At 42.7% G+C, this 226,421-nt stretch overlaps 3 protein-coding genes across 4 annotated transcripts; 2 read left to right on the top strand and 1 right to left on the bottom strand.

Moving 5' to 3' along the window:
* The first annotated feature begins 13,440 nt into the window (after positions 1-13,440).
* On the top strand, positions 13,441-164,027 carry MCU (mitochondrial calcium uniporter). Its single transcript, XM_084633802.1, has 8 exons — positions 13,441-13,627; positions 136,108-136,177; positions 142,667-142,837; positions 150,095-150,199; positions 154,025-154,185; positions 155,062-155,265; positions 159,925-160,041; positions 162,124-164,027. Exons 1-8 carry the CDS (start codon positions 13,511-13,513, stop codon positions 162,199-162,201), a joined length of 1,023 nt encoding a protein of 340 aa, XP_084489928.1. The 5' UTR covers positions 13,441-13,510; the 3' UTR covers positions 162,202-164,027.
* A 9,422-nt stretch (positions 164,028-173,449) lies between these two features.
* OIT3 (oncoprotein induced transcript 3) lies at positions 173,450-201,818 on the top strand. Its single transcript, XM_084633427.1, has 9 exons — positions 173,450-173,650; positions 177,395-177,769; positions 179,975-180,085; positions 183,135-183,257; positions 185,559-185,681; positions 191,756-191,916; positions 193,433-193,848; positions 198,107-198,206; positions 199,897-201,818. The coding sequence occupies exons 1-9, from the start codon at positions 173,587-173,589 to the stop codon at positions 200,077-200,079; spliced, it is 1,656 nt and encodes a 551-aa protein (XP_084489553.1). The 5' UTR covers positions 173,450-173,586; the 3' UTR covers positions 200,080-201,818.
* Positions 201,819-204,740: 2,922 nt separating this feature from the next.
* PLA2G12B (phospholipase A2 group XIIB) lies at positions 204,741-221,160 on the bottom strand. Of its 2 annotated transcripts, none has more exons than XM_084634524.1 (4): positions 220,812-221,160; positions 216,539-216,627; positions 214,918-215,083; positions 204,741-206,916 (listed from the first exon to the last, which is right to left on the bottom strand). In XM_084634524.1, the coding sequence occupies exons 1-4, from the start codon at positions 221,044-221,046 to the stop codon at positions 206,798-206,800; spliced, it is 609 nt and encodes a 202-aa protein (XP_084490650.1). In that variant the 5' UTR covers positions 221,047-221,160; the 3' UTR covers positions 204,741-206,797. The 2 variants fall into 2 exon arrangements, with proteins under 2 accessions (XP_084490650.1, XP_084490651.1); XM_084634525.1 differs by having other exon boundaries at positions 216,551-216,627; positions 220,812-221,159.
* Between the last annotated feature and the right edge of the window lie 5,261 nt (positions 221,161-226,421).

Below are 226,421 nucleotides of genomic sequence, written 5' to 3' on the forward strand. Positions count from 1 at the left end.
GGACATAAGAGCACATAAATGCTATAAAGAAGTGTCACTACGGGTTCAAATTCTGATTGGCTCAAGAGAGTTCATAGAAATGTTGCACAGCTGCCTGCAGAGATTATTAATTAATTTGGGAAATTATTAGGGCTGTCGATTAATTGCAGTTAACTCACACGATTAACTAAAAAAAATTAATTGCAGTTTTAATCGCACTGTTAAACAATAGAATACCAATTTAAATTTATTAAATATTTTGGATGTTTTTATATATTTTCAAATATATTGATTTCTATTACAACACAGAAACAAGTGTACAGTGCTCACTTTATATTATTATTTTTATTAAAAATATTTGCACTGTAAAAATGATAAACAAAAGAAATAGTATTTTTCAGTTCACCTCATACAAGTACAGTAGTGCAATCTCTTTATAGTGAAAATGTAACTTACAAATGTAGATTTTTTTTTTGTTACATAACTGCACTCAAAAACAAAACAATGCAAAACTTTAGAGCCTACAAATCCACTCAGTCCTACTTCTTGTTGAGCCAATTGCTAAGACAAACAAGTGTGTTTACATTTATGGGAGATAATGCTGCCCACTTCTTATTTACAGTGTCACCAGAAAGTGAGAATAGGCATTCACATGGCACTATTATAGCTGGCATTGCAAGGTATTTATGTGCCAGATGCCAAACATTCATATGCCCCTTCATGCTTCGGTCACCATTCCAGGGGACATGCTTCCATGCTGATGATGCTCGTTAAAAAAATAATGCTTTAATTAAATTTGTGACTGAGCTCTTTTGGGGGAGAACTGTATTTCTCCGGCCCTATTTTACCCACATTCTTCCATATATTTCATGTTATAGTAGTCTCGGATGATGACTCAGTAAATGTTGTTCATTTTCAAAACACTTTCACTGCAGATTTGACAAATGCAAAGAAGGTATTGATGTGAGATTTCTAAAGATAGCTACAGCACTTGACCCAAGGTTTAAGAATCTGAAGTGCCTTCCAAAATCTGAGAGGGATGAGGTGTGGAGCATGCTTTCAGAAGTCTTAAAAGAGCAACACTCCAATGCAGAAACTACAGAACCCAAACCCCCAAAAAAGAAAATCAACCTTCTGCTAGTGGCATCTGACTCAGATGATGAAAATGAACTTGTTGGTCTGCACTGCTTTGGATTCTTATCGAGCAGAACCTGTCATCAGCATGGACACATGTCCTCTGGAATGGTGTATGAAGCATGATGGGACATATGAATCTTTAGTGCATCTGGCATGTAAATAACTTGTGACGCCAGCTGCAACAGTGCCATGCAAACGCCTGTTCTCACTTTCAGGTGACATTGCGAACAAGAAGCAGGCAGCATTATCTCCTGCAAATATAAACAAACTTGTTTGTCTGAGAGATTGGGTGAACAAGAAATAGGACTGAGTGGACTTGTAGACTCTAAAGTTTTACACTGTTTTATTTTTGAATGCAGTTATTTTTGTACATAATTCTACATTTGTAAGTTCAACTTTCACGATAAAGAGATTGCACTACAGCACTTATATTAGGTGAATTGAAAAATACTATCTCTTTTGTTTTTTTCAGTGCAAATATTTGTAATAAAATAAATATAAATTGAGCACTGTGCGCTTTGTATTGTGTGTTGTAATTGAAATGAATGTATTTGAAAATGTAGAAGACATCCAAAAATATTTAAATAAATAGTATTCTGTTATTGTTTAACAGTGCAGTTAATTTATTAAATCGCTTGACAGCCCTAGAAATTATTAATCCAGTTCAGCAAGGGTTTAGTGTAAAAAGCACATACCACCCTCCTGGGTCCAGAATACCCCACTTTTCCTCCAACGTCCCATGGCTTAGGCCAGAAAACAGAGATTCCAGAAGTTTAAGATGGGACTACTAGACATTGGAACAGTTGTGGGTGGTCTGTGTGGGGCTGGCTCATCAGATACTGCTGGCTATCCCCTAATTTCCAGATGAGAGAAACAGAATAGATGGGAGTGGTAGATGAAGTGAAAAGTAAAAGCAGTGTAATTAAGCTTAAAAACAGACAAAACGCTTATCATACTAAAAGCAGCCAAAATTCATAAATGCTTTCTTAGTATTATTTTTCCATATGAGCAATTGTGTAATTGCTAGAGGTATTATGTGATCATGAATGGGGAGAGAGAGAACCGTGTGATCATGAATGGGAAGAGAGCTGGTCCATAGGAAATGGAGCTAGAGTTTAGGTGATTTATCCAGTGTCACACAGTAAATCTGTGGCAGAGCTGGCAATGGAACCAGGTCTCAAGGCTCCCTGCCCTGTGCCCGATGCACTGCAGCACACTGCCTCTTTAGTTTGACCCAAGAAGTTGAAAACTTTCTCAAGTTTCAGACTTGTAACATGATGAAGATGCCCCTCCTTGCCTGACTGTTGGGAGAATTGGCTCATATTGCTACAGTGCAGGGAATTTGGTGAGAGGTTGACAAGTCACGTTAAAGGCAAAACTTATATAATTTTCAATCAGGAATTTGTGTCAAGTGAACAAATTCCATTTCTGGAAGTAGGCTCCTAGTTATTAAAATTTCTTCAGAAAGTGGTTTAGCAGGAATAAGTATGCTACCAGAACTGTTTATACTCGCCTTCTTTTGGAGCACTCATAGGATATCATTTCATAGTGAAGTCAGTTATATATTTATTTCTGAAAGGGAAAACCTGTATAATAATAAAAGGGAATCATAAACTGTGAAGTATTTTAGCTACCTCTCCAGCTAGGCTCCCAAATAACATAAAATACACCTATCCTCACTTAAAAGGAAGAATACAGAAGAGTGAAAATGTCATTTGAGTGTAAGTTCTGAGGTGGGCATGTGTGCCATTAAAAATAGAAAAGGAGTACTTGTGGCACCTTAGAGACTAACCAATTTATTAGAGCATAAGCTTTCGTGAGTTACAGCTCACTTCATCAGATGCAGTGACTGATGTAACTCACGAAAGCTTATGCTCTAATAAATTGGTTAGTCTCTAAGGTGCCACAAGTACTCCTTTTCTTTTTGCGAATACAGACTAACACGGCTGTTACTCTGAAACCTGTCATTAAAAATAGAGGTAGGCAAATGCAACCTTAGGGGTTAAAACTGGCAGAGAGATGGCAATAAAGCTCTGGGAAAGGGGCTGAAAGCATCCTCACTTGTGACATTTTTCTGATACAAACTAAAGTGAGGCCATCATTTCACAATTCACTACTAAATAGTCATTAGATGGTGATGACTTTTGGCCACTGCCAACCTGGGATGGACTTCACTTAGAAGGAGATGGTCCTGTACCTCATTACCAGTATCCTGACCCAGTTAGCCTTCGCAGTTCTCCGGATAAACCCTTTGGTGCCAAGCATTGGAAATGTCTTTTTAAATTTAATATCTTATTGATCTCAGTGTTTGGCAGTTTTATTTCCATTACTATGAACTTTAATGACTATCCTAAAGCACAATATACATTTGTTAATTAATTATTAGTCTTTTCGTCCCTTTCTCATCTTGTGCTTTTTTCTAGCCTCTTAGCCTTTGCATGGTATCAGGCTGTCCATCTTTTTTCCAACTTCTTTCCTGTTGTGAAGTCTGTTCCTGTCACACTCAGTTCAGCCTTCCAAAAGCAGCTGCATTTCCTGTCAATGACTGTAGGAGATGCACTTCCCAAAATGCCAAAAAATCAGGGCATTACATTTAAAATTTTTAATTGGCCATGTATTTACTGTGCCTGAATAGGCATTGCAGCACTCCAGAGAGGTGTCTGAGGACATGGATGTACCTCAGGAAGACATTACTAAACTGCAGCTGTGTGGAACTAGCAAACCGGGCCCTGTCTTAGAGTGACTCAGGGAAGGCATAGGAACCAGAGCTGGCTGGGGCTTTGCAGAACGCTGAGGAATCTGAGGAAGCCTTTCCTGAATAAACATTCTGAGAACACAGTTATATGAGAATTTGAAATTACTGAGGAATGATCTTGTGATGTATAGCACATATTTGAAGGTCCAAGAACTGGGAACTATGACAATCTTTAATGAACTAGAATTGTGTGTGAGTGAGAGAGAGTACTTTTGAAACCCCATTTGAGAAAGCAATTATTGAACAAGAATGTAGATAAGAGAGGCATTTGGGGAATCTAGAATGAAAAGGGACTTCATTATTGAACTGGAGTTCTAATGAAACTGCCATTTCATAATGACAGAGCTATCACTGAGAAGGATTTCTGAACAGCTCCTGAACCACAATGGATATTTTCCAGGAGGATGGTTCTTCAAATACACCAGTGAAGTGTTCTGTAAAACTTCTGTTTATATTCAACAGTATATCTACTGAGGAAATCTTTAAAAAGTATCAGTAAAGAGCATCAACAATTTATTCTTCATACAGATATACAATCTAGGTCATTTGAATTCTGATCCATAATTATTATCTTTCCAGTGGTACATCCGGATGCCACCATATAATCAGATTGTCATAGTTCTATGTTATAGTAAACGGGATAGACAAAACACTAGAATCACATTCCAGGCTATTGTTCAACACTATTCTAGAACAGTGAAAAGACATAGAATCAAGTTTCTTTAAGTCTCTCTTTAATAACAAATGGGATGAGTAGGTCACATGAGGTAGGATGTACTTACTAGTACATTAGACTAGGAACCAGGACTCTCTGCTGGCTACATCTTGTTAATTTGCTGTGTGTGTCACTTTGACTTTGGGCATGTCATTATTCTCTCAGTTTAACATATCTATAAAAAACATTTGGTCTAACTCTTTTTACCTAACAACAGGGATATTGTGAATATTAATCAAATAACGGGTTTAAAGTGCTCTGAGATTTCTAGAAGAAACGTATTATGGACTCAGTCCTGCCACTGACTCTGTGTGAGTGAAACTCTAGGGCTGTGCATGGGTGCAAGAGTCTGTTCACAAGGAGTCAACTACAGAACCAGGGCCTATGTACGTGCAAAATATTATCATTATTTTAAAGCCCATTCTGTGCTTCTGTCAATTTTCTATGCAAAAAGAGGCTGGACACAGTGAGCAAAACATGACTGGTAAAAAACAGGTCCAAATACTTATTTGCAAAGGCTGCTTTTTATATGCAGTGGTCCCTTATGTTAGTATAATAATCCTTAGGACCATGTTAAAAAAATTAGTCAAAAAAAGGTAAAAACCCACACAGAAATATACGTTAAAACATGAACTCTGAGGTAACAATCTTCCCTCAAACTAACTATTTTCACAGCTAGTTCTTTGTTTCTGATGGTATCTCAGGATTCATCACATACTCCTATTGCCAATCTTTATGGATTTTACCCATCTGTTGTTGTACTGAATTCTGTGCATTTCTCTTCGAGCTAAGTCCTCTTCAAAAGATCACTTATTGTATTTCTTTGACCTTGCTTTCTTTTCTCAAGGAACAAGTGCTTTTCAGAGAATGATTCAATTTGCACCATTCTATGCCAAAGGGGACAGTGGCGCCACAGTGGGGTATTCATCTCAGGGACGAGAAGGCAGCAGCACTGGGTCTACATTTTGGGCCTAGGCGACCGGTGGTCCTTTAATACTTCCATTATTATGGAGTTAAATATTGGTGTCTCTAAGTAAGAGCTGCTGTTTTACTGATACTAACCAGAAGTTAGTCCCCGCTAGTCAGTGATGAGCTGCCAAAATCTTAACAACCGGTTCCCTCCTCACCCCACGAGGGGGTTGTGGCCCACCCCCGCTCCCTGGGACTCCTGCCCCATCCAACCCCTTGCATTCCTTGACACCCCCCCCAGGACCCCTGCCCCATCTACCCTCCTCCCCCGTCCCCTGACTGCCCCCAGAACCGGGCAGGAGGGTCTTATGGGCCACTGTAGTGGGTGCCCACCCCACCCCTAAGAGCCAGAGGGACCTGCCGGGGGACGAGGTGGGGAGTCCCCTCTGGCTCCTAGGGGCGGGGTAGTGTAGCTAGGGGGAAGCAGGGGGAGCAGCTGCTCCCCCCACTGATCACATCAAAAGTGGCATCTTAGACACCAACTCTGTGGGTGCTCTGGGGCTGGAGCACCCACGGGGAAAATTTGGTGGGTGCAGAGCCCCCACTGGCAGCTCCCCGCCCCGCCCCATGCCCAGCCCCAGCTCACCTCCGCTCCGCTTCCGCCTCCTCCCCTGAACGTGCCACCCCGCCCTGCTTCTCTGCCCCCCACAGGCTTCTCGCGAATCAGCTGTTCATGAGGGAAGCCAGGGAGGGCTGAGAAGCAGGCAGCGGCGGTGCACTCAGGCCTGGGGAGGCGGAGGTGAAAGCTGGGGCGGGGAGCGTTCCCCTGCACCCCTCCCCCCGGGTTACCTGCTGCGGCGCAGGCGGCCCTCCTCGCGCCCCCCCTCCCCAGCTCACCTCCGCTCCGCCTCCGCCTCCCTGGGCCTGAGCGCGAAGCTGCCGCCTGCTTCTCAGCCCTCCCAGGCTTCCCGCATGAACAGGAGACTTTAAATAATGTTGCAAGATACATTCAATTATGTTAACCACCAACCTTGGTATTTATAAATCAGATCTTTTCTTAGAGTAAAAATAATAAAAGTCTCATGCTTGTCGCGCATTCAAGTGTGAGGTGAATTACTTTTGTTCTAATTTATAGCATCAGGCAGCTGTGATAGCAAATTCCTATGTTATTTTTCAATATTTTCTCTTTGTTATATTGAAAACATTTAAAAAACAGTTGTTGAAATTCATTTTTTATATTAGAGTTAAAACCCAATTTCCAGATGTGGGTGCTACAATAGGGCATCCAGAACTTGCAAAATCAGGCATTTAAATATCCAAGTACCAATCTCAGTATGGGATATGGACATACTTTTTAGATGTCCATCTTTGAAATTTGGACCCTGCAAAATCACTTATCTCTAGGGTATCTGTTGACACCATGATTTTATTTTTGTAAAGGAGCAGTTCCAGCCAGCATGAGGACTGGGCTAGGAAGACTGAGGAGCATCAATAGGCTAAGCATGGGATTTCCAACTGTTCTGGGGGGTGGATGTTCTGAGATCATGCAAAAACAATGTTTTTCAAGTCCTCTGCTTCTGTAACTGGGAGACCGAGGTAGAGTCTGGATGTGAAATCCTCACTTTTTTAGGTGAGAAGAGCCCATTATGAATAGGACTAATCTGGCATCCTGCATAACACAGGCCATAGAACCTTCCCCTGTAATTTCTGCATCAAACCCATAATTTCAGTCTGAGCTATAACATCTATTTTAGAAAGACAATCAGCCTTGATTTAAAGACATCAAATGATGGAGAATCCACCTTTCTTTCCCACTGAGAAAGAGAATTGAGTCCAGGAGACCTAAAAGCAGTAGGGATTGCTCATATAGAGTACAGCCCTGCAGAAGAATTCAGTGAAAAACTCTGAAGAAACTGAGATTCATCTCTCTCTGCAAATCAGTTTGTGATACTTTGTATGAAGCACATTATGTAAAAAATAAATTAGATTGTTTAGAGAACTTGCCTGGAAAAAAAGAGCAGTTGTCAAAAAGGTGAGAGGATAGAGAAAGTAGCAGCACCAGATGAAAGATTAAGGGTAGAAAAAAGAAAACATAAAAAGGAGTGTAGCAACCAGACCTGGAAAGACCGCTGGGACCTAGAGAGCCTGCGAAAGTAGTACGATTCAGAGAGATGATGGCACAGAGACTGGAGGGATGTAAAAGCAAAATCTTATTTATGTCATTCACCAATTGTGTTCTGGCTCTGGTCTTTATTTTTAGCAGTTGTCTGTCTTGAACAACAGCCCTAAATAATATCTGGAATCTATAAAATCCAGTGATTTTTTGAGGATCACAGCAGCCTTAACACCTTTAACCATTTTCTTGTAATTCACTTCAAGGGGCTATACTTTATCCCTCTGTCATTTACTTTTTACCCATGAGGTAAAAAAAAATCAGAGGTTCTGGTTAAAAAAATGACCATTCTGACTGCTTCAAGTTGAGGGAAGCTTAGTTCTATGTTTCTGTATCATATGAAGCCCAGTACAGAATTTAATTGTTGAGGGAAGTCTGTTCCAGGTGGTACCAGTTCACAAAAGCCCAATCTGGTGTGTTCATGTGGTTAGGAAGTGGATGTAAGGATGCTGAAAGTCTTAATATTCATTCATAGACTAACAACTGCTTATGGCTGTGCCAAAGTGTACAAAAAAAAAGCTTACTCCACTCTGTGAACATAAAGTGACTTTAAATGGGAAAAAATTAAGATACAGTGAAAGGCATATTAAAACTGGGAGTAAGGATGGAGTGGGGAGAAATCAGAAAGGGAGTTGTCCAGCACCATGGCAGATTTCAAAATATAACAATAAATTGCCTGTCACTTATGTTGTTGTGATCCAGCTCCTGGCATCTCGCATAAACAGACTGAGAGAAGTTCCGGAGTTTTACAATAAATCCTCCATGCAGAACGAACACTCTAATACATTTTCATCAGGAAACCAATCATCTTGTGCTTTGGACTTCAAAAAATACATGATCCCAGCTGCTTTTGAGCCAAACGCTTTATTTTATTCAGAGACATAAGAATACTGGTATGTGTGGGAACTACTTGCAAATTTAAAAAAATTATTTTGAACGCCCATCACTTAATACAGCAATTCTGGGGCCACATCCAAAATCAAAATTAATGCTCTTATTTGCTTTCAAGAATATTCCTTTTACAGAATTAAAAAAGGAACTATCAGAGTTACTGTAATAACCCATAGACAGGTGGTCCCTTCTAAGAAAAATAATCAAAGTAAATGACCTTTCAATGAATTTCTTAAACATTTCATTATATTAACCCCACATACATCAAAATCTTCACTCATAGCAAGATTTAATTATCATATTTACATATATATTCCCCTCCCCCATCAAAACCCTGATGTTGTGACCCATCCCAAATTTTGCAGGAACATTCCAATTTCCCGTTTCAATGGAATTGTTTTGCATTCTGCAGGGCTCACAAGATCACTGAAGAATAGCTGTAGGCCTCTGTAGCAGCATGTTGTCTAACAACAAAATGATGTTACATTGTGATGTCATTGCTCTGAGTTGTGATATCATGTCATACCCTGATGCTGTTGCATTGCAACTCTAAGATGAAGTTACAATATTTTCACACAGCAAAGCAATATGCTGTCAAAATGCACTGATGTTATGTTGTGATTTAATTTTTATTTGCAATGACATGTTGCATTATAACTTCATGCTTTAAGCTACAATATTACTTGTCACAATGATGCTGTGTTATGATCTCATCATATTAAGCTATGATATTGTTAGACTATACCATTATACTGTTGCCCTGTGACTTTATTGCCTAATCAGTCTATGATGTTGTAACGTCACATGGTTGTGTAATTTTATTGCATTCCCAATTCATCATATTGATCTCTGTTGTCATCTGGTTCTACCATCAGGTAATGACATAATATTGTGATTTCACTACTTTGATGGTGCAATGCTAGTGTAATTTCATCACTCAAGCTACATCATTAAATCCATTCATGTGATGTCCTCATGTCACAGTGATATTGTTGACTTCATTTGAGCAGTGATGCTATTATATGGCTTTGTGATGTAGCTATGTCATGATTTCATCATTTTGAGCTTTGATGTGTCCCGTGATGGTGTATTTCTACTACACTGTGACAACCACATTCATCTGTGATATTATGCATTGAACTTTTGTGCTTCAAGGTATGATTGCATTATATCAAGTGCAAGTGTGATAAGCTGGGCTTGCATCTTTATAACTCTGAGCTGCCACATCATCACTCCATGTGGCAGTGGAGTGAAGTTATGTTGAGAATTCACAACTCTGAGATGTAATATCTTTGTGTCCTATTGTGGCATCATGAAGATGCACTGACATGTCATGTGCTTGAGTTGTGGTGTCCTCATATGTTATCATGACATGATGCTACTCTGTTGTGATTTCACCATTTGAAGGCCATCATTACTTTTCATATCAAAGTCATGACAAATCTGGCCTGCCAGACACATGCCTGAAAATGACCTACGTATCGTAGCTTTCCCCCTCCTCCCCTTGCAGTTGAAGTACACGTCTTATTGTGTAGCCTCCCCTGTGCTCTACCCTTACCCTGAACAGGTTGAGCCTTTGCCCAGGCATACAGTCTCTCACCCTGTGTTGTACCCCTCTCTCCTATACCCCTCCATGGTGGAGGGACCCTTTCCCTGCTGTTTAGCCCCCTTGCAGTACCTTTTATCCTGTGCCATACCCACCTCCTCCTGCCTTCCATGTGTTTCTAGAAATCTCCTCGGAAGCCCGTTGGCCTAGCCAGCCATTGCTTTTAAAAATAGTTTTTAAGGTTGTGTAGGTTTAATGAGAGACATTTCTCTTCACATTTTGCACAGATAAAGGCCTCGCAGCCCTCTTGCCTCCCCAAGCAATGCCTGCAGCTGCCTTTGCTTAGAAGCCAGCACCTGTTGCCTCTCTTTGCTGCTGCCAGCACCACACAGGAACATCCCAGAATGCACTGCAGGAATTGGCACAAGGACTAGGAGAAAGCTGCTATGGCCTTTGAAAAGAGTATTGTTTCAATGCCTCTTCCCGAGACCTCTCTCAGACTTGTGGGTGGAGAAAAAAGATGATCAAAGTAGGCTAATTCTGGTGTCTTATGTGGATTGGAGAACTTCTCAGCAGAAATGCCCTTGGACATTGGAGAAGTGGGGTGGGAGTGAAGAATCTACTTGCACTCTCTCATTCCAAAGTCTGAGAGGAAGCTGGGCTGAAGATGCTCCTGGTGGTGTCCTCCCCCATCTCTGTGTGTATGTGTGTGTGTGTCTATGTGTGTGAAAGAAGAAGAGCTTAGTAACAGTCTTACCCACTCCATGGCCTTGAAAAGGAGCCTAGAAATAATATTGAGGATAGGATTTGCATTATTTGATTGCAAATCAGTTCAAAGTCTCTTGACCCAAGTACCTCTTGATGCCAGCTGGCAGAGGGCACAGGGGTACATAGGTATATCGGGATCCCAGAGGTTTGGAGTGCAGGAGCAGGCTCCAGGCTGGGGAGTGGGGCCAAGGGATTCAGAGTGTGGGTGGGGCCTGCAGTTTGAGGCAGGGGGTTGGAATGCAGGAGGGGGTGAGGGCTCTGGGGTAGGGCTGGGGATGAGGAGTTCAGGGTGTGGGAGGGAGCTCTGGGCAAGGGGTTGGGGTGCAGGGGGGTGAGGGCTCTGGGCTGGGGGTGTGGGCTCTGGGCTGGGGCTGGTCATGAAGGGGTTGGAATGCAGGCGGGGGCTCTGGGTTTGAGGGGGGCTCAGGGCTGTGGCGGGGGTTGGGGTGCAGGGGGATGTGAGGGCTCTGGGCTGGGGGACAGGCTCTGGGCTAGGGCAAGGGACAAAGGCTTTGGGGTGCAGGAGGGGGCTCCAGGTTTCGGGGGACTCAGAGCTGGGGGTTGGGTTGCAGGAGGGGATATGGGCTCTGGGGTGGGTCCAGGGATGAGGGGTTTGGGGTGCAGGATGGGGCTCTGGATTGGGGGGGACCTCAGGGCTGGGGCAGGGGCTCAGGGTTGGGGCACGGGCTTACTTTGGGCAGCTCCCGGTCAGCAGTGCAGTGGGGCTCAGGCAGGCTGACTGCCTGTCCTGACACTGTGGTGCGCTTGCCCTGGAAGTGGCCAGCCGGTCCAACGCTAGTAGGCAGGGGTGGGTGGGCACGAGGCTCCACATGCTGCTCTCACCCGCTGCAGGCGCTGCCCCCCCCCCAGCTTCCATTGGCCAGGAACTGGCCAATGGGAGTGCGGAGCTGGTGCTTGGGGCAGGAGCAGCTCATGGAGCCCCGTAGCCCCTACCGCTGAGGAGCCAGACCTGCTGCCTGCTTCCAGGGCACAGCCCGATGCCAGGACAGGTAGGCACTAGCCTGTCTTGGCTCCGCAGCACCGACAACCCGACCTTTAATGTCCCTGGTGCTGACCGGCACCGCCAGGATCCCTTTTCGACTGAGTGGTCCGGCCAAGAACTGGACAACTGGTCACCCTAGCTGGGGTCCAAGAGATTTCCAGGTATTCAAGGTTTCAGAGTGGTAGCCGTGTTAGTCTGTATCAGCAAAAACAACGAGGAGTCCTTGTGGCACCTTACAGACTAACAAATTTATTTGGTTGAAGAATTGCCATTTTTAGGTCTGTTATTGAGTGACCAGAGAGAGTGAAGTGGTCTCCTACTGGTTTTTGAATGTTATGATTCCTGATGTCAGATTTGTGTCCATTTATTCTTTTGCATAGAGACTGCCTGGTTTGGTCAATGTACATGGCAGAGGGGCGTTGCTGGCACATGATGGCATATATCACACTGGTAGATGTGCAGGTGAACGAGCCCCTGATGGTGTGGCTGATGTGGTTAGGTCCTATGATGGTGTTCCTTGAATAGGCGGGTGGACAGAGTTGGCACTGGGGTTTGTTGCAGGGTTTGGTTCCTGGGTTGGTGTTTTTGTTGTGTGTTGTGTATTTGCTTCAGGTTGGGGGGCTGTCTGTAAGCAAGGTCTGTGAGAGTGAGAGATTGTCCTTCAGGATAGGTTGTAGATCCTTGATGATGTGGTGGAGAGGTTCAAAACTTCAAAAACAGACTCCAACGTGAAACTGCAGAACTGGAATTAATTTGTAAACTGGCCACCATCAGATTAGGCCTGAATAAAGACTGGGAGTGGATGGGTCATTACACAACCTAAATTCCCCAATACTAATTTCCCTCTACTGTTATTCACACCTTCTTGTCACCTATCTGAAATGGGCCACTCTCATTACCACTTCAACTGTTATTTTTCCTCCCTTGGTATTGTGCTGTTAAGTAAATTGTCTCCTTAGACTGACCTCACACTTGGTAAGGCAACTCCCATCCTTTCATGTATTTATACCTTCTCCTGTAATTTCCACTCCATGCCTCTGATGAAGTGGGTTCTAGCCCAGCAAAGCTTGTGCCCAAACAAATTTGTTAGTCTCTAAAGTGCCACAAGGACTCCAGGTATCCCAGGGTCCCTTTCTGGTCTATTACAGATAGGGTGCCAACCCTCCAGGATTAGCCTGGAGTCTCTAGGAGTTAAAGATTATGGCATGTGATGAACTCTCCAGGAATATATCCAACCACAATTGGCAACCCTAATTACGGACCAATTTTTCTGGCCTACCCAGGCTGTGCCGCTATCCACCCTGCCCGCTGCCTTACGAGTCCGACCTGAGTTGTGTCACCGCCCTAGCCCCTGTCCCGAGCTGTGCCCCTCCCCCTCTCGCTTGAACTCCCCGCGCTGTTTCCGGCCTCGCGGCCACCACTTACTAACCGTCCCCGCTGATTGACACCCTAGAGTCCCGCCTTACATCAGTTTACTCGCAGGAGCGAGCGCGACGAACCTTAGCCCCGCCCCAGCTCGGGGGCGGAGCCCGCGGATTGGCTGGTGGTTGCACGCCCGCCCCGACTCCTGGCAGCCCCGCGGCGCAGCCTGCCTGAGTGGGGCGGGGGCCGGCCGGGCTGCTTCCACTTGAGAGATGGCGGCTGCCGTGGGGAGATCGCTGCTGCTCCGCTTTTCGCGGGGCGGCGGCGGGGCGCTGACAGCCGCCGGCTGCTTCCCCGGGCTGGGCAGGCACCGACAGCAGCACAGGACGGTGAGCGCGGCAGGCGGCGGCGGGGCTGTGCCCTTCAGGTGCCGCAGCGGGGCTGGGGGATGTGCGGGCAGGACACTGGGAAGGCGGGAGCCGCGGGACCGCAACAGCCCCCGTGGGCCGCCGCAGTCGCTTTCTCGCTGTGCGGCAGCAGCTGCTCCGCACCGGCGGCGGGCTCCGGGGGAGCAGCCCGGCCACGTTCAGCGTCTCGCGGAGCCGGCGCGGCAGGCAGGGGAGCTCGGGTCCCTCGGCGGGCGGGGCGGGACGCTCCCGTAGACACCCAGGCACTTCCCGGGGGCTCTGCCCTGTGCCCAGCCCCGCGGGGAGCCCCGCTCGGGCTTCCCCGGCGGGATCCCGAGGAGGGCCCCGGGTGCCTTAGGCGTGTGTCTGATGGGTGAGCGCGGCTGGGGTGCAGGGCTGCCGGGGCTGAGCGAGGAGGTGCTGCTGCAGTGACTGGGGAGAAGCCCTGCACTGTCCATGTCACCTCCTCTCCTGTCCGCGGGTTCCCGGGTGGATCTTGATTGCTGGGCTCGTATTGCCTGGCGGAGGGGAAAGGTTCGGGAGGCGCCGGGGGGACCCCTCGTGATGAGGCGAGCTCCTTCTGGTTAGGGCTGATAATGGTATTAACGGTGGAGAGATCCCGGGAGCTAGCAAGAGAGAGGGGGGCAACCATAAAGTGAAACAGGCCTGCTTTTGTTCTAATTGCCTTTAGAAGTGCTGAGGAGCGGCATTGGGGCTTCCTTCTTGGCGGTCAGCAGAGTGTCTTCCTTCGGGATTGTCCACAGCCATATGTGTTGGCCCCTAGCCAATGATGTAACATAGTTGTAAGAAGCTGGTCTCCCTCCCTCCCTCCCTCAGAGTAAAGTTGTATACTGAAAGCAAGATCATACAGGCTGGTTAGTTTAATTAACACTTCCTCTTAAATATGTACTTGCCTGTAATGCTTAATCTGCTAAACACATGGCAGAAAAATGATCCTTGGGGATAGGAATGAGGAAGGTAGTGTGTAGGTTGTGCATGAGGGAATAATCAAGGCTACGATGAGTCATGCAGCAGTGTCAAAGTTGATATCATTCTGCATATGACAACAAAAAACAACAGAGTTGAAGGGATTAAACTATAGAATGGACAGCATTGACTTTCTAAAGGAAATGGCCCACCTTGATTATCATGCACATTGTAAAGGTAAAAGAGTGTCAGTTGTGTTGCTGAATTTTTTTTATGTATCATTAATATTGATGTGAGCTTTTCCATAGTTGTGCTGAACTCTTTGTTTTGTTTTCTAATGTTATATAAACTGTGATCCATTTTTAAACATCCCAACAAAATCCTTTCATTTATTAATACTCACAAACTTGTTTTTAAAATTTTCTAAGTGGTTCTCTAGAGTCTCTCGATAAACCCCTGTTTATCAACTCTTTGGGGACTAGAAAACCAACCTATGTAAATAAAATTAATAAAACATATGCAAGGTATGAAGGTGGAAGGGTGTACAAGGCCACTAGTGTGCTCTTACAGCTCATTAAAGCAACTGTTCAACATTCTTAGCATTATCTTACTGCATATCTGCTATAGTGATGGTTAATTTATGTGAAGTTTGAATTAAAAGTGCCTTGATTGTAGAGAGTCTGCATTTGTATCTTCCTCTACAGATCACTATCAAAAATGAAGGCTAAATTCAAATGTAACGGTGTACAGATAAGAAACAAAGGAAGTAAGAGCCAAAGTAGAAGTATAATAAAAAAGAGGCTCTTGTACCTTCTAGCTGAAAAAGTGTAACTTTAAGATGGGATCGAACATGTACAAGTTACAGATGGAAAATTTGGAACATGATCCCTCCTGCTTTTCAGTGCTACGATTTACACTGCTTCTCTGCCATCATCGTTAAGCAAACCCTGTCAAACTTCCCTTTCCCTCCACCTGCAGACTTATAAATTAATAAATGGCAAATAATCTGCATACAGATATCTGAATAGGAAATCTTTGTACAATTGTCAAGTGACAGGATAGTAAGTATTGTGATAAGACAGATGGCAGACAAGTTGCTTGTCAAATGATGTATAGGATTTTAAAAAATTAATGCCTTATTTTCTTCGTTGCTAGAGTTCAGAATGATACTAGTTTACACTGGGTTTAGAAAGTTTACAATATATTTAAACAAATGGTAGAACTACAAAATAGCTCTTTAAGGAAAGCTTAGTATCACATGTATACAAGGAGTATTTTTTAGATCTGTAATCAAGCTGAAGGAAAAAGTCTTTGGGGCATCCTAATCTAGCGAGATACTTGATTATACTCTGTTAGCAATCAGTTTCTGGATCAGCCTTCTCAAACTGGCCTTGGAATATGAAATAGCTTTTAATTGGCATGAATCTGGTGATGTCTGCGTTGAAGTATTAAAGTATCTAAATGTTAGTAGCCATAGGAAGTGGGAGAGGTTTAGTTTAATTTTTAGATTTTTTTGTATAACTTCTTCCTGGTTTTAAAAGATATATATTGAATAACACACAAACATACTAATGTCGGGATAAAATCATAAACACAATGAGGGGAGAACATCTACAGACAGAGCAATTTTTTGTTTCCTTATTTTCCTTTCAAGATTAAATTAGACCTCTCTCGGCAATTGTCCTGTGTATACAGTAGGTGGCACTCTCTATTGGTCTGTAGCTCGGATGACTCCCGGCAACAATTCTGACTTCTATTCTGTTGCTCAAGTACATATTAGTATGTGAGTTGGATCCTCACAGTATGCTAGTTGGGTCATCAGTTAAGGACATGTAATTCACAAATAGATGAGCTTTTTGGGGGTAGAAGGGAGAGTGTGTGATAAAATACAAATGCCAAATGGAGTTTTTCTCTTTGCTGACCTTGGGCATGGGGCAGAAAAATGGGTACATTAGTGCTATAAGGAAGTGAGCTGTAGCTCACGAAAGCTTATGCTCTAATAAATTGGTTAGTCTCTAAGGTGCCACAAGTACTCCTTTTCTTTTTGCGAATACAGACTAACACGGCTGTTACTCTGAAGCAAATTAGTGTACTTCACTTAGAGACTTGGTAAAGATTTTTGTAAAATACAAATTTTGCTTATGTCTGTTTGGAAAAGCCTATTAACTATTTGTCTTCACTTGAAGAAAAAATTACTAACAGCACACCTTTGTGTATAATATGTAATAAACCAATGTGTGAGAGCTAAAAAGTAAACTGGTATGGAAGGAAGTTTCACTTAGCAAGTTTTCAAGGACTATTTCTACACAAATGAGTAAGAAAGAATTGCTGAAAATACTGTGGTATTCCTCAGTTCAGACTGTGTGTACAGAATACTCAACCATGAAATCTTCTTACAGCTCTTACCTTATCACAGGTTTCAGAGTAACAGCCATGTTAGTCTGTATTCGCAAAAAGAAAAGGAGTACTTGTGGCACCTTAGAGACTAACCAATTTATTTGAGCATGAGCTTTCGTGAGTTACAGCTCACTTCATCGGATGCATACCGTGGAAACTGCAGCAGACTTTATATATACACAGAGATCATGAAACAATACCTCCTCCCACCCCACTGTCCTGCTGGTAATAGCTTATCTAAAGTGATCATCAAGCTGGGCCATTTCCAGCACAAATCCAGGTTTTCTCACCCTCCACCCCCACCCCACACAAACTCAATCTCCTGCTGGTAATAGCCCATCCAAAGTGACCACTCTCCCTACAACGTGCATGATAATCAAGGTGGGCCATTTCCAGCACAAAACCCTATGATCCCACTGAGAGTTACCAAAAGCAACTACAGCATTTGCTCAAGAAACTCCCTGAAAAAGCACAAGATCAAATCCGCACAGACACACCCCTGGAACCCTGACCTGGGATATTCTATCTACTACCCAAGATCCATAAACCTGGAAATCCTGGGCGCCCCATCATCTCAGGCATTGGCACCCTGACAGCAGGATTGTCTGGCTATGTAGACTCCCTCCTCAGGCCCTACGCTACCAGCACTCCCAGCTACCTTCGAGACACCACTGACTTCCTGAGGAAACAACAATCCATCGGTGATCTTCCTGATAACACCATCCTGGCCACTATGGATGTAGAAGCCCTCTACACCAACATTCCACACAAAGATGGACTACAAGCCGTCAAGAACACTATCCCCGATAATGTCACGGCTAACCTGGTGGCTGAACTTTGTGACTTTGTCCTTACTCATACCTATTTTACATTTGGGGACAATGTATACCTTCAGATCAGCGGCACTGCTATGGGTACCCGCATGGCCCCACAGTATGGTAACATTTTTATGGCTGATCTAGATCAACGCCTCCTCAGCTCTCATCCCCTAAAGCCCCTACTCTACTTGCGCTATATTGATGACATCTTCATCATCTGGACCCATGGAAAAGAAGCCCTTGAGGAATTCCACCATGATTTCAACAACTTCCATTCCACCATCAACCTCAGCCTGGTCCAGTCCACACAAGAGATCCACTTCCTGGACACTACAGTGCTAATAAACAATGGTCACATAAACACCACCCTATACCGGAAACCTACTGACCGCTGTTCCTACCTACATGCCTCCAGCTTTCACCCTGACCACACCACACGATCCATCGTCTACAGCCAAGCTCTGCGATACAAACGCATTTGCTCCAACCCCTCAGACAGAGACAAACACCTACAAGATCTCTGTCAAGCTTTCTTACAACTACAATACCCACCTGCGGAAGTGAAGAAACAGATTGATAGAGCCAGAAGAGTTCCCAGAAGTCACCTACTACAGGACAGGCCTAACAAAGAAAATAACAGAACGCCACTAGCCGTCATCTTCAGCCCCCAACTAAAACCCCTCCAACGCATTATTAAGGATCTACAACCTATCCTAAAGGATGACCCAACACTCTCTCAAATCTTGGGAGACAGGCAAGTCCTTGCCTACAGACAGCCCCGCAACCTGAAGCAAATACTCACCAACAACCACATACCACCCAACAGAACCACTAACCCAGGAACTTATCCTTGCAACAAAGCCCGTTGCCAACTGTGCCCACATATCTATTCAGGGGACACCATCACAGGGCCTAATAACATCAGCCACACTATCAGAGGCTCGTTCACCTGCACATCCACCAATGTGATATATGCCATCATGTGCCAGCAATGCCCCTCTGCCATTTACATTTGTCAAACTGGACAGTCTCTACGTAAAAGAATAAATGGACACAAATCAGATGTCAAGAATTATAACATTCATAAACCAGTCAGAGAACACTTCAATCTCTCTGGTCACGCAATTACAGACATGAAGGTCACTGTCTTAGAACAAAAAAACTTTAAATCCAGACTCCAGTGAGAAACTACTGAATTGGAATTCATTTGCAAATTGGATACTATTAATTTAGGCTTAAATAGAGACTGGGAGTGGCTAAGTCATTATGCAAGGTAGCCTATTTCCCCTTGTTTTTTCCTACCCCCCCCCCCCTCGAAGTTCTGGTTTAACTTGGATTTAAACTTGGAGAGTGGTCAGTTTGGATGAGCTATTGCCAGCAGGAGAGTGAGTTTGTGTGTGTATGGGGGTGGGGGTGAGAGAGCCTGGATTTGTGCTGGAAATGGCCCAGCTTGATGATCACTTTAGATAAGCTATTACCAGCAGGACAGTGGGGTGGGAGGAGGTATTGTTTCATGATCTCTGTGTGTATATAATGTCTGCTGCAGTTTCCACAGTATGCATCCGATGAAGTGAGCTGTAACTCACGAAAGCTCATGCTCAAATAAATTGGTTAGTCCTAAGGTGCCACAAGTACTCCTTATCTTACCACAGTTCTGTTATAAATCTGTCTATAATGATACCTGTGGATTTGCTGCTTTAGTGGAAAGTTGTAATTAATGCATGACTTCTGTTTGTAAGAATGTCCAATTCTGAATTGCTACACCTTATGTAGCATTAATTCTTAATTTTTTTGTATGTCACTTAAAATTTATAATATGTTTTCAAAGTATCGCAGCTTTTCCCTAGCTTTGTATGGTACGTGTTTGTAAGACCAGCTCCTCTCATGAACTTTGATTTGGGGCATGATTCATCAGAGCAGGGAGAGACTGGATTGTATTTAATGAATAGATTCCTGCTCACTTGATTCTAAAAGTTGAGATAGCTCTAGTAGTTGATGCATTTCTCTGTATAAATATCATATTTCTATTTTGTATTTGATAAGTTAAATATTAAGTGTACTTGGTCCTGTATAAAAACAGAAAACACCGTGCTTACCACATTGTAAATACAAGATCTTACAGCATCTTAATTAAGCCCAAATTCGGTAAGCTGAAGCTACTTGTGTGGCATTACCATTTATTTGTTGTTTAACTATTAAATCTCTATTTGTTACTCTGGCTCCAGAAAGGCAGTTTGTTGAAATTGTATTTCCTGCTAAGTTTTAAAGGTGAAATTATTGCAATGGTGACTGAAATCTATGTGCTGAATATTCCTACTAACCAGACTAAGAGTAGCATTCAACCCACAAACAAGTTTAAAAACCTGTCTGGGTTCCATCTGCTCTCTCTGATACTCCACAACTCTGTGCGCCGGTGGCGGAGTCTCGCTTAGTGCGACAGAGGCTGGTCCTGGCAGAAGTCACCAGAGTTGGAGACTTCCTGGACTATGACTGCGGAGACTGGCTGGATCCCCTGATGCTTGCTCGGCGCATGGTTCAGGAGGTGAAGGCCGCTTTACTGCCTGGGCTACCTCGACCAAGTCCTGCAAGAGGGTGCCCCCTGCGCCCCAGGCCCTCTGGACCTTTTCATCAGGCCCCTGCCCCAGGGACCCACCTGGCCACCCAACCCCTTCACTGTGAGCCAGCTGCACGAGTTATAACCAGCTTGCTTTCAGACCATGCCAGGAAACATCTGTACATGCTTGTATTCCACACCTTTCACGTCCTCACCCTTGCGTCCCACCCCGATACAAAGTGACAGGACCTCCTACCGCTTCTGGAGGGTGAGGCACTCCGGAGGGCCAGCCCATACTCGACCCTGGTCCTGAGGCCCGCTGGAGATATCAGTTGGCAGCTCCTTCACGGGGCCGTGAGCATGGGCGTGTTCTTGGCGTGGTTCAGCCCCATCCAGGACACCTGCCCCATCTGCAGTGTGAGGGAGACCCTGGCGCACGTGTACCTGGAGTGCACCAGGTTGCAGCTCCTATTCCGGCTTCTCCAGAACCTCCTGTTCCGGTTCTGGCTGCACTTCTCCCCACACTTGTTCATCTTGCACACCCTATCTGTGGCCCTACTAAGATGTGAGACCTCCTCATCAGCCTCCTCCTGGCACTAGCCAAAGAAGCGATTTACACCACCAGGAAGAGGATGGTAGACGAGGAGGTGCTCTGTGACTGTGCGGCCTACTTCCGCTCCTTTCTGGTTTCACGCATCCGGGCAGAGTTCCTCTGGGTGGCATCTGCTGGCTCCCTTGATGCCTTCAAGGAACAGTGGGCTCTGTCTGGGGTTCTCTGTGTCCCCATCCAGTTCCCTTCATTTAGCCCTGTAACCTCACTCCTGTCCCTGTTGCATCTTTAGTTGTCCCGCGTACTTAACTGAGATCCCGGACCTTGTGGATCCTCTCCTTAGGCTGGGAGAGGTCCTTTAGTAGTGGGTGGGCTCTGCCTGCCCACCTCTAGGATCCCAACAGACTGATACTCCACAGTGTCTCATTGTGACATCCAGCTGCCAGACTACTGCTGGAGTTAGGAGCAGGCCCAGAGAACCTAGAGGACATAGAATAAAAACCAAACTTTCAGAACCCTGTCCTCCAAAGGGAGGACTTTGCCTGAACACTTTTGGCTTGCTCAGTGTTTGTAGTGGATTTTCCCCCCCTGTAGTTGTAATGTTGTTTAGATGTATTGTATGGTTTTGGCAACTCTGCCTGTGGGCCCTGAAGCATGGCTTTCACTTATGCATTGAATCCCTATGTCTCTTCATCCTGGTTGGTTGGGAGCAGTTGACACAATGGAGAATTAAATGGGTTTTAGTGTCTTCTTCACAGGTCCTCCTTAATGTTGCAGTGAGTTTGGATTTTTACAGTGTGTGTGGATCCAGTCTGTGATATAAAAAATTGTGTGTATGATATTACTGCTATAATCTAATGGGCTATATTATCTGACAGTCACAAAAAGTTGTAGGGTTGAGGATTGTAAGATTACAAAGCACCACAAATATATGATGTAGAGCAGTTGATCGGTGTACCAATCAACTAGAATCCTTGCTTAGAGGAGTTGCAGACTAGTGTCCATGAGTATTTCCAATAGCACCAAGAGTATGGTATGTGTAGGGCTGGATTAAGTTTGATAGGGACCTGGGCTGTTATAGTTTTGGGAGTCCCTCTTTGCATGTTCAGTTCCTTCCCTCTGCTGTTGTACCATCACCCAGATGCCAAGCACTCTGTTAAATTACCTGTGTTGTTTTGGTTCTGGTTTTTAAATGATAGACCAGTTGGAAAGCTGAATGGAAGTTTAAATGAACAAAACCATTTTCGTTTTGGCTCGTACCTGGTAGTGATACGCATAGTGATGTTATGCTTTAATTGTCTAATTATCTATACTGGTGATACTCAGTTACGTTTTCTGACAGGCCTGATAAGACAAAGAGCACACTCTAGGGCCAAAAGGCTCTTCAGATGTTTGCTCTGTAGTGAGCCTGACTCCAGTTAGGGGGTCATGCCCTTCAAGACTAAGTGTACCAGATTAGATTTATTAATCTCAAAATAAAAGGTAAAGCATGCTGATAGGCAATAGTCTAACAAAATCTTGCATACAAGATTATACAAATGAACTGTAATGCCATAACATGCTGCTTTAATTCTATTATATTAAATTAAAATTAGAAGTTAAACTCATGAAAAAAGAATGGACCTCTAATTTCCCTTTATTACTGCCTGAAATGTTGACACTTGCTTGCATAGTCTATTTTTGGAAAAGTACTGCACAGCACACAATCAAGTAAAACTAGTGAAGCACATCAATTACTGATTTCTTTATGTTGTGTAAGTATCTGATTAAGCACCTGATTAAAAGTGTACCACTAAGTTGAAATGTATCGACACAGTCCAGTTTCAGTGTGTGAGAATGTAAATGAAATGTTTCTAAATTAATGGTATGACAGTAAACAGAAGGAAAAATAAACTGAAGTGAATCTGGCCAGTCCCCATCAGTTCTGCCTTTTAGCTCCACATCTGCCCAGCCCCCATAAGCTGTATTCCACCCCCCCACCTTCACTCTTATTGGGGTTCTTCACCTCCCGCTTCCCAGGTTGGGGGGAGGCATTGCAGTGGGTACCCCTGTGTAGGCAGAGGAGGGGTAGGTAGTTCCAGGAGTTCATCATCCCCAGGCTGGGTGTTACAGAGAGGGAGGAGTGGAGGAGCCATTACTGTTCATGGGAAGAAAGAGTGAAGCTACCATGAGCTGCAGGGTTCTCTTTGCTCCCCCTCCTCTCCTCTCCTTTGCTCTACTCTTGTGAGCAGGGACCACTCTACCCCCCCTTCTTGTGAGAATAGGTTGGCTCCTGAGGGGCAGTGAGGAGAGCTCGGCTGCTTCCTGAGGAGCTCTGATTGGCTGCTGCTGCTTAGTGAGCATGAAGGAACAGCTGGTGGCCAGTGATTGGTCAAATGGAAGTCCCATGTGGGCCAGATCTGGCCTAAGGGCTGCCAATTGAAAAACAGTGCAGTAAATTATATATTTTGGGAGCCCCTTGAAATCTGAGGCCCTGGGTTGTAGCCCCTTAATGCTCTTGCATTAATCCAGCCCTGAGTATGTGTTCTCCAAACAGAAAAGTATGCCAGATTCCTCTCTGGTGAGTTTGTAATCTTCAGGCAGAGAAGGAAGAAGGTGCTCAGTATATACATGGTTGACACAGTGATTGGCTGAGTCTTGGTAACATAAAAAGTTTGAGGTTTTTATAGAATATGTAAGCTGTTTCCAGTTAGAGCTCATGGTTGCTATTTTCAGTTGGTAAATTCCCTGAAGATATGCTAGGAGTGGGCTTTCAAGAAAGAGTGGAAAAGCTAATGACTTTGTGGATGAGATCACCCAAAGAGGGTGTAGAATGGCAAGACATAGGGCAGAGAGCTCTGTAGTACCCCCAAGGACACTGGGAGAGACCAAGAGGAGGATCTGCTGAATAGTTAGTAGAGATTAGCATCACACAAGAGCAAGGTAGATAAGATGTCAGGAATGAATTTACAACCGTGTCAAAAGCAGTAGAGAGGTTAAGGAGGATAAGGGTGAAGCCTGGGACCCAATATTTTTGGCTACAAAGACTTGGTTATATTTTTGAAGAGAGCAGTTTCAATGGAATGAAAAAGGAGGAAGACAGAATGGAGGGAATACAAAATAGAATTGGAGCCAAAGAACTCAAGACAGCAGTTGTCTATGGATCACTTAATCTTAAAAATGAAGGGAGCTGGGAGGTAACTGAGGTCAGTGGATGATTTTTTTGAGAATGGAGGAGAGAGAGCATGCAGAACTGAAAGTTTCCAGATGACATGCAGATTGGGTAAACAATTAAGAGGACAGTTCACAGATCCAGAGCAATCTGAATTACTTGGTAAACTGGGCACAAGCAAACAAAATACATTTTAATATGGCCAAATGTAAAGTCCTACATCTAGGAACAAAGAATGTAGGCCATACTTGCAGGATGGAGGACCCTGTCCTGGAAAGTAGTGACTGAAAAAGGTTTGAGGATGATAATGAATATTCAGCCAAGAATGAGTGTGGACACATGGAAAGCCAGGGTCAAAATTGGTGAGGATAGTGATTGAGGAAAGTGAAGTTGAGATAGGGGTAAGTTTATGTGACAGGTACAGAGAGGGAGAGATGGGAAGAATTACTCAGAAGAAGTGGGAAGGACTGGAAGTAGTAGGAGAGGGAGAGGAGAAGCCTGACAACGTCCTATTGGATGGCTTGAGGTGGAATGTTACAACGTGGTATAGTACTACAAAATGTGCTGTACAAACCAGTGCCATCTTTAAACAATAGGAGTGGAGTGTGAATGAGTCAGGTACTTCACTTTTTTGCAGGTATTGGCCATTATAGTAGCCATTAGTGTTGACGCTATTGGTCTGAGGAATCTGAGGGGTGGCAATAAGATGTATGATCTTTATCTTTCAGCAACTGTTGGCTATTATGGCCAGGGCTTTCTGCTTATCTGCTGTTTAGATAGTGGGCTTTATCCACTGACGAAGGCAGGCTGAGTAATATCCGAGAGAAAACTGTTTCTAAATGCTTGCTTCTGAAAATAAGGATTATTGTGAGGCAAGGGAACATGCAGGGAAACCTATGATTTGATTCTATGTTGCAGCTGACTTCTACAGAGTGGTATGGATGTGGAGGGTAAGATTTTAATAGTGGGAGTTATGTGATGCAGGAATATGGTTGGAGAGATGTCTTGTGTGAAGGAGCTCTATCCAGAAGTAAACTATAAATATTTTCAAATGAGTGATTTATTTACTAAAGCTCTTAAAATATAATATTCTACATTTGTGCTGCACACTGGTTCTGAATGTCTAATCCTCATGATTTATTCCTATATAGCGATGGGGGGGGGGGAACAGTAGTGTGATGAATTCTTACATGGCATTGAGGCAAACAGAGTTGGGCTGGATTCCTGAAAGAAATTCAATTCATAGTCTCCATCTATGCAGTGTTCAGATGTTGGTTAACTCAAGGGGTTCTGGACATAATAGTAATTGCCCACTGACTTTTTAAAACAAATAAAACCAGGAGAAATTACTGAAACTGTCCCTGATCTAACCCTTCTAGTAATGCAACAAAATTGTGGGTGGGCTTCCTATATATATTCTAAGTTTTGATTTTTAGAGGAAAGACTATGGTTACTTATTGTCATAAATATAAAGGGAAGGGTAAACCCCTTTGAAATCCCTCCTGGCCAGGGGAAAGCTCCTCTCACCTGTAAAGGGTTAAGAAGCTAAAGGTAACCTCGCTGGCACCTGACCAAAATGACCAATGAGGAGACAAGATACTTTCAAAAGCTGGGAGGAGGGAGAGTAACAAAGGGTCTGTGTCTGTCTGTAGTCGTCTTGGCCGGGGACAGAACAGGAATGGAGTCTTAGAACTTTTAGTAAGTAATCTAGCTAGGTATGTGTTAGATTATGATTTCTTTAAATGGCTGAGAAAAGAATTGTGCTGAATAGAATAACTATTTCTGTCTGTGTATCTTTTTTGTAACTTAAGGTTTTGCCTAGAGGGGTTCTCTATGTTTTTGAATCTAATTACCCTGTAAGATATATACCATCCTGATTTTACAGGGGGGATTTCTTTATTTCTATTTACTTCTATTTTTTATTAAAAGTCTTCTTGTAAAACACTGAATGCTTTTTCATTGTTCTCAGATCCAAGGGTTTGGGTTTGTGGTCACCTATGCAAATTGGTGAGGCTTTTTATCCAACATTTCCCAGGAAAGGGGGTGTGCAAGTGTTGGGAGGATTGTTCATTGTTCTTAAGATCCAAGGGTCTGGGTCTGTAGTCACCTAGGCAAATTGGTGAGGCTTTTTACCAAACCTTGTCCAGGAAGTGGGGTGCAAGGTTTTGGGAAGTATTTTGGGGGGAAGGACGCGTCCAAACAGCTCTTCCCCAGTAACCAGTATTAGTTTGGTGGTAGCGGCCTGTCCAAGGTGTAATATTTTGTACCTTGGGGAAGTTTTGACCTAAGCTGGGAAAGATAAGCTTAGGAGGTTTTTCATGCAGGTCCCCACATCTGTACCCTAGAGTTCAGAGTGGGGGAGGAACCGTGACACTTATGTTCATCAGCACTCTGAGTTCCTCTAAGATTTCAGTGCAGGTTGTTCAGTATCAATGTAATGGTAAGTATATGGGTTAGAACCAAAGTCTGGTGATAACCTCTCTGTTCCTAGAAAAAGTTTAAATGTTCTTGTTCTAGGAGCTTTCCATTGTCTTGCATTGAACTGATAGGTTTAGGTACAGCATGTGCCCAATGATGCTGTCCATTCCATGGCTGAAACAAATGTATCAATAACCATTAAAACATTGTTACTTAGCAGGGTTTTAATAGTTTCCCTGGATTGTGTGGATTTGGAATTTTTGTGACAATATTAAAACTGTACTAATGACTACCTGCAGGCTGAAGTAGCTTATCCCCAAAGATCACAATTTACTCAGCTCTTCTAAGCCCTACTCTCCTGGAATATACCATATCATAACTACAATTTTCAAATCAAGAGTAATTAAGACCTATTTTAAGAAGCGTGACTGTCAGATGAGTTGTAAAAATACTGTAGAGCTCATCACGTTTCTTTCTCTCTTTTAATCTTTGGGTGAGCATGCTGTGACCACAATTTGTCCACCAAATTAAAATCCTTAACACAACACTGCTATAATGTCTCCAGATGGGTTCTGGTGTTGGATTGTCTCTAGAGACCTCTTTTGCCTGTCTACATTAATCTACGTTAGAAGAATGACCCATTTCTGACAATTGGAGCAGCTAAACTTTGCTAATTCAGAAACAATTATCTGCATCAGAAACTCGCTTTTCTGCTGCACTTCCTGAGATAACCAATATGATAAGGATGGCCCATTCTTCTGTACAAACAAGTGTTAGTCATTATTCATTAGGGATAAGTTATTAGACTGCTAGTCTAACTAGATTCTCTTGGTTGGGAAGAATGGAAGAAGTGAGCTGATGGTTAGGCATCAGAAAGCTGTACTGCCCCCTTCCCCCTGAGTGCAAGCTGCATCCCTTGTCTGATTCCTTGCATCTTGGCCATTCCTGGCTAAGGTCAACTGAAAATGGACACTCCTTGGAGCTAGTCAGCATTTCCCTTTTACCTCTGAGTGCTGCCAAACATAATTGGCTGCATGTGTAATAATTTGAGAATCTATATAATTTATGAATTGTGTGAGATTATGAATCCTCTGTCAGGCTGGAAACATCCATTTTGAGTGTGCAGTTTTTTGCCTTAACCATGATCTGTTTGCCCCCATATTGATTTGAGGTTCCAAAGGCTTCTGGCAAAAAAAAAATAGAGGGCAGGAGAGAGTCTAGGTGGGTGAGGTAATATCTTTTCTCCGACCAACTTCTTTTGGTGAAAGAGACAAGCTTTCAAGGTACACTAACGTCTACTTCAAGTCAGAGGGTAGCTCATTTTAAGTATTCAATTGTTGGAAATCTAGTCACTTTAGACAGAGGATTGGTCCCTGCCCAGAAGAACAGGTTTGGCAGGGGCAAAAGTCACCTTGGCAACAAGAGTTATCTGGCAGGGGTTTGTACTTATGTGCATAGGCGCTGACTTCCTCTCTACCTGGGGGGGTGCTCATCTTTTTTTCCCCCATCCCCTGCCCACACTCTACACCTTCCCCAAAGCCCCCGTCCCGCGTCTTCCCACCACTGCTCTACCCCCACCCTCCTTTTCTCCCCTCCCCCCACCCCTTTCATTCCCCGAGTGCACCCTATCCCTGCTCCTTCCTGGAACCAACCTGCATGTCGTGAAACAGCTGCTCACAGTGGGTGATAGGCCCTGGGAGGGAGGGGGAGGAGTGATCAGTGGGGGAGAGGTGCTGCGGGGTGGGGGAGGGAAGAGGCGGGAGCTTGGCTGCTGGTGGATGCTGAGAACCCACTATCTTTTCTCCGTGGGTGCTCTAGCTCTGGGAAAGAGCTGATGTGGGAAAGCTGACAGGGGTGGCACCTGACACAGAGGGATGAAAGTTTTAAAAAGGGTAGAAACTGTTCTGCTCAGGGGTCATCTTAAGTCTATGAGGAAGATACTACTCTCCATTTAATGGCCTTCATGAGGCAGGGGATACCTTCCAGAGACAACTTGCTGGACATTTTATGGTCCCGAAGGACTTCCAAGGGAAGGGTGAGATAGAAAGTGACATTCACATAGCGTTTGTTTTGGATGATTTGTACTCTTGTGCTTTATATGATTTAAGTATCAAAGAGCAAATTGAGTCAGACTCTGTGCAGAGTGTGAGTGTGCATTAACTTTTTCACAACTGCTGTGTGCCCCTGAGGAAATAAAACTATAAACCAGAAGCTTCACATCTTAGAGATGGGGTTCTGAGACTGTGTGTTTAAGTAACTGGGTTATCTTGTAAGGGTCAGTGCTGGTCCTGGGGGCCTAAGGCGGGTGTGCTGAGGGGCTTCATTTCTGAGAAGTGGCAGACCGAGTCAGTGCCCAGAAAATGTGCCAGACGGGCCAAGGGAGGAACCTGTACTACAGCTTGTTGACTCTCCAGAAGCTTGAAACACCTGTTTAGGGATCCAGAGCATCAGGCTTGGATTCATCTCAAAGCCGTCCCAGTAGGAGGCCAGGAGGGGGCACTTGTTAGGATCTGTGACCACATGTAAGGCAAAATGTGTCTGCTGCCTCAGACCAGATGTGCTGCCACAGTTTTGAAGGGCGCAGTATCCCATAGGCTGAGTGTTGAACCATTTCTAGTCCTGGTGAACAAGTGGACATCTAACATGGGTTGGCTTTTTTTGGTAAAACAGAATCCATGGCAAGCTAAAAACCTTGGACTAAAGTGATGTTTTTATTATACATAGTTTGACTTGTACCAAATAGTGGATGGGAAACAAGGGGACAGGCTGCTTTGAATGAGAAAAGGGCCTGATAACTTGCTTTTAGTCTTGTCATTCTACTGCAGGGGTGGGCAAACTTTTTGGCCCAAAGGCCCATCTGGGAATAGAAATTGTATGATGGGCCATGCATGCTCAGAAAATTGGGGTTGGGGTGTGGGCGAGGGCTCTGGTTGGGGGTGCAGGCTCTGGGGTGGGACCAGAAATGAGGAGTTCAGGGTGCAGGAGGGGGCTCTGGGCTTGGGCGGGGGAGTGGGGTGCAGGGGGGTGGGCAAGTTAGGGCTCCAGCTGGGTGTGCAGACTCTGGGGTGGAGTTGGGGATGAGGGGTTTGGAGTGCAGGAGGGTGCTCCAGGCTGCAATTAAGGGGTTCAAAGCGTGGGAGGGGGATCAGGGCTGGGGCAGGGGGTTGGGGCATGGGGAAAGGCTCAGGGATGCAGGTTCCGGGCAGTGCTTATCTCAAGCTGCTTCCGGAAGCAGCAGCATGTCCCTTCTCTGGCTCCTATGCGGAGGCTCTGCACACTTTCCCTGCAGCTCCCATTGGAGTGCCAGAGAGGGGCCATGCGGCTGCTTCCGGGAGCTGCATGGAGCAGACCCCAACCCTGCTCCCTTGGCTGGAGCTCCCAGCAGGAGCTTGGGGGCTGGCTTAAAACAGCTGGCGGGCCGTAGTTTTCCCACCGCTGCTCTAAAAGCTCTGTTCAGAGCATGTACAAGGACTATATGATAGTGTTGTGCTTCCAAACCTGAAAGGAATTGCACCTCCCTAAACTGTCCATCTTTGGATTGCTCCCTCCCATGGTTATTCCTCTTCAGGAATAATTATTCCTTCCCTCTGTTCCAGTCCCCACCTCTCTGGGTGTTTTGTTCAGCATCTCTCCCTCCATTACGCCTCACCCCCTTCCACCAGGCTGAATACTGCTTCTGCAGCACTCTCACTTTAGGTCTAGAAACTTCATAAGACAGAAAGCACTACCTTTGGGCTGGTTCACCTACCTGAACGATTGCTCTATTTATGGTACTGAAATGTGGTAATGTAGGAGTGTATGGAGTAACTGTTATCATAGGAATATTTTTTGGAGAAGAAACCACCTTGGGTATTGCTGGTATAGTAAAGAGTGTTCAGTGATGTGGTTTTTCAGCAAACTAAATGTTTTTAGGCCCTCTAGGACAGATCAGTCCTGAGCATTGAGAAGAAAGTGGCTTATCATTTTTTTTTTTCCTGTTAAAGTTTTCGCAGCCCTTTACTTTCCCCATGTTAATGTCTCATATTGCATCCTATTAATAAAGATGAAAACATATAGTTTTCCAGTAGGACACCAAATAACTTTCCAATAGTAGATGATCTCACACTGGCTTGCTGCCTCTTGTAAAATATAAAGTACCTTACCCCTCTTCATGAAGAGGGTGAATTATGATGTCCTTAAATCGCTGTGGCAGCTTTTAGGAATGATTAAAGTTGCATAGCTCCACCGTGATAAGTGGGAGAGCAGAAATTCAGAGTATTTGAGCTTGTCTTGGTAGATCACTTGAATTAGCCGTTATGGAGGGACAGGGACTGCCATACAATGAGATAATTCCCAGACTTATGAAGCCGACAGTGACCGTTCTGAATTTGATTTGGGGATTGCAGTTATGTGCTCCATTTAAGGAGGACTTTGAGTGTACTTCTGTACACAGGTACAGTTGTTAAGCTTTAGACTGACAGTATAGCATCACTTGTTAAATGCAATATGTCTGTAGTGCTTCTCCTCTAGGATTAGTGCAAGGCTTGAAGTGGTCTGGGGAGGTCAGTCACACACTTAAATAAAGTTGAGGTGGTATGGTTATTGGAAAGGAGGTAAAATATGCTTAAATAAGTTATCTGACTCTTAATGTTTTTGATCTTAAGAGTTTCCATCATGAACAGTGACATACCTGTCACTTTTCTGAGAGCACTTTTAGCTGAGACTTGGCAGACTGACTTGTGTGCTGTACTTGTTTTGGAACCAGTGCTATGCAGACTTCCTGTGTAACAAATAATTGCAGGCCCTGTTCTCCCCAGGGAAGGAGAGCAGACGTTCTTTTTGCATCCCTGATAGGCACTAAAAACTTGATGCTGAATGACAGTCATTTGTACATACCATCTTGTAATACAGGGTAAACATATTAGAGAAAATCTTAAAAACAATAAAAGAACCTGTGCATGCTAAAAAGATTACCAGAGATCACCCCCAACTCCAGTCTCAAGCTCTGGTCGGTGTCAGTCCTTCAAAACCCACAGCTGGGTTTTCCCTGTGGCAACAAGTTCATAACTGTTTCAGATTCAGAACTATAACCCAGACTGTGCAGTTCAGCCTTTTGTTTGCATAATTCCTGCTTTGATGACTACCTGTTCCCAGAGACTGGACAGCAGACAATGACCCACCACTCCTCAGAGCATAGTTTCAAAAGTCTAGGTTTTTGCATATCTGGAGGTGGGGAATTTACATTAACCTCTCCCTTGGTGTTCCTCATGAAATCCACTTCATACTTACTGTCGCAAAAGACCATTTTTGTCTGCCACATTTTCAGTATAGTCCTTTTAAACTCCCAGGCCACACATCACACCTGTCTCCCCTGCCCCCCAACAGAGGTTACTTCCAGTCCCAGCCCACAGTAATACATAAACTTGCGCGTAATACAATGGACCCCAAAGGAACTCAGTAAGGTCTCCCAAGGGTATGTGGGAAACCGCCACAGCTACCACAAATTTATCATCTGGGCTAAGTCTGCATATACCCTGGAGCTGGGAAATGACAAATGGTCATCTCTTGTTACATGGCACACAGAGTTGCCAGGAATCAGTGCAAACTGCATCCTCTCTTCCAGATGCTGAGTATCATCTCTAATACTTCCAGTCCATCCTCTATCTTTCAAACATGGGCCTGAGGAGCAATTCCTATGTTGCTCCTCTCCTCTTTCTCCTGGCTGGCAGTCTAATATTCACCAAGTCTCTGAGCCAGCCAAAATTTTTTTGTTTCTTTACTTCTGTGTTCAAAAAAAAAAAAAAAGCAAGCAATGGTTTGGGTTTTTTTGAGATAATGCAGTATGACCCCATAATCATATTAATTTTTAAAGGGAGTGGGTAGCTTTCACCATTGTGAGGCTCTTTAAGACCAAATTTAAGTTTCCTTTAAGTTTTTATTTGTAACATCCTCAGCCACCATTCTGGCTTCTCGTTGATGTGATGTTGGTAGAAGGGAGACTCTGGTTCGTTTAGTTTGGGTAGGAGATACAATCTTTACGTTTAAAGTTTGTTAAAAGTTGGTGTACTGTGTCTTCTGCTTATCGGATAGTCTCACCTGTATTTCTTGTGTTCCCTCCATCTTAGTTGTACACTTCTTTCTTACGTTGCACTTACATTGTAAATTCTTTGGTACAGAGTCAGTGTTCTATGTGCTTTTACAATATATAGTACAGTTCAAACCCTTATCCCATGATTGGGACCCGTAGGTCTGTTTGTAACGCTAATAAAGGGGAATCTTAACTTGAGAACTAAAATAACAAATTGCCTATTCAGGAGAGGTTTCTTAAGTCTTATGAAAAACTTGAAATCCAAAAGAAGCAGGAATGAGTAAAACACAAATTCGGCACTTAAACCTGTTACCTTCTCCGATCTCATTACACTCAATGGAAAAACTGACAATGTGCCAATGACTCGTGGAAATGTTGCTGAGGGTTCCTACCTCTTTTTTCACAAATGTTTGCTCTCCTGGGATAACTTCAAATGGAGGTATTTTCTTTGCATTCCCTTGTCTCCTGTTACCTCATATAGAATATTTGTGGAAGTAAGTGTTCGCTAAAATCCTTACTTCCTGCTACCAGAAGAAGTTCCCATTGTGCATTTTTCTGATCTCCAAAGTAGCAAAAGTAATAAATATTCATACTACCAGTCAAAATGCAAACAATGAGCTTTAATCAGAATGGCCGAGTCCAAGGTATATTTTTGAATTTCAAAGATCTGTTGACATAAACTATTTTTAGAGAGATTTTTTAAAATTATTCCTTTTAAATGGAGAGCTGAACCCTATTTAGTGCTTTTCCCATAACATAGCAATCTCATTCTGATTTGCTGTTCGACTCAGAAAAGAATGCACTCTGCCTGGCAAAGTACCTCTAAAAATGGGAAAGCTTTAAATATATAATGACTTCTCTTGTCTCTAAGTGTAGACATAGCCTAGGGGTGTGTTTTCCAGCTCACGTAGCTGTACCTGTGCTATCTCCACTTGAGAGAGGTGTTTCTCTTTGTTTTGTTTTTTGGTTTTTTAAGTGTAGCCACGGTAACATGGGCAGTGGCAGTGGTGGCACAGGCTCGGGAACCCACCCCCTACAAATCTGCCTTACTCCATGTTACTGCTGCCCTGCCCATGCTACCATGGTTGCACGACTATTTTTAGCAGCTAGTGCAGGAACGGCAACATGAGCTGGGAGCCGCACCCCTAGCTCTTGAGTGCAGGTGTAGTCCTAATGACAGATGAGGATTTTAAGAGAACAGGGGGACTGTTAGAACTAATTTATCAAGATATGCATGTGGTTTATATTAATGCTAGAGAATCATCCAGAGGCCAGAAGTTTGCCTCTGGGATTTGGAGGACTGCTGATGAGAATGAATCGGTATTCCGGTTGTATGTGATAACAAACACTTTATAGAGGAAGAATGATTTAAAGGTCTCTCAGTACAGTCTGATTTTTCCATGTCCCAGCCATGTGTTCTGGTTCTAGATAGAACTGGAACGTAGGCTGTGTATTGAACTTGAATAAATCTATTATAAGATGCTTATGTTAAGCCAGAAGAATCTTGCTTGGTTTGTAGTGGCTGGATTTCTCGTGTGTGTGTGCGTGCGCAGGAGAGGGAATGGAAGAATAACTTACTTTCTCCTTAGATGACCGTGAGCAAAAATATGCTGAGATTGCATAGCAAAAAGCCTGTTCCTTTTTTAGCATGGAAATGCTCTCATTTACCGTGTTTGGGAAATTTTCTTGGCTTTCCGCAGAAGAAAAAGCGGGAGTTAGAAATTTTTTCTTCACATGACAGACCATCGTGTGTTCAAAATTCATAACAGCATCTGCTATACTGCTACACTCCAATTAAAAACCCACAGCTAGTCAGTGCCACTTGACTCAGGCTAGGGGGCTATTTAATTGCCATGTAGATGCTTGGGCTGGATTCTGGGCTCTAGGCCCCAGAGAGGTGTGAGGGTCCCAGAGGATCCCCAACATCTACACTGCAGTTAAAGCATCCCACAAGCCTGAGTCAGTTGGCACAGATGAGCTGCGGGTGTCTAACTGCAGCAGAGACACATCCTATAAGCTCATAAGGGCTTGTTGCTGAAAAGAGTGTTAGCCCCACTCAGAGATTGATTTTTTTTTTTTAATGGTACAGACTGTAATACCTGGAGTTTTGTTGGATTTAATTGTTTTAGCAGTTTGCAGTTTTGGTAATTAATACACAACTGCATTCCTATTCCTTTCCATTTGGTGATATCGTATTAAATTTGAACGAGTTGGGTGGCTGCAAGGAAATCAAGTTAGTCTGTATCCTTGTGAGCAAGACTTGTATATAAGTAATGTGTATTACTAAAAACTCAGCAATAAATTCAAGAACTACAGGGAGAAACGTTACCTTCCTGCTGTAATTTCCAGATATGTTGTTGTGCTTGTATGACTGACTTGCAAAAAAAATGATGCAGTACTGTTTATTTGGCTGTCCCTTAAACTTAATGACTGTAATTATCATTGAAGTGCTGAAGCAGCAGAGGGAATGATATTTGGGACATTTCCAGGTACTTGATCTATAAGAAGGCAAGTGAGGGCAAGGCTATAGGAGAAAACGTTAGGTGGACATGTAGATGCTTATTTTGGCTGCAGTGGGAGTGCTGCCACTGTAGATTGAATGTACAGAATTAGTTAAACTAATGTATAATGTTCATTATGTAATACCAGGAGTTTTAGTTTGGAGGTGACTTGGTTGCTTTGAGGCAGGAAATACTACCTTTGTCCAAGATGGTGTCCGTTAATAGCTCATGTTTACTCCTACGTATCGTATATTAAGAAGCCTAGCCCTAGAGAGCGATGTTGTACTCCATCTATAGGAGAGCTGTTTGAGCCAATATGAAAGTGAGTGGACAGGCAAGGGAGAGAGGGTTCATAGTTTAAGATGGATCTTTAGTATCTCCAGTCAGACTGTAAGTTCATTCATGGCAAACTTGGGTTGGCAGGGAACTGAAGCATTGCTTCAGTAATTAAGCTACTCAGGTAAGCAGCACTGGAAAAATGGACAACCATGATCTAAACTAGTCCAGAACTGGGAATATAGCTTTTCTGGTAGTGGTTTTCTACATGGGTAAACAGTTTTGTTTTCAAAATGTAACATGAGCTTCCGTTTCTCTTATTGGACTGTCTGTTTCGTTTTATATCTCTTCATACAATGCACATGTCCTTTGAATTGAAGTTGCCACATAATATATCACTCATATAAATAGTTCTGTTTACAGTAATTTTAACTTAATTTATTTGATTTGGCAGTATTTGTAAAACAGAATTACTCTGGACTGACATGTTTGTATGATGGAGTGCAATATTTAGGGATGTCTTCTCAGAATTGTAATGATGAAGCCTCATTGTAGTTTTATGGAAACATCTACATGATCATTTACATCGATATCTGTATTAAAGTGTGATCCATTTTGTGTTTGACAATTAAATGACATACACTTATTCAGTATGAACTAGTTAGCTGCAGACATACTAACTTTCTTGGTGGAAGATGGTTCTGTTTTCCTACTTCATGGAAGGAAACTAGAGATATAAAATTATAAATATAAACTGGAGTTGAAGCTTGTACTTTCTGATTTGTAGTTTAAAAATGGAAAATCTGGCTTTATAGTAAATATCTCTGGATTTTCAAATTAGAATCAGTAATATTTAACAATAGTCTATCAGTCTTGTTGCTATATTTAGAGAAATTAGCTCACTGAAAGCAATTAAATCAGTTATTTTTGCCTCATTGAATTTCCAAGTGATCTAGTTTAATGCCCGTTAAAATGAATTATTTTGATTTACTTTTGGTGTAAATGTTCATGTGCAAATAGTTACACTTGTCTCTGAAGTAGTGTCTGGTTTCTCTTTAACTGTCAAAGTGAGCAGCCCCTTTTACTCAGCAGAAGCAAACACAGCTACCCATATAGGTTGTCTAATAAAGTAATTATTAAAAATTTCCCCTGTTGATGAATCATGTTTTCACTTAAGAGTTGGCATGTTTAATTTTATTCTCTGAACTAGTGTGCCAATCAGTTTGGCGTAATGCAGAATTAATTACAGGAGCTTCCCTTTTACAGGAAGCTCACTGTAATAAGTAGGCAGGGTGGGAATAAGAGGAAGCAAACAGGACCCATTCATGACTTTTCATGATGGTGGGCACCACACTTGTATTGATAGAGAAGCTGAGTAAGAATAATTCAGATCCCTGGAAATACTTCTACCAGTTGACCTGTTATAGTAGATTTAGACCAGTTATGCTGCTGTTTCGTGTCAATAGATTGCTGTGCCCAAAACATGCACAAAGTATTCGCTACAGGTTTCACCAGCCAAGATTCTCCCATCCTACCCCAATGTCTATCTTCTGGTTGAATTATTGGAAATTTTGTTCATAATACAGACATCTGTTAATCCAGAAGGTCAAAGATGGATTTGGATTTTTTTAATATGTATCTAAAAACACCAAAGGTAGTTAGGATTTTTAAGAGGAGGTGGAAAGGGCTGCCATTGATAGCTGAGAAACTTAATACTATGCTACTTGAAACTATACTCCTTTCAACCATGTTGGTTCTTTTTTTGTCTATTGTGGTTCTTTATATGTTAAATTTTTTGGTGTCTTTTTTTTCCTTCCCACCCCCCCCCCCCCCCCCGACAGACTCTTCTGTTAAGTGTGACTAGCTCAGTGGTTGCAAGAATATTGGAAAAACAGGGAAGAGCTGGAGGCATTAGGGGAGATAAAAATGAATTTACTAGTCCTAGACCACAGCTCTAAAGAGGACACTTTGTGAAGTACAGGACATGGGAAACTTATTTGGAAATCAAGTACACTGAAAAAGTTCAGTTATTATTTGAGTATTATTGTTGAGGTGGAAAATTGGAGTTCTTTCCTCCCTTTCAGGAAATATGTACACTTTTTTTCCTAAGGATTATCTATCTTCAGATGGCAGTTCAACCCCTCTTTCCTTAAAATGGCCACCTACAAATAGTATACAAAATAATCCTATAACACAAGAACGAACATGCTCCCTCTCTCTCTCTCTCCTGCTTACAATCCTCCAAATACCTTGGAGGAGGTGGTGAGAGAGGGAGTCTGATCCAGATTCTTCCTCAACATTTTCCAGAGTTGCGGTCCTATGCAGCAGGATGTGATTTATTGACCTGCACACTTGGAGTAATATAGCCTCAACTGTGGACTTTACCGGTCAGTAGTAAATCAATTTGGAGTGGGAGTCTGGATTCACCAGCTTCCACACAGTGATTGCAACATGCAGCTCTCAATCTGGTGTCCTTGTGCTGCAGGTCGGGGGCCAGCTCAGCGCACAGCTCCACGAAGGTTGCTTTATGCACCCTAAAGTTCTGTACCCACTGGTCGTCATCGCACATCTGTATGACAATGCGATTCCACCAATCCGTGGTTGTTTCCCTAGCCCAAAAGCAACACTCTACTGTATGCAGCTTCTCTGTGAATGCACAAAACACTGATAAATTGCTGCCATCCGTATCACACTCGAGTGCCTGCGATTCATCCTCTGCTAACTTTGCGAGTAACTGTGCTGCCATGCGTGATATCCTCACGACAGCTAACAGTGCATGGAGAGAAGTGCGGGATCCATCCTCTCACTGCAGATTCTGGCGTGCACTACAAAAGACAGACAGTTGGGAAAACGGCACAAAAGAAAGCCAGAGACCTGTGGAGGAGTGGAACACAAAGCGGTGCACGACAGTACATTTTGCACATCCCAGGGTGTGCTGCGCTCTGTTTCTGCATTCCCACAACACCTCGCGTCGGATGGTGTCGCCAGGCACTGTGGGATACATACCGACAGTCCATTGCTCTCGCTCTTGACAAAGGTGCCCCAAATGTGAACACAATCTGACAGAGGGAGTAAATGTAGACATGCTCTGGTGACTTTTCTTTTGTCTATTTTTCCCTTATCGACATTAGTTTCAACAAAACTTGCCAGTGTAGACAAACCCTCACCCTCCCTTGAATCGAGGACTGGCCAGTAGTCCGTTCAGCTCCTTTAAAAATGGCTGGTAGTCACTGAGTTATGAGAGGCTTTCCTTTACTGATTGTTGTGTGCCTCTCCACAATTCCTAGCATGAAACTTCTGGGACCTTATCTGAGTGTCTTTAGGCTTGGTGAAGGAAAATTACAAGACAAATCTGTTTGTTAATACTGTCATTTCCTAAGTATTGTAGACAGTTAATAAATTGAGATTCTGTGATTCTATTTAAACTGCTTTAGAGCCATTGATACGTTGGCATTTCAGAAATACCGCTCTTTCATGAATGCATCAACAAAGAGTTAAATTTCTTGTGCTGAGCCAATGTTTTAATTTAAGGAATAAGCTTACTGATATTACAACTCATTTACAATAAAACGTTTCAGTTAATGTCAAGACATGAAGCTGGGAATGAGCAACAGGGGATGGATCACTTGATTACCTGTTCTGTTCATTTCCTCTGGGGCACCTAACATAGTCCACTGTTGGAAGACCAGATACTGGGCTAGATAGACCTTCGGTCTGACCCAGTATGGCCTTCTTAAGTATATATCTTATTACAGAATTAAGTTTTCAGCAGTATATTCTATATTGACTATACATTGTTATATCATGACCCCTTGCCATTTTTCAAAGTGTTTATACCCAACCATTCAGATTAGCTTTTTAAAAACTCCTATTGGGAAGTTGAATGTTTCTTGGGGTGGGAGGAAAGGGAGGCGTCTCAGAAGACAGGAAGTATGGGAAATTAAAGGAAGGGGAATGTAACTTAATGATGGTTCTGTATGAATGCCCTTCCTGGTGATGTATTGTTCCTATAAATATAAGGGTGAGATGTTTTGATATGGACATAATGGTTTTAATATGTTGGTTGTATTTTCCAGTTCAGGATATATGCTTTATTTTATCCATTTTGTGTGAGTTTGTCTAGCACTATTCTCTTGTTGTTCATTTTAAGAGAAATGTAAATAATCAGTCCTTCCGCATCCCAGTCTTGGCTGAGTGCTTCTCAACTCAGAATGCTGCTTTTGATGTCCCCAGCATACCATTCTCTAGCTGAATGCTGTACCTTTCAGCTGTTACTCACAGAAGCAGTGATGACAGGCAGGGTGATACTAACAGTTGTCTGTGTTTGGTCACGTGGTAGTTTGCATGATTGGCTAGAGAATGGCTACCTACTGGTTGTTCGTCATTGGTTCTGAAGTGAGCAGGTGTCCCTTAACTGGTATACAGGGTAAGGAGAGTGCTTTGAAGAATGTGTCTTATCTGGCATGTTGAGTTCGGGGTGAGATTTTCTTCTAATTGGTGGAGAGCAGGATTCTAGTCACTTTCCTAGCACTGGCTTATCAAGTTCTGGGCTTGTGTAGGGTAGGCACTGACAGGGGAAAGAGATGAGCTACAGGACTCGGGTGAGGTAGCAATTGGGTTCCATCTCCTTGTGTTGCTGTTTAGAGTTCTGGCACATCCTCTGTACTCTGCCTCAGCATTAGAGGGTGCATCCATGGTATGATAAGTGCCGAAGGTAAGCAACACTTGGGTCTGTCCCCGCCTTGGTATATTAATAAGATTTAGCCATCCACTTTTTTGGGTGGGCTTGCATGACACTTAATTTTGTCCCCTCTGGTCCTCTGCCAAAATCCTGCCCTCTGTAATCCTGTCTCAGCTCTGTGACCAGGAATAGCTTGAAGGTTGTTTGGGCTTAATTTCATAATTTAATTGATTTATTTGTGTACACGTGTATCAATCCCTCAGCCCAGTCCCCATACCATCACTTCAGATACCCGAGTAAGCACATCTCCTTCCTCGTGAAAAGACAGCCAGTTTGTCCTTTATGTAATAAAAAAGTAGACACGCTTCCTCTTTCCTGCAATTAGGAATGCTCTATCTTTGCTTGTTTTTGTGTTGTAAAACATTCCTCCCCCAACTTTAGTTCATTCTTAACAGCCCCTCTTATCATGAAGTATCATTGAACTAGGGTGGATTAAAGGTAACAGATATTTAAATTGGATTTTAATTTATTTTTCTTTAAAAATAAGTATTTAAAATTTGAAGTTATGCCAACCTACATTATGGTCTAATCTATTGAAATTTAAATTAAAAATTCTCAAGGCAAAATTTTAAGCCAAGTCAAACCACTCACTTGGTATACATCACTAGCTAAGCAAACTAGAACTAGGGTTTATTGAAATGCTAACCAGTATTTGAGAACATAAGCCTCTTCTGCAAGTGCAGAGAATATTTTCTTTATTTCAGATTATTGAATTAGTTCAGTGCAATGACTAGCTCATTCAAAGTTGAAACGAATTGAGGGTTGTTTCTGGTCAGCTTGTCCCTCAAGATTTTAGAACTAGTAGAGGTGATGCTCTCAACATTGTTTGTTTGTTTTTTATTCATAGATTGGAGGAGGAAAACAATTAGTTCAATTCACGAATTACAGATTCTTCCTTTGTTTAATAACACTAACATTTTGCATTTAAAACATATTTAACCTACTCTTATTTCTTATGTATTCATCACATTTAAGGAAGTTTTATTTGAAAATTTTTTGTGCATTTCAATTGAACTCCAATTTTCATCCAGATGCAGCTTGACACATAGCTTGAATAAAAAATTAATCTAGTAAATAAGTATCATTTACCATTTTCTACTTAATAAATTAGGAATCTGGAGGAGTGTACATTAAGCTAGATCATTACTTACATTTCATCTCTGTACACTGATTTATTGTGCTGGTTTTTGCTAACCAGAAGCAAATTTTGTGTAAAGGAGTTGCAAATAGGGTTGACAACCCTCCAGGATTGTCCCGGCATTGGACAATCTTCAGGAATTCGTCCAACCAAAGTTGGCAACCCTAGTTGCAAATCAACGTGACTTAATGGTTATACCAACCAAATGAGAATCAACTTCTCTTTAGGAAAATAACTACAAAATGCAAAACAAGATTAAAAATGATTATTTAATTATTCACTGCTTTCCTGCTTTCTGATTTTGAGTCGCCATTTTTAAATCAATCCACCCTGCATGGAACATTCAAACAGCATCATGGATGACAATCAGCAGGCAAGTATTAGGTGATTATGGAGGGGGTCTGCTCAACAACAGCTTGGTTTTGTTTTTGAAGTACCTACTCCTTACAAAGTCATCCAAGTGTTAGTTTTCCTGAACTGAAACACAGTGCACCAGACACTTCAATTCTGGAGTTCCCCATGTAGAAAACTGCCTTAAGTAGGTCAGAGCTGAGAGCACTCACATAATACCTGTCCTCAGGACAGAAAACAGCTTCTTTTCTATACATGACCTTGAAAGGTCCCCAGGGATTTCCTTTCCTCATTACTTTTATCACCATTACTTCACCCTTTAAGAGCTGCAGGCCTCTAAATATCTGCAGAGAGCTTTTTCCAACCAGAAGAGCAAGCACTATGCTGTGTAAGTGGCTCTGGATTGGCTGAGCAGCCATCATCCTCAGCCATCTCTTCTCATGCCCAAGTATACATTAATTAACTTTAACTAATGACACCAGAAGCGGGCGCTGGTGCCAGAGATCTACTCAACAAAGAACAAAGTGGATTTGGGTGGCATGTCAGTTCCACCAACAATGGTGCACACACGAGAGAACGTTTAGGTGTCTGGTACGCAAGAAGCCATTGAGGCTGTTACCACTTGAGAAGAGATGCATTTTTTTTTTTCCCCTCCTTCCACTTGTTGGCAGAGACCAAAAGCTATACTGGTTTTTGGGTTGTGTTTTTTTTTTTTTTTTTTTTTTTTTTTAAAGGGCTTGAGTTCTTAAGCTTTGTCTGCTAAAGGGTGGTATGATTTGCAACCTGTTCTGGTGTGATTCAGTCAGTACAAATTGCACTGGTTCAAAGTGTCGAAAGGTAGCCATTTTATTCTGGGTGCACATAGTGCACCCCATCTGCGCACAGCAGTCTTAGTAGCACTACTTTGTAAGTACCAGTCTCAGATTGTCACACTGCTGTCCATCTGTCGTCTGCTTGTTAAATATGTAAACATTTAAAATATGTACAAATGAAGATACATAAAATTGTTGTTTATAATTTTGTATAGAATTTATATATTTAAAATGTAAATATTTGAGAGTTTACTTGGGATACATATCCACTCTGGAGTGCCAAACCTTGACCAGAGAGGTCAGTGGAGCCATTTCTGGAGTATTGTGGAACTTGCTGGAAGTACCAATTGTATCAGTACAGCTGAAGCACTAATCCATTCTGCCCACTAGTGTGTAGGGATTTAAGAAGTAGTCAGTTACCCCATATTTATATATTAATACATTTATGAGTATTTACAAGGTTATCCTCTGTGAAGCAGGATATATAGGGCTCCGTCCAATCTCTTCTGACTTGTGCCAAAGGCTGTTTCGTTCAGCCCTGGGTTACATGTATGTGCAGAGCCACTGGATGAGTAGGTCCCTGTGCAGCTGCCTATGCGTAAAGCTGCCACTTGATACTTACAGTAGAACCTCCAAATTGCACACCCTGGGAATGGAGGTTGTACATAACTCTGAAATGTTCATAACTCTAAACAAGATGTTTCGGGACGCTCCTCAGGGTGGACTGCTCAGAGTGGGGGCTCACAGCTGTGCCTGCAAACTTCAGTGTCTTCACCTCGCACCTCCTACCGGTAAATGGCTGCCTGGTGAGTGAGGGTGGGGACAGGCAGCTGGTTCTAGTCCTGTGGCTGCAAGGGTGATGACTGAGGCACCCTGGGGCTGTGACCCTTTAAAACTGAGCCGCTCCTCCGGAGCGCAATGTGTAGGCAGGAGCTTGGGCTCCAGCAGCAAAGGCTCCAGGCCAGGTTCCAGCAGGAGCTTGGGAAGTGTCTTTCCCAGCTGGGTCTGACGATGCAAGCTTGTCCCCCTCCCAGCTGGCCTGGGGGAGAAACTGCACCCATGGCTTACAGGAAAGCAGCACAGACCCTAGCACTGCTCCTGCTCTTGCTGCTCGGGGGCTCACAGCTGTGCCTGTGAAATTCTCAGCCTCTTCACCTCCTATCTGCAAGTGGCTGGCCCCCCTACCATGTGGCAAATAAGGGGTGTAGGGGGACAGGCAGCCCAGATGTGCCTACCTTTAAGATGTAATTCAGGCATCATGAAGTATTTGCTGGGTTTTGGGTTTTTTTGGTGTCTCCACTGCTGCCTGATTACTTACTTACTTGTTCCACGTGGTGTACAGTTGACAGGTCAGTCAATAACTCTGGTGGTTTGTATCTTTCAGGTTCCACTATGTGTAGGGCCCTACCAAATTCCCAGCCATGGAAAAAGTGTCATGGACCATGAAATCTGGTCTTGTGTGCTTTTACTCTATACCCTACAGATTTCATGGAGGAGATGAGTGTTTCTCAAATTGGGGGTCTTGATCCAAAAGGGAGTTGCAGGGGGGTTGCAAGTTGTTTTTAGGAAATTGCAGTATTGCCACCCTTCTGCACTGCCTTCAGAGCTGGGTGGCTGGAGAGCAGCGGCTGTTGGCTGGGCACCCAGCTCTGAAGGTGATGCCCCGCTAGCAGCAGTGCAGAAGTAAGGGTGGCAATACCATACCATGCCACCCTTACTTCTGCGCTGCTGCTGGCAGCAGCTCTGCCTTCAGAGCTGGGCTCCTGGCCAGCAGTCACTGCTCTTCAGCTGCCCAGCATCGCCGCTAGCAGCAGTGCAGAAGTTAGGGTAGCAAGTTCTGCAGCCCCCCATACAACAACCCTGCAATCTCCCCCTGCAATAACCCTGCAACTCCTTTTTGTGTCAGAACCCCTACAATTACAACACCTTGAAATTTCAGATTTAAATAGCTGAAATCATGAAATCTACGACTTTAAAAATCCTATGACTGTGAAATTGACCAGAATGGACCATGAATTTGGTAGGGCCCTAACTATATGTGAACTTTGGGATGTGGAGAGAGATTAGATGCCTCTAGGTCAATTGCAAAGTACTAGACAAGGTGAACATTTTGAAGAAAGAGTTGAGGGAGGAAATAGTGGCTGCCTCTCACACATCGTAATAGTTAACACACATGATTTTATATAAAGGCACCAGGAGGCTGATGGTGAGATTGCAGTGTGTGGCTACTGGGTGAAAATCCAGATTATAATGAAACAAACATCTGGATCATCCTAGTTCATCAAATTTTAACTATTCATTCCGAGCCACATTTTTAAATGTGGCGATGTTTATGTAGCTAAGAGGACTGACATGATCCTCCGAATGATTCCGTATTTTAGGATCTTGAGCCAAGAAGTAACAATAGCAATTAATAATAATCTGATTTTTTGCTAAAAATTGGCTGGGAAGGAGTAGGTAATGTGTTATCACTGCTCCCAATCTTCATTTTGCAGTGGAGCAGGGGTTCTCAACCTTCTCCTTTCTCTGACCCATGTTGAGGAAAATTTTGAAACTTCCTGTTATCTGCCCATAAAAGAATAGATGGAAGATGTGAGCCCCTGAAATTTATCTGTGACGCCTCCACAACTCTTCCCCCCTCCTCCCCCCCATGGCTGTCAAAACCAATAGGTTGGGAACTCCATGCTTTTAAGAGCAATAGGAGACTGAAGGAAAGGTGTGTACTAACCTTGGAAAATGCAGCACTTCAGCTTGTAATAAGGCAAAGTTACTAGGTATGTGCGTGTATCCTTTTGGATACAATTGGCAGTGAAGCTATGCAGAATGATTCTGACGTCCGTAATATGCTGCAGGCTTTCAGCATGAGTAAGCATGTGTTTACAGATGGGAGCTGAGGCCAACCCTGGCAAAGAGAAGCTATGATCATTTTTTTTATACAGACTTTCCATCCCTCTCCACTCTCTTCTTGGAAGCTGTACAGAGCCCCTGAAGGAATTCAGTGTTGTAGTTCCAGCAGCAGTAAACTGTTTGGCTTTCCAAAATTCCTCCTTATCCGGATCTAACACCGCTTCGAACAAATTGCTTGATACTACAATGCAGTCTCTGTGATACATTCCATCTGACATGGGTATTTATCACTTCCAAGAACCTCCATTATATTGTAATCATTGATGACTTACGGTATGTTGATTTTAGGTGAGATCCTGCACTAAACACTAGTTCTTGGATCCTTTAAGCTTTTAAACAAAATATATTCTTAAACTAATTTGTCAGCAGTACAGTTACATTTGGGATTATATAGTATCTTATGTTTAGAGGGTGAAAACAGTAATTCTAACAGCATAACTGATGAGAATGCAAACTGCATAGCTCTGTTCATTGTACCTGCAGTTCAAAAAGGTACCATACAGTAATGATATCAATAAATAATATTGCTGGCTCATAGAGCGCGCACAAACTAAGGATCAGTAGGATTATTTAGCATAGAGCTCCTTGGTGACTTCAGTAGCTTGCAGGTGGCATGCAGAAATGGGCCAAGTTATTTAATACCATTAAGCATTAAAGAAAAGATTTCATGTGAGTGACCTTCCTATGTTCATCACATGCATGGACAGTACAGGATGTCACAGAGGTGGGGTTGTATGGAGATGCGCGTCTCTCTCCCCTTCTGACAGGTTGGGAGGCCACGCCTCCTCGCTGCTTCGCAAGCAGGGTGCAGCTCACAGCCAGTGAGTCCTCCTGGTGATTAGTCCAATTAGCAGTTAGCGTTTCTGCCAAGTCCCTCAATCAGGGCAGTTCACAGTTTATATCTCGGGCTCAGTCCGTGTGATACAGTCCAACAGTTCAGGGTGGGGAATTAACTCCCAACTGGGAGTCACAGCAAATGCACCTGGCGCCCTAGTTCCAGCGGGAACCAGACTGCTTCAGACCTCCTGGCCTATTAGTGGGGAGGTGGCCACCCTCCACAGGTGGAGTGCCTGGGGTAGGGGGACACAGGCCCTCCCACTCCACTGCATCCCAGCCCACAGCCCTATTAATGGCAGTAGGCTCACCCCTAGATCAGTGGGGGCCCGCAACACGCTGGCCAGTTCACAATAGTTCCATAGTCAAACCCTATTTGGCATCGATGGGCTCCTTCCTACCCTCCCCAGATAGGGGTATCTGGGTTCCAGGGCTGTCCTCTGGGTAAACAGCCAATGACATCCCTGGCAGTTTGTCGGCGTTGTTGGTTTCCGGCAATTCAGGTAACTCCTCTGGTTGGGCAGCCATCTCCTTCAGCTCTGGGCTCTGGCAGCAAGGAAGAGATGTCCTGCTCCCCTGGCAGCTCTCCCCCTACTGAGCTAGGAGGCTGGCCTTTTGTAATCCTGCTTCCAGTCCCACCCCTCTGCTTCTGGCGGGGTGGCCGCAGGTGGCCTGGTTCTGCCCTTCAGGGGGTGATTTCAGGTCTCTCCCTGTCTGACAGGGCGGGAGGCCATGCCTCCTCGCTATGGGGGTCAATAGTTTATTTTCCTGAATTAGTGAACACATATACTGCTTTGAGGATAATTCAACAATACAAAAGGGATACATTCATGTCCATTAAACTTTTTATTTGTAATACAACATTTAGAAAGGCCATATTGAGTTAAATGAATACAGGCTTGTGTTACTGCCAGGTTAGAGCCAAATAGATGTGCAAATACTTAACATAAAAATTGCCATATTAAGTCAGACCCATGTTCCATCTAGTATGGGATCCTGTCTGCAATGGTGGCCAGTATTAAATGATTCAGAGGAAGGTATAAGAAGCCTGAAATGTATGTACTTGAATGATTTAGTGTTATACCAATAAAATAAAAACCAGCAGGATCTTAGTAAAGGGAATAAGGCAAAATGCCACATTTATTGTGACTACAGAAAGAATCATAGTAAGCCGTTAGTTATAGCTATAACATTCCATTCAATTTTGTATTTACTTACACACACACACACACACACACACACACACACTTTCTGCAAGGTTGTTATCATAGTTACCAGCCTTAGAGTTGCTCATGCCAAGCCACTGGCCAGGTGGCCAGGACACGAGAAGGGAGCAGGGCCTTATCAGATGCACATCTGATGCCCTGGAAGTTGGTTTACAGAATCAGACCCCAAAGTTCTCACTTTCTAGAGTCCATTTTTATAGGAATTTCTTCCTATGCCAGTCTATGGGAATTGCTTCATCATGCTGTTGCTGAATCAATCAGCAGATGGCACATTCCTGATGGCTCCGTGCTGCCAGATGTTATCTTGTTCTTTGGTTCTCCCATCCTTGAGGCTGTTGGGTGGATTCCAGTCTGCCCTCTGGGGGTCCTCTGGTTGTTTCCACTTGATGCCTTCTTCGGCCGATTGACAGTGGATTCTTAGGCTGGCACGCCTCCCTGATCATTCAGTTATTATCCACACCAAGCATCCATCCGCATACATCTTCTATCTATATTTTAATCACAATTGTTAACAAAGTGAGATAAATACAACAAAAGGGCTGGGAGTCTCTGTGTGCTGTTTCTGTTACAACGTATTGCTTTGAGTCTCTCTCTGTGTGGGTAATTGTTGTTCCAAAGTATTGCTTTGAGAACAGACTCTGTGGTAGGATATACTAACACAATTAGCAGCTTGCAGGTTTCACACAGAGAGGGAGAGAAACTAAAAATAAGAGAAAAACCAAGAGACCTCTTAATTAGTAATACCCTGGAATTTTAAACTATGGGGAATCAAACTCATTTGTGATTTTTATACGGAATTTCTTTAATATGATCTAGCATAACACTAGCTGTAGGGGTAGCCTCTTCCTCAAATCAAAGATGATTGCATGCTGTGAAGCAACAGGGTTTGTATCCCTTCCAAACTTCTGACCCTTTTGAGCTTTCTGTTATCTGTAACTTAGATTGCAGGCTCCTTCGGTCCAACTGCTAGGCAGAATAACAATGCTAAATAACCTAAACACTTTTTTTGGTAATGGCAATACATACAGCCGCGCAAGTCCAGAAATTAGACTCTTAAGGCCATGTGGAAAGTATCAGATCAAAATACAGGAAGGTTTCTTTTAGTTTGGAAAGCATTAACTTGACTACAAAACATGGATTCCTTTGTCACTATGAACTAACATTTAATCTAGTACTGGTCTACCCAGCTAAAAAAAGTTGGGTAGATAAATGGATGCCATAGAAACTTAAAACTCATCTCTTAATAATAGCAGTTTTTTGGTCTCTATGTATTGATGGAAATAGCACTAATACTGCATAATCTCCCAGTTTAGGATAGTAACTATGCTGCCTAGATAAACTGGAAGCATGAAGCAACTGGAAACACTTTTTTCCTTAAGTTTCATTGACACTTATCCAAATTTTTTCACAAGAATCATGACCGTCAGCCTTGGCTGGCACATGGAAGTGAGTTTGGCTTCATAGAAATGCACTGACTTGCGGGGGACTTGAATTTGGAATTTAGACAACCCTCCACCCTCACACCTGCATGTGAAGCAGAGTTTTATTTTTACTAGCAATTCTTTCTTCACCCCTATCCTGTCTTGTAGGTATTGCTACATTCTGGGAGACCCAGGTTGGGAATAACTTTTTGGCTCTTTATATGTATGAGACTCTCCTGTTGGAGTAACAACTGGGGCTCTTGGAAATTTTAAGGGATTGCTCAACTGACATTGGTTTATAGCAGGACCTCTTAGATTATGAAGGAAAATATCTTTTCTGCTCCAAGTGTGCTACAGTAAGTGTCATCACAAAGGGGGCAAAATGGTGACTTCACTGAATATACACAAAATATTTGTCCATTTAATTTTGGTTGGGACTTGGCAGGATGTGGGCACAGAACCAAAGGTCAAATGATTGAGACGAATACTACCATGTGTCAATAACTCCTGAAATTACACAATATGCCAATTATGGGTTACCTATGAATGTATTACACTGTATTAGCTGAAGTGTAAGTCACATGGCATTGTCTGATAGGGATGGATCAGAAGAGTCCTCTTCCATTAAAAAGACTGTTTTGAAATTGCATTGTGTTGAGACTCTTGAGATGAAGGTGAAGTTAGGCTATTAAGCAGCATCCATGGTGGTGATGAATGCTTTCTTGTTAAGCTGCACCACTAGATCTATTTCTTTTCTGTCTATTAACAGGTGACTACACCCTAGAATTGAAATAAACACCCAACTTCACTTTCAACAGATGGGGAGGATTTAAAAAAAAAAGTGAGGGGGAGGACTTAATCCATATGGAGTAGTACACAAATGCTGCATTCTGAAGAAAATCTGAGTAGAAACTTTCACAGTTGTATTTGTTGGTGACTTTCAAAGGGGTTTACCTTGGTCAAATATGGTTTTTAGTTTTATAACATTTAAAATGGCAAAGTTAATCTTGCATCTTCCTTGAAAGAAAATGAGGCTTAAGTAAAATGTACAGGCAGAACAATTAAAAATGCAACTATGGGGAGGCATGCCCACTAATGTAATCAATGGGGTAAATTCAAATACAGCCAGCATGCAAATGTGTGATTTTAAAAAACAAACAAAAAAAAAAACAGTAAAATGACATGCACAAAGCTATAAGGCCTCCAGGGACTAGATGAGCTTTTGAAAAGTGAAGAGATAGCACCTGCTGCCTAGAAGAATTATTTCTGAAGCATGAAAACATACTAATGAGATATGAAGAACTGAAAATTTTGATTTTTTTGTGCTTTTTTGGTTTTTTTTTTTTTCTATAGAGATGTAGAATCTAGCATGGTTGGAGGGCCACTGGGATGTCAGAGTATTTTATTGTGAGTGGTCAGCATGTTAATTGAACAGAAACTATGTTGAAACTCTGACAAAGGCTTCCACTATGAAGATGCTAGAACAGTTATGTAGGTGTTAACCCCCCCAACACACACACACTTTGGGGGGGCGCACAGAAAATATAGTTTTAAACAGCAATTTAAAAATCCCTTTTCCTGTTTAGAGCTCAATTTTTCATCATCTGACTTTTATGATATTTGTCATTACAGTATTTGCCAGCCATTGTTACAGGCTTCCTCTCTGCCTAGACAGAATCTGCATTTCTAACAAAAAAGCAATCAGAAAATTTGAGTGGCAAGGGAACCTGTACTGTCAATACCAAGTTTTCAAAAACCATGAGTTAAGCTACACAGCGTCATGAGATTCCTTGTTGGGTCTCTTCATTTGTCTTCTGGTATTTGAACCTTCAGAGTTCGTATTTTCAAGCTTCTTTTCAGCAACTACAAGAGCGAGAAATGTGCATTTTTAAAATGAAAGCTGAAATTCTCATAAGAATGGCCATCTTGGGTCACAACAGTGGATCATTTAGCCCGGTATGATGTCTTCCAACAGCAGCCAGATGCTTCAAAGGGAATAAACAGAACAGGATAGTTTATCTAGTGATCGCCCGTCCCCTGTTGTCAGTCCCAGCTTCTGGCAGTCAGAGATTTAGGGGGACACCCTGAGCATGGGGTTGTGTTCCTGACCATCTTGGCTAATAGCCTTTGATGGGCCTATCATCCATGAATTTTTCTAATTTCTTTTTTGAACCCAGTTATACTTTCGGTCTTCATAACATCCCCTGGTTGTGTTCCACATGTTGACTGTGTGGTGTATGAAGAAGTACTCCTTTATATTGTATGTTTTTAAACGTGCTGCCTATTAATTTCATTGGGTGACCCCTTGTTCATGTGTTATGCGAAGGGGTAAGTAACACTTCCTTATTCATTTTCTCCATGTCATTCATGATTCTGTAGCTCACACACACGGTCAACTGTCCTAGTCTTTCGTCATATGGAAGTTGTTCCTTACTCCTAAGTCATTTTGTTGCCCTTTTATGTACTTTTTCCATATCTAATGTATCCATTTTGAGATAGGGTGACCAGAACTGCACACAGTATTAAAGGTGTGGGCATACCATGGATTTATATAATGGCATTATGATATTTTCTGTCCTGTCTATACCTGTCCTAATGGTTCCTAACATGGTTAGCTTTTTTGACTGCTGCTGTGCACTAAGTAACGTTTTCAGAGAACTATCTACGGTGACTCGAAAATCTGTGTATTACTGATGACAGCTAATTTAAACCCCAGCATTTTGTGTACTATGTGTACATAGTTGGGATTGTTTTCCAATGTGCATTACTTTGTTTTATCAACCTTGAATTTCATCTGCCATTTTCTTGCCCAGTCACCCAGTTTTGCAAGATCCCTTTATAACTCTTACAGTCAGTTTTGGACTTAACTATACAGATCATTGATGAATATGTTGAACAGCACTTGTCCTACAGATTCCTGGGAGATGCCTCTGTTTTCCTCTCTACTATAAAAAAAAATGGGCATTTATTCCTTCCCTTTGTTTCCTATCTTCTAACTAGTTACTTATCTATGAGAGGACCTTCCCTATTATCCCATGATTGCTTACTTTGATTCAGAGCCTTTGGTGTGGGATCTTATCAAAGGTTGTCTGAAAGTCCAGTTACAGTATATCAACAGGGTCTTTGTCCACATGCTTGTTGCCACCCTCAAAGAATTCTAATAGACTGGTACTGAAAGTAGTTCCCAGGATTGCCTCTGGAGACTGCTTTAAAAACTGATATTACATTAGCTATCATTGAGTCATCTGATATAGAGTCTGATTTAAGCACTAGATTACATATCACAGTTAATAGTTCTGCAATTTCAGATGAGTTCATTCAGAATTCTTGAGTGAATACCATCTGGTCCTGGTGACTTATTGCTGTTTAATGTATCAGTTTGTTCCAAAACCATCTCTACTGACACCTCAATCTTGGACAGTTCCTCAGATATGTCACCTAAAAAGAATGGCTGAGGTGTGGAGATCTCCCCCAGATCTCCTGCATTCAAGAGGGATGTGTAAAATTCATTTATTTTTTCTGCAATGGCCTTGTCTTCCTTGAGTGCTCCTTTAACACTTTGTTTGGCCAGTGGGACCACTGCCCAGGTGGGCTTCCTGCTTCTGATACACTTTTTAAAAAATTCCTGTTTGTGGTTTTTTGCACGTTTTTCTTTAAAAGATTTTTTGATCTACATAATTATACTTTTCTCTCATATATAATAAAGCATCAGCTGCTGGAATCATGTTAAGCACCAGAATATTGCAGGACTTGCAAAAAAATTTTTTTTTAAATGGATTTTTAATTTTAAAAACGTTCTCTTAAGAAAAGAAAAAAAAATCAACCTTAAGGTCTAAATTTACTACAATCTATTCCAGTGGTTCTCAAATGCATTTGATCATGCCTTCCTTCTTTGTGTCTGTAGTAGTTTCCACACCCCACCACACAAGTACATACACAGATTTTAAAAAATTGATTGTGATTTTAAAAAAAAAAATTCACGATTAATTGCACTTTTAATCACACTGTTAAACAATAGAATACCAATTGAAATTTATTTAATATTTTGGATGTTTTTCTATATTTTTGTACATACTGTATTCTGTGTTGTAATTGAAATCCGTGTATATTTTTATTAAAATATTTGCACTGTAAAAATGATAAAAGAAATAGTATTTTTCAGTTCACCTCATACAAGTACTGTAGTGCAGTCTTTGTCGTGAAAGTGCAATTTACAAATGTAGGGTTTTTTTTGTCGGTTTGTTTGTTTTTTGTTACATTACTGCACTCAAAAACAAAACAATGCTCTGGCGGCCCCAGGGCTTGCCCAGAATAAGTCTCACAGGCCTGGAATGTCACTGGATCCATGACCTCTGTGGTAGAATCATATCCATACTTAAAATTAAATGTTCACACCACGTCGTAGCAAACAGATTAAAGTACAGATGGCAACAACTTTGTATAATGCTATGCAAGCTTAACAGAAATCCGTCAAAATGCACAGTGCCATCTGAGGACCTGATATGTCAGCTAGTTATTCATTGCTGTGGGTGAAATGTACACAGTAAGGCTCTCTTCCCGCCCCCCCTCCCCCAGCTTCTTACCCCTCCCCTCCACAATACACTCTGTACCGCCCAGTTTGAGATTCTCATTGGTCGGTAACCATTAAAACATGTTGATTTGCAACTAAATACAGTCCTTACGCTAAATCTGGTACTATTGTCAGCTAACCAGGAGGATACATTATATTTGTACACATTTAGTTAAGCAATTAAATGCATGTTAAGATATATATTCAGTCTTAATTTTTACAGTATTAGAAGATGGTTAATGATCTATTTCTTATTTACTAAATTATGATTTTTTTTTTTGGGTTCACGATTTGTCAAGATGCATTTGGGTGGAAATTGGAGTTCAATTTTTAAAATGTAAAAATTGTCTTATTAGCTTAAATATGGTAGATACGTTAAGGAAAAATTTAAAAAGTTTATTAAAAATATTCTGCATTTAAAACTAACGGATTAATTAAACAAAGGAAGTCTTAATTGCAGCTAGTGTTTAGAAATGATTATTTGTGATCAGTGTCCGAGATTTTAAAACTAGTAGATCCTATCACATGCTATTTTTATTTATTATGCAATTTATATATTATATATAAATTTATAATTTTATATAACTATGAAAATCAACACATTTTAATGGTTACCAACCAGCAAGAAGCAACCTTTCTTTAAGAAAATAAAAATTACAAATACAAAGCAAGATAAAAAAAAATTGATCAAGGTTTTCTGCTTCCTGATGTAAATCAATGGACCCTGCTAGATTCCATTCCGAAAGTTGGTCCACTGTTTCATATGTTGCATAAAGGCTTTCTTCCAGACTATGGGACTGCTTCATAATGGATTGCTTTTGGTGCTTGGAAGCAACACAAAATAGTTCCAGAGGTGGTCATTTTCCTACATGCATGCTATAGCACTGTCTTAAATGACCCTCTACCACCTAGCTTAGAAAACTGTCCAGTTATTAACAGAGATGGCAACAATGTGAAGTAAGCTAAAATGTGATTAGTTTCTCTGCTGATGGACATTATGCAAATTACATGCTTGCTTGCCTGAATCCATAATTCAGGCATATTTCACTAAATCAATTTGATCACTTGTAACTTGATGATTTTGAACATGATTCATTATGTTCTTGTACTTATGCAACACTCAGGGCTTGTCTACGATGGTGCACATTGTCATGCCATGTAGTGTAATCTGGGGTGTAATATGTAGAGCCCTCTGAAGTGTTGCACTCTAAGTGATCTGTGCGGATCCTGTTGATGCACTCTGAAAGGTACTTAATGCACGTTGATGTAGTCCCAGTTGAAACAGTACTATGATAATGCAAGCTAGATACCTTTTAGAGCTCATCAGCAGGGTCTACAGGGGACTGTTTTATAGCGCAACACTTAAGAGCGCTTTACAGTTGACATCCCCTCTGGTGAGCATTGCTGCACCGTGTAGACTAGCCCTAAGAAATAATGGTCGCTTTTTCATGTCTCTGCTTCACCAGTGTGACTGCACAAGGAGATTTTTAGCTATCTAAAAACCAAAAGGGATACATACAGAAAATGGAAGGAAGGGCATGTCACCAAGGAAGTATACGTGGGAATAATGTGAGCATGTAGGGACAAAATCAGGAAAACCAAGGCAAAGAATGAGTTACAGCTGGCAAGAAATGTTAGAGACAACAAGAAGAGGTTCTTCAAATATGTTATACAAAGAAGATCAACGATTGTGGGGGTCTGCTGTTCAATGGAGAAGATGAGCTGGTAACGGAAGTTGATAGGAAAGCAGAGCTGTTCAATGATTACTTTGCTTCAGTCGTCTCGCAAAAAAAATAACATAGCTGGAGGACTAGTAAAGATACCATAGCCAATAAAGGGGAAGGGAAGCATATAAGGATAAATAAAGAACACATCAGAATGAGTTCACATCATCAGGGCTGGAGGCTATTCACCAAGGGTACTGAAGGAATTAGCAGAAGAAATCTTGGAGCCACTGGCAATAATATTTACAAATTCATGGATGAGAGGGGTGGTGCTGGAAGACTGGTGAAGGGCTAGCAGGGAAAAAGGAGGAGCCGGAGAACTATAGACCAGTCAGCCTGATTTAGATACCTGGGAAGCTATTAGAGCAAAGAACAAATCATGCCTAACCAGCTAAGTTTCTTTCTTTGACAGAATAACTGATTTGGTGGATGAGGGGAATGAGGTGGACATTATATAACTGGACTTCATCAAGGCTTTTGACACAGTCCCACATGACACTATGATAAGTAAGCTGGAGAAATGTGTGCTCAGCAGAACTACTATTAAGTGGATACATAATTTGGTTAAATAACTGCAAACAAAAAGTAACTATTAATGGAATAATGTTGGATTGGAGGGAGATCTCAATTGGGATTCCACAGGGATCTGCTCTGGATACAGTGTTAAACATCTTTATTAATGATCTGGATGTAGGAATAGAGAGCATACTGATCAAATTTGCAGAAGACAAAGCTTTGGGGTGGGTTATCAATGCTTTGGAGGATAGAGCTAAAATTCAGAGGGATCTAGATAACTTGTTTAATTTCATTTTGTTGTCTGTAGCCCAGTTCTCCAAAGACAGCTGTAAGATGCTACACTAATTGAACACAAACCAAATGCAAAAATACAGAATGGGGAAAAAACTGGCCTGGCAGCATCACTGCTGAGAAGGATCTGGAAGTTATGGTGGATCACAACCTCAATATGAGTCAGCAATGCGATGCTGTTGCAAAAAAAGAAAATGTGAGTTTAAGTTGCATTAACAGAGGCATAGCGTGCAAGTCACGGGAGGTGATTTGTACTGCTTTACTCAGTGCTGGTTAGGCCTTTGCTGAAGTACTGTGTCCAATTTTGGTTACTAATGTGTAGAAAGGATCCAGAGGTGAGGGACAAAGATGATCAAAGGGATGGAATGCAAGCCATATGAGCAAAGACTGATGGAACTGGTATGTTTAGGCTGGAAAAGAGGAAATTAGGGGGGGGTTATGATAGTCTTCAGATACTTGAAAGACTGCCATAAAAACGATGGAGAAAAGTTGTTCTCTTTTTGTTACAGAGAGCAGAACAAGAGGCAATGGGTTCAAACTACAGCATAGCAGATTTAGATGAAACCTCAGGAAGAACTCCCTAACTGTAAGAACAGTGGGCCAGTTGAACAGACTCCCTTGGGAGGTAATAGAAGCTTCTTCACTGGAGGTTTTCAAAAAGAGGCTGGATAGCTATCTGTGTTGGATGGTTCAGATGACCCTTGTGGTTCCTTCTAATTCTATGATGACTTCTATCTCAGACCCAGTTGCTTCCTTATTTACATATCCACTAATTATTTTTCTAAACTGTTCTCAGTTTTGATGCAGGATGGTGGATTTCATTAAACCTTCAGAAATGGTCCCTGAGGGGTTGAAGCTGTATGTGACAGGATCCCTGGGGTACAGCCTGTGACTGGGAGTGGGACCACTGTGCTCGCTTAACTCTCTCCAGCTTGGGCTGTCTCTCACAATGCCTTGCTAGTGACCAGCAGCAAACCCCTCCAGGAGCTGTTGTCACTCAGGACAACTGCATGTAGAGACCCCCACATGCAGTTATATTGCATGAATGCTCCCAGAGCCACTCATGAATCTCACAGAGAGAGGCACCAGAGCCAAATCCCCACAGCACCGTACATCAGGAATATACCATCTTGCACTGCTCAAGATGAGGGTGCACATTTATTAATTGGTTCACCACTTCACCAATGGAAAGTAGGGTTACCATATTTGAACATTCAAAAAAGAGGACATTCCACAGGGGGGGAGGGTGTATTTGCTCACACACACACACCCGGCTCCACCCCAACTCCACCTGCTCCCCAAAGTCTCCATCCTTGCCCCGGCCCCGCCTCCTCCCCTGAGCTCACCGCATTCCCTCCTTCCCCTTCCCTCCGAGCTGCGCGAAACAGCTGTTTTTGTGGTGCAAGCTCTGGGAGCTAGGGGGGAAAAAGTGGCCACTCTCTCGAGTGATCAACATTCATTTTCTTTCTCGAGTGATCAACTCTTCTTTGGGGAAAAATAATAATGGCAAAATCCCGGACGTTTTTAGATATTTAAAAATTCCTCCTGGATGGCTATTTAAGAACCGAAAAGCTGGACATGTCCGGGAAAATAGGGACATGTGGTAACCCTAATGGAAAGTGGATATACACCAACTTTTGCAAAACCTGAGCAGATTTGCCACACGCTTCATACAAACTCAGTGGTAAAGATAAACAATAAAAGATTGATTTTTTTTTAAGTGATATTGATTGATAGGCAGAAAGTCAGTTACCAAAAGAAACTATAACCATGAAGTCTAAACTCTCAACTATATTTGACTGGGCAACACATAGATTAAGCAGTTTTTCTCACCCCACTCGATATTGCAGTCCTTGATATACAGGTTTGTCCCCTAAACCTGGGCCAGTCCCCTCATTTGTAGTCGTCCGAGTGTCCTTGTTGCTTGCCACATAGGTGGGTGGAGGAGAGAGGCCAAGCATGTCGCCACTGTGTTCTGTTTTATACCCTTAGTCCCATGTGCTTGGGGCACACAAGTCCAGGCATCTCTGGGGGCATTGCTGAGTCTCCAGGCAAGGTAGAGCAATACCCCTGGAGTAGCCTCATGCAGGTGAGTCATTGCATTGTAGCTCCCTTGCTGGACAATGGCTGCTGATGGGTTTGACATCCCACCCGGGGATTGGTTACTTTCCTTGTTGTTACCTCTAGGGAGCTAATATCTGGCTGATTCTCCAACTTACAGCATGTTTTAGTGACGACCATACAACACAATTCTCATAACTTCATATGCATAAATGATATACATATATGGACAGAGAAATGGCTTTCAGCAGATCATAACCTTTCACCTGATATGTTTTATGTGTAATATCACAATTATATATAGATGAGGAATATGGGGGGTTGCAGAGTCCTGCCCCAAGGTGCAGAGTGTCACAATGTAAAAATGCTGACTTGGCCTCCTTCGCTGAACTTGACACTAGCAGCCTTGGATTCCAACAGATGTCTCCAAAGAGAAGACAATATGATGGGATTTCACTTGCACTGCAGTTGGAGCTATTCCTTGGAGTTGGGGGTACTATAGCTTATAGTTAATAGAAGAACGTCCAGAGATCTCAGAGCTTGGACAACGTTCATTTACCTGTGGCTCTAACATTTCAAGAATCTGAGGCAATGGTTTTAAACATCACTGAACTGCTGCTGAACTCTTTCTCATAAAGATTAGAAGGCACATGCTTCAGAGTATCTCTGTTGCCCAAAACTGGTTGGAAGGGGTTATGTTAGTTGATGTATTCTGCAGGGGCTCAGCATATTATCTTTGCAGTCTTTCTAGTACATGGACCCAAATGTAAAACTGAACCCAGCTTATTCAACACACTGAAGTGCAGAGGAGTGCTAATGTTAGGGTAACAGCCTAGCCACCGTGACTTCTTGATGTTTACACATTTGTAGTAGTGTTTGTTTCCTAAGGATGCTGCTACAATTGTTCAGAACTAGCACAACACTTTTATTGGCCTTGAAGGGATATGGTTTAGTGGAGTGGGCTTCACTGTGTCTAGTTTGTGGATTTTACTATCTAAACTGCATCTTGTCAGTTTTCCCGTTCTGCTCGCTGTTACTGCCTTATCTCCTTCAGTCTAGGATGGGTGTGGAAGACTTTAAGTAATGCACAAAGAAATTTGATATATATTTAGCTTTGCGTTCGATCCTGATGTTTCAGAAACTCATTAATTCCGTGGCAGAAAACTTCAAAGCTATGTGGAGTAAGTAGACTGAAATATATGCAAGTGGCTGACGTTTTTCCTGTTGCAAACTGTTTGCTTAATGGTTGCCTGGGATGCTTTTAGCCCAGTAGATTTGGCGATGGGGGAAGGGAATCTGTGTGATCAAACTGCCCGCTGCTGTTTTACTCAGTTTAAATTCTGAGCATAGAATTGACAATTGTAGATACACTTTTTCTACAGCATCAGTCCTGTTTGCAGCTTTAATAGAATTTGCTAACAACTTCCTAGCAGGAAGAACAGCTTTGTTTTACTTCATGAGCTGTTGGGAAATTATCTAACATAGGAAACAGAAACTGCTTTTGATAATGTATGTTGTGAGGCTTCAGTCTGCTCTTTTTGTGTGTGAGCATGGTAGAATTTCAAATGTAGGCAACACTTGTCCACAAACTCTTATGTTGGTTACTGTGTTTACTATATTCTGTGTCCAGAATTACCAATCACAAGCTCATGAACCTGGTTTCTGTATCCAGGATCCTCCAGTGTTCAGAAGGTCTCATTTTAATACTCCTGTACATTCACATTGTTTGTTTGGCACCTACAAATAGAGTTTTTAACACAAACAAATAGTATTTCTATGCTGAAATGAACGTGTGAAATTAACAGGCTCTGGAGATTTTTGATTGGCTGAGGCAGTAACTCTTCTATCCTAGAAAATAAAAACTCATTATAGAAAGAGAGAATATTGTCTCCTTCAAATAAACATGTAGAAAAAGGATCTAGTAAACAGTTGCTGTTGGAGAAATGGGACTATTACTACTAACAGCAAAATTACCTCTTAGAATAAAAGAATTACTAGTATTTGTGGATCTCACTGCTGTCACTTGAGACAATTTGTATTGGAAGAAATCACATGTCCCCTCATCATCCTCCCTAATGGCATGTATACAGATTTACAGTAGAAATTTTGTAAAGGAACAGTGCTATTAGAGAAGGCATTTCAGTGCAGTATGATTCTATGTGAACTTCTTTCAGAAAGTTCTGTCTTTTAAAACCTTTTTATGAGTTAAGGACATAAGGAATTGAACACTATACTGAAACTTGTGCAGACATCATTTAATATTTTGTGAATTGTCATATTCCTGAAAACGACAATGTAAACACCCCACCTGACATGCCTAAATAATCTTGGACTCCTTTTAAAAAAAAAAAGGGGAAATAGTCAGCTCCTCATTCTAACCAAATGTAAGTTGGCATCTGTCTTGTGCTTTACTGGCTAGTGCAACTTGTAAATTGGGGCCATGCTCCTGTGCAGGGGACACCTTGCAATTCTTGGTGAGGCACACAGTACACTCACTGCACATAGTACCTCCTCCTGGTGGCTCTCGGGGATTAGTTCTTTCCAGGCACTGCCCTTCCTTTGGCATTGTCTCCTTTTACTCTGGCCCTTCTCACTCCCGAAGCTGCAGCTTCCTGCTGGTGGCTTGGCCCTGCAGCCAGGTCACCACAAGATTTCTCCTAAAGTCATTCTGCACAAATAGTCTCGGGCAGTCTTCTCCAGCACTGCCCTGATCGTGCCACTTCCCCAGTGGCCAGTAGGGAAACCTGGGCCTGCCCACTGCTCTGGGTTCCAGTCCAGCAACCCTCAAATAGCATTGCAAACCCTCCCAGTTCGGGTGGGAGTCTCCTGGAATCAGGCTTCATCTCCTGAAGGCTACTGAAGCCAATCTGGGAAATTTTTAGGGTGGTAGTCCAGTGGTGCAGCGGGGCTAAGGCAGGCTCCCTGTATGCCCTGGCTCCGTGCCGCTCCCAGCATGTCCAGCCGTGGCTTCTAGACAGAGGCATGGCCAGAAGGTCTCCATGTGCTGCCCCTGCCCCGAGTGCTGACTTCACAGTTCCCATTTGCCAGGAACGGGGAACCGTGGCCAATGGGAGCTGTGGGGGTGGCCCCTTCAAGCAGGGGCAGTGCGCAGAGCCACTTGGATGCTCCTGAAGCCTAAGAGCCACTACCAGACATGCCACTGCTTCAGGGAGCCACCTGAGGTAAGCGCCGCCCAACTGGAGACCGCACCCCAAATTCCCTCCCAGAGTCCGCATCCTGAACCCCCTCCCGAACCCGCTCCCACACCCGAACCACCTACCCCTGCCCTGAGCTGCCTCTTGCACCCAAACTCCATACCAGAGACTGCATCCCACTCCCACACCCCAACCCCCTGCCCGGTGAAAGTGAGTGGTGAGGGTGGGGGAGAGCAAATGATAGAGGTAGGGGGGCAGGGCCTCGGAGGAGGGGCAGGGCAGGGTCATGTCCTTGAGGAAGGGGTGGGAAGGGAGTGGGGCAAGTGTCTTTGTGCAGTTAGACAGATGGCAACCCTAACCCTCACCCTTGCAGTTCTGAGCTTTACTCTCCCAGCCTTCACTACTTCTTCCCTGGGCTGCTTCCTACAACTCCTGGTTCCCCTCCTTTCTTGGGTGTACCAGCTCCAAACCCTCTTCCCAGGGAGTGACTGCAGCTGCTCTGTTCCTGGCTTATATAGGCCCCACCTATTCCTCCTCAGCTGGGTACCATCAGCAATTAGGTCCCAGCCCTCCCTGGCTTCTCCTCCAGGTGCAGCCTGGGTAGTTAATAGGCCTACCTGGCCACCTTAACCCCTTCCAGTCCTGTGTGGGGTAGACACCCCATCACGTGGTGCTTTGGAATTGTATTTGTTAGATAATCTTGGTATTAGTTAGAAAGAGCCTCACAGTGTTTTGTAAAGTTGGGCTGTAAAGTACAGAAATCATATTTTCAAGTTTCTCAGATTATGCTTTGTACGTGTTTAATTTCTGTATCAGCTGTCTGATGCACGTGTTGGAGCCTTCCAATTAAATTTGGTGCCCCAGTGCAGTAGTTTAACAGAAACACCTATGAATGTTGCAAATAAAACTTAATTACAAAATCCTCATTATACCTGAGGATCTTCCAGAAAAGAATACAAGGAAGAATGTATTCCCTCCCATGAATGCCTTTGGTGGCAATAATGTTGAGATGAAAGTAGGATCCTGGTGAACATTGTCTCCGAAATGATTCTCAAAAAAGAAAATGTAAACTACTGACTTCCCATCCTTTTTAGAAAGGGTAAGTAACAGTGGACAATTAAAATAAACATAACTTTCTGTGATGTTTAGCTGGCTCAAAACACTAAGTTAAATGTAGTACTATACAAAAAACTTAATGGAAATTAGATGCTCCAACAAATAACAGGAATTTGAATAATCTTCCCTCATCTAGCTTTTTGATTTTCATTATGGTTATTTGTAATGCTCAATTAGCAACCAGATACATTATTTATTAAGACATATTTTTGCTCAAAGTGAAAATTGTTGAAGTCAAATCTTTGCTTTAAAGAAAGTCCATTATTAAGAGACTGAGAAGGAGTACTTGTGGCACCCTAGAGACTAACCAATTTATTTGAGAATGAGCTTTCGTGAGCTACAGCTCACTTCATTGGATGCATACTGTGGAAAGTGTAGAAGATCTTTTTATACACACAAAGCATGAAAAAATACCTCCCCCCACCCCACTCTCCTGCTGGTAATAGCTTATCTAAAGTGATCACTCTCCTTACAATGTGTATGATAATCAAGGTGGGCCATTTCCAGCACAAATCCAGGGTTTAACAAGAACGTCTGGGGGGAGGGGGGAAGGGGGTACGGAAAAACAAGGGGAAATAGGTTACCTTGCATAATGACTTAGCTACACCTAGTCTCCATTCAAGCCTAAGTTAATTGTATCCAGTTCGCAAATGAATTCCAATTCAACAGTCTCTCGCTGGAGTCTGGTTTTGAAGTTTTTTTGTTGTAATATCGCAACTTTCATGTCTGTAATCGCGTGACCAGAGAGATTGAAGTGTTCTCTGACTGGTTTATGAATGTTATAATTCTTGACATTTGATTTGTGTCCATTTATTCTTTTACGTAGAGACTGTCCAGTTTGACCAATGTACATGGCAGAGGGGCATTGCTGGCACATGATGGCATATATCACATTGGTGGATGTGCAGGTGAGCCTCTGATAGTGTGGCTGATGTGATTAGGCCCTGTGATGGTGTCCCCTGAATAGATATGTGGGCACAGTTGGCAACGAGCTTTGTTGCAAGGATAGGTTCCTGGGTTAGTGGTTCTGTTGTGTGGTGTGTGGTATGTGGTTGCTGGTGAGTATTTGCTTCAGGGTGGGGGGCTGTCTGTAGGCAAGGACTGGCCTGTCTCCCAAGATTTGTGAGAGTGTTGGGTCATCCTTCAGGATAGGTTGTAGATCCTTAATAATGCGTTGGAGGAGTTTTAGTTGGGGGCTGAAGGTGACGGCTAGTGGCATTCTGTTAAGCGTGTCCTGTAGTAGGTGACTTCTGGGAACTCTTCTGGCTCTATCAATCAGTTTCTTCACTTCCGCAGGTGGGTATTGTAGTTGTAAGAATGCTTGATAGAGATCTTGTAGGTGTTTGTCTCTGTCTGAGGGGTTGGAGCAAATGCGGTTGTATCGCAGAGCTTGGCTGTAGACGATGGAGCGTGTGGTGTGGTCAGGGTGAAAGCTGGAGGCATGTAGGTAGGAATAGTGGTCAGTAGGTTTCCGGTATAGGGTGGTGTTTATGTGACCATCATTTATTAGCACTGTAGTGTCCAGGAAGTGGATCTCTTGTGTGGACTGGTCCAGGCTGAGGTTGATGGTGGGATGGAAATTGTTGAAATCATGGTGGAATTCCTCAAGGGCTTCTTTTCCATGGGTCCAGATGATGAAGATGTCATCAAATAGCGCAAGTAGAGTAGGGGCGTTAGGGGACGAGAGCTGAGGAAGCGTTGTTCTAAGTCAGCCATAAAAATGTTAGCATACTGTGGGGCCATGCGGGTACCCATAGCAGTGCCGCTGATTGGAAGGTATACATTGTCCCCAATGTAAAATAGTTATGAGTAAGGACAAAGTCACAAAGTTCAGCCACCAGGCTAGCCGTGACATTATCGGGGATAGTGTTCTTGACGGCTTGTAGTCCATCTTTGTGTGGAATGTTGGTGTAGAGGGCTTCTACATCCATAGTGGCCAGGATGGTGTTATCAGGAAGATCACCGATGGATTGTTGTTTCCTCAGGAAGTCAGTGGTATCTCGAAGGTAGCTGGGAGTGCTGGTAGCGTAGGGCCTGAGGAGGGAGTCTACATAGCCAGACAATCCTGCTGTCAGGGTGCCAATGCCCGAGATGATGGGGCGCGCAGGATTTCCAGGTTTATGGATCTTGGGTAGTAGATAGAATATCCCAGGTCGTGGTTCCAGGGGTGTGTCTGTGCGGATTTGATCTTGTGCTTTTTCAGGGAGTTTCTTGAGCAAATGCTGTAGTTGCTTTTGGTAACTCTCAGTGGGATCAGAGGGTAATGGCTTGTAGAAAGTGGTGTTGGAGAGCTGCCGAGCAGCCTCTTGTTCATATTCCGACCTATTCATGATGAAAACAGCACCTCCTTTGTCAGCCTTTTTGATTATGATGTCAGAATTGTTTCTGAGGCTGTGGATGGCATTGTGTTCCGCACGGCTGAGGTTATGGGGCAATTGATGCTGCTTTTCCACAATTTCAGCCCGTGCACGCCGGCGGAAGCACTTTCTGTAGAAGTCCAGTCTGCTGTTTCGACCTTCAGGAGGAGTCCACCTAGAATCCCTTCTTTTTGTAGTGTTGGTAGGGAGGTCTCTGTGGATTAGTATGTTGTTCAGAGGTATGTTGGAAATATTCCTTGAGTCGGAGATGTCGAAAATAGAATTCTAGGTCACCACAGAACTCTTATGTTCCTGGGGGTGGAGGGGCAGAAGGAGAGGCCCCGAGTCTATCCGTGATCTTCCTGATAACACCATCCTGGCCACTATGGATGTAGAAGCCCTCTACACCAACATTCCATGTACCTTGGTCAAACTGGACAGTCTCTACGTAAAAGAATAAATGGACACAAATCAAATGTCAAGAATTATAACATTCATAAACCAGTCGGAGACCACTTCAATCTCTCTGGTCACGCGATTAGACATGAAAGTTGTTATATTACAACAAAAAAACTTTAAATCCAGACTCCAGCGAGAAACTGTTGAATTGGAATTCATTTGCGAACTGGATACAATTAACTTAGGCTTGAATAGAGACAGGGTGTGGCTAAGTCATTATGCAAGGTAAACTATTTCCCCTTGTTTTTCCCTACCCCCCCCCCCCCCAGACGTTCTTGTTAAACCCTGGATTGTGCTGGAAATGGCCCACCTTGATTATCATACACATTGTAAGGAGAGTGATCACTTTAGATAAGCTATTACCAGCAGGAGAGTGGGGTGGGGGGAGGTATTTTTTCATGCTTTGTGTGTATAAAAAGATCTTCTACACTTTCCACAGTATGCATCTGATGAAGTGAGCTGTAGCTCACGAAAGGTTATGCTCAAATAAATTGGTTGGTCTCTAAGTTGCCACAAGTACTCCTTTTCTTTTTGCGTATACAGACTAACACGGCTGTTACTCTGAAACCTGTTGTTAAGAGACTGTTTAGCACTTGCACATCTCCGAAGTGTCTTTCCTCAGAAGAAGACTGATCACTTGCCAATACCTTTAACTTTCATGACCAAGTAGCAGTGACCATCATGTTTGTGGAAGTGACGCTTTTGCTCCCACAACTGTTGGAACTGTCACTGTTCTAATGCATTCCAGCCAACCTGCGTTGAACAGGTCCCTGCCATTTATTGCATTGAGCACCAAAACCTTGCTCAATTGTATTAGTTGGTAGTTTTGCTCTGTAGTAGCTTCCCTTGAAGGACTTTGTTTGACAGTTAAAGAGGCTCATCTGATAGTGGGAGGGGTAAGAGGTTTGTGTGTTTTTTAAAAAACAAAAAAAGGAAGTTGAGATTTTTTTCCCATGAAGTGTATAATATTGGCTGATGATTGAGTATGTAAGTGAACATAATACAGGAACTTTAATTAATGTAGTGTTTCCACATGCATGTGCATCTTCCCCCACTCACTTCCTCTGGAAAATGAATACAGTAAACAGAGCTGATCACTGATGGGCAAATTTGTCACCATCTTTATTCATCTGAATGCTTCAGCAAATTAAAACCTAAAATGATTAGCTGTAGTTAAGAGATGCGTACTATTTTTAATAGGTTTGTATTCATATAAAACAAAAAATCCTCATTAAGGAATCAAAGTTAATCAGTTTGTCTACTGTAAAACATGTAGAATTAATCATAAATGTCTTGTGTGTTCTTGCCAGTTTTTAGTGCATGGAAAGTGAGAACTGTATCTCAAACTGTCTGGTTAGTTTTATAGGTTTGAGGGAAATAGCATATGAGCTCCTCCAGATTGTTTGTGCCTTGGATAAGTGATGTTGTTCCAAGCGGCGATTGTCATGCACAGAGTTGTGGAGGAAGCGGGGTTTTCCAAAACTTCCTTTATAGTTGTCTTTTTGTATAGAGTTGAGATCTTGAATTACCCCGGTGGACTTACATTTGAGTGCCCGAGGCTGCACTACAACGCTACTTACTTTCGGGTATCTGCTTGATGCATTTATCTCCTTCAGTACGGAGAGAACCGACAACGGGTATCATTTTTACACAGGACTCTTAGAGTAAGTCTACACAGAATGTTGGAGCTCAGTGTGGGAATGATCCTCCCATTCTGGGTCAACAGACTCAGGCGAGTGGAGTTTGTGCTGGCACTCTAAAAATAGCTGTGTAGGCAGCACTTTGACGATGTGGCTCAGGCCAGAGCTTGGGCTCTGAAGCTTAAGCAGGTGGGCTTCGGAATCTCTTCACAGCACAGCATTTTAATATGCCTAAAGGTAAATGTATAATCTAGCAACAAAGAATGCATCCCTTACGTATGGGATGGGGAAGTCTATCCTGGGAAATGTGTCTCTGGAAAGGATTTGGGGATGAGAGTAGATAATCACTCTAACATGAGCTCCCAGTGTGATGCTGTGGCCAAAAGGGTTAATGCGATCCTTGGATGCATAAATGGGGGAATCTCAAACAGGAGTAGAAAGGATATTAACTTGTGTATTTCGCGCTGGTGTGACCTCTGCTGGAATAGTGTGTCCAGTTCTGGTGTCCACAAATGAAGAAGGAAGTTGATAAATTATAGAGGGTTCATAGAAGAGCCACGAGAATGATTAAAGGGTTAGAAAACATGCCTTATAATGACACTTGGGGAGTTCAGTCGACTTAGTTTAACGAAAAGAAAGTTAAGGGGAGAATTGATTATAGTCTAGAACAGTGTTTCTCAATGACCGGTCTGTGGACCTGTACCCGACCCCAAGATCTTCCTAACACAGTTTAAAAAGGCAGCAAGCCGGATGCTTGTGTCTAGAAGTACCTACATGGGAATGAATATTTGATGGGCTCCTTAATCTAGCAGATAAAGGTATAACACACTCCAGTGGCTGGAAGTTGAAGCCAGACAAATTCAGACTGGAAATAAAGAGTACATTTTTAAGTGAGGGTAATTAAGCATTGACACAGTTTACCAAGAGTTGTGGTGGAATCTCCATTACTGGCAATTTTTAAATCAAAATCAGATGTTTTTCTACAAGCTGTGTTCTAGGGGTTGTTTTGGAGACGTTAAATGGCCTGTGTTATACAGAAGGCCAAACTAGATCAGGGATTGGCAACGTTTGGCACGTGGCCTGCCAGGGTAAGCCCCCTGGCAGGCCGGGCCGGTTTGTTTACCTGCTGCATCCGCAGGTTTAGCCGATTGCGGCTCCCACTGGCCGCGGTTCGCCACTCCAGGCCAATGGGGGCTGTGGGAAGCGGCAGCCAGCACATCCGTCAGCCTGTTCTCCTTCCCGCAGCCCCCATTGGCCTCGAGCGGCAAACAGCAGCCAATGGGAGCTGCGATCGGCCGAACCTGCAGACACGGCAGGTAAACTGGCCCGGCCCACCTTTACCCTGGCGGACCGCGTGCCAAACGCTGACGATCCCTGAACTAGATGATCACAGTAATCCCTTCTGGCCTTGAGATCTATGCATCCATGAAACTGAAGCAAAGAATACGATGACAAAAGAGGCAGGAGGATCTTGAAAAGGGAGCCACATAAGTTGAAAGCTGTTTTTTGACCTTTGCCAAAATTGAGCATGGCTCTGACAAAAAAATTGATTCTCCTTTTCTCAAAGTGTTGTAATGTTTGAGCAATTGGAAAGTCAAAAAGACTAAGGCCAAGATTTTCAAGAGTGAGTAGTGATTTGTGGGTGTCTCAGTTTTGGTGTGTCCAACTTCTGGGATGTTGTAAAGGAGGGCGTCTGACTTTCAGAAATTGCAGAACCCTGAAAAGCAGGCCTCTTGAAGATGTCTGGGCTAAGCAAAAATAGAGGCACCTAGAATCATCATGGACTTGTTTCTTAAACTTTAAAAACTTCAAAAGCTTGTTGGGGTGTCCTTGTCAGACAGGTCAAATCCAGGCTCTACACAGTATCTTAATAAATCTGCTGAAAACCTCCATGTAATAATACAACTACATGTAATAATTAATGACATGTAATGTCTGTAAAATGTTGTCATACACTGGGATGAAAGCAGTACAGCAATGCAGTGCAGTATTAAACGTTCATTTGTGCAAATGTAAAGTTTGCAGTTTGAATAGGTGGGGTCTTTCAGGCTTGGTCTCCACTACCAACTTATTTCAGTATAACTACTTCACTCACGGGTGTGGAAAATCCACATGCCTGAGTGATGCAGTTATACTAGCTTAACCCCCGATGTAGACAGCACTATGTCCATGGGAGGGCTTCTCCCATCAGTGTAGGTAATCCACCTCGCTGAGAGGTGGTAACTATGTCAATGGGAGAAGCCCTCACCTTGGGATAGGTAGCTTTTTCACTAGGTGTTACAGTGGCACAGCTGCACCAGTGAAGACGAGCCCTTTGTCAAATAAAGGATCTCTCCTAATTCCTTCTAAGACTCGGCAACAAATATATTATCTTGGATGGAGACTCTCTGGAGCTGTTGGTGTTGCTTTTTTTGCGCTTAGGTATTTCACTGTTACTTTTCCTAAGTGTTCCTCTCACTACCAGCTGGAGTTTAGCACTGCTAATCACTGTCAATTTGGTATGAGACTGAAAATTAAACTCTGGTCTCCCATATGAGTGTGGCAACCTAGGACCCAGCTGGCTTCAAATATGTAATGTAATGGTTAAGGATACAATTATCATGGTGGTCACCACTGTTAAGGAACCTGTGAATTTTGCCAATTTTATGGATCCTACAGCTGCTCATTAATAGTGCATTGGTTGGCTTTAATATATTCCTCTTTCAAATGGGACTAGATCAAAATAAACTAACCAACTGTTAATGTGCAGCAGTAGGTCCACATAAATGGCAGATTCACAGGTTCTGTGTTAATTGGTTAGTTAACTTTGATCCAGGCCTGTTTCAGAAAAGACTAGATCAAAATGAACTAACAAACTGTTGGTATAGGCAGCAGGGTCCACGAGATTGCCATGGTCATAGTGTGAAATCATCATTTTTTACCATGATTACGCAGAGAATTATGCTGTGACAAAATCCTGTTCAAACTAATGGTGCCTTAGCTCTATCCCTAGAATAGTAGTAGTGTGGGTTGAGGCCTTTCATCTGAAAATTACCATTTAAGCACAGCTTGGCTATTTAATGGAAATAATTTTGCTCTTTGCCAAGTGCCCAGTGGATGTTTAATGTCACATCCTGGTTCAAAAGACCCAAGACTAGGATGTTAATTGGCTGTACAGAAGAATTGGAGTCATCTCAATAGCTGAGGGTGGGAGGGGAATGCCTGCACTATTTTGGGCTACTAATAGTGGTATCCATTCTTCACTTATAAGCATTAAACAATATTTGACACAACACAGAATAAAGTGGTGTTACTCAATTCTGTTGAAATAATTCTACTCCTAGTATTGCTATAACTTTGTATGACCGCTATAACCTTCAGCTGAGCATCCAAAAAGCAGTGTGTCCTTAATGTTACTGGATGGGGCTTATTTGTGGGTTTTTGCAGCTTTAGCTTCCCTAATAGATAACGCCTATCATGGTTATAAAGCTGAATAGAACTTTAGTTTTCCTAATGGGGGGAAAAGGACCTTCGGAAACCACCTGAGCCATGTGTACAGTCATCGACTATAGTGGCTTAGCTTTGGCATTGTACAATAATCCCATAGTGTAGCTGCAACCTATAGAGAGAGAAATGTTTTTTTTCCCATTCATATGGGAACATCACTTCCCCAAGTGATTGTAGTTAAATGGATGGAAACATTTTTCTATCAGCCTAACTGTGTCTACGCCAGAAGTTAGGATGGCAAACTGTGGAGCCAACATTTCCCACCTCTGAGCATCGTAGCTATGTCTATCTGAATTTAAAGTGTAGACCAGGCCTTTGTGGTCTAGCAGGAGCATATGTATAGGCTTTAAAGAAAAGTACAAGCAGATAATACGTTCCTGAGTGTGTGTTTGACTTTACCCCTCTACCCTGTCAAAAAAAAAAAAACAAAAAAAAACCCACCTAGTATATTGTTGAGAGCCAACAGTAATTCAATTGAGGCCTTCTTTGCGATACCTCTGATGCAGAATTTTCCTTCATTTCTATTCCTAAACTTCCCTGAACCAAGTCTCATGACTCATTTATTTGTATAGAACTGGTCCTCCTAGCTCATCTCTTGAGAGTTAGGAGAAACAGCCTTACTCTGTAGGAAATATATTTCAACCGTACAGCGCATTTCAGTACTGCCAAATGCAATCCTTGAAAAATAGATTGGCTTAAAAAATCCTGATTTTAAAAATAATTTGTGGTGGTGGTGATTTGTCTTTTCTTTTTTGAGCCTTGAGGATCAAGTTTTCCATTTTTTTTCTAAGTAGCTAGAAACTTTATTCAAATGAAAGCTGAGATGCTCATGTAATTACCTGACTCCAGGCTCCAAGAAAACACCAAATACCACAAGCCTTGTAATAAAATTGCTACAACTTTTCCTTGGGGCAAATTTTCTTTAAAGTAAAATCCTGGAAGAATTCCCAATTTGTTTTCTAGGCTCACTAAATCATCGTGATTTGAGGTGGCTGTGTTCTAAAAGCGTTCCACTTGTGCAGAGCAAACACAGTATTTTTCCTGAATATGGCTGGTCTGACCAGGATGTGGGAGTGCATCTTCTATAGAAGCCCAGCAGACTGCATCAGAAGCCATAAGATAACATGCCTCAGAGCAAGATAGAATTTGTTTCTCACTTCAGAATTAAATGCTTTGTGGGAAGCTTCTCATGCTTACATGGAATAAAAAGTTATATGGAAAGAATTTGGGTGTTTGGGTTTTTTTTAACAAAACGAAAAAACACCACAACCTGAATTCTTCCATGCCTCCCTAGGACAGTGGGCAAATGTATGTTAGCTTCTTGCCTGTTACTTCAGTGCTCTTGAGTTCATGGCTTTAGAAAGTGCTAAAGGTAAAATAGGCTAGAGTGAGAGTTGAGACAATTCTAACCATAACTGCCAGCAATTATGAGAAGCGCAGCATGCATTTCCTGCTATCATAAGTATGTGTTTTTGGATAACTTACAGGTCTTGCTCTGTTGGGTGCCACCAAAATAGAGAAAGGAAAAGGAAGTCTTGCATAGGGGATAAGAAAAAACTTATATCCAATACTGTTGAAATACCACATTGTCTACCGAAAATTGATAGGAAACCAAACTGTCTGTAAAAATGAAATTGTCACACCTAATACTTTGCTAAACAAATAGCAGTTGATGCCCTTGCAGTGCTGTAAGTGTACTCTCTGAAACAGAAAAAATTCTTTGGGTAATGCTTCAGTTTATAGTTTCCAGTAAGAGCTGGATTTTGAATTTCAAAATCCCCAGTTCAGTGTGTCTGTTGTTTTACTATAATGTGTGGGGTGCACTAGGAGCTAGTGTTGCTTCGAATTGATAGAAGCAGGGATATCTAGGTTAGATATTAAGAAAAACTTTCTAGCTATAAGGGTAATTGAGGTCTGAAATAGACTCCCAAGGAGGTTGTGGAATCCCCATCACAGGAGGTTTTTAAGAGCAGAGTTGACAAACCTGTCGAGGGTTATCTAGGTATGCTTAGTCCTGACTCAGGGCAGGGGGCTCTACTAGATGACCTCTTGAGGACCCTATGTTTCTATGATATGGGACCGAACATAGTTGCAGGACTACATAATTTATTCTCTTCCTTGGGAGGTGGAACACATTTAGTGACTTTCAACAAACATGACTGGAGAGAGGGGTGTAATGTAGTCTTTTAAGACAAAGAACTAATTTTAAAATATAGTTTGCTGGATTTTCTCCTAGTTGGATAAGCTCTTTATAGGAGAGCAAACCATGGATGACCAGTCATTATCTAGATGAGACCTGTCTTCTTGGGTAAGGAGGTACAGTGAGTAAGTTCATATGGGGTATCTAATTCAAGACAGGTTTTGATGTAAAGGTTTGGTGCCAGAATGAGATCAGACAAATTAGGTACAAAATTGATATGTTGCTGATGACTCTGCTCATTATCTTTGCTTTTGGGTGCAGGGTTGGAAAAGTTACAACGCCTAATTATGTAACGGTTTACCTTAACGTAACCTGAGTGAAAAATGCCAAATCACCACCACCAATTGCTTCTAGTCAAAGCTATTCAATTTAAGTTGCTACATCTTCACACGCTCGCCAACCAAGTTTGCTACCCAAAATGTAATAAATTGACACCTCTACATCAGTTAATTTTTGTCTCCTTCTGATCAAACAGTTTCCGGTACCTTCAACTCAATGGATCCAGAGCTCTCCTCTTCCCTTCTTAATGAATCCTTGGCTTGCCTTATCCCTCCTTTTTAAAGGAGAACTGACACTTGTATGCTGCTTTTCCCCAGTTTTTTCTCTTCGCCTACGGCAAAAGAGCAGCAGCTCCCGACAGTCTGTTTCACCTTCAGCTCCTCCCCCACCCCAAAAAGAAAAACGAAATACAAAACAAACCAAAAAATCCTATGAATCTCTTGAAAAAATAAATGTTCAAAGATTTCTATATGTCCTGTGTCTCGCTGCTCTGCTTATTTTGTCTTTTCTTCTCGTCTGAGATAGTGGTTCCTGAGCCTACTTTCCCTGGAGAGTTGGTATTACAAACTTGGTACCACTTTGCTTCCTCCCAAGAAGATTCTGTGGGGCTGGCAGGTGAAACCCTTAGCACAGGCATTTTGTTCTGCTTACATTTTTGTGAACCTTACAACGACTGTGTGGCTTACATAAAAGATGGTTTTGATGTATTGGAATAACAGTTCTTTTGAAGCTGTTGTATGCTTTATACTTCAGAATATTTTGGCAAGTGTGATACAGTTGATAGTAACTACACGGAAAAGTGACTACTTCAAACATAAAATTCTTGCTTACTGTTTTATTAACCTTTTAAATATGTTTACTCTCGTGCTCCACTGTAAGACCTGGGGCAATGAAACTATTTTTTCGACTAATCACTTTACATTTTAAAAATACCTTAAAAAGAATGTGAGAAGTTTTGAGCCCTTAATAGTGCATCCCTGATCTTAACGGTAATCTTTATTGGTTCTCTGTAGCTGTGCCAAATGGGAATTTAGAGCTTTGTAACATAAAATATTACTTGCTGCCTTTTGGAATGATCTTTGGATTGTGTGCTGTGGCATGAATTTGCTTTGCTATATTAAGCAGGAAATTTAATCTCCAAGGATTGGAGTTGAATTTTTCATTTACATGGCTACTTCAAAGCAAGAAGTAAATATTGGTAGATGCTGCTGGAGATAATGGTGGTTATGTAACAAAAGGTTCACAAACTTCATAAGTTTGGTTCTAGGTGTAAGTAAAGTTTAGAATATTGTTCTCCTCCATAAGTCTTTCACTTGCCTTAAGTAGGAGGTCTTTAAAGAGTGGTTAGTGAAGAGCATTTGTGGTTGCCTTTATGAGGAAAGTCCTTTCTCTGTGTGCGCGCCTGGGGATGGGGAGGAGAGGGAAAGAAGGATGCAATTACTCTTCTCCAACATGGGTGCCTGTGACATCTATCCAGTGATCTTTCCACTTGGTCTCACTAACTGGTATTCAGCTGAGCTGCACTCTGAGGCTTTGCAACACTTATGAGTCAGTATTCATTGTGGAATGGTGAAATGCCTCCCCCCTCCCTTGCAGATTGTCAGTACCCATATGTAGTGTGACAGGTTGTGGTGGTGTTAAAGGCATAACTTTCTTGACTCCTGTGTATTTAAAATTTTTATATTTTTGTTTTTCAGTTCTTAGAGGAAATGCATTCATTTGACTAGAACTGTTTAAAACAGGGGTCTCAATCTCAAATGACCACAAGGGCCACATGGGGACTAGTACATTGGCCCAAGGGCTGCATTACTGACACCTCCCCCCCTTGGCCCCACCCCCACTCCACCCCTTTCATGAGGCCCTGCCCCTTCCCCATCTCTTCCCTGCTCGCATTCCAACCCCTTCCCTGAAAGCCCCACCCCAACTCCACCCCCTCCCTGCCCCCCAGGGGGTGCAGGAGGGGTGTAGGGTGCAGCCGGGGGCTCAGGGCAGGGGGTTGGGGTGCAGCTGGGGGCTCAGGGCAGGGGGTTGGGCTGCAGAAAGGGTTTGGGGCGCGGGCTCTGGCCCGGTGCGCGCTGGGGGCAGGGCAGGCTCCCTGCCTGCCTTGCCACCGCGCCACTCTGGGAAGTGGCCGGGACCTAGGGGATGGGGGGTACAGAGGTCTGTGTGTTGCTCTTGCTCCAGGCACGTGGTTCACAGCCAATGGGAGCTGCTGGGGGCGGTGCCTGGAGCAAGAGCAACACACAGACCCCTGTGTCCCCCTTCCCCCAGGTCCCGGGCACTTCCCGGAGTGGCGTGGGGCAGGGCAGGCAGGCAGGGAGCCTGCCCTGCCCCCGGTGCGCACCGGGCCAGACACTCTCTAGGTAAACACTGGGAGAGGGGACCGTAGGGAGCTGGCAGGCCACAAGAAATAGCCCCGCGGGCCACGTGTTTGAGACCCCTGGTTTAAAACATGTTTAACAGTATCTGGTGCATCATATAGGAAAATAGAATACTATTTGTAGTGTGCTGTTTAAACACAAACTAAATTTTAAGCATGGCAAGTCATTAGGAGGAGGGGCCTAAGTTTCATGCCAAGTTTTTAAAAACCACTTAGCTGTGGTGAGAAGCAACTAGAGGTTGAGGGGAAAATAAAGCAAGTAGTAATATAATAGATATGAGAGTGGAGATCTGTGTTCCCTGTCTGAATCTGGCTGAACTCCTATGTATTAAAGGTCTGAGAAGTTACTTACTCACTCAGCACCATCTCAGTTACATGTGGAAAGGATCCTTAACTCTTACTTCACATGAAGTAAAGCTATAGAAAATTCATCCCGCTTTTTTTTTCGGACAGTAAGGCGGGGGATCTTTAAAGGAGCCTAAAGAAGTTACGCATTCAGATTGTTCTGAAGTTGGATTTAAGCACCTAATTTCCTTGGGCTCCTTTGAAAACCCCCACCTAATACATTAGGTTAGGATATCTCCAAGAACATGTAGAAATAGTTGTCTGATAAAATCTCTCATTGTTTGTTTTTCCTTAGCAGGCCTGAACCTTCAAGGGCATGTTAAGGCGCATGAGGTCAGAGGCATGTCAGCGATGGTAGCCAGCCTCAGATTGGTTCCTATCCAGGAGATTTACAGGGCAGCCATCGGAGTTCTTCAAATACTTTTTCAAAGCATTATTGCTTGGACTCAGCATCACGGCATGAATCCAGGTTTGGCCCATCAGTGTAAAAACTTTTTTCTGATTTGGGAGTAGCCCAGATCTCGTGCCCCCGTAGGTTTAACTTTTCATGATGTTTCCATACGTAATTTTTTTTTCTGTGTTGTCTTTTTAAGAGGTGTCTTAATCCTCTCTACATTTAAAGAAATCTAATTTTTGTTACTGTTGCATACCATGCTAATTGCATTACATTATAAATACTTGTTCATATTGTAACAAGTGTTTATTGGAATTTCAGTCTGAGAGTGATGTATTATACAGCTTGCCTTTCAGAGAAAAAATACTTCTCTGTAATATATTTCCATTTCCCTTCTCCCAAGAGAGTTGGGAGTGTTTTTATGCTTGAGATAGTCCATACAGTTTTTTTGTGGGGGGAACAAGTCAGTTGAGACTAATACTGTTGCTTAATCTACTGTGGATAAGTGCATGTCACCTCATACTTATGTAGCTTATGGGTGGAGGACATCAAAGTAAGAAGGGAGTTCAGCCAGGTTTGTTCTTGTTCGTTTGGTTCCCTCCCCACCCCCCCTCCCCCTTGAAAGCTTGGATCCAAGAGTGGGGGATTTCCAATTTCTTTCTGAGAAGTGAGAATTAATTGTAAGTAAGTAACTTACATCCCCCTTCTGTCTTATGAAGAGAGCTGAATGTTCAGACTTAGAAACAGACCCCTCTATATTAACCACGTTTGTAAGTAAACAGATGTTTACCAAAATATAGGTCCCCATATAGAGAGCCCCAAAGGCAAACCATTAACATATATAGCCTCAGTAAGGCTGGAGTCATGATCTCGTATTTTGTATTGATTGACTAACTGAGGAGATTGTAGAGGGTTGTTATGTGGAAATATAGTCTTCCATTCCTTGACTTCTCTTCTCTCTTTCTGTAATGGTGGTAAAAATGCAAGTGCTTTTTGTGCTGCTTTGGGGGCATTAGCTTAATTCTTGTTAGCTGGTTAAGTTTTGTTCAGTGATGGACAATTGAAAATTGCTTTCCTGTCCCATTCAGAGATTGGCTAATATTTTTCTTTCTGAATGGGAGAGCAAACATATATAATATTTTAACAAAACAAGCATATGATTTTTTTGGATTTAGTTAAACCTTCAAGTTTTTTAAAATCAGGTTTTTGTTAAAATTGTTAACTAAAATAGTTAGGTTTTTTTGTTTTTTTTTTAAACAAAAATTAAATAGACTATGTCAACCAGGTCAACATGAGAAACTGAAAATATTGGCTTCTGCAGCTAACTCAGTTGTCTTCACCTTCATTTTCCTGTTGGTTCATAATCTGGAAAAGAAAAGCAAGTTTTCCTGCTTTTTCAGGTCCCAAATGATTTCTCAATTTGAAATGAATCCAGTCTAAAGGAAGAAAATATTCTTTCTACACTGGCAGAAGAATCTACTGCTGTTAAAAATGAAATTATCACTTCAGCTGTTTCTGAATCTAAGTGCTTAAGTGCTTTCCACCAGTTCACTGGTGTGACTTTCTTTATAACATCAGCAAACGTGTATTTCTTGAATGGTTCACCCTTAGCTCTGAAGTTTATTATAGTTGGCATTATGGAGGGATGATTGCTGGATGTCCATGTCCTAGCCAACTCCTCTTCAACAGTTCAGATTTGACCCTGGTAGCGAGTATTGAGAATATTTGCAAGAAAGTGAGCTGGAGATAATGCTTGTCCCATTCGTTTTTTTAATGCTTGTAATTTAACTCTGTCATTGCCTATTTCCCTTTTTTAAGATCACACTCAGTTCCTTCCAAATTTCAACAGCGTCAGCAATAAAACAGCTATTTCCCTGCATTTTGTTCAAGGCTACAGAAATGGGCTTCAGGATACTCAGCATGTCTTCAACATTTCTCTTAAGCCCAGTGTTAAGAACTTTGGCTGTGATAGTGCCATCTATTTTTTTCACAATTTTGTTCACAAACTGTCATCAGATTAGGCCAGTTCTTGATATAGTGCTCAAAACAGTCCTCTATTGAGTTCCATCGCACGTCTTTTGGGAGAGTTACTTGGTTCCTCCTGCTTTTTTCAGAGCAGCTGCTGCAAAGTGGCTATTACGGAAGTATTTTGCAATTTCAAAAACATTAGCCTTTCTTTCTGGAACACTGATGTCTTTGGCTAGGAGGTGCATCAAATGAGCACTGTGACTGTATGTTGTTAGCTTGGGACTCTTTTCTCATCTTGGATACATTTGCAGCATTGTCTGTGACCAAGCTGCAGACTAGACATTTGAATTTTTTTTCACAGTTGGTTGTAGATTTTACTGCTGCTACTTGTAAGTATTCTGCTGTGTGCGCGTTTCCTGATGTATCAGTTGTTTCTGTAAGGAAGACATTCCCATCTTCTGTTGTCACACAAGCACATACAACAGGATCATTGTGGACATTGCTTCACCCATCAATATTCAGGTTAACGATTTTACCCTCTAGACCTTTTGCACACTACTCAATTTCTCATTCATGCATTTTTTCCAGCAATTTGCCTGCGACATCTGCTCTGTTGGGTGGACTGTATCCTGGTCTTAATGACTGCACCATGTTAATGAAGTTAGGGTTCTCCGTCATACAGAAAGGAGAGTTTGTTGCATAAACTGGGCAATTTTTTCATCAGTTACCTCTTTTTTGTAATCTGCTGGTTCTTATCACAAACTTATCTATGGTTGTTACTGGATGATGGAGATTTTTTTTCTTTTTGCTACAGGTGATATACTGTGGCTATGTGACATACGTGATGTGACTGAAACACTACCCTTGGCAGATAACTCTGAAACTATAGAAAATGATGGTGATCTTAAAGGTGGATAGTCTTCAGAATCCTGAATGTTGAAGTTGGATTCTCCTAAACAAAATGAGTCAATGCAGTTATTTAATTATTCCCATACTGCTCATTTAGTATTCCTCATTGCATTCACTGACACTCAGTACTACTTTAAAGGTGAAATTGTAAAAGGAAGATCTGCCTATTTCAGCTATTTATTTTTTTTATCACAACTGTATCTAAAATGATAGTACCGTAGAGCAACAACTATATATTTTTTGCTCAAACATGAGAATTCAAGAATAGTCCAGAAGGAGGACAGGCAGCCCTTAAGAAAGAAGTATGAAATAAAAAAGTTTACCAACCTGAAGATCCTGCATGTTCAGACATGTTCCTTTCATCATCTTCAATGCAGCTTCCTCTTGAGAAGGAACACTTCTCATGATGTTGTTTCATTGAGGCACCAGGCCTTACATTTCTTTGTTACACTGTTTGCATGTTGCACGCATGCCTGTCTTACCCACAGGTAGACCAACTTCATTAAAATATTCCCAAACTGGGTCTCTCTTACAGCCTGCTGCCATTATAGGTTTTTCCTTCTAGTTAGAGAATGGTATGGTAGACTTCAAATCAGTGAAGGTTACACTTGGAAATACTTCTGGAGTATGCTGCTCAAACAGTTTCAATTTTGATTCTGCTGCCTGTCCCTCCCTTCTGACACTTATCTCCAGACTTCTTCTTCTTGTCCAGATCTATTCCGCCCCCAACAATCTTCTATTCACTGAACTTTTTTAAACTTTGCACTTTTAGAGAGAGGTAAAGGATTGACTCTGTGTACACAAATTTGCAGAGGGACAATAGGGTTGAGATCTGTTATTTCTCACCTCTATATATTTATATATTTATTTAAAAACATTTTTGCTGTTAAGAAGCATATTATCTCTGGAGACACAAATCTGCAGTTTGAGAACTACAAAACTAATAATCTCTGATGGTATCTTCTAGACTGAGCACTGAGTCCCATTGAGTAGATAGAAAGATTAACCTAAATAATCTATACAGAAGCCCCTGGAACCCCATAAGATTGAGTCCCTAATCAGTGAACTATTGGAACTCATTTACAAAACTTTTCCTAAACATTTCATGAATATATTGTGTCATACTATAGAATTAGAATTTATAATCCCTATTCCCTATAATCCTTATTCAATGATGAGGTATCTTCATTAAAACTATCTTTAGATAGGTATTTTTCCCTCAGAAAGCATTTTATCAAAAAAAGATTTTTTGTTTTTTTAATCATTGATTTTTTTTTTTAATCCATCCTGGTCTTTGAGCTCTGCACTATCGTCCCTGTAAAGAGTGCCAGACAATGGCTGAGGGCATTTGAAACTATTTTAAATTAAGACCTCTATAAGTTTAGTTCTCTTTGAGTGACGGGTCTATCATTAAAACAAAAATAGAAGTGGGAATTCAAAAAGCTACTGCCTAAGTACATTGCTTTTAATGTAAATACTATTTCTCTCTCCCCCACCCCCTTTTTACCCAAGGTCAAAGTCCCCTTTAACATGTGATTGACTATAAAAATGACATGGTAAAAATAGCGCACCAGTACTGCATGTCTGCTCCATTCCATTTTGTCAATAACCTAAGAAAAAAACATCAATCCTTTTATTTTACCTCTTTAGAGCTAACATAAATGTGGAATTACAAAGCAGCATTTTACCTTGAGCATTAATGACAAAATTACTGGGTTGAGATTGTTCAATTTTATTCTTGGTTAGGTCCATGTTGTTTAATACATATCTTGAGTTTTTCAGCTACTTTGAAATTGAGGTGATATCACTCTTCTTATATATCTTCATTTTGACTTGTACATTTGACTGGACGTCAAAGGAGTAGGAAAATGTCCCATATTTAGCCCCCTTTCCGACTATAAATGAAAAGGGTGCCTCAGTGACTCAAGTATCTTTGATCTTGAGCCGCCTTGCCCGGCCAACTGAAATGCACAAACCTGTGGCTGTTTTGGATATCCCTTGCAGCAGGGGAATAGGAATGCTCTTTCACTGTCACCACAGTGAAACAAATTGTAAACACTGAAGTAGTTGCTTTGTACAGTGGTCATAACAACTGAATTTGTACTGAAGTGTTCTATGAATGCTGAAAATCATGATGTTGATTACTGATTTAACATGCCAAAGTAACCAAGCATGTAATTTGACTTTTGTGCTAACAACTAATGTCCATAGTTGGTTGATCAGAATATATGCCCTTGAATATAAATTTCAGTACCTCCTGTCTGGATATCTAATAGCTAGGATGGAAGTATAGTAGCTGCAAGCAGATGTATAGTTGGAGCATTAATTCTTCAGGGGGATCTTGTCCCCTCTCTCGGAAACGTATTCTCTTCCCTATCCCTAACCACCCCATGTGCTTCCATTCAGTTATGCACTGTACAAAGATATTAGATTCTGGTACATAATGCTGGGAATAATATACCAGCATTACTATACCAGTAATGCTTACCATGTTAAGCTTGGTGCTAAAGAAATTGTTTTCTAAAATACATGCTATGACTTCCATATGGTCTCTCAGAAAAGTTTTGTAAGTCCTTTCATCTCTTTAACAATAAATACATAGAATGATAAATCTTAAAACTGGCTTATTAACAGCCTTCTATTAGTCAGATTAGGTGCAGCCAGTTAATGTAGCAAAGATTTCCCATGATGTAATCACATGTACATTCCAATTTGTTCTTGCTGTTTCCTACTACACTGAGTTCTTTCATTTGATAAAAATTCAATTTCTGGTGCAGAATAAATACTTTGGGGACAAAAAAAATGGAACCTTCCAGGTGTTGAGTATACTGGAGAAAGAGCTTCTGATTCCCCCCCCTCCTTTTTTTTAAGGCTGTCTTGTTGAAATTAAGGGTATGAGTTTAAATCTGTTTGTTTCCATGGAGAGCTGAAGATTTAAGGTAAACTGTGGAGATAATGGACAATACCAAAGGACTCAGTTAGGGTTGGACAACTTCTGAAGCTTTCTCTGAAGAGCTTGACTCCTAGGAGAGATTGTAATATCCAAAAGCAGGTCGCTAATTATTGCCAACACAGGGTACAAGTTTTTTTCCTTGGTTCTTGCATCTGAACTGTGTTCATTTCATTTTGGCCTCCTTCAGGGGCTTTTCGGTTTTGCTTCAGGACTTTCTGACCCCTCCTCTGCAATCCCATATCTGACCAGGTGATTTAGTGAAAACTGTCACTTTAATCTCTTTTAGCCTGTGCTTTTATCTCGCTTTGTTCTGCTTTGATAAGTCGACCAATTACCTATCAGCATAAGGGATGCCCCCATGAGATTCAGAAGGGGTTTCCCCTTTAAGCTCCTCTTCACCCACAAGGTACAGGAAAGGAAAAAAGAGGAGGGTATTAGGAGCTTTGAAAGATTAAAATGAGTAGAACGCAATCCTGACTTGGATGAGGACACAGACATTGAACCAGAGAGCCAAAATAAAGATTGGCAATTAGTTAACCTAGGAGAAAGGGATCATCCAAAAATAGAACAGTGAAATTGAGAAAGATTCATAAGGAGACGGACATTCAAGATGAATCTTAGAAAGAGGAAGGAAAATGGTGGAGCAGGAAACTGTGTGTCTGCTTTGCTTATGAAGTACTCTGAACCACTCTAAAAGGGTATTACTTAAGTCCAAGAATATAACGGGGAAGGGAAACAAGGATTACAAATGTGCTAGCTGTATCATTTGGAGGAGATTTGGTGCAGCTGTATCCTTAAATAGGATGTAATGCCTAAAATCTGGCTTAGTGTAATTCTATCACAGATATTATTCTTTCTTTGTGGGGAAAAAAAAAAAATTACAGTGCTTCAGCTTCACACAGGGTGTGGGTTTTGAGTTTCCCCCAGAGGGAGTTCACCATATGGGAGGAGTGGGCCAGTTAGCCACATCCATTTGGAAATCTCCACAGTGTAAAGGAGAAGGGATTTGTTTAGTTTTTTGTTTCAATATATTTTTGAGGTGTGAAGGATTTAAGGGAGAGAAGATAGGGAAGGGATTGCGGAAACTAAGGATAATGCTCTAAAGTTTAACTGGGTGTTTATATTGAGAGTGTTAATTTTCTATGTTTGTAAAATGATGAAAGGGGTGGACAGTACAGTTTTTAAAGGAAAAGCAGGGAGAAGAGAGCTTAAAAAGTTAAAAGGTTTGGAGAAGTTGGGTTGGGATAATAAAAACAAAAATCTTCTTAAATCTAAATTTGTTTGGATCTGAATGAAAATGGATATTTTATGCAGAAGAATATTTTTGTTTGAGTGCAGAAACCTACAATGGCACAAATGCACTTTCAATTTAAAAATATTACTTTTTAAAAAGAGGGAAGTAAAAGTCCAATGATTTGAATTAGGGCTTCAGATGATATTTGACTTTACATGTTCTTTAGAGTGTTCTCTACTGGCTAACAATGTACATCTTTTTTCCTGGGTAATACAATTACATTCTATACCATAAATACCAGTGTTCTTAATAGTTTTAAAAAGGAAAAAAAAGCTTTTCAAGCTATCAAAGCTGAAATCTCAGATATATGCTTTGTACAAGAAAGTCACCTTAAGAAGTCACCTTAACCTAATAAATAATAAATACATCAGAGGTAACTGGTTCCACATGCTTTACATTTCTCCAGGAACATCAAATAAAAGAACAGCAATCATTGTTGCCAAACTTATCGTTCCAATTAAAGGATAAATATAGAGGTAATGAAAGCAGATGTCTACTACTTACCTGTACAATTGGTGATAGAATACTAATTTTAGGAAGTACTTACACACCAAATCAAGGTAAAATGCTTTCCCCCCCCCCACCCGCCCCCAGGAAATACTTTCACATACTAGAAGATTTTAAAGAAGGAAATATTATAATTGGAGACAATTATATTGTGTTCTGGACGTGAGGTTAGGTCATACGGAAGTAAAATAAAGTATAGAAAATCCAACACAGAATAATCTCTCTAATGTTTAAACATGGTTTCTGGGATTTCTGGAGGTGTCTTAATCTCAAGAGAAGAAACTACTCATTTTCAATAGCCCATAGAACAGTGGCTCTCAACCTTTCCAGACTACTGTACCCCTTTCAGGAGTCTGATTTGTCTTGCGTACCCCTAAGTTAAACCTCACTGAAAATCTGCTTTCTTACAAAGTCAAACATAAAAATACAAACGTGTCACAGCATACTACTACTGAAAAATTGCTAACGTTCTCATTTTTACCATATAATTATAAAATACATCAATTGGAATATAAAGATTGTACTTACACTTCGGTGTATAGAGCAGTATAAACATGTCATTGTCTGTATGAAATGGTAGTTTGTACTGATTTCGCTACGGCTTTTTATGTACAGGCAGTCCTTGGACTTACGACACAATTGGTTCCTGAAAATTGCATTGTAAGTCAAAATGTTGTAACTCGGAACCGCAATACACTCCATTGCATAAGTCGTAAGTTGAGCGTCGTAAAGTCGAGGACTGCTTGTAGTCTGTTGTACAAGTAGGCAAATATCTAGATGAATTGATCTGCCCCCAGGAAGGCTTCTGCGTACCCCATGGGTACACATAACCCAAGTTGAGAACCACTGCCATAGAATATATGTGAGAGCAGATATTCTAAAATCTCTAAATCTTTACTTCATACAGCAACATCAGCATAGCAAGGCTCTATTTCCTGGTCAGATCATGCAGCAGTTTGGCTTCTTATTAGAAACTGGCAAGAAGCACCTAAAATGAAAAGATGGAGATTAAACATCCCCTTTGCACAAAAGAGTTCAAGATGTCAGAGGACATTAAGCCATTTTTTTCTGCATCAAACTCAAAGATCTCCTTCCTCAGCCTATTATAAAACATTACTCGCTCAAGCCAAAATCACAATTGAATTGAGTAACACAATACCTGCAGCAGATTTGTCTGGAGTTCAAGGATGCTTACTGAAGCTTTGGAACTTCAAAGATAAAAAGTGCTATATGCATTTGTAATCATTAACAACCATGTACTTAGAAACAGAACTACTGAACTGGAGGAATATATAGTAAACCTTTTAAAGAGGTTTACTGTCTGTCATAGAGCTTTATTATGGTTCTGTTTCAAAGGCTATGGATTCCCTTCTGGTTGTATGCTATAAAGAATCTGTCACCTCTCCTTGGAAATAGTAGCCAGAAAAGCATTCTATGTATTTATCGATGGATGAACCAAAAGCTGCTGTCTATGGGGAATCATATGCTAGCATCTTGGAGGGAAAAAAACATGCAACTTAGTCTACCCTTACTACAAAGAGAGTTGCCCATTTCCAACAGACTGATTGGAAGGGAAAGTTGATGGCAGAAGAACACAAGGTGGAAAAATAGGATCTTGGATGAACGATGTGTCATGTAGGGTGAATCAAAAGGACTCTTAGAGAATCCACAAAGAGATTAGCCCAGGATCATTCGAAATGGGCTGCTATGGTGGCAAACTTCCCCTAATGGACATGCCACATAGGAAGACTGGATATTATATGAGAAAATAATTTACTTATAGCAACTACAACTTTGAGAAAACATAAGCTAACTTCCCTCCACTTAGTAAACTGGTAGAATTTTTACTAAATTAACATATTCATTATTTGAATAATTAGAGTTGAAAGTACCAAGAAGGTGTGGATGTTTAGCCTTTTTCCCCCTCTGAACTCTAGGCAGGCAAAACCTAGTGGATTATGTTAATTTGTTAAGAATAGATGGCTGACCCTCCTGTTTACCCTGGTATAACACTTTTTCTGTTCAGAGATTGATAACAGTTGCATACATTTTTCTGTGTGATATGAGACTGCAAAGTATGGAGTGCCTACCTGAAAGATGATTAGTTTTTATTCTGTTTTCTAAGTCAATATTAATAGGCAAGTGTAATTCACAATCTGTTGCCTTTTAGATTGTATTCAGTGTATTTCTGACCATCTCTGAAGTACAGGGAGTTCCTGCACTGTTGCCTAGAAATTAATAGAATAGATTTGAAAACTTTAGTTTTTAAAAAAAAAATATGGTCACTGTGTTTTGTACTTCAATGCATATACAGTAACTCCTCACTTAACTTTGTAGTTAAGTTCCTGAAAAACGCAACTTGAAGCAAAATGATGTTAAGAGAATCCTATTTCCCCATAAGAATTAATGTAAATGGGGGGGGTTAGGTTCCAGAGAATTTTTTTTCCCAGGCAAAAGGCATTATATACATTTTAAACAAGCAATTTAATACAGGTATTAAACAGGCTGGCAGCCCCCCTATACTGCCCCCACAGTGCCTCCCACCCGTTGGTGGACCCCGCAGATCAGTGCCTTCCCCTGTTCCTCCCACCTCCTGCCCGCAGCAATCAGCTGTCTTGTGGTGCTCAGGAGGCTGAGGGGAGGAGTGAGGATGCAGCTTGCCCCCTCCCTCCCCTGCCTCCTGCCTGTGGCAATCAACTGGTTTATGGTGCTCACAAGGCAGGGGAGGAAAGCTGTGTGCCATGTCCTCGCTCCTCCCCCCCAGCCTCCTGAACACTGCAAGACAGCTGATTGCCATGGGCAAGAGGCAGGGAGAGCAGGGGGAAGGTGCTGATCCGCAGCGTCCGCCGGCGGGCGGGAGGCACTGCGGGGGAGGGTGTAGGGGGGCTGCCAGCCATGGACAAAGCAGGTAGCCAAATGACTTTATAGGGGAGCATTGCACAACTTTAAATGAGGATGTTCTGTAATGGAGCAGGGACGTAACATCGAAACAACGTTAAGCGAGACGACATTAAGTGAGGAGTTACTGTATTAGATCAAAATTTGGCCCTGAAAGAACAAATGTGGACACCGTGTAGAATCAAGCACGTGGGTTTATTACGTACAGCGCTGACGGAGTGTCACCTCGCTTATTCGGCTCAGAGACACTGCCAAATAATTGATTACAATGGATTATATGGATTTTCCATGGGTGGAGGGAAATGACGGGGTAGGCAGACCCAAACCCCTGGATAGGTCTAGCAGCAAGACAAGATAAGCACAGTAGCCAATGGTCAAAAGGTTACATAATGTCTCCGCCCATAGTTTCAGGTTAACGCATGACACTTAAAGAAAAGGAATACTTGTGGCACCTTAAAGACTAACCAATTTATTTGAGCATAAGCTTTCGTGAGCTGCAGCTCACTTGATCGGATGCATACTGTGGAAAATACAGAAGATGTTTTTATACACACAAACCATGAAATAATGGGTGTTTATCACTACAAAAGGTTTTCTCTCTCCCCCCACCCCACTCTCCTGCTGGTAATAGCTTATCTAAAGTGATCACTCTCCTTATAATGTGTATGATACTCAAGGTGGGCCATTTCCAGCACAGATGCAGGGTTTAACAAGAAGGTCTGAGGAACAGTGGGGAGGGGAAAGGAATGAACAAGGGGAAATAGGTTACTTTTTATAATGAATCAATTTCCCCTTCATTGCTTTCCCCCGCCCCACTGTTCCTCAGACCTTCTTGTTAAACCCTGGATCTGTGCTGGAAATGGCCCACCTTGAGTATCATACACATTGTAAGGAGAGTGATCACTTTAGATAAGCTATTACCAGCAGGAGAGTGGGGTGGGGGGAGAGAGAAAACCTTTTGTAGTGATAAACACCCATTATTTCATGGTTTGTGTGTATAAAAACATCTTCTGTATTTTCCACAGTATGCATCCGATGAAGTGAGCTGTAGCTCACGAAAGCTTATGCTCAAATAAATTGGTTAGTCTGTAAGGTGCCACACGTACTCCTTTTCTTTTTGTGAATACAGACTAACACGGCTGTTAATCTGAAACATGACACTTAATTAGTACACAGGTGTTTTCCATTAAACAATATATAAAGTGTGTTAGTATAAAATATATATGTTGAATTCTGATTTGGGATCCATAGGTAATAAAGTAGTTTCCTTGATTGTCCAACAGGTACACACCTAGGAGTTAAAGCAAAACAACAAATGAAAAGTATATAGCAATAAAGGTTGTGTTTTAATTATTCATTTGTGTTTCTAAGGCAGGTACTGGCAATGGCTAGGAGGAGAGGTGCACATCTGTGAGAGGGAGGATATCATATCTAATACTGATATGTTTGAACCTCTTCCATAAACTCAAGGCTGGTGTGTAGGAAGGCACCTCTTCTACAGAAGAAACAGGGCCCCTTTCATTCCCATGGTCTGTTATCAACTTTGAGATAAAGCCCCCAGTGATAATTTCCATCTGGCTTCTTGCTGACCAAGCTTACCTGAGCAAAAAGTAAGGTTGTCCTTTGTTTGTTCTGCTTCTTAGCTAATATTGTTCACTACTTGCTAGGCCTCTGTCTTCTTGACCAAACTCTGGATTTTGGGCCTGTAAAAAGAGCTGACACAGTCTATATATCAGGTTGTAACATAAACAGCATGTGGATTTTAGCCCTTCAGGCCCTCTTGTATACATACATTGTGATAGTCTCTAAGGATATGATGAAATGCCATTTTCTCCACAAAACCCCATCTCATTCAGTGAATGGATAGTTATTCAATATTTCTTTTAATCCTCTGTTAAATATATAATTAATACACACCATCCAAACACTGCACTCAATATGAAACGATTTCCTCCTGGGTGTTTCTACGGTGTTTTTACCATAATATGTGAGTTTTACAAACAAAAGTGAATTTATCTTCACAGTACCCATGTGGAAATAAGTGGTGGTATTATCCCAGTTTTACAGTTAGGAAATTGAGACAGAGGGTCCACCAAAGGATCCCCTAATTTTGGGTGCTCAACTTGAGACACCTAGCACTTAATTTTTTTTAGAATACTTAACCTTTTTTATAGTACTAGATGTGTTCAAAGCACAGCTCCAGTTGTGAAGACTTGGATCTTCTGAAAATTTGGCCTCGGAAGTCTCAGACTATTCACCCAGAAAAGGAAAAAACTAGTAGCTCACTATGAAATTTTTGGTGTGACTTGTCACACCATATATGAACTCTGGCAGAGGCAGTGATGCAATCCAGTCATGCAGGGTGGCATTTAGTTGCCTAAACCAGGAGACTATTGCTTTTCCTGTAATACCCTGACTCATTTCCTACACACTTGCCAATTTATGCAACAAATTAAGCAGGAGTCCTACAGACAATGGCCTCGTTCACTACACAAACCTGATTCAGAGCACTATCCATCCTGTGCACTGAGTGAGGCAGAATCCTGTGGGGAAAAAATGTGACCATGTAATTAAAGACTGTATCGTAAGGTATATGCACAAAGGAGACAGGTTGCACAGGCAACCTTTGTTCTGGCATTTCCTAATTTTTGAGTGCTTGACTTTGCAGCCTGAACATACTTTCAGTGGAGGCTTTTTTTATATAATCTCCTAATTTTTAAGACACTGAAACAAATTCCAAGTTGTGAAAGAGTAATGGCCAGCAACTTGCATTTAAACCTTTAGATCCACAGCACAGATCTCTACCACTGGAGTTAGCCAAGTAAATGGAGAAGGAGAAGGGTGTTACCCTTTGAATTAGTCATTGCGGGTGGGCGGGAGATGAGGATGACATACACATTTTGCAGATGGGTTTCAGAGCTATTTATTGATGACGGAGGAATATAGAGACTTGAGGTCTCCCTGCTAAATTTGCTGGAGAGGACTATGCTTCAGTGGTGGTTGGACCCTTTTTCCCCCTGTGTCCCAACCTGTCTCTGTCCCCTTCTGTTGCTTCTCCAGTCCCTGCCACGTCCCAGCTCCTTCATATATCCAGCTCCTCCCTCTCTGTACCTTTCCATTTCTGCTTCCGCTGAACCTTTGACTCCCACAGTCCACCTTGTCTTCTACCCCATTTCTCATTCCTCTGCATTCCAATATAGCTGCTCCTGCTTCCTTCTGTACCTTGCAAGGGTGCCCGCAGGGGGAGCATTGAGAGTGCAGGAGAAACTGCCTGCTCATAGTTCCAGTGTTTGGTGCCACAGGAGCCCCCAGCAGGAGTAGGGAGCAACAATTGAAGAGAAAGTCCTGCTGTGCTTCTGTAGCTCTGAAATGGAGCATGCTCAGTCTCTGTGGAGTTGGTGCATGCCAAATCCAGTTGACACACAAGAGCTGATGGGATGAGTATGCCCAGTGCAGACAGAATCTCTGAGAATTTAGCTGCCAGTCTGTAACAAGTCTCTACTGATCATTTGCAAACTGTATTTTTCAGAGGCTCAAAACTTGGCCAAAAATTGAATATATTTTCAAATGAATCTTAAAAGGCACATCCTTGATACTAGAGTGCCATTTCAAGGCCTTGCTTCAAAGTATGGAGGGTGTTAGAGCTTAACTAAAGGTCTGTAAGAACTTTTCTAAAACAGGTTAAATTTATTTTTACCTAATGTCCGTCTCATAAATGGCTGAACCTTTCTTTCTGAAACTTGCCAAAAATATTCAGCCTGAGGAAGATGCCTGGTGTGGAAAATTTCAGCCTTAACAGTTGTTTCACAGAGTTATAAGCCATGGAAATGTGTTTTAATGCGAAGTGTTGGACAACCTTAACTGTAAATTGTGCTATCAGCTCTGCCTGTAATGGAGCACACTGTATACACAGGATTGCTTTAAAGAGAAGGGGGTTTTTTTGTTTTTGTTTTTTTGCATCCAAACACATCTGCAATGCTAGTGTGGCTGAATAGGGCGAGGACATCTTAATATGCCAGACTTGAATCTTCTTTTGAAAGAGTAAGTGACATCTCATGTAGTCGGATTAGATGGCTTGAGAATATATTCTACGTTTTCAGTATTCCCCTTCTCTTGTTTGACGTGCATATTTTTTTTGAGTTCTAAAATGTTTAGTGTTCTATGCCCCTCCTGGAATGGGGGTAACGAGCACTGAGAGTTAAACTGCTTATATTCCCTCATTAGAGAGACAAGATGGGGAGAAATATCTTTTACTGGACCAACTTCTTTTGGTGAAAGACAGACACATGCTTTCAAGCGTACGCGGAGCTCCTCTTAAGAAGAGCCCTGTGTAACCTTCCAAGTATGTGTAGTAGTGAGCCATAAATCCAATTTCTCTGTTCAGTCCATGATCTTTAGTGTGTAGCAAAGTTATGAATTTAAGCTCCCAGGCTCCTCTTTTGAAGGTGCTGTGAAGGTTTCCTTTGAGGGTGATGACTGAGAGGTCTTGTATGGAGTGATCACTTTGTGAAAAGAGTTCTCCTGCAAGTGATATGGTGTGTGTTTTTATTTTTCTGTGAGCGTTCATTAGGGAGTGTAGTGATTGTCTGGTTTCATCCACATGATTGCTATTGGGGCACTTAGTGTACATGTTATGATAGGCATGTGGAGGATCCATTGCTCTTGAAAGGTCTGCTGTGGGGCACTTTGGTCTTCGTAGTGATGTAGATATGTCTCCAGCTATTGCATTTGTTGTGGAAGGGTCTGGTACTGCTTCGAGTTGGTTTGTCCTGGTATGTGTGGACCTTGCTTCAGATGATGAGATTGGAGAGGTTGGGGGATTGTTTGAAGCCCAGAAGAGGGGGTTCAGGAAAGGTTTCTTTCAGGATGTGGTCCCTATCAAGTATGGGTTGTAATTGCTTTATACATTGAATGGGTTTTACTGTGGGGTGGTAGGTGACAAGCAGGGGTGTGCGGTCAGAAGGGGTTTTATTTCTGTATCGAAACAGGTTCTCTTGGTGTATTTACTTGTCCTTTTTATCCTCACGCATAACACTCTTACATTTCAGCAAACACTTTGTCCAAACCATGGGAATAACCAGGGTACTAGAATGGTTCCCCAATATGCCAGCCTCTTCCTGGGCCACATTGACACACTTATTCACCATTCAGCTTCACCACCACCATCTGTAATTGTCCTCAGGCAAAAGTCTAGGACAGGTGTCGGCAACCTTTCAGAAGTAGTGTGCCAAGTCTTCATTTATTCATTCTAATTTAAGTTTTCGCGTGCCAGTAATACGTTTTAACTTTTTGGAAGGTCTCTTTCTATAAGTCTATAATATATAACTAAACTATTGTTGTATGTAAAGTAAATAAGGTTTTTAAAATGTTTAAGAAGCTTAATTTAAACTAAAATGCAGAGCCCCCTGGACCGATGGCCAGGACCCGGGCAGCATGAGTGCCACTGAAGATCAGCTCACGTGCCGCCTTTGGCACTCGTGCCATAGGTTGCCTACCCCTGGTCTAGGAGAAGCATACCTTAGGTTTCAGAGTAACACCCGTGTTAGTCTGTATTTGCAAAAAGAAAAGGAGTACTTGTGGCACCTTAGAGACTAGCCAGTTTATTTGAGCATAAGCTTTCATGACATGACAGCTTCATGAAGTGAGCTGTAGCTCACGAAAGCTTATGCTCAAATAAACTGGTTAGTCTCTAAGGTGCCACAAGTACTTCATACCTTAGGTTGTGCCCTGAAGATTACTCTAATGAACCAGTGGAGAAAGTGAAACTGAGATCTGGGGGGACCTCACCAGTGTATCCTAGTTGTATAAATTGATGGTTGACTTTTAATTTGATAATTTGAGACTTTGTTTGTGATGGGGAAACCACAAGCGCCTTCATTTCCTCTGGAGAAAGAGGGAAAGTCTACCCGGGGGGTACGGCCTTGTCAGTAAATTCAAAATATAACAGATGGAATATCAATTCATTTGGGCATCCTTTTGTTTTTCTTTGGTCTCTCCCATTTCCCCCCATTCACATTACGCTTCTGCAGAGAGAGCACTGAGTATTCTCTAGTATCGTTAAGAATGAATTCTGCATCCTGTCTATTGAAGCTCACTCGGTTCCTGTCACCACTTTTTCCAAGCCAGGTTTTATGTTAGCCTCTACATTTCCTATGCAGTAAAAGATCTATCAAACCAATTAAGCAAGATCTGTGCTTTCCATTTTTAATTTTAATAGTCTCTTAGCATCCAACAGTGGTGTTAGGCAATGGCTTCTGCATTATGATTGGGTCCAAGAATAACTAAAAGAATCGACAGATTTACCACGATTTTCATTTCAGATCAATGTCTTCCCTTCTCTCATCTCTGGGAGTCATGAATGTCTTACATTTGAACAATTGACTGGTTTTTTGTGTGTGTGTGTGTGTGTTTTTTTTTCCCCTCCAGCTAAATAGAGGAAATAGGTTGATTAATGCAGAAAATTAATTTCTGTATTATGCTGTTGCAATATAATTCCTATCTCAGATACTCTCTCTGGTTTGGTTCAGTGAAGTTGCTGCAGTGCTGCATGTATACCATTCTTGTTTCAGGAGTATCATTGGAGACTGTCTTCAGATGGTTTTATTGTCTGAAATAGCGCAGGGTCTGAATGTATGACATTGCACCTCCAGTCTTGATTAAAATACGTAACATTTTTCTTTGAGGTGGTCTGCTGTGGTGGGAACTTGGATAATCTCTCTCCCTCTCAGCCTCCTATGTATTATAAACTAAGGTTCCATATCACCGCTATCTTTCTGGACAGAGCTCATTAGGAATAAGGCAAAGCTGCTCCTAAGTCATGTGAGGGTGAGCACACTGGCTTGTCTACAACAGACACTATGTCTAAAATGCATTTTTGTTGGTAAAACCTTTGTCGACAAAAAGCACCAGAATTAATTTTTTGAACCTTTTTGAAAGCTAACTTCTTAGTATGCATTTTGGTGTAAACCTTTAGAGAATTCAAAAGAATTCAACACAAGCAAGTCAGTTCATCTTATTTCTTCTGTATATAATTGGTTACTACATAAGAGACTCACAGTGAAGCAATTTTAGGGGCTCTTGCTGTCTATACTTCACCTAGGGCTGAGCATGATTCTTTCCATCTCTTCGGGCATTTTGGCACGATTTTTGGCACCTATTTTATACTGTTGCAGTAGAAAGCTACTGTTGCGCTCCAAAAACTAAGTTAAATCTGTAGTATTTGCTTTCCTACATATGATGACTTCCAAATCAGGTTAAGAACAACCTAGCTCTTGAAGCCTGAGTCTAGAAGCTAAGTGCACTCACTATCTCAGAAAGTAAATATCCAATTATTATCTCTTTTGCTATTCTGCATAATTAACTCTGCTGCTTAATGTCACGGGTGGCGAGAACATGGCACCCATCAATGCACCAGTCTGTGCAGCAGACTAATTTTGTCTTCTGTAACATGCTTCATTATTTCATAACTATTTGGTTTGGAAGCAGTAGTTTGGCATCTGTTGGCCGTAGTTGGAAAGCAGAATACCTCCTTCAGGAGTAACTTGTAGTATCTAATGCAATTCTTGAACAGATTTACATCTAAGTAAAAGTGTATGCTTTCTGGAGAAGAATAAAACGAGGAATGGAGGGTGGGGAAGATATCAAAGTGTTAACATTTCTGCTCTAATTTTCTAAAATTGGTATTCAAACTATTTGGGAGAGGGGCTTATTTTGGAATATTTGGAGAAATAAAGAGCTCAAATTTGGTTTCCTGTGGAGCAATTTAAGAGGTTGAGATAGGGTAACCAGATGTCCTGATTTTATAGGGACAGTCCCGATTTTTGGGTCTTTTTCTTATATAGGCTCCTATTACCTTCCACTCCCGTCCTGATTTTTCACACTTGCTGACTGGTCACCCTAGGATGAGATGTAAATGCAATTAATGCCTACCAATAACCTGTATTTTACAAGCTCAGACACAGAACCATGGAAGGTGATTGCAAGATTAAATTAAAAGATTAGATCTCTGAAATGTCCGTGCTCATCTGCAAAACCCCTTGTTGCATTCGTGTATGCGTATAAATTTTCATGGTGACTGACATGCATGTAGGGGGAGGAACAGACTCAATTTCTAAGTGTCTGGGGAAACCTGCATGTGACAGCATCCTGGAAATGAGACTGCGGATTTGCCTTGTGTTTCTAGGGCATAGTATGGGAGTTCCCTGCACCAAAGGTAATTCCTAAAGCTGATAGTTACCAGTCACTTTTTAAGAAGGGTGGGGGGAGAGAAAGGAGGACAATATTTAATGATGAGTTTATTTTAAAGCTTAATTTTGTCACTTAGCCTGACTGACACCTGCATAGTATTAGAACCTTGCTATTGTCGGGGGAGCTGGGATTATGAGCAACATAACGCTCTTCCCTAACCTTGCTTGTTGAGTAAGCAGAGGGAATTTCATGACCCAGCAAGAGTATCTCCCTGCCTTCCGCATACATCAGACGCCTGAGAAAGCAAACCACAATAACAGACATGGACAGCCCTGGCAGTACAACTGCCAGAGTTCCACTAGTAACCTTGGTGCTGTTGCTGCAAGGTTGTTGTCTATATTGACTGAAAGCGACAACGTTGTATCCTCTATCAGACTGTCTCGGGGTGATTTTTTTTCTTTCCTTTTAAAAAAAAGCAAAACATTTTAAATCTACCTTTAGAATGAGCAGAGGGAGTTGGCCTCTGTTCTCTCCATTCTCCATCCCCCACCACACCAAAGTGTGCAATGGAATGCATGTAGTTTAAATAGCTAAGCCTTTACTGGTTCCTCTGCTGCTGAGCTGTTTAAAAAATATACGTTACAAGGAGGCAGAAATGGATGGCTGAGCTTGCTTGCTTCCATCAGCAAATTTTAAAAACGATTAAATTTTAATACTCCAGTACCAGAATGTTGATTGTTTGGGGGAAGGAGAATGAGAGGCATTTAACCAGGTATGAAAAGTATTTACTTCCCATACTGTCCACACATGCACACTGCGTCTAAGCTTACAGAGAAAGCTTTCATTTTTCAAATGCATATTCAGTGAACAATTTAAATATTCCTTTTATTCAAAATCCATTTTTAAACCAGTCAGATAACTCAGTGAGGGCTAGGTACGCCACATACAGATTTGTAAATGATCAGCCGTCTTTACATAATATCCTTATACAAGAGTGGCAAAAATATTTTTGAATAGCAGCATGAGTGTAACCTTTCCTTCAGCCATTTTTCAGCTGAGATTTTGCTCAGATTTTCAAAACGTCCCCTTCAAGAAGAGACCAAACACAGAAAATTTCAGCCTAAACTGTCAATGCTACAGTTATGAGTGAAAGGAGTGGATCAAAATAGTTTTTCCTCCGTTACACTGGTAATTAAAATATCATGACCCAGATTAGCAAACATTTTCTGTGCAAAACTGTCAAAGCTGAGTTGGGGTGCAAGAGAAGGAAAAATAAGTATTAATTAAATCATTGTCCGTTCCTAACACAACTGTCCAAGCTACAGTGCTGGTAAATTGCAGAGATTAAATAGTAATTTCCTAGCCTTGCAGTCAGTCCTCTCTCCATTGCCCCCTTCCCTCCTGCCCCCCACCAATGATTTTCATCTGCAAAAAACACTTCCAGACTATCTAAAGGTTTAGAATGAATTAAACTGCCAAAAAAATTGGAGTAATACCAGGGGACCAGAGGGTAGACTAGGGGAGGGATCATAGAGTAATGCACTTATGCTGCCTTAAAGTATTAGTTCTACACTGAAAAAGTGTAAAAGTGGTATAGTCAGTGTGTCTGACTGATTTTCTTATCAAGTGTATTTAGAGCAGATGTGCACTACAAATTTTTACAGTAGCGTAGCTGCAGTGCTTCTGGTAAAGATGCTCTAAGCCGGGGTGTGGAACCTTCTTTCTATCACGGACTGTTGACCCACAGAAAAAATCGGTCATGGACCAAAAACAGTCCTGCGGTGGGGCATGAAGACTCGACTTCCCTTAGGCTGTGGGGTGGGGCCAGAAATTAGGAGTTCAGGGTCCAGGAGGGGGCTCCGGGCAGGGGTTGGAGTGCAGGAGAGGGTGAGAGCTCCGGCTGGGGGTATGGACTCTGGGGTGGGGCTGGGGATGAGGGGTTTGGACTGCGGGAGCGGACTCAGGGCAGGGGTTTGGGGTGTGAGAGGAGGGGGGGTTCCGACCTGGGACAGGGGGTTGGGGGTGCAGACTCCGGCTGGGCAACACTTACCTCAGGCAGCTCCCAGTCGGCGGTGCAGCAGGGCTAAGGCAGGCTTCCTGCCTGCGCTATTGCCGCACTGCTCCTGGAAGCAAATGACATGTCCAGCCCCTAGGCGGAGGGGCCAGGGGGCTCAGGGCAGTGTGCACTGCTTGCACATGCAGCCACCGCCAGCTCCCATTGGCCACAGTTCCCAGCCAATGTAGCTCCTAGGGGCTACAGGGACGTGCCGGTCACTTCTGGGAGCTGCACGGAGCTGACTGGACACTTAATGGTCTGGCAACCCTAGCTTCTCCCCGCAGCAGGGCAAGTCAGCACTTGAGTCTCCAGCCCCGCCAGGGTGGCTGAGGCCTGGGGCTTCCGGCCCGTAGAGCAGAGCCTTGCTGTGAGCTGTATGAAATGAAGCAGCAGGCCAGATGTGGCCTGCGGGCCATAGGTTACCCACCCCTGCTCTAAGCTGATGGGAGAAAGCTCTTCCATCAGCTTAATAACATCACCTTCATGAGAAGCAGTAGGTATGTCGGTGGGAGAGCTCCTGCCAACGTAGCACTGTTTACATCAGCGCTTAAGTCAATATAACTTTGTTGCTCAGGTGTGTGGATTATTCACACCCATGAGCAACATAAATTTTATACCGAAGTAAATTTTGTAGTGTAGACCAGACTTACTCTGCAAACAGAAATCTTTTCTAGTTGCTAGGTCTACAAATTCAGCCTGAGCTTTGTGAGTCAGGTTGTCCCCCCACCCGCCCCATCTCCCCTTGTTAAACCATCTCCAAATGTTGAGCAGCTCAGGTATACCTATGAAACCCCATTCCTTCAGATCATGCCCTTTTTGATTCCTGTGTAAACTCACTTAAGGCTAATGGTGATGCACAGATTTCAGTGAGGGCATAATCTGGTAGTGATCCATGAGATTTTAAAACAAAAAACCCACCAAAATCTTGACTCGGAGCCCAGGGCTAGTTTGTGAGCCAGAAGACATTTTATGTTCACAAACTGAGCAAATATGAGATGGACATCTGAGACAACTAATATGGAACACCACAATGCCATTTTTAGTAACCTTGTAGGATAGAACTATACCTGAAATGCTTAAAATGCATGCTTACTCTGTGTGTGTGTGTGTGTGTGTATATATATATATATATATATATATATATATATAATAAAAAATAAATAAAGTGCCTGCTTGGTGCTATAGGCTTAGATGCTAACTAACTATTGCCTGTTAAATCTCCTGATAATGTCTGCTAAAGCCTACTGGCCTGAGAGGGTAACACACTTATTAGTAAAAAGCTCTGTCAGTGACTATGAGTAAGTGCGTTTCAGCAGTGTGCACAACTTCCCAAATGATACAAGGAGCACGGAACTGATCATACTTGTCCCAGGATGTCTTTCTGTTTTCCTGTTCTTTTCAGCGCATAGTCAACTATTGTAATACAGTAGCTCTTCCAAAAAGCTGTTATAGTGGTAAGGAGGGAAAGGAAATATATTCATAATATAATCTGTCCTCCTATGAGTAACTGAACTGTTATTATTTAACCTTGCTTTTGTCCACACTAACTATCTAAATGGGCCTTGCATTGTTAAGAGTTTGTCTAGGTTGTGGCTTTCAGATTAGTCAATGCTGACAAATACATGCTCTTGGAATCCAATGCTACTTCTGTATGTGACCATTCACTTCTGAATCCCAAGATAGCTGGCTGGGCAGCAAGGCTTATTATTTTGCTTAGTGTTTTCTAGTAATTAATTGAAAGGGTTTCATGCAAACTGAATCAATCAGTTTTTCTCCCTGTATATAAAATAAGGATTGTTAGTTCTCATCAAAAGGGGCCATTGAAAATAACTGCACTGGGGAAAAAAAAAAAAAAAAAACATCCGTAGAACCTCCTCGCTTTCCTCCTTGCTTGGATGGATCAGCAAAGCCTAGTATGAGCTGTATATTCTACACAGTCTGTAGTGAAAATAATCAAACTTTCCTACTCTTCTCAAATTCTTTGAGAGTGACGGTCAGTTATGGCAAATCATGGCTTGTGAAGGAATTCCCAACGGTTGGGATGATCATCGTAAGAGCATGCTGCATTGAGTTGTCTGTCAACTGGTGTTGCAACTGTCACCAAAAATAGTGATTGTCAGAAAAGCTCAAATGTTTACAAAAATATGTGGAGAAATGTTACTTACCATTTATTGGAGGCTATATTGGACAAAATGTGCGTAGTCAGAATTCTTTTAATAGCATTTGTGCTATAGGTGGGAAGAAGGTTATGAAATTGGCTAGCTTAACCCCATCCTCTAAAAGTCTGGGAGTATTGAAAGTTTTCGAAAGGCCCGAGTTGGAACTTGTGACTTTTGGCAATTCTTTCCTGTTAACATGCCCTCTTCACCAAAAGAAAACTCAGGTTGCTGTTAAAAGTTGTGGTGGGAGGCATTTGGACTCTAGCCGAATCAGTCATGCTCCAGTGGAATGAATGGTATATTATCACAGTATGAAATTCCAAGCAGAGATAGCATGCAAATGGCTTATGACTGCATAAGATGAGATGGCCAGGGAAAGGTCTAAAACTTGTGCCCCACCCTTCCTAGCTCCCACACTCTGCACTGGATGTCTCTGGGAAAACATGCATATTTTAAAGTTGTATGTGTGGAACCAGCAGTCAGCAACAACTTAAAGCCAGTAATATCAAACATGACAACATTAAATAACTGAATGCATGGATTGATTTTATCATGGTGTTGAAAATAAAAGTACTATATTCAGTTTTGTGGGTGAATTTGTTTTGCCTAATGCCATATACAACTTCCTCTTTCTGGAATATTCCTTTTGGTACCTGGCAACGAGCCCTCAGTTAAACTGATCAATAAGGAGCAGGCATTCTGGCTGTCTCACGAAGGATTCCAATTCATCAGTTAACTCTTAAAAACTGAACATATAAGGGCTGCCTAAATCCTTCATATGTCACTGAGTAGATGTGGGACACTTAACTCTATGTGCCTCTGCAGATGTTTAGGTTGGAAATTAGGAAAAACTTCCTAACTGTCCGAGTAGTTAAGCACTGGAATAAATTGCCTAGGGAGGTTGTGGAATCTCTATCATTGGGGATTTTTAAGAGCAGTTTGGACAAACACTTCTCAGGGATGGTCTAGATAATACTTAGTCCTGCCTTGAGTGCAGGGGACTGGACTAGATGACCTCTCGAGGTCCCTTCCTGTTCTGATTCTATGGTAGCTGAAAGCCAGTACGTTAGGACACTGCTGCAGAGTAAAACTGCTGGGTGTAAGTAACTTGATAAATTATGCACAAGCTTCAAGGAGTTAGCATTTTCAAACCCTTGCCACCCCTTTCTCCAAGCATAGAAAAAGGTCATTTGAAAGGTCATAAAGAGTTGATGATTTTGCAGCTGATGTAGAACACCTCCATTCACCATAGACTGGGATGTGACGTCCAAGGATTAGCTTGTGAGTGCTGACTATCATATGCAGCTGTCATAACAGCAGTTCGCCTTTCTGCAAATATTCAGAACTAGTAAGGTCTATATATCTTCCAATGGAATGAGAATAAACAACAATGGAGATTTGCATTTTCCACGTGGGCTCTGATTGTGGTTTCTCTTGTCAAACTCAATGTATAGGGCTGGATAGCATTGAGCAATGTGTTTGGTCAGTCACCTCTCAAATTTCATCCTGGTTAGCTGAATTTCATTGTGTGGAGGACTGTGGGAATGGTCAAGCAAAGAAAGTAGAGCTAGCTAAAGGGGCTAGGTGCAAAATTTTAGCAAGTATTTTTCTTTGCATAGACCCTTCGGGTATGTCAACACTGCAGTTAGACACCTGCAGTGCTAGCTGACTCACAAGGCTCCGGCAAAGGGGCTGTTTAATTGTGGTGTATTCGTTGAGGCTCAGGCTACAGTCTGACCTCTGGGTCCCTCTCACCTTGTTGAGTCCCAGTGCCCAGGCTCCAGCCTGAGCCCAAACATCTACACCATAATTACCCAGCCCCTTAACCCAAGCCCCTTAGCCTGAGTCAGCTGGCCACGGACCAGGCATGGATGTGTAATTATAGTACAGACACATCCTTGGAGGAAATGTGTAGTTGTCTGAAAGCCTCAATGTACTGGATTGTTTCCAAAATGGTGGCCACTAATGATCGGATTCACCATAGCTAGCCCCTTCTTTTTTGTGTTTGCAAAAGGCTAATATACTGGCTATATTCCAAAGAGGTTCAGATACTCAGAAGGACCACTGAGGAGTTTATCTAATGAAATATGGATATAAGTTAAATGTTGTCCATGAACGTAGTGATATTTCTATGTTCTAGGTAATCTGAAAGCCAAGTACTGATACTTTTTCACTTGGAGAGTTCTTGTGGAGCTGCATGTTCTGCTTTCTTTTATGGATTCAAGTTCTCTATTCAGGGATGGTGAAGGAATTTCTACCTCCCTGACCAGTCACTTTGGCTTTTTCTCCACCCTGTGTCTATTCACTTTAATCCCACCTCTACCATCAAGGTCATACATCATAGCCACTCTTCTCTTCCAAAAAAGTACATTTCCACCAAAGTTCACATTATGAAAATCATTGTTTGACTGCCAAGCCATGGTTCTTCCCCTCTACACAGCCTAGGAGAGTAAGTGGCAAGCAAATGATTATAGGTTTTCCACATGGCAGTGTTCTGACATCTGGAGTAACTTTCAGGCATATACACAATAAAAGTTGCATTAAATTTAGGCTTAATTGCAATTAAAAAAAAATCTGAAGGATTGATGCATAGGTTTCAGGAAGGGGAGTTTCCTGTCCTCCACTTGACTTCTATTTCTTCCTACTTATAAAGTTGATATATCTAGAGTGCCCTAAGATGACCATGAGGCCTTCCCTCAACTCACTATTGGGATGTACTTCTATAGCAATGAAATTAGACTACCATAAAAATTACATAGACCTCTCAGTACAAACTTACAAATGGTAGAATACAGGTTAAGTGAAACTTCTTTCCATAAAGCTTTCATGGCACTCCAGATATCGCTGAGGAGACCTCTAAGGATACGTAGGATAGATGTTATGTACAGTCAGTCTATGTAGAGAATGTATTGGCATATAGTAAACTGAGATTCAGAAAGGGATGCAAAAGTGATAATATTGTGACGCCAAATCCTAGTCTTGTTTAAAATGCAACTCCAGGAGGGAGATGAAGTGTTGAAGCCCTGGATTTCCGCTTGGCTGCACTGTTGCATATGAAAGTGAGGCGAAGTCAAATTTCTGAATATTCCATAGAGGAGTCTGAGCTTTTGCGGCAAAGTAAGTGACCCAGAAACCAGATGTGCCAACAATTGTTGAGACATAATAGGCAAATAAAGATCAAAGCTATGTAGATCTTACACGTGCTATATTTAAGGCACAGAGTGTAAAGGACTCCTTAAAATCTGGGTTCTGTGCTGTTGCTCAGATTTGGGTTCGGTGTTATATAATGTGGAATCTAACTACACCAAACAAGAAGACTTTATTTCCTGTGAAGAGAAGACAAAGCCTAGAAAAGGGAGCTATTTGGAATATATGGTGCTCTTGAGCTGCCATCAGCAGCATTATCCAAGTACTGCAAATTACATTGTGATTAGGGCTGTCGATTAATCACAGTTAACTCACGCGATTTAACTCAAATTTTTTTACTGCAATTAAAAAAATAAATCGCAATTAATCGCACTGTTAAACAATAGAATGCCGATTGAAATTTATTAAATTTTGGATGTCTTTTCAAATACATTAATTTCTATTACAGCACAGAATACAAAGTATACAGTGCTCTCTTCGTATTTTTTATTACAAATATTTGCACTGTGAAAATGATAAAAAATAGTATTTTTCAATTCACCTCATACAAGTACTGTAGTGCAATCTCTTTGTCGTGAAAGTATAACTTACAAATGTAGGGGGTTTTTTGGTTACATAACTGCACTCAAAAACAAAACAATGTAAAACTTTAGCGCATACAGGTCCACTCAGTCTTACTTCTTGTTCAACCAGTTGCTAAGACAAACAAATTTGTTCACATTGATGGGAGATACTGCTGCCTGCTTCTTATTTACAATGCCACCTGAAAGTGAGACCAGGCATTCTCATGGCACGTATGTAGCCAGCATTGCAAGGTATTTACATGCCAGATATGCTAAACATTCATATTCCTCTTCATGCTTCAACCACCATTCTGGAGGAAGTGTTTCCATGCTGATGATGCTCGTTAAAAAAAATAGTGTCTTAACAAAATTTGTGACTGAACTCTGTGGGGGAGAATTGTATGTCTCCTGTTCTGTTTTACCCGCATTCTGCCAAATAATTCATGCTCTAGCAGTCTTGGATGATGGCCCAGCACATGTTTGTTTTAAGAACACTTTCACCGCAGATTTGACTAAATGCAAAGAAGGTACCAATGTGAGTTGTCTAAAAAGATCTACTGCATCCCACCCAAGGTTTAAGAATCTGAAGTCCCTTCCAAAATCTGAGAGGGGCGAGGTGTGGAGCATGTTTTCAGAAGTCTTAAGAGCAACACTCTGATGCAGAAACTATGGAACCCGAACCACCAAAAATTAAAATCAACCTTCTGCTGGTGGCATCTGACTCAGATGATGAAAACGAACATGCATTGATCCGCTCTGCTTTGGATTGTTATTGAGCAGAATCCCTCATAAGCATGTACACACATCCTTTAGAATGGTGGTTGAAGCATGAAGGGACATATGAATCTTTAGGGCATCTGGCACATAAATATCTTGACGCCGGTTACAACGCTTGTGCTCACTTTCAGATGACACTGTAAACAAAAAGTGGGCAGCATTATCTCCTGCAAATGTAACCAAACTTGTTTGTCTGAGCAATTGGCTGAGGTAAGACTGGGTGGACTTGTAGGCTCCAAAGTTTTACTTTGTTTTATTTTTGATTGCAGTTATTTTCTTGCATGTAGTTCTACATTTTTTAAGTTAAGCTTTCATGATAAAAAGGTTACACTACAGTACTTGTATTAGGTGAATTGAAATATGCTATTTCTTTTGTTTTTTACAATGCGAATATTTGTAATAAAATAGTGAGCACTATACACTTTGCATTCTGTGTTGTAATTGAAATCAATATATTTGAAAGTGTAGAAAGCAACCAAAAATATTTAAATAAATGGTATTCTATTGTTTAACGGTGCGATTAATCACAATTTTGTTTAATCATGATTAACTTTTTAAATCACTTGACAGCCCTAATTGTGATAGATCTGATGATTGTACCTCTGAACACTAGTGCTATGTAGGAAAAAGGCAGGGCTCAAAAGAGAAATTGAACAGCAAACCAAGAGGGAGATGAGGATGAGGAAGAAAGAATAATAGAAGCTGTTAAAGGGCCAAAGGGAATAGACTGAAATACTAGCTGGCTGTCTTGGGCATATGCCAATACCTGTTTTGTGGGGCCTGATTTTAAAAAAAAAAAGGGGGGGGTGGGGCGCGGGGTGTAGCTCTGAATTATAAATTGTTTTGTAGTTGGAAATGCCCAGGGCATCTGGTGACATACCATTTAATTAGTCACCATAGCAATGGTTGGGACAGTCTTCAGCCTCTTTTTCTTTCACTACCAGGGATTTTAGCTGGCCCCAGTTGTGGTTATAAAGCTGTCCTTTATCCTTTCATTCTAAGATGCTTTCCCTTCTACCAGTATATTAAACCCTTAGCTCACCCTTCATATAGACTGTATAGCTATACTTGTATTATGTGAATATAATTATTACTGACCTTTGTAACCTAGCTTTTAAAATTCCTTTGACATGTATTTGACGCAACAAATGCATAGAGAAAAAAGTAAGTTTTTTTCCACCATTTCTTTACTTTCCCTATTCTTCCTTGCCAGTGTCAAGGGGAAGGAGAATTGTCCCATCTGAATAAAGCTGTGATATGTGACGCAACCTGTGCAGCTTCTAGTGCAAGTCCAGAAACAGCCAAAACAGCTGCTAAGTTGGGAGATGTGTGATGGAGCAGCTCCCAACTCTGTGGGACTGGAACTCTCCAATCCCCAGTGATAGGGATTGTCCATCGTGCTCCTGGTACTCTCATTTGCTGGTGACCCAAAGGATAAGAGCTCTGAGTTTGCTTCTGTTTTGCAAACATAAGCTTCTTTTGCAGTTCCTTTCATTCTACTACCACAGAAGTTTTCTGCAGAGTACCTTAGAACGTATTTCTATTGATCATGGCTATTGTAATCATATTGGGAATATGACTTTTCATTTTTATGCCACATAAATGTTTGTACTACTTTTGATGCCTCATTTGTGTGTGAAGCACTCTGAAGCGGAGGAGACAGAGGAAGTCTCTGCTGTGTATATGTACTGGCACACTAAATGAAATGGTTAAAGGCAAGCTATATGAACGATATCTGGGCAATGAGTCATGCGTTGAGAGAGACCTTAGTAGAAACCCTAGTCGAAAAGGGAAATCTCTTCAGACCTACTCTGTGTGTTTGTCTGTTTTGTTTTTATGTGGTGGTAAGCAGGGTGTAATAATAGGCATTGGATTGAAATATAAACCTCCTATTGAATCAATCTGTCTTGCAAGATAAAATCATGCAGCCCTAAGCATTACTGGGATTCCTGTTGCTTAGTTATTTATAGGGTCTGTAACAAGCACTGCTACTAGATGATAGTAAAAACCACTAGAAGTAAAAATTATTGTGCACACACACTGATATCCAGGAAGCTTATTACAAGTAATATTGTTTGAATGGTATAGTTGGCTATGATATCACATAGCTACTATAATAGGCAATAAATATCTCAGGAGGAAGCAATGATTGAAGTATGTGTATTTCTGTTTTTAGTGATAATATAAGTTGGATGTTGGAACGAAATACAATTTTGTACTTAATACACTAGACTGGGATTTGAATCTGGGTTAAAGCCTTCACACTGCTACAAACTAAGTGGAAGAGTTGCTTAAACTCTTGGTGTGCCTCAGATCCCCAACTGTAAAATGAAGGTACCTCCTTTCTCCCAGCCTGCGATGTGGGAGGGTCCCAGAACTTGGGTTGCAGCCCAAGTCCCAGGGTCTACACCACAATTGAACAGCCACTTAGCGTAAGCACGGGCCAGCCACAGGTGTCTATTTGCAGTACAGACAAACTCATAATGTCATATGTATAATACCTAGCACAATAGGGCCCTGAACTTGATTAAGGCCCCTAGATGCTACTTGGTTATCAATGACTGACTGAATGTTAATAATGTGAGTGAAATTCATCATATAGAATCGCCTTTTTTTATCCTCAGATTGTCATCTGTTGAAAATTATAGTCTGAATATTAGAGGTCTTAAACATGTTTAAAGTCACTTTTTAAGGTAAACGCATGACTTCTGAAAGACAGCATTGGTATTCCAGTTCTGAGCAAGAGGTCCACTTCGGTTTGGGGTGTGGGAGGATGGGTCCCATGAAAGGCTAGTCATCCAGTCATTCCATGTTCAAATATAAAAGGAGGAAACAGGCAGAACTGATTTTTTTTCTAGATTGAGAATGCGGTGATCCTATTGTCCCCACCTGCAGCATGTTTGTTCTTCAGTCAAAAATAAACTGCACTAATTTCTTTTGTAGTCCTTGGGAGTTAAAATAACACTCTAACTTCTTAAAATGCAGGCAAATAATGCTAAGTTCAAGCTGTGCGCAGTAGCAAAATAGTTTAATATTGCAGCATCTGTAAACAAATTGTGTAGGCCTAGGGAAAGGCGCTTCTGGCAGATATTCAGTCCAGTAAAGTTTCCCTTTAGTTATTAAAACAGCATAAATAAGCACAACTGACCTCGTCTACCCGCTGCTGAGTTTTTAGTGTCCAAGCAGTTGAACAAGAACTTAAGAAACCCATGTGCTACAGTGATCCCCAGATATTGCCATTTTTATTCCTTCTCCCAGCTGTTACTCTGTCCACACTAAAAGAAATGTTTCTTCTCTTACAGTTTAGTGCTCATAAAATGGGCTTGATATACATTAATGTAGATGGAAGTTTTTTTTTGTCTGCAAGAGCTACACAGTATTGCCAACCTTATGTGCTTAAAAATTAAGTTGGTCTTCTCATATTCTGTTCTGAGCCTTAAGGTGGTCATATTTTCAAACTTTTCTCTGTAACCAGATCATTGAGAAACTTACTTTGCTTTTGTTTGGAAAAAATACAGAGTTTCCAGGGGCTGGCATTTTTAGGAAAAACAGCCATCACTAGAGTCTTGATTAAAATCTCAAATTGGTGAACCCAGTATGGGCAGAACAAAGTTCCACCACTGAGCTTCATCCCTGAGCTGGAGGGATCTCTTAGTGTTAAGTTTGGTTCAGTCCTAATGCATGTTCTGTTCATTCTCTTGAGATTACTGAAAACTTGCACCTATGTTGATGGTGTTCTTGGTGACTGATTTGCATTTCTACTTCTCAAGGATCTCAAAATGCTTAATAAACATTAGACAGCACAGTTCTCCTCTGAGAATGGTAAGTGGGGAACGTGTAAGAAAAATGAGGCATAATAAGGTTGTGATTTGTCCATGTCACAGAGAGGTGCTATCAGGTGTTAAAAGAATCCAGGTGTGCTTATTCTCCTTACTCTTGCTCTTACCACTAGACCTGCCATCCTTATATTATTAATTAATTCATTGCTTACTTGGGTGATTGTTCATCCTTCTGAGATTAAGGACTGTGTAATCTTTCAAGCCTATTTTATTGCCAAGAAAGGAAAATTGAGAAATCATTGGTTAAGTGTTTCTGCCTTTAAATAAAGGCCAAACTGAAATAATATTTGCAAATAAAATTAATTTTAACCTCGTTCAGTTTTCTCCCTCTGTCATACAATAAAGTCAGAATTTAAATTGTGTAGTGTTGAATACTCTTTTCCTGTCATGTTTCCTTTTATTTTTTTTCACAGAGAGTAACCATCTTCCTGGCAAGTTCATCAGAACAGCATGGGATCTTTGGAGTTTGGGCACTGTGGGATGAAATGACGTTGAAAGCAACTGAGTGATAATCAGTGTTGGGATTAAGAGTCTGAGCAAGGTGCCAACAGAATGCTTGAAAATTGAGTGGGTAGTTGGTCCTTGAGATTGGCAGGAGTTGAGTTGTGAGAAGATTGCTGACACTTTATGTGCAGCCTAGTGTAGATGGCATGTATGAACAGTATACAACCAAGGGAGGGTGGTAAACCTCTTTCAGGCAAGGTTTAAATGAAATGTTAACAGCCATTTGGAACTTTTTCCATCCTTAGCCCCCCCAGACTAAAATGTCTTTATGCACACCTCTATTAAATTACATTCAATGTTGAAATGATAGCTAGAATAGCCTTTTTACCCATAGGCCCTGAAATATTTGAGGCCAGCATGCGGGCTCAGGAGGTGAAGTGGTGGGGAAGGAAGTCTTGCAGTCACAAGACGTCCTGTGAATTTTTAATTCCTTTTTAAGTAGGGTCCAGTGTGACTGACTCGCTGACCTGGAATTCTAACAGTAGCTGAAACTTGTATTTGGGAAGGGAAAGGTGGGGAGAGAGTTTATATTAAACACTTAACAGGTTAGATACTAGCACTACAGTGACTATAAAAACAAACAGAGTAGCCATCATACATTCCTAGATCTCACAGCTTTTGACACTAAACTATTTTAATAGAAAAAAGATTTAGTCAATACACTAGGCTTTCACCTTGGTGCTGTTAAACTGTCATGGGGTGGGTAAGAAGGTATCTGTTGAACACCAAGCTGGGCTTGGAAAGTAACTTTTTAGTCACTCCCACAATTTTTTTCAGTGACTTTATCATAACAAGAGGATTAACAGCCAACCTGGTGGTCTAGTTGCAGTGTGATGTGCTTCCATGTGGGTTCATTCAGCCTTTTATGACCAATAAAAAAGGTTATGGGTCTTCCATATGTGTTCCAGGTTGTCTTGTAGCAACAACTGGCTGTTTTCATAGATTCCAAGGCCAGAAAGGACCTGAAATCTTGGTGAAGGAAAAATACCTGTCCAATCCAGAGGTAGTTTTAGAAAAATGCAGTCTGCTAAGTTTACTTTTCCAACAGAAAGAATGCAAAACAAATATATATTGTCAGTATTTTGGGTTCTTTTCCCTGTCTCCCTTCCTTTCATTTCCCATATCTTCACTAAATAAAAGGGATGTTTAATTTTTTTGAAAGGAAAGTTAAACGTTGGCATAGCCAAAATTTGACCATCTCATTTCTTTGCATCCATTTAACTGATTTTTCACAAGTCTCTGTATTTTTTTCTAAATCAATGACCTCTCCTTTGCCCTTTGTATGTAACTCTGACACATCAATGTGCATAAATGATAAAGGTAGAGAAATGGATGACTCAATCCTGGAGATACTCTTTCCATATGTTCTGTCATACAACTCTATCTCCCTTACCCTTCCTCTACAAATTCAGATGCAGTTTGGGCTGTTGCCTGGTATCTTTTGCTGTTTCATATTTAGGAGCCCTCACTTGCAGTCCAACTTCTCATTTCACTTAATGACAGCTGCGGGAGGGGGCCAAACTTGCAGGGATCAAGATTTTTCCCTGATCTTGCTTTTAAGATCAGTATTCCTTCTCCATTCTCTTTAAGGTCAGATAACAATCTGTTTGCTACTATTAGAAAATGGCTTCCTCTGTTTAGTAGGGCATTTTTAGCACTAGTGCAGGTATGAACATAATTTCAGACCAGTATATATTTCTCTCTCTGGTTTGACAAGAGTATTCACATGATTTTTCATGGCAAATCAGGATTAAATGTGTGACATCGTTGGAGTATCGAGGAGGAGGCTGGGTGGGTGAGTGAAGAGCAGTCTTTGTATATCTAGATCTTATTGATGAATATAAATTACTTGGGTTTTTTTTACTTTAGTTTTTTCTAGTCTGTTTTTGTTTACCTCAGTCATGCATTGAAGTTCCTCTCCTAGAAATTTAATCTGATATCAACCTGCATTGACATCTTTGGATGAAAAAGTACTATGAAACCACAAATAACTGCACTGATATTAACACTTCAAAGTATTACTTGTCTACACTTGAAAATTATTTCATGTTAAGGTAGGGTGTGAATTTAAGTGCAATGGCTATTCTGGAATAGTTCCCGTGTTGAAGTGTCCACATGGAGAGCTGTTTAGCAATAGCTATTTCAGTTAATTTCTTGTGTAGACAAGCAGCTAAATAGCTTCAGTATGAGTGAAAATTTTGATGCATAGTATGCAGTGGTGATCTTAAAGATAAACTTTCCTCAGTAAGTATTAATTTAAAATATCTTAATCATATTTAATCAGGTAGTGAAGCACTTACTTACATTTGGCTCAGATACAATTAGAAAATTTAGTTACATGATTTAAAAACACTGGGCTATTTTCACTTGAGATACTGATTAGTCGTATTTTCTCTTTTGTCCATTAGCCAAGAAACTAGTGAAGTTTGCAGCACCATGGCCTATTTTTCCTTGGTCTTAATGCTCTAAAGAGATTATGGTGGTTGTCCCCTCTGTGGTAGTAAGGAGCAGTGGACTATTGTGACAAAAAGTAAGGCCAGTTAATGAAAATGGATGGTTACAAAAGCCTGTAGTTTAGCCCATGGATAACTCGCTGTACATATTTCTTTAATTTAGTAATACACAGCAGGATGTGCTATATTGATAACTAAATGTAGACGGTCAGTAGCACAAATTAGGAACTTGGGAATGCGAGTAATGGGTATAGGTTTCTGTCCTATGGTAAATCTGATTTAGCAAATTAGGATTATTAAAATTTTAAGACTGTGTGCCTTCTGTCTGTGGAATGTGAAAGCTTAACATGAGGTAAAATCCTTCATTGCAATATCAGCAGGCAGCCTGCCTGCCATGGACTCTTGAATTGTAAGGGAAAATGACCTACTGCCGGAGCATATACAGCTAATTAATATATGGTAGTGGGAAAGGGAACAGTTCAAAAATTCCAGTAACTCATGATCTGGTGTCTGCTCCTGACACCAGCAGCCTTGGCTGTGGAACATTTTTTTTCTTGGCATTAGAATAGTCTTCAAAGTATTGTGTGTTATGCAAAGATGATCAGGTAAGGCTGCAGGCCACCCTGCCAAGCTTTCTTCCCAACTTTGAGCATGCTACCTGATTACCATTGTAACTTAGAAATTCTAGAATAAAACATGCTGTAAAATCAAATTTATATTTTCATCACAACACAGTGTCCTGGAGCACAGGGACAAGTTCCAAGATTCACAGCTCTGATATATGGATTCAGAAGCAGATTCCAGCATGAGTTCAGTTAGGTCAGAGGCTTGCATGGTGTCCGGTCCTATTATTCTATAAAGTTCATTGATGTGAATCTCTACTTCCTCTCACATAGGTCTTCTACTCTCCCAAGACAGGGGCTTATGTGACAGAGTTGCAGCTGAGCCCCATCTCTGGCCTTGGGTTGGAATAGCTTAAATAACTTCTCACCTTTTAGCTCCATTCTGTTTCTTTTTAGACACGCTAACAGTAACTTTATCACAAAGTTTAAACTGAAATCCAGATCAGATGAGAAATGCCAGGAGCACTCCACCTCAATGTGATTTAAGGAATACTTCTGCATGTGCACAAATGCCTCTCTGCTCTTCTATCTGCTGCTTCTCCTATGAAACCAAACTTCCTTTTTTAATTGTTAGCTCCTCACTAGTAATTCAGGGCAAGTTTTAAATATGCAGGTCTGCAATACAGTGGTTGGATTCTTGTTGAGAAGCATTTTAAAATTGACTTTGATAACTACTGGATCACAACTATAGAAGATACTAAACTTCCTTTATTTTAGAATATTCATCCTTTTGGTTGCATTATGAGGTTAAATAATAAAATGTTAGGTCAATAATGCCCGCTGACTCAACTGCATGAAGCTTGTGAATCGGTGGTATAATCCAGCCATATATCACTTTTTATATTTTTAGGATTGGGCTTATCCTGAGAAGCATGTGAAAACTAGTAGACTTCACTTATACATACTGTTGTTTAAAAGCTCCCTGCATAAAAATCTGCATATGTTCTCTTGAATCTTTCAGTGTGTGATGACACTGATGTTAGGTAAGTGTAGTTAAGAGATGCTGACTGATCACATCTAAAAGAGGAGTATCCCCATTGATTAAAAAATCATTTTTTACATTTAGACAGAGGTACTACCTGCCTTCAATTAAGAGACTGCATTTCTGAGATGAGGATGTACATGTATTTCTTCAGTTGGGTATTAAGTTTTTAAAGAGACTGTGGGAAAGGAATATTGCTTTCAGAAGAAAAAAGCCCAGTAGACCTACTGCTGCTTTCTGTGTAGAAGGAGGTCAGTGTGACTTTTCAGTGTGTGCTTTTCCTTAAATTATACTATGAACTGATCTGCTGGTTCAAACTCAAGAATCCTCTCTCTCTCATCCATTAAATCAATGAAGAAAATGCGTCATATGTAATGGGAACTACAGAGGGCTCATGTTCCAGTTGTCCCAAAGCCCAGACCGCCCGCTTCAAAGCGCCACTTAAAAAATTGCTTATTGTCAAAACTTTGTGCAATCTGGACCAACAGGTGAAATAAAATACTCCAGTCTTCAGTACCATCATTTAGTGGATTCTGCTAGCTGCTCACTGGATTCACTAGATGCAATTCTGGATAAAGAATCTTCACCCTGTGGGAAAAGAGAGAAGCATTGCATAAATCAACAGTCAAGCTGCATTAATCCAAAAAGCTTGCCCCCCAAAAAAACAAAAAACCCAACCCACCACCACATACATTTGTCTTCTTTCAACCCTGCTTTATGTACTTGATACAGTAACAGTGCATGTATTTAAAGGGATGCGCTATTGAAGTGAATTGTAGCACTTTAACTTGCCCTAGCAAACAAGTGACTATTTCTTCTCTTCAGACAGTTGAGAGCTATGCAGAAGGGTTTGTTTTATAGCTACAGTGGATGAAGATGAAAAAGCTCAAGTGAGATTTTCTTTGCTGGCTGTTCCACCTCATTTAACAGTTGCTGCTAAACTGTGTGCCAGATAGCTGGCACATTCATATCTACATTTGACTGCCCTATTAAGGTGAATATTTGTTGCAGTGACCGATGAAATGTTGAATCGTTTGGTTGGGGTGGGTTGGTTGGTTGTCAAACTCAACAGAGAGGATATTTTGTTTGCTGGAATTGCTTAGCAGAACTGTGTAACTTTACAATCACACCAGGCAATCTACTTCCAAGATTTCGCGTATTCTGAAGCTCAGAATTTGGTTACCTTGCAGCATTCAAAGCCCTTCTAAAAGTTAGTTGGAAAAGAGTTTAGTTTTTGTGGTGATGGTTTTGTTTCTAAAATATAAACAATGTTGCATAACTATATAATTTATGCACTACATCGTTGGGGATCCTTCTGAAGACAGACATTCTACTGCTTTATGCAGTAGTTGGAGTGGTCTCACTCAGGTATACTTTTGCTGTGAAATGGAGCTTATTAACTTATTAAACACTTTCAGCAAAGAACAGACTTACATAAAGAACTTACAGTAAGATAACCTGATTTAAAGGTGATCTAAAGTTTTATGCCCATTTCTGTTTTGGGGCAAGAAAAATTATTTATGGAGTAAAAGAAGGCTAATCAGTGTTTCAAGGATAACTGAGATTCACTGGTGTATATGAAATGAGTTTGTGGGTTTGATCTGATGTTCGTTAAGGGGTACCTACCACAGTGAATCACCACTGCAAATAAAACCAGTTGGCACTCTGGCGTTTTCTGTAAAAAGTGTAGGACTAGTCAGGCACATCTGTGGAGGAGCATTCATTAACAGCTTTACAGTATTGATCAGTTTTATGACAGACTTCATTCTGCCAGGATGGTCAGTCCAGATCTTTATTTAAATGATTTTTAAAAGAGGATATAAAAATTCCTATATTTAGACTATGTAAAAGCTCAAGAATAGTTCTCTGGTTCTTCTCAAATGTGATGACAATGTTAAGCCTCCCTAAACCTGTACAAACGATCCCTGTTTTTGTAGGGGTGGTCAATAATGGTCAATTGTAGTAATTATAGACTTCTCTATCTGGGCGTATGCATGCAGTTTTTTTAAACAGAAAATACTTCTAGAGGGGAGATTATTTTTCTGCTTTTCTTTCTGTTTCAACGTTAATGCACTTTTGCAAAGTTAGGGAAAACCGCTTTCATTTTATGTTCAGGTGACTTAGCCTGAGATCCTATGAAATTAGGTTTCAGACTAGCAGCCATGTTAGTTTGTATCCTAAAAAGAAAAGGAGTACTGTGGCACCTTAGAGACTAACAGATTTATTAGAGCATAAGCTTTCGTGAGGTACAGCTCACTTCATCGGATGCATACAGTGGAAAATATAGTGTGAAGATTTTATATACACAGAGAATATGAAACAATGGGTGTTACCATACAAACTGTAACGAGTGATCAGGAAAGGTGAGCTACTACCAGCAGGAGAGCGAGGGGGAGGGAAACTTTAGTAGTGATAATCAAGGTGGGCCATTTCAAGCACTTTACAAGAACAGTAGGAGGGGAAATAAACAAGGGGAAATAGTTTTATTTTGTGTAATGACACATCTACTCCTAGTCGTTATTCAAGCCTAAGTTAATTGTATCCAGTTCGCAAATTAATTCCAATTCAGCAGTCTCTCGTTACGGTCTGTTTTTGAAGTTTTTTTGTTGAAGAATTGCCACTTTTAGGTCTGTAATCAAGTGACCAAAGAGATTGAAGTGTTCTCCAACTGGTTTTTGAATGTTATAATTCTTGATGTCTGATTTGTGTCCATTTATTCTTTTACGTAGAGACTGTCCAGTTTGACCAATGTACATGGCAGAGGGGCATTGCTGGCACATGACGGCATATATCACATTGGTAGATGTGCAGGTGAACGAGCCTCTGATAGTGTGGCTGATGTGATTCATCCCTATGATGGTGTCCCCTGAATAGATATGTGGACACAGTTGGCAACGGGCTTTGTTGCAAGGATAGATTCCTGGGTTAGTGTTTTTGTTGTGTGGTGTATAGTAGCTGGTGAGTATTTGCTTCAGGTTGGGGGGCTGTCTGTAATCAAGGACTGGCCTGTCTCCAAGATCTGTGAGAGTGATGGGTCATCTTTCAGGATAGGTTGTAGATCCTTGATGATGTGTTGGAGAGGTTTTAGTTGGGGGCTGAAGGTGATGGCTAGTGGCGTTCTGTTATTTTCTTTGTTGGGCCTGTCCTGTAGTAGGTGTCTTCTGGGTACCCTTCTGGCTCTGTCAGTCTTCCTTCACTTCCGCAGGTGGGTATTGTAGTTGTAAGAATGCTTGATAGAGATCTTGTAGGTGTTTGTCTCTGTCTGAGGGGTTGGAGCAAATGCGGTTGTATCGTAGAGCTTGGCTGTAGACAGTGGATCGTGTGGTGTGGTCTGGATGAAAGCTGGAGGCATGTAGGTAGGAATAGCGGTCAGTAGGTTTCTGGCATATGGTGGTGTTTATGTGACCATCGCTTATTAGCACCGTAGTGTCCAGGAAGTGGATCTCTTGTGTGGACTGGTCCAGGCTGAGGTTGATGGTGGGATGGAAATTGTTGAAATCATGGTGGAATTCCTCAAGGGCTTCTTTTCCATGAGTCCAGATGATGAAGAGGTCATCAATGTAGCGCAAGTAGAGTAGGGGCGTTCGGGGACGAGAGCTGAGGAAGCGTTGTTCTAAATCAGCCATAAAAATGTTGGCATACTGTGGGGCAGTGCGGGTACCCATAGCAGTGCTGCTGATTTGAAGGTATACATTGTCCCCAAATGTGAAATAGTTATGGGTGAGGACAAAGTCACAAAGTTCAGCCACCAGTTTGCCATGACATTATCGGGGATACTGTTCCTGATGGCTTGTCCATCTTTGTGTGGAATGTTGGTGTAGAGGGCTTCTACATCCATAGTGGCTAGGATGGTGTATTCAGGATGGATTGTAGTTTCCTCAGGAGTCAGTGGTGTCTCGAAGATAGCTGGGAGTGTTGGTAGCGTAGGGCCTGAGGAGGGAGTCCACATAGCCAGACAATCCTGCTGTCAGGTCGGAGAACACTTTATAGATTCATTGATACTAAGGTCAGAAGGGACCATTATGATCATCTAGTCTGACCTCCTGCACAACACAGGCCACAGAATTTCACCCACCACTCCTGCGAAAAACCTCTCACCTATGTCTGAGCTATTGAAGTCCTCAAATCGTGGTTTAAAGACTTCAAGGAGCAGAGAATCGTCCAGGAAGTGACCCGTGCCCCATGCTGCAGAGGAAGGCGAAAAACCTCCAGGGCCTCTTCCAGTCTGCCCTGGAGGAAAATTCTTTCCTGACCCCAAATATGGCAATCAGCTAAACCCTGAGCACATGGGCAAGATTCACCAGCCAGATACTACAGAAAATTCGTTCCTGGGTAACTCAGATCCCACCCCATCGATCTCTTAGGTAGCTCGATTACACACCTAAAAGTGGCAGTTCTTTCCAATGTGCCGGGGAGTGCTCACTGCTCAACCCCTGGCTCTGCCACAGGCCCTGCCCCCACTCTACCCCTTCCTGCCCCCTCCCTTGAGCCTGCAGTGCCCTTGCTCCTTCTCTTCCCACCCCCCACCCCCACTCCCGAGCTTCCTGTATGCCTTGAAACAGCTGATTGGGAGGTATGGGGAGGGAGTGGGAGGCACTGATCGGCGGGGCTGCTGGTGGGTGGGAGGTGCTGGGAGTGGGGTGGGGGAGCTGATGCGGGGGTGGGGCTGGTGACATATTACTGTGGCTCTTTGGCAATGTAAATCAGTAAATTCTGGCTTCTTCTCAGGCTCAGGTTGGCCACCCCTGACTTAAACACAATCTTGATTTTTCTTGTTAATGCAGTAAACATACAAGGCAGTGTTTCAAAGTTGAGGCTGATGTAGCCTAACATAGTTTCTTGGAATTTGTCTTGGGAAGTCCTAGCTTTAAACATTGCTACCTTGTTTTCAACATTACTATAATTTTTATTTAATTACAAATAGCTGATAGTCTTGCAGTAAATCGTTCTGACCATTACATACCATCATGTTGCTAGTTCTCCTGTGGCTATCGAAAAGAGTTGTGTCTCAAACAAATAATCTAACAGCAGTGCAACATGGAGCTCAGTGATTTGTCCCTTTTGGCCAGTGGGGGCTGGGTATATTTTGTATCAGTTTAATGATTATCTCTGAATGATCTAGCAATACAGTTGATAAGCTCTAGAAGGCTGTAGCTATCGAGAATGACAGATGACCTAGAACTGGGCTCTTTTGCAAAGAGGAGTGATTGGGTGAATACTTTCCTAGACATCTCCCTCCCTGGATGAGACATTTCCCACAAGTAGTGAACAATATTCCTGACCCAAGGACAAACCTTTGAGAGATACAGAACTAAGTACCAGATGGAAGCACAAGTGAAGGCAGTTTTTCCCGAGAAAAACAAAGCTCAGCCCCAAAATGCACAGTAAATGCACACTGCCTTCTTCGGGAAGCCTACAGCAAGATCTCTCTCAGCCCTCTCATGTTTTCACTGGCAAATCTACAAAAAAGATGCTGATACCCAAGGAAAAAGGAAGTCTTCCCATAGACCTTATTGTAAAATTATACATCCTCCTAACAATCTTGTTTCATCTCCTATTCAGGAGGATGAAGATCTACGTAAGGCTCTGGTCACCAGAAAACAGGAGACCCTATCAATGATCTGAAACAATAACAAACAAAAACAAAACTACAAAAAGAAAAGGAGTACTTGTGGCACCTTAGAGACTAACCAATTTATTTGAGCATAAGCTTTCGTGAGCTACAGCTCACTTCATCGGATGCATACCGATGAAGTGAGCTGTAGCTCACGAAAGCTTATGCTCAAATAAATTGGTTAGTCTCTAAGGTGCCACAAGTACTCCTTTTCTTTTTGAGAATACAGACTAACACGGCTGTTACTCTGAAAACTACAAAAATAAATTCTTGTTCAAGTTACAGCAGTAGAACCTGTCTCTCCCCATGAAACAGCAGTAGTAGATGAAAGTTTGTCATCACAGAAATTCTCAGACTTGCTCTGATGTTCCATGGGGAGCTATTAGCTCACATGAGGCTATTTTTGTCTTGTTTCCCATGGTCAGATCACATTGAGGGGGTAAGATTAACCAGGCATAAACTAAGCAGGATTTTTTCAAACATTTGCAATTATGGTCCACAGGCCAGATTTACAAAGGTACTTAGGTACCAAAAAATGCCTATTGGGATTTACTAAAGCACCGAAGCACGTTAGGCCCCTACCTACTATTGAAGAATTCCCCCTGGTACAAGATTGCAATAGGCCAAGTTTCCCTGCCCCTAGGGTTCATAGAAGTCTGTAACTGTAGCTGCAGCCTGGCCTATATCAACCCCCTACACTTGAATCTGATCAACTCAGCTTAGTTTTGCTATCTACCAAATAAAGGAACCTGAGTGACGAAATCTGAAGTCAAACTTGACTTTTTTAGGTTCCAGAGAACTGGACGAAGTGTTCTTCCAGAGCTGGACAAGGTGTTCTAGATAAGTCAAGTGGAAAGGTCTCAGAGGGAGTCCCAGTAGTGGGACTGCCCATGCAGCAATTTGTTTGCAGGGCAAAATGTAATAGTAGAAAACGTGTTTGTTTCTTTGTGTTTTTTTTTTAAACTTTTTTACATACAATTTAACTGGTGGTAACAAGGAGAGTTAAAATCCTATGACTTGGCAGCTCTCCGTGGATCCGGTGCTTTCATCTGTTGTTGAGAACCACTGAACTAAGTCATAAATGATGGTGGAACTCTGTAATTTAACCTGTTACAGAATTCTAATGTCTGTTGCTATAGCTACACGTCTTAAATCAAAAATCAATTCTGTTGTCCAGTAAGAAAAAGTGAAGTTCACAGATCTCAAAGTAAGATGTAAATTACCAGTAAATCCTTTGGAATGTAAAAACAATGTTTTTATTTTAAAAAAAAATTATTCTGATCTCTAATGATCAACAGTTTCAGGTTCTTTGTTGCTAAGATTTCTTATTTTTAGTAATGGAAAATGGCTAGTCGAGTGTACCATACTAAATGAGATCTAATATATTCCTTTGGCATACAACTTGTTTTGTACTATCCAATAATTCTTGACATTAATAGATACAGTACTGGTACTGAGATATTTACAAAAGCCACAGAGAAGCTAAGTGACCTTTTACTATTCATTTATCAATGTGTGCAGTTCCTATTTCAAGGCAAATGAAATAACTAGTAGTGAAAAAGGAGTGTTGTATACAATAAATCTACAAGTCTAGGGACTCAGCTGGGTATGACCTTGTGTTGGATGCATGTGGTAACTCTGAAAGATATTTCAGTAGTTCAGGAACTTGGTGGAATGGTATGCACTGGAACAGGGATTAGACTAGTGCAGTCACCAGTACAATATTATAAGTATCTTTTTGTTAACAGGATGTTGGTTTCTTTTAGATTTTGACCTTTCCATGAATGACTGTCATGTAATCTCAATGACTGAGTGATATTGCTAATGCTCTACCTTCAATAATACTCTGCCTGTATAAAAAATATTTTAAAAATTAGTATCTCTCTCAACTTGAAGGGTAGAGTAGGTCTTCTTTCTGACTGGTTCAAATATGGTTATCTGCATCATGCTCTGGTTCAGCACTAAAACACTTGCTGTATCTCTTTCTTTACTATGTGTGGGCCCTTCCTTGGTAAAGTATCAGTCTGTGGCTAGTACTCATTTAGAATGTGATGTGAAATACGGCTCTCCTGACTGCAATACTTAATTCACTGTCAGCAACTCTTCAAACAAATGGAATTCCTGGCAAATGCCTTCAACGGTTGTGAATGTTTGAATACAAGGTTTTCTATTTATGTCCCGCACCCCTGACATCCATTATGGCAGTGATCCATTGAGGGAAGCAGTGACTGTCAATACACATTATGATTTGTGATGGTTCTATTTGCAAAGAGTGGACGAGACCAGAGGTTTCAAAAATTTTAGTAGTGAGACCATCTAATGAATTACTTTCCTGGTTGTTGCTTGCCGACCAGGACCTGTCACTACCACGTAATAAGGACTAGTAGATTAAAAATAAATTCTTCATCTTTGCTCTTCGACACATCAGAATGAATCTCCCCACTTGCTTCCTCATAGGATCAATTTTCCTTCCCCAGTTAAAAAAAATAATTCACGTTGCCCCCATTTACATAATTAATTCCCCACAAATTACAATAAAGTCATTCCAATTGTAACACAATTTTGGTTTGCAACCCACAATTAAAATCAATTCATCCCACAGTTTTTCACAAATCAAGGTCCCTTAACCATCCTCTCCACTGAAACTCTCTACAGTCTCACACTTAGAATAAATTCCATCCCCACCCCCCTTGCAACCTATTTCTACTCTTAACCATTGACCTTTCAGACACTGTCCTTTCCCCCACCTTCAGCCCCTTTCTGATTCCAAGTTCGGTCTCTTTCTTTTGCCTCAGCCCCATGCCGCTATGCTTCTTCCTCCTCTTTGTTCCCCCACCTCCTAATACTCCCATGCCAGTCAAAGCTGGGGGTCCTCCAACTTGTATTCGTTTGTCCATCTTCTCCTCCAGTGATGACTACAGCTTCTCATGATGACTTATGGATCCCTATGGCTGCGCTCCTGACCTGGGGATTGGCAGCTTCATTTTATGCATATGAATCTGTTGCACATGTACTTTGTTCACCAAATAGTCTCTAGATCTGTTCCGTTGTTCTCAAACTTGTGTACAGTTTCACTCACTGATTGAGGTGAATTTCATATGCGTTACACTGTGTGGATTAGAAGGAAGTCTAATAACCTTAACTACTTTCTCTCACCAAAATAATTTATCTAGGTAGAATGTTTCCATTAGAACTGGTTGGAAATTCTCCAGTGGATCATCTTTCCACTTTAGAATGCAGATTGGTCGAACATTCAGAAGGTTAGCAACACATGGTTCAATTTTGACTAAGATTTGATGGAAACTAGGTAAGGTTGCTGGTAGTTCCACCCACCCACTATCAGCTCTGCGGTTTGCCTGGCTGACAGCCTAGGAACTTTACCCAAGCTCCTAGGCTACTTTACCCGGGGGAGGGAGCGGAAGCAGAGAACTCCGTGAGCTGTTTTTGCCTGTGGGTACCTCCCCCGACGCTCCCATTGGCTGCGCTTCCCCGTTCTCCGCCAATGGGAGCTTCAGGGGAGGTAACCACAGGCAAGAACAGCTCAGAGTTCTCTGCCCCCCCGGTCTGGGCCGCAGGGACAGGGTGCTCACCGCTTCCCAGAGTGGTGTGGAGCCCTCAGCACCACGGGGTTGGCAAATCCGTAGGCCGGATCCAAATCCCTGAGGGGCCGGATCCGGCCTGGGGCCGTAGTTTGCCCACCCCGGCCTAGAGGTAGGCTGGGGCCGCGGGGAGCTTGCCTGGCCGCAGGAAAGAATCCCGTGGGCCGTGTGTTTGAGACCCCTGTTCTACATCCATGTTGGCCAGGATGGTGTTTTCAGGAAGATCACCAGTGCCTTGTAGTTTCCTCAGGAAGTCGGTGGTGTCTCAAAGATAACTAGGAGCGCTGGTAGCGTAGGGCCTGAGGGGAGAATCCAAATAGCCAGATAATCCTACTGTAAGAGTGCTGTTCCCTGAGATGATGGGGTGTCCAGGGTTTCCAGGTTTATGGATCTTGGGTAGCAGATAGAATACCCCTGGTCGGGGATCTGGCGGTGTGTCCATGTAGATTTGTTCCCATGCTGTAGCAGGGAGTTCCTTGAGCAGCTGGGGTAGTTTCTTTTGGTGGCACTCAGTGGGATCAGAGGATAGTGGCCTGTACAATGTGGTGTTGGAGAGTTGCCTGGCAGCCTCCTGTTCATAATCTGACCTGTTCATTGACTACAGCACCTCCTTTGTCAGCCCCTTTGATTATAATGTCAGAGTTGTTTCTGAGGCTGTGGATGGCGTTGCGTTCTGTACTGCTAAGGTTATGGGGCAAGTGATGCTGTTTGTTCACAGTTTCAGCCTGTGCATGTCTGCGGAAGCACTTTATGTAGAAGTCCAGTCTGTCATTTTGACTGTCAGGAGGAGTCCATGCAGAATTCTTCTTGTAGTGTTGGTAGGAGGGTTCCTGTGGGTCCGTACATTGTTCAGTGGTGTGCTGAAAATATTCCTTGAGTTGGAGACGACGAAAGTAGGCTTCCAGATGACCACAGAACTGTATCATGTTCGTGGGGGTGGTGGGGCAGAAAGAGAGTCCCCAAGATAGGACAGACTATTCTGCTGGGCTAAGTGTGTGGTTGGATAGATTAACAATATTGTTAGGTGAGTTGAGAGTACCACTGTTGTAGCTCCCTGTGGCATGTAGGAGTTTAGACAATTTACTGTCCTTTTTCCACTGTAGAGAAGTGAAGCGTGCATTGTAAATGTCTTGTCTCCTTTTTGTAAAGTCCAGCAACGCGGAAGCCACTGGCTACTTAAGTACCTACTTTTGCCCATCTAAAAGATAGGGTGTGGTGGGTGTTGTGTAGAATGAAGTGAAATGCACTAATGAAACTGCACTGTACCACATGTGTTAATCCAATGCAAAAGAAAAGAGCTATTTTCTATTACTTTAATGGAATAAGGTCACATATATGTAATTAAATAATACTATTTGTATTAGAAATTTCAGTACTCTTCATGGTAACAAATGTTATAAACTGTCATTGTTTTTGCTAAAGGAAGTTTATTTCTTGGATAGATACAACTGTTAATTTTGTAACTTAATGCTTTCTAAAGTTATTTATAAATCCTAGAAAGAGGATAATTTACAACTTCAGGTAACTTGGAAGTTAGCTCTCCTGTTCAGGTTGCTAATGGCAATTCAGACGTACAGGTCTCCAATTACCCATCATGCAACAATTTCAATGATGGTGGTTATCTTTAAGAATTATTTGCTGTTCAGTCTGACAATCATTTATACCATCTCTAGTAGTTTCAGTGCTCCTTTTTAAATGCTTCCTTCCCCCCCGCCCCCCCCCAGTGGTGAATTATTCTACCAGCTGTTCTGCAGAAGCTGAAATTAATCTCACTTTTTTTTTTTAAAGTCATAACTTCAAGAACTCCCCTTTCACGGATTTTTTTTCAGTGGAAATAAGAGCTGTCTCTGTAAAATATCTCTCAACCTGGACATGTTCAGGACTTCTACTGAGCTCTAGCTAGGAACAGTTTATTGCTTTCTATCTTTTTAAAATGTGAACAATTTTTAGGCTATTAAATCATGAAGCAGGCATAGTTGGTTTTTTTTATGGCTCCTGGGATTGTATGAATATATGGAGCTTTTTGTCTTTACATACTCAGATTTAATTTGGTATTTAGGATGGTGAGTAACATTATTACCTAATGGTAATCGGACCTGTGTGAAATGAGTTTGTAGTCTTAGTCCAGTTCCATGTTAGTTCATCGGCGGTAACCACGGTGGTTGTTGAGGCTTGGACTCGGGAGAGGTCATTTTGCACAGGTATGAAAACTGGAACTACCTTCTCGTTTTGAAGGTGGTTCTTCCAGGTTATTGCATGTTCTTGGGGAAGTTTGCATCACTGCTGTTCATACTGTGCTGTTTCTTTAGATAAACAAAGAACATAACTCTACAGAACTGTCAACTTGGCACCTTTCACAAGTTATTATCTTAGCTTAAGAAGATGACAAAATTGCATGGGGCTGACATTTGTTGAGCAAGCTGTCTTTCCCAAAATCACTTCATTTAAAGCAGCCAAGTTTAAGATTCTGATAGCAGAATGTAGAATGGAAACACTGGCCCACCTTGAAGCACTCGGTTACCTACATTGCTGCTTAAAGTGGGTTTGATCTGGTTTAAGTTGCTAGGATTTTGGCATTTTATTCATTTTTAAGTGACCGACAGAACATGAATATGTTGCTATTCAGACCTGTTGCGAAAGCCTCGTTGTAAAGGAGGAAAATCTGAAGTGCTATAGAATAAAATCTGGTGAACTACTGTGGAATGCATATACATCTGATGTGTGGCCTATAAGTAGTAATTTGAGGTATCCAAAGTAGGCTTTTCATAGCCCCAAGGACTGTAAAATGTTAATTTGGTCTCTCTTCACATATCAGAACTTTCTTTGTGATTCCCTGCCATAGTCAAAAAGTTGTGCCATGGTTTCCAGTGGAAACCTTTTTCAGGTGGTTAGAAGTATAAATTCACTGCAAATATTTGCAATGACCTTCTTAGTAATTTTTTTAGAAGCAAAATAATTTAAACGTTGTGCCCATGGTTTCAGTTCGTGTAGGTTTTATTTCAGAGTGAGTTAGAAAAAGTAGGTTTAGCATTAAGCCATTTCTTTTGTTAACTGAAATCATTATAAATGAAACCAAGTGCTTTTAACACTTCAAAAAACAAATTATACTTAAAGCTGACCACTCTGCAGAGAAAAAGAAGCTTAAGTGGCTGCTGCCTACATCTATTAAGTACCTTCTTGGACAACTGCTAAAATACGCATGCGCACACACACACACCCATCTGCTTTTCTTGGTAGTTTGACAGAATATCTTTATACAGTGAGTTAAAGTATGTTTAGATAAATGTGTATATATGACTAAAGATGAGCTTTGACTACCAGTATTTTTATACACAGGCAGATGTCCAGTCCCACTTCAGCTTTTGTTCTAAGGCAAGGGAAAGACCAGAAATGACAGAAATAAACAAATAGCACTAATCAGAACTTGACCTCAGTCCACCCATGCAGCTTTGTGAGATGTCGTCTGAGGCCTAAGGAAATAGCTTACTAGGGCATGCTGTCTCTTCTCCCATGGAGCTTACTCTTGACACAATATTAGGTTTGGCCTGAAAACAGTGTTGACCTCAGCTGAAATAATCCACTTAGATTATATCTGTTCCTGAAAAGCTATTGAGTAGCTACTACCTACTGCATCATATTCCATACATCTATGTAATATTGTATTCAGTTTTATAGTGCAGGAGCTCTGTCTTTGATTACTTCAAAATATTGAGCTTAAATAGTTCTGATTTGGTGACTGTACTATGAAGATAGATGCTGTTCCAGCCATTTATTCTTCTAAGAAATCAGTTAAATAGCAACCTTTTTCTCACCCTGGTGGAAGTGAAGTTGTATAGAACTAGTGTTCTTCAGTGCAGTCCATTTGGTGGCCTACTTATTAGCAAATTGATTTCTAGTAGTAGCAGCAACATCCTCTCTTGGTTAGATTGTAAATCCAAAAGTTACATTTAATGGAGAGGGAAATTGAGATCTTATTGGGATAAAAAAAGTTGTTGTTTATACAACCACTTTATCTAAAGACATTAAATTATCCTTGTGTAAAATTGCTAGTGCATAGTTCTCCTGCAATATTTAATGCTTCATAGAGCATCTCTGTTCCAGAAGAACACTTGGGAGTTGTCAAGGTTCCTTCCCCACTCTGAACTCTAGGGTACAGATGTGGGGACCTGAATGAAAGACCCCCGAAGCTTATTTTTACCAGCGTAGGTTAAAAACTTCCTCAAGGTACAAACTTTGCCTTGTCCTTGAACCCTATGCTGCCACCACCAAGCATGTTAAACAAAGAACAGGGAAAGAGCCTACTTGGAGACTTCTTTCCCCACCACCTCCACCAAATATCCCCCCCCAAGGCCTACACCCCCTTTCCTGGGGAAGGCTTGATTAAAAATCCTCACCAATTTGCATAGGTGAACACAGACCCAAACCCTTGGATCTTAAGAACAATGAAAAACCAGTCAAGATCTTAAAAAGAACTTTAATTAAAGAAAAAGTAAAAGAATCACCTCTGTAAAATCAGGATGGTAAATAACCTTACAAGGTAATCAGATTCAAAACACAGAGAATCCCTCTAGGCAAAACCTTCATTTACAAAAAGACACAAAACCAGGAATATACATTCCATTCAGCACAGCTTATTTACCAGCCATTTAAACAAAAGGAAATCTAACACATTTCTAGCTAGATTACTTACTAACAAGTTCTAATACTCCATTTCTGTTCTGTTCCCAGCAAAAGCATCACACAGACCCTTTGTTCCCCACCCCTCCAGCTTTGAAAGTATCTTGTTTTGTCATTGGTCATTTTGGTCAAGTGCCAGCGAGGTTATCTTAGCTTCTTAACCCTTTACAGGTGAAAGGGTTTTGCCTCTGGCCAGGAAGGATTTTATAGTTCTGTATACAGAAAGGTGGTTACCTTTCCCTTTATATTTATGACAGGAGTGCTGAGGGCAAGACCAGTTAAATAGTCCATATGTTCACAAAGTTTCTAGAGGTGTCTGTAATTTGAGAAGTAAAATAAATCCAGTACTGCTGACTGCTATAAATCCATAGCATTTTCTTCTCTTGCAGACTCACTATCTGTAATTTTTAAAGTTGCTGTCTGGGGAGGAGTGTGATGTTACTTATAACCCACCACTGGGTTGCTAAATATTCCATACTTGGAGGAAAATGTACTGTGCTGCAATTCTACATATACCTAGATAACAGGGTCCGGATTACTGCTGTGTCCCTTTTATACAAGGAGTTAACTCCAGGTTCATTTCTCCTCCCCTTGCAAAGGAGCACTAGGGGAAAATGTAAGATCTGTAGGGGAGAGAAGAAGGCCTGTGGGAAAGCTGCACACCTGGGTACAGAGTGGGTGAACCTCAGGGGTGGGAGTAGGGGATGTTGCATATGGTACTTTCTTTATTACGTTGATAAAGATTTGCTCCTATTGAAAAATACTGTCTTTCACTTCTTTTTAATTTCTACAGTCACCCACGCTCTCATATGTGCATCTAAAGTGAACAGTGGGTCAGCATTATTCGGTCTCTTCGATAATAGAAGAGGTGCGGATGGGGTGTGCAGAGAAACATCAGACACTTCACTTACGTAGAAATGGGGAAAGTGAAAGTTCATATACAAATTGAGTCTTTGCTCTCTAGCCCACTGTCTGATTAAATTGGATGCTTTTTGGTAGTTTTAAATGTTTATAGTATAAATCTTGGTTAGCAGTTTCTTCAATTGTTCTCTTAGGCATCTTGTGCTGCCTACAGAACTATGGCTCTGTAAACAGTTACATAAAGTTGTCAAGGAACAGAGGTAAAACAGAAGTCAGTAATGCAATATGTCCATATCGTGGCAAGTGTTTCTAGAGAAAAATCTTTTCAGACATGCATTTCATGAGTCAAATGACAGATGCTTCCTTTTTGTTTTAACATATGTATAGGACCAGTGAAGGGTTTTTTAACTGTATAAACCTCACCTAGTAGATGAATGCCATGAATTGAAAATGGAGAATGAAGATTTATTCCCTGAGCTGAATTTTCAAAACTTTATGAAGGAAAACTGGCCAATCCTAACCAGACCTGGGGATGGAATGTGATTAAGCTTTTTTTCTAGATAAGGAACCATACATCTATCTACAAAGGGATTTTCTTTGTACTTGAACAAACTATACTTAAAACGTGGCCTACTACTCACTTTTTTCATTTGTCTTCGAAGTACTGTAGTCCTTCCAGATTTAGAATCCTGAATTACTGAACTTCCCTTGGAGAGGGAGATAAATTGGAATCTCTAACAATTACCTAAGCAAAAGGGAAGGGGGAAAATAATCTTTAGCCTGGTAGTAATAGGAGGAAAAGGAATTGCCTGATGGAATCAGATGACTCTTGGTGACCCAGAAATAGGTTACCAAAGTGAACACACTAGTTGTGGCGTGCTGGTTAACCACAGCTGTCTTGTTCTCTCCCCTTTTATATATTATATCTCTCTTACAGCGCTTTTTAATAGCATTAAAGGTGGGTGGGTGCAGAATTATGGAAGTTACTTTAGCACTAGTGAAGACCAGAACTGGTGAAATTCTTGAAAGAGCTAAACAGTTACATGTCACTTGATCTGAGGATAAGGAGGAGACCGTATTCTCCATAATGAACACTCACATAAGTTGGTGAAACAAGTGATAGAAATACTGCCAACCCTGTGTGCTCAAAAATCATGAGTCAGGCCCACCCAAAGTGAAGAGACTGCTTTTTAAAGTATGATTTTTTTGAAGTGTTTTTATTTCCTTCCTGGTTTTTGAGCCTTCAGGTTAGACTCGGGTACTGTTTTCAAGCCTTTCTCTGCTACCACGAGGGCTAGAGACTTACTTTAAAAACAAAACAAAATGAAGGCTGAGATTCTCACCTAATCACTAGATTCCAGGAGCTGGGTCTTTCTTTAAAAAGCCACCACACCAAATATTGAGACTTTCAATAACATTACAAGAGTTGACAATGCTGGAAATGTAAGGAAGTATTTCCTTGAACTTTTTTCCCCACTCTATTTCAGTCCTGGATCGAGGTAGAATGTGTTCAGCTTAGAAGTGTGGGTGCCTCCCCTGACATCCACCTCAGGCTTGGCCTGTGCTAGGAATTTGTCTGTGTAACTGCGCTGCTCACAGGTGTGGAAAATCCACACCCCGAAGCGACATAGTTATACCGACCTAATCCACAGCATAGACAGCGTTATGTCGTTGGGAAGGCTTCTCCTGTTGACATAGCTACTGCGTCTAGGAGAAATGGAATGCCTACACCAACGGGAGAAGGTCTCCCGTTGACCTAGGTAACATCTTGACTAAGTCCTAGTCTACACTACAGAGTTAGGTTGATGCAAGGCACCTTACATTGATCTAACTCTGTAAGTGCCTACACTAAAATTTCACTCCCACCGATGTAACTCTCCCACAAAAACTCATAATTTGCTGATTGTTATTGTCTTGATAAAATGTGTGTGGCAACTTTGTATGACATTGCTGAGACATGCTCAAAGTTTAGAAGAGCAGGCACAAACCAGTTCCTCAGAGACCAAAGGCAAACTGACAACTCAGCCAGGTGTCAACAAAATCAAATGGACTGTCACCTGGTTGTGGCCATACTTTGGCAGCAAGAAGGGTGTGAGTGAGAAATTTATATCTTGGCAATGGAAAAGCTGGAGGTTCCTGTGTAAATATACTGGCTGTCGTTGAATCCCAGCTGGAGATGAGGAACAGGCACCCCAAATTACTCTCTCCCCTTGTCTCTACTCACTGCATTAACAACACTTAAAACAAAGGAAGCTTCATTGAACTGAGGGAGGGGTCCTGGCTGAAAGAAATCCAGCCAGACTATTGTGAGCATGTGGTGAAAGAGAACTTTTTGCTTTAAATTCACTTAGTTTAAGTTAGGTATTGGTTTGCAATTTTTCTTTTTTATTTCTTTGTAACCAATTCTGACTTTTAGGTCTCATTACTTGTAATCTCTTAAAAATGTATCTTTCTATAGTTAATACACTTGCTTGATTGTGTTATCTAAACCAGTGTGTTTGGATTGAAGTGTTTGGGAACTCCTTTTGAGATAACAAGATTTGTGCATATCATTTTCTATTAATGAAATGATGGACTTTCTGTTATCTTATATTGTCTAGAAGGAAAGAGCTGGGCAGTACAAGATGCACATTTCTGGGGACAAGTCTGGGACTTGGAATTTGCTGCTGTCCCTCTGTAATACAATGCAAGAGTGCTCCAGCTAGCCACTCCTGAAGAATAGCTGGGAGTAAATTACAAACTGGAGGCTTCATGAGCAGGCCAAGAGTGGCTGCTCTCACAGAAGAAGCAGTGTAAAAGGCACCCCAGATTGGAGAATTGAGGGGACACAGCTGTTCAGTAGTCGAGACTGTACCCTGGGGAATGTCACAAACACGCTTCCAGTTTTTGGAGATCCAAAAAACTGTTTGACTCTAGCTGGTCACTAGGATTGCCAATTTTGGTTGGACTTGTTCCTGGAGGTTTCATCACATGACCTAATCTTCAAAGATTAATCTTTAATTCTTAGACTGCAGGAGAATCCTGGAGGGTTGGCAACCCTACTGGTCACTCGGGTTACTTTATTAGGCATGTAACAGCATTTTGCGCACACAAGCCAGGCCCAGGCTCTTTAGACAGAGTGATACCACAGTTCCAATTCATGTCACACACCCCACAGTTTATGTACATCTGCCCTAGCTACTAACATCTATTCCTGGTAAAGACCAATTGCTTTGCAGATTGCATAAGGATAGCATATCAATGTAGGGTGTTTCTGCCTACTTTACTATAAACATACCCACAATAGTTAGTTTAAATTTTGTTTCTACCTCCCTTGTTTACTGTAAACATATTCACAATAGTTAGTTGTTTCAGCAATTACTTGTTTGAGCATGTCTTGTTTTAACATAGGGTTGCTCATGTCAGCTATCCTAGCCCTATAGCACTGCATGGAGAATTTAATAAGGAACATGGGACAGCTGCTACCTTCCTTTTTCAAGGGGTTAAATGCTACCCATACCTCCTCCTCCACCCCCTTTTCCTCGAATTGGCTTGTTACCTGTTTCTTTTATTAAAAAAGATAAGTGAAGGAAACACACTGACAGGGAAATACTTATAGCAGCCACCCACGGCTTAAGCTCTTCATCCTATGTACATCTGCTAGGAAAGGAATGTAAATGTGAGCTGAAGCTGCACACAGGTAATAGAATAGAGGTAAGATAATTAAGGGTAAGGGGATGGGAAGGGAATATACCAACGGGTCTCTAATGTGTAGGGCTTATTCAACTACCTCAGACTGTAACCCCTATGTCTGTAAGGGAAGCTTCTTTTGCTGAGTAGAAACCAACCTCGAGATCATTCACACAGTCTGCTGCTTGGCATTTGAGGAAAAGATTTAATGCTTCCCCAGATATTATTGGCATTATTCCTTTGTGTCTGCCTTCCATGTCCTGGTAAAACGTAAGGATTTAAGAGACTCTTATTGCTGTTCAGACATGCCTCAGTTACCTTGACAACCACTTTGGGCCTTTATCTGTTTGGAGGTCAAACACTAAAACATTTCTTCAGGGCACAACAGTCATTCAGTAGGTAGTTGAATGAGGGGAGGGAAGAACAGGAAGCTAGGCAAACAAGAAATGAGCTTAAGCCATTTGTTTAAATCTAAGTCTATTGGACTGCATTGTGGGAAGCAGGAGCTGTGCGCAGTGAACAATGCAGCCTCTTGGGTGTGGTTTTCAGGTTGGTGAGAACACATGAATTGCAAGAGTGAGGTCTTCTCAACGGAGCATCTCTGATAGCATTGCTCCCAGATACTCAAATGGAGTAGGATACTTCTGTTAATCTGCAACCATGTAGGTGTAAGAGGGACATGAATAAAACTCCCCCATTATCCCTTTTTTTCCTCTCCCACCCATTTTGCCCTAATGCTATCTGTTCAAAGAAAAATTAGCCCTTGTTAGCCAGGGAATGAAGGATTATGAATCTTAAGTTTGATCTCTCATGTGGCTTTACAGTACAGAGCAGCATCCTTTAGGCTTGAATGTTACTCTTGTAACAATGAATGTTACGATATCAGGCTGCTGGTGTGCATTTTATTGGGTTGCAGACTTTTAAATATACACATAATAGCCTAAAATGTGTTAAAATACATAACTAGTTAAGATAATACTTTTACACTGTGAATGTCTGTAAAGATCGTGTTGGAAAATGTTTGAGGAAACCTGCCGTACAAAGTTATTTCTTGATGTAAATCTGGTAATGAAAGTAAAAATGTCAGTAATTGTACTCTCCAAAACAACTCAGGAGAAGTCCTGCGGGACAGCTAAGGATTCATGGGTTCAGAGAGGGAGCTAGGAGGGGAGAAGGAAGAAAAGATCTCTGAATGAAAGACTTCTCAGAAGCTTTAAAAAAAAAAATAATAACAAACGCTTAGATAATGGTGTGGAGTGGAACATATAGGAATAAATAGGACTTCTCATTTCAGGTGTAGCCAGATGTCCAAGCCAGAGGCTGGACAGAAGATGGACTAGGCGACACCCTATTAGAATTTCTAGGACATGACAAAACTATTGCTAACCAGTAGCTTCTGAGGTAACCAGTGTCAGAGTCAACAAAGGGCATTCCGTTTTACACAGTGCAGAACTGGATAGGGAAGAAAAATGGCTGGAACTGTTGAAAAGACTAATTGGCTCAAATCTGATTTCAGGCTGGTACACATTTGACGGGGTTCCTTCTTAGGTTGCTGGCATGAACACTGCAGTGTGCACTCACTAATATTTTGAAGTTTTTAAAATATTTTGCATCATAAATAGTACAAGCTCTTGTTATTTTAAACCTTTTTTACATTCTCTTCCTCCTCAGAAAATATGTGCTGTCCTTTCACATTGTGATTCAGGAGTTCTAATCACCTAGTCTGAAGCTTGGTTCTCAAATGTTACTAGATTAGTTTGCAGCTGGGAAACTTTCAGGATTCTCAGTGAGCATATTTTTATGTGTAATAACGTCAATTTAAAAGAAACTCATATTTCTTTGTCACTTAATCTTGGTCCCTGGTTTAAATCAAGTTCCAGACATTAGTAACCAAAAATCACTACTGTCAGGATACTTATGCTAGCCTAGGTGAAATAGTTGGTAGTGGTTTCCATCCAGTTTGTAGTAGACAGTTTTCCACAACACACAAACCACTGTCCCAGTTAATAGCTGTATAGACAGTGCTTTGAAGTCGTGCCTTGGGCTGGAGGTTGGAGTCTGAAGCCCAGCCATAGGCTTCAAAGCGTGAGCCACAACTTAGTTTTTCAGCTATTTTTAGAGCATAGCACGAGTCCTCCTAGCACAAGTATGTTGACCCAGGCTAGAGGCTCATTCCTGTTCAATCCAAAATGTTGTGTAGATACACCAACTGAGATGTGAAACACTAAACCCATTCTGGACAAGACAGAGAGGTCAAGGACTGAATGGACATGAAAAGCGAATTCATAGTTCTAGTCTCTCTTCATATTAAATGTATAGTAAATGTATGCCTCAGTGTGAGCTTGGATATGATTATTGTGTATCACTTTACTAAAACTAAAGTTTTTGGCTATGAACGAAGTGTCCTCAAATAATTGATTGTGAGACATGATCAGTGAAGCATGAAATGAACTGCTCTTTTGGTCCAGAATTTCGTTGTTCTGCCATTTTTCCCTGTAAACCTGTTGAATAGCACACATTGGGGTGGAATGGGATGTCTGTTGACAATGCCTCATTATACTGAGGCCCAGTTCTGAATCTTGGGATGAATGTAAGTGATATGTGATTTTAACCTGGATGTTGATAAATTGAAGAGGGTTCAGAGAAGAGCTATGAGAATGATTAAAGGATTAGAAAATCTGCCTTTAGTGATAGACTCCGAGTTCAATCTATTTATCTTAATGAAGAAGAGGTTGAGATGATTTGATTAGTCTATAAATATCAACATAGGGAACACATATTTAATAATGGGCTCTTTAATCTAACAGAGAAAGGTATAACACTATCCAATGGCCAGAAGCTGAAGCTAGACAAATTCAGACTGGAAATAAGGGGTCAGGTACTCTTATGGTTAAAAATCAACCATTGAAACAACTTACCAAGCTTCTTGTTGGAGTCTGTCACTGACGTATTAAATCAGGATTGGATATTTTCCCAAAAGATGCTCTAGGAATTATTTTGGGGAAATTCTCTGGCCTGTGTTACACAAGAGGTCAGAATGGATGATCACAGTTGTCCCTTTTGGCCTTGGAATCTATAAAGTGAAATGCGAACCAAATTCTTTCCATAGGGTTACTGAAAACCTTGTTTCAAAACTAAATTGGTTCTGTTTGACTCGGAAATTACAAATCCTTCACTTCCTAAAGATGTGTAGGCACAAAATAGATGTGGGGCCTTGTCATCTGTGTTGTGTGAAAATGAGTGCTTGACCATCTTAGAATAATGATCAATGGTTAAATACCTTGCCTTATAACAGCCTTTTGGCACATACACAGCATAATTTCTTTCTTTTCCCTCTTCCTTTGTTTTGAAGAATATTTTGCATTAAAGTAGGAAAGTTTCTAGAGTGTCTCTGCATGCTGCATACTCGCCACCTAAACTTACAATCCTCCTAGAGCAGGGGTGGGCAAACATTTTTGCCTGAGGGACACATCGGGGTTCTGAAACTGTATGGGCAGCTGGGTAGGGAAGGCTGTGCCTCCTCAAACAGCCTGGTCCCCAGCCCCTGACTGCCCCCCTCAGAGCCCCCCACCCATCCAATCCCCCCTGGACTCGCTGCCCCTTATCATACCTCCCGCTCCCTGCCGCCTTACCTTGCCACTCAAAGCAGCAGGACTAGCAGCCGTGCTGCCCGGCCAGAGCCAGCCACGCCGCCCAGAGTGCTGGCGCACAGCAAGCTGAGGCTGCGGGAGAGGGGGGACAGTGAGGGAGGGGCCGGGGACTAGCCTTCCCGGCTGGGAGCTCAAGGGCTGGGTAGGACAGTCCTGCAGGCCGTAGTTTGCCCACCTCTGTCCTAGTGTAATATCTCCACAACTGCCACTTTTGACACTGTTTTGAGGGATAGTTGGCTTTATGTCATCACATCATATCAGGGCAGTGTGTGTGATTTAAAAAAAAGAACACTTGAATGATTATGACAATTATGTGGTAATGATAAAACAGGCCTTAAATGATTTTTGGGACTGTTTAAACAGCTGTCAGATTTAGGATTGTCCTGCAGGTAGTATGGTAATCCTCTATCTGATGTTTATGCATAGAGATTGTAGCTTCAGAAAGGAGGGGAAAGGACTAGAAGTGTTAAGTTTAAAGGGTTTGCTGTTCTGCCTTGAAATAGAGTGAAACAAAAATGAAATATTGAGCAATATCAGAACTGTCTTCAGAACACTTAATTTTTTAAAAATTCACAACTTTACAATCTGTGTGTGACTGGTGGCTGTTGGACTTCGTGTAGATTTAGAAGCATTAATGTAAGTAGTTAGTAATTTCAACTTCCTTCAAAAGGGTCTTAGTTTCTCTTGAACTAGGGACAACCGTATGTCATATTTACAGCCTTGTGTGTTTACATATGAATTGCACAGCTTTTGACAATTGACATCTGGAGCTGTGACCGTTTGTTTCAAAGTAAATTGAACCATGTTCCTAACTCAGTGGGCGGGTTTTGCTTGGTAGCTCAAGCAGTGGACATTCAATATTCCTATTGGGATCCCAGAGTCAGATTAAATATCCAGATCTTCATTCCAAACCATCTTTTGCTTTTAGTCAGACTTGCTATTTTCAAATATTAAAGGGACACTGTAATTTTAAATTTGGCCCAAAATGTAGACTTTTGTAAAAGCAAGATTTTTCCAGCCCAATAGACATCTTTAAATTCATTTCTTTAAATTCAGACAGACTTTTAAAATGACCATTTCTCTTTTGTTCACCACCCAAACACAGCTCTGAGATGTTCAAAATGCAACTGACCCCAAGTTAGAGTGAAACTGACTTGCATTGATTTGCATTTTCAAATGTGAGAAAATAATGTAAATACAATATAAGTTGGATTGGATTTTTAGAATTTTCAATGTTTTCAGCAGGAGGGCATATTTCCCAGCCTAAAGACTGTGATATTGGGGTCCGGATTCAATTTGTACAACTGCTTTCAAAAGAAAAGCAGAAATTAAATTGCTGAGAAAGCAATTTTTATTCCATTGACATTCCTCTAACCCAATAGTTTTAAGTCCATTTGACAACTAGGTACAGCAATAACTAACACGCTTGTGTTCTTGATACAAAATTCTGATCAATGCAGAAATTGTCCAAAAAACACTTAAAGCAAGGCTCTTCCCTAAAGGTACACTTGTAATTTGAATATGGGCTTTGGAATATAAAAATAATTTGCAATTAAACATGGTCACAAACTGCTCAAAGATCTAACTGTACTAACTACTTAAATATATAGACTACTCCAATCTTGACGAATGCCATATAGTTGATAAAACGGGGGGATCTGGAGGTTTGTGCTAGTGCTGTAATCTACCAGTAAGCATTTCATAAACACGTGTAGTGGGGTTATCCTAGAATACAATATTTCTGGAAACAAGTACTTAAATCAGCCTGACTCTAGCCTCTCCTCTACAAACTAGTGTACGTGGCTTACTGAGGATAAATAACGTCAATACATACAAAAGTAAGTTAATCCACTTCTGTACTTTTCTCCTGATTACTGCAAGGCAGTCTTTTTCAGCCCAGTGGTCTTGCCCCTTTGTCCCTGATTCTGGTGAGGTGGTTGTATACAAGCTTGCTTGTATGAAACATGCTAAAAATTACCTTTTCCTCTGTTGTGTTGATTTATATACCCAAAGGACAAAATGAGATATGAAGAATTATAGGTTAGATCATTCTATTCACCCATTATGTTGCAGTTCCTTCTGTCTTTCCTAAGGTAAAGAGCAGTACAGTTTGATAACACTTGTGTGTTTTCTTGCCTGTGACTCTCTCAAATTTAATTTTCAAAAATTCAGTTTTAAGCTAAGGTGGCTGTTACGCCAAAAAACATTGATTTCTAAGCTGCCCCTTTAAAGTTTTCTCCAACTACACTATTTGGTGGGCAGAAACCATGAGAAGTGAACATGGCTGAGGGGGTAAATCCCTTCTGGATGACAGATGGCAACAAAAGATGCTGCTCTTGACAGATACCCCTGACTTGCTGTTATCCCTGTGGTAGATAGGAGGATATGCCTAGATAAATGTCATTAGGATGTGTGGAGAGGAGATAGGAGGTGGCAGTGGGGTGAGCGTCTGACAGACTGGCATAACCCAGCTTTTGCGCTTTATTAACCATTCCATTTTGGATTTTCTAGGTGCACCAGAGGCTTTCTCCATGGCAGAGCTTGAGAGTGGTGCATTGCAGTACAGTAGTGCCCTCTGATGGTGAGTTTTGGCAAAGAATTTTTATTCTTGTTTCTGAATGACTTTCCAACTTAAATCACCCAGTGTGGTTGTTTGTTTTTCCTGGGATGCAATCCAGTTTTTCTCCAGGGACTGGGGTGGGGGTGGAGAGGAAAGGGCAATGCTAAGACAACAGCAGTCTGAAATACTGTTCATAGAGTGGCTTGTGTAAAATAAAATAAAAATTGGGCTGCCCCAATATCTTTTGTTGAAGTTTGGATAAATGCATGCACATAATCCTTCTAGGACAGCTGCTCCTTTTCTTTTCCTGAGTTTTCCCTAGTTCTGCTTCACCATGGTAGCACCCTCCCTCTGGGAAGGAAGGAGGAAGATAAAAGGATTTTTGTTCATCCTCAGTTCCATTTCCTGACTTGAGAAGAGAGTGGTCATTTTTTTTTTTTCAGAAAGGCTTGATCAATGTTCATGCCCAGAAACCATACATCACATCCGCAGCCCACCTCATTTGCTTATGTGAACTAAGAGTCTTGAAGGTCACTCTCATCTTACAGAATGCTGTGTAGCTGTGCCACTAAACCAATCCGTGGCTTTCTTTTTCAAAATAGCTACTGAGCCCCAAGTATAGCACAATTTTACTTTTACTCTTCCTATACCTTTCCTCTTCCTCCCTCCAAACAAGCCGTAGCCTTTCATACCAGCTCCCTCCAGAGCCAGTCTGTGCTGCTTTTGAAATAGCCGAACACCAGTCCAGCAAAGCATCTCCTTGCCTCATCCCACCTGTGTACTTCTAGGTCAACGGGATCTAGGAAAGTTGTGGAGGCAATGCAATGGATTAGCCATGTTTTACCCCAAAATAGAGATGAAATGATCATTCCAAGAGATCAGAATTTACAAACTGGCATTAAAAACTTCCATGTTAAAACAAACTGCAAAAGTAGGCACTCCTTATAAATGTTAGTTTCCTGTTATTTAAGTAAGCCACCTATCCAGAACAAAAACATTGTCTTAATCTTTGACAAGCATGTTTAGATTTTATTGTTATACAGGTCAGGGCCCATCTTACTGTATAGGGCAGTGGTTCTCAAGCTTTTGTGCTGGTGACCCCTTTCACATAGCAAGCCTCTGAGTGCGCGCTCCCCCCCCTTAAATATATCAAAAAGTGTTTTTAATTTGTAACACCATTATAAATGCTGGAGGCAAAGTGGGGTTTGGGGTGAAGGCTGAGAGCTTGCAACCCCCCATGTCATAACCTCAGGACCACCTGAGGGGTCCTGACCCCCAGTTTGAGAACCCCTAGTATGGGGGGGGTTACATGCTTTTTACTTTTGCATGCAGTGGAAGAAGTAATTGTAATTGAAATCTCCCACGACACAGCCATGCAGTTTCAAGCTAAAAGAAGCATTAATATACATTCCTGCCCCACCCCCAAAAATTGTAAGTGGATCAGAATTCAAAGGGGTCATTGCCAAAGGTCCTTGTGCTAGATCTCCAGTTATATGCACATTTGAAGAAAAATCTTTGGAGAGCAATTTTGTAGTCTTGTATCCCAAAATAGGTCTGCATGTTAGTGAAAACATACAGTATAACAAGTGCTCCAAATGGCAAATATTTCCTGCTGAGAGAATGAATAGCCCAAACATTTTGTATAGATCTGGGATCTTAATTAAATTGGTGGATAAACTAAATACAAGAGAAACCAGTCACCATTTGACAAAAAATGTAGACACTGGGACCTTGAAAAGCCAGGGACGTTTTCTGTAAGGAGTGTTCTTTCCCAGCATTGGGGTCACGTCTAAGACATGTGTGACCAGGACATCATCTGAAATTAAAATATTTCCAGTCTCTGATGTAACAGTTTGTGCTGCCAGTGTGCAGTATAACAGAAAATGTGAGTGTGAATTATGCATCAATAGAAAACAGTCAATAAGAAGCCCCATTTATTGGATAACTTGAGAGGTCTCTGATAAGCTAACTCTCAAAGGTGAAAGCAATTTTTTTTGCTTGGGAAAATAATCTATGCCATGATTATGTGAGAACCCAGGGAGGTCATTAATAATAATTTGCTGAAATTCACTCTGGATGTTTTGAGGCATTAACTTTAACCAATATGTGAGCTCTTTGCCATATACATTTCTACAGACAGAGTTTTTCTTTCTCTAAGTGTAATGGTGTAGAAAAGAAAGTTATGTATCCCTTCTTTTCAGTGAAGTGCAAATTTTGATGTAGGAGAATATGGATACCCCAACACTTTCGGAAGTTATATTTATTCTAGTCAGGACTGTTTTACAGCTGCATAAGTAAGATGAGTTTACTTTGAACAACTGACACTTTGCATATAGATTACATAATCAACAACCACTGGCTTGCATTTTTTCATCACACCATGTAAAATACAACACAGTATTAAACCTGGATGGTATAATTTGAGTGTTTTAAATTCAAGTTGTAGATCTCCAAGTACCCTGATGAGGCTCACTCTAAGTCAGATAGAGAGCGGAATAAAAAGTAGCAAAAGAAATGTTACTATAGAAATCCTAGCAGTTTAATGCAGGCTCTGATCCATAGACAAATCTCAAACCATTGGGAGTTATAGATAGAGGTTCCCAATTGCTTATTGGAATAGAAAGACACAAACTCTGGTTCTCTCGAAGATGAACTTCAGCAAAGGCCAAGAAATAGCCTAGCAAAGGCTAGCCACATGACCTGTTAACTTGGAAAAGTAAACTTATGTTCTAGAGCACAAACTAGCATTAAAGAGGGAAAGGTGGTGTGTTTTGACAATAATTCTTTGAATCCAGCCTGAGAACCAGATCATGCAACTTCAGTGGAAAGGTAGTGGTATAATTAAATTATGGTTGACATTTTCCTAAAATATCAGGATTAAAATCTTTTTTCTGAATTCCTGAAACTGTTTTGTTACCTTACAAACCAGTCTTTGCTTTGTGCAATGTTTAAAAAAAATGCATATTTTTCAGGGATAATACTATTATCACAGGTTTTTAATCTTTGGAATTTTGTATGTTGCATCATATTGTTTCTCCTAAGATTTTTGACAAATCATATAAATCAAAATGGTATACAGGTCTGCGTTGTTGTTCTCTGTAACCTGCTGCTTCACTGTTTTTGGCAGATGAATATTCATTTAATCAAGTGTTCGTAATTTGTTAGTTGAGCATTGTGATTTGTTTCCCAGAGACAGCATTCGATTACAGCTACTAGTTCCTTAATGTTTTTGGGGCTCTTCTTGACTTTGTACTGTCTCCGCAGGTGACCACACCTTGTCATTGCACTGAATTACAGTGTATGGGCCTCCACTTTAGATGCAGAGTTTCCTCAAACACACATAACTATGAAACTGAGGTTATACATAACTGTTATGGAATTTAAATATGCCTCATAGATGCTTCTGGTTGCCATACTGTCCCCTTGCCTTAAGACTTTGTTATACTTCTTAAAGATGCATCTTAGCATTAGAAGCTGCAATTCTTGCATATGTAGTTCTGTTTGCCCCTTTACCTAGGTGTGATGCATTGCATTTACTCACAGGTAGTCGTATGTCTTGAATCTAGATTGTTGCTGTTCAGACTTAGTTCCATGGCTTCCTTTCATATCTTAGCCCTGGTCTACACTAGGTGAGGGGATCGATCTAAGTTACACAACTTCAGCCATGTCAATAATGTAGCTGAAGTAGACATACTTACGCCTACTGACCACGGTGTCTTCACTATGGTGAGTCGACTGCTGCCGCTCCCCTGTTGACTCTGCCTGCGCCTCGTGCGGCAGTGGAGTACAGGAGTCGACGGGAGAACACTTGGGGATCGATTTATCGCGTCCAGTCTAGATGAGATAAATCAACCCCCTGCTGGATCAGCCGCTGCCTGCCGATATGGCAGGTAGTATAGACATACCCTTAATTCCACACATGCTAATGCAACATTAAACTTCCCTTGTATGCAGTTTTCTGCTCCACTTACGATATACTGTTCAGTTTGTATGGGTTTTTTGGCATGTTTCCTACTGATATTTCTAAAAGGGCATGGTCCCAGTTTCAGTCCTACTAGTTTGAAAGGATGAGCAATACAGGCGGGATGATCATTTTGCAACCTGCCTGTGAAGAGTAGCGTAAGGTATGTCAGCAGCACAACTGTCTGTATACTGATCTACACATAGAAATTGTATCAACTTAACTAGATCAGTTTCTAAATAGCCTCACTTAAATCAGTGCATCTCTCCCTTGTCTTGATTTTAGCAGTCCTAAAATTGATTTAAGAACAGTAACACCAGGAAGTTGCACCAATTTAATTAAATTTATTTAGAAAATGATTCGGTTAAATAAGTGCGGTTTTTGAGGCCTGAGATACTGATAAACTAATGTTGGACTAGATTACTATAGGTGCCTGGGTTTTATCTTCAGACATGGTAAACACTATGCCTAACATAAAAATTCAAAGACCATGAAGTTTGCATATTTTATTAGAAATATATACTGCTAACCCTCTATTTTCCCATACTTCATTAGTCAGCGACTGTTACTTGGAAAACTTGACCAACTAATAATGGGTAGGTAGGCAGCTTTATTTTATCCCGCTCTCTCACTCCATCTGTTCATTTTAGAGTGTAAGCTGTTGGAGCAGACTGTCTTTCTATATGTGGACAGCCCCTAGCACAATGTGGATGCTGTGATCATGCAAATAATAAAATAACTTACTTAACTTATGTTTGGGACAAGGAATTATGAGTCACACAGAAATCCTCATGCACCTGTGTGAAAATGCACCTCAGAACACTTAAAAAATTGAGAATTTCTTTGTCTCCAGCTTAGCCTATGATGATTGTCAGTGTAAGTGTTGTTTTTTCTCCCCTTCCTATTTCTATGTATGAGTGATATAGCATTAGACGGACTACCTTCTGTTGGGGTCTTATTCCTTCACCCACTTACTTCCCTGGTCCTTCTCGCATGAACAGACAGCAATAATACCTGAAGTCCAAAGGTGCAAACAATTTGATGTTTATTGGGGTGAACTTTCAGCAAGCATGATTCCGGTTTCCTTCCTTAGTGTCTCCCTTCCCAGCTCTGACACCACAAAGCCTTACCTGTGTCCCTGTTCCCATTGCCCCCTCAGCAAAACATGATTCCAATTTCCTCACCCCCATTCCCCCCTTAGCAAAACGTGATTCCAATTCCCCACCCCCATTCCCTGTTCCCATTTCCCCCACTGCTTCCTGATTGACTGCAGACTATATATTAAAACGTGAGTTCTGCTTAGCTATACCTTAACCAATCATTTTACTGAACTTTAACTAACCAATCCTAACATATTGTAACATGATTATGTCACCAATTATATCCCACCACCTTAATTAGTTTACACCCAGCAAAATTAATTATACAGCAGACAGAAACAATCACAGAACCAGAGAGAGATTATACAGACAAACAATAGGGAAATGGGAACTACAGTGATAGAACAACAAAGAAATGAGGATTTCACATCCCAGCTATTGATAGGTGAGTTCTTGCCAGACAGGATGCTATCAAACTAAGTTTCCTTTTACATCTTCTAGGGACTTCCCTTTCTCTGGAGGCGATAGGCATTATCAGGACAGGATTGTATTCCTAACAGCCCAATAGCACCTTATTTCAATGTGACTAGTTTGGAATGTGAGGATGTGACCGTTAGCTTCCCAGCTTATGGCTGCCTCTGCTGCTTAGCCAAAGGCCTTAGCCTAAGAACAGGGCCTCAGAGTGTCAGTGAGAAAAGGCCTTATACAGTCAGACAGTAATTTGATTCTCTCTTTTATACCTCTAGAACTAGCTAAGTGATAAGAATACACCTAAATTCTTTGAGTATAGGCCTTTACAGAAAGGCCTGAATATCTATATCCTAACACCTTCTAGCTTATAAAACTGATGGAATATTGTCTCTGTGATTTCAGAGTTCTGACTGGCCTCTTACTGGTCCTACTTAATGCTGATTTGTTCATTCAACACAAATAGGGGGAAATGGAATTAGAGTAAAAACATAATTTTTCTAAATCATGTCCTTTTTGCTGGGTCTCCTAGTGTGTGATCTGTCTTTATTTCAGGGAGAATAGAACCTGAAAGACCATCTGTTTTGTCTTGCGAAGTACCGAATGTTTGGTGCTTAGATTAAAGAACATTTTTTATCACGGCTGCTATTAATTACCATGCACTTTTGTCCAATAGCTACACTGTCATCGTATTTCAAAGAATCACACTCCACTTTAAGACTTTCCAACAAAGCACCAGAAAGTTAATAGATGCTGTGAACTTGTGGGGAGGGAGAACTTCTGATACCCTTCAACATGAAGATTGATGAGGTTGCCTGTATAGTAATGAACAATAATTCAAAACTTGAAGCTTCCACTTTAATATTTAACCATCCCTGTCATGTCTTCATGGGGACAGATACAGGATTGTTACACAAGGTACTTTTTTTATACTGTGTATTTGGAAATGGTCTGTCTTGAGGCTAATTTTCTTTTCTCTAGATGTGACAGTGGTTTACCAAAATGGGTTACCTGTGATTTCTGTGAATCTTCCATCTCGGCGTGAGCGTTGCCAGTTCACGCTTAAACCTATCTCAGACTCTGTTGGAGTGTTCTTACAACAGCTGCAGACAGAGGACCGGGGAATTGACCGGGTCGCAATCTACTCCCCAGGTACAGTTATTTATGCAAACAAATTGACTACTCATAGCACCTTATTCCATCCAACTATAGCACCATTTCAGGCCTTAAACTTTTTTAAAAGTAATGTCTTGATCATATTTACCAGTGGAAGTGCAGCCTCCAAGGTAGGAAGTATTCTGTTTTCTGAGTGCATGCTCATATATTTCATGGACAGGCTAGACAGTGATATGGAGGGAGTGTGGACATTTCTAATACCAAGCTTCAACTTAGAAACTTCTTATTGCTAGAGCTATAGTTTTCTTCTTACCTTCGCATCTCACTCTAAAAAAAAAAAAAGGCAGAGTCCTGTGGCACCTTATAGACAGACATATTGGAGCATAAGCTTTCATGGGTGAATACCCACTTCGTCGGATGCATGTAGTGGAAATTTCTAGAGGCAGGTATAAATATGCAAGCAAGCATCAGGCTAGGGATAACGAGGTTAGTTCAGTCAGGGAGGATGAGGCCCTCTTCTAGCAGTTGGGCCTCATCCTCCTTGATTGAACTAATTTCGTTATCCCTAGCCTGATTCTTGCTTGCATATTTATTCCTGCCTCTGGAAATTTCCACTACATGCATCCGACAAAGTGGGTATTCACCCATGAAAGCTTATGCTCCAATACGTCTGTTAGTCTATAAGGTGCCACAGGACTCTTCGCCACTTTTACAGATCGAGACTAACACGGCTACCCCTCTGATACTTGACTCTCAAAAAAGTGATTCGTAATGAAAACTACATGGAGCAGAAGCACGCTAGCCCTTGCTGCAGCATTAGTTATTGTAACTGTGTGAATGTAACAGCTCACACAACCTCATTTTTAGAAGTTGCATAGGTATTCGGGAGTTTAATGGTTGAGGATGTCAAAGTGGCAAAGAGGAGCTTCACATTAATACCTCTGAATGAGAATCATTTTAGCAAAAAAGATTAAATCAAAGTACCATAGGACAGTTTAAAAAACTACTTTGAAAATAGAAATATAAACATCTATCAATTATCTTGTTTTCCCTCCCCCTGCCTATCAGATCCAAACATCTAGAAAGGTGTTGGCATTTTTCTCACTGTGAAAATTAGGTCTTTTTTTTGTAAAGCCATGCTTGATAGTGGCACCAGCATCCAAATATGAGAGACTACCCATGGAGACATTCTATTGAAAGAAGTCCGAGAAGAATCACTTTTTCCTTGCTGTGGTCTTCACAAAATTAGATCATTCCAGGAAGAGTAGAAAGGGTCTGCTGCTGAAAGTATTTTTTCTTTAAATATATTTTTAAACCCTACAATCTAAACGTATTCGATCAGTTGAAATTCTGTTTAACAAGCAAATGGTTTTGCTTTAATAGAGATGCTCCCTCATGAACTTGTGTAGATAGCTTGTGCCCTGTCTCTAAACAAGTTTATTAATCATGCAAAGGGTACAGTTGCTCAGATAAGCTGCCTTTTGGCCACTATAAGTCCTGGTTGTGGTTACCCTAACGTCTAGTCTGAAGGCATGGCAGGAGTGTACTTAAAAAACCTGATTATTTAGAGACTCTTCTAGTGACACAACTGGAGCCCTCTAATCAATTTGCGAGGAGGAGTGTTCATAGAGCAAAGTACACTCAAGTATTGTGCTTAGATCACCCATGGTGTATGCACCACCACAACTTTAAAACAGTTATTATTCTTCTAGCGATTGCTCATATCCATTCCAAGTAGGTGTATGTGCGCCGCATGCATGATCGTCGGAAGGTTTTTCCCCTAGTGGTATCCGTCTGGTCGGCTGTGGAGACCCCTGGAGTGCTGCCTTTGTGGCCATGTATATAAGTTCCTTCTTACCACCAGTGACAGTCATTGTAGCAGCTCTTTCTTGCATTTGCAAGTGCTTCCCTAGTGGTCTTCTTTCTTGTCTATCTGTAAATAGTTATGTAGCTTAGTTGTAGTTAGTTAGGTTTACGTTGGGGGTCGCCCCACATAACCCCTTCCCCAGGACCGGGGCATGCCTTCATCTCAGGGCTTCAAGTTGTGCGCATCATTCCTTAAGTCTATGTCCAAAGGAGGACCACGTGATTTCTGTCTTAAGTGCCTGGGTGAAAATCACCAGTCTGACAGGTGCAATATCTGTATAGGCTTTACCTCCAGAACTAAAAAGGAACGGGACTCTTGGCTGAAACTCCTCCTCATGGAGTCAGCCCTTCACCCCCAGGCAGTTTTGGACCTAGCACCAGGAACTTTGGTGCACAGTGCATCAGCCTAGGTGCAGGAGGCTTTGGCACTGAGGGAGGACTCATCTAAGGAGCCCCAGCACTACCATTCCTTGGCGCCAAGAACCAGCTCCAGCGTGCGGCATCTCTCGCAATCCCCGGTGCCACACAAGGAGAAAAGGGCTGATGGGGGCGCTCCCTTACCAAGCCATCAGAGTGTGCGGACACCAGTGGGATGCGTCCCACATCGGGACACCCAGCCTCAACCCTGCCTATGCCAGCGCTGTTGACTCCAGCTTCATGGGAAGGTACATTGAGTGTGATCCTGGTGGACTTCCTGGTACGGGAGAAACCGGAGGAGGATCTGGGTCTTCCCTCCACTTTGGACACGTTCGAGGCAGCAAGGGACCTGATTGCCATGATGGCACAGTCTGCTATCCCATCGGCCTGCACACCGGCGGCGGCAGCAGCAGCAGCACCGATGCTTGTCCGCCACAGGAGCAAGCCCACTATGATGTGGCACCATTCCCCAGCACTGTCTGGGTCCGCTCCACCATGGTCAGGCTCGGACTTTTCTTCTGAGTCAGAGGCAGATTCCTGTGTTTCTCACCAGAGCCGGTACCACTCCCAGCACTGATCCGGGTGCCACCCCAGGCAGGATGAGGGGCAACCAGTGCCCATAATGTCCTGGTCCCCTCGGTGGCCATTTTGGACACCAAGGGCCTATCACCAAGCCCAAGTGTCGGGGTCCAGGGCCCTGGTGTCAGAGGCCCGTGCACCTCCATTGGCCTCCTCAGTCACCCGAGAATCCCCTCGGGGTTGGGATGCACAGGCTCAGGCCGATGAACCAGCAAGACAGGTATGACTGATACGAGCGCCGGCTCTGTACCCACCGCGGCACTGGGTACCCCCGCAGCCACCTGCGCAACGCAAGGGGCCAACACCCAGGCAGCAGCGCACATACCCTCTTCTTCTCTCCTCCCTCCTCCCCCCTCCCAGTGAGCTGGAGGGTCTGAAAGACCCCATGCCACCAAAGGGATCATCATCTTCCTCCCCTGATGAGGCAGTGGCAGGGACATCCACCAGATTGCCTGCCATGGACATTAGAGCCCATCAGGACCCTCTTAGGAGGGTGGCCCAAAACCTTAATTTGCAAACTGAGGAAGTCCATGGAGGACAACGGACCTGATGGTGGATATTTTGGTCCCAGAAGGGCTGTCAAGGGTATCCTTGCGCCTTGTTAAAACTATCCAAAACACTGCCAAGGTATTGTGGCACACTCCTGCCTCTATTCCACTAACAGCCAAGGGGGTAGAGCAGAGATACATTGTGCTGTCCAAAGAATACGAGCAACTGTTTACCCACCCCCAGCCTGGGACCCTGGTGGTGGAGGCAGCTTACCATAAGGAGCAGCAGGGGCAACTGGGGCCCATGCCTGAATCCAAGGAAGCCCAAAGCTGGACCTCTTCGGTTGGAAAGTATACTCCACCCGAGGGCTCCAGCTTCGGATAGCTAACCAGCATGCAGTCCTAAGCCGCTATGCTTATAATTCCTGCAACACTTTGGCGAAGTTTCAGGAATTTCTCCCAGCGGACTAATGCTCCGAATTCTCAGCAGTCCTGGAGGAGGGCAAGGTGGTGGCCAGGACATCTCTGCAGCCGCCCTGGACTCCACTGGCTGAGCTATCCACGCTATGGCCACAGCAGTGACTATGAGATGCAGCTCTTGGCTCTGAGTTTCTGGGCTCCTGCAAGAGGTCTAAAATACAATCCAGGACCTGCCCTTCAACTGCTTGGGCCTGCTTGCAGAGCAGACTGACTCAAGGCTGCATAGCCTTAAGGACTCATGGGCAGCCCTTAAGTCCCTGGGGCTTCACACACCGGCCCTTCAGAGAAAGCCGTTTAAACCCCAGACCGCCATTCTATGTTACTCTGCCCCTCCTAGGCAGGGTTTCAGTAGAAAGCGGGGCAGGAGTAACAGGAGGCGCCCATCGCAATCCTCCTCGGGCCAGGGCCAGGGCTTGGCTAAACAGTAGTCAGGAGCAAAGCCAAACTTTTGAAGGTGCACCTAAGGACAGGCACCAGCTCAATGCCTGGATCCGTTCCCTCCCTTCGTGAAGCATCTATCCCATTTCTACCATATCTGGTCTCAAATCATCTCTGACCAATGGGTCCTGAGCACGTGGAATTGGGATATTCTCTCCAATTCTGTTCCTTCCCGCCCTCCCACCCACCTTCCCTGTCCCTCTTCAGGGACCCTTCTCATGAGCAACTCTTTATGCAGGAGTTGCAATCATAGAATCATAGAATATCAGGGTTGGAAGGGACCCCAGAAGGTCATCTTGTCCAACCCCCTGCTCGAAGCAGGACCAATTCCCAGTTAAATCATCCCAGCCAGGGCTTTGTCAAGCCTGACCTTAAAAACCTCTAAGGAAGGAGATTCTACCACCTCCCTAGGTAACGCATTCCAGTATTTCACCACCCTCTTAGTGAAAAAGTTTTTCCTAATATCCAATCTAAACCTCCCCCACTGCAACTTGAGACCATTACTCCTCGTTCTGTCATCTGCTACCATTGAGAACAGTCTAGAGCCATCCTCTTTGGAACCCCCTTTCAGGTAGTTGAAAGCAGCTATCAAATCCCCCCTCATTCTTCTCTTCTGCAGGCTAAACAATCCCAGCTCCCTCAGCCTCTCCTCATAACTCATGTGTTCCAGTCCCCTAATCATTTTTGTTGCCCTTCGCTGGACTCTCTCCAATTTATCCACATCCTTCTTGAAGTGTGGGGCCCAAAACTGGACACAGTACTCCAGATGAGGCCTCACCAATGTCGAATAGAGGGGGACGATCACGTCCCTCGATCTGCTCGCTTTTCCCCTACTTATACATCCCAAAATGCCATTGGCCTTCTTGGCAACAAGGGCACACTGCTGATTCATATCCAGCTTCTTGTCCACTGTCACCCCTAGGTCCTTTTTCCGCAGAAAATCGTCCTCCTACTCCAGGCAGGAGAGGAGGTTCCTCTGGAATTCAGGGGCAGAGGGTTCTTCTCCCGTTATTTTCGAATCCCCAGGGCCATGGGTGGGCTCAGGCCTGTTCTAGACCCACGAAATCTCAACAGATTCATGATGAAAATGAAGTTCTGCATGGTCTCCCTGGCTTCCATCATCCCTTCCTTGGATCTGGGGGACTGGTATGCCGCCCTTGACTTGAAAGACACATACTTCCATGTCTCCATAATCCCGTCCCACAGACATATTCTGCAATTTGTGGTCAGAGGCCAGCACTGTCAGTTCACGGTCCTCCCATTTGGACTATCAGCAGCTCTCAGGTGTTCACCAAGTGAGTGGCAGTCTTTCTTCACAGGCACCAGGTGCAAGTCTTCCCATACCTGGATGACTGGCTCATCGAGGGGCAATATCGAGCTCAGGTGGAGGAACACATGATCCTGGTGCGGACACCGTTCCTCAGACTCTCTCATCCTCAATGTGGCGAAATCAACCCTAACCCCCCACTCAGAGAATAGAATTCATTGGGGCCCTCTTGGACTCCACCCAAGCCAGGGCATCCCTTCCCTGACCCTAAGTGCCATTATCAAAGGTCTCCATCAGTTCCTAACCACAACAGCCAAGAATTGCCTAAGATTGCTGGATCATATGGCAGCTTGCGCCTAAGTAGTGCAGCACACAAGACTGCGGCTCTGCCCTCTCCAGGCATGGCTGGTTCAGGTGTACAGGCCGAGCCAGCACCTGCTGGACAGGCTGATCACACTCCCTCCTCGGGTCTTCCAGTCCCTCCTGTGGTGGCTACAGCCGCAGGTGGTCTATGTGGGAGTATCTTTCTCCAAACCACAGCCGTCGCTGTCACTAGTCATGGACGCGTCGGTGCTGGAGTGGGGGGCACACCTTGGCGACGTCAGGACTCAAGGTCTATGGTCCCAGGTAGAACTATCACTGCACATCAATGTCAGGGAGCTACGAGTGGTGCGTCTAGCTTGCCAGACATTTCAGGCCTGTCTTCAGGGCAAATGTGTTTCAGTGTTGACAAACAACATCACAATGATGTTCTATATAAACAAGCAGGGTGGTGCTTGACACCTTCTTCAGGGAACTGCTTGGGAGTCACCTACTTGGAATTGACATGAGCAATCACTTGAAGAAAAAACTATTACCTACTGTTCATAACTGTTGTTCTTTGAGATGTGTTGCTCATGTCCATTCCAAGACCCACCCACCTCCCCTCTGTTGGAGTATCCGGCAAGAAGGAACTGAAGAGGCGGCAGGTCAGCAGGGACCTATATACACAGCCGCGAAGGTGCCACTCTAGGGCCTGCACAGCTAACGCAATGGGTACCATTAGGGGAAAAACCTTCCAACGATCGCACACGCGGCATGTACATACTTACTTGGAATGGACACGAGCAACACATCTCGAAGAACAACAGTTACAAAGAGTAGATAACCGGTTTTTACTGTGGGGTCACAGAATGATCACACACACAAATACATATATTTCTAGAAAGTCTTTGATAGGAAATTCAAAAAGGAGGACCCCTCTGGGTTGGAGGTGTCAAAGCTGTTGTCGCTTCTTACATAGAGGGTGGTAGAAATCATATTTTACAGCAGTATGATTAGTAGAACCCTGTGCAGATACAAACTTCTACCTGCATCCAGTCCGCAAATATGGTCCGCAGATATCTGCAGATTTGCAGTGCTCAAATGATTAGATACAGGGCATCCAGTGTCTGTACTATTGCAGAACATGGTAGCATGTTATAATATCCAACTGACAGCAAGACATGACTGGTTCTTGAAAGTTCTAGTTACTAGCCCTCACAAGCTACTGAAGGATTCAGAAACCGAGTCAGTCCTTGCCAAGTCAGGAATATAAACCAGGAGATCTTGCATGGCATGGCAGAGTACTAGCTACTAGGAAATCATTAGAGTTTCTGAATGCTTTCGTAGCCCAGAAATTGTATAAATAACAATGTCAGCTTCTTCTTTAACTGCAGTAATACAGGTGAATGTTTTCTTCTTAATCCTTAATGAGTCCATCTGTGATTTGTCATACAGATGGTACGCGAGTAGCCTCTTCAACTGGCATAGACCTCCTCCTGCTGGATGACTTCAAACTGGTCATCAATGACTTAACATACCATGTTCGACCACCAAAGAGAGGTAAAACCAATTTGTTGCATCTGAAAAATAATTTAAAAAATGTTTAGTAGCAAATTCTGCACTTAGTTATTTAAGGAGTTACTTCAATCTCACAAACTAATTGACATTTAAAAGATGTTTCAAATGAAGGACACTTGTGTAAAAACAGGTTATTTCTAAAGTGAATCTTCCTATTGTCTAATCATCCACTTGAAGTCCTAACTGCAGTGTTTGTATAATTGTATACAGCATCAAACATTTATAAACAAACATCCATCTTGTTCTCAAGCAACACCCCTACTAATAGAGGAATAAATGAAGAAAACTAGTAGAATTGGTTTAGCGTTTTTAATATGCAGAGTTAAGCTCTTTAGTTTAAACCCAAAATGTGACCTCTGTTAAAACTACTGTAATCTGGTTTGGAAGAACCCTCCACATACAAATCCTTTCCACCATTCTGACGCACTTAAGTAGTGGAGATTTGTTTCCTGAATGTGGCACCTATACTGTTCCCAACTACCACACATATGTGGCCAGTAGAGGTAGCAAAATCTGACCAGCCGACTCTGTTACCAAAGCTGTGTTGACAGCTGAATGATGCTAGCCCTCAGTGAAATAAACTAAGCAGAGTGTATAAAGGGTTGCAAACAGGGGCGGCACCAGCCACTTCTTTGGGAGGGCGGGGCTGAGCTGGGCTAGTCAGAAAATTGAAGGGGCTGTGCCGTACATCTTGTGGGCGCACGTACGGGAGCATGGAGACTTCTCTGCCCCCACACGGGGCCAGGGAGGAGCATGAGGGCTCTGGCCCCTTGCTGCCTCTTGCTGCACCTTGAGGTTCAGCCCCGCACACCTCACACTGCCTGCTGCCCTGCACCACAGCTCAGCTCGGTGCTAGCAAGCCTGCCACTAGGAGCCCTCGGACAGCCATGGCAGTGGGATCGGACCCCTCCCAGCTCCCCCATGCCCCTGTTGTGATTGCCCTCTCCTCCACTGTGATCCCTCTCCCTTATGCATGCTCCTCCCTGTCTCTCTTGCATGCTCTGTCCCCCCCATTTGTTATTTCCGTGCCTCCACCCCTTCCCCATGCTCGATATGCTACCCTCACTCCTCCGCTGCTGCTGGTGGCACCGCTGCCTTCAGAGCTGGGTGGCAAGAGAGCGGTGGCTGCTGGCTCAGCACCCAGCTTGGAAGGCAGCACTGCCACCACCAGCAGCGCCGTGCCATACCATGCCACCCTTAATTCTGCATAACATTTGACCTTTGCACGGGGGGTAGCTACCAGAGGGCTAAGGCAAATTTTGGGGTCGCCATAGCCCTTGCTAGCCCCCCTAGCACTGCCCTGGGGTGCAAACCCCTAAATGAAGAGAGGAGAGAAATCAGGGTTTCTCAAGATGAGACAGTGGCATCCTCATCCTCACTGGGCTCATAAGCCGTTTGAGTATGGAACTGGTGCGTTAGTACCGCAGATACCTCTCCTTTATCATTAGGTTGTTAGCCTGCAAGTCCATGAATCATCCTGTAGCGTAGCTGTGTAAAACAAAAGCTCCAACTATTTAAATTCTCACATCACAGCTGTCTCTGAACAGACAAGTCAGTGGAGAATTCCCTTTGGAGTCCATCTGCTCACCTCTTTAATGAGCCAGAATGGGTCATTTCCCCACTGAATGAGTACTGAATCTCCCTCCTCACATTCCCACACTCTTACGGGAATGAGAGTAAGAATTTGAACGTGTCTCCTAACCATAACACCAGTGGGACCCTGAGCTCTTCTCAACCAGTCTTAAGACACTATACAAAGTTGATCTGCCCATTAACTTCTCATTTTCCCCTTTGTTAAATCAAATATACAATTATATACTTTTCTGTGTTGAGAGGAGGAGTTATTTGTCCCAGTGTAGAACAGTTCATGCAACTCTAATACATGACAATGTCGAGTAGACCTAACACTTGACCTGCTAAATTTACACAGCTCAGCACAGACATTAATAGTGCTGGTTCAGATGGAGTCTAGGATCACCGATGCAAATGGAAATTTCCACCTCTGGCCCATTCTCCTAGGGAGAATTCCTTGATTAGCTGATGGCTATAAAATTAATATTCACCAACAGTCCCCACCATTAAATTTCATCTAGCTTTTCAGATGTATTTTCATTTTACAAATACTCTTTCAATATATTTTAGAAAATAAATGCTAAGAAACCATAAACTTGAGTTAAAAAGATATTTTCAGCCAAGCATTCAGGTCGAAGCCACTTCCTTTTTAAAAAGTGATTTCTTGTTTACATTAAAGAAAACAGTCTGCTGTTCTTTGATCTAAATGAAAGGTGAGAAGTGTGGCTTAATATTGAGCTATCTCTTACAATGGAACTGCTGGCATTAAAGCTACAAATATTTTTTAGTTTTTACTGAATGGATGTTTTTGAAACTTAGCTTGGTTTCCAAGTCTCAGTAAAATCTACAAAACAAGCTAAACCTGAAGATTGTATTCAACTTACTGTATACAAGTTTATATAAGTTCTAACTCAGGGGTGGGCAAACTTTTTGGCCCAAGGGCCACATCTGGGTATAGAAATTGTATGGCGGGCCATGAATGCTCACAAAATTGGGGGTTGGGGTGTGGGAGCGGATGAGGTCTCCAGCTGCGGGTGCAGGCTCTGGGATGGGGCTGGGGATGAGGGGTTGGCGGTATAGGAGGGTGCTCTGGGCTAAGACTGAGGGGTTCAAGGGCAGGAGGGGGATCAGGGCTGGGGCTTGGGGCACGTGGAGAGGGTCAGGGCAGTGCTTACTTCAAGCAGTTCCCAGAAGCAGCGGTATGTCCCCCATCCAGCTCCTATGCAGAGGCGCGGCCAGGCAGCTCTGTGCGCTACCCTATCCACAGGCGCTGCCTCTGCAGCTCCCATTGGCCATGGTTCCTGGCCGATGGGAGCTGCAATGGCGGCACTTGGGGTGGGGGCAGCATGCAGAACCCCCGGCAACCCCTTCACGTAGGAGCCAGAGGAGGGATATGCTGCTGATTCCAGGAGCCGCATGAAGCGGGGCAAGCCCTTGACCCCACTCCCTGGCTGGAGCATGGCAAGCCCCGGACCCTGCTCCCCAGTGGAAGCTCAAGGGCCAGATTAAAATATCTGGAGGGACAGATGCGGCCCCTGGACAGTAGTTTGGCCACCCTTGCTCTAACTTGCATTGTATTGACAAATTAACACTGGCTAACATATTTTAAGGCAGCTGTAATACATGTAAGCGGAATTAAAATTAAGTGTGCAATCTTTTAACATTGCTTTTCATGGCTTTATAGTGCTTGATTTCTCAACCTTACTGTTAAAATTATTGAGGTTTTCTGCATGGAATATATATTAGTTAGTATTTAATTAGATATGACTCTCCTTTACTGGCTTGCTTGATTTTTAATAAACATTCCATATTTGGCGTTGGGATGAAGACTATTCTGTGATTTGGCTATGTTGGAATATTTGGGTATAAGGCAGTATGGCCTTTGGTATAAATTTTTAGGTGCCTCTAGTGTGAAGCATAGCATTCTTCCTAGAAAATGTCATAACTTTGTGAGCTGTAGCTCACGAAAGCTTATGCTCAGATAAATTGGTTAGTCTCTAAGGTGCCACAAGTACTCCTTTTCTTTTTGCGAATACAGACTAACATGGCTGCTACTCTGAAACATAACTTTACTTAAAACTCGAGTGCTGCAGTTCTCTAATAGACTGTTCCATAAATTTTCTAGGCAAGCAGAATAGATACTAATGCAAGTCCCTGGACTCCCACAGCTGTTTTGAAGAGTACATGATAACCAATGTGGATAAAGGCACATAAAGCAGTCTCCTTTTTCTTTAGACCTGTTAAGCCATGAAGATGCAACCACGCTGAATGATGTGAAGACATTGGTTCAGCAGCTGTACACCACTCTGTGCATTGAGGAACACCAACTGAACAAGGAAAAGGAGTTGATTGGGCGGCTAGAAGACCTCAAGGAGCAGCTAGCACCCCTGGAAAAGGTGAGATCTCCTATGGAAATCTACTTATCCACTGAGCCCATTTACTTTCATCGTTAGAGTGAAGTCTGTCTTAAATGGTGGCCCTAATTGTAGGTTAAGCTTTAAAAACTATTTGAAACGTAAAGACTGGCTCACTAAATGGGTGGAAAGCCATGTGTATGGTGTTCACAGAATAAATAGCATTTGCTGCATAGAGTTGAAAATAAAATGAAATGATTTTTTAAAAATTTGACAGGATGTTTTTAAAACTGGTCACTTCCCAAATTGGCCCCAGACCAAGACCCCACATTCTTGCAAAAAGTGTTGTCATTTTTAAACCATTTTATTTATTTAATTTGATAAGAAAAAGGAAGAAAACACAAAGCAAACAAGACAGGCTAACAAATATTTTGAGCCATATTGGTTTCAAAGCAATGTTTTGATACAGTTTTGATACACTATTTTGACAGTGAAAGTAGGATATATCATAAGTGGTGGTTACAGTCTCCAGAGCAGCCATTAAACAAAACAATTAAAACAAATCATATTAAAAGACAGACTGAAAATAGTGCATCAGAGCACTCACCAACAACGTAGTGATGACAATCATAAACATACATAGCCATCTACATTTCTGACAAGAATATAAGTCGTGCTGTGGCTATGTATCTATCGCTTAGTCAAAGTGAATATGTGAGATGTTGACCCGAAAGAGGCTAGAGTTAGTTTTTTTGCTCCCTGTTCTCTTTCTGCATAAACTATAACACTCGAATCAAGCACCTGTGAACACTAACCGCTTTCATAGAAAGTAGACCTTTATTTTTACCTAATCTCAGAATGATTGTCTCAACCCCAGAAGGTATTGAGAATACAACACAGTTTGTTTGTGTCCACTAGGTCAGGATGGAAATCGGCAGAAAAGCAGAGAAGAGGACCACCTGGGTTCTGTGGGGTGGACTGGCCTACATGGCCACTCAGTTTGGGATTCTGGCCCGGCTCACCTGGTGGGAGTACTCTTGGGACATTATGGAGCCAGTCACCTACTTTATCACCTATGGTAGCGCAATGGCAATGTATGCTTACTTCGTAATGACACGTCAGGTAAGACTTGCCCTCTGTGTTGCGATCATCTTAATGATAGATTTAGCTCATGCAAAGCTTTGAAAAGCATGCCCTTTGGACACCGTCCTGCCCCCTTTCACGATACCTTTATTTCTCTTCCCCCAAAACACACCAAACTTCCCCATTCACTGCTGGTGGCATGAACATGAAAATTACACTCATCTGTTACTGGATATGCACGAGCTACTCATAACTGAGGTGGTATCTTGCTGGTTGAGGAAGTGTACTACCTATCAGTAGGTGTTCTCTGTGCATGTGATTAGCTTATAATAACTTGGAACTAGATCAGCCTGGAACCTTATTCCTGCAGATCAAGGAGGGTCCTTACCTTATAGATCACAGCAGGAAAGCTAGAAGAATGTGTTTGATTGGTTCTTTTCCTGGTTTTACTGCCCAGGTCTTTCTTATTTGGGAAGTAGAGTAATTTCTCACATCTCTGATCTCCCACATATTTTAAGGAGTAATAAGAGCAGCACTTTGAGGGGATGGATGAGAAGTACAATAATAGTTGTAGTGCCCATCCAGCTCCCTCTCCATCAGACCACCTTCCTTGTCCTTTCTACCTGTCTGCGCCCCCTTTCTCAGCAATCCAAGGCTGTAGAAAAACCCGTTCATACTCACCTGTTTGAAGATTTGCAATTCTTTTCCAAATACTTGTCTATATGTATTCCACTGTGAGTGCATGTGCATCCCATGTAGTCTATTGGTGTCTTTCGGCCAGCAGCGTCCATTTAGGACCGTGCATACGCTTTGAGTGTTCCTGTGCTCCTGTACAGAGGGTACCGAAGGGCAGTGGTTCCTTCTCACCAGCCAGGGCTACAAGATGGAGCTTCTCAGTGTACACCTCTTTACTCATCCCTTTCTTGCTTTTCTGTAAATATTTATGTACATATTAGAGTTAATTAGTTTGAGATAGTTTGGTAGTTGCCAATTGGCAACATGTTGATAGTTTTTATAAATTTCTTAATTTTTCTTTTTTTCTTTTCTGATCAGGAGTTTGCCAGTACTAGAACTTAATAATGTCCCCTCCCTAAGCCTCCTGTCTTTAAGTCTTGCCCCGCTTGCAAAGTGGCAATTCCAATAAATGATGGGCACATAAGATGTCTTTTTTGTTTAGGGGAAGCATACATCCCTGACATGTGGGTGGTGTGTAAGTCCTTTTCTAAAAGGATCTTAAAAGCTGGGAAAGCACATTTGAAAAGGTTCATTGGAGTGCTCCATGCAGCCAGCCTTCAATCCAGGCAGTGCAGATCTTCGACAAGTTTCACCTCAGCCCATTAGTGCCCTGTGACTTCCACATCCACTAGCTCCCATGTTTCGTCTTTGAAGACCATGCCTTCTTTGGACTCAGCTAGAACTGTTAAATCCAAGTCCTCAGACAAAATGGAAAAGCAGGGGCAGATCCCCAACAGGAATTCCCAGTAAGAAGAGATCTAAATCATCTCACCTTTCTCATTCAATGGAGACTCTCTATATGGCCTGATCTGAGCTCTGAGGACTGCCTTGAGAATTGAAATCAAGGCCCAGGGGTATTTGGGATTAGCTCAGAATCAAGGGCTTCAGCACTAGTGATTTATGGTACCAGTTTCCCTAGTACAGCTGTCTTCAGTGCTACTCACTTCTGTACCAAGCACATCAGTACCAGGCACAATCCTGATATTACCTCCTATTGCACTGAAGTTTGTAGCACTGTGCTCTGGATATCAGGGAAGCATGCAATACTGAAGGCTCTTCAGCTCTCAAAGGAACTAGAATCTCCTCTGCCATCTACATGACTAAGCATTCCTACCTTGGTACAAATACCTTCTACCTCATTAGCACAGAGTGCCTGCCAGGGGCTGATGTCTTGTAGGATCACTATGCAACCTAACACTCCAACTTCAGCAGCCTACTCCCTTAGGCCTAAAATGGTCCTTTTCATGCTTTGACTTAAACACAATGGGGAGGGCTTCCCTACTTATTCTCCAAGGGCTTTTTCTATTGAATATTATGAATTCGAGAGGTCTGGGTTTCAGGGTGGGGTTGAGCGTAGGCATATGCCAAAATACCCTTCTTCGTGGCACAGCCCCTTTCCCATACAGTGTTCCTATGTGGCCCTGTTAGAACCTCTAGAGTCTTCACTGCCCAGGTCATCACACCGCCGCACCTCCTCCTAGGACGAGAACCTTCTCCATGCCAGGAGCCTAGGGTGTTTCAGATTGCAGTACATGAACCTGTGACCCATGAGTAATTTTCCCAAGAGGAACACCTTCAAACTGAGGGTCAGGCATTAGCCATGGGTATTTTGTCCTCATCCCTAGATGAGGTGGTGGTCCTAGCTGCACAGTCTCACCCAGAAGGCTACAAGGACTTTTAAGACCTGCTCAGAGAACAGCCAATTCTCTGAGGTATAAGAATCCTCTCGAACTTTTTTTTAAACAGTAACATTTCAAAGAGGATCTGCAAGCAGTTTGGACATCACAACCATGATATTCTCCTGCGGGGGGAATGGGATAGATTTGAACTTGGAAATGATTCCTGATTTTGATTGTATTGTGTATTATATTATTGAAGATCGCCTCATCCAGGGGGCAGAAAAGAACTGCTCAGGCTTTGGTAACCCGCCCCAACAACCTTAAGTGAAATTAACAAGGAAGCCAGAAATAGCCCCTCATTCCCCGGTTCAGACCAGGGAGTGAGCAGCTAAATTTAAACTGTTCTTATGCAGAGAGCAGGCATCTTAGAGAGGCTTCTCCCTCAGCCAGTCTCCCTGCTACAAGCTAGAGGGGAGCCGCTGCAGCCCCTGCTGGGGCAGGGGGGAGAGAGCCTAGCCGCCTGGGGAGCCTGGCTGGAGGAGGAAGGAGGAGAGAAACCAATGTGACAGTGAGTTTTCCCCTCCTACTGGCTTTTATTACCTCTAGCCATTTGGCCGCACAGCTTAAATCCATTGTATTCTGCCCCTGCCTTGGTCTCTCACAACCCCCTCCCCCGCTCCCAGCAACAACCCTGAGTGAAATTAACAAGGAAGCCAGAAATAGCCCCGAATCTACAGTGAACAGCTAAATTTAAACTGTTCTTATGCAGGCAGCAGGCTACCTGAGGAGGCTTCTCCCTCAGCCAGTCCTCCTGCTCCCTGCTACAAGCTAGAGGGGAGCCCCTGCTGAGTGTGGGGGTCAGGGGAACGGGGAGCCTAGCCCTGTCGGCAGCCTGGCTGGAGGAGAGGGAGAGAAACAACAAACAAATGTGACAGTGAGTTTTCCTTTTCCAAACTTTTTATTAGCTTTTAGTTTGAATTTTTTGTTCTGCAGTCAAAAGAGGTGAAAGTGAGCCAGTACTGAATGCTCCACTTCTTTGCCAGTACACTACTGCATCTTTTTTTACCGGTATTCCGGACCGGACCGACTTACTTTTACCTCTGGGCACAAGTCTGTGACTCAACTCTAAATGTACATATAAATGTTCTCAGCACAGTTTACAAACCTGTGCTACCTTTCTACCATTGAGTCAAAGACTGACTGTCCAAGTGATAACAGACAGCACCTCCATACTGAGGGTGTCTGGAGATAAGTGTTTTTGGCCACTGTTGGAAGACAGGCTACTGGGCTAGATGGACCTTTGATCTGACCCAGGATGGCCGGTCTCATGTAACAAGCATCTCAGCTTCTGTTCCAGAAGGGATTTATGCCTAGGATCCTATTGGATGCATTTCTGATACTGTGGTCCTTGGGACTGATGTATACTAATTCTCCAATCCCTTGGATTCCCACACATCTTTTGGCAGAGCTTTGCCATAATTTTTATTTAAGTAGGCTCCAAGTACCCACTGCTTTCACATCAAAACACTGCTTGTGAGTCACGAAGAGCAGAATACATATGGACAAGCACTTGAAGAAAAGTTATTTACCTTGCAGAGGTGTTATATGTATTCCACAACCCACCCTTCTTCCTGTTACTATGGAGTCCTTACCATCTGGATTCTGCAGTGAAGGAACTTAGTGGCAGTTGCGGCCACTCCACACTACGCTCTCAGTACAGGAGCCCAAGGACATGTAAGGCACAGATTAAGCCCCAGCAGACATGACTGACCAAAAGACTCCAATCTCAACACATAGGGCACATGCACCCCAAGAGTGGACTATAGATAGATAACACATCACTCCAGTTTCTGTAAAATATAGTGACTTTTCTGGTGACCTTCTCCTCCAAAGAGGCTAGGAACTAGGCAGTGGAGCTGTTGAGGTTCTCTCTAATTACCTGTCTCTAGCCTAAAGCTCCTCTTTGCAGCCTAATTAGCTGATTGGGTGCATCTGGGCCTAATTCAGTTCTTGCATGGCCAGTGCGGGGGAGGACACCCTATCACATGCGGATATGCCAGCATCCCAAAAAAAACCCACGGTTTGATGGTTTGGCATACTTAACTCTTCCTTCTCAAAAGAGTCCCAAATTTAGGGCATGAGGGGGGCTACTGCAAGTCAGGATTGAGGTTCAGAGACAGGTAAGTGTTGGAGAAGTGGAGTGGCTGCTTGCATTTAGCAAGTAAACCCACACTTCAATACCAGTAACAATTCAGCCCCTCCAATATATGCTAAGCTTGTAGCAGCCTGTGTTTGGAAGTTTTTAATTCTTATCTCTGCCTCCCTCCCTCCCCCTTCTCTGCAGGAGTATATTTACCCAGATGCCAGAGACCGACAGTACTTATTATTTTTCCATAAAGGAGCCAAAAAGACACATTTTGACCTAGAGAAATACAATCAACTCAAGGATGCAATTGCTCAGGTAATTCAAAGTTTTGCCGGAGTGAAAACGAAAGAACTTGCCCCCCCACTTGTGTTTTTAACCATAATTGATGGGTGCACTTCAAACGAAAGTAGAATGATAGTCTCTGTCTTAGTTTGGGTTTCCAGTCTACTTTCTTGTCATAGCCATCAATAAACCGTTAATTGGATTTAGTATTTTGGCATGCGCTATGCATAAAAGCAAACAGGTGCAACTGCTGTTCAAAGATGGAGTCTGAAAAAGGAGCCATGTATCTGTAAGAGCGTCTGAGAAATTGACAAACCTTGCATCTTTTTAGAGGTGCTTGGAGCACTTTATGCCTCAGAAGGTCTGAGTCTAGTTTTCCTCCTTTCTCTGCTTCTGTCCACCTACATACTATGGATCTACTAAGGGCTGAAGACTTTTCATCCACTCAGTTCATGTCTCCCTGGGTGTGTTTTAATAAGAACATAAGAGGGAAGATCCTTTCATGGACTGAGAACTGGTTAAAAGACCGGGAACAAAGGGTAGGAATAAGTGGTAAATTTTCAGAATGGAGAGGGGTAACTAGTGGTGTTTCCCAAGGGTCAGTCCTAGGATCAATCCCATTCAACTTATTCATAAATGATCTGGAGAAAGAAGTAAACAGTGAGGTGGCAAAGTTTGCAGATGATACTAAACTGCTCAAGATAGTTAAGACCAAAGCACACTGTGAATAACTTAAAGATTTCACAAAACTAAGTAATTGGGCAACAAAATGGCAAATGAAATTTAATGTGGATAAATGTAAAGTAATGCACATTGGAAAAAATAACCAACTATATATACAATACGATGGGGTCTAATTTAGCTACAAATAATCAGGAAAGAGATCTTGGAGTCATCATGGATAGTTCTCGGAAGACATCCATGCAGTGTGCAGTGGCAGTCAAAAAAAGGAAACAGGATGTTAAGAATAACTTTTAAAGGGATAGGGATAGAGAATAAGACAGAGAATATCTTATTGCCCTTATATAAATCCATGGTACGCCCACATCTTGAATACTGCGTACAGATGTGGTCTCCTCATCTCAAAAAAGATAAACTGGCATTAGAAAAGGTTCAGAGAGGGGAAGCTAAAATGATTAGGGGTTTGGAGCAGGTCCCATATGAGGAGAGATTAAAGAGGCTAGGCCTTTTCAGCTTGGAAAAGAGGAGACTAAGGGGGGATATGATAGAGGTATATAAAACCATGAGTGGTGTGGAGAAAGTGAATAAGGAAAAGTTATGTACTTGTTCCCATAATATAAGAACTAGGGGCCACCAAATGAAATTTAATGGGCAGCAGGTTTAAAACAAATAAAAGGAAGTTCTTCACACAGCGCACAGTTAACCTGTGGACCTCCTTGCCTGAGGAGGTTGTGAAGGCTAGGACTATAACAGGGTTTAAAAGAGAACTAGATAAATTCATGGAGGTTAAGTCCATTAATGGCTATTAGCCGGGATGGGTAAGGAATGGTGTCCCTAGCCTCTGTTTGTCAGAGGGTGGAGATGGATGGCAGGAGAGAGATCACTTGATCATTACCTGTTAAGTTCACTCTCTCTGGGGCACCTGGCACTGGCCACTGTCGGTAGACAGGATACTGGGCTGGATGGACCATTGGTCTGACGCAGTATGGCCATTCTTATGTTCACGCCACCTGTCTCAAGGAGGTTACAAGTGGTTATAAGAAAACTCAACAAAAATGATGGTCCCTGGTCAGAAGGGATTATAGCTGTTGAGTGTCATTTTGCAAAAACTTCACAATGGTAGTTCCTTGACTTTTTGTATTGTTTTTTGTTTGGTTTTTTTTTAAGACACTAGTTTGTCTCAGTGGATTCTGGCTTCTGTTAAGTTAATTTTTTAATGGTTGAATACCAGAACAGATGAGTAGTGTTCTAGGTGTAGAAAGCTGTCAGTAAGTGACTATAATGACCAGAATATCTGTTGCTGATGCTCAGACTGTGACTTTAAGACTTCCTCTTTGGATATTTACTCTTATGGCACCCGTGGGTTGGAGGGCAGGCACTGGCAATTGAAGATGTTTAAGAAACCTGTCCTTTATACTTTATCTTTATTTTTAGGCAGAATTGGATCTTAAGAGACTTCGAGACCCACTGCAGGTTCACCTGCCTGTCCAGCAAATCAATGATAAAGACTGATCAGCAAAGAATGTCTGAATCCCAGCAAAAAGAGAACCTGTTCATAGCTCTTCCCTTTTTAATTAAAGCATTTAATTAAAGGTAGAAGCTGGGAGGTAGTGTGGGGGTGGAGGGTTTTTACCTTTAATTTAAAACAAAAAAGGACCGTGGGGGGAAAATCTCTTAAATCTGAAGATCGGGCATTGTGGAATGTTAGCCTCAAAAAAGGGCTTGGCAAATATTGTCCCATGCAAGCATTTGTATCTGGATGAAAATGGTGTACAAATACAAGATTGGGGGTTTTCATAATGAGAATGTAATGCTGGGGGGGCTGTCTTCTTCCAGCTTTGCAGGGTCTGCCTCTCAATAATGCACCAGCAGCCTGCTGAGCTCTTTTAAATTTTTTCCTTTTTTGATTTTTGACACACACCAATAACAAAGCGCACCAAAAAAACCAAGCCATCTGGAGCTATGGCTGGTGATCAGATAATGAGCTCCATCTCCATTAACACACAGTCCTGGTCAGAACTGGTATCTTTTTTGTAAAGTTACTGCAAGACTGCCTTCTACTGAAAATCATGAGTTTCCCCTGCCCACCCCCATGCCCTTCACTGACTTCTTCCATTACTTGTTGGTTACACTGATGAGTTTTATCCAAATCAGAAATGGAACTATCTTTGTTCTAAATGTTTGATAATGGACACTTTGGATTATTCCTTAATACCTTCTTCAACTATGAAGTGTCCCAGTGCTCTAGAGCTACTTCTAGAAATAATGGCAACATTGCATGAGAGTTTTTGTACTCAGTCTTAAGGGAGGAAGGTTTTCATCTCTCCCACCCCAAATCTGGTAGCCACCTGGATTACCAAACCTTGAAGGTTTCAAGGATTAGGAAATTGACTCAGAATCATGACTCTTACTTAACCAAGCAGTTTCAGGATGGGAAAAATTAAATTTGATTTAAGTTTGACTGCTTGTGTAATGGGATAAATGGTCTCATTTATGGTACACTGCTATATCTGCAGGCTTTGTCAAAGGCCAGGGTTCCCGTAGCAAAAGATACAGAATTGCACTTTGATTTGTTAGCCTGCTCCCTTATTTAGATAGCTTTCAATGAACTCTGATGCCAAAGGGTAGGATTTCTTAGTGCAGGCTAATTGCATTCCCCCATTCTTATTTAAAAAAAGATATTGGGTTTGGAAAACTGACACATTGCTTTCCACCTTGCCTGAAACTAGCTGATTTGTAAGCAGATAACTACATTCAAAATGGATCCCTCATCCTGTTGATAAATATTGTGGAAACAGGATGGAGGTGGGAATAGGGCTCCATACATAATACACAAAAAGATGAGGGTTCCTCTTGACAGTTCATTCTTACTTCTCACTGTGTCTTGACGAGAGGCTCCAGTTTTTGGAGAACCATGTTTAAAAAAAGAACAACAAAAAAACTAAACCAATATTAAGATGCCAGGTGCCTTGCAGATATGGAAAAACAGATGGGATTGTTGCTGCCTCTCCTCACTCGGTGGCATATTGAACCGAATGGATGCATGTTTCTAATTTTTTCTCCCCACATTTTCCCTCTCTTTTTGTTTTAATTACATTATGTGGGTTATTTTTTACCTGTTTTATCCTGTTTGCGTGCTGAGTTTTAAAGGGAAAGAAAACTAACACAGTCTTGTAGCTGAAACCTTACTGTGTGTTTGGGGTGAGGGAGGGGCATGGAGAAAAATCCTTACTTAAAAGGAAAAAAAAACCTGAACATGTGTAAAATCCTGTATCATTTATGAAATATGTATAAAGCAATGTACTTCTGGAACAATAAATAATTATTCAGTTTTTGAACTCGTGTTCTTAAAAAACTTTTTCTCCAGTTGAGGGGGGAGCGTCCCTCATGCAGCAGCTGAACTCCTAATTTCCCCTTATTTCTTTTCATTCAAATTGCATTTCCCTGACTTTATCTCATTTGAGACCATTTTGATGCAGGCACCAACCTTCCTGCTCAGACTCAAATGGAGCTGTCACCATCTTATGTCATGCATGAGATACATCAACAGTGCTTCTGTCAAAGCTTTGTGCTACTGTTACCACCTTCGTTGTGAACAGTAGACGTCACTGTAGGGGTTGAGGAAATCTGGGGACACCTTGGCAAGCTGGAACTCCAGCATAACAATATACCCAGGGAGCAGCTCATCTGGAATGCAGCCACCTGCGTCCTTAGACCTCGAGCCATCCCAGCATTTTTAATTTTAAAGGCTCTCCATTGGAATTGGGCATTCAGAGATTTAAAGCCTTTTAAGACTTTAGTGGCTGTGTTGCAGTTTGTTTGACACAAACATTTACCTGCTATTCGTGGCTGCTTATTAAGATCATAATTAGCAGGGTATTTAGTTTGTTCTGGTTACAGTCTCAACACACTAGATTCCAGAGGACTTTCTCCTGTTTGGTTGTGGAATAGATTATTGGCTAGTATTCACACACTCAGCCCCTTTTAGGGTTTAAAACCAGGTGAACGCGTCTGTTTTTACCGATCTGTAGTTGCGGTCAATTTTTATAAAGTTTAATTGTTCGGTAACAGCAGCTTTTTCCCAATACGGTAGTTGGATTAGTTCCTAACCTTGTCTGGACACACCGACCTGGAACATACTTTACATAAAGAACTGGGCAGAAGTGGCATCCAAAAGTATTCTGGGCCTACCTCTGGTAGCCACTAAAAGCTAAAATCCTGAATCACAAGGCAAGGAAATACCATGAAAGAACTTTTCCCTACCGCCTTTATCATTCCAGAGGAGAGTCCGAGGGAGGGAGGAGGTGACATGAAGTTACTGATTCTACACTCTTCTACTGGGGTGGTTATCTGTTCTGGTGTTCCTGTACGTCTGTTTCCTGCAAGTTGTCCTTATCTGATTGATTTTCCCTGCCCATTAGCCCCACCAAAATGCACATCTGATTGACACAAGGAGGAGGGTACCGCTACCATGTTACAGTCTGAGAAGTGCCAAAAAACTCAGAGCTCCTGCCACGTTTTTGCCTGTAATTTCTCTTCACTTTAAAAGCCAAACAGGTAGTAATGAAATTTCTAGTTGTTACCAATTTAAGCATAGGCAACATTGCCTGATGCAACACTGCATGCACCAGCTCCAGTGTAATCTGTCACCAGCAAGATGGAAGCAGCTGCAATTATGGGACCTGTTGCCTTAGTTCATCTGCTCCTTTGTCTCCCAAATTCAATTCTCATTTGCTGAGACAATAGGCTCTGTGCTTATCACTTCCAAGATACGTGACTGTTCTTTTTAAAAGTGTGTTTTTAGGGAGTGGAGTGTTTATACCCCTTCCCGAGACAAGTTCTGCCTTGCCCCAGGTAACCCTAACCTGGAGGTCTGTCCATCCAGAGTTGCCTCTAACCTTTCTCCTCTCCTTATAGGTAGCAGTGATGTTGTTCCATAGACCAGCTGTTAGTCATCCATTATATAACAAGCAGCTGCCTTTGCAGTTCTCACATTTCTCTAACATACAAACTCCAGTGTCTTTTCTGTAATATGGCAGAACTGCCCTAGGCTGGTAAGCAATCCTGAAGGTGCTGTTGGCTCAGGATATCTTGTACCACAACCCATCAAGTAAAGTGGGTAGATTTCCTCTACTAACTGAGCTATTGGATCACCTTATTTAACTCTTTATATTTTTGTTTGAGTTGAAAGCCATGCTGTATGTGTGGTTAGACCGTGTGTGCCAGTGGCCTTAATCTTAATTTTGTGCTCTAGCAAACTAGAAACTTAATTTAAAAAAAAGAGCAATGGTGAGCATTTCCCATAAAACAATGTTGCCACTGAATCCTGGAAACTCTAGCCAGTTCACCCTACATAATCATTCCTGATCTCTCACTGACATCCTTGTTTTAGATCCTTAAGTGCAGAAGGCCAGACCAGAGCATTCTTCGATGTATCTGACAAGGGTGGCAAATTTTGGTTTCCACATCTAGAGCATTAGAGGCAGGTACCAGTCTGTAGCCTTGCCTGCATGATCCAAGGGGCCGGATACTGAAATAGGAGGTAGGTTACAATCCCAGTTCTGCCATTGCCTAGCTTTGTGATCTCGGGCAAGTTCAAGTTCTCTGTGCCTCAATTTCCACATCTGTAAATTGGGGAAATTTATTTTACCTTATAAAGTGCTTTGATCTCTATGGATGAATATTGTCTAGGTGCTAATTAGTATAATTAAATTTCCAATAGAATATTTGCCAAATGGGGAATGGAATAATCCCTTCCCCTCCCCGATCCTAAACTCAGGGCTGACTGTACTGCCTCCTCAACACTTTGTTTTTAATCTTTGTGACCTTTAAATTTAGATTACTTGTTCTTCACACGTGTGGTTCAAGTTCCATAGTAGTGCCAAATGAAGGGCTATTAAAATCTTGTGAATTCAGTCTAGGTGGAGCATGAATGCTCTGTCCTGGGACAGCTTGTTTACAGAAACAAGAGCTATCTCAGTAGAAGTCCTTGACACGCTCTCAATTAATCTTGGCACCATGTCCAGGCTTATCTGGAGCACACATCCTCCAGTTAACTGCGGATGGGGATCTTACAGCATGTGTCAGGCTGTCAATGGCTTCCCAGCATCAGGAAGTGCTGATCTGCTTTTTCTTCCACCTTCTGCCAGCCAGGATCTCAGGCCTGCCAGGATCATTTCTGCTGTGAAAGATTTCATTAGCTCAAACAGCAACTGGTGTCGTGTTTCCATCTAACTTTCATGTGTTACAAGGATGATTCTGGCAAAGTTACCTAAACTCAACAATAGCAAATAGTGAAATGGTGCAATGAGTGGATGCTCCTGTGTAGATAATCTGCATGATCCTTTCTCATCTGACTAAATAGAGGAGGAGGCTGAGCTGTCTGCATAAGGTTAGTAAATCAAACACATTGCATCTTGACTTGTGAGTACTGGCTGGTGCCTGCAAAACAGTATAATTGGATACACTTCAAATGGCTCAGTCATTTCTTCTGCCATGAACTGTCATAAAATGGTACTTGGCAGGAAATACCTCACCACTCAACAGCACGCCCTCTACACTGACAATAGGACTGATAGGCTTTGATTAGATACTATCTTATGAAAGGTTTCAGAGTAACAGCCGTGTTGGTCTGTATTCGCAAAAAGAAAAGGAGTACTTGTGGCACCTTAGAGACTAACCAATTTATTTGAGCATAAGCTTTCGTGAGCTACAGCTCACTTCATTGGATGTCAAGGTTCCTCCCCCACTCTGAACTTTAGGGTACAGATGTGGGGACCTGCATGAAAACCTCCTAAGCTTACTTTCACCAGCTTAGGTTAAAACTTCCCCAAGGTACAAATTAATTTTATCCTTTGTCCCTGGATCGCCACTGCCACCATCAAACTCTAACTGGGTTTACTGGGAAACGTAGTTTGGACATGTCTTTCCCCCCAAAATCCTCCCAACCCTTGCACCCCACTTCCTGGGGAAGGTTTGGTAAAAATCCTCACCAATTTGCATAGGTGACCACAGACCCAAACCCTTCGATCTGAGAACAATGAAAAAGCATTCAGTTTTCTTACAAGAAGACTTTTAATTGAAGTAAAGAAATCACCTCTGTAAAATCAGGATGGTAGATACCTTACAGGGTAATTAGATTCAAAACATACAGAATCCCTCTAGGCAAAACCTTAAGTTACAAAAAAGACACACAGACAGGAATAGTCCTTCTATTCAGTACAGTTCTTTTCTCAGCCATTTAAAGAAATCATAATCTAACACATACCTAGCTAGATTACTTACTAAAGTTCTAAGACTCCCATTCCTGGTCTATCCCCGGCAAAAGCAGCATACAGACAGACACAGACCCTTTGTTTCTCTCCCTCCTCCCAGCTTTTGAAAGTATCTTGTCTCCTCATTGGTTAGTCTCTAAGGTGCCACAAGTACTCCTTTTCTTTTTATCTTATGAAAGTGCCTTCATAGGACTTTGCAGCTCATCACTATTGGATGGATGCCTAAGTAAACTCCAAACCCCCATGTAATAAGGGTATTCGTGTGCCTTTCACTTTTCTTTCCTCCCCTGAATTTCAGCTTCCATATACCAATAGCTCCAGGCAAACCTAGTTTGGATCTAAACCTTCCCTGGCCGGGGGGGTGTGTGTCACAATTCTAGGTTATCCATGATTACATTTGGACCAGGCTGCAGGGGAGAGGAAGTGGGTGGCAAGTATGATCATGCTAGGTGACCAGATGTCCTGATTTTATAGGGACAGTCCCAATATTTGGGGCTTTCTCTTATATAGGTGCCTATTACCCCCACATAGAATCATAGAATATCAGGGTTGGAAGGGACCTCAGGAGGTCATCTAGTCCAACCCCCTGCTCAAAAGCAGGACCAATCCCCAATTAAATCATCCCAGCTAGGGCTTTGTCAAGCCTGACCTTAAAAACTTCTAAGGAAGGAGATTCCACCACCTCCCTAGGCAATGCATTCCAGTGTTTCACCACTCTCCTAGTGAAAAAGTTTTTCCTAATATCCAACCTAAACCTCCCCCACTGCAACTTGAGACCATTACTCCTTGTCCTGTCCTCTTCTACCACTGAGAATAGTCTAGAACCATCCTCTCTGGAACCACCTCTCAGGTAGTTGAAAGCAGCTATCAAATCCCCCCTCATTCTTCTCTTCTGCAGACTAAACAATCCCAGTTCCCTCAGCCTCTCCTCATAAGTCATGTGTTCCAGACCCCTAATCATTTTTGTTGCCCTTCACTGGACTCTTTCCAATTTATCCACATCCTTCTTGTAGTGTGGGGCCCAAAACTGGACACAGTACTCCAGATGAGGCCTCACCAATGTCGAATAGAGGGGGATGATCACGTCCCTCGATCTGCTCGCTATGCCCCTACTTATACATCCCAAAATGCCATTGGCCTTCTTGGCAACAAGGGCACACTGCTGACTCATATCCAGCTTCTTGTCCACTGTCACCCCAGGTCCTTTTCCGCAGAACTGCTGCCTAGCCATTCGGTCCCTAGTCTGTAGCTGTGCATTGGGTTCTTCCGTCCTAAGTGCAGGACCCTGCACTTATCCTTATTGAACCTCATCAGATTTCTTTTGGCCCAATCCTCCAATTTGTCTAGGTCCCTCTGTATCCTATCCCTGCCCTCCAGCGTATCTACCACTCCTCCCAGTTTAGTATCATCCGCAAATTTGCTGAGAGTGCAATCCACACCATCCTCCGGATCATTTATGAAGATATTGAACAAAACCGGCCCCAGGACTGACCCCTGGGGCACTCCACTTGACACCGGCTGCCAACTAGACATGGAGCCATTGATCACTACCCATTGAGCCCGACAATCTAGCCAGCTTTCTACCCACCTTATAATGCATTCATCTAGCCTGTACTTCTTTAACTTGCTGACAAGAATACTGTGGGAGACCGTGTCAAAAGCTTTGCTAAAGTCAAGAAACAATACATCCACTGCTTTCCCTTCATCCACAGAACCAGTAATCTCATCATAGAAGGCGATTAGATTAGTCAGGCATGACCTTCCCTTGGTGAATCCATGCTGACTGTTCCTGATCACTTTCCTCTCATGTAAGTGCTTCAGGATTGATTCTTTGAGGACCCATATACACACCCTCTGTTCCGATTTTGCATACTTGTTGTCTGGTCAGCCTAGACCATGCTGACAGAAGAGCTCTATACAGGTGGTGGCTTTCATACAACTTGCATGAGCTCCTTATCTTTACTGCATATTCAGAAGAAATTCAAAGATAGATTTGGATCAAATGCAATACTTTGTATCTTTAAAGCTTTAAACTGAATCCCTGGAATAGAGAGGAGAGGTCAGGGGTTTGGTATAGTTTTGTCATCCAAAAGGCTGGAATCTCCACTGTCTTGGGTTTCCAAACAGACCATTATGGGGCTATGTCTGTTCCCTTTTAGTGTTTGGAGTTGAATGAATGTGAGTCAGATGCCATTGTTTTCTCTGTGCTAATAGTCATCAGTCACTCACATACAACCTCCACAGTGCTACTGTCAAAATTAATATATCTGCTACACAAAAAGAGCTGCAGAAGGCAATGTAATTGTATGCAGAGAAATAATACATATACACACTTGTAACACAAATAGGAATTTCAATTCAAACTTGTCATTTTTATTTACCCTTGATTTTAAGTATGAATCAGCTTCTAAATGAAAATGGCAAACTGTAATAGTATTGACTTGCTGCAATATTCGCCCTTCAATTTTAGTTTCTCTTCTGGGAATCAGAGTAGCAGCCGTGTTAGTCTGTATCCGCAAAAAGAAAAGGAGGACTTGTGGCACTTCATTGGATGAAGTGAGCTGTAGTTCACGAAAGCTTATGCTCAAATAAATTTGTTAGTCTCTAAGGTGCCACAAGTCCTCCTTTTTCTTTCTTCTGGGAATGAAAATGGTCATCTCTGGACTCTGTGCTCCCTGGCTTTACATGGTGAATTTTAGTTTTTCTTCTCCTTCTGTTGCAAGACCTTATACACTATCTCACAATCCTATTACAACATGCACTAAAAGTTTTACCTTTTTTATGGTAGGGTTGCCAGGTGTCCGGTTTTCCACTGGAAAGCCCAATCAAAAAGGGACCCTGGTAGCACTGGTCAGCGGCACAGCAGGGCTAAGGCAGGCTCCCTGCCTCCCATGGCTCGACACAGCTCCCTGAAGCAGCAGCATGTTCCCTGCTCTGACTCCTACGCATAAGGGCACCCAGAGGGAGCCTCATGCTGCCCCTGCCTGAAGCACCAGCTCTGCAGCTCCCATTGGCAGGGGAACCACGGTCAATGGGAGCTGCGGGGGGGCACCTGCAGATGGGGCAGCTTTAAGAGCCACCTGGCAGCACCTCTGAGTAGGAGCCAGAGGGGTGACATGCTGCTGCTTTCAAGAGCTGCTTGAGGTAAGTGCTGCCCAGAGCCTGCACCTCCTCCCAAACCCCTGCCTCAGCCTTGATCCCCTTCCTGTCCTCTGAACCCCTCAATCCCAGCCCAGAGCACCCTTCTGCAGCCCAAACACCTCATCCTAAGCTCCAGCTGGAGCCCTCACCCCCTCTTGCATCTCAACCCACTACTTCAGCGTGGAGCCCCCCTCCCACACCCTGGAGCCTGCACCCCCAGCAAGAGCCTTCATCTCCTCCCACACCCCAGGTCCCTGAGCCAGCTGGTGAAAAGGAGCGAGTGAGTGAGGGTGGGGAGAGCAAGTGATGGGGGGTGGGGAGGATGGAGTGAGCAGGGGCAGGACCCTGGAGAAGAGGTGAGACGGGTAGGACAAGGGTGTTTTGGTTTTGTGTGAGTAGAAAGTTAGCAACCCTATTTTATGGGAGGGGGCTGTACCAGGTATTAATATAGCAACCTTCATCACAACAAATCTCAAAAGCATTAACACACTATATAAATATGGAAGTTGCTTCACCCCTGAAATACAGCCACTGCTGGGGTGGATATGAGCAGCCAGGGAAGCAATATACTGTAATACATCACTGGTAAGGGCAATTTTTACCCAAAGAGAAAGAGGAAAAGGTTTTTTTATACAACATGTATAGGGTCTTGAATATCTATGCAGAGCAGTGAGGTACTCAATACCAGTTTCTCCCTGAAATCTCCCTTCCCCAATAAACTCTGCTGAATTCAAATTATGTACTTCAGAAGGACAAACGGCTGAGTTACTCCTGCTGGGATTTAAACCTGTAGTTTCAGGGTGTCAAATTCATCCCTGTACCAGCACAGAGACTCTGGGATGAGATATGCACTCACCTAATCCTGGAGCTGGGGAAAACTACCTTTAAGAGGCTCTGGCATGAGCCAGTTGGAACCAGTTAGGACATAATGTGGAGGCTCCTGTTACACACCAGTGCTGATCAGTTCGACCTGGGACTCTGAAAGGGGTGGAGCTGTGCAGACTCCCTAGCTCTGAGCATCCTAGGGGGCACTGGGGCCCCTCAGGGGGTGATGAAGGCCTGCTGCACTCCTGGGAGGGGAGGAGGCAGCTGCTGCAAAGCACATGGCACAAAGGGTCCGCAGGTGTTTAAAATAGGCTACTTAGACTGCTAATCTGTCCCCTTCAGCAAGAGCGATAGCCTGGCCTGAGTGGCTGCTGGAGGATTTGGGCTGGTTCTGTGGGCCGGCGGCGGGACAGAGGGGGACCGAGCGACTCTGGGTGAGTCTGCCCAAGGGCCGAGGGTGCTTCCTGCAGTTTGTGGGAGTCTGGGTCCCCCGTGGAGGAAGCCGGGGGTAGCTGCACACCCACTACCCTGGCCTGCCAGGCTATGGCTGGTAAAGGAATGAGAGAGCATTCCCCTGTCTGCTCATTAAGTTGTCAGCTTCTCTGGTGAGTGTAGCAAGGAGCTGACTTTTGGGTGCTGTGTTGGAGGCTACCACATTTGTTTCTCACAAACTGCAGAACACACAATCGTGACTTTCACAGACACCAACTTGGCTTCAACCATTGACTAACAGGTTAAAAAGGCGCATTGCAAAATAAAATGATTTTTGCTGAAGTACATTCAGTATAAAAAGAGGGTCAAGGCAGGTCCACTGTCCACTAACGACCTGTTGATAGTACCTTCAGGTAGTAAAGCGGTCTTCAGAGGGTTAAGTGGATTCCCCCGCCCCTTTCCTGTTTAGTCGGTGGGTGTTTTCCCCCACTCTGTTTGCTATGTAGCTGAATGAAGCAGCATGTTCCCAGCCTGCAGTACTTACTGTAAGTAGCATGTTTCTTGTGCAGACTGAACAGACTCTGTACAAAACTCGTGACGCAGGTGGTCAGGATATTTGCTCTCTAGTGGAAAGTGTCCCTTGTGGGACACCTCTCTTCCCTTTGACTGATGTTCCCATTACAGCAATGCTCCATCCTGGACAGTCTCTGCAGGAGAGGTTTAGTTTCATCCTTCCTTCCACTGCCTCCTCCAGTTAAAACTTTCCAATTGTCTGTCATTAACTGGAGGGAGCGTAATGAGCACCATGAAGTCATATGACTTGTGGAAGGAGCCGAGATAACAGCTAGCACCAATCTGCCCTTCTCTTCCAGCCTTCCAGGATGTCCGGGTGTCTCCTCCATTAGAATTCCCCTTCAGATAAGATACTAGAGGTGTCACTGCAAGAAAACAATACGGGATGAGTTTAAAAACAAGATTGGTCAGTAAAGGGCAGCGCTGCTGTGTGCAGGTCAAGGCTGAAGTTGTGCCCAGCATCCCCTCAGCCTCTTCCTCTGATAAACCCTCCAATAACGCGAGCGCCACTGCACTTCCCAGAGCCTGGGGTCAAAACACGCACACCATTAGGAGAGGCAGTCGGAGAGAAGGACAGTGAGGCCAGAGGGAGTGGAAGCAGGCAGTCACAGGGAGTTTTTGCTCAGGTGCAACTTTTACGTGGTTGAGTGGGATGTTCCAGTACTTGTTTTTCTCCTTCTGTATCTATGTCCAGTTACAGCCAATATCTTCAGTGGGTGAGTAACCGCAAGTGGCACTGCTTTTAGGAGTATCTGTGTGCATGGTATGTTGGGACTTAGGCTGGGAGGCCTTGTGCTCCTTTTGGATAAAAGAGTGGTAGATTCAGGCATCAGTATTAGAAATATCTTGAGGAGTTTTACAACCTCCTGTTCTACACAGAGAGTCCTTTCTGTCAGAGTGTTTGGACCCTGGCTAAACAGGCAACATCTCCACTTATTTATAGTTAAAAGCTGGGGAAATTTTAATATTCATTAATGGTGGGGACTCTCTTTTGACTAGGGTGGGCAGGTACTGTGCTAGTTGCTCACATGATCGAGCAACACAGCTCAGTTCGGAGAACTACAGCATCCCTGCTGTTCCATTACTACACTTCTTGGAGCAGAAACTGCCACTTACGCAAAACATACAGGATTGAGCTTTATCCAGAATGTCAGACTCATGAACGCTTATTAGATCATGAGCTATGTAATTATATATGTTACAGTGCACAAACAAACACTAGTAGTATCAGTAAGGTTACAAATGGAAATGCTTAAATGAAAGTTAACGTTCTCCTAGCATTAAGTTGGCCATGCTATTTCCAAAAGCACTCAGCAAAGCTAATGGAAGGGGTGCGTGAAGGGGTGGGGGTGGAAATGAAACGTAAAAATGTAGCAGTTTTGATTTTAAAAATTTGAATGACTTTTTCACATTTTTTGTGAACTTTTTTTTTAATTCCCCCACCAAAAAAAAAAAAAAGTTTTCCACCAGCGGCAGTGTCCAAAAGAACTGGCATTTAGAACTGCACCTGATGAGGCAGTAGCTGCAGGATCTTGCCCCTATGTTTGTCTGCAAATAGCTGTATTAGTCTTCAGTGTTCTCAGGGCTAAGGAATATTTTAGTCACTGTTGTCCCCTCCTGCTTGAAACTGCTCACAGTCTGGGTGGGGGGGTGTTGTTTCACTTGAGCTGCTTCATCAGTCTGGAGTTCCCCCCTTCTCTCTCTCCAAGTCCCTGCATTGTTCCATTCTCTAAATCTCGCCTTTAAAACCTTTCTTATCTGTTTAGCTAAAGACAAGCTCTCTGTGGCAAGTGGTTTCTTATCCCATCTATGAAAGACATTATATAGAAGCGAATTGCATTGTATATATCTTCAGTGCTGCTAAGTTGGGAAGTGGACAGGGGATTCCTCACTTTGCCACCTTTTTGTTGCTAACACAGAGCTTTTAATCTTGGACAGTAACCCATCCTAAACCCAAAACAAGAAAGTCATTGAAACTAAAGCATTAAGGAGAAAGGCCAGGTAAGTGGGAAAGAGGCTATTTCAGTTGTATCTGTTCTGGATACAGGAATAGCCTAGTTCTTCCATGAAATTAGTTCATTCTGCTGGTAAGAGAAGACAGGATTGGGACACCTTAAATATGGTGGGTCCAAGTCTGTCCTTGTTAGGGGGGTAAAATAATCTCTTTGAGAATACTGGCTTTAAAAGGGTGACATCTCTGGGAAAGAGAAATGCATAGTGAGTCTCTTCAGAGATCTGAGATGCCTAATGATGGCTTCCCTCTGCAGTCCTCGTCAGGGCTAAGGAATACACATTGTGGAGCAAGTTTTCTGTTAAATCTGTTCTTCTGCTCATCACTTAAAAACAATGGTACCAAAGCTTCTTTAAAAGTTTTCCTCCATGATCCAAACCTGATCTCCTAGAGCTCCCTCTCATAGCTTTGCAGCCCTCTAATGGCTTCTGCAGCTGGGTTTTTTTTTTCTTTTTTTTCTGTTTTACTGAACTCAAAGCCAAATGAGACACATCCGTGGTTGCAGATGGTGTAAGGATGTTTAGTGCAAGATTCCTTTAAGAGTCTCCTTGTATTATAGGAAGGTTCAAGATAGCATTTCAGTGACAGAAACAGGTATTTACAGAGGATACAGTTAAATTAGACAATCTTTAAACCATTCCTCAAAGCACTTATAGTTCCCATTTCAGAGCAAGTGAAGCAATGATAAATACTGTACTGTACAAAGACAGTATCTAGAACATTTTATTTAAAAAAATAGTTAATTTTGAATGGCATCTTTCATATAAACTGCATCACACCATTCTTTAGAACTAAGTTAAATAATAAATAGCAGAGAGAGAAAGTATAGAATATATGAAAGAAGTATATTAAAGAGAGAGAGAGAGAAAGACCGTGTATTCTACTTGGATGGGATGTGCTTAATCAGAATGACTGGCTTTATTAGTCTAATGCTACTGAAGGTAATGAATTCTCCTTAGTCAGGACAATATTAGCATACATTCTGCTTACAGAGGACAAATCCAGTCATGGTTAGTGGTAGTTAACTAGGTGTTAATATATTGCGAAAATCTAAGTTCCAATCTTTTAGTCTAGAAACAGACTAAATGCAGGAAAGATGAAAATACACTGAATATTTTTGTTCATGTATTTTCAATGGTACGGTATTCTTCCATTTTAGTTATGTTGCGCACGCACACCTCCCACTGAAGTCAGTAGATGCTGGTTCCCAGCATGTCCCAGTTCAGAGCACTGCACTCAGTAGGTTTTGAGGTGACATATGAAGAGAGGTGATAGGAAGGCTGTTTTAGATGGCAGCTGAAGGTGGTCAGACCAACCATAATGAATGTATTGAGTCAGAGGAGGGGGAGTTTTAAAGGGCAGAAGAAATAATGAAAACCAGTTTCTTGGGGTAGACTGGGGCAAGTCCACACTGGTCTTTAAATGCCAGGGACCTGATTTTTTCCACTGCCTCGCCCCTTGTGTAGTAATTTACACTAAGCAAAGTGCGTGCAAAAACCCTAGCAAGTCAACATGGTAGCCCTTTGCACTGGTATACAGTACAAGGTTACACAAGGGGGCGGGTGATGGAGAGCTAATCTAAAAACAGCAGTTTGAACTGCCTGAAGAGGGTTTACAGTTATACTGGATTCTAATGACTCTTGTGTAGGTTCTGGGCCAGATCCATAGCCAAGATAACAGGCAGATATTTTCCATTTGTAGAACTGTAACATGAATATGTTCACCACCTATCTATTGCTTGCATTCTAACAGCTACTTCTAGTGATGATTTCTGACTTCTATCCATAGAAAACTAGTACTCGACAAAAAGTGAACTGTGCTATTGTTGAATGCTTTTTATGGATTTTATAAATGCCTCAAAATCCACTTGGAACTCGGTCCTCCTCCTCCTGAAGTCTGGGGGAGAATTAGAATTGACTCCAATGGGTCAGACACTTATGTGGCCCCAGAAAATGGATGAATGCCAAAGAACTGATGCTATGCAAGGCATTTCAATTATACTTAAATAATAGATTCATGGGGTGTCTGATCCACTTGATGTTCCCTGCAAGCTTAGTCACCGGTCAGAACTTGAATTTGCGAAAATGTTTTCCACTGGTTCACTTCGTTCTGCTATGCTCCAGGTACCCATTATATAGTAGTTATTCTGCAAGTCATTCTTACTGTCATATAACGTTTTATGTGCTTGAATGCTCCTTTACATTGCTTGTTTTTAAAGGAATTAATTAAGTTGAACTTTCAGAATACTTCATTCCTCTGAGTTTCTGGTAAATGGGACAATCACTTTACCATTATCATTCTGTCTCCTCTGGGATCTCTGTCCATTAAGAAGATTCTGCTATATCAGGAATGGAAAAATAATTATTTTCTGGTTTCTACAGTTACCTGTCAGTAAACATGGTTTGATTATCACTGGGTTCTCCCTCTTCTCTCTTATCATACGACTCAGCCCTGGACCCTTGCTCTGCCTATATCAGCCTGAATGAGCCTTGGAGGAACACTGATCACCAGATAAATGGTTCCCGTGACCAGCCTACATGCGATAGCCACATTGATGGGGAGTGGTACCGCTTCACTGGCATGGCTGGCGATGCCATGCCTACCTTCTGCATCCCAGAGAACCACTGCGGGACCCATGCCCCCATCTGGCTAAACGGCAGCCACCCTAGGGAGTTGGATGGCATTGTCCAAAGACAAGCCTGTGCGAGTTTCAGTGGGAACTGTTGCCTTTGGAACACCACGATTGATGTTAAGGCATGTCCCGGCGGGTATTATGTCTACCGCTTAACCAAGCCTAGTGTCTGCTTCCATGTGTACTGTGGGCGTAAGTAACCATGAGAGTCTTTTCTTTTCTTTGACAATCTCTTTATTCTTCTCTGAGTGACAACTGTGGTGGGGGTTTCCCCTCTCTGGTAGTTCCTAACTCCCACCCCTTGCCTTGGGGTGGGGAATCCTCCTACGGATATTGGGGAGGCAGGAATGCATCCAGAAATAACTCCAACCCCTTTATCAGAAAACAAACAGTCCAAGTGCCCCTCCAACATTAGTCTCTTAATCATAGTGCTGCAGTATGGTGCCAGCCCACAGTGGCCACGCAAGACAGGCTGCTCCCTGGGTCTTTCCCCAAGCCCTGACCTCAGACTCTGGCAGGAAATCCTATGGCCTGTGTTATACAGAAGGTGATTGATTAGACCACAGTGGTCCCTTCTGGTCTATAGACTAGATGATCACAGTGGTCTGTTCCGGCCTCAGAATCTGTCAATGGCATTTCCATCCTCCAGCAGGAGGAGAGCTGGCAGCAGAAAGCAGGGGTAGGGCTTCCTGCCAGCTCTCAAGTAAAGGAGGGTTCTGGGGCCAGAGGACTGGGCCTTTCACACTGTTGATATGTGAAGTGAGGACTCCACAATGACAGTGCTGCAAAACAGTTGAAAAGTGGGGGAGTTCCCTTGTGCCTAGAAATTAGATACCTAAAGAACATAAGAGAGCAAGGAAAGCCCAGGCTATGAAAACAACACCAGCCCAGCTCCTATGACTAGGGCCCTACCAAATTAACGCCATGAAAAACGCATCATGGACTGTGAAATCTGGTCTCCACCATGAGTTCTAGCCTTTTGTATATTTTTACCCTATACTATACAGATTTCACAGGGGAGACCAGTGTTTCTCAAACTGGGGTTCCCAACCCAAAAGAAGGTTGCAGGGTGTGTTTGCTTGAATTGCAAGGTTGTTGTAGGAGGGATGGGGTATTGCCACCCTTACTTCTGAGCTACCTTCAGAGCTGGCTGGAAAGTGGCGGCTGCTGGCCAGGTGCCCAGCTCTGAAGGCAACACCGTCAGCAGCAGCGCAGAAGTCGGGGTGGCAATGGGCAGCCGGAGAGTGGTGGCTGCTGTGCAAGGGCCCAGCTCTGAAGGCAGCAGTGGAGAAGTAAGGGTGGCAATGCCATACCAGGGCACCCTGACGTCTGTGCTGCTGCTGGCAGCAGTGCTGCCTTCAGAGCTGGGCTCCCAGCCAACAGCTGCCGCTCTCCGGCCGCCCAGCTCTGAAGGCAGCGCTGTCACCAGCAGCAGCACAGACGTCAGGGTGGCAATACCGTGATACCCCCTACAATAACCTTGCGACACACACTCCCCACTACCCCATTTTGGATCAGGACCCCTGCAACTACAACACCATGAAATTTCAGATTTAAATATCTGAAATCATGAAATTTATGATTTTTAAAATATTATGACCATAAAATTGATCAAAATGGACCATGAATTTGGTAGGGCCCTACCTATGACTTTTGCAGAACTGGGCCGAGGTCTGAATTGACAACAGAATCCAGAAACATTCATGATTTTGGGTGAGTTCCAGATTCTGTGGGACAATTTCAACTACTTAATTTATAACTTTAAAAAGTCTCTGTTTTCTCCATGTAATCAAATCCATAAACCTACTAGTTGTTCGGTCATCCACAAAGTCTTCCAGGAAAAACAGGGAGGTATGGTACCTGAATTTTTCATATAAATACCTAAATAAAAAGCAGGAAAAACTCCTTTGGCCTAGAAGATGTCTCTATATCTGTGAGAGACGATGACTGATTTCTTTTCTTCTTGCACAAAAGCTTGTCAGACTGATGCAGCATAAACTGTAGGCTTGTTTATTTTAGAAAAGTTGCAACTGTTTCACTAAATCAGTTTTAAATCTGTCTAGTTAAACTAGTGCCAATCTCTAATGTAGACATACTTAAAATGGTTTAACCCTCACTTAAACCGGTTTAGATTGTGTGGGTAAATTACCAAAACTAGATTTGAATAGGTAAATTAAGATAGTCCAAATTAAATGAGTTTTAAACCAGTTTAAATGTCTATACATTAGAAGTTTAAACAGATCAATTCAAAATTGATTTAATTAGACCAGTGCTTTTCTAGGCTGGGCTTGTAATTTATCAGTTTAGCTGAGAACATGAAACTCATAGCACTAATGGTAGAACTCGTTGTCTAGATTCTCAGTATTCTAGATGAACAGTGCTCTTGTCATTCTGTAGATTTCTATGATATCTGTGATGTGGTGGATTGCCATGGCTCCTGCTTGGATACTGGAGACTGCATGTGTTCCTTGGGGACGACACTGGGACCTGATGGACAGACCTGTCTTGGTAAGGGCAGGAACAGAGGGGCATAGGAAATGTGAGGAGAGACCAGCTAGAGAAAGGGACTAAACAAGTTACTGACATTTCCTTTCTGTTCCTTTAGTTACTCATCTCCCAGTTAATTGCTTAAAAAAAGTGTGGGGGGGGGGGCGGAGGGCGAGATATGTTTGGGACTAATTTTACCCCTTGTTGCTTGTAACAAGTCTACATTGTTTGCAGGTCAATGATCTCACCTTTGGAGTTTTCCACCATTAACTCAGCACCTGAATGACCATTATCCTGGTGTCCCTGAGACCATGTAGTTACTGAGGGTGAATCTGTGTTCTCTGTGGACCAGCAGTTGGTTTAAAGAAGAGCTAATCAGAGGGCAGCAGCTTTGCTGTCAGTGATGATTTGCTTTGGAAGGTCACTGCTCATTCATATTCAACAATAGGCTCAGTGTCTGCCATGAGAGGCTTTTCCTTCACGGCTCTGTGAGATTCCTCACTTCTCCAAACAGTTGCATTCACTGTCACAGTGCTACGTGCTAAGATTGGTGATGCTGACAATGTTACTGTCCTTGCAGGGCCCTATCCAGGGCTTGGGACATAGTATCTTCAAATCACCTGTTGGACTTTCTGTCTCTGCAAATGTAGCTTGGAGGCAGAGAGACTGTGCTTGATAATCTGTGATCAATGGGTAAGAGTTCCCAGACCTAGGTGGCATGGGGCTGGTACTTTTTCAGTGGAGGGGCCTCACTCTGGAACTTTCTTCCTCTTCTGGCCCACCAGAATCTGAGTCTGTTGGCCTTCAGGACTAGTGGTGAGATCTGTCTCTGCTCCCGGGCTTTTTCGTTATGGTCTGATTATGGTGGAGAAGGGATTAGGCATAATGATGGATGTGAAAGTTGAATGATGACTGAGTCTTTTCCAGTATTGTCATTAGTCTGCAAAATATGTGTGGATTTTTATCTTTTTAATATTTCTTGTGTCCATAGACTATGTGGTGTGCACTTTTATCAATTAAAACTTAAACCCGTGATAAATACCTGGTGGTAAAAAATTGATCAAATAGCTGGTGCTCTCTTCTGATCTTCACACTGTCAGACAGAGGTGTTGTTTTTTCTCACTGAATTGAGCATTGGAGAAAGGTGCTGGGCTGACAGCCCTGCAGACTGATTCCCTTTATATGTCCACAGAACAGCAGCGCAAATTTCCTCACATTGCCTCGCCAATATGCTTTCAATCCGAAGCTGTGGGAGATCAGCTCTATACAGGAGAGAACTGCTGGCTTCTTTGCTGACACTGATAATTGTCAGAGTGGGTTTTGCATTGTAAATATCTGTTCACTACTGGACTGAGGCCATCAGGCCATTTCACTGAAGTCACTGAACATTCAGAAGATGGTAATAACTTCATCCCTGCTGACATGGGCTGGAGTTCACCAGTGACCTCAAAGTGAAAGTATGTGTACCCCATTACTAATCCCATGAGCCACTGAGGTCTAGAACTAAACAGCAGCATCTGGGAATTCTGTCTTGCACTGAACTAGACTGACTTATGCAATATACTACAGATGTTATATATATATATGTTGAATCCCAGTTTTGAACTGCTGATCCTGCAGTTCTTTTCAGTTTTCTTAAATTAAATACATTCACCTGCAAACTAAATTATGAGTTTGAGTTAGGATTTAGGCTTAGTTTAGGATTTTGCCATAAACCAACCTATCTTAGTGGGTTAATAATACTATTTACACACTTACTTTTCACCTCTTGGAGACCTTGAGTCAATCCCAGATTGTCATAGCTGAAACTACAGTCCGTCAACCTCGTCCCTGAAGTGACACCTGTCTTCATAAAATCCCCATGTTGACTGTCTCTGCTTTGATAAGCAGAACTAGAGTACCAGCGAGAGAGTATTAAAGTCTGTGGGCAGAATTTTGTGGAATTACAAGACTAGATTTAAAGTGTCTCTGGCTGAATAACGTTGAAAGTGTACAGCCTTGAGTAGAGCCGTTAAAAGAACTCAGCACAGCCTTTTCCTGCTTTAGGTCTATCTCTAGCCACCCCAATCATCCCTCATTTTCATAAACACTAAATTTCAACCCAAAGCATTAAAAAGAAAGAAAGAAAGAATTTGGTCAACATGTCTTATCTCTGTGAAAAGCAGTATCTCTGTGCCTCCTAAATTCACTCAACATTTTCCTTAAAGGGTAAAGGATGGGTTGCAGCTTATGCCTTCAGCTAAAAACATCAAGCTTGTATCACTTGTGGAAGTAGATTATGGCACCAGCTACCAACTGATTGTGTAGGGCATGTGAGGACTAGTATTACCTAAAAGAACTCCTCTCTGTACGGTCTTTTAAAACTACATTTCTCTTATTTTTAGCTTCTGTCACCCAATAAATAATAACTAGCAACCTGTGTAGAGAAAATCCAAGCTTCGCTGATGGATAACCTTGTCATTTTACCTCGACTTAGAAAAATTGTCACTCTTGTGGCCTGCCAGCAATCCCTCCCCTCGCCCGCCCCCTCCCCCCCCCCGCCCCCTTTAATGTGTTCATTGCATGCAGGCAAAGAGTAAATCAAGTTTAAAGAACCAGGATTCCCTATAAACAGTGAGCCTTTCCGCTCAAAAGGGAAGAGAAACTACAGGCTTCAGGGGTAGTTCTAAAATGGGAAAAATTAGGAGGAATTCCTGGGGCTCAGCCAAGGGATTCAAAGGCAACCTTTACTTTTCCATCCCCTCTCAAATAGTTAACCCATACCCTCTGGGGAAGTTGCGTACTGTCATCCTCCCCATGAAATAGTTTGTGTGCATGTCACTGTCTGTGACCTGTTTTTCCTTTATATTCAGCCTTGTTCCTAAGGCAGACTCAGAGTAGCAGAGGTGTTCACTGCAGTCAGTGGCAATGACCCCTGTTATGTGTTAAGGGTATTGATTCTTAGACCTAGCTCGTGTGAGTTGGCCAGAAAATAAAGTCCAATTTCTTATCAGCAGCCATGTGCTTCAGACCCATTTTACAGGCTGTGTGTTGCAAAATTATGTATTATTTCAGTATTTGCTTCCCGTAGATGAGAATGAATGTGAACAGGATAATGGAGGTTGCAGTGAGTTTTGCGTGAATCTGAAGAACTCCTATCGCTGCGAATGTGGAATAGGGCGCACGCTGGGAAAGGATGGTAAAACCTGTGAAGGTGAGTTAAAAGGCAAAAGGATGAAGGTACCAGCATGGAATTACAGCTCTGAATAGCACCTTCTACAGTCATACTCCCATAAAGTTACATCAATCATTACATTATTTTCCTGCATAAATATTATCCCACAGTACTTGGTCAGTCATGGCATTTTTCAGCTGGTGTGAAATTCACTTGTGTTACTGTTGTACTTGCCAGTAATTTTACTCCTGAAACACTTAGAAGAGAGCAGTGAAGAGGCTCCTTCCCACTCTTCCAGTATTGTTTCCAATAAAAACATACATTTGTATTTTTGAACCAGTTTTTTATTTGTTGCTAGCCGACATAAGTGGCTTTTATCTTCATAAAGAGAAAAAAGGGAGGATGGAGATAACCTTGAAACACGACCTAAGTGCAAATCATGTAGTGATGGGACCTTACCAGCACAGCTGTCAGCTGCTCTGTGCATGACCCCTCTCACCATCACCCCATACAGTGATGAAGGAATGGAAACAAAATGATGAGGCATGGGACAGGGCAATAGGGACCCATGTGTAGGGGATAAGCAGGATTTTGTATTGCCATAATCTGGCAAAAGATGATCTACGGATGGAATTGGTAGGTGGGAAAGATCAGTTAGTCCCAGTTATGGTTGAGAGTTGTGGGGGTTTTTTTGTTTGTTTGGTTTTTTTACTCTGCTGAAGCTCCCCCTACAATCCTAAACTTCACTCACAGTTCTAGAGAGTAGCTATACATGTGCTGAAACAACTGGCAGAGAAATAGATAGATACAAATATGTTGTCATTGTGATTCAGAATTAACACCCTGTTGAGATGTATGAGGAATAGTTCAAATCTCTCTTAGAGGTACTGGCTAATTTGTGCCCTCAGTTCACCCATTAAACTGCATTAAAATCAGTGGGGTTGTACAGCTGTAAGCTGAGGTTAAACCCTCATCAGGAACACTTTTTGTTTGCAAACACACATGTTCTAAACTATTTTTGTGTGAATGGTTTAGTTCTGTAGACCCACCAAACAAATACTAGTAAAATGCACTACTTAGTATAGGTTCAGGAGGACCCTTCTTTCCTAAAAAGCTAAAAAAAATCCAATACAATGCAAGTTTTACACCTTTTAAACCTTTGCATCCGATGAAGTGAGCTGTAGCTCACGAAAGCTTATGCTCAAATAAATTGGTTAGTCTCTAAGGTGCCACAAGTACTCCTTTTCTTTTTACCTTTTAAATTGTAATTGGATCACATTTTTAGTCAGCAAACAAGGGAAAATTCATAAACTTTTACTAGTGCCCTGTTAAACTCAGAGAGTAATAGCAAACGTGTGAAATCTGACAAACTGGAGTGACTGCTAACATTGCAAATGCTTTTTCGATTTGGTTTCCACAAAATTTTCTTGAAGTAAAATCTCACCCAGTTATTACCCCCAAAGCTCTAATCTAGTCAAAATGCTCTTCATACAGCCAGAAATATACTCAAGTAAGATGCATAACAGACATTTAGTGTTTCTTTCTGTAGGAAAAGTATAAAATTAAAGAATTAAAGTGAGCTCAAGGTTGATTAAGGAAATATATATGTGTTGTAAAGAAAGGCCCTGACTAGCAAGTAGAGGGGAAGGCCTTGAAAATAGTAAGTGGTAAGGCCAGAAGGAATAAAGTAGGGAGGATGGCTGGTTCAAAGAATAACTAATAAGATAAGGGGAAGTTTCTAAAAAGAAGCTCTCTAACCAGTAGGGGTGACTGCAGATGGTTTTAAATCAAAGAGAATCTGTCTTAAAGTGAGCTAACACACCCCTTCCCCAGGCCACACACCAGTTGTCAAGCCTGTGTGAACCCAGGTACAATGGGAAAACTGTTGGACATCAAAAAGAAGGGGAGGAATGGCCTTGGGAAGAAAGGAGATTGTAAATCTTATCCGGATTAAGACTGTACATAAGGGTGAATTGTCTCAAACTGGTTTTTAGCTGAAGTCAGTAATTGGCAATGACATCCTTTTTTGTTAAAGGATGTAAAAAGTCAGTTCTTAACAGATTCATTGCTAATACCTGCCTGACCATGCTGGAGCCGACCAACATGGGTCTGAGCACCTTTGGGTTTGGCTCATTTATAAGTATCTTGATCAAATGCTTATAAATGTTTTGTTACTGTTTGGATATAGTAAATAGCTTCTTATTTAGGCTTTTTTAAGGCATGTTTCAAGGAACTGCATAAGACTTTGGATTTAAGAAAGGAATTTATGGTTAAATTGGTGTTTATATTAGTGTTAATATTTCAAACATTATTAATAATTCCAAACACTTTCTCTCTTAGAAATTGAAGGTTGCCACAATAACAATGGAGGCTGCAGCCACACCTGTATTGCAGTGGAGGACACATACCAGTGTGAGTGCCCAAGGGGGCTTCTTCTGTCAGAGGACAACCACAGCTGCCAAGGTAGGTGCAATAAAGATCACTTGCTAGAGAGCCAGTACTGTGTGGCCAACCGAGGGCAATGTAGGTAAAGTAGGGAAGCACCCTTAGATCTTTAATCCATTGGAGCTAACGTGCATCTTGAAGGGGACACTCCTTGGCTTTTGCTCATAATGCCTCTGCTCACCCACCCTCGCCAGCTGGGGAACGTGTTGTGTAGTCAAGCATCTAGCATGAAAGTAGGTTAGGGGTTTAACAGGGTAAATGGTGCCTCTTCTGAGATTTTATTTTATTTTATTTTCTATTTTACAATGGTGCCAATTAGTGTCAGATGTCAAGGGCATTTTGAGAAGGAATTCAGCATTTTAAAGAACAAGCAGCCTTACTTTATTAAATTCAGTCAAACATATGGTCACATACGTAGTTTATGGAGTAAAGCAGGTATTTAACAGAACCTTTTTATAACTGCAGAAATAAAAGCTTTTATTGCATCTAATCAAGCTTATGGTGATGTAATGAACTGTGGAAGACTTGCACAGAAACCGGAAGCAGTTTGTCGGTATCATAGCAATAGTTATACATGTAGCCATCCCTTTCAGCGTAATTCATGGTGTCGTATCATCTGCAATTTTTTAAAAAGAGAGTCGAGCCAAAGAAATGTTTATATTTTTTAAAGTAATTTTCCCCTCCCATTTATTGTATTCCTGCTACAGTTTGAAACTGAAATGCTTTTTTCCTCCTGGACATACACAAACCCTATGTACAAGTAGGAACATTGTGAATCATAATTTATCGATTATTTGTATTGTGGTAGCCCCTAGGAGACCCAATTATGGACCCCATTGCACTAGGTGCTGTACAAAAAAATGGCCCTTGCCCCCAAAGACAGACAGCCTCAGGGAGCACAAGGAAACCGTGAGACAATATTGATCAGCATGATAGGCAGTAGTCCTGGGCTAGGTTCCTTGTAAGCCGGGCGGCCACGCAGCAGCCTATTTAGCGCTACGCGGGCACTCAGAGAACCCACCCGGGGACCTGCTGTAGCTGGGGGAGGGGTGCCCCTCCACCAGCCGCAACCTATCCCGACCCCCAGCTGGCCAGGAGAGGCAGCTCCAGGTCAGGGCTGGGTTCAAGCCAGGGGAGGGACACCCCGGCAGGTCCGGGCCCTGGAAGAGTTGGAGTTGGGCCGTCCCTCCCCCAGCCCCAACCTAGCCCAGCACACAACTGGCCAGGGGAGGAGCGGCCCGTACCTGCCATGGCCGGAGCGCGCCTCTCCCAACCCCAACTCTGCCACGGCCCAGACCTGCCGAGGCCGCGGCACCCCTCCCCTGGCCCAATTCTGGTGGGGCTCCCCTCTTCTAGCCCAAATTCTGCCACGGCCTGGACCCGCTGGGATGCCCCTCCCCTGGCCTGGACCTGACAGGGCTGGGGGAGGAGTGCCTATCCTGCAGTTCCAGCCCTGGAGCTACCTCTCCCCGCCCCAGCCCAGGTAGGGCTGTGGGGAGAGAGAGCTGGGGGAGTCCTTTCTCCCCACCATAGCCCCGGAGCATCCTCCTGCACCCCAAACATCCCTGCCCCCACCCCAGAGCCTGCACCCCAATCGGAGCCCTCACCCCCTGAACCCAACTCTCTGCCCCACCCCAGAGCCTCCACCCCAACTCTCTGCCGCACCCTGAGCCTCTCATCCCTGGCCCCACCCCAACCCTCTGCCCCAGCCTTGAGCCCTGTCATAACCATACAGCTAAGGGTAGCCTAGAATTCCTCCTTACCTGTAAGGGCTTAAGAAGCTCAAATAACCTGGTTGGCACCTGACCAAAAGGACCAATGGGGAAAGAAGATACTTTCAAATCTTGGGCAGGGGGAAGGCTTTGTTTTTGTGTGTTCTCTTGGGAAGCAAAGATGCATCAGGTCAGAAAACTCCTTCTCTTATAAACCATCCTAAAAGTCTGTCATATTACAAAAGTTGTAAGTAAAAGCCAGGCAAGGCGTGTTAGATTATCTTTTGTTTTGCTTGTGAATTTTTCCTTTGCTGGAGGGAGGTTTATTCCTGTTTTTTGTAACTTTGAAACTAAGCGTAGAGGGAGTTCTGCTGTGTTTTTGAATCTTTTGTTACCCTGTAAAGTTATTTTCCATCCTGATTTTACAGAGGTGACTTTTACCTTTTTTTTTTTTTTTTTTTTTAAATAAAATGCTTCTTTTAAGAACCTGACTGATTTCTCTATTGTCCTAAGACCCAAGGGTTTGGGTCTGTGATCACTTTGTAACCAATTGGTTAGGATATTATTCTCAAGCCTCCCCAGGAAAGGGGGTGTAAGGGCTTGGGGGGGATATTCTGGGGGAATAGGAACTCCAAGTGGTCCTTTCCCTGATTCTTTGTTAAATCACTTGGTGATGGCAGCATACCCTCCAAGGGCAAAGAATTTGTGCCTTGAGGAAGTTTTAACCTAAGCTGGTAGAAATAAGCTTTCATGCGGGTCCCCACATCTGTACCCTGGAGTTCAGAGTGGGGGGGAACCCTGACATGGTGGCAGCGGTGGGCCCTCATCCCCTGAACCCAACCCTCTGCCTCAGCCTTGAGCCCCTACTCCCCGGACCCATCCCAGAGCCCACACCCCCAGCCAGAGCCCTCACACCCCTGCACCCCAATCCTCTGCCCCAGCCCTGAGCCCCCTCCCACACTCCAAACCCCTCTATTCCACCCCCACCACATGAATTTTGTTATGTGCACCAATATGAAGGTGATGTGTCACACCTCATCTCCATATTGGTGCACATAACAAAATTCATTCCGCACATGGGTGGGAAAAATTAGAGGGAACATTGGTCTTGGAACACAGCGCTGCCAGCATTGTAAGTAGTATATGGATTAGACCTCACGTAAGCTGAATTGGATGACTCAAGTGCTTAAAACACCAGCAGCTCATCTACGTTAGGGTTCAAGATTTGTTAACATTGGTGAAATTGAACCAGTACTGTCAATACTGGGACAGCTTTTCGAAAAATTTCTCTAACATAGGCAAGGTTACATTCTTACTTTACTCAGGGGGTGCTCATCAGTAATGAGTTGTTGGCATTGCTTTTTTTTTTTTTTTAAGTCTTTTTACCAGTGGGTGATGAGTTAATTTGGATCCAAAGCTGATTTATTGATAGTAGTGAAACCTGTTCTAATTTTAAGTGTTCTCCAGATTCATGGATTCCCACATAGTCTAGAATACACAGAAGCCTGCACAGCCCTAGCCCAGAACTCAGGTGGTAAAGATTTTCTTCTCCTCTCTCCTCAGTATTTCAAGGTAACAGCATTAAAAAATAGAGATGTGCCAAAACCAAAACCCTGAACTTTGAAGAAATGCAACCTGGATCCAAACTCTCTTGCTTTGGCCTATCTCAGTTTAAAAGCATTAGGCTTTCTCATTTGTCAAAGGGTTAATTGAAAGTATTAATAAAAGTCCTAAAGTAAGGCTGAGTTCATCAGTTCTGCAAAGTGTTAGCTTTCTGGCAGACTATGGAAATGGTTTCACGGTGCCCCTGTAGAATCTTGAAAATAACATTTGTCCTTTGTTTTGTCCTGTGCTGTTTGACACACATTGATTATTTCTCACCCTCTTGTCTTTCTAACAGAGCAGGAGCTCTATGACATTTCCTTTTTGTTTAATTCCACTCCCCCCTTAGTGATGACAGTTAGAGAGCACACAGCTCTGGGAAGACTGCATGTTTGACACATCACACCAAAAATGATGGATTTTAATAAAACTATTATTCTCTATAATGGCTTGGTGAGTGTTAAAAATATTGCCACTGATACAGCATAAATGTTCACTTGGGGGAAAAGTTACACTTCAGTGATGCTTGTTGTATCCCAGATCCAAGGAGCTTGGCATTAGAGAGGCAAACCTTGTGGAGTGAGAAGTGTTGAATTCTTTTTCTGAGTTGCCTGAGTTTGCCAAATTAATGGATTTGCAAAATGTTTTGTCCTGTAATTTAAAACTAAGTAATTCCAAAATTCTGTATCTTTTCTAGCTAAGTGGGGAAATCTGGGCTATGCATAAGAAGCAGAAAGCCTCCCCCAAAATTGAGTGGGTTCCCTATGTACAGGGTGTGTGTGTGTGTGTATATATATATATATAGCATTTATTTTTTAATAAAAAATATTTTCTCCCATACACACTTCTTTTTAACAGTCTTTCTCTATCCCGTTTTCACTCTGCTCCATCTCTGCTCATCTTTCCCCAGTTTCTCTTTAATAGAATTCAGACTCAGAAATGTTCAAGTTGAATTTTCAAATCCCAGACGTCCAAGTGGCTTGGAATGAAGCAGAATGAGTTTGCTAATCATTACCAAATGTATTGCATTAAATATTGATTCTAATGGTCTTTCTGAACACATCCATTCTGGCTGGACATCTATACAGAACGAATTAAGCCCTCCCAAAGTCTTGTTATATAGCATGTTCTGGGACTTATATACAACTTGAGATAGATACTTCAAGGATGGTTCTGTTTGGGTTGTTACAAAGTCCTTGCCAGTAACATTACAGGGGTCCTCCCAGGACATTACACTGTTAATGATATCGTCCAGGCCTGGACTAAATAAGAGTAATTTGAAAAACAATAATTAAGCTCTTCCCACAAAAAACTTCAATCTCTTCAATTCTGTCTTCTGCTGCTGGTCCAGCCAGGATGGAAATTGTTTCAGTTGCTTGGTTCCAGTGTGCCATGTGGAGAATTTGGGGGTAATCATGGATTGGAGCAGTGAGAAAATTTGAGGTGTGGACAGGACATAAAATGAAATGCGGGGAAGAGCAAAACCTCTCCATATTCCACAGTAACTTAAAACACCCTGAAATGAAAAGGGATGAGGAAGATAATGTGATACGATGCTTTGGCTAAAATGCTTAGTGTTAGTCTGGAGAAGAATAGAGTAAAAATCACTTGTATTGAATAGTCATAACTGAACAAAAGGACAAAGACCTCTACTGGATCCCAGCAATGCAGGAGATGCACATTAAATGCAGCTCTCAGACTCCTGGCTACAGATTTGCCCCACAAAGAGGAAAAACTGCTCTTTGGGGCATCTAAAAAGCTGAAATCTGAAATATTCAACTCCCCTGTCTGGGCAGAGATCAAAACAAAGTGTCTGTAGGCCAATAAAAGGCCATTTCAGGAAACACTGGAAATGGGAGTTGTCAGGGTTTCCTCCCCACTCTGAACTCTAGGGTACAGATGTGGGGATCCGTATGAAAAAAAACCTAAGCTTATGTTCACCAGCTTAGGTTAAAACCTTTCCCAAGGCACAAATTTCACCTTGTCTTTGAACAGTATGCTGCCACCACCAAGTGATTTAGACAAAGAACAGAGAAAGGACCACTTGGAGTTCCTATTTCCCCAAAATATCCCCCCAAACTCTTACACCCCCTTTCCTGGGGAGGCTTGAGAATAAAACAAGATGAGCATAAACCAGCCTTGGATTTTTAAGACCCAAAAAACCCAATCAGATTCTTAAAAACCAGAACTTTATTAGAAGAACAAAAAAAAGATAAGAGAACAACTCTGTAAGATCAGAATGGAAGATAATCTTACAGGCAGTCAGATTCAAAACATTAAGTTACTGAAAGACACAAAAACAGGAATACACATTTCCTCCAGCACAGCGAATTTCACAAACCAAAACAAAGAAAACCTAATGCATTTTCTAGCTAGATTACTTACTAACTTTACAGGAGTTGGAGGGCTTGCATCTTTGATCTGTTCCTGGCAGAGGTATCACACAGACAGACAAAAGCCTTTTCCCCCCACTCCAGATTTGAAAGTATCTTGTCCCCTCATTGGTCATTTTGGGTCAGGTGCCAGCCAGATTACCTGAGCTTCTTAACCCTTTACAGGTAAAAGGACTTTGCCTCTGGCCAGGAGGGATTTTATAGCACTGTATACAGAAAGGTGGTTACCCTTCCATTTATATTTATGACAGGAGTGAAGGGCGGCCTGATCACAAATAGGACATGTGCTCTCCCCTGCATTCCCAGTAATGGTATGCAGAGTCCTTCCCCACCTCACTTGGCAGATTTGCTGTGCTGATCATTATGCTGGGGGGTTTTCTTGCAGTTCCAGTGCTGTGCAAGTCCACCTCCGTCGAGGTGAGCATCCCCAAGGATCTGGTTGGAGGGCTGGATCTTTCTCTCATCAATGCTTCCTGCAAAGGAGTATCCAATGGCACTCATGTCAACATCAACTTCTCTTTGAAGTCCTGTGGCACTGTTGTAGATGTATGTATCCTCATCACCATCAACTGTGTCATCATCATTGTTCTCATTACATGCATAGGGACTGGGGATAGGTGTAGGGTCAGCTAGGGCCCAATCCTGCAGTCCTCATTTACATGAGTAGCTGTACTGAGGTTACTAAGACGATTGATATGGGGAAGTGCTGCAGGACTGGACCCTCAGTAAATGTTAATACCCTTCCAGCTTTGGATGCATCATGTGAGTCATGAACCCAAACTCTTAACTGACTGAGCTGTGTGGTTATCCAGTTCAGCTGCATTTCATAAAGTTTCTTATTGCACAGGTAGAACCTGTCTCGGCCAGTCTGATTTCTAAGCTCCTAGTGGCCGTTTTATGAGATGAATACCAAGCATTTAAGTTCTTTTTGGGAGACAAATGAAGAAAATACTGGCTATGTGCATATCCTCTATGGATACTTGAGTATTCCTACACACTTCCTCTCAACTATTCACCCATCATATCATAGAAGGCCCCAGCAGGGCAGGCCCCATCCCTTTTCCAAGGAGGAATGGATTGAAGGGTACTCCCTCTCTCTGGAGTCCGACTACCCTCTTTCCTTAGCAGTTTCAGCTCAGGAGGAGAGGAACTGGGACAGGAATCGAGCTGCACGTTAGGCTATACTTCAATGATCACAGTAGAGAACATAAGGGAGCAATTTCAGCTCAGAATGATGGGTAGGTGAAAGAGCCATGGAGGGCCCATCTTTCACAATGTCTGGTTTTATTTGTGTGTGCGTATTTTTTGCTTGAAATGGTGGAATTAGCAGGCATTTTCTAGGGATTTTAGCCACAAATTACTGTGTGGCAGCTTCAGTGACAGCATATTTTCCTGCTACCATGCAAACAACCTCAGCCCAGGCCTGGACGGGCCACCAAACTCTACGCATGAGGATTTGTTCCATTTCCCTTATTGGCTCAGTCCTAGTAATGTACATTTGGAAGTACTGAGGACTGAACTGAGACCACTAAATTCAGTTCAGTTAGGGCCTCTGAGTGGGCTTGACCTTGGTCCTTGAGGGAAAGGCCAGTTTTTATGCTCTGTCACTCCATAGCTGACTCATTTGCAGAAATGCAGTCAGAAGGGAACGCAGGAGGAGTGTCCCCATTACTGGCAATTTCTCAGGAGCCAAAGGGCTACACCTATCGCAGTGTGAATAGTGTAGCCGATTGCATGGCCTTGGCCTCATTTGTCATACAGAGCTCCAGTCCATGGAGACGACATGTCCAAGCATAATGTTTGGATCCAAGTGTCCCACTGCACCCAGATAGTGTCCATGAGCCCTACTAAAGATGAGGGTGACTGTGGTTGTAGCATATAATTTTATTAGCTGCCGTTTGTTAGAGCAGGAATAGCAAGAGAAACCCAATCTCTGGCTTTTGTATCCAAAATCAAACAGATTTTAAAAAATAAAGGTCCTGTTTGATGCCTGATGTTTCCAGTTTCTTCGTGTTGTGATGATCTTCCCCCCCACTTCCCACCTCCCTTTGTTGTGCTGCAGGTTGTAAATGATAAAATCATTGCTACCAATCTGGTGACTGGCTTGCCCAAGCAGACACCTGGCAGTAATGGGGACATCATCGTCCGTACCAGCAAGCTGCTGATCCCTGTGACCTGTGAGTTCCCCCGTCAGTACACCATCTCTGAGGGCTACGTCCCCAACCTGAAGAACTCCCCTCTGGAAATCATGAGCCGCAACCGGGGCATCTTCCCCTTTACCCTCGAGATCTTCAAAGACAAAGAGTTTGACGAGCCCTACAGGGATTCTCTCCCCACCCTCAAGCTTCGCGACTCGCTGTATTTTGGGATCGAGCCCGTGGTGCACGTGAGTGGGCTAGAGACACTGGTAGAGAGCTGCTTCGCCACCCCAACCTCAAAAATTGATGAGATCCTGAAGTACTACTTAATTCAAGATGGGCAAGTGTCACAATTTTACTTCCCTTGTCTGTCTGATATTTAACCCCAATACCATTTGCCATCTGGGTCACAGGTACATAGAGGAAACAGAAAACACCATCACTCCTCAACCGACAGGAAAAATCTAGACTACTGGTCAAGGCATGTTCAGAGTAACTGCCATCAGCCATTGCTACCAGTGCAAAACCACCCATGTAGTAAAAAGTCTGGAGGGACCAAAAAGAAGGCAGCATAAGTGACTGTTACATATTGTTGTATATCTGTCTCCGTAACTTGGCCCCTGTAGAAAAGACATGTGACCCTCTTTGTGTGTCAGCTGGTGACCAAACACTAAAGCTTACTTAACCAATGAGTTGAATCCTACTACGGTGGCTAGATTTGTCCTGTGTGCAGCTAAGCCTGTGGAACCAAATCTCTTTATATTCCATTAGCAGTCATTTTTACCCTATGAGCCAAAAGTTCCACTTCTAGGAGCTTTGCTGAGCTCATTTCACATCTTACACCTGCCATCTAACGGTCTGTCTCTGGCTATCACTAGAGACACAGTGGGCTACAGATCACTTAAATATGGGGGCAATTTTCTGGCAATTGACAGTGGGTCAAGTCCTCAGGGGGATGTTAATAAAAAGCTTAGAGCAGACCTTCGAGGTCTGTAAAGGGACATCTAATAATGATTTTGGTACAAGAGTTTCCAAGTAGGTTTGCTGAGTGTTCTGATGTTTCATAAGATGGTCCCAGCTTTGACAGGATTGTCACATGTCCTGACATCTTTAGAATCATTTTAGTGTTAACATGATGTTGTCATGTTTTGATGCTGTCTCAGGATGTTTGCATTGTGGTGTTGCCAGTCAGAATGGCATTGCAACATCATAATGACATAATGCAAATTTTACAGTATTGTGAAGGTTGTGTGTATGACTCAGGGGAGAGAGTCCAGTAAAAGTAATATCCAAGATGCATTCAGCCACTAGTTCAGGGACTCTGCTAATTAGTTAAGTCTCTAATTTAGTGTCTGCCCATCAGCTGGCAAAGATAACAGTGGTTTATACAATATTCCTTCAGCAGCCAGCTTAAGTCATCCACCATGACAGTTAAGGAGGCAAAAGTTTAATGGGCTGCTGTTTTAAAAGTAGCAGGGAGGCTTTGGGTTGGGTATTTTTTTGTTTTGTTTTTGTGTTTTACTTCAATCTCTCTAACTTTAATGAACTATTACTGCAGCAGTGTGTAGGGCTTCTCTCTCAGTAACCAATGGTGAGCTACACCTTGCCACTTGTACACTGTGCTTGATGCATCAGTTGCACTTAAGTCATTTATGCACTTGTACTTCTGTGCTTTATGCACCAAATCATAATGGAATAACTTGTTTATCAGATCTCCTCGCAATGACTTTGGGCACTTGTATTCTTGGGGCTCCAAACATCCATTAATCACCAACACTTGAGAACATTACTGAAAATGGTCAGAATTGGAAAAAGGAGGAACATGAACTGAATGGGGAGAAAGGAGAATTGAATGGTGAGGTCTCAAATCCATTACAGCAGCAGATTTGCACTTGACTATGATGGCTCCAGGGGGTTCCTCCTGTAAGCAGTCGCTGGCATTTCCTCCTCAGAGGAAGGAGGTACCCCCAACCCCTCTGCTATTTTTATACTCTACAGGACAGCAAAACTTTACAGAAAAGAGTTGGTATTCAGTGTGGTGGAACAGACACCATTCTGACTTCACTCTGTATAGTCATAGAATCATAGAATATCAGGGTTGGAAGGGACCCCAGAAGGTCATCTAGTCCAACCCCCTGCTCGAAGCAGGACCAATTCCCAGTTAAATCATCCCAGCCAGGGCTTAGTCCTGTCAAGATTACTATTACCTATCAAATGACTCTGCATGGGCACACTACATACTGTTTTAGCTGCTCTTGCAGCAATTGGAAAGTAAAATTCATAGACTATACCAGTGATTAGCCCATGCTAAAAAATGTTTGTTCTTGCTCAAAATAGTACTCAATTCACCATCCCTGAATCTACCCATACACAAAATCCCAAGGATAAAATACCCGCTTTTTAATTAGTTTAGCTAACTAACCACCATCAGGTCTGCAAGGCAACTGTGGCATAGAAATTATTTAATAAAATACTGTATAAGGACATGAAATACTTTTAGGGAGTATCCTTCCCTTACTTATTTTTCACCACCCCAAATCCCCCAGCTGACAAGTGCTGAAGTTTCCGTACTTTGGAGTAGGGTGACTAGACAGCAAGTGTGAAAAATTTGGACAGGGGGTGAGGGGTAATAGGAGCCTATATAAGAAAAAGACCCAAAAATCGGGACTGGACCTATAGAATTGGGACATCTGGTTACCCTACTTTGGAGCCCACTACCTCACTTCTGGAAGGAGTTGCTCAAGATAATGAAAGGGGCTGCCTCCCTTCAGAAGCTGAGTGCACCTAGACTGACTACTGGGGGATTAACTCAGACCTATGGGAACATCTGAATATTGCTTTTTGCAGATGCATATTAATTTACAAATTTCCCCTGGATTCCTATCTTTGTATTAGCCTCGTGGGCAGTTCTAGGAGTTCTAAATTCATATTGTAAACCAGACACTTAGACCATTTGTTGAGAAAGGCCTGAAATAAAACAAGTGATGAACTAAATAACACTGATTTTTACAAATTTTTATTTACCTCTTTTCCTCACCCCGCCCCCTTCAGTCAGACAAACTGATCATTCCAACAGTTATATAGTGTAATGCATGCTATTGTATCCACTTTATGCAGAACCCTACTAGAGTTAGCAACATTCTGCAGGCTGAGGAACCTAACTGGCTGAATATCCCAAAGGTTTTTAAATGAACATTTGTGCGTAAACAGAATTTTTTTTTTTCTTTTTCATAAATGAATACACTATACTGTGTAATCGTTTCCAACAATTCATCAAATATTTCTACTGCGGCTGTCTGTTAAAAGTAAGGCTATAGTATTTCAAGTTTTGTTCCTCTACCCTCCACCATTTCCATCACAACCTCTTTTATAACAGGCAAAATCCACATTCCTGAGATTAGTTTGCAGAAGGGAACATGCTGTGTTGTAATGCCGTACAACAATAGAGTAGAATTTTTGCCTTTTTAAATTGGCAGGGCATTGTAATAATCGACAAGAACTTTTATTAAATAAAAATTGTTACATGTTTCTTTTTGTTAGTTCTATATCTAGCTCTAAACTGTTATATAGTTCAGCCTCCAAATTTAAGTTCTGTAAAAACAATTAACCATTCTCCTGTAGTGTTCATAGAAATATAGGGCTGGAAGGGACCTCAAGAGATCTTCTAGTCCAGTCAGCCCGCAGTGCTGAGGCAGGACCAAATATACCTAGACTATCCCTGAGCGGTTTTTGTCTAACCTGTTCTTAAAAGACTCCCATGACAGGGGTGGGATTCCACAACCTCCTGGGAAGCCTATTCCAGTACTTAACTATCCTTATAGTTAGAAAGGTTTTCCTAATATCTAATCTCAATCTCCCTCACTGCAGATTCAGTTTATTACTTCTTGTCCTGCCTTCAGTGGGTGTGGAGAACAATTGATCACCATTTTCTTTGTACCAGCTCTTAACATATTTGAATACTGTTATCAGGTCCCCTTTCTGTCTTCCTGTGAACCCTAATACAAACATATTGTCCTAGAGCATGAGAATCTGAATGTGAAATTGGCTAGACATGGAGAAGTTGATCAGTGTAATTTCACAGGCTAAACTGAAGAAATGCAAAAAGTAAACAAAAGCATAAATGGTGAAAAGTACATGCTTTGGTTTTAATGAGCTAAGAAATTTTAGTAACACCGATAAGGACACTTACTTTTAAAGTAAATGATTTTTATCTTCCCAGTGTCCCTTTAATTATGACATTATATTTTTTTAAATAATTCAGCAAATATCTTCATCTGTACATCTCTATTGATCATTGCAGATTCTGGTGCCCAGAAAGGTGAACTGAGGATAAACTTGATTGCAATTCTCTGGCAAATCTTCCGGTTGTGGGTGTGCACAGCATTATTAGTTGGGCTCATTCTGCCAGTTGTCTTTGCTGCAGAGCTGGGCTGGAGATGCTATCAGTCACAATTGTTGTTTTTCCTCTTCATTCTTGAATGTTCTGCCGTGGCCAAAGACAATAATATGGATGGTAACTAGGTGACTAAGTATGTTGGGGTACTTTTCCCCCCCACCTCTGTGAAAGCTATTAAAACTTCTCCCTCTGCTTTCTTCAGCTGTGTTTCTGATGACTCTGTGAAACAATACACATCAAAGGATCATCTTGCCAAGCACTTCCAGGTCCCTGTGTTCAAGTTTGTGGGTAAAGACAACAAGGTGAGCTCAAAACAAAACTGCTTCTGAGGCAGACATTGAACCAGCCCGTAACTGGCTTGGGAGACTGTCCATGGGGGAGTGACTAGTGGGAGGGACACAAATGGGGCCCCAGCTAAAGGGGGGCATGTCCCATCTCCCCACGCGACCCCCTCACGTGACTCATCCCAGCCCAGGGGGCCCTGCGCTCTTCCCGTCCCCTCCCGATCCCACGTTTCCTCGCGGGGGGAGACTCTGCTCCAGTCCTCCTGGCATGTGTGGAGCCACGCACTAATGCACTCTCCCAGGCGGCCTCTGGCCACGCTGCCCACCTGGGATGCTGCCTGGTGCGGCACGCAGCGGCTGCTCTCTCCCAGGCAGCCTACAGCCACGCTGCCTGCCTGGCAAGCAGCATGGCCAGAGGCTGCCTGGGAGAGTGCAGCCACTGCACACCGCACCAGGCAGTGTGGCCGGAAGAGGAGAGGCTCTGGCCCTGTCTCTTCTCTTCCAGCTCTGGCCCTGCCCCTTCATCTCCTTGGCTGCTCGCCTTGCCCCACCCCGGCATTTTGGGGAGGGTCATGTGACCCTTCCTCCTTCCTGCCCCCCCGGGTCGCCATTGCATGGGGCTGATTCTTTGCGCGCGTAGTGTTACAGTAGTAGTAGAGAGTCGGGGATAGGAATTGCCATACCAGAACAGATGGATGGTCTGCCTAATCCAGTATGCTGTTTCCTTTAAGAGCCTAGATCAGGTGCTTTTAGAGGAAAGTGCAGGGTGGGGCAAGTTGTGCAATACCGTGGCTCAATTTCTTCCTAACAGCAGAAAGCAATTAGCTCAGGCCTGAAGCATGAAGATTCATAGCTCCTGTAACTGGTGTCCTACCTAGTGTAGTATAACTGCAGATTCTGCTCTATCTTATTCTTGTGTCTACACCTGTTTGAATTTCATTAGGCTGTTCTCAGCAGAATCAGGTTCAAAATTCAACCTTACCTGCATGCACAAAAATGCAGGACGTCCTGCTCACTACTCAGAGGGGACTCTACTGTCATCTGGGGCATAGGGAGCTGCCATTCTATCACTCCATCTTCCTCACTATCTAGAAATGACAGCTGCCACTCACATCCTCCTTCCATGGTCTCCCACAGTCTCCTGTCCCCCTCACTCTACACTGACCTGTTTGCCATATTTCCCTCCCTATCCCCTCACAGCCTCCTACTCCTCCCAGCTCATGCCACATCCCACTGCCCTGTCTCCCTCTGCCTTATGCTCCCCCAACCCGATTCCTCATAATTTCCTGTTCTGTTTCCTAACAAACTCTCCCTTATGAATATTGCCCCTTCAGTTTCATTCCCAGCACCTCCACATTCTCTTGCCCCTGCCTGCCCCTTACATGGTGACTAAGGGGGCCACCGTCTTCTCTGAGCTCAGTTAGGCTACAGAGTCACTGGAAACCACAAGTAGGGCAGCCATTTTTGCTCGGAGCCCCCTCATTTTCTCCTCTAACAGTTAAAGGGACATGGCAGTGAGGGCGGCCTGTGGCTTCAGTCCCTTTAGTAATGGGAGATGGTGTCCATCTTGGATAAGGACAATATTTTTCAAGTTTGGGATAGAAATGAAATCGCCTACATAGTGTGAGAGCTGGCAGCACTGCTTATGTGAAAGCCAGCCCCCTGGTTCTTCACACTGCCATCTCCCTGCCTTGTCGCAATCCTGCAGGAAGTGTTCTTGCACTGCCGCATCCTTGTGTGTGGCGTGCTGGATGAGAGGTCTCGCTGTGCCCAGGGGTGTCGGAGACGAATGCGCAGGTCAGCTGGGATGGAGGAAGAGGAGGAGGAAACCAGTCACATGGCAAACCATATCCTGACAGGTGGCCCCATTAGAATTGACATGGATGAGTAGCACACTCTCACCATCACCAGTGTATTACCCAAGAACCTGCCCTCCCTCCCTCCCTACTGATGTTTTGTTGCATGGGTCTTTGATGATGTGAAAAAAGGTGTTTGGTAAAGCCCTGCATGAGCCTATTATCTTGTTTCATAACAGCCTGACAGTTATTTACTTTTGTGAAGCTATATTAGACACAAGAGGCAGCCACTCCATATGTAATCTGATCAGCTGTGTAATACAACTGTGCCTGCATTTCTGTCAATTAAAGGGAGATATTTCAGTCATAGGCCCAAAATGTTACCTGCCTTCATTTTTCTGATCTGTTTGCGAACTTCACAATGTTTAAACACATTTTGAACCATGTCGCTAATGCTTTGTTTTCCAAGGACAATACAAACAGTGCCAGGGGAGCCCAACACACGTAGTGAACAACTCCTGTGGGAAGGCTGTGTGTGCAGTGAGTAGGTGGAGCGTGTGACATCAAGGTTCTGAAGGGTGGTTATTAAAATACATATAAATATATACCTCAAATATGCAGACTCCCTGAAGTTGTAAAGAACAGTAATATTCAGCTAAAGCTCAGAATTGTTACAGGCAAATGTGCATATTTTAAAAGAATGATTTCATAAAATTAGTTTTATATTTTCCTCTGACAATTACATACATTTTTTTACAATATTTTTCTCTCTATTTAGTGTATCATCTCTTTCTCTCTCTTCCCCCTACTCCTGTCCCACTCCCCCACTAATTTGGTGATATGTGGTGCATTTTTGTAAGTGGTCTGACACCTTAATTGTAAAAAAAATTAAAAATCTCAAAACTAATACGAAGTGTGATGCTGTGATCTTCTGTGACTTGGGTGTTCTAATGCATTAACCGAGAACAGGATAGAGGTGTTAATGAAATGCATAGTAAGAACAATTGATGGAAACACTCTATAGATAGTGTTAAACATAGAGGATCAGGTTCAAAAGCCCCATCAGGCCTGGTGAAATGCTCAGAAAGTTCTTGAAGACATTGTGAGGGTTAAGCACCATCTTGGCGGAGGAAGACTAGCAGGAGAGTCTGCTCCAGTGGACACTGAATATTGGATCCTGATACCTGTCTGAGATTCATTTGGAATGCAACGCACCAGCACAGAGGGAGGTATAATGCCAAAGCCAGCCTGAACTAGTCCATGTGGCTCCTTGCAGCCAAAGACTAGTGACTTTGGGTGAAGATATTTCCGAGATAAGAAGTACAATGCAGAGGCAGCAGTAAGGATCAGCAAGTGTGCAGAAAGTAGGGACAGAGCCCAAGAGTGAGAGAGGAGGGAGCTACTGGGTTTGACTTTGTGTTCATGGGGTTTTCTGCAAATGAAATTCCTTTTGTGCAGTTTGGACCAGCACTGTTCAAGGTAAACAAGACTTGTGTACATTTGTAAATAAATAAATTGCACTAGAAAATCCCCTGAGTCTGTATCACCAATTTTTCTTCCAATTGGAAAGTGTCCGAAGTCCAGAATCTGTTATCGCTTGCCAATGGGCAACATTATAAAAGGGGATTACAACTCATATCCGCAGTATTCAGTTTCAGAGCTTTATTTCCGCCAGCAACCAGACTCGGAATACAAATTAGAGTTTAGCATTATTGATTTATTTGGTAGCTGTGATATTTCAAAAATGGCTTTAGCCTGTCTTCATGAATAGAGAGAGTCTGTGTTGGAAGAAGAGCAATAATGGAAAAATTGCTGGTAAAATAATATGAATAAGTGGAGAGACACTGTTGTTTTGATGTCTTATGTAACCACTGTGAAATAAAAAAAATGGAAATGTAACATACGTATTACCATATTTCTCCTTCTGTTCCTGCTGATTCACTTCTGTATTAGGATTGTTTTAGTAATTTTCTATTGTAATTTTAACTTTTTTCAAACACCCAAATGTTTTAATTTCCTTATGTTGATAGAACCTGAGCTGTGAGATAAGATGAATTTTTCAACCTTCTTGCTGTGGAGAGATTTTTGTTTTGTTGCAGCTGTTAACCTAAAAGGTGTGGGCTTTTTGTTTCACTGTTGGGCACAGTAGCTGGTTCTTACTGAGAAACTGTGATCAAAATCTCCTTTCTGATCTGCAGCCTTTTATTGAAATTAATTGCAAAGTAAATGGGAGGAAAGTGAAAATCAGATTGAAAGTCTGAGCCGTAAATCTTTTCTTGGTTCTGGAAGAGTCTGCTTGGAATGTGCAATCTTAGCTGTGGCCTCTGGAAGTCCAGACTGAATCTCTCCTTGTACATTGGCCTCATCTCAACATCCCATACCTGAGCTCCAATAATGCTGCTCATATTGCTCAGCAATTCTTGTAGTTCATTTCATTTTTGTGTATGTGAATTAAGTGCTAGCTAAGGTGCTTTGTTGCCAGATCCCCGTTTATCAACAGAACAGGTAGGAGAGTAGCAGAAGCTTCGCTATACCACCCTATAACTGTCTCCTCTCTGACCTGGAGGGACTGCCTCTAGGAGCCTATGTTGTCATCAGGCCTTGTCCTCTCTGCTTAGATTGTAATTAAAGGTACCAGCTATTGTCATGGTTTGTGACATCACCTAGCCCCCATCAGATTGTAATAACTTTTGTCCTGTACCATGCAATGCCAGATTCACACTGGTGATCTGGACATGAAAGGGTTTAATCCCATTACCTGAGCCACCTAGTCTCCATAGCAGGTGTTCACTGCAGATAAACACAACACACAAGGCTATTTTTCCTCTCCTAATATTGCAAGGGGAGCTGAGACCACCAGTTTAAGTGTTCCCAGCTCCTGCCAGTTTGAAGTGCATGAGACTGAGTCCCTGCAGGATCCTTTCCTTGCAAATTTCCTATCTCCAACATTTGCAGTTTATTCTTAGCCTGCATTTGGGACTGGACTGTGCTTTGTTAACTTTACTTGCTCCCTTTATCATTCCTTCAGCCATCCCATAAACTATTCTCCTCCTTCATGGCTCTCCTAAAATTCCACTTTAGTCTGCTTCCACTCCTTGCCAACTTTCCTGTCTGACTAGAACAGACGAGCAAATCAGTCAGAATGCTCTCCAATTATGCAGGGATAATTTTTTAAAAACACTCTGTTATGCGTGTCTCATAACAGAGCTGGAAGCTAAATGCAGCGTAAGCAGGCATTGTGCAAATTTACCCTACGTTGCTCAGCCAACCCCCCAGAGTCATAACCTGAATTGCTCACGGCTAGTCCAATTCTAAACTTCTGTGGTGCTGACTCACAACTGAGAGGCGGGTTTTTGATGTGCAGGATTGGAGCTGAACTAACTCATTTTCACAGATGTCATACAGTAAGTTAGAGTCTGAACCCAGAATTCCAGGAATAAAAGGCTAATTCATTAAATCATTGTACCAGTTACCCCTGCTATTATGATTTCAATGAAAATGCAGGGGATCCCATAAGAAGCTGTAACAGGCTGGCTTGCTCCTTTAAGGATCAGGAGGCTTGGAGCCAATCAGCCCTGTTCAATTAGTCCTGCCCTGCTATACCTGTGCAGGATGTGGGACTTAAGTGGAGAAAAGCCCAGCTGTGAAGGGCTGATTAGGGAGAGGAGCAAACACTGTGTTCCTAGCCTGCGGTAAGATGCTTAGTCAGAAACCTGCCTGAGGACTGTGGATGGCTAGAGCCCTTTGCAGGAGGATGGGCCTGGACTTCACTGGTGAGGGGCTCAGAGTCCAGGTGCCTGTTAGTGAGTGTTGAAACAGGCTGTGGTAGCTGGGACCTTAAGGAAGGAGCTGGGTGAAGTTTCCTTTGTTTTGTGCTCTTGTTGTCCTTTCTCTAAAGGACTCTCTTACCCTGGGAGGGGTTGAACCCTTGGATGCTGTTTGTCTGGAGGCCCAAGTCATCACTCTGGCCAGGGTGGGCTGCAGAGCGTGGTGGGAGGCTGAGGCAGAGTAGCTGCAGTGCCTCACTACACTGTGAGAAGCGTGCTCTGAGATGCTGAATTTTGTACAGAAGCATTTTAATTGGAGGGAAGATTTTAACTGGATCATTTGTAAACAAGAACTGTAAGTACTTCAACCCATATAAAAAGCTGGGAGGGGCAGTTGAGTGGAGCACAGGGTTGCTACCTTCATTCATCCATTGGGGGTGAGAGCAAAGAGGATGCAAGTTTTAGCATGTTGAACTGTAGTGAACATAGATTAATCTCAGTTCACCTCACACTAAAGAGCTGTGTGATGCTAAGCAGCCAGAATGGTTGTATTTCAGTGTCTCATCAGTGATCTCTGGCTAGGCTGTAGAACTCTTGAGTTGTCTTATGTCACGTAGCACATCTACTCCTCTTGTTTGGATCCTTTCATAAGATATTTCAAAAGCTTCATCCAAAAATAATTAAGGTGTTTTTTCCCCCCAAGTCAGTAAAAGGAAACTACACTGAAAAATGCAGGCTCAGTGGTCTTCCATGTATCGGCTGCAGTTTGTAAAGTGCTTTGGGGATGAAAGGTGCTATGTAGATCTAAAGGAAATATTTTTATTTGTGATCTTCTCAAAGTACCAAAGCTTGGATGGAAAGGTTCCATTCAAAACCCCTCTGTTTATCCATTTTGTCATGATCTAGCATGTCATTGCATGCTTGGGTCAGCTCTAATGTGTCACTGTAGAGATCTGCAATTTAAAGGTAGCTACTGAACATAAACAAGATATTTTTGCAAGTGATATTTAATTGTACGTATAAACTGACATTTAGAATTAACAATGGAATATAAAGTTCTCAGTGTCTGAAACCAGAAACATTTCCTCCCACACAACTCTCCCTACCCCTTCCACCCCAGACAAACTAGGGCTGACAATCAGGCCCTTTCTGCAGGAAACATTCTGATCGCTACTGGGCTGAACTTTGGCACTGTAATACTCACTGGCCAATGGCTTATCACCTGCTGAGAGGAACCTCTAATTTGCACTGATGAGATAAAAATGGCCCTTGCAAAGGGAGGTGAGGAATCCCCACACAACTCAGTGATATCACTTTTTATTACCTTAGTCTCATGTTTTCTAACAATAGCCTCCCGTTGCGGCAGACCATATAGGTCACATGTATAACACTTTCCAATGTGTGGCCAATAAGCCTGGCAAAAACAGGGACAGTAGTTTAAATAACTTACTGCTTACTGTTTTAAATAACTAAAACAGAATCTGTCAAAAAAAACAAAGTGTTGTAACTTCCACTGTGCAATGTGTAAAAGTGAATGGAAGATGGGGAGAGTGTGTGTGTGTGTGTAAAGTATAATATATATATATATATACACACACACACACAGGCATGTTTTAGATCCACTTATCTTGTATGGTACACACATCTTGGTAGAAAGAAAAGGAGGACTCGTGGCACCTTAGAGACTAACAAATTTATTTGAGCATAAGCTTTCGTGAGCTACAGCCCACTTCATCGAAAGCTTATGCTCAAATAAATTTGTTAGTCTCTAAGGTGCCACAAGTCCTCCTTTTTCTTTTTGCGGATACAGACTAATGTGGCTGCTACTCTGAAATCTAACATCTTGATAGAAACTCCCTTGCAGCAGCAACAACAAACCCCAACAAAATTCCCTGGGGTGGGTGGGGGTAGTTTTTAAAGTCTATAAGAGAATCCTTTAACAGATTTAGATCTTAAACATGTTTGAAAAAATAAATCCGCTGGGATTGTTCATCTCTTTAAGTTAGCCATGTCCCTACCCAAAGGAGAGGGGGTGAAACCAAGCCCTGCCTTACCAAACATAGCCTGTACAGTACCATTCTACAAGGATGCCTGAAGATTTCCCAAAGTCCCATCAAATCCAACTCTTTGCCTCCTGCAAATCCCCCCTCCCCTTAAAAGGACACTGCTGAAGGTGCTTACTGGAGACTAATGTAATTTTTCCCTTTGGTTTTAAATTATGAAGGAGGAAAATAAACAGGTACAGCTGAATGGAATGGGGGTGGGGGGGAAGCTTATTCCTCTGCTGTGGAAATTATGGGCAGAGTCCTATATGTGTATAGTGTGGATGGTCTTTGTCCCAGTCTACCTTTGTGTGCACACGTGTATTGGAACTACTCAAAATCCTCGGCCATGTCCCCAGCCATAAATCATTCTCTTAGCAAACAAAAATCCTTGGTTATCTGAACAGTTTGGGGAGCCTCTAAACATTTCAGATAAGTGGAGTAGTTTGTATGTGTGTAAATAATTGGTCTGAGCCAAAACCCCAGAATGGGATGAATTTTTCCACCCTGCCCCCAGATATCGTGGCTCATCTCATCTCATGTATTTGAATAATTTATTTAAAAGATGTAACTAGTGACTGGAACTTTGATGGCTAGTGGGAAAACTTGTTTTGCAGGGTGTATCAGTGAGAGAGGAAGTTGTTATACACGTGTATAACATCTGCTGCAGAAACTACTTATTACTGTCTGCATTGCATTCTGTTTGCTCATCTTAATTGGTTTCAATAGAAAATTGGCATTAAAATAACCCACAATGATACACCTGGAAAGAGATGGGGCTGTTAGATTGGATCTGAGGTAGGCAGTAGCTGTCACTGCCTCTGACTGCACCTCTCCACCCCAAAGCTGTAACTGATGCATTATACACAGTGCAAAAATCTGCTCCTCCTGCCCCATACTATCATAACTTCTCCATTTCAGAGGGCTGATGGAAAATGGCTTGCTAAAGAGCTGCATCAGAGAGGGGATACATGAGGTCATCTCTGGCTAGAGGTCTCTGCTCTTCAAAGTTCCTCTTTTTCTTCCTCATTACAAATGCAGGCGCTTCTTTGGCTGTTCATGAAGGGTCGGCAGCCCAGAGTCCAGACAGTATTAAACACTGTATCTGCTACAGATTCACAAGCTGTCGGGAGGGAAAAGAACAGGCATGTAAGCAGCGGTCTCTCACTTTCATTGCTGATTAAAACAGCACCAGGACTGGCCTCCAAACCAGTTGTGGATTGTGTGGGGTACAGCAGTGTCTTTTTGCCTTTGTGTACAATTCTATTTCTCCCTGTCTGCTGGATTTAGAAGCCATTTTGTTCCCAGTGCTGCTGCAGTCCAGTCTCTAACAGCTGTGCTCTCTTAGACTTTCCTTTTGTTTTTTCTTGTTGAAAGTACATTATGCTCTTTATGTATGGCAATATAACAAGTGAGCTTCTCAAAAGATCTCTCTGTATCAACTCTTTCCTACTTCTCAGCCCTTCCATTTGACCATGGCCTTGTCTAAACTAAGCTTTTACCCTCAGGCTATTTCTCACATGGCTATATCATCATTACAGTCCCCTGGTGGGAGCAATAGTGTAAACAAGGTGCCAGTGATCATCAGCGTTTGACATGGGTGTTATCTAGACCTGCTCTGAGCAGAGCCAGATGACACAGTAGTTAAAATGTCAAGCAGCCTGAAGTTAGGGTTGCCAGTTTTGGTTGGATGTATTCCTGGAGGTTTCATCACATGACAAAGTCTTTAGTTAAAGATTAATATTAAATTCCTGGAGACTCTGGGACAGTCCTGCAGGGTTGGCAACTCTAACAAGAGTTTCACTATTGAACTCCCCAGTCAGGTTGATAAATGAGTTAATACTAAATTCCACAGGGTGGTCATTTTCCCTGATGGGCTGAAGGCAATAAAATCAGTTGTTCAGAAATACACTTGGTAATAGTCCTACCCCATAGCCGTCTCTCTCTAGTCTGCTGTCTTGGCTCCTCTGACTATTTCTCTGCAGTTCTGCCACTGTAACTCCTGCCACCTGGAACAGCCTTCCTGATCCCCTCTACCCTCCTTGTTACTTCAAAGCTCCCCAGAAAAATCTCTTCTCTTGTTTTACTTAATTGGGTCTGGGGATATGAGTATAAAATATATGACCATAAAGGTACATGGTACTCTGCACATATGTACGGAGAGAAACATTCCCTGCCTTTGAGCACTTAAAATCCAAGTAAGACACAAGAGGAGACACAGGCCAATAGTTCAGGAGTGGGGGTGACTCATTGAAGAGGTGAATTGCAAAAAGGGATGTTAAAGAGATGATGGCTGACAGGTGAGAAGGGAGATTGGGAAGTTTAACAGAAAGCACAGGAACAAGCTGAGACTGAGAGGAGCACGAGGGCCTGTCTACACCTGGACTTATTCACCAGTAACTGTTGTGCTTTAAATTCACATCCTACCTTAATCTGTGTTGTCTTTCAAGTGTAAACAAGACCACAGGTTCAGCTGTGCTTGTGCACCCTTAGTGCCGTCAAGTAAAGCATTGGTGGAGCTTACCCCTGCTTGAAATGAGGCTAAACTGTCTTGGTGCAAATTGTGGCTGAGTGGGTTTACCCAGTCTACGCTGGCTGTTAGCCACCAATGGCTGTAATCCAGGAAAATTCCTAGTGTAGATTAGGCCAAATCCATTGACTTCAATGTGAGTATTTCTATTCACTTCACTGGGCTTTGAATCAGGCATACAGGGAGGACTAGTAATGTGAACTGATTGTGAGGAAAGGTGTCACAGAAGGGCTGGCCCTTTAAGTGAAGTAGCCCTGCTCCCCTGATGAGTAGGCAGGTTAACCCAGGTTGCCTCTAATGAGGGGCAGGGCAACACCCCCAATTAAAGCATAAGAGGAGAGCTGCAGAGAGGCAGCCCTTAGAAAGGGGCTGTGAGAGGAGCCTAGGGAAGGCCCTGAAGAGAGCAGTGAGCTCCTGTAGTGATTACCCTGGGAGAGGAGGATATCACCTTGGTTGACTGCTTTTGCTGATGAAGGAACCCTGAGGACTTGCGCCCAGGAAAAGGGAGCTGAGCATCTGAAGAAGAACCTGGCACAGAGCAGAAGGGGATGACTAGGACTTTAAGTGGAGACATTGGGAGTCTGCTTTAAGACTGGGTGGAGTTATTCTAAATATTAATAAGCAAATATGCAGGAGAGGCAATTGCTGTGTTTAAAAAGCTGTCAGTGGAGTAACTACTGAGGCCCTTGAGGGGAGGGTGTAGTCATGGCCTGTCAGGCCACACTCAGCCAGCAGAGGGCGCTCAAACAGAACCCTCTGATAAAGGGCTATCAAAACCAACAAAAGCAGAGTTGTAGGTAGGGTTTGTGTTGACCCTTGAAGATGTGGAGGAGCTTGTGGGGGTGAAGGGTTAATGCACCTCAGCAATAAGATTCTCAGGCCTAGGCCTATCTCTTTGTTCTCTTTAACTTGTTGCTGTGCCTGTCTTTGGTACTTCTCTATAAATGTTTAATTGTAGTCATGAGATAGGAAACCAATGGAAAGAGGCTCTGTTTTTTCAAGTCTGCAATAGCAGCACTCAAGTGTGAACTTCCCCATTCATCTTAATTAGGTGTTAGGTTTGGAAAACAAATTAGTGACCCCTTAACCACCTTGTTGCTGGCTGGCTGCATACCATTTGTGAGAAATGCTGTAACCATGCTGGGAAATGCAAGGGGAACACTTTTAAGGAGCATATCATGGGTTAGACCCTCCTAAGAGGGTTCAGTGTTGTATAAATACTGTTTTTTAAAGGACTGTCCTTCAGTTGGCAGGCCTAACTTTTGACATCTTGTACCCTGCCATTGTACACATTACACTGCTCTCTTTATTTAAAAATCTTATACATTGTAAATCATCACTGTTTAAAAATAAGGGTCACGGGAGCATTGAAATCCTGAGTGTCGGCTTTCTCTGGGATTTGTTGCAGGTGAGTTCCCAGTTGAGAGTGTGGGATTTTTACCACTGTTGTAGCCCTTGTCTGGGAGGGGGGCATGAGCTAACAAATTGTCAGGGGATCAGTGAAAACAGGAAATGTAACTTTTTGATATGGGCATTGGTTGGGAAGAGATCCAAGAAATCCCCAACCAGCAGCTTGTTTCTACCAGAATCAGAAGGCAGCACTGGGCATGTTTGGGGCATGTACTTCAGATAGCAGCACACCGACCACCTCCCTCTTGAAGCTGTTAAGGGGATACTAACAGGTGTGAGGAAATCAGGGTACCCAAGAGAAACCTTAAGAAGAATGCTTAGCAGGGAGGGCAGAATAGTCTATCTCAGTGCCACAGACCAAATGGAAGCAGCAGCAAATGACAGAAAAATGGAAAAGACTGTTTTCTGCGCTGTGCTCCAACATTGGTGTGGGAAGGATGTAATAATAATAAATGACCTGGGCTCTGAATGTCCAGAGTTGGCCCTGTCACTATGTCCCTTTTAAAATCCTTGATGAGCACTGCCCATTAATGGCAGTGGGTGTCACACTGGCAGAACCCAACACCCAGGACAAAAGCGTTAAGACAGGCTTTTCAGAGGATTGGTCTACACTATGGACTTCTCCCAGAATAGCTGTGTGAAGAAATATGATCTCTGATACAGCTGTGTCAGTAAAAGCCCGAACTGTAGACGGTTCTACTGACAAAACTGCACTTTTACCAGCGTAGTTTGTTTCATGTGGCGAGGGACTGGAATAAGCTATGCCGCCAAACCAGCATCCAGATTCGGAGTGTTTGGCCAGTACTGTATACCAATATAGTTACACTGCAAAAGTGCTGCTAAGCTAGACCTGAGCTCAGTCACTAGAGAGAAAGGCAGAGTTCTGAACACCTGTGCTAGTAAATTTGGATCTGCCAGTCAGTAACCTTTTGGGGGGGAATTCTCCCACATTCCCCCCCTCCTGCCCATTAACTGCCTCAGTCACTCAGAACGTCACATCTAATGACCTCTGACTGAGGAGGGCTGTTCACAGCAACTTCTGAGCTACTCATGGAGCTAGGGCTTGTGAAAGTGTCCCTTGCAAACACAAGTTCCCAGGGACAGAGCTTGCTGCTTCCCTCCGAGTCCACAAGGGGAAGCAAGGGGTCTAGCATGCTACACTGCAACTCAGCCACTAAGCAGTCCAAATCTATGCCCAGAATGGGTGTTTCTCTGCTCATCTCTTTGTATCTCAGCTCCAGGAGTGCCCCTTCCTGCCCACCGATCCAACCAGCTTTGCCAATTTTCCTTTTGTTCATTCATCTGACACAGGATTATCCCAATCCCAGGAGCACTAACCCCAGCCAAATCCTGACACTCCTTCCAATCCTCTTTCCAAACTGCCCCATTTGTCTTTCTTTCCCATTTTTGGCTTTGCACCTGCTAGCAAGCTGCCATCTGCTTAGGCCAGTCTCTCAGTACTTGTGTTCCAGACACTCTCCCTCCTCCAAATCAGTTTTCAACACACATTTGTGATGCCTTCCAATGCTGAGCTCCCTCCTAGACTCAAACTACTATCTCACTGTCTTTCTGAATTGTATTATTGTTTTTGTTAATTTGTTTAACCACAAAGGATACTTAGTCCTATATAAATCTGTCTGTGCGTTTTTAATATGCCTTTGGCTGAAGTATCTAAGCACTGCAGAGAAAGGAAGGTTCACATTGATTCTGCCAGAGAAACCCAAATTCTCTCTTCACCTCATCTTCGTCTATAACCCATGCATGCTTGTTTATGTGGTTGTTTTCTGCTGCCAGGCAGCTCCCACAGCATGGATACCCTCCACTCAGAATACTTTGTCTGCAGCCCACAGGAATTTCATCTCGATAACCATGAACTTCAGTGTCCATACCTGTCACCTATGCCTTGTTGGAAGGTGGAGGGAGAAGTTGTCACCAAGACCATGTAGGTCTCCGTTATTAATTGCCTCACAGATCAGGATTGGCACCTTGAACTGGATCCAGAATTCGATCAGGAACCAGCGCACTTCTTTGTTGAAGTGCGCCCCACCAATTCATTTCACTTAGCAGCTGGGCTTAAGTATAATGAACTGTAGCTTCCATGTGGCCTTTGCCAACTGTCCCAAGTAAGGTGAACTGCAGAAGTCCAGCCTGGATATGATGAAGGGATGTGACACTGGGCTAACTGAAGATGAACAAAGGCATTTCTGGTTACTGTCACTATTTGGGTGCCCAAGTAGTGCAATTAACCCAACAGGACCACTAGACTGTCCATTGCCTTGACTATCTGATGCACACTCACAATAGAGGTGAAGCCTCTTATTGCTCCTCAAATTGTCCCTGCTCTGTTAATATTGCCTGTATTGTATTAAAGTGCCAGGAACTGATTCCTAGATAAGTTTGTGGCTGTTTCTAGTAAATATTTCTACTTTTAGTCACCTCCTGAAATTCACAAAAATGGTCATATCAGCCTCAAAATTGGTAGGCTATTTCTGAGACAGGCTTTAAATTTCTCTACCAACTTTGAACAAAATCAGACAAAGGGTTCAGGAATGGATACCCTAAAAACAGTCATTCATGAGAGCTCTGGGTTTTAATGTTGTCTTTTTGTTTTTTTTTTTAAAAAGACAGCCATGGAGGCAGCAAGAACCTAATTTACTGGACTTCCTAGCAGTGAATGATGACTGCACCAGTGTTTCATAGTTAAGAGTCACATTAATCTTTTGATTAAGAACATTTATTAAGGAAATTTGGTTTCAGCAAACAATCATAAGGTCTTTGGCAGTCACTCTCAGAGCATATTCTGGACAACTGCACTAGAAGGAGTCTGAAAAATATTAATATGGGGACTGTGAACGCCTGCCATGTGGCACTACCAAAGGAGGCCCAGTGACATGAAGAGGCGCACTCGGAGGTATTTCAGGAGCAGGTGGGGAAGCATAGCACTTCCCTCCCTTCCCAATTCAATGAGCCTCCTGTGGCTAGCACGCTAGGGATATATCTACACTACAGCGGCACAGCTATGGTGCTTCAGCAGCACTGTAGTTTAGGTCCTATGTCAATGGAAGGGGTTTTCCAACGTAGCTAATCCATCTCTCTGAGAGGTCGTAGCTAGGTTGATGGAAGAGTTGTGTTTTTTTTGTTTTTTTTTCCATCAACCTAGCTCTGTGTACAGTAGAAGTTAGGTTATGTTGCACAGAGCATGACATTTTTCACAGCCCTGATGTAGCTAGGTCCATCTAATTTCAAATGTAGCCCGGCCCCCGTCTCAGAAGCCACATGAGGTTTGCTGGCAGGAGAAGGAGGAAAGCTGTGTGTACTGTGTTTCTAATTGAAACTCCACCGTTCTAGGAAGGTGATATACACTCAAGCAGGGCCAGTGTAACCACTAGGCGAACTGGGCGACCACCTAGGGCACCAAGATTTGGGGTCGCCAAAAAGGGCTCCAGTGGGATGAGTGGCGATGAGCTCACAGGTGGGAGGTGGCCAGCTGGAGGGGGAGCGGGTTTGGGGTCACCCGCTGTGCTGATCACTCTCCTTCTGCAGGTGCCAGCCCTGTGCCCAGCCCCGGCTTTTCTGGACCCGAGGAGATGAGGTGGGAGGCAGGGAGGGAGCACTGGGCGCCTGGGCTGTGGGGGCGGGGTGAGGGGGAAGGCTCAGGCTGCCGGGGAGGGGGCTCCATGTGCTGCCTGGGGGGCTCTGCCCCATGCAGGGGAGGCAGGGGCCTGCTGGTGCTGAGAGTTCGGGGGGGGTGGACGGGACCCTGTGTGCCAGGCTCTGCGGGGAGGGGTGGGGTGGCGTGGCTGGCTGGGCTGGGGGAGAAGCGGGGGCGGGGGGGGCTGTATGCCAAGCTCTGGAGTGGGGGGGGGAGGGTCAGGTGGGCTGGCCAAGCTAAGGCACAGGCAAGCTGGACCGGAGGGGGCTGCATGCCACGCTCTGGAGATGGGAGCCATGTGCCAAGCAGGGCTGAGGGGGGAGAAGGCAGAGAGGGGTCAAGGGGGGTCTGCTTGTCTGGCTGGGCACTGTGATGGGGCGGGGGGGGCTGTGTGCCTGGCTGGGGGGGATCTCTGTGTGCTGGGCTAGGCTTTGGGGGGGAGGTGTGGAACCAGCGGGCCACGCTGGCTGGGCAGGGGACTGTGGAGTGCACTGGCCCAGGTTTCGGGGGAAAGTGGGGGGGGGATGCTGTGTGCCTTGCCAGGCTCTGGGGGTTGATGCTGCTGCATTATTTTGCTAATACTTTGTGTCAATTGTGTGAGAGTCCTGGGGGAGGGGGGGTGGGGGCGCAAGGTGGAAGTTTTGCCTAGGGCGCAAAATATCCTTGCACCGGACCTGCACTCAAGCCACTGAGATGTGCCTGTAACTTTCACTTGATTTGTGAAGGAATCTGTATTTAGCTTCAGCCAACTGCTTTTCAGCCAACCTCTGTTTCTCAGACATTGCGGCAGCTGGGAGATGATTTTTTTTGTCTCCATTTCAGGATTAAGAGAAGATCAGCTGGGTGGGTGTTGGCATCTCAGTGGCATTACCCTCTCTGGTGTCTTATTCTCCCTGTCCCCTCCCCCACAGTGGCTTTACTCGGATGTAAAGATTAATAAAGAAGAGGTGGCAGCCCATATGGCCAGCTTCAACTCGACCCAAATCAAGAATGGTAGAGAGTTTGAACCTTGAAATTGGGGCTTATAAATGTATTGTTAATAAGAACCTTTTGTCATAAAGTTAAATACTGTGGAAAAATGTAATCTCTTTCCAAAACATTATCACTGAGACTTTTAAATCTGCCTAAGGGATTTGGACACCCAATTCCCATTGGAAAGTAATAACTGATAATCCCCATAGGTGGCTCTGAAAATCCCACCCTAAGATAAAAATGAACAGCTTGGGGCTGTTTGAAGTTTATTAATATTTTAAAAATAAAACATAAAAGCATGTTAGGTAATTGTCTGGGACAGCTCTGTTTTAGAGAGGAGGGAGGCAATGTTCAAGCCAAAGTTAGGATGAGCTCAGCCTCATGATCGAAGCGTATGTCACACGTGATTGCCGCTCAGCTGTGGCAGTACTATGTCCTACTGCAGTTGCAGCAAAACCCTGCTGCCATATTGGAGGAAAAGGACCCCCTGCTACCGCTCCTCTGGAAAATGGGGCTGTACCACCTGGCTCCCGCAAGAGTGGCTTCGGTGCAAAACTCACCTTCAACCTTGGAGACGAAACCAAGGCTCCGTTTGAGATCTGAGCAGATGGAGTGGAGGCACCAGCGGAATTTAGCATCACAGCGGTATTTGTTCGCTCCACAGGTGTCATAACAAACATCCAGCTGGTTGCAGCACTTAGTCATGGCAGGGATACCTAAATCCAGCTGGAGGCAGGGGAAGAGAAAGGGAAGACCGCACTGCTCAGGCATTGTACTTAGCGAAGGGTCTATCCTCCTCTCCAGGGGTGGTGATGCCCCTCTTTCCCCAAAGCTTCTGCTGTACAATTCCAGTGTTAATGCTGTGGTTGTAACAAACAGAGCTGTAAGGTGAAGAACAAATACACTCTGGATTTTTGGTTTATACTCTCCCATTAGTGAGTGTGTTGTTTCTAGTAATACCCATGAGTTACACATGGGCCTGTTCATATCAAGGTGAGCATGAAGTTCTTATTTTCTAAATTACTTATTAGAAACTCTTTCTCTTCCACATCCCAGAGGTGTATAGGGGTCTAGTTTCCCCTCCTTGCTTCTAACGGTCATGAATGCACATGCATGCAGGAGATGACAGAAGCCTCTAGAGAGGTTTGTGGTGATGTCCAGTTTAAGGAACTAATATAACTTCAAAAATAGCCCACAAGGGATTTTTTTTTTTAAACAGAATCTTAATTGGTGCAGACCCTGGTGGGAACAGAAATAGGCTAATTAGCCAGGCTGGCTCTTAGAGGCTCTTAAAGGAACCATTCTCATGGTATAGATTAACTTTGATTTCATTAATTGCTTTAAAAATAACCGTGATACAAAGCCTGTACACAAGTTGAATTTAGTACTCAATATTGAGGAGGGGAGCAGTAGAAAGGGACCAAAGGGCTGCACAGTGGGAGATTTATGACAGCAAACACCAATTCGCACCTGTATATAGGCTTTAGAGGGAACACCAGGCATTGCCTTGTATCTCTAAGCTTCCAGTAATTGAACTGCCTTACACTGAATGTTCCAGGGTGATGGACCCAGTTAAAAGTGCATGATACTTATCTGGGTTTCCATTAAGTGGGTTCTATTGCACCAGCGCTCCGTAGCCAAGGCATGGATTGCCATGTACCTTCTGAACTGCTTCCCTGATGCAGTCATTTGTTTCTCCTGCATTTATCTGCTAAGTAGACTTTATCCTCCAATAAATACTAAGACAATTGGAGTTTCATATCGTGCATGCACACATGTAATTCCCATTGACAGGATTATTCATCCACTGCAAGCCGCAGCCATCAACATTTGGGAGCTGATTGCTCTGCTGGTTAGCAAATCAGATAGTAAATTTAATGGATATCCTTAAAGTTACATTTTCCTTCACTTGCCATCGCAGACAGCCATCTCCTTGGCAGACCCCAGGCAGACAATTTAGTACTGTAATATGATATGACTGACTGTCTCAGCGATATTTGAGCAGTATCCTCACCTTTCCCAAGAGCTGGCTGCGGCCAGGAAAAAAATACAATAGTTATCATACCAATAGCCCATGTCCTAGCTCGACCACGTTCTTCACTATTTAATATCTTTTTTAGCTGATTATTCCGGTTAGTGAATTATTTCATGGGGGAAGTAGGTGTTAGCAGTAGTACATACGCTTTCTGGTACCTTGAGACCAAGGAAGTAGGAGCTGCAGCCATTAGGCTCCTGTGGCTTGTAGTTCGGTCTGGGCATTGGAGCCTTCCCTTGAAAGACAGAGAAATGTGAAAAGTTAGGGGTGTGAGATTGCAGTGGTGTCAAACTTAGAGGTAAGCACATTCTTTGGCAAACCAAAAGCAAAGAACAAGAAATACTGTACTACGAGTGTCTTAAATACACCCTCCTATAGGCATCCTGGCTCCACTGAACAACCAGGGCATGCCCAGACAGAAGACCATCACCCACCTAATCTCTTGTCTTTAAAAAGAGAGGCATAAGCTGCTCCTTTCAGATCAAGTGAAACACAGTACAGCACTCCCTGAGGACCTGGTTGTACCTCCCATAATCATTAACCCTTTACGAAGAGCCATGTCATTCCTGGATTCCAGTGTTTACAACCTGGTCCAGTCCTCCTCCTGGACAGTTACCAGTCTGTTGTAAATGGACCCAAACACGAGTCCCATATGTCTCTCTAAATCAGTTGGGTCTGGGCTGAGTCTAGTTACTATTTCTAGCTCTGGGTCTCCAGGTCACGTTCCCAGGCTCTGAGTCCTTTGTCTGAGTCCTTCTTGGGGACACAGGACTCTGCATTCCAGCTGCCTCAGACCTCCTGAGCCCCCCAGTCACTTCCACATGGTCTACCTGGGCGATATTCAAGGAGTAAAGAGAGGGGACATCCAATTCTGTGTAAATGTTGGTAATCGAGCCCTCCACAATGGAGTTAAAATGTCACCCTGCTGCTTATTTCTTTCAGCAGAGACTTGGGATAGCGCTGGCCCACTAGCATTGGATTCTCAAGCCCTGGGCATGTTAGACTACACTGCCCATTTTCACACAGACCCATTTGGTACTGTGCTGGAAATCATGACTTCTACGGCTCTTAAGTGTTAAAATGGGTCCCTTGGGACAACTCTGAAAAAGAGGCAATGCCATGCAAAATGCTGCAATGCCTGCCTGCCTGCCCACCCACAGAGCCTGGCGTCTGAAATGTGAGTATGGCTCTTCGTTTTTCACCATTGACTTGCCTAAAGAAATACCTTACTATCCCTCCCAATATTTTTCAGCTAACAACCACATAACTATAACCCCTACCCACCCCCATTTTGGGTTATATGTCACATTGTGCATTCCCAGTCCTCCATAATACAGCCCTCTGCTGGTGAGAAATCCACTAAGAACCATGTCAGTTGGCAGCCAGGAGAAGAGAGATTCCAACTGCGGAAAGCCTGGAACACTCTCATCAGCATAAGATGGATATGGCCTTTCCCAGTAAGTCCTGACCTTCATTTTGGCAATACAGACTATTAGCAGCGTTACTAGGCTGAAAAAAAGAGCAGCAGGCAGAGTTTGTAACAGTTGCCCTGGGAAGAAGAGACCAGATCTTCAATTCCTGATGTAGTTGCAGATGGCTGGCCTAGGTCAAGGGATTCTGCTTTTATTCTTCCTGTGAACAAATTATTTTATCTCGGGTTTTGGATTCCGCCTCCCTCCACCCTCCCCAGTTTGCAGCTTCAAATGCCTGAATTGGGGGAGAAAGCATGGACAAATAGGACTGCATGGATCATCAAAAACCTCCAGGATGTCCTGCCAATATTTCAACAAGGGACTGTGCTAATTCCCCTGGGACAAGTGATTAGTCACAGGCTAAAGGGGAAACACATGCTAGCAGAGAGGAGAGTGAAGGAATCTACTTGTTTTGTTTTAAAGGGGAAAACAAATACTTTCTCATGACTACAAACAAGGAGGGAGGTTACATCATGTACCAAACAAACATCTGCATTTTTTGCTGGAAATGTTCCTGACGAATATAGAGAGTTATTGATAGTACAGGAAATACCTAGTGTGAATTCTTGAATGGCAGGTATGGATGTTTGAGTGCCAAAACCTCATAGGGCACCTGTGGGTAAAGAAGGCTGGGGTGTTTTTAAATAACTACCATTTGGTCCATTCCAAAGCCAAAATTTTGCTCTTTGGAAATCTTTCTGCGACAGTGGTTTAGGTGATCCTGGCAGACAAAGGGGGAACCTGTCAGGCAAGGATCTCACAGCAATCTTCCCTTTGCTCTGAAGGCAGAATTTTTAACATGGGGCTCCCAGGGTCTCCCTCCAGCACTTCATCTTCTAGAGGAGGCATAAAAGACCTTAACAAGGAAATGTCTTCTCTCCACCTTGCAGGGCATCCTGAGCCTTTATTGAAACTAACAATTGTTCACCCTTAACATAATTATTTTAACAAGAACTATGCTCTCCATGGATTTGAGCCACTCTGTTCTGTGGGCACCTGATTGTCATTTCACTTACATGGAGATACCATGGTATGTCAAAGCATTTTCTTCTGATTCTCCTGTGTGAGGGGGGAATTAGGCCTATTGTTATGCAGGATCAGGTCCTAAACTGCTTTCCTACTATCTGAAACTCCTCTTGAAGTAGTTGGGACTTTTGGGTACACACACACACTACAGGACTGGAACCATAAGGCTTTGTGAAACCTAATCTGAATACAACTGTCTTCTGTTCCAGTATATTTAAACACTTCCCTGGATAGTGGCAGTTATGGCTGTCGCACAGGAGCTCTCTTTGTGGTTCATCAGACCCACAGGCTGCCACTGTCACAAAGCCCTGGCCTCAGCTTGTTGGCAGTTTGCCTGCCAGATTCTCTTCGCCCTACAGCCTTTAGAGGTAAGACCTTCCTTGTGATAAATCTCCTATGTTCTTTAGCACAAGTAGGGCAACTGATTTCCCAGGGGGCTGTTTATATTCAAGGATGCTCTCACCTACAGACATTTTAGACTACATCCAAGAAGCTTTCACCTAAATTCTGTCTCAAAGACAAACTGATTTGTACCTTTTTTTTTTTTAAATCTAAAGCCTAAGACACACAACTGTCTGGAACAGACTGAGTGTTAAAGGTTCTTGTAATAGTGACAACAGATCTTATTTACCCTCCAGTTCTCTCAGTCCCTCCTCCCCTCATTATTAATCTTAGAACTAAGAACTGCTGAATAATTAAACTCTGACAGCTGCAGAGATTGCTGTAGCATGCCTGGTCTGCTGCTTGTATGAGTCATTTAGAAACTCCACCTACCAAGCTGATAGATTTGTACAGCTAGAGCCAGAAAGACCCCTTACTCCTTGTGCCTGCAAGGGCTTGGCTGTCTAACCAAACTGGGATGGGCAGGAAAGAAAGCTGTCTTGCTGATTCTGAAAGTTCCCTGGATTATGGGGGGCAAACCAGAGTTACATCTGTCCTAGGGTGACCTGCTGTTCCTCTGACCTCAGAATGGCTGAATCTAAGAGTATAAACTTGATACATGTTAAAGAAGCAAACAGCATGACTGGGGGTTATACAAAGTCCTTTCTTTCTTCATGTTTTGGGCCCAAAGTGTGTTAAGGGTTGGTCCCTTATTCTGGGGTGTCTTTGGCCCCTCTGCTGAAGAGTTGTCCCCTACTTTGGGGCCCGAGATGACTGAGAACTGCAGTGTGTTAAGACACCCATGTTCTCTCCTCTTCCCTTCCCTTATCTCCCAGTAGCAGAAAAGTCCAAAGGAGTCTTTACCCTTTAGGGAAGCCCTTAATCTTCAGTGTGGGGCAAATTGGCCCTTAGCCATCCCAGGGTGGGGGAAGCACAAGCTTCCCCACTGTGGTCTCTCTATACCAGGCTTAGTTATCAACACAGGGTTGAATTCTAGCCCCCCTCCCCCTCCCCCTCCCTACCTGCTGGTTAGTTTCTGACTTGCTAACTCAGTGTTAGACTGAGAGTTGCCCTTTGTTTTAAGGAATTCTCTATCAATGAAAGTGTCATGAACAGAATCCATCATAGCTCAGGGGAAAGGCTGTAAGTTTAAAAACAAGCAAAGGGGAGTTTGAAAGGAAAAAGGTCGGGGTGGGGGAACCCACCAAGAATGCTGAGGAGGAAGTGGAGAGTTAAAGAAGCAGCACCAAGGACTTCATTAGTATCAATTTAGAAAGCTAATGGAGTGTGGACAGTATTGGGACAGCAACATGCAGAATTCAGTCATAAGTCGTAGAAACAGATACAGAATGTACAAGATTTGTGTCTCCAGAGAATATCTGTTGCATTCGCCCTTCCCATCTTCTGGCTCAAACCCAAAACTGATATAGCCAGTATCTTACTAGTAAGAACTGTTAGTTAGGCCTGAAATAGGTGTACCAGTTCACAGGACAGGTGCCTGAACCCCCAGGACCCTCTGGAAAGGAAAGAAGCCACTTACCATATCTACATCTGTACTGACAAACCCCATTTTTTCCTCCTAGCAACTCTAAAAAAGAGTCAAAATAGCCATTAACGGTTTCAAAGCCATCTCGGATGGTCCCAATGCCCCAGTCTGCTGAAGATGATTCCTCTGGGACAGCTTGGTTGACTGAGTTGTCTGGGGTTACTTCTTCATTGCATCTTCCTAGACTCAGGGCCAGGCACAGAACCACTGTCTTGACAACTTGCTTCATCTTGCAGTCAGACCAAACAAATCCAGGCTCATGAAACTCTAATGCACAGACATGTAGTGAGGTGGAAATAGGGCTGGGTTGTTTCGAGTACAGGGCATGTATACTCCCCTCTCTGATGGACTTTAAACACTGCTGTGGTAGCCAAAGTGAGGTCATAGCAATTAAAGAGTGCAAAGGTCAGACAAAGTGGAGATTCGGTCCAAGTTCAGCTCATAAAACAGGAGAGTGGAGGACAGTTGTGTAATACTTTGAAATGGTTCAAACACCTCAGCATGGGGCACTTATCGAGTTTGGATGGGGTAGAAGAGACTGTCCTTCTTTCAAATGACGCTGTTGGAGCATGCTATCACACCATGCTTCTATTCATCAGCGATTGGTAGCTAGTCATGAGTTCAGTGAAACACCCCTTCTGCTAGTGCATTAGACAGATGGCCACAAAAGCTTTCCTGGGTTTTTGTTTCTTTTTAAATCTTCCTTTTCTTGGGAACTGGGGTGTGGATTTGTGTATCCGCCTCTAGACTTTCTATGCTAAGACAGTGGGGCAAGTGCCTAAGCAACAAGAATGTCCCTGGTGGAGGCTTTTGTGGTCAGGTAGACCAGGGACTGGGCCTTCCATGAGGCCAAATTTTGCAGTCAGGGCATCTTCCATAATACCCTGGTTCTAACGCTCTCGTAAAGCTACTTTACGGCATTCTAACAGATGAATGACCAGTCTCCTTATGCTTTTGCTGGGACTCCTGCAGTGGCTGGTGTAGCAGTAGTCTGACCAACTTTACACCAGAGGGGGATTCCTAAGGATCTCTTATGGTGTCTCCCATAAAATGGTCTTGGGGCACCTGTAAATCTTTGTTATAAAAATAATGCAATATACTGTCAGCCTTGCTTGCATAAATGTAACAGACCAGCAATAAGTGACCCATAACATACACGTAACTTTATTTTTATATATATAAAATAAATAACGTGTGGCACTTAACTGTACCTGCTAGGGGCTCCATTCCACAGCATTATTGTTCCTCCTAGTTCGGTTCTGGTATCAGTTTAAGCTTTTGCAGAAATTAAACTTATTTAAATCAATGCTTCTAGACCCTCTGGTTACAAAAAAGCCTCCTTTCTAACATGACCCAGTGGAGTGCTGTCTTCCTGAGTCTGCAAGCAGCCTGAAGTGTTAGCGATCCCACTAATTTCAGTAGGGTAGTAAAGGCCTAGGGCCAGATTTTTTTTAACAGCTCATCTCCCCTGTAGGCACTGAAATAAGTGACTTCCTTACAAGCCTCACTGGTAGTTTTAAATTTTCTTTATATGATATAATAGAGAACTTCAATAACCTTTCACTGCAGTCTGAGCCTGCAAATGTCTTTCCCAAGTAGTCATTGCTCTCACAAAGCAGTAGCAGCAGTGGGTGTTTGACTCTGAGTAAAGATCCATTGAGAAAAGCAGCTGTAGGACTGGGCTATTTGTTCACTCTGTGTTTTAAGACATTCTTAAATGGCTTGAACTACTGATGACAAATGAAGAATGACCATTCTCTTTGCTGTTTTGCTTTGTGCTTCATCAGTAAATGTTGATACAATGAAAACCAGGTTCAAGTAATCACATCTTTCTCTTTGTAATGTATAGAGCAATTCAAGTATCTGAATGATCTTCCTGCACAAAGTACTAGACTCTTCTCCCCCCACCCCCCCTGCTCTTACAGCCCTTTTGAAAAGTCCTATAGAATTTACCATGCATGAACAAATAGGAATAACTCTAAAAACCTATAGAAGCATTGGATGACTGGTGCTGTGATGTTATGCCTAATAACATACCTTTCAAAGATAGATCTGGGTATGACTCTAGAACTCTATGGCATTCCTTCTGAGTACCAAACAGTTTGGGAGGTAGGGAATAATTCACCCTGACTCACAAGCTGGCTGTTGCCTCTATGGCCTTTGCAGTTCAGTGCAGCTGTCACTGAAACTAGCATTTAGTGTAGAGGAAAAGTGGTGAGGAAACAATGTCTAATATACATAGTGAACTGATTCTTCAAAACTACTGCAGGTGCAGATCCAGATTCTTTAGTTCTGAGCTCACCTGTGTCACCTTCTAATAGCCGTGGCCAATGGGACTGTAGTGTATCATGTTTGTTTCTATGTTTCCTTCCTCGAGAATTACTTCCTTCAATTCAACAAGCTATAGCAAAGTTCTGAAACAATGGAAAAGTTGGCAAGTAGTGCAGATCCACCAAGGCAACCATCTTGAAGAATCACTGTTGGTTGCTTACTGTACTATTTTTCTTTAAGCACTGCCTACTCCCCAAGTTGTAGATCTGATTTTAAAAAGGTAAATCCAGCTGGAATTGCTGTGCAAAGGTGCAGACTGAACTCCAGGTAGACAGGGTGGCACATGTATTAACTAAGAGCAAAAGAGACAAGTGTGTCAATTTGTACAATAAAAGCGAACTATGTATACTAGTCATAGCACTTGATTTCTTGCTTGCTACAGTAAATAACTTTAATGCATCTTCAGAGTCCATGTGGAACAACATATATTGATTATCTTTTCAATTCAACAGCCACTTGAAGAAATATTTTTGGTTCAAGAGTTGCTACAGTCTAACAGTAAAAATACTTAGATTTAAATGGTGACTTTTAAATATACAGTCAGTTTTGTTAACAGGGTCCAGCTCTACAGGCAACCCAAACAATACAAAACTGTTAGGCAAGACACTATGGAAATGAAACCACCTATCATATTTGTACTGTCCAAACTGAGACTAATGCAGAAAGTAAACTGAAAGTTTAATAAATCTAAATTTATTAGTCAGATCCACAGGTGATGTGAATTGGTTTAGTTCTGTTTACACTAGCTGAAGATCAGCTTCAGTTTTGATATATTGCTCTCTTTATTTAGAGAAACCCTAAAACTTGACTGGAATGAGTGTAGCTGTGTTATAATTGTGGAATACAAGTCACAGTTTATCCTCATAGTGGTTACTACAGTAATGCAACCATCAGAACATGTTTTAAAGAGTAAGCAAAAGCATGGCTAGTGAGGTGAGACAACATAAACCACCTCAAACAAATTAAGAATTACTTGACACTTTAAAAAGCTACATTCTTTGAGGGTCCAATTCTGCCCATGTGGCTTTACAACTCAACTTCAAATGTAGCTGCCTTTGTGGGCAGATCTGGATCCATAAGACTTTGGTTAGACAGCTGAGGAGTCTCATGGACCTGTACAGAGAGGAATGGCTCAATGAGTTATCGAAATGAACTGTGCATTCCTCCTGCTGTAGAGACTTTAAAAGTCAAGCTATGCTATCATAATGTGTGACTGGGTATATATAGAACCATTCCTGTGCATTCACTCTGTTCTAGTAGAGTGAAGATTCATTTGAACTACAGTCCTGTCACCCAGAAAGACTGGTTTGAGAATCTAGCTTCAGTGTAACAAAAAATGAGCATCTTAACAGGATTACAGTATGCAAATTGCCTGTACAAGTGGGATGAACTGAATTACCTCTGATGTCCAAATCCCTTCTCAGAGAGTAGCAGCAGGTACAATAAGGAATAAATAGTAGAAGCCACATTCTGGGACAGGTAACAGCAGACTAATGCTTTTGATAGTGTACATAACTTCCCAAATTGTAAACAAGGAATATGGACAAGAAACTACATTTGGATATCTTTCACAACACATCCATCCTCTCGAGTTGCCCTGTTGTATGTAGCCACAAAGAGAAAAATGACCAAGAATTTCATAGGGTGTAGTGAAGTACTATATAAATACCATCACAGAAAACTTTCATTAGCTCAGATAAGACTGCATAACGAATGTGCAGTACAAGGGAGGTTATGCTAGGTCTGGGCAGGAAGCAACTGAGGACTCTTTGTATGAAAACAAGTGACTGTGTAATGGATGCTAAAGTGTCAGCCTGCTGGGGAGAAAGTTAAAGGAGGCCAAGGGCATGTCTACACTGTGGCACAATGCACACTGATGGTAGGGGATAGTGTGACTTCAAGTTTCTAAAGTATGTTAATGGGTCCATGTAAACAGGGCTGGTGGGAACTAAATTAAAGCACTCTAAGGAATGTTTGTGTTCACCAGCAGCACCTGCACAGACCCATTAATATACACGTGAGGGGACTTCAGAAGTCACACCCCTTAGTGCACATTATCCCACCATGTAGACAAACCTTGAGACCCTAAAGAGAGAATCAAACATTTTCTGCTAGTTCATGCCAGGCTTTCCAAAAGCTCAAGGTTGTGCTGGTGTTTTTATTTTAAATTGACTGGACAATTGCAATCCCCCTTGCTGCTACCTTGGGACTGACCCTGCCTCCCAGCCTGAGTGAATTTCATGCTTTGGACCAAAAGTCTAGATCCCAAACACCCTTTAAATAGGTTTCGAGATCAAGATTTTTTTTAACTCCCTAAGGTGCAGTTTTGTTAATCTATCAACAGCATCTATAGCAAGTGTTTCTTAAATTAGAAGACTATTTGATTGATGGGATTACCACATGGCAATGCTATTTCTTTAGCATCTCATCTGAAAAATGTTTGTGGTTTGTCAGAACTGTAGGATTGAGTCCACAGGAAACAGTATAGTGTTAAACACCATGGACATACACCTCTAACTACCCTCTCATGTGAGCCGTCCAAAGGTTAGGGTGCCATAGGAAAGCTTCTTCTAAATATTTAAAAACAGGAAATTTCTGGCAAGGCTTCCAACACATCTGTCTCCTTACTGCTACCCTTGGCTTTAGGTTAGAAATCCCTGTATAGATTTCCCGTACAAGCTGCCAGATCTATACAACATCAACTGATGAAGCTTGAGATACTTGGATTCAACTCAGATTCCATCTGGGATACATTTATAGCTTCTGACTTTAGGTTTTAAACTGATGAACACCAATAAAACACCCCCAATACCAAAACAAAGGTGGTCTATCCTACCAGAAATGGTTTAGGGTCGAAGGGACTCTCTACATAGAACAATAATGCAGACTACAGGGTGTAGTCTCTAACACGCACTTAAATATGTTGCACATTAATTGGTTTGTGTAGACTAACCTGGTGCATACTAAAGATCCCTACTAGGCTTAGCCTAGTACTTTTTGTAAATGTATTTTAACATAGTACTATTTCAAAGAGACCTGAAAACCTGATTTTTGGACAGCTACCTAAAGTGGAACACCCACAGGGACAGCACTTGAAGAACCACCTAAAAATCAAATTGCTAAAAATACTACCACCCCAAAAACAGAAGCCCTGGATGTATTTCATTAAAGAAAGCCTAAAGAGTGCAGTTAAACTAACAAGGGTATTTAATCTCCTTCTGAAATTCTTAACACAAGCTGCTTACTTTTACAAGTGTTACATTAATGAAAGGG

Source organism: Lepidochelys olivacea (genome assembly GCF_965140295.1).
Source record: "Lepidochelys olivacea isolate rLepOli2 genome assembly, chromosome: 7".
Lineage (NCBI taxonomy): Eukaryota > Metazoa > Chordata > Testudines > Cheloniidae > Lepidochelys > Lepidochelys olivacea.

Excerpts from the sequence above, each read along its gene's own strand:
- PLA2G12B (XM_084634524.1), bottom strand. The coding sequence starts at position 221,046 with ATGAAGCAAGTTGTCAAGACAGTGGTTCTGTGCCTGGCCCTGAGTCTA. Across the intron at positions 216,628-220,811 it reads TCAGTACAGATGTAGATATG|GGAAGGCTCCAATGCCCAGA; the intron begins GTAAGTGGCTTC and ends CTGTCTTTCAAG. Across the intron at positions 206,917-214,917 it reads TTTCGTCTCCAAGGTTGAAG|CTTGTGAATCTGTAGCAGAT; the intron begins GTGAGTTTTGCA and ends CCCTCCCGACAG.
- OIT3 (XM_084633427.1), top strand. The coding sequence starts at position 173,587 with ATGTTCCAGTACTTGTTTTTCTCCTTCTGTATCTATGTCCAGTTACAG. Across the intron at positions 183,258-185,558 it reads GGATGGTAAAACCTGTGAAG|AAATTGAAGGTTGCCACAAT; the intron begins GTGAGTTAAAAG and ends TTTCTCTCTTAG. Across the intron at positions 198,207-199,896 it reads TTGTGGGTAAAGACAACAAG|GAAGTGTTCTTGCACTGCCG; the intron begins GTGAGCTCAAAA and ends GCAATCCTGCAG.
- MCU (XM_084633802.1), top strand. The coding sequence starts at position 13,511 with ATGGCGGCTGCCGTGGGGAGATCGCTGCTGCTCCGCTTTTCGCGGGGC. Across the intron at positions 13,628-136,107 it reads ACCGACAGCAGCACAGGACG|GTGCACCAGAGGCTTTCTCC; the intron begins GTGAGCGCGGCA and ends TGGATTTTCTAG. Across the intron at positions 142,838-150,094 it reads GGTCGCAATCTACTCCCCAG|ATGGTACGCGAGTAGCCTCT; the intron begins GTACAGTTATTT and ends TTTGTCATACAG.